We start from the raw sequence: 281,905 nt of genomic DNA, 5'->3' as shown, positions 1-281,905 counted from the left end.
GAGACACATCAAGTTTCATGAGTCAAGAGGAAAAGAACGCTGACTGCTTCAAATGCACTCGGATGTATTTGCTGCTTAAAGGCATTTCGGTAGGTCCAGAACTCTTCTGGATTCTACTGCTGGGATTTGGCAAGTAAAAATGAGGGATGCTTAGTGACATTTGATTTGTAGATAAATGTAGCCTTTTGATGTAGGTACATCTCATATGTATAAAGTGAAAAATACATATACTTATCTGAATTCATATTCAACTGGATGTCTTGTATTTTATCTGCCAGTCTCATTCTGGCTCCCTTGGCATGACGAGAGCACCAGCAGGTGACATAGGAAGTGGACCAAGAACGATTTTTCCATTATGTTCTCTCTGGCTGATTGCATCCCTTGCCAGAAGGTCATATTTGTCCATCAGTCCTCTGCCTTCATGTGGTATCTTCTTTTTTTTTCATTTCTTTCTTATGATCCAGGGGAAATACATCTAACATGTTTGTTCTGGGTCCTCATTGCTTCAGGGCAACATTAACTTTCTATATTCTTACATTTTCTACACTATTTCTCTACCCTATTGCTGGTTAAATAGCTTGTGTAGGCATGCTATTTCCTACCTGTTTGCAGAAGTAGATGATCTTGTAGAGAGACTCGGTTTCAAGGGTGTCTTTCTTTGGGTGTTGATAACTTTAATTTCTTACAGCACTGGAAATATTGTGTCTTGGGCTCACATAAGCTACCATGCAATATGATTCCTTCTCTAGTATCTATACCACTGGTTTCTTTACTGTACTCCTAATTTTCCAATAGTTTCTAAGAACTCACCTTTTTCTTTTCCCTTTACACACGTCTTGGTTTCAGCTACTAAAAATATTTGTGCAAAATTATGATTTTATTCTTTTAGTTACCATGATATCAATGAGAGAATACTTACCACTAATGACACAAAAGCTTAGGAAATTCCAGAAATGAGATATCAAAAAATTGGTTATGAAATCATACAGTGGTTATGATGACAATCATATATGTCAAATTTGCTAAGCGACAATGTTTATATAGTCAAACATTATTCTAGATGTTTCTGTGAAGGTGTTTAAGACTTTAAGCTTGTGGAGTTTGTATGAAGAAGTTTGATCTCCAAAACATGAACAAGGCTCAGCTATTGTGCTGGCTAGCTTCTGTTAACTTGACACAGCTGGAGTCAACTGGAAAGAGAAAGCCTCAGTCTTTCATCATGCCTTTTGATGTAGGTACATCTGTAGGCATGTCTGTAGTAACATTTTCTTGATTAAAAGAGGGCTCAACCCCTGTGGGTACTGTCATCTTCGGGCAGGTGTTCCTGAATTGTATAGGAAAACAGCTGATCAAGTCATTGGGAACCTTCATAGTCTCTCCTTCAGCTCCTTCCTTGAGTTTCCTGCCCTGAATTCCTGCCTTGGCTTCCCTTGATATGCACTATAAGCTGAAACGGACTCTTGTCTCCACAAGTTTATTTTGTTCAGTGTTTTCTCACACACCAGAAAGCAAACCAGGACAACCAGCTGGCTAGCAGCCCAACTAGAACAAGTAACAGATCTGGAAGCAAAAAGTAATTCTTTCATAAATGGTCTTTGAACTTCAACTCCAATATTGACTCTTCCAGATATCCAGCCCTCTAGACCACATGCTGATTTTGGATTTGCCAGTCTCAATTACAAAGATGTGCTAGTTTGCATATTTTCTTTTTCCTGCAAGGGAGAAAAATCTCCTGAGTTATATAACGTGTACACTGATGATCTCATGCTACAAGGAGTCCAAGAGTAAGGTGAACATCCACCTAGTGCATGGTCCAGGCTCTGTAGCTTTCTTGCCTCTGCCCTCAAATTGGCAATATAATTGTTATGGATATTCCAGGCTTTGCATCCAGACCCCAGATGTTCAGAGAAAAAAGTGTTTTCATCTCTTCATGAGTTTGTTTCTTACATCTGGGAATTCTCTCCCAGAAGCCTCCCTAGTATAATCTCTGCTTCATGGTTTCTACATTGATTGGCCTAAGAAGACTGGAGTCTTTGAACCTGTGACTAAATCCAGCTTCCTCTGGATTTTATTGGGTGATCAACTGGGGAGAAGCAGGAAAGAAAGGAGCAAGCAGACTTTGCACAGGCAGCCAGAAAATGTCCCCGGAAGACTCATCTAGATAGTGACTTTTGCTTGGTCAACATCTAGGGTTGAGAGAAAGAGAGGCACCCAGAGGAAAAGAAAGTCTGGGTGTGGGCTTCTGAAAGAGTTTCAGAAAGCAAGATATACCCAAGTATAGACATGGACACCTCAAAATTACTCAGATACTGTTTTAATGTAGGTGAAATTGAGTATTTATGGGTTACAATTATTTCATTCTATATGCTTACAGTAGTATAAGGATTTAATAAGATATTTTACATTAATATTTAATGGGCTGAATTCACATAGGTGCCTACTGTCTCTTTATTAGAAATATGAAAAATATAAATATATTCCAATCAGAATCTCAGGTCCTATAAAAATACATCTAACTAAATTTAATGCTGTACCTTGAGCCACCAGTATAATTCAAGTTGTAATTTCAAAATAAGGAGAGATACATAATGATTGTCAATAAAGGTTTGTTTTTTCAGTATTCTTTTTAGATGGACTTGATTCATATATTTATTAAAAATTTATATAAATGCATAAACGGTCCAATTCAAATAGTATTTCAGATGGCACTTGATAAGATAGCAACAATTAAAGAAAGGCTGTTTATATAAGCTAAAAGTTGCCTACATTAAAAAAACACTTAGGAAACAATCTGCATATTTTGATAGTAGATTTTGCAAAATTGAAGTTCATCATACAAAGAAATCTTTCTAAAGTAGCACCAAAAGATATACAGAATCTGAAAGTGTTTTTCTGTTTAAGCCAGATGAATTAAAAAACATTGGGAAACCATAGAGTGTTTCTGGAAGGTACTTCAATGAGTATGTAAAGGGCTCTTTTGTAGCGCAGGTGAAAGATGCTCTTTGGAAAGTGTTGTCGGTTTGGAGAATGTCAGAAAAAGGTGGAGGCTGGGGAATTAAATGTAGGAAGGAATCAGATTGCGAAAGACCATGTGTATAATGCAGAAGAGAAAGAGGTGATGATCTTTAACTGTTTTAAGATAACTCAAAGGTAATGAGGAGAGTGGTTTAAAAGAAAGGCTGCTACTGAAGTGCTCAGGGGAGAGACGACAGTGTGCAGAGAAAGCAGCAAGCAGAGACGTCTAAGATGTAACGATCAATGGTTTTAATGATTAGTTGGATGGAAAAGGGACCAGCTAGGAATCCATAATGTCATCAATGGAAGCATTCATGGAGAGAAACACCACAAAGGGAAAGGGGGAATATACATGCAAAAGCATCCTGGTCCAGGTATAGCCAACAGACATTGGGACATCCAACAGACATTGGGACATCCAGAAAGTGGCAATCCACAAGCCAACCCAGGTTCCATTTACATGTTCTTTACCATACCTTAAAGTCAGCTTTTCTCAAAGAGTGTTGGTGCCACAAACACTTTTAATGTCTATATCATGTCAAGCTGAAGTCCATTTTCTGCTATTCAATGTGAAAAGCCTAAAAAGGTTGGTTAATTTCATCATTGCTATTTTCCCATGAAGAATCTCCCTTCTACCCTTTCAGCAACAACACTTTAGAGCAGAGATAACCCTATATACACTGTACCCTAAAACCTCCTCAGACCTTAGGCCTTCAGCTGAGGTGAGCCAACTGTCAGAGACATCCAAGATTGTTCACTATGTCAGTGGCTTGACAATGTCTTGTGTTCATTTTCTATGCCTGCTTTCTCTGAAGTAAAAGGCTTCAAGATTATGTCTTTGTCCACTTCATCTGCTTTCTTTATTGTCTCATTCTGCCTCCTCACTACCCATTTTCTTGAGTTCTTTCTTTCACAGATACTGTCTCTTACGTAGTGAAACCCAGAATTGCCAACACCCTTTAAAAATGTTTCTGTACTACAAAAGAGCTTTTTACCCACTCCGTGTGGTACCCAAACCACATACAGAGGCATCTACAAGCAATGTTCTTTTCTTCACCTGGCTTAGACAGAAGAATGGTTGTCAGATGTCTCTATTTGGGTATAATGGGGATGGAGCCTGGACCAACGAATATGATCTATGGGAGTTTTCTATGGTAGACATGCAGTTTTCAATCCAAAGAAAGTGAGAGCTGAGTTTATGAAAGGCCAATGAGAGAGTCATTAGAGATGGTGCTGTGTAGACAAACGAAGGGAGGGGTTGGACCTTCTGGGATTGCTCAAGCATTTGGCTAAAGAATGAGTCCAACTTCTCCCAAAAGAAAGTGTGGTTGATTAAGTGATGTATAGTTTCCAAGAAAGTGGAGTTCCTACAAGGTGGCCTTCTGAGAGTCAGACAAGCAAAGGGATGGGAAAACATGACAGAATGAACTGAAGAGGCCATTACTGAGGCTTTACATAAGTTTGCATGAAGATTTGTATACTGCATCCATTCTGAGTTAGAAGGAGAAGTTCCAAGCAGGTGGAATTATTTTCCATCAGTATTCCCCAGAACACTCAGGCAAGTGTATTTCATAACTACGTGGTGAATGCATAAGAGACAGTTTGCTGGTATAGACTAGGAAGTTAATGAGATGGATGAGGGGAAGGAAGCCTCGAGACCCCATATGTACAACAATGCCAAGCAACCAGAGCTTCCAGGGACTAAGCCACTACCTAAAGACTATACATGGACTGACCCTGGACTCTGACCTCATAGGTAGCAATGAATATCCTAGTAAGAGCACCAGTGGAAGGGGAAGCCCTGGGTCCTGCTAAGACTGAACCCCCAGTGAACTAGACTGTGGGGGGGGAGGGCGGCAATGGGGGGAGGGTTGGGAGGGGAACACCCATAAGGAAGGGGGGGAGGGGGATGTTTGCCCGGAAACTGGGAAAGGGAATAACACTCGAAATGTATATAAGAAATACTCAAGTTAATTAAAAAAAAAAAGGAAGAAGTCAGAAATATATCTCAACAAACACCAAAAAAAAAAAAGATTTCAGAAAACAACTGAACCGTTTTGATGTATATTTAGGAGGTTCATTTCTGCATGGAAAGTCAGTTGATAGTTACATTCAGAAAGTGTCTACTTCCTGAACAATGGACAAGCTTAGAAGGCATCTTTTACTACTCCCTGCATTAGAGGGGAGTTTGCTGCAATACAAAATGTTGATGGGACCCAAGCGTCAAAAGTTTTCTCTTTGGGGGTCTTCACCAGACTACGTTTAAAACTGCTTGCTGTGAAACATGGATCATCACCTGTGATGTGTTCTAGCTAAATATTTAGCTTGAACACATAAGCTGTTACGACTATTTTGGTTTACTGGAGATACACAAGATAGAAAAAGCAAACATGAATGATACCACATAAAAATAACCAGATAAATATAGCAGGTGGGACATTCTGTAAAACAGTTGGCCCAGTTTGTTTGACAAGTTGGTGAGATTTAAAAGATAAAATGGAAGGTGGTTCTGCTGCATTGGAGGGGAGGAGGGTCAGGTTGGATGATCGTTTTAATCAAACAATTTCCATAAGTGTTTTGTAACATTCAGAGGCACTGGGCTATTGACTGAGCATGAGAAAAATAAAAAAAAAATATATATTTTTGTGGAAGTTGTGGATCATTTAACAAATAAATCAGTATTTATAAGATAAACATTTTTGTTAAAAATTTCACATATGTTCATAACTGTATAAAGATATCTAGAGCAATAAACTCTTCACAGACATTAGGCCTAGTTTTCGTGAACAGTTTTATTTTCCTATTTTTGTCTATCCGTGCTTCCTAATATTAGCACTGCATTTATATTTGTTTGGAATTCTAAAACACATTTCTTTACTTCAGTGCTTAAAATGAATAGAAACTTAACGCTTAAGAAGATACTTCTGTTTTTTAATGCCGCCAAACAATGAAATAACACCCTGTTTTTTTAGGGCAGCTGTGAGATACTATACAGTGAGGTATTTTAAACAACAGGCCCACTACTCTGGAGGCTGAGGTTGCGGGGTGGGGTGTGAGGGTTCTGTGGGAGCTATGAGGAAATCTAAGCTATACCTCTGTCTGGCTGCTAGTTGCCCTGTGGCCTCACCCATGGTTCTGTCTCCATCTTTTCACAGGTATTAATTACATCTGTGTTTCAGTTCTGCTGTTCATTAAGATCTCAGTAATACTGAATTAGAGGGTCTCCTATGTCAACATAGCCCATCTTTCCTAATTAGCCCACTATATACTCACTGCCATAGATCTGTAGGCTTTCTTCGAATCCAGTCTGAGATACCCATAGGCTAAAAACATACGTCTTTCCTACAGACGTCCCTCCACTTCTGATGAACTCAGTACCAAGGGATTCGTGCTTTGCTTTGTTTTCTGTAGCGAATCTGTCACTAGAGGAAAAAAACCTTTGGATAATTAGTATTGATACTATAAACAGTCTATGCTTATAATATAGGACCCAGATTGTATTAAGCATCAAAATAGGTACTTTTTTCTATCTAAATCAAGCAACCAATTTGATAAAATACTAACTTTAACTCTATGTCCTGGTTAACATTTAAGTCTGGCTCCCTCTACTGGACAATATGATACCTTCCCTCCCAACTCTAAACTGGAGCCCAAAGAGCATTGAGAACCCAGATAGGAATCCACAGATGGGGTTTTTCATTCTTCATTCATGTGCCGATTTCACTTCATAGACCATCTTGTGGCGGATAATGATGGGAACTTACTTCATAAACTACCTATCTCTTACACAGCACAATCTACTTGAAGTGATGCTAACATTTAGCTTAGACCTTAAGGTAAATAAATACCTGTGTGCATGACCTTGACATCGAACCTTCCCTTCAGTGGGACAGAGGCTGCTGATCTGAGCAGAGGCTTTCTGAATAGGAAGAAATCCCAAGAGATTTGTCTAGGCTAACTCCATTTTCCTATCAAGGAAGCACAGATGGAGAGAGAGAGAGAGAGAGAGAGAGAGAGAGAGAGAGAGAGAGAGAGAGACAGAGACAGAGAGACAGAGAGAGACAGAGAGAGAGAGAGAGACAGAGAGAGAGAGAGAGACAGAGAGAGAGTGTTTTTTTTTTTTTTTGGTTCTTTTTTTTCCGGAGCTGGGGACCGAACCCAGGGCCTTGCGCTTCCTAGGTAAGCGCTCTACCACTGAGCTAAATCCCCAGCCCCGAGAGAGTTTCTTCCACTTGTGCAACTTCAAGATTTTCACCCTGCGTGTACCACAGATGTAAGACACACTTCTCAAACCTTTTACAGAAACTAATTAGTGAATCCATTCAAGTTATCATAATGTTTTGACTGCCTATCCTATGTCAGACTCTCAGAGATATGCGAAGGCTTGGGAGAGAATATCTTTGCACCTCAAAGAGCTTATTGTTAGTAAATTGTGTAAATGATGACTTTAGGTTAAACATACTGCCAGGTCTACAACTTCCAATGGCCAATTACATGATTTTTTTTGTGTTAATAAGTAGTCTTGTCATATGATTAATAATTTATTTGCATAATCTACTCCATTAGGTCTTAACTCTAGTACAACAGGCTTTGGATTTTGACCACTTTTTTCCCCCCTAGAAATTGATGGCTTTGAATGGAGATAGTAAAATCATGAACATACTGGAGTGGGGGGACAAGCCAATATTTTTATCTTGTTAACATGAAAAAAATGCCTTTGGATTGTTCTGGTGAATGATCTAAAAGTTGCTTTTCAATGGAGTCATCAGAATCTTCCTAAATTCACTTGTTCCCCAGAAAAAACATATCTCTGAATATCTAGTTATATTTATTGGTCTACTTTTCCCAGCCTTAATCCATCTTACGATGCTAAGACTCATCAGGCATTTTGCAGTCAGAGTATGAATTTCAGCTGCCTACCACAATGACAAGATTCTTATATACTTGCATGCATTTATGGACCTTCATGAAGAATTATCTAGTAAGTAGAGAGATGAAGCTCAGAAGCAATTCTGACTTTAATATTTGGACCACTCTGCTGATGACCTACCGTGTTGCTCAAAGAAACAATATGAGTCGTTACTCATATGCAGGTAGAGCATTGTAGTGACTGTCAAGTCTCGGACTCCATCCAGCACTTCCGCTCATCAGCCTGGTTACCTTAGACTTGACTTCATTGTGCTGCTGATGGACTTGATTTCACAGTCCTGCTGAGGTTCTTGTGATGAATAATGGATGAGCATGGTGAGACCATGAGAGTGGGCAAGTATGTGTGTTCATGAATATTACCACTTAATTTGTGTGTGCAGCATAAACAAATGCATGCATGGATTCCAAGGAAGGATTTAAAAGTCGATTTACACAACGGGAACCAGCTAGATAAATGTCACTGCCTACTGGCTTTGGATCCAGATGAGAGAGGAGGTACTCACTAGGGAGAATGTACTGTGGCAACCATAGGCACCAGGACGAGAAATCTTACTTCTAAACTAAAGAGCTAAATGTCAAGCTCTTGCCGTTCCCATTCCTTCTGCTTAGGAGATACAAAAGTATTATGGAAATAAATTCAAGTCCATCATGGGAGGAAAAAAAATAAACCACCCTAATGTCAAAGGTCAAAGAAGATGTATTTGGGTACCCCAAGGCATTCATAACACATTCCTCCAGTGACACCGTTAGAAATCGCAGGTGTCTCTATTTCAAACTCATTTGTAATTCTTGGATTTTAGCACTAAAGGCAGGAGTGACTTCAACAAAAGGACTCTGTTCTTACCATTCACCATGTAAGCACAGCTGTGTCTGTCTGCTCAGCACCTAGCTACAGACTATGAGATGCTAAACGCCTTCGGGAGCCGCCAAGCATCCTGTCGTTCAGAAGTACTTCATTTTCATCAGGGTGGATGTAAATGTAATTATTGCAAAGGACGAGGGCTTTTATAAGCATTATGCTTTTAAAACCCAGATGAGACTTAATCAAGTTTCTCATTTTACATCATTGATGCCTTTTATTTTTTTTCCCCCACTCAACCCAGAAGTCAAGCTGAGTTTGAATTAGAATCTATTTGCTAGGCTGCTTCTGAAAGATGAAAACACTAATTGGTTTGCAGCTTCTTCAAAGGCGGCCCAACAGGTTGAGTCTTAGATGCCTAATTAGGTGTGGTCTGGAATAGTATCTATCCAATCACTGACAAACCCAGGCCTTTGATCAGCTGTTTTCTGTTCGTGCCTTTGATCTCACCAGAGCAGATCACCAGTGCTTGCCATAAGCACCTTGTCACTATTAATTGGAGATCTTACCCCATGTCACCATTGCTGCCACCCCAGTTAGCATTAATGAAGCTGGTGACATAGGTGCCACAGCTCTTTTGCTGTGCACCAGCAATGAATAAACCCATCAGATGAAGAGGTGCTGGCTTCCTGGACTTCTATGAGCGCTCACCATCTACAGAGAATGTTAAAGATAAATGAAATGTATAGTCAAGAATATCAATAAAAACGCAGCAAGAAATGTGAGAATCTATGGTATGCAAAGGAAGGCCATGCTCCCCTTCCCATAGTCAGCTCAGTGAGGCAGAGACCTCTGCAAATGGGAATAGAAAGGAATTCCTCAGCCTGTGAAAAGGAGCACTGTGCAGAGGCTAGCTAGCTAATCACACTGCTAGCTTGCTAACCTCATCAGCCCTTGCTGATGAAGGGGCAGTCAAGTATGGTCAAGAATTCCAACCTTTGCTTCCCTACCTAACACTGTGCTAGACATTCTGTCTTGGGACATTAAGCAAGAAAAAGAATTGGAAAAGAAGGAATTAAATATCTCTATTCACAGATAACATGTGCTTATATAGAAAATTTTTAGAGAATCTATTAAAAGCTATTAGGACTAAAGCAAAGTCAATTTTCAGAATACAAACCGTATTTAATTTTTTCATTATGTATGTTTTTGTGTGAGGTACTACCTGTGTATGTGAGTGCCACTGCAGACTGTTGGAGATCAGAGGACAATTTTCTCGATTGGGTCCTTTTCTTCCACCCTGGGTCTCAGGGGCTCAAACCCAGGTCACTGATTTGCATAGCAAGTACCTTATCCCCTGCGCCATCTCACTGGCCCTCAGCTTTACTTTAATATGAGTGCAATGAGCAACCTGAAAATTAAGAAAACAACTCCATTCATGATTATGTCGAAAGATTAAATATTTAAGGGACAAAAGGAACAAAACCTTTGCAGAGTTTCTGTTCTAAGAACTCCAGGTGGAAACCCATCCCATGCTTGTTGAGCAGATGACTTGTACCATTGTAAAAAGGCAGTGTCCTTGGAACTAATCTACAGATTCAACACCATTAGCATCAGAGTCACCAAGTCATCAGAAAACCAAGTGGAGTTTCAAGGTACCAAAAATAGCCCAGGAAATTCTGGCAAAGGATTAAGCAAGAAGATGCATACTTACTGCTTTAAAATTTACTACACAGTGATGAATATGGAAACTCTTATGACCTTGATACATACACATCACATACACCACATACACACACACCACATGCACACATACATATACTCATACCACACATACACACACAATACACATACACACACCACACTTGCACACACACATACACACCACACACGAATATACAAACATATACATGCACACTAGGCACAATATACACATACACTAACACACACACACACACACACACACACACACACACACACACACTCTCTCACAGTAGAAAATTCAGAGTCCAAAAATGGATGCGTATGTCTGATCAACTAATGTATGACAGGTGTGCTCTGTGTTCTGACAATTCATTAAGGATGGAATGGTCTTCTTAGCAAATGGTGCTTGCATCCAACTGTGTAGCCACATGTCAAAATGTAAATTTGGACCCTTATTTTAACTTATGTATAAAAATCAGCTTGAAACAAATAAAACACATAGGTATAAGATCTAAAGACATTGAAGGAACCTTTAGAAGATAACAGGGGCTAATTTTATAATCTTCCTATTCATATCAAAACCATGAATGACAAAAAAATCAGAACAGATAAATTGGGCTTTGTGTTGCTCTCTTTCAAATTCATGTTCACTTTTTCTTGAACTGCTGTTATATACATAAATGTGTACGTTTTATTATATAAATATAACTTGCTTAGTCTGTTTAATGTTACTTTTTTCATATGTATTTTCAGACTGACCATTGGCTGTTAGAAACCAATTGGTGTGCTCTTCCTTGAAGAGACTATTTTTCCCACTCTCAGCATTCCTTAGTCTTTGTTGCTCTTCATATAGGGTTGAGGCCTTGTGAACCTTTTCCCATCCACAGACTTTCTTCTTAATATTATGTAAATGTTCTAAGGTTTACTTTAGAGCTTAAGTTCAAGTGGATCAAGACCTCCACATCAAACCAGATACACTCAAACTAATAGAAGAAAACGTGGGGTGGGGGGAGTCTTGAACACATGGGCACTGGGGGAAAGTTCCTGAACAAAACACCAATGGCTCATGCTCTAAAATCAAGAACCGACAAATGGGACCTCATAAAACTGCAAAGCTTCTTTAAGGCAAAGGACACTGTCATTAGGACAAAATGGCAACCAACAGATTAAGAAAAGATCTTTACCAATCCTATATCCCATACACAGCTAATATCCAAAATATACAAAGAACTCAAGAAGTTAGACGCCAGAGAGCCAAATCACCCTATTAAAAATGGGGTACAGAGCTAAACAAGGAATTCTCAGCTGAGGAATGCCGAATGGCTGAGAAGTACCTAAAGAAATGTCAACATCCTTAGTCATCAGGGAAATGCAAATCAAAACAACCCCGAGATTCCACCTCACACCAGTCAGAATGGCTAAGACCAAAAATTCAGGTGAAAACAAATGCTGGTGAGGATGTGGAGAAAGAGGAACACTCCTCCATTGTTGATGGGATTGAAAACTGGTACAACCACTCTGGAAATCAGTCTGGAGGTTCCTCAGGAAATTGGACATTCCACTACCTGAGGACGCAGCTATACCTCTCCTGGGCATATACCCAAAAGATGCTCCAACATATAACAAAGACACATGCTCCACTATGTTCATAGCAGTCTTATTTATAATAGTATCTGGAAAGAATGCAGATGCCCTTCAACAGAGGAATGGATACAGAAAATGTGGTATATCTACACAATGGAGTACTACTCAGCTATCAAAAACAATGACATCATGAAATTCATAGGTAAATGGTTGGAACTGGAAAATATCATCCTGAGAAGGTAACCCAATCACAAAAAAATACACATGGTATGCACTCACTGATAAGTGGATATTAGCCCAAAAGCTTGGAATACCCAAGATGCAATCCACAAACCACAAGAAGGATGAAGAAAAGTCGGATGCTTCACTCCTTCTTAAAAGGGGGAACAAAAATATTCATAGGAGGGGATACAAAGGCAAAATTTAGAGCAGATCCTGAAGGAACAGCCATCCAGAGCCTGCTATATATATATATATATATATATATATATATATATATATATATATATATATACATATCTCCACCAAAACTAGATAAGATTGATGAAACTAAGAAGTCCATGCTGACAGGAGCCTGATATAGCTGTCTCCTAAGAGGCATAGCCAGAGCATGACAAATACAGAGGTGAATGCTAGCAGCAAACCACTGAACTGAGAATGGGATCCCCATTGGAGGAATTAGAGAAAGGACTGAAAGAGTTGAAGGGGCTCGAGACCCTATAAGAACAACAATGCCAACCAGCCAGAGCTTCCAGGGACTAAACCACTACCCAAAGACTCTACATGGACTGACCCATGGCTCCAACTGCATAGGTAGCAGAGGATGGCCTTGTTGAGCATCAATGGAAGGAGAAGCCCTTGGTTCTGCCAAGGCTGGACCCTCCCTGCCCAGTGTATTGGAATATCAGATGGGGGAGGATGGGGGAATGGATGGGGAGGGGAACACCCTTATAGAAGAAGGGGAGGGGATAGGAAGCTTATGTCTGGGAAACCAGGAAAGGGAATAACATTTGAAATGTAAATAAAAAATATCAAAGAAAAAGAAAAAGGTTTACTTTGGAGAGTTGCACACATTTGTGCATATACTGAAGACTGAGGTGAAGCATGAATTTACCTGAGAGAATTGTCCTGACTCATTCATGTGACATCTTTGTCTCATATAGGATGCTTGCCTCTCTCTGAACAGGGAGCACATTGTAGATCAAAGATACTCACTTCCTGGCAGCAAAGGACAGAGTGATGGGATGTTTACAAGATATACTCTCCCAGGCCACACCCCAGTGACCTATTTCTTCCAACTAGATCCCACCTCTGGGAGCTTCTGCCACTAAAGGCAACCCTTTAGTTCAGGACCTTGGAGGGTGAGTTTATGACACTCCAGTAATGCAGTTTTCAAACAAAAGAAAGACCACTGAAAGAGAAACGGGAACTACAGAAGTAAAACGTATTTGGTAAAGCAGCACCCGGGAAGATGCTGGCCCCTGCATTGCTGAGGAACAGCGAGGGAAGGGTACAGTGGGTTGCTTGTGACAGTGTTGATGTACTGGAGTCACACAGAAAATGATAAATATACTTCTGGATTTTCTCTTTAATATTTTGAAATAGAAGAAATTCAAAGCCAGAGGCCATAAAGCATTGCATTTTTCTGGAAAAAAAATCCATACAATATACTCTGATCATGCCTTTCCTTCTCCCGTGCTCTCCCAAACTCTCCCACCTCCCCACCCCCACCCACTGTGATATTCCTTCCTTCCTTCCATGCAGCATTCTTTATTTTTTATTAGATATATTTCTTTACTTACATTTCAAATGTTATTCCCCTTCCCAGTTTCCTGTCCATAAGCCCCCGTTCCCTCCCATCCCCCTCCCCCATACGGGTATTACCTCCATAGATACCCCTTACTGCCCCCCCATATTCCCCTGCACTGGGGGTCCAACCTTGGCAGGACCAAGGGCTTCCCCTTCCACTGGTGCCCCAACAAGGCTATTCTCTGCTACATATGCAGTTGGAGCCCAGGGTCAGTCCATGTATAGTCTTTCGGTAGTGGTTTAGTCCCTGGAAGCTCTGGTTGGTTGGCATTGTTGTTCTTATGGGGTTACAAGCTCCTTCAACTCTTTCAATCCAACCTCTAATTCCCCCCAAGGGGGTCCTGTTCTCAGTTCAGTGGTTTGCTGCTAGCATTGACCTCTGTATTGGACATGCTTTGGATGTGTCTCTCAGGAGAGATCTATATCCGGTCCCTTTCCGCATGCATATTTTAGCTTCATCATTCTTATCTATCTTTGGTGGCTTTTTTTTTCTTTTTTCTTTTTCTTTTTTTATTAACTTGAGTATTTCTTATATACATTTCGAGTGTTATTCCCTTTCCCGGTTTCCGGGCAAACATCCCCCTCCCCCCTCCCCTTCCTTATGGGTGTTCCCCTCCCAACCCTCCCCCCCATTGCCGCCCTCCCCCCAACAGTCTAGTTCATTGGGGGTTCAGTCTTAGCAGGACCCAGGGCTTCCCCTTCCACTGGTGCTCTTACTAGGATATTCATTGCTACCTATGAGGTCAGAGTCCAGGGTCAGTCCATGTATAGTCTTTAGGTAGTGGCTTAGTCCCTGGAAGCTCTGGTTGCTTGACATTGTTGTACATATGGGGTCTCGAGCCCCTTCAAGCTCTTCCAGTTCTTTCTCTGATTCCTTCAACGGGGGACCTATTCTCAGTTCAGTGGTTTGCTGCTGGCATTCGCCTCTGTGTTTGCTGTATTCTGGCTGTGTCTCTCAGGAGAGATCTACATCCGGCTCCCGTCGGCCTGCACTTCTTTGCTTCATCCATCTTGTCTAGTTGGATGGCTGTATATGTCCATACAGCATTCTTAAGAGAGTGCACTCTACTTAAAATCCATTGTGTTCTTGTAGGATTGGTAGCATAAAGGTACGGATCACTTTACATTTAGAGAAAAGAAACACAAGAAACATGTGACTGTACCTTACCTATGTTCCTAATTTCATCTTAAAATCCTACTTTGCATCCCATGAGAAAGCAGGCTCCACAATCCATTTCTTCAACAAATGTCTGTTGACTATGATATTCCATGCACTGCACTGGGAGCAAACTGCATGTCTTCACGGGATTTATATTCTGTTAAGAGGAAACAGATCAGCACATGTAAGTAAATCATGGGTGTGTTTGAAGGGGGCTCGTTCCACGGAGAAGGCAAGCCAGGAGGCAATGACTCAGTGTGTTCCCACCTGCTCTAGCCCTGGTGCCCAGAAGAGCTTCTGGCTCGGGGAATTAGTAAGTGTGTGCATAAGCAGGGCTCAAATTGAGTCTTCTAAGGTTTTGTGTTTTGAGCTTTGGGCTGATTTTCTTCTCTTTTCTTCCCAGATATTGGGAGAATTTGGTATCTGTCTCCATGACTGCTTGGACTTGCTCTCTCAGAGGATAAATGAGGTTTCATCCAAGCACAAATGTCTCTACAGTGTTTGTGTATTCTGTCTTGACATGTCAGCTTTGCTTGTTATTTCTGAAAACTTTTGAATCATATTTATCTTTGTTTACAATGATTTTTAATTATGCCAACTTCTTTAATGGTAGCTTGAGGCCTTGTGCTGTGAGGAGTTCCCTTCTACAACTGATTCTGGTGCTGTTTGTTGATGTCATTCTGATGGTCCCGAGTGCTTTTATACTCAGTCAAGATTTATTACTTGTCAGGAAACTGTGTCGGATCCTAAGGGGATTAAATAACGATATGCCCATCACAGGTGATGTTAGCGATCTTTCTCTACTGTCAATAGGAAATTTGATATCTAGGTCCTATGTAAGATTCATACAACTGGCAGCTAAGACTGTCTCATTCACATATAACATCCTCAGAACCTTTCCAGTGGCTGGCACATGAATACATGCAGCATACTCATTGAATAAATAAAAAAGTCATCTAGTAGCATGAATCAATTATATACGCAAAGAGAATATCATTGTAACTGATTGAATTGCAGTTTAGAATATCTTTGGACTGTTAAAAGTTGGCTCACGTTATCCAGCTTCTCTCAGAACAGCTGTGTCATTATGAAGGTTGACAGGAATACCCATGGGCTTGACAAACGCTTCAGAGAACGTTTCTCTACCTTGGACATCAGCTAACAAGACGAGTTAAGGCTGGGGAGCAAGTCATTTCTTCCTCAGAAGTGTTGCAACCACTCTCTCGCATGCCGCCACTCAGCTCTGTAAGCTGGTTCTTCACCTTTGTTCTTGCCTTGGTTAAATACTTTTCTATCTTCCCTTTGTTGTTCTCTTTTTCCTCAGGCTTTCTCAAGACATCCCATGCAGACGGCAATTTATTAGACATGATATCAGGATATCAGGTAATAGTAAGCTCTTTGGCTGTTTACTTCCCTTATTGTGGATGGAAAGAGAAAGTGTGGAGCTATCTCTTGTTGCTATGGATACCAAGCCATTCAGCTAGTAAAATCCACTTTGGTTAGACGACGTTTTTCCTTAATGTTCTGTCTACCCAGCAGACTTTTTTAATATAATAAATTATAAGCCACATTAGAAAACATTATTTACAAAAATTCTCCAACTTTTCCCTGAAGCTTCACTTTGCCGAAATCTCCTCCATTTTATACAAGAAAAGATGAAATGGAGGAACGTATTGCTGCTCCATTTTTCCTCCTACCAAAGTAGGAAACCGACACAGTTAATTCCAAGCAGTTTTATGTAAGGGTCACAAAAGGTTTGGCCCAGTTGTGATAATTGGCTTTTTTTTCTAAATCTTCAAAACCCTACTTAATTATAAAAAGCCTTATAACCACCTCTTCAGCACTCCACTGGCTCATTAAGTCAGGTTTCCTTCAAAGAGTCTCTTTAAGGTGTATAACATGGGACAAAGCACTAAGTTAATTGGTTGTGGTAAGGGAAAAGAATCACAAAGGCTTCAAAAGAAAATGCAAAAGATGTTCCAGGGTAGAAGAAAAAATCTATCCCTGTCTCTTAAAGCAATTGGGCTCTCTCTAAGAACACACATTTCCAAGGTTTAAAATGCTAATTAATCATTATCATTCATAACTGTGGAGGATTGATTTTAGTGGATCTATAGCAATAAAGCCAGACATTGGGTCAGTAAGATGGCTCGGCAGGTAAGAGTGCTTGTTGCCAGATCAAAACCCTGAGTTCAATCTGGAACAACTTGGAAGCTACACACTGAAAGGAAAGGACTGCTTCTGGCAACGTGTCTTTTGACCTCCACACATATACAAAGGCATGCTGGTGCACACGCATGCGAATGCGTGCACACATGCAAGCACCCACTCACTTCCACCACACATGCACGTGAACGTGTGTGCCACGTTTGAACTCTTGCTTTGATCCCTCATTTCTATTCTAACTCACTAGTCTTTGGAGAGGGGTCAAGTCCATTGCACAAATTAAAGATTCTGCACAATAAACATTCTCTGGACTGTTTTGCTGGAGGCTGCCATGTTGGAGGTGAAAGGGCCAGCTTACATGTCACCAGAACTGGAGTTCAACTCTAACTGTGCCTCCAGCTGTGTGGCTTCCACTGAATCATTTAACCTGCGTGGTCTTCATTTCGTCATCTGAAAATTAGAGGTCAGACTATATTATTTTCCAAAGCCCCCTGACATCTTCAAATAGCCACATGGCTTTAAAATGGATGCACATCTCCATTTTTATCCAGCTGACACCCAGCACCAAGGCCCTAGAAACTGATTCTACATAAGGCTTACTAAGTTCAAAAGCAAATTTAAAAAAAATAAAATAAAAACAGTTTTAGAAGTACATGGCTGCCAGCAACTTTATTTCCATCTTGCATGGCATTTAAAAGACTTTTAAATTTACAGTGGAAAATAGGAATTATCCCACATTGTGGAGAATGGCTTCAAAACCTTTGGTATTCATGATGCTTTCCCCAGCTGTGAGGTATGTCATCATAATCCTGGAACTGGGCCATGCATGCAGCAAATTTTTCCTGAAAGCACCAAGAACCAACCTGACATTAATCTCGGCCTCTAGTACCTTAAGACACTGTAACTCTGATGTTTGAGTCACTAGGAATGCTCTTACAGTAGCCCCAGAAAACACACAGTCTCCTTCAGTCTGAAGGCACTGGAGAGAATACAGGATGGCAGGAGATAAGCAAAACCTGTGGCTATGAGAGAGGGGCCACTTTCCAGGAAACATGGACCAAGACATATGTTTCTGATCTTTTTCATAGACTTTGATTACTTTGCATAATAGAATTTATATAGGAATGCTACAATACATGCTTGATTCATGTTCTCTGCTTACTGGTTTCCAGAATAATAGGTTATTTTACTAATAGCTTGTACACATGATTTGCTTTTTGAGACATGATAAATGGTGTTTTAATGTTTTAATATGCTTGGTGTATTATGTCTACTGCAAACTATTTTAGTCTGTTTTCTGTAACTCTAATAATGACTGGAGATAAGATCAGCTTAAAAGAGGAAAAGTTTATTTGAGGTAAATTTTGAGTGTTTCCATCTATGTCAGTTGGCCTGTTGTTTTGGAAACTATGGTAGAAACATGTGTTAGCGGATTCTTCTCATCTCACAGTGGCCAGGAAGCAAAGATGCTGGGGGCCTAATATCCCCTTGAAGGGCACGCGGTGACCTAATGCCTTCCTGCCAAGCTCCTCCTCTTAAAGGTGTCATCACTTTCTAATAACTTTATAGTCTAGAACCAACCCTCTAACACATGAGGACACTTAACCAAACCATAACAAGGTAATTGTCATGTTCTTACTTAAATTATCTCTAGTTTGGCCCCAAAGTGTCTCTTCTGGTTCATTTTTTTTTTAGTGATCTTCACATGCCCTACCATTGGATATTGTAACATAGATATTTACATTACAATTCATAACAGTGGCAAAATTACAGTACTGAAATAGCAATGAAAATAACTTTATGGTTGGGGGGTCACCACAAAATGAGGAAATATATTAAAGGGTCACAGCATTAGGAAGGTTGAGAACTACTTCCCTAGAGGTCTCTGACAACATTCTCTCACCAGAAGGACAGAGTGCCTAAGATCATTTTGGATATTTCTCATCCCAGAACTGAGATGTGCCAGTTTTCCATGGAGTTCTGACTTGTTCTTTTCTCCAGGAAACAACAGTGAGTACAGAATGGACATTAGCTTCATCCCTTGGAAGAGGACATTATCTTTTTGGATGACACTTGGTGGGAGCGGGGATGGAGATGGGTCCCATGTGACTTTCCTCTGTGGATGTGAAAGACATCCAGCCTTGCTTCTGCTCATAAGCATCTGGCTTGCTGTCATGACCTGTCTTTTGCTTGCTTGGACCGCTAGGCTAAGCCAGACAAACAGAAGTCACTTCCATTAGTTTAGGTGTGAACCTTTTAATAAAGAGCCACGGCTGGAATTCCTTAACCCCCCTTCAGAGGGCAAAGCTCTCATTTTCCAGTGTGGAAGCATTTGGGAGTCAAGGCTTTTGTAAGGTAGTTAGGTTTTCATGAAGTCATAACGGTGGGGCGTCTCATGGTGGAATTAGCACTTTAAGAAGAGGCAAGAGCAGTGGATGTCCTCCCTTGTCCCCCACCAGCATACATTGAGGAAAAAGCCATTAAAGAATACTTTGAAGATAGCTGTCTGCAAGACAAGGATTCCCTGTCATAGCAGAATTACCTAGTGCTTTAATCTTCATTGTGGTTTAGTTGGAGACATGTCTTAGAGGTGAGGTGGGTAAAAGCAGGGAGCAACAGGAGAGTTCATATGTTCAAGGGCTTATATTCTTTCACAGCCAACTGAAATAATGCAGAATTTGACCATGTGAATATAGCATGTGTTCTACAGAGAAAATGAAAAAGGAAATATCATGAAGTCTGGACTCATTGTAATCTGCAGGGAGCATGGGGCTAGGTGCAGGGCTTCAGAGAAGAAACTTCCCTTCTCTTCTACCCAAATGTCATTCCAGAGATTCAGGGGTAGGGTAAAAGCTGGAATAATCTTCTATTTAGAGATTTTTTTCATAAAATGACCCTCTTTGTTTCAGATCATTTCTGTAATAACAGCAGTAGCCACAAACCAAAAAAATCTTTACATGTGGCTATCAAAAAGCTATGTATAAATTTACTGAGTAAAATACAGAATTTACCCTGTAAATATTCAGACTTGGATTCCACTCTGCCAGTAGTGGAATCCATGCTGCTGCAGCCAGGTAATGAAAAGAACCTTGAGATAGGAGTGAGCCTGGTGTGTTCATATGAGACAAGGAAGGCTGCAGCATGATGGGGATGTAGGAAGATGAGAGAGGGTGTCTGAGGCTTTGGTGGACGAATGTCTTAGTTGGAGTTTCATTGTTGTAAAGAGATAGCATTACCAAGGCAATTCTTATAAGGACATCATTTAACTGGGGCTGGCTTACAGGTTCAGAGTTTTGGTTCATTATCATCAACATCCAGTTTGGGGGGTGGGGAGGGTGAAGCATTTTCTTGCCTTGTATGATATCCAACTGAAAATATTTGTTATGGTTCTGCCTGGAATCACTAGCTCCAGTCCTGCTTCTAACTGCCCCACCCCCATCCTCTTCCACAAGGCTGGGGTCATCCAAACCATCTGATTAAAAATATTCAGCACGTCCTTACTGTCCTCAGACCCATGCACAGATCTCAACTTGGTTTTCAACTTGGTTATCAACTGTGATCAGACATTCCCTTTTCATCATTGCCTCCTGTAACTGCCATGTGTCTACTATACAGCTTGACGAACTGGGTGATCTTCTAGTCACTAAACATATCTTGGACCTTTACTCAGGTTTCATTCAATTGGTAATTTCTTTCCCATCAATTTGGATTGTGGATTACCTTTCAAATTATAATTTGATTGGTGGCAGCTGTTACCAGACTTTTATAACCCCAGTAGTCAAATGCTGTCACTTTTTCTAGCCTTTTACAATGCATTGTTGAGATTATATGCATGCACTAGAATTCCACTGGACTCTAAAGTTACTGACATATTTATTGTTCACCAAGTATAACAGAAAACTCCATGATAATATCAAATGTAATTTCCCTCTCTGTTTTTGAGCTTTTCATGTCTTTGAGCTTTATAAAATTCAAAATTAATATGTAGTGACCAAGTACAGTACACAGATCAGTAGTTTCAATACTTGGTAAGCTGAGGCAGACGGATCACTTGAGTGAAGAGTTCGAGACCAGCCTGAGCAACATAGTGAGTCTAACTTGAATGATAATAACATTTAACAAATTGAAAAAAATCAATCAAACTATTTTAAGTCAATAATAGATTTGCATAACAAAACACAGAGCAAATAAATAAATGGCTCTACCCAGGAGGTCTACCAGATGTACATTTTTAGGCTTATAAGATCAGAAAGGCATTTATGGCTAGTAAGGATATAGTTTTACATGCCTCCCCTTCAATAGAAGATTAGTATCATTAAAATTAGTCACATAAATAAAGACTTGGAATCAGAGTACAGCTCTCACCAGGACCTAAATGTTTACCATAACTATACCCAACAATTTCAGAGTGCTCACTTTATAGATTCTGCTGGACCTAAGAATAAATAATTCAATTTGCTAGGAAATGCTTTTTCCTTATCAACCTAAACCTTGATTACTTTTGACTGTAGATCTATTTCTCCTACTACTTAGGAACCAATCCCCATATTCAACAATAAAAGGAACCCTCTTACTATTTCTTTTTTTTTTCTTTTTTTTTTTTTTTCCGGAGCTGGGGACCGAACCCAGGGCCTTGTGCTTGCTAGGCAAGCACTCTACCGCTGAGCTAAATCCCCAACCCCTTACTATTTCTTACATTCTGTGAAGTGACTGGGCTAGCTTCCTCTGCTCTACAGTGTCAGCTGTGACTACCCTCATCTGGAGGATTGTCTGAACTCAGACACCCATATACTTGGTGGTTAGCACTGACTTAATGGAAGCTCTGGAGGGGTTTTGGATATCATATCTCCATAAGGATCTTCCCCATGTAGCCACTCCAGCTCCACTTGAGTGACTATTTCATATTGTATTTCCACTACCTTCAGAGCTGTTTGGACAGTATTTGATGCTAGTACTAATGGTCAAAGCTGCCTGAAACCTTGATGTATTTATTAACCAAGGGAGCATTTGTCCATCTCTATACAGAATGAATGCCTTCTGATTAGAAAAGAGAAAACAAGTAGAAAAGATCCAACTCATTTGAGTTCAAAAGACTGTGATTTGACTGGAACATCAGATCATCATGGTTATTGGTTTGGAAAGATTAAGTGAGATGAAGAGTGTGGATTGCATAACACAAAGTGCCTATTGCATAACAGAATGTCTGACAATTTTTAATATTAATATTTTGCTCCTTTACTATGGTTGCCATTAGTAGTATAAAATAACTCTTTTTTTTAAAAAAAAAAAGCTAATTTCAGCAACATTTTTGATTCGGAGTGTCTTGCATTAATTTTATTAACTATTTTACTTCATATTATTTACCTATGGATGGAATAAATATAATATGCCAGACTGGAGAGATGGCTCAGTGGTTAAGAGTACTGATTGCTCTTCCAGAAGTCCTGAGTTCAAGTCCCAGCAACCACATGGTGGCTCACAACCATCTGTAATGAGATCCTCTGGTGTGTCTGAAGATAGCTACAGTGTACTTATATATAATAAATAAATCTTTAAAAAAACCATAATGTGCCTCATACATTATTTGAAAACTAGGAATAATACAAGCTGGGTATGGTATCTTATGCCTATAATCAGCCTTTGGGAGACTGAAGCAGGAGAATTCTATGAGTTTAAGGAGGCAGCCTGAGCTACAAAGTGAGTTCCAGGCCAGCCTGGGCTACAGAGTGGGATACTAATGCATACAAAGTGGCTGGCAGGTACCAGCATTCAACAGTTAGCAATGTGGCTGTGGCAGGGTATAGAGCAAGAATTCCATCCAAGGGCTTCAGAAGCATGTTCTGCTGTTTTATTCAATAAATGCAATCAACAGGAAAAAAATTCCATCACAGTGTTGCCCCAATCTCCTCCTATTTGCTATAACTATCTTCTCAACAAATGTGCAAATTGGAAAACAAATTCTCAAATCTCTGAAACAATAATTTCTTAAAGGATCATGATGCTAAAAAAAATGTAAAAATGCTATTTTCCAAACGATGTTAAGGTTCTGGTTTAGAGCTGAGAAAGAATTTTAAGACAATAAACAAAGATCAAATGCAACATTTGTAATCAATTAGGACTCAGTGCAGTCGGAAATCCTGAGAGATTAATCCTGGGTCCCTAGGGATGCTGGAATAAGAGACACCAACTACTGAGTTAGTCATTCTCCCCAAGTGCCCACTGTCTCTCTAAGATGTATTTGTGTTCCAAATGCATATTCTTAAGTACGCCATGCCAAGTTAGTCAAGAGAACTGATGCTTCATAAGTGCACAGAACAAGGAGTCTGTCTCACTAACCTTTAGGATCTGTGAAAACCAAACCTACCATTCATGGTTTAAATATTTTTACTATTATGTTTTAAAATTACATCATTTATCCATTCACTTATTTACAGTATTTGTACATATGTGTATGTATGTACATGCCTTGGGACAGTTTGGTGGTCAGAGGACAATTTGTAAGACTTGGTTTTTCCTTTCCAGCATGTGGTCCCTGGAGATGGAACTCAGGCTGTTAGGCTTGGTGACAGATGGCTTTACCAACTGACCTCACCACCCTGACCACTAAGAAATATTAAAGAATGATTTGTAGAGTTGAGTCCAGGGTCCGAGGGTGGACTTGGCTCAGCACAATATCACTTGCCCTATAAACACCAGATCCTGGATTTGGTCCCCAGCACAGGGTGTGTGACAGTTCTTTGAATGAGAGCAGTTGTGGGTATGTGGTGGTCTAAGAGTTGATTTAGGGGAAATTCCAGTGAAAACCACCCTGTAGTGAGAGGGGAATGAAGGAGTGAAGGAAGACAAAGGAGAATAGGATTTTAATAATAACATCATTGAATAATAAATAGATATATTATTATATGTTGGAGAAAAGAACATGTCAGGTATAAAAGTCGCCCATTTGACTAACTCTTCTTCCCACTGGTACTATTTTAGAGGCTTTATAGGCTCATCGCCCCTGATTTAACACTTATCTGAACAGATGTATGTGCCATCTGGTTATGAATGCTCCCTGCAGGGTACTTGGTAGAGAACTGGTCTCCATCTATGAAGCAGACCAGTGGTCATGGTGAGCATACTATAAACTGTTATCCCTGGACCTAAGAACCTAGGTTTTTCTCCCAGTCCCTAAATGATCTATGTTTTGTGTGCTTGGCAACTCAAGCAGTAGTCTTTTCCTCCCTTTACACATTCTTTTTTTTCTGGCTAGGGTTAGGCTCAGAGCTTGTTTGGTTCTGGGTCTGGGAGTCTGCCTGACAGCCCCAGCCCCAAAGCCACTGCTCGCTCACAAAGCTGGCTTTGTAACATGGCTCCTTGACAGCAGAGAAACCCATGGGAGCCAGAAATTTCTTTCATCGGCTCTTGGGAGCTGTGACAAGGGTTCTGGGAACTCACATCAGGCATTCTGAGTGTCCCATAAGGCTTCTATGACTACATGGTCAACATTTTCCAATACTTGACTTTGGAGTGCTTAGGGAAAGCTCCAAGAAGTAATAACTGTTCTCAGGAAAGAAATGTCATTACAGAAATGATTATAAGTCACTTGTAGCTGAGAACTCATGGAAATGCCTCATGCCATGGGAGACTTCCTGGCTTAAAGGGAGGAGGTGTCACATGGTCAAAGTTTTCAGTCATTGATGAAATGATCTAGGGATAGGTGACGCCCACTACACCAGAGTTTCCAATTGAAATCACCCGGACATTGTCAGAGGACAGAAGGCAGGGGCCAAGCCTACATGATGTACAAGACCTAGTCCTTAACCTGGTTTGAAAGGAGCTGCAGAGATGGCTCAGTGGTTAACAATTTATTGCTCTTCTAGAGGACTCCTGTTTGGTTTCAGGCATCTACAATTAGCAGCCACAGACTCCTGTAACTTCAGGTCCAGGGGATCCAATACCCCTTTCAAGCATCTGTGAGCATCTTCACATATATGACATGGCATGTACACACACACACACACACACACACACACACACACACACACAAACACAAACACAAACACATACACACAGAGAGAAACAGAGACTGAGAGGCAGAAGTAGAGAGAGGAGAGAGGAGAGAGGAGAGAGAGAGAGAGAGAGAGAGAGAGAGAGACAGACAGACAGACAGACAGACAGACAGACAGACAGAGAAAGAACAAAACAGTTGGAAAGAACTGTTAAAGCACAGAAACTCAAGAGTTGTATGCTGGGTGCTGGCACCTTAATCTCAGGGCACCCAGGGCCATAAGCTGGCTTTAGAAGCTGGAGCTATTCCCGAAGACTGGGAAGTATAATGCTGTGGGCTTGTAAATCCAGTTTATGAGCCTCTGCAACTTGGGGTTGTCAACACAAAAGAAGTTGCTTTGTGCCCCAGGAACTTCTACCTAGATAGATCAAAGGAGTCCTCAGCCAGCAGTGTGTTCTGCACCTAAGAATTCTCTCCTCTGTTACACAATCCCCGGGTGCAGCTACCATCCCCAGACGCAAGGTTGCAAGGCTGTTTTCCATGCCTAGGAACAGCTTCAGAACAACCACTAGCTTCGGCTCACCTGCATTCATATTTCACTCGCTCTTGAAGTTAGATGAAGGTAACTCAAACTCATGGCCTGTGGAGGACCTTACCCCCAGGATTTAGTGACTCATTTCCTAAAAGAGGTCCAGGCCCTAGGAAGATTTGGGAAAAGAGATAAAGAGATAAAGTGTCCCGATGTGACTGCTAGTTAAGTGACTGGAACAACACTTCATGCACTGCCTGAGCAGTAGATGGAGTGAGTCTCTGTGGATTCCCAGCCTTCACAGAGCTGCAATTCCTTACACTGGAATCATCTCCTCAGAGTGCCTCCTCCCTGCTTCTGCTTCAGACAACTCTCGTCTTCCAGAAAAACAGCGATGCCAAACATTACCACCGCTAACCAGATAAGATATTGACTGATTGGACTAGCAGATTGGAGTCAATATTCCCATTTACCAACACCTCTCTTTTTTTCATATTGTCTAAGTGTCTCACGGGTTTATGCATTAATAAGTTAATGTTCCACACATATTAATTTTATACTATTTGAATGTGTGTTGTAGTATTTTAAACTTTTTGAATGACTACATTTAAGTTTGAGACTTTAGATTTCGGGATCTTGCTTTTGATGTTTCAATGAAAGGATTACCAAGCTCCCAAGGAACTAATCAAAATTCCAGGGCTACACAGACAGCTTTCAAAAGTTCCTGCTTTGACTGGAGTGGGTTTTTTCCACTTCAAAACACACGAGAATGCCGCATGTTGCTGCTTTATAGGTGAAATGAAATAGTAGATAGCTTTGAATGCCAAGGAAGGGCTTGGGGGTTGTGCCAGTAAATCAAATAATACATTGCAAATTCAATGGAATCTGTGTCCCCAGTGCCAGACCTGGAAGAACACCCCTCGCAAAGGCCACAGATGTTGGACCTTATTCCTCTGGTCCTTGTCTTTCTGGTCCTCTCTTTTTAAAAAATATTTTATTATTTTCTACCAGGAACACCATCCTGTTTGGGTCTTCCCAACCCACTCGGATTTTAATATTTCTTCTTGAGAATGCATAATAGCCTAGACATTTCACATCTCTGCCTAGGGGTTAGAGCTTCTGAGATGGTGTTAACTGTCAAGAGAACAATGGAGCTTACAAAATATGGCCTCCCTAGAGAGCCCTTGAGAAACCTGGCTTTCCATTCATCTTTGCCTCGTATTTCTGACCTTGCGTTCACACTGCTGGAGATCATGATGGTCATGTGCAAGGAATGTGTGAACTAGCTACAAGTGCTAGCATTAGGCAATGTGGAGAGAGCTTATTACAGAAATGGCAGTGTTAGGATCCACTCTTTCCCACATGGTTTCTGCCATCCAGTGTGCTATTTCTTCTATTTCCCCTTGAACAGCTCATTCTTGTCATTGTACTTATTGGCTGCTGTAACAAACATTTGTAGACTTTGGCTTAAATCAATGTAGGTTTATTATCTTTGTTCTGGAGGTCAGAATCCAGCACAGGTCTTCCCAGCAGAAGCTTCCACTTTGAGGATTTCAGTCTCGAGACTCCAGCTCTCTGGAGTTTTCTCAACACATTTCCCCCTTTTCTGAATTTCCAGGACTGTCCACATTTCTTGTTCCTCTCTCTTGAATCCTCAAGGCTAGTGATGCCATTCATTGCTCTATTAGCTGTTGTCACATCTCTCTGACCATAGCTGGAAAAGGTGTTTAGATTTTAGTAACATCAGTGAGTGGGATTCATCTGGGGAAACGGGTGAACACCTCATCTTGGAATCCTGAATCACATCTGAAAAGTCCCATTTGTCATACAATGTAACATCTGAAGATTTTAGAGTAAGGTGCAGACATCTTTGGGAAGTTCTTCTGCTAATTATGGTCATGCAAACTGTGTTCGAAGGGAAGAAAAACTATCTGAAATATAAAATGACTCTTTCCTTCTAGGAAGACAGTATATCTCTTTTTCAAAGTAGGGCTTCCTGTTTTGTTTTAGTTTTCTTAGGAAAACACTCCGGCGTGTTTACTCACCTATATGTTCTTGCTATAAGAGCTTAAATATGATTGGAAGGTTTCAGAAAAGACTAAAAGTGTTATAGATAACTGTACCCAAGAACATACACGAAATGCCTCTTACAATCCTTGACAGCTCATTTACACATTGAAATTTTCTTTTCTTTCTTTATTAACAGGGTCTCACTAGGTATCCATGGCTGGCCTGGAACTCACTGTATAGTACAAACTGGCTTCAAACACAGAGATTTGCCTCCTCTGCCTCTGCCTCTGCCTCTGCCTCTGCCTCTGCCTCTGCCTCTGCCTCTGCCTCTGCCTCTGCCTCTGCCTCTGCCTCTGCCTCTGCCTCTGCCTCTGCCTCTGCCTCTGCCTCTGCCTCTGCCTCTGCCTCTGCCTCTGCCTCTGCCTCTGCCTCTCTGCCTCCTCAAGTACTGGGATTGAAGACTTGCACTCAGCTTTGCACACTGAAATTTTAAGCCCTCTAATTTAGATTTTCCAATATGAATAAAATTCCACAAATGTTCTTTCTTTGTGGCTGTTTACAAAAGCATTCTCTGGACCTTCTCCCTTTCATAGCCTGCATATATCAGGGAGGTCCTGGAGAGCTTCTTTTGCCTTACTGTGAGATTTCCGAAGATCCCTCTTGAGCCTTTGTTTCCAGTAGAAACTCCCTTTTCATGTGGCTTTGTAGGTTTGGGCTACTCAACCTGAAGTTAGCCTTATTCCCAAAGTCTTATTTGTTGGTTTTGTGTGTGTGTGTGTGTGTGTGTGTGTGTGTGTGTACATAAGAGTGCACACATCATGGTAGTGGTTGTGTGTGTATCTCTACTGTGTTTCCCTGATTTCTTTCTCAGTATGTTTGTAATTGGTATACAGGAAGGCTTCTGCTTTTTGTTAATTTTGTAGCTGCCAGATTGCTGAAACATTGATCGTCTCTAAATATTTTATGGTAGGGGTCATTTGGGTGGCCTACACATAGAATCAGATCACCTTCGGTCAAGGATTCTTTGACTTCTTTTCCTGTTTTTATCCTTTCGTTTCCTTCCTTTGTCTTATCGCTAAGACTCCAAGCTTGCTATTGACTAGAAGTAGAGAGAGTGGATTCACTTTATCTGCTTTTGTACTCGTAAGTGTAATACTTACTCCCTAAGAATAGTTTAGAAGATTTCCTCGTTTATCTATTTTATAGAATAAATTGAGTATTGTAGGTGCTAATTCCTTGAAGTTCTGGTAAAATTTTCCAGTGAATCCATTTGGTCTCAGACCCCTTGAGGCGGGAGGTTGTTTGTTGATGCTTCATTGTTGTTGCTGGTTATAGAGCTGTTTAAATTATTCACGTACTCCTTCCACTTTGGTATTTCATATGTATTTAGAAATTTACCCACTTTTAATTTTCCAAAATTAGTAGAAAATGCATTTTTAGGATATGTCCTTATTATTTTCTGAATTTTATTGCTACGTTTTGTAATGTCTTTCATTTCTCTCATTTCTCCTATAATTTTATTAGTTTGAGTCTTCTCTTCCTTTGTTTAGGTTAATTTGTCCAAGTGTTTAACAATCTTCCTTATTATCATTGATATCTGACTTTTTTCATTGTAATCAATTAGAACACAAAATATGATTTTAATTTTCTTATATATGATGAGACTTCCTTTGTGTCCTACTATGTGATCAGTTTTGGAAAAAGTTCTATGGGCTGCAGATAAGAGGGTATATCTGAAATGTTTGAGTGGAATGATATATAAATGTCTGTGAGAAACATTTAACTTATCATAACATTTAACTTCAATGTTTCTATGTTTAATTTTTGACCAGTTGACCTACCTATTGGTAAGAGTTGGGTATTACAACCATCCACTATCACTGTATTGGGATTAATCTATGATTTCACATATTGTAATATTTCTTATGTAATATTTTTATGAAGTTGGATATGCCCATTTGGTGGGAAGGTTTTTTAAATTATAATCTTCTCTTGGTAGATTATTCTTTTAATCAGTATGGAATGACCTTCTCTTCTGACTAATTTGGGTTTAAAGTCTAGATTGTTAAGCATTAGACTAGCTATGCTTGCTTGTTTCTTAGTTTTAGAATAACTATTTGATCCCTTTATACTAAGGTCTTTATCTTTGATATTGATATGATTTCTTGGTAGTAGCAAGAAAAGATGGCCCCCTTTTTCTAATCCAATCTTCTAGTCAGGCTTTGACTGGGGAATTGAGATCATTAACATTTAAAGTTCTTGTTATTCTACCATTATGTTTCTCTTTGATGTTTTCTTGTACCCCTTTTGATTAACTATCTTCTATTCCTTATTATTCCTCTGTATTCTCTTTGGTGTATTTATCTTTCTCTTCAGTCCTATTCAATTATTATCTTTAGAGTAGCTTAGGTATTAAGAACTCCTTTAGTCTGCTTTTAATCATGTAAAATTTAAATTAATAATAATAGGTAGTTTTGCTGGGTATAATAGTCTGTGTTAGCAGTGGTGACCTTTCAGAATTTAGAATAATCTTGCCAAGTCCTTTTGACTATAAATGCAGTTAAAAGTTCTCTGGTAGACCTGCCTTTGTAAGTGACTTGACACTTCTCTCAGGCAGTTTTTTATATCTTTTATTATTCTGTGTTTTAGTGTTTCAACTATAAGGTACTACGGGAACTATGGGGAGTGTCTTATGTAGTCCTATACATTTGGTGATCTATAGGCTTGTAGTCTCTGGATGAGCATTTCCTTATTCAGGTTTGGTGAATGTTCACCTATGAGTTTATTGAAAATATTTTTGCCTTTGGTGTAATTTTCATCTTCCCCTTCTGTGCCCCAAAATAGAAGATTTGGCCTTTTTCCACACATATGCACACATGCACACACACACACACACACACACACAGAGAGAGAGAGAGAGAGAGAGAGAGAGAGAGAGAGAGACAGAGAGAGAGAGAGAGAGAGACAGAGACAGAGACAGAGACAGAGACAGAGAGAGGCAGACAGAGGGTCAGAAAGACAGAGACAGAGAGACAGAGAAACAAAGACACAAAAGAGAGTTTTATATTTTATCATTGACCTATTTTTTATCTTGTTTCAACCCCTGATAGTGTTTTAAATGTGCCCCATTCTATTAGTTAGGGTTCCCACTGAGGTTCGTTGAGCTTTTCACTTCCAGAACCATTTCAGTTTGGCTTCTCTTCAATAACTCTATATCTATATCGAACTTTCTTTTCCTGTCTTAAATTGTGATTCTTACTTCATTCAGTTCTTTGTTTTCACTCTCGAGTACATTTATATCTTTTTTTTTTGAGTTGTCAAACACAGAATCATTCTTCTGAAGTGTTTGTTTGGAAGTTCTCCTGGGTCATTCTTACTGGTGGGGGGAGAGGTAGTGTTATGGGAATAGTAATTCTTGAAGATATGTTGTTTGCTATTTCATGTTATTTTGGTTTCTGCACTGGAACTTGTGCATTGGGAAGCAGTTTTCTAGTTGAGTCTTTTTTCTTTCTTCCTTTTGCTCATGTTGGCTTCCTTCTGTCAGTGACGGCATTTACAGTGTTCAGAGAGGATAAGTAATAGTAGGGTAGAGAGGTCGTTTTCCTCTCTGCAACTGGTATTTGGAGTGCCAGGCTCTTTCTGTAGTTATCTTCTGAAAGTTACCTCTGCACTAACAGTTGCTATTCAAAAGTCAAAACGCCCCTCCATGGTCTCTGCTTCTGCTGCTGTCTGGTATGGCGCTCCACACCTGAACGCCCTTTGGTTGAATTCTGACCCAGTCTTTACTTCCGCTGCCTTCTACATGTGGTGTGGAATTCTGTGTACAAGGTGCTTTATCTGGCTCATCTCCTTGCTCCTCCCTGAGTCCACATCTTCCAGCATGGGCTGTGAAACTCCACTGAAACTGTATCTCCTTGCCCCGGGTCTCCCCTTATATTTATTACTTCATTCACAAGGGCTCCACCCTCATGACCTAATCACTTCTCAAAGGCCCACCTCTCCATTCCATCACATTGGGGACTAGAGTTCACTGCATGAGTCAGGGAGCATCAACTTTCAGTCTACAATGAAATGGGTTACTTACTTTCATCTCTGGGTTTTTCATGTGATTTAATTAATGCCAAGCAGATGCCCCTTAGAGCTTTGGAACACAAAAGTTCACATCATGGGACTGTTTTGGAGCAAACATGGTAGGCAGATGTTTGGGCTCTCTGTAGCATTGCAACTGAGGGCTCGGTGACTTTGTGGGTGTCAAGAATCAGAATGTGGAGCACCCGCTTTCACAGAGATCAGCAGAAGTCATGAGTGACCTTCTGATGGTAGCAGAAGTTATGAAGTGTACTGGAAGCTGAGCCTGGAAGCCCAGCCTAGTCTTTAATTCTAAGAATGAAGAAAAGATCAGCGGTCACAGAGTAAAACATGACAACAGATGTGTACTTTCTGCTTGGATTTGCAGGGGAGGTTTCTATGTGGTGCTAATGTGCTTTGATGTGCATATACCTTCTCTTGCAGTAGTCATAACTAAAAGTGTGAGAATGTTAAGTGGTTTTGCTTCTCACTGTCTGGCAATGTTTATTTGCATAGACACCCTCATGTCAACACTGAGAGCTACATGGATACAAATGAGGCAGACACTAACCCCACTATCCATGAGGTCCCACAACACACATTATTTTTTTCCTAATTTTAATACATGCCATGCTTTTGATCTTGAGATTTCTCAGAATCTTGACTACCTGCCCCCCATTTTTACTTTAGACTCATTTAAAGTAAACATTTGCCAAAGGAGATCAAAGGCTCATTCGACTCAGATTGGAACGTGACCCTAGAGAAACAAATACTTGGGCATAAACTTTAAATGATTAGTCCATTTAGTGTAGTTTCTCCTCTCCCTTAATCAGTTTATGGTTATTTATTTTTGCCATATAGATCTTAGAGTAATGTCAGACAGAAGGCTGAGTGGTAAATCTGCTCCGACCCACAGGCATGATTTCATTCTATGAACTCTTTCACTACTGTGAAATCACCTCAGGCTAGTAGCCTGCAGTCGTTAGCTCAGACATACATTACAAGTAGAGTACCAGAGAAAGGAACACTTATTCATTGCTGGTGGGAGTACAAGCAGGTTCAGCCACTGTGGGAATCAGTATGGAGGTCCCTCAAAGAGTTGAAATATATCTAGCATATGATTCAGCTATGCCCCTCTTGGGCAAATATCCAAAGGACTCTCCATTTCACCACAGGATTATTTGCTCATCCACATTCACTGATGCCCTTCTTAGTCTCCTGGACTGTTAGCCATCAACCTGGAATCAGCCTAGCTACCAACTGAATTACTACCCCCATGTCATTCTGATATCCACCACAGGGTGGCACCAGCGGCCGGGTGTCAGATCGGCAGCACTGGACAATTTTCTTAGGGCTGCTTGTGGCTTCCCAGTGCATCACTTTGCAGGAGTCAGATTTCTGTCACAGCTTTGCTGAAAGCATGTATTAGGGGGCTCATGTTTGACCACGTGACCTCTTCTTTCTCAGGCATTTCTGCTCTTCAAATCCTGTCTTTGTCCTTAGAGGACTCAGTTACCGACTAGCCGGTGGCTGCCTAGATTTTTTTTCTCCAAACAGAGCAGTGACAAAGAAACCACACAGCTGGTCAAGAGGGCTGGAGTTCAGATGGCCAAAGCACAGGTCACTGGAGGAGGAAAAGAAGACAGATTTGATTCATCAAGAGTAAAAATGTGCATCAAAGAACATTACTGAGAAAGGAAAGGCAACTTTAGAGCAGAAAGTGAATTTTAAAATCACATATAAAGTGACCAGAAGAGGAAAGAACTCTTACGGTGAGATAACCATCAGGCTACAACTAATTAGAATAATCTAATTTAAATATGGGCAGAGGGTAGGACAAGGCCTAAAATATAGACATAAAGAACTAGCAAGAAAAACAGAAGATGGTCCACATCATTAGCCCTAGGGGAAGTCAAGCCCTTAAAAGGCCGAACTTCCTACCCAAATGGCCATCACTTACAAAAAAATGAATGAGTACTTCTGGAGAGGAGATGTAGAATCCTTCCTGTACTACGGGGGTATAAAATACTTGCAGCCACTGTAGAAAAGTTAGGCAGTCCCTTTAAAAGTTATGCATTTCTCAAAATCAAACAAAGTTACTCATAGAGTGGGGCTGGGTGGCTCACACCGGTAATCCTGGCACTCTTGTGAGGCGGAGGTAGGTGGGCTCTGTAAAATCAAGGCTGGGAATGGCATCATAGTAAGATCCTGTTGAATGAAAAAAGAAGGGTAGACTCAGAATTACTAACCATGGTTCAGCAATCTTACACACAACACAGCACACACATAGACACACATACATACTCAAACACATACACAAACATACAAACAACACTTAAGCACATGTGTCCTAGAGAGTTCAAAGCATATTTTCATATACTTAAGATTTTTTTTTACAATAAATAGTGAAAACACCAAATAACCAGTAACTGAAAATGGGATAAACAAAGTATGGTATATACCTATGAGAGGAACTTCTAGGTCACATGGTATCCCATGCTTGACTGTTTGAGAAACGTCGTTTCATTGATGGGAATCCTCCTTTAAATCTGCTCCTTCTACTGCCCAGTGCACATGATGATAGGGAGCGAGATATCAACAGCGAGAAAGAACTGTAGCCAAACATTACACAGAGACACCCCTTCCAAATGAGCTTTTGTTGAAGGCTTACTGTGAGCTGTGGCTCATGGCTGGAGGGGCACATACTCTAATGGGGAAAGACTGCAAAATAAATGAACACAAGCAGAACCTTGTATGTAAGCAGAAACCGAGTCGAAACAAGGGTGGGTTTTATACAAATGATGAATAATACTAAGCCAAATTTGCTTGAGGGAAGTGTGGGCTGAGAATTGCAGAGGTGAAGAAGCCCCCTGCTTGTGGAGAGGCAGATTCTGGGTGAGGGCTCAGGGCGCTGCAACAGTTTGGATCCTCTCTAGAGCCATTTAAGGCTTTTGCAAGTTGCTTTTATTACTGTTGCAGAAGATAAAATTTATTTAAATAAGGTAGGAGAGTCGTGGGGGAAAGATTATAAATTAAACTTCTGTCTGATTTGAAGCCATTATTGGCATCTGAAAGGGGGTGTTTCAGAGGCTGATCTTCGAAGGGTTGTATGACAGGATTTTTGTGAGCAGTTGGGACAGGAGGAAGATGGGACTCTGCCTTCTACAGAGTCTGACTAAATGCTCCCGAACTGTCTCGCTCCTCGGCATGGCATACTTGTGACTCAGACTGAGGTTACAGCAGCAGCAGTTGTTCTGGGAGATACAGCATTTTCATTGTTTGTCTTAAGATAGGATCTTACTATGTAGCTCAGGTAGATCTCCATCGCCATGCCGCTGGCCTTACTTTGACTGCTGAGAGGACAGACATGCACCACCATGCCTGCCTGACATACAGTGAAAAATATTTGTTCATTTCCCTTTCTATAGTATGTACAGAAGCAAGATGGAGGGCAAGATGAAAATGCCTTCTGATGACCAAAGCTCAGAGCTCATCCTCTGACCACATGTTGTCCTCTCTCTCTTTGATCCCTTTTCTTGCAGACTCACCTTCTCACCTATAGCAGAAGATCATGTCATATATATATATATGTATACATATATATATGTATATATGTGTGTGTCTGCATGTGAGTGTACAATATATATTTTTACATAAACACATAATAAATATTGTATATATGTATAATATATATCATTTCAAATAGAAATTAGAAAAATAAGTTTTAAGACAAGAGACTAAAAATCTGAAGGCTTGACTCTCCAGCTGTCAACAATGCCCTAAAATCCTGAGTTCTTCTCAGTCCCCTTCTATGATGTTACCTTCTCAAATGAGCTCTTCTTGGAGACTCAAAATGGCTGCAAGCCCTGAACTGTGTGTTCCCTGTCTACCTCTACAGTGTAGGGAAAATTCATCCCAACATCCCCCATGGAAGTCTTTGATTGCTCTGCTAATCTCACTGAGGTCACATGCTCACCTCTAATCTAGTTGAGATGGCTGTGAGGTAAAAATTCCGTGGCCCTGGTAGCATGCTTCATGCCTATGGTACTGGTGTATTTCCAATTAGCAATAATCGCACCTCGGATAAACCTCATTGGCTACGATACTGCCACTGCGCAAAGCTAGTACTGGTGTATTTCCAAGGACAGCAAATTGTTTCGGACCCACTCCCAGACACATTGAAGGCTTATCTCTAGCTGGTAGCCTAATTTTTCTCAGTCTAAGCATTCCTACTTAAATCATAGTCTTATCTATAAACAAGAACCATGTGGAAGAGTCCAGAACTGTGGGGAAGCATGTGGCCAGAGATGCATGATCACAGAGAAGTGGTCAGCGGTAAACACTGCTTTCCCCTGTAATAGTGATGAAGTGATGTCATGACTTCAACTCTCCAAACATCTGTTGGGAGGCTCCTGTTGCTAAAAGTGGAATGACTGATTAGAGGACAAAGAGCACAGAGCCTCCGCTCATTTCTATCCAAAAGGGAAAGCCAGTTGGTGCCACAGAAGGTATGGTGACGGTAGGAGGAAGTAACTGAGTCATCTCGGAATTCATAATGGCAGGGAAGAGGAACAAATGGTCATGCCTAGACACGCCCATTGGCTTCTCTTTTTTAAATCTGAAAATGGTAAAATTAGTTTGTAGTGTGTTTCTAAAAGGGACCATCACTTAAGAATACGTAGCTTAAAATAAAAGAATGCTTACTTTGTAATTTTGGCTTATTCTAATGACAGGGATGCAGGGAGTGTCCCTTAAAACCATTCAAAGGGAGACGTAGAAAGAACAGAAACAGAATTTTGAAGGAAAAGTGCATAGTCATGGCTGACCATGAGGCCATGAACACAGATTTGTACCAATAAAACATATGGAAAGGCCAGCTGGGAAAAAGGTGAGACTTGAAAAATATTAAGACCTAAGAGGTTCTTTCCCTCCTACCTTTGTGTGTGTGTGTGTGTGTGTGTGTGTGTGTGTGCGTGTGTGTGTGTGTGTGTGTGTGTGTGTGTATGGGGAAAGTTGGAAAAGGTCTTTGGAACAGACAGTGTCAAGTCATACAGAGAAAGTGGAATTATTCAACTGCTGATTTGGCTCCCCAATGCCCCTCACCCCCGCACTCCCTTTAGAAAAAGACTTCAATGTGGAAAGGCTAGCATTGCAGAAAAAACTATTCCAAAAGAACAAATACCCCGGGAAGAACGTTAGCCTAATCAAATTCATCTCTGTAACAAAGACAAATAAATGATATCCCAAGATAATTAAGCAACTACCTCGAGTCATGGGATGTGAATGGCCTCTTTCAATGAAAGCCACATCATAATCCCAAAAACCTGTTACTATGTGACCTTGCATGGTGAGTAGGACTTTGCAGATGTGGTTAACTAAGGCTCTTATGATGGAAAGATCCAACTATTTCAATGGGCCCATTGTAATATCCAATGTTCTTATGAGAGGAAGGTTGGAGGGTCAAAGAAGCAGCAGAGGTTGTAGGAATGGAAACAAAGGTTGGCGTGATGCCCCTGATGGCTGGGGGCACCAGTCAGGGAATGTGAAGCTGGAAAAGGCAAGGGCAGGGGTTGTCCCATCAGAGGCTCCAGGAGGAACCAGTCCTGCCAACACCTTCATTTTAACTCAGTGAAACTGTTTTTGTTTTTGTTTTTTTATTATTGCAATGATGTAATGTAACAAATCTATGTCGAAGCCAGAAAGTCCATGGGAATGTTTCAGAAGCAACAGGAAACTATTCCAAGCCCAGTGCTTCAGAGCTAACAAACTCCTGTGAGAGGAGTGGTTCAGAAGAGTGTCTGTAGGCACACCCAGTATTATGAGATGGTACAGTAAGCACAAATGTGACACTCATTGTGGATGAAAGTTTGAAGTTCCTTATTAAAGAGGTTGTCTGAAAATACATAGAAAAGGAGGTTAACACCAGAAACAAGCATATAAAGGAATCTATTCTCTTCAAATAGGGTGATTCTGGTTTTAAAGTTACTAGGTTTATTTTCAAGGACATGTCTGTATCAAACAAACAAACACTCAAAAAAAAAAAAAGCTTTGGATAAAATCCCCAGTGATAGTAATTTGCATATAAGACAGACAAATGTAGACCAAGTCATGAAAGACTTAGGGAGATTCATAGTTGACTGAACAGATGTACCAGAGTGTGTTGTCTACTGGAACAGAGCCATTTTGGAAAAACAAAAGCAAAAGGCAGATCAATTTTCTTAGCTGTCCTTCGTTAGTAATGTGCATGACTCTGTAAGGAACACCTTACTACATGGCCAGCTCTGTAAAGAACATCCTTACTGCATGGGTGCCTCTGTAAAGAACATCCTTACTACATTTTGTGGATAAAACAGTTGTTAAAACCATGACTTTTTGAAAAGAATTCATACTAAAAGTGTCTTCCTAGACTAGAAAAATCGAACAGTTGCTAGAAGCATGACAGAAGTGACTGTCTGTTCTGGCTTAAAATTTGTGCACTACAGTGCAGACAATGTAAGGACACCTGGAATGGTGGGGATTTTTGTTTCAGAAAAAAAATACGTGGTGATTTTGTTTGATGATGAATGGAACTCAGGAAGAATGTGGTCAAATTACTTCATTGGAGTGGCAATATTAGAAACTGCATCCTAGATCCACATCTACTGGAGGAAGTATCAAGTTTTGTCACCAGACAAGCTGAATGCAATGTGACAGGTTCTGAAGAAATATAGAGTGTGTGCCTAGGTTAGAGAGAACAGCTTGGCCATTATGGAGGTCGGTCACAAGTCGGTAATGTGAGAAGAACCCCAACTGCACTGACTGGGTTCTTAAGTCTAAGCCTGACACGTGAGCCTTGTTTTCTTGACAGCAGAGATTTGCTCTGTTTGAACTTTTTCTTTCAATTTATTATTAATTCTTTGTAAGTTTCATATCATGCACCCCAGTCCCACTTATTTCCCTGTCCCTTAGTATCTGCCCTCTGCCCTTGCAACTCCCCCACAAAAGGTTAAAATAAGAATTTTAAAATCGATTTTGTCCTAAAATCTGTAGCATGTCCCACAGTATACCCTTTTGTCCACACTTGATTTGCAAATCTTCACTGCAATGAGTCTGGTCTGTTTTGAGGCCTCTGGCACTGATCAATTCTGGATCTTCACAGGGACTCTCAGATATTCTGTTGCTGCCATGGGCCATGGAGATCCTGCAGCTTTGGATATGCAGGACTGACCCTTTCACATGATCCAGCATATCATAGATAGGGTAGATGTTGGGGTGGGCCAACTCAAAATCCTGGATCTGAGCCTGGGAGGTAGCTGAGTTGGTCAGTCCACCAGCTCTCCTTGGCCCTCACTGACAGAGCCAACTTTTCCACACTAGCCCTAGCTCGCATACCCAAATGCTTCAGCTGACAAGGGGCAGCTCTCCTGCTCTCATATTCTCAGGCTATCAAGGAGAAGGATCTGTCCTCCCCACTTTCCTGAGTGCAGCCACTGGGGAGGGGCAAGGCCAGCTCTCTTGCTTTCCTTACCTGGGGCCAGCTCTCCGGCATTCACCACTAGCCAACTCTGCCGTGCTAACCAAATGAGTTATAGGGCCTGCTCTCCCTGGGTTCTGTAGATGGTGAGGAGCAGAACCGACTCTTTTGCTTTCATGACTGTGGGGCCTGTTCTTCCCACCTGTCATGGGAGGACATTTCTCCCTCAACTAGGCCACCTCATGGCAGATAAGAATCGGGGGACCCTCTGCTGAGCTTATGCCAACAGGGCTGGCTTTCCTGCACCCCTGCCACCAGGACCAGCTCTGCTGTGCTGCCTAGGCAAGGGGTGGGGCCAACTCAGCACAGTGTCTCAAGAGGCATCAGACCTGGGACATCAACACAGACCTGAACTGCCATAGAACCATGAATGCAGGCATAGCTCTCTGGCAGTAACCTGGACCCAGATGTCCCCATGACCTCTGGTGGCAGTACAGGTCACTCACAACAACATATCCTTCTGTGGCAACAGGGCTCTCTGACATCCACATGGTCTCTGGTGCTGGCCACAGACACAGATACTAGCTGCAGCAGGACCAAGAACCCAGACATAACCCTTAATGGCAGCCTGGGCTAGGACCTCACCATGACCTCTTCATATCTATCTGTCAAGTCTGCAGTTCCACTTTTCTCCACAGTTACAAACCCTTAGGCTTCACGTTCTTTTCCAACTTGCCACCGTATACTTTATCTTTCCTATCACCCTAAGTAGCACCCATGGCAGGGTCATGGGTGCCTCTTCTGACTGCCATAGGCTCTGTTTGAATATATAATGTTTCCTGTAGGCCTAAGGTCATCCTCAATGTTTATTCCCCAGAAGGTGGCACTATGAGGAAGTTGTAGAAAGTCAGAAAGTAGGGCTGAGCTAGAGGAAGTAGATCTTTGGCCATTTCCTGTTAACATCCCCTCTGCTCACTATCCACGATGATATAAACAACTGTCTTCTGTCACACCACCAGGCTTCTATGATGTTCCTCCACAGCTCATGGGACCAAGCAGTGAAGGCATGAACCCTGTGAAACAATGAGCCCAAATACATCTTTCTCTGTCTAAGCAGTTCTTGAGTCAGAGTCATGAAAGGCAATAAAAAGGAGTTTCAGTGTTTAAAAAGTAGAAGAGGGTAGGTAAGAACTGTGGTTTTGAGGTTAGACATGACCTACTAACACACTCGATAGACAAGTGTTCAGGCTCTAAAATTGAGACTAGCTTGAATGTTGGCCTTCAATTTCCTTGTGTCTAACTATTGGCAGAATTAAATACATCTCTGTGTTTGTTTCCTCGTCTTTTAGATGTATGTAAGGACAGGGTCTACATACACAATTATTATAAGAATTAAGTTAAAATGTATAAAGTGTATATAAATTATAAGAATTAAGTTAAAATGTATAAAGTGTATATATTGTTCCTGTCACTCAAAGGACCTAGAAAAAAAACAAGCAATAGCTATTGTTATCATTCAAACTTGTCATTCATGGGCAATAAAAATATAGAAATGAAGGAACAGTCACACAGAACATAATGAAGGCAAGAATTTGGGGGCTTTGCTGTGTATCCGAACTCTAATGATCTGCTCTGGGTCTTTTTGAAGCATCCCAACCACTGCACTGCAGGATGGAGTCTACAAGGTCCTCATTATCTGAAGCCTTCCCCTTCACACATGCCCAGAGTGATACTCATAACCTTTAGCTTTGACATGGCATTTCCTTAACTATTTTCTCATGTGTGGACATGTCTCACTGTACCAAGTGTTGGTGCTGTTTTATATGTCTTTCCATCTCTTAAACATCTGGCAGAGTTTCACATAGGTAGTGCTATTCCAAGCTGAATGCACGTCAATCAAGTCTTTTCTATAGACTTGCAATTAACTCATACATGACCTCCTCTAAACTTGACATCATTTTAAGATTTAAGATTACTTACAAAACCCATTACAATGTAAATGCTATATAAATAACCACTACTATGTATTGTAGAAGGACAATTAAAAGAAAGCTGTTCAGTTTCAGTTTAGACACTAGTTTTCCCCCCACATATTTTTTGTTTGAAGTTGACTGAATTCTTAGAAATGAAGGCTACACAATTGAAAATATGAATTAAGCTAAGCTAATGATCTAAAGTTTTGCAGCTTGTCTTGGGGGAAATGATATCATATATAAGGGTAGAGATATATACAAAGGAGTTGTTATTTAGATTCAAAAGTTCATGGGTTCAAAATTGGGATAGAGTGAGGTTAAAATTGACTTTGGCTTAAGTTACAGAAACACTAAAACAGAACTCAATTCTTTGGTTCTTTTGGTCAGTCTCTTTTAATCCAAGCACAGATGAAATTATTCAATACATTACAAGAATATTCCTCCATGGAAAAAATGTGTGTGTGGCCGTGTGAGGCGGTGCTGCTTAACATCTGTATTTTTCCAAAGTAAGTGTTGTGAAAATGGTAAAACCCTCAATAGTGATGTTTGGGTTTGCTGTGTGATTCTGTGGCATCTAGTCAGACATTCACTGAGTTTAGGTGTGGCATTTAATGCTTGTGGCTCTCTGTAGTTCTTCTTTTCATGGTGATAACCTTTTGATGCAACCTTTGGGAGACATGACCATCAACTCTGAACACAGGAACCTGCTTTTTATTACAGTTGGGCTTTGAAGATATCTCAGAAGGAGAAGGCAGGGGAGTTATCATCCTCTTCTTAATCCTCCCTTTGCCCATAATGATGTCTGTGCCTTCTGTACTATTCCAAGTACCCACACAAGGAGAGGAAAACAACATTATGGGGATGATCTTCATTATTTCAGTCAACATGGACTACTGAATCAACGGTTGGATTTTCAGAGAGAGGTACAAAGAGGACCATCCGTCTAACACAGTGTGCAATTATCGTGATTATAAATCAGAAGAGACCTTCTAAAAATATCAGTTTCCTCTGGAGGGAAAAGTGGAAACCAAAATGCAATGTTTCATTTTTTCTAGACTGTGGAGATGTTTTTCATGACTCTAATGAATGTAGAAGCCAACAATGGGAAAAAAATCCAATTAGGCAGAAAATATACTCTTGTCACAGAAACAATCCGGCCATGTGGTAACAGTCAACAGACAATAGACGGCTGATAGGAAGGAACCATGAGTGAAGCTCAGAGTCCTTCACCTCAAGTGCCTGAGTCAGGCTGCCTTGTTTTGTTGACACTGGTGTTAAGGAAAAAGAAGATCATGAATCTGGACACCATTCCTCCTAATATCAACCATCTGCCCAAACGTAACCTATTAGTTCCTGGCTGACAGTCAGCTCTTGTGCCTCTTTACTTCATAGTGATTATGAAGCATCCCTACTGGTAACCAGTACTCACTAATGTCCCAGAACAGTAGTTTGGAGGCCAGTTTCCTAGTTCTTTAATGACAGGTCCCTTTTCGTTCAATGAGGATTTAGGAATTCCAAGCGGGTGGCCAGGCGAACCCAGGTTCCTTGAGGAAGTCTCTCCAATGAGACCTGTTTTGAAAACAGTTTTTAGAAGGTTAGAATGAAGAGTTGAATGAAAGGGTACAAGGCCAAGGTTAAATACCTCTGGCTGAAAAGGAAAGGGACTGAAGGCTATTTTTTCAAGGTTCCTCCACTTTCAGAAGCTGGGAAGAATCATTGTTCCCCTAATGTACCACAGCTGTTCAAACAGAGGTGCTAACCTCAACTGGCTTAGCCAAAAGTGGCTGGAAAATAATGTTTGAAAGAAGTGACAAGATGCTATCTCTAAAGTTGAAGATTATGCAACAAACACAGATTGAATGATCAGGAGACTCTCAAAGACACTCCTCAAACCATAGCATTTTGCTTAAAATTTGACTTTCCTTTGATTTGTTGCTCATAGTGGGTTATTATCATCTGAGTCTATGAGATCACATGTAGATTCCATAGCTAATTCTGGGGAGATTCTAAAAGATTTGTGGGCAAATCAACAATTAGCCAGACTCTAATTTTATTGTATGTCCAAAATTGGACTGAACCTTAAACCATTAAACAGAAAGGAAGCATTCATTTTGGTCAGCTATTACCACATGTAAAGAGAACTGTAAACAAATGCAATGTAGGATGTAATTAGGGTTCTCTCTTGACTTGTTGACTTGTGTGTGTGCACAATTATGTTTGTCGGTACATGTTATATGCAATCACATAGATAACCTTGGATATGAGCCCCAGGACTAATGCCTATGTCTTTGATGCAAGGTCTTTGTGGCTTAGAGCTCACAAATTACATTAGACTGATTGGCCAGTGAGCCCTAAGGATCCCTCTTCAGCATTGGGATTACAAGTGCATGCCATGCCACCATGCCCAGATTTTTCCATGGCTGCCAGGGATCCAGGTCTTAATGCTTATAACACTAGCCGTTCATTGACTGAACTATCTTTGCAGTTCTTGGTGGAATCTCTTGCTGTACAGTCCTCAGGACAGTTTGCCTCTATTTATCAGACAGGATTTTTCCAGTTACCCATAACTTTCTAAGGATCAACTCAAGGTGTTCTACTCGTGGTGTCTTGGGGCTGAGTCTTTGACATCTGTCTGGGTGTTTTCCCCCATCTCTACCTTTTCTGCGTGTTATTCAGTTCACGAGAGAATGCCTCAAACATAGGCCCATGGCAGAAGAACTGTTGAAGTTGGAGGATGTGGCCTAGTGGGCTTCATCTCACAGTTACAAGGTTCCTGGAGATGGAGGTGGAAGTTTAGTCAGGAGAGAGGAGGGACAATGCAGCTCACTCTAGAGTTCCAGTCTCCTTCCTTGTAACCACTGTGTGATGTATGTGTGGCTGGTGAAGGCAGCACTCTGCTCTCTCACAGATATCTGGCTTTTGTCCTCAGATCTCAGTTGTGATTTCAAGCCCATTGAGATGAATGCTCTGCTACCCCAGTTTACACTGTATCATTTTAAATTTCTTTTCTTTTCCTCAGGGGGCCTTGAGCAATGTGGTTTTCCTTTTCACCTCTTCCTCTTTCAGATGCAAGACATGTTACAAGAAGTTAACAGCTTAGCAGTCATGCAGAAGGCCGCATTAGATCATAGCGAACTACTTCTGTACACAGAAGTCTAGTCAGTCCCTTTGTCTGAGGTAGAAACTTGCACTCTGGAGGTGAAGGAAGGGTACCTGTTATGGGGTTGTTTGTTTCATTCTAGATATTCTAGATGACCCAAATCCGGGTCATCAGTACAGCTAGACCCGATGAAGTTTGTCAATCTCTCTGGCTTCTCAGTGGCCAGCAGAACACACTTAGGATCCAGGAAACAAAAACAAAAGAAAATCCAGGCTGGTTTCTCAGGCTACTTGAGAGCTTGAATTATGTTCAACCAGCAACAACTGTCTTCAGCCAATGATGGTGATTCTGGCAACTTATTATCAATGGAGGAGATGTTTTGGCAGGAACTTGAAGAGGAGCTGTCACTGAAAATTTGCAGAACAATTGTAGAAAGCAATGGGCAAAGAATGCACACAGAATGCACAGAAGATCAGTAGCTATACACCATCTCTCAGGGGCTTTTCATTGGCTTGGGACATGTAGGAGAATTTATAGTACTAAAACAGAGACAATTTGTTACTTGTTTAAGAAAAAAAGAAAAGTAGGTCGTCATTGAAAACAAATGAATAGAAGCAAATGGTTTGCAGTTCATAGAATCCATGCTGTCACTCAATATCCTCCTCCTCTTATTCACTCCGCCCCAACAATCTTGTGGTGATGTATAGTTTAGACTTTCTTCTTAAAATAAAACAGAAATGAGCCCAAGAAGATCAGAGGCTGTATGAGTTTGTGCAATAGAATCAATGCTATGACCAAAAGCTTGGCAAAGTAGCAAATTAATGGAATGCACATACTCAAGTCAAACAGGTCTGGGTTTGAATTCTTGTTCTTTAGCACAACAACTTTGTTATGATGGGAAGGTAAAGTCCACTTACACACTTACCTGCCACTCACACAAACTTTTGTGTTCTCACTTTTAAAATAGCAAAACAATGCTTCCTTGCTGACTTGATGAGAGGTTTAACAATATATGTAAACATGTCTTCCACACAATAATCTGTAAGGTAGATGAAACAGGGCAGAATGTAATATTGTGAACCGATGCCAGCCTTGGATTATAGAAGAACTAATTAGAATTTAGCTGTGCCTAATAGGTTGCTTGGTCACAAGGGACAGAGATGGGCTTTGATTAACAATGATATGGCATGACCAAATTCACTCCAGGTTCTACAGAGACCCATGGGAAATGGACTATTCTGAAGAAGCTCTTCTTCTATGTTAACTCTTAGGCCTTTGGACATCAGTGTGGTCCTCATCATGGCCTAAAGGCTTAAAAGGGAGGAGTGTCACTTTGCATGGGATGCTGAGACCTGGGATCTCAGCCCCTGCACTGGGAAGACCTAGTACTTACTTGTTCATGCTTGCCTTTTCTAACATTATCCTTTGTTTGCCATTTGGGCTGATCTCAGAGTAAACCGAATTATAAGCTTGTAAACATCATCCAAACCATTATTCTTGTTGATCCCAAAATTTGGACCATTACTTTGTGGTCTGGCCTAGTTGACTAACTTAAGCCTGTCACTGAATTACAAAGATGAGGAGTAGCTTGTGGAATGAGAAGAAAGGCCAAACAGCCAGTTATATAGACTGTGTTCTGATTCTAACTGATTTATTCCTGCTGGAGGCATTAATATATGAGCAATTTTGTTGAGCCCTACAAATGGAACTGACACTCTTTCTAATTTGGACTATTTATTCCCTTCAAGATCTAAGCCACCAGGGGAAGAAATACGATTGGTCCACCATAGTCATATGTCTGAGTTCCCTCCTGCTCCTCCAAATGAAGGAAAGGTGTTTTTCTTTCTTTCTTTTTTCTTCAGGAGCATTTATTTGCTACAGGTTGGCTCACACCTTGGGGGTGGCAAACAGTTCCCAGCCCTCCAGCTTATAGACACAGCCAATGGCGGCGGTCCCATAGCTGTGAGTGCGTGCTCCCAATATCAGGCCTCCTGCGCAACCTCCAGTGAAGTAGTTCAAGGGTTCATCTGGCTTCTCTCGGACCTGGGCACTGACACAGGTGGTAAGGCCAAACATAGCTCCGATAGCAGCTGCAGTGAATGTGGACCGGCCGACCTGGCCACGGCTTCCAGGGGAGAATCTGCGGGGTTGTGTGTGATGCTGTAAGCAGAGCTTATTAGGCCGCAAAGGCTGCCTAAGGCAGTAGTGATGTAGGCCTTGCGATGACACTGGGTGCCGTCGCGGTGGGGGGGGTCTCATTGTAGGCTTCAAAAAACCTCTTGGCCTTGGCTGTATCTAGCCAGGGAGAGGTGTTTTCTTAAAGAATGGGGAAAAGTGAAACTGTGTCTATCTGTCATTTAGTTGAGACTCTTGGTAGAAGATTTTGATCTCCTGGTTTTGGAGGCTCACAGTCTCTGGAGTAAGATGCCTTGGCAGAACACAGGGAGACAACAATCAGCTGAAAATTGTGTGCTGCCACACCTGACTCTTAAGCTAACTATGTCTGTACAGCTTCTATGGGCACACCACACAATTCAGGCACAGCAGGCCTATTTTTTGGACAAGGGTCTGCATTTAGACAGCCAGAAGGAATCTAGCCTCCTGGATGTGTGCTTAAGAAGCTACTTCAATTCTAGACCTTGCTGTGGAGTGGCATCTACCTAGAAAGCTAGAAGACAGGGGGCTCTAGAGTTGCAGAAGAATAGTAAGTCACTCTAGGATCGTGAACAGCAACCAGAAACTGCTTTGGGGGCTGCGTTTTTTGTGGCACAGAGTTCTAATTTATCCTAGTCAATTCATTCTGAAGCAGTTCTCCAACCCTAACCTACCTCTCTAGGCAAAGTAACTATATTCCAAATCATGGGTCTCCATTACATGTCCTTTTCTATTGTCACGGAGGGCAAGGACTCCATCTTTGTGCAACCCAGTCACAACCTGTTTCTAGAAACAGGAATGAGGAATTCACACGGAATAAATAATGGTTAATGTCTGCAAAAAAAGAAGTATTCTCAGAGCTGGGATGTTCCTCGGCCCCTTCATCTCTGTCTATCTCACTGTCTTTCTCTCTGCTCCAGGAGACTAACTTCTGTGAACTATATCGATGGGGTCCTTTGCCTTTGGTTTCTGCTTGGTTTTCACTGAAGGAAGGCCATGGCATCTGTGTAGGACATTTTCACCCTCATTGTGTCGCTCGCCTTCCCTCCATGATAGCTGCAGTTCTCTTTTTACATGTAGTAAGCCCTCTCCTTTTTCTTCAGATGGATTTGTCGAGCAGTCTCCCTTGACAGCTTGGTATTGTTGTCCTACTTTAGAAATGAGAAAGTGTGGCCCATCAGCTTGATGAAATTCAATGCTAACCCCGACATCCATTTACATAGCTCAGACATTATGAACCGAGTCTACCCACTGTCTTGGTGTTGAAGACTTTTCTGCTTTACTCTCCAGTCTCTCAGGAATTAAATCATATGTGAGAATATAGTTTTGAAAAAGTGGCCTTTTCTTGTCCCAAAAAGAAAAGATGTAGCTTTTTCCTACCTCCCGAACAGGATCTGCGTCCTCATTGTCACATTTTGAAGGATATTTTCTGCTGTAGTTAAAAAGAATTGCCCCAAATCCCTTCTTCAGTCAGAAAGAACTTCTGAGATTTCAATATCTGAAAACCTATTAAGCAGAGCTCTTAAATGTAATTATTGGAAAACAACTTTAATAAAATCTAACTCAAGGCAAGTCGTGAAATACCAGATAGAAGAGGAACCTAATTAGCTCCTTCACTCTCTCCCCCATACCACAAAGCACATCGCAGTTGTGAATAGCCTCGTAGATTAGCCAGGCTCCTAACCTCATTTTGGATAACACAGGCCCTCTTAAAATGTGAAAAGTCTCTAGATCTTCTCCCTGGACAATTTTACAATTGTATACTATGTGTCACTCTTGCTTTCTTAGGTGCATACCGACATGTGCGCGCGCGCACACACACACACACACACACACACACACACACACACACACACACACTCTTACTTATAAACCATTTTGTTTTCTATCACTGTCTTCCTCAAAGCTATTCCTAGGCCCCTGGATTAATGTTTCTCATTTCCAATAAAAGCTAGTATCTTAGTTTAACATGCAAAATAAATGGCTTGCCTAGGGTCACACAGCTTATTAATTGGCATATTAATCTGATTTGGCTAAAATTCTTTATGTCGTAATGAGGTTTCTTTTCCTACGCATGTGGCCTCCTCTGTGGGTTAGCTTAGGGTCCAGTCTGTACCACTTTTACTCAGTAATGGAGGCTATCTGACACCACCTGTCATCATGACGAGAGAGTTGGAAAATCTAGTGCTGGTTTTTTTTAAAATTGAGGAATTGTGCTCATACTCCACCGACTGTAGCAAATCACATGGCCATGCCTAACTCCCAGACTGGAGGAGAGTCCATTGTATAGTGCAAATGATATCCTATCAAACTGTAATTCATCTGGGTACAACACACACACACACACACACACACACACACACACACACACACACGTGCTAGATTTCCTCTATAAAGTCGAGACTAATAATTTCCATAGAGCTAGAAAATCATGTGAAGTCTTCTGGGAGAGAAAAGTCACCAAGAGTTTTATCAGCTGTGGACCCTGCAAACTATAATCCCAACAGGCCAGGCCACTGGTACCATAGTGGCATGACAGCTATGGGTGCACCAATCATTTTCTGATTGGAATTGAAGTTCACTTTGCAGGAAGAATTGATGCCTGGCACTGTAAACCTACTTAAAAGTCCATGGCTAGGGAGTTCATACACCTTAGGGGAGCCCAGCACTACTGCTTCCCTGGAGCATCAGACCACCTTCTAAGCATTTATGCTAACCCACAGATTAACACCGCTCTGAGCCTTTCTCAGACAAGTTTCTGTTTGCAGTGGGCAATGGTTAGTGCGGTGACTCATAACTGGTCATCGTGCTGAGAGTAAGTGACAGTCAGGTGCTTAGCTCTACACAGACATCTATGTCATTCCCTCATGCTCAGAGAGCATCACAGAAGAGGAAGCAGAAATGGTGGAGCATGTGATCAAAGTATGTCATATATGGGCATGGAGCTGTGAATATAAAGCAGCAGTGAAAATCGAGCCTAGCTCAAGGCTCTTTGTTTATCTTCCTTGTAAGGTTGCTCTTCTGGCACAGTTCATTCCACATGCTGTCACACCAAAGAAGACATGCCCCGTGGCATGCATGGGTCAGCATGGACTTTGGGAAACACTGATTTTCAAACTAAAACATCTTCTATAGTCTGAATTGCCCCTGTGCTTCTAGTACTCATGTAGCTCTCCCGTTCCTCGGTAGTTTGGCGCCCAAGGTGGTACCAATGCAGACACAAGGGTGTCTCTGAGCTTTCCTTATGACAACTCTAGTTGTTCATTCTTTCCACAATTTACTAAATATCTATTTTGCTCTGGGGGTTCTAAGAAAGGCTAAATTAGGGCGAACTCAGACTCTGGTATAGAGTAGATACTCAAAATAGGCAAATTGGGGTGGTGTGTGTGTGTGTGTGTGTGTGTGTGTGTGTTTATATCTTGAAATTAACATGTGATGATAATTAAAAGCACATATATGCTGTGACAGATTGGGTCAGAATAGGTGTAGGGCTATTTAAATGTCCATGTACCTTAGTTTGCTCATCTGTTAGGTAGGGAATGTGTAAAACTCCTTTTTCCATGATAAGAACGAAGTGAAACAATGTATGCAAAGGGTCTATCATAATACACGGGTTAGAGAAAGTGTTAAATGTAGTTACAATTCTTACTGTTATCCGAATGCTTGCAGGAGAACAGCAGTGTTTGCGGATTAGTCAGTGTGGTGAGGAGGAGCACATCTAGGCTTAGGATTCCAGTAGACATGTGCTGGATCTCAGCTCGATCCTGGTGTAAATTTGGACCAATCACTGCTCTGGAGTGCCTTAGTTTCTCAGTCCTCTGTGCTCATCACCCTTGTCTTACAGGATACTGGGGAGACATCTGTACGGATACAATAAATACAGCAATGCCTCATACATGGAGGCATGCTGGAGACGGAATGAACATCAGCTCCCCTTGATGCTGTAGGGCATGACGGTAAACAAAGGAGGTAGGCCTCTCCCTTGCCTTTCTACAGTTTATAATCTCGCCGTGGAGGCAACATGCTCACATATGACTGGTAACCTGTTTAGTAACTGCCAAGAAAGAGTTGTAGCTAATAGGTTCGAGAATTTGTATAAGTAGTTTCTGCTGAAGAAAAGGGTTTTTGTTTTTTGTTTTTTGTTTTTGTTTTTGTTTTTGTTTTGTTTTGTTACTAAAAAGAGATTTTAATTTGCAAGCCATTTCTTTCATCTCTCTTTCTCCCATCCACTCCTTCTTCTCTCCCAAACCTGAGAATACACTAGTGTGACCATGAAAAGCTTGTGTGGAGAGCAGGGATCCATAGTCCTCCCTCCAGCAGTTTGCTGAGGTGTTCTGCTTCCGCGGGTGATATTCACGGCAGTTGGGTTAGGATTCAATTTCTGTGGGCCTCGTTTTTCATTTGCTGTCTGAGATTCAGTGCCCTGGCACCTGAAACCACTGCCGAAAGACTTACTTAACATTCAGAATCGATGAACGCGCAGGGAAAACTTTTTTTTTCCTGGAAGCAGACAGCAAGTGCTGTAGGGCTGAGCTTTGGTTCTCAGCAGGAGTTTAATTCCGCTTCTCTGTGCTTCCTGTGGCCAACTACGTCCCCCACACCTCATTACCAAATAAGATGCCTCGGAAGTGTCCCTGGGCTTCCTCTCCTGGAAGTGTTACAGCCCAGGATCTTTGGGTGTCATTATCTCTTCCTTTTAATTGTGGCCTCTGGACTTACTCAGTGTTTGTGGGAGCACTCTTTTTTTTTTCCGTTCCTTTCCACCTAACTCTTCCGGGACTTTCCCTGTGAAACAAAAGACTTTGTGCAAAAGATCTCAGAGCCAGCAGGCCTTTTTTTTTTGCCTCATTATCTGTGGGTTCGAGCTGCTGATTAATGCTGCTTGTACTCTAGAGTTTCCCACAACCTCCGCCTCTTACTCCAGGAGATTGGCTGGCACAGGTGGAGTGGTTGGGGGTGACCCCTCCCCCGTTTGTTTTCGACTGTAGATAATGAGTATGGTGTTTACTGAGGGTCTAGGCAGAGGCTTTCTGATCCCACTGCCTTTCATTTTGGGAGGTCATGGTGGTTCTGGGTGCTTCGCCCTCCCACCCCCATATCAACATCATTGTGCCGCGAGCAACCATTTTCTGTTATCTTCACACGCATTTCCAGCTGCTGTTCATGGGTGGACTACAATGTAACAGGACTGGCTCCTTCGATCTTTGCCCTGAGATTTGAGGTTTGGGATTGACAGATTTAGGCTAGACTCCTCATGGGAACTGGAACTAGATATGATGCTGAGGAGAATTGGATGCTATTTTTTCCTTCTGTGTGGTAACAGTGAGGGGAAAAAATGGAGCCACACACAGAAATGAGAGGGAGAGAGAAGTAGGGAAAGGAATCACTGAAGGCACCCGAAGCCTTTCTACCTGTGAGGTAGATTCTTTACTGGGTACCAAAGGTGCCCTCTGCCATTTCCAATAAAGCCTTTTGGCTCAGAATAGTGCCAGTTGACTTCTGTCTCAAATAATCAAAAGCTGCTAATTAGTACAATATCTTTTTAAAACTGAGTTGCCAGATATATGGTTTTGAATAGGTTACGAGGAGAAAAATTAGGTTATTAATAAATCCTTCTAATATGTAGGAAAATGCCTAAATTTTAATGTACTAATAAAAAGTCACCAATTAAACTCAAAAGAATTGAAAGCAGGGTCTTGATTAGATATCTGTTCACCCATGTTCACACATTGTTTACAACCAAAGGAGATGTGCATTTCTAATGCTATCTGACAGCTGGATGTATGAACAAAATGTAAACTGTATATTTGATGAAATTACACAGCCTTAAAAAGGAACATCCCCATTTTTGGATATTAGCAGAGGAGAGCAAGTAAGAAGCCAGAGAACAAGACATTCTCCTGGTGTAAAACTCTCTTTTAAAAGATTAATCAAAGACTAAGTAGACCCTGTGTTCTAGAGTTCTATCCCTACCTTAAACTTTCCCTAAACTTATTTTCTGAGATATAGTTCTTCCTCTAAAAGATATTTCTAAAATTCCGTGTAAGTTTTTTTAAAAAATGATACTCAAGAAGCAAACTCTGTGAGTTCCAGGCCAACCTGGTCTACATAATGAGTTCCAGGCACGTCTGGAGAGGAAAACAAACAAACACAAACCAAAAAGAAACGATGGGTTTAAAAAAAATCAATGAGGACTTTGTCAGGAGGACTTCATCTAAACTTTTATTTGCTGGTGGCTACTCTGGTATGGACCATATCCTAGACTGCTGTTCATGACACCCTGGAAGGGTGTGGTGGTCAACCGAACACAGAGATAGGGAAAAGTCTTACCTCCAGAATAATCCACAGACAACTCAACTATCTATGAACATTGGGGACATTAGGCTCAATAAAACAAGCCAGTCACAAAGATACGAACACTATCTGAGTGTCTTTAGGAGAGGTATCTGGAGCACACAAATCCATGAAGAGAGGGAACACAATGGTGGTTAGTGGGCCAGGAACACTGGGAAAGTGGGATGTTGTCCAATGAGCATAGAGCTTTAGTGTTGACGCACATAGGAAAGGGTTCTCAAGATTAGCTGAACAACAGCATGAATGTAGTCCACACTACTGAACTGCATGCTTACCAATGAGTGTGGGGGCAAAGCTCACAACGCATATTTTACCATAACTTTTAAACCATCAGCAAATTCCATAAATAACATTGCAATTTATAGGATGTAGGCAAAAATGCCAGAATGATCCTTCATTGTGGGTGAAGGTCTAAATTCTCTTTGTGCCTTTGAGCTCTTTTGTTTTTGTTTCATTTTTGAGATGAGTCTCCACTATGCTGCCCAGCCTGGTCTCAAACTCACAACCTTCTCACCTGAGCTTCCCAAGTAGATAGGGGTTTGGTTTTCATTCTTGGTTGGGTAGTTGTTTGGTTGGTTGTCATACAGAGGCTCAAACTAAGAGCACTTAGGCAAGTACTCTACCACTAAATTATATCCCCTAACCTGGCTTTGAATTTAAGGCAGTATGAGTTGTTCCAGATCCTTTAATTTCTTTAAACCTCACTTCACTCCTCGGTTACTTACATTAACCCATACAAGTGTATATACTGTGGGCTCCATGTCCTATGCAAACTTCTGGGAACACCAAGGGGATCCACCTTTGAGGTCTCGAAAAAAGAACAACTAAGAAAGGCTCTCTGGGCAGAAAGTACAGAATGAGGCTCCAGGCAATGAATCAGTGTGCGCAAAGTCAAGAGGAGGAGTGTGTGTGAAGTGTTTGGAGAATTATGATGAAGCTTGGACTGCAGACAGGGATAAGAACTTTCTCTTGGTGGAAGATGAGGCTGACTAGGGGGACCTAGGCTAGTTGATGGGTGGACCATCAGTGGATATTCTAGAGTTAGTGATATTTCATGTGACTTTCATAGATCACCATAGTGGAAACAGGATCAAGGATTGGGGAGAGGGGTGAGAGGTGGCAGAATCATGTGACCAATCCCAGGAATCAGACTCTGGAGAGGAGCATCAGGATGCAAATTTGAGTTCATTGTACAATGTTATATACAGTGTTTGAGCCAATCCCAAGCCCCTAAATCATCAGTTAATTATATCTTGCCACACTGTTGCTATGCCCCAATGAAAGCTTGCCTGATTAGTTAACTCAAAAGGAGGGCGATGGGAGGACTTATGTAAAGATGGGGGTTGGGGAAGCAGCCACCACCCTGGCTTCCGTTTCTCTCTGCTTTTTTCCCCCTGGTGTTCCGGGAGCCATCTTAGATATAATGCCATGTGCAGCAGACCAGGACTCTTCAAGGAGTCACAGGAGCCTGTGGTAACTTGCTCCCCATCCAACTTTTTTCTTCACAAGGTTGCCTTCTACACACACACACCCATCTCACCACCATATGCATCAAAAGTCTCATTAACAACATCGTGAGGTAAGGTCTACACTACCCCACCACAACCTCAACAAAATGACAGTGCTGTGGTGGGTGAAAACACAAACCTCACTTACAAGAGAGGCTTGCTGGGATTAGGGGAAGCATACCTTCTCAGGCTTTTTATTGGAGCTGTTCGGCTCACCTGGTGAGTTTGGGTCACTTGGGAGACCTATTAAACCCAATAAAAGACTCCTTTGAGAGGTGTTTTCTTGTCTGCCTCTAAGTAAGACAGTAACCTGAAGACAGTAGCTGCAAAGGCTGATGGGTAGCACTAATGGAAGAGGGGTAGTAGCAACAGCTGAACAGGTGGCAGGCCATGTTACATGTATAGCAGAGTGAAGAGTGATTAGAGCTCTGAGAGCTGCCAAAAAGGCAAAGCCACAAGGCTGGCAACCAACAACAGCAGCAGAGTGACAGTAGGTGCACACCACCAATGAGGTCAACTATTATACCAGCCTTAGCAAGAGTCTATGGAGCAGTTCAAGAGACAGCAGGGCACAGAGAAGGGGATGGTGAGGTAGAGGGACAGTAGAGAGCAGAGGCTGAAGAAGGATTGGAAGCCATATCGAGCCGAAGAAGAGAAACTGAACTTCCTGGTCACTGGAAGAGAGTTCCAGAGAACTGTCAAATATTTAGGGGGCCAAGAGGCTCAGCTATCTCAGGCCTAGGAGTTCTAGCACTAGTCACTATCATAGGCCTTGGTATAGACTGTATCACTTGTAAAGCTAAGATCTGCTCCATGAGACCTGCAAGAGAATATTACATTAGAGAGCCTCGATGGGGCTGTCCCCACCTGCCTGGCTCTACCAGATGCTGCTGCCAAAGGCCAAGGCATATGAAAGCTGCTGTCTTTACCTCTACCTCTATCTGTCCGTCATTTCATCTATCTATCTATCTATCTATCTATCTATCTATCTATCTATCTATCTATCTATCTATCAATCTATCTATCCATCTAATCTAATCTATCATCTATATCTATAACTACATCTATCTAGATCTACATATACAGAATGGGAAGAGGATTGATTAGACTGGTGTAAAGGCTGTAGTCAAGGTAGCCCAACAATGGCTTTCTGCTGCAGAACGAACAGAAAACACTTGATCCAAGAAGATAGGTTTAGACAAAGCAGACTAAACAGCTGGTTGCACTAGTTACCTTACTCATGTAATTACGAACCATGAGTACATAGCTCTTGACTAACTGGCAGCAATATCCACTCTCGGTGCTTTCAAACAATAGTTATTGACCCACTACAGGCAGGTGTATGTTCTATGTGTTAAGAAGACAGCAGAGAGATAACCAAGTCTCCACATTTGTCAAACTCAAACTCTAGAGGCTGTTCTTCACAACTGCCAAGAACACAAGGTCTCTGAAATAGTGCCTGTAGGATGATCCCATCTTTAACATGTGTGACTATATAGCTGTAACACATTATTAACATGAAACTGTGTGCACAGTTATATGCAGAGGGAAAGTGAGAGAGAGCACCAGGCAAGAAGTTTTGGAAAAGTAGATATAATGGTGTCGGCAGTGATTGGATGGCGGTGGAGTAAGTATTACTTTGTCTGTATTTTCTGTACAGGGAGGCAATACTCTGGTGCTTTAGTGTAGCCATTTAAAAGTTGTATATAATTTATACAGTCAAGCTACTGAGCATTAAAAATACTAACTTTGTAGAATTGCAAAGTACCCTAACCATGTTCTCTATTCTCGTCTCCCAAATGTTTGTCACATGTCTGACTCCAGGCATCGGTGTTCCACATCCCTCTACATCTGCTATCGCTCCCTCATTTGTGGTCCATAAATCCTTTATTTGTCCAAACAATACCTTTAGCTTGAGGGGAGTGCTTTTCCCAATGAACACTATACTGGAAATCTGAGGCTCGAAGCTTTTAGAAAGACGCAACGTGTTATAACCGCAAATGCTGGCTGTGTCAGTTTGCTTTGTAGGCCGTTAAAGAGTATAGAAACTGTTCAAATAAAGCCATCTAGAGAGTAGCTCATTGGTTTTATAGTGGAGGCAAAAGAGCCCCAGAGTTCGGGATCCCTTCCTGTGACTATCTTCATTACAAGGATGGTTGAGGCATATGTGTTGTGTCTTTCGCTGACTGTTAAGTGCATATTCTATCTGCCATGATTTACCAGAACACAGCAGGGAGGTTTAGCCACTGGGTGCAGGAGCAGAGCTGCTCCATTCTAGGTGGCAAGCAGTTCAAGGAAAAGTCTGTTTGCTATGGCATCCCTTTTGGCCACACAGATGTATCTTTTCCACTGAGGTTCCAGTGCTGGCAGGACCTGCCTTAGCTGGCATAGCTGGTCACTACTGGCTTTCCAGGGCCAAGCTTGCTGTCAAAAGCCAGGGTGTGGCAATTTTAACAGAACCTGACTTTTGGATTTTTTTTCTCAATGGCTTGCTTGCCCTTCTGTTTTCCAGTCTAACCTTCCTCCCTTTCCTCACAATTTCAACTCTGAACAGTTTAATGGAAAATTCTCAGTGCATGCATTTAATTGAGAATTTTTTTTGCTCCAACTGACAACTTGTAATTATGAATCCTGCTGCCATTTTCAGTTAAAATTTAAACAATTTGCCTGTGACAGATCTTTTTTTAAAGAGGAAGATTCAGTGGAAGTAGATATAACTTGAGAAGTGATTTATATAAATTGTGGAAGAGTGAATTATTTAAATATTGAAATAAAAACATATAAATAAAATTATGCAAATGGGGAGAACCTTCAAGGTTTAAGTAAACATGGATTCCTCATCAAATACTCACTTACGTGATTGCTTTGTTTGTTACTTAAAATTCTTTGTTTTCTGTTGTTCTTAGGATCAAGTTCAAGTGCATAGGGTTAGCCTACACACCATCTGTCTTGTCCTTTCCCACAGTCCCAGCCCTCCCATTCCAACTGTGGTACAACCAATTCCCTGTTTTCTCTCATCCCTGTGCTGTCACATTTGGGATTCTGCCCGTGTCCCTCCATCTATGTGACTTCATTTGTCAGGCCTCAACTCCCAAGAGGTTTTCTCTAAGGAACATTCCCAAATCTCAGTCTAGGACAAGATGCTCTGTGTTGTGTCAGCATGGGAGAACATCACCTGTTGTGCTATTTCTCTTATTAGCCCATCATATTGCAAAAGGGGAGAGATGGCGTTGGTTACCATTTTAGCCTAGTACAATAACTTGGTGATACTTAGTGGATACACAATAAATATTTCTCATTGTTAGTGCTTTTAAAAATCGTGCACATGCAAGCGTGCATGCGTGAGTGTGTGTGTGTGTGTGTGTGTGTGTGTGTATACACACGTGCAAGCACGTGGGTGTGTGGTTGTGTGACTGTGTGTGCACATCTGATTACAGGTGCCTCCAGAGGTCAGAAGAGGGTGTAAGATTTCTTAGAGCTGGAGTTAGAAGGGGTTGTGAGCCACTCATGTGGGTGCCTCAAACCACTTGGGTCCACTGCCAAGAGTAACTTGTACTCTTAAACATAAGTCATCTCTTTAACACTCAATGAATATGTCTTAACTGAATGGGTACATGGGAACATTTGTTGAGAAAAGGAATCACAATTAAAGTGAATTTCAAGGTTCTATGTTGTCAATAAGCTGGGTCCCTAGGTTATCCAATCAGTGCAGGTAGGCAAATGTTGAACAACAGAATGTGCCCATGACTGTCCTCCATCTTCTCTTAGACTCTTTATAACTGGTGGCACTTGGGTTCAGTGAACATGAGGAACACACACAGAGCTCTGAGCTACAGAAGCCTCACTCAGGGCTCTCCATTCTACAGCAGGGTGCTACTGCTCCAGAAACATGACGCCATTTTCACAACCATCTGCTAACCACTCCTGTTAGAACATCCCTGGGGTTGCAAGTCTAAGAGGGAGATCAGAGGCAGCCATTGAAGTTCATTCCTGCAAAGGAGAGGAGAGCAAGGAGAAAACTCTGGTCTAAGAATCCAGGCATCTATGGTTTGGTCTCCCTCTTGTTCCTAACTGGCTATTTTCACATATACTAGTCACCTAGATTCCCATGACCTTGGCTTTCTCAGCTACACACAGAATGAAAATCACTGGATAATTTCTTAGAGCCACTTCAGCATTAAATTCTCCAGTGCTAATCATATCTGTCTGTATACGACTTCAGGTCAGCAAAGTGGCTATTGCTTTGGGGTTCATTAGGTCCTTGTGAGAGAGCTCATCTGTTAGGAGCTCATCTGAAGTTGATATTGAATGAAGACAACAAACAAAATTTTATACCAACCACTCATTAACTTTGTGTGTGTGTGTGTGTGTGTGTGTGTGTGTGTGTGTGTGTGCATGTGGCGTGCATGTGCGTGCTCTTGTGTGTGCACAGATAACTAAAGAACTATGCCTTGGGGAGGATTAAATAAAGATAGCTCAGAGGGAACAGGGCATCCCTCCACAACCTGCCTGCTCTTGTCCTTTCAATGATCCCAGGGGACTGTCTCCTCTTCTGAACACCCCTCAATTGTCACAGAGCACGCTCCTTCTAATGGACACTTAATTTCAGATAACCGTTTGCAGTTCTGCATCTCTTGAAATTACTTTGTGTATTTAAGCAATTAGCAATCAGACCTCACATCTTATGGTTGCGCATGCATATCTGAAACATAAAAATGCAAATTGTGGGGAAGGAAAACAGATTTGAGACTGTTTGCACATAAGCTGATCTTTATGAACAATTACAACTTATCGGATTTGTAATGATCTTTGAAGGTAATAAAGTAAATAAAATAATTATATCACCTATGTGTGGATTTAGTAAAAGAGAAGGAAAATTACCATTCTGAATTTTCAAAAGATACCCAAGTTTAGCTTTGATGTGGCTAAAAACAAACACTATAGAATAAAAAATTTAAATATGCGTACTTTTTAAGACCTGGCCTTCTGACAGGTCTTATACTGGTGACTTCTTCAAGATGCCCTTAAAAGCTCCAAGTTGTGAAGGAAGAAACAGAAAATAATTTAAAATAAACAATCAGTTTGAACTTGAGAATTTGTCTGGGGTTGAAACAGTAGCCCTTGCCAAATGATAGAAAGTGACGTAGAAAACAAGAAATTTATTTTTATCCTGTTTACTTTCTGTGTGTGAACTTGAAACTGCATTACTAGTCAGGAAACTCATTTTTTTCCTGTCACCATCTGCCTAGGTTAATTTAGGTAAATCACTTTAAGCTTTCCAGAGAGAATCATTGCTATGCACGGAATTATTATTTTATAAAAGGGTGAGTAGACACTTTGAAAAACCGATGAAAATATGCTGACAGGGATGGCACTATAATTTGTGGCCTTGTTGCAAATTAGAGAAATTCTGGAACTAGATGTCCACATTTTATAGGAAAACAAATGATCCTGTTTCTTTTCTGGATCAACTTCCTATATTGAGATGGGATGTCTGTCCCTGAAAGGGCTTGGTCGCTGGCTCTGAGTTGTGGATCTCAGTTCCAGACTATAGGTAGGAGGAGAACGTAGGTTGCTGATCGGTACAATATAATGTGGAACAGACATTTCTAAGTTCCCAGTCGATGCTGCCAACATGTGGACATCTCCTGGAAATGGACCTCTTCTCCATCTCGGAATGATGTACACTGGTTACACGTCAGAGGTCTGAGCACCTTTCCCCAGAGAACACATACAATGAACAGTTGTATTTTCTTCATCGTAAAACTGTGTGTTTGATCTGTCTCAGTCAAAATATAAAAGTATATGCCACCGTGGACTAGAGCATTTATGCTGTCTTGTGACTGTTGCAAGGAACGAAGGAAACCTGGGGTTAAATTATAGAGAGGCATACCACTTGGGTTTCAAAGCATCACTACACAAAGGTTAGAGAACAGGCCTCCTGTTGAGGCTGAGTTCTGCTGTGACCTGAGTGACCTTGCTCTCCCCCAATGTATGTGCTGAACTCCTAATTCTCAAAGCTATGGTCCTAGAAGTGATAGGACACTTGGAAAGTGATTACGTCATGAAGGTATCTACCTTAGGCATGACTTAAGCATACTAACAAAGGAAGCCGCAGCGCAAACTTGTCCCTCTTGCCATGTGATGGTACAGCAGGAAGACCCTCTCTTCCCTCTGAGTCCACAGGTTCCCTCGCTGCTCTGGACTTCCCATCCTCCAGAACCAAGAGAGAAACCAGTTTTGTATCTTAGAAGTCCACCCAGCTTCTGCTGTTCCTTTGTTATAGTAGCCAGAGCCGAATGAGACAAGCTAAGAGCAGATGGTGAGAAGTGAATTCTCTGAAACACGGGGATGAGCTGGAGGAACCAGCAGAAGCCTGCCAGAGGAGGAAGAAGTAAAGACTCCATAAGGAGAGAGTTTGTTAAGTGCAGGATTGCAGGATGGGGTGGCGCTGACGGCTGACTGACCTGACCAGGCAGCACAAGAAGAAATGCATATAGGGAGTTGGGAGTAATGTGAAGGTCTCTGGAAAGGTTACCGTGGTTACAAAGGCGTGGGCAGGGTTTAAGGGTCCAATGAAAGTCAAGAATGTTGACCATTGATGAGTACACTTGACTGGCTACCAAAAGTTTGTTCCTAAGGTGCTGTGTGAAATGGGATTCTCTTAAACTACAAGCATGCCTAGTGGTTATTTCAAAGGAAGTGATGTCTGCTGGGAAAGGGCACTTAGGTAACTTGAATTCCAGTTTTCCAAATTAGTTCTTTTCAATTTAAGAATTATGTTTGTGTAAATTTTTGTAGGACAGTGGACAACTGAATGAAACAGTTGGAAGAAAAATACTCAATTGTTTTAGTTTTGGGCGTGGCAGCAGTGAAGTACAGACTGTTCCCAATTGAAGGAGGCCTTTCCCTAACCCAACTGAATCCTCCAGATGGGACAAAGATGAAGTGCTCTAGGGTAAGCAGTGTCCTGAGCGTTAACTGAAGGTTAATGGTTCTGCAGATCCCAGAGCTGGCTAGGAAATCAGAGGTGAGACCCCGCCCTCCTCCCTCCCACTCATTGGCTCTTCCTCTGCACTGACCAGGGTGTTGTGTAGGGAGAGGCAAGCACACCTCCACATGGCTCTCCTTCTCTGGCACCTTACTTCCTGCTCCAAAAGGTACCAAAAGCTTTTTAACTCCGGCTTCCTAAGACTTGCCAAAAAGGATTCATTAGAAGACGCTGAAAGTCAAACAAACAAACAAAAAAAGTAAGTAAGTAACTGTTACTGGCTCTCCCACACGGCCAGGGACTGTAGTAATATATCTTACAGAAGGAGACAAATAATGCTCAGGGAAAAAGATGTATCTCCCAGAAAGCAATAAAGCTTTAAAACTGAGCGTAGGAAGAAACATTGCAGCCCAGTTTCTCCGTAGTTCTTCCAGAATTTGTCAAGGATGACACCTGGAATTGGTCCAAGTTCCATAGCCCCCAGGAAACCACAAAGGAGGATGCCGTGTGCCTCTAAAAACATGTCACTTTGCTCTGGCTTTCTCTCTAGTGTTCTAGGAAGGAGCCCTTTATTTTGTGACTGCAGGGGGTGTACCATGTGTGGATTCCAAGGGAGGGACAGGGAGGGAGGAGAGAATGTGTCTTAAGCGCAGCGTCTTTTTTCTCTGTAAGCACCATCGTGCCCATCCACGAGTTATGGATTTTCATATCAGAGTTTGAAAACTATTTTATTTTTAAGGAGCAGCCTTGAACCACCTATTTCTTCTTTTAAAATAAAGCATGTGTATTTATCCTTTGGAAATTTCACTCTTGCATACCATGTACTTTGATAGTTTCCACCCTGACTCCCCATCAACTCTGCCCATTCCCTTCCACCACATCCATATCCCAACTTCATGCCCTCTCTCTTTGAAAAAAAAATAATATATCCAATCCAATCAGTGCTGCCCATGTGTGCACAGGTATAAAATGCCTATCAGAACATGAACAACCCACCAGGGCCACAGCCACAAAGAAAAGCGAGGGAGCCACAGAAGACACCAACTGCTAACAGCTCCTCAGCTAGGGGTGGGGCCTCATAAGCCCCTCCCACCTCCTTACTGGGCTGTTGATTGGCTTGACCCTGTTTAACCCTTACTTAGCCACAGCTGCTGTGCATTCATGAGTGCAACGAGTGAGTGCATCATGTCCAGGAGACACTGTTTCCAGGCAGTCATCCTTGTCCTTTGGTTCTAAATGGTTTTTCTGCTCTGTCTTCCATGATGCTCCCTGAGTCTTGGGAGGAGGTTACATGACATGGATGCCCCCAGTTCGGCCTGAGCACTCCAGAGACACCCATATCTGCACTTTGACCAATTGAGAGTCTATGTATTAAGCACCATCTATTAGGCGGGATGGGGGGTGGGGAGTCGCTGGTGAGAACTGAGAACTACATTAGTCAGTGAATAGATGGATAGTTTAGAAAGCAGGCTGATGCTATGCCCATTTAGCAAACTGTGAGTAGAAGGTTCTCCCCTAGGGCCTAGGACCTCTTTAAACATGGGTTCTTGACTAGATTTACAGTGCCAGGCTGTATGTATGAATCCCTCCTTTGGAGCAGGCTATAAATCCAATCATATGTTAACCAATGTACCTGGCTCTTAGGTGGCCACTGAATTCAGGTCTTTATGCTTATACAGCAAGTTCTTTACCAGTAGGCTATCTTCCGGGCCCAGCACTGAACTGTGTTGCTTTAATTCTTGTCATTTAAGTTTTTAAAACACTATTTTATTTTTCAACAAGATAAAGCAGTTTTTCTTTTTGAAAAAATATTGAAAATAGGTTTTTTTAATCCAATATATTCTGATTGCAGTTTCCTCTCCCCACACTTCTCCCAATTCCTCCCCAACCCCCCTTCCAACCAGATCCACACCCTTTCTGACTCTCTTTAGAAAACAAAGGGGCATCTAAAGAATAAGAATAAGAATAACATTGAATAATATAAAGAGACCAAACAAATTGGAATAGGTCAGTACAAGGAAAAGAGCCAAAGAAAAGCACAAGAAACACAGATGCGGAGACACACACATTTGCACACATAGGAATCCCATAAAAACATGCTCTCACAGGAAGGATACGCACGCAAAGGACCTGTCATTCAAAAAGAAAGACAAACAGGGACTGGAGTGATGGCTCAGCAGTTAAGAGCACTGGCTGCTCTTCCAGAGGTCTTGAGTTCAATTCCCAGTCAACCGCATGATGGCTCACAACCATCTGTAATGGGAGCCAATACCCTCTTCTGGTGTGTCTGAAGAAAGTGACAATGAACTCGCATATAAATAATAAAGCAAATCTCTAAAAAAATAAAGACAGACAAAAAGAATGCCGTGACTCAACGTTATGGACAAGACCCTCAAAGATGCTGTTGCGTATGTTTTGTGTTGACCATCTCCTGGTGGGCACGCACTTACCCTTAAGAGTAGTTTGCTGGTTGGGGATTTGGCTCAGCGGTAGAGCGCTTGCCTAGCGAGCGCAAGGCCCTGGGTTCGGTCCCCAGCTCCGAAAAAAAAAAAAAAGAAAGAAAAGAAAAGAAAAAAAGAAAAAAAAAGAGTAGTTTGCTTTGCCAGTGAGGCTCCCTTGGAGAAAACCAATTTTTCATTTGCAAGTGGTTATTAATTGGAGATAACTTCCGGGTTAGGGATGGGCACATGGGTCCACTTCTCCTTTGAGCTTCAGGATCCCATCTGGTACAGACCTGCCCTGTGCACTCTGCCTCAGTCTCTGAGTTCATAGGTGCACTGCTCCTGTGGCTTTAAAGGTCTTTGTTTCTTTGGTGTCCTCTACCCACTCTGGCTCTTATAACTCTTTCTGCCTCCTCTTCCACAGGGTTCCCTAAACCCTAAGGGAATTTGATGGAGGCATCCCATGTAGGACTGGATGTCCCAAGGTCTCTCTGTCCTCTGCATACTTTCTGGCTGTGGGTCTCAGTATCTATTCTGTCTGCTGCAAAACAAAGCTTCTTTGATGATGGCTGTGCAAGGCATTGATCTATGGCTATAGCCGTACGTTGTTGGGAATCATTGATGTTCCTTTAACAGAAGAGTTGTATTGGGTCCTCCCCTAGGTCACTGGCCTATCTAATCTCAGGGGCTTAGCCACCAAATCAGTGTCAGGTATGGGTTCCATCTTGTGGAGTGGGTTTCAAATCTATCATGGAGTCAAGATAACCGTGAAAAAGAGAACCAGACTCAATTCAAATTGTAATTAGTCAAGTTTATTAAAACTTCTAGCAGGGTTGCAGTCTCCAGTTCAGATCAAAGACTGCCACACAGAAGCAGGTACAGGAAGGACTTTTAAGGAAGAAACCACAAGAGCTATTCTGTCTGCCTAAGTTAGATGGTCGGGGGCCTTTAAAATAGTCCTTGAATGTCTGCATAAGCAAGCCACGGAAACAAAGAAAAACAGCAGTTAGTCACACCATAACAATGCACGCATAGCAAGTGGATCCACGCTTCTGGTTGAGGTAAAGCAGTCAGCATTGTAGAGAACTTATCATTCAGGAACTTAAGTCAGCTATTATGTACTTAACTATTAGCTATTATGAACTTAAACAGCTATTATGTACCAAAATGGATGCCTAGCACAGAATGGAATTTCTTTTAGCCATTACAAATCTAATCAGACATTGGTTGATTATTCCCACAAGCAGGTCACCAGTGTAGATCAAAGGGTTTGTAGCTGGGGTGATGTTTACCTCTATCCTTTACTAGTGAGCAAAGTCACATTTTGCTGCTGTTTTACCTGCCTACTTCTTTCTTTCTTATTTGTGTGTGTGTGTGTGTGTGTGTGTGTGTGTGTGTGTGTGTGTGTGTGTAAATACTGGTGTGCCACAATACAAGTATGGAGATCCGAATACAATGTGCAGCTTCTCTCTTTCCAGTGTGTGGTGGGTTCCAGGAATCAAACTCAGGTTGCCAGACTTGGCCAGGCATCCTCACCTTGCTTGCCAGCCCGCTCTTTCTTCCTTTTTCTTTTTTCTTTTCCCCTTTTCCTTTCTGTCTTTTTCTTTTCTTGAAATATGATCTCACAATGTATCTCAAACTGGACTCAAATGGAACAATCCTCCTGCCTCAGCCTGCAGAGTGCTAGGGTTACAAAAGTACACTATAACACCTAGGAATTTTTTTTAAATGTTAGACTCTGGACTCTAGTTCATCTTGAGTCCTTCTTCCTTCTAAGACTGAAAGATCCATTTGGAGAGATTTGAAATAAGCTTTCTTATAACTGGTTTGTCTTTCCATTAAGCTGTGGCATTTCTGAGGTTCTAACAGATTACCTAAGTACTCTGTTCTGTCTGATTGGTACATCAATGTCTCCAGACTGTATGAGCTGTAGATTTTGTCCAGTTTTCCCCACAGCCAATCTTTGCTTGGCCTAATTCAAGCAAATGTGTAAATCAAGAAAATGCACTGGATGGCATTCATCTTGTTGTCCAGTACAAGACCTTAGTCTGCTTGCCATGCAATGGAAAGCAATCAGTTAAAAGGCAAGGTGCTGGGGTGCTTGGAAGGTGGTAGAGCATGAGGCTGTTTTGTGGCAAGTTGATTTAGGGCTGGATAACATAGGACAAAGCTGGTCATATGCTGATAAGTAGAGAGTTACACATCTAATCTCGATCACTTGGTCACAAGATGTGGTTTTCAGATCTTAAGGAGGAGGAGGACCTTTACTTCCCCGGTTGATTCTTGTCATTGTTTACTTTGACCTCGTGAGGTTCCTGATTCATTTCACAGGGAACGAGCTAGAGTGGGCAGCTGTCCAGAGGCCCTGCTGATCTGAACAAACTCCCAAAAAGGAAAGAAAACAGATCACACGTATTTATTGTGAAAGACGAGGGTCTGCAGAATTTCAGTAGGGAGATGTGGAGAAGATGAACTCAACATCTATTTTCCCCATGAACCCCAGGCTTACAATTGGCTGTGGCTCAAGATGAACGTTTCTGGAGTTGTGGCTCTGCCCTATAGGTTCTGGCTATCTTTGCCACCATGGCTTTTCAATTCTGTCTCTTTAGCTAAATAATTCTACTGTATTCATACCATGAGTCCCTTCCTGTTAGGTTTTTATTTGCTATGAAGAGACACTACTTCTCTTATAAAGGAAAACATTTAGTTGAGGCTGGCTACAGCTCAGGTTTAGTCTCTTGTTGTCATGTCAGAAAGCATGGTGGAGTACAAGCAGCCATGGTGCTGGAGGGGCAGTTGAGCATCCTATATCTGGATCAACAAACAGAAGGAAGAGACTGCCACACTGGACCCATGAGTCCCACACTTGAGCATCTGAGGCCCCAAAGCCTGCCCCCCACCCCTGTGACATACTTCCTCCAAGAATGCCACAGCAACATCAACAAGGCCACAGCTATCAATGCCACTGTCTATAAGCCTATGGGGGCCATTTTCCCTCAACCACCATACCACCAAACAGTACTTTCACTAATGAACTTCACAGCTAGAGCCGAGGCAGCCCTAAGACCCACCTCTATTGTCTCCTTTTCATCTAACAGCAGTCATGCTGCCCTGTGTTTAGAAAAAGTTGGTAAGCATATCCTCCCTAGAAGCCCATGGACCCTTCTCTAAGACGGATCATAGTCTAGGTTCCAAAGGAAGTGTTAAAAAATATGAAACAATTGAAATTACTTACTTCTTATCAGATTTCAGTTGAATAAAACTAGAAATCAATAATGAGAGAAATCACAAAAGCTACACAAAGGCTTGGAGTCTGAACAGTACGATGGTGGATGGCTCGTGGCTCATCTGTGAAGAAACTGGGGAGGGAATTAAAAATGAACCAAAAGAAATGTAGGCACGACTTACCAGGACCTGGGCGGTACATCTAAGGCAAGACTGAGAACGTTCATGACTCTGAGTGGTTGTGTTAAAAATGTTAACTCTGCATCAAATAAACTACTGTGTACCTCATTTTAGAGAAGAGAAAAGAACAGACACAGAAGAAAACAAACCCCAGAGCAGTAGATAGCAAGAAATAACAAAGATCAGACAAAACTCACCACAGAAACCAATGAAATAGAAGCTGAAAGAGCAATGCACAGGTCAAAGTACTAGTTCTTTGAAAAAATAAACAAGATTTACAAGCTCCTACCCAATATAACCAAAGGAAAGAGAAATAGGTCAATTTGGGAAAACTGATATGAAAAGAGTGTCACAATAGATTCCCACAAAATTCAGAGGATCACAAAGGGACACTTTGAAAACCCGTACTTAAAAAAACCTGGAAAATAAAATCAAAATAAAGGCATTTCTAGACGCCTAAAACTTTTGAGATTCTTACCCCAGGTAGAATGGCTGTCATTAAGAAAAATAAGGGGGTTGGGGATTTAGCTCAGTAGTAGAGGCCCTGGATTCGGTCCCCAGCTCCGGGGAGAAAAAAAGAAAAGAAGAAATATAAGGATTGGCGAAAAGGTGAGGAAAGCAACTGATATCCTGCCGGCAGGGAGGCAGGGAGGCAAAGACCGGTCACTCTAGGGGTTGACATGGAGGGTCCTCCAAAGACTAGAAATAATAGCGAGAGCACAACATCATAATTCGCATATGAATGTATCAATGAAACACGTGTCATTGCACGCTAGCCAAAAATTTAATAAAATGAAATAAAACTAACAGGGTTTCAGAATATTTCGTTGAGTTGCACATTACGGCGAGGAGTATATGTTTATTATTATAACAGCTCAAATTGCTTGTTGTGGCAGGCAGCAGACTCTCCAACATTAGATGTTTTACAGTTGTGCAATCTTTCCCTAGTTGTGGTTGAGAGCTTATTTTAGTCACCGATAGCTGCGGAGAAATCTGGGCAAGTGAGGCCCGGTCTGGGTCCCACACAGAGCATCCAAACACGTGAGTTGATTGGGAGCACATGGCGGTGGGGGCCTCCCGGAGGATGCTCAGCGCTGACTCAGCAAGACCCATAACCAAACACGCTCTGGGACCGACACCATCCAGGGCGCAGCAGATGCCTCTCTGTGTCTCTGTGCCTTGGGTTCCTGAGTCGGAGAGCTGCAAATTGTCCTCCTCTGAATGCTGTCAAGGTTTTGAGGCAATGGTTGCAGACACAGAGACTATGGAGTAATGGCAGGAGTTGAACACTAGAAGTCAGGACAAGTTAATTAGCAGGCCAAATTCTTCCTGTCAAATATCCGAAATATAATAAACCTTTATTTATCATTTATCAGTAGCACCACATAATTATTTATTTTTAGATTTATTTAATTTAGCTATTTATGTGCATGTTTTGTCTGCATTTGTGTGTGTGTGTGTGTGTGTGTGTGTGTGTGTTAAGAAGAAGTTGTTGAATCCCCTGGATGTGTAGTTTCCAATGATTTTGAGCATCTGTATGGGTGCTGGGGCCTGAACTCAGGTCCTCTGCCAGAACAAACACTCTTAACTGCCAACCCACCTCATCAGCCCTCGAATATTGAGTTCTTGTTTCTATTGTTTCAACGTGGTTTACCCAGAGTGCATATAAAATTACTGTAGTGTCTGTAATAGTTCAACATGTCAGCTGAAGAGTGCATGGGGATATTTTAATAACTCCTGTTACGTTTGTGTGCATGCAGACGTGGTCATAAAATGACTATAACGTCATGCATTCTGTACCTCACCAATGAGATAGGTGCTGAGTCCTAGAATTCTGAATAGGTTAAAGTTAAAGATACTTTTATATTTATTAAGACAGTGAATTTATATAAAGACAAATTGGTTTAATTTCAGAATCATTTCAATACTTTTAATATTTTAGATAAATAGCTTACGTGCATACTGACTTAATTTTAATACCTGATTTGAATATCTCTGAAAAATAAAATTTCAGAAACATGAAAAATATTTTACATTTAATTTTAATAATTGATAAGATATATCCATATACTTTGAATGTTTTTTTAGTGTTTTTAGTGTCTCTGTGTGTATGTATGTGTATGTGTATTTATATACATATCTGTGTGTGTGTGTGTGTGTGTGTGTGTGTGTGTGTGTGTGTTGCTGGGGGCTGAGTCCAGGCTCTTCCACATGCTAAACAAGTGCTCTATTGTTGTGGTAAATATTAATTGGGAGTTTCTACCCCACCTTTGATCATTCAGCTCCCAAATAAAAGACACAAAGCCTTTATATTTATAATAAGGCTTAATGCACTGGAGCTGGGCCAAAATCAACCTTCTAAGATACTTTGTCTACTTCCCTGTCAGTAACTCTGTGATATAACTGCCATGTTCCACCTGGGCCTCAGGCTGGTCCTCATGGCCATGCTCTCACGATTCACCTACTCCTCGGTGTCTTCTGTTCTCTTCATTTCTCTTCTTTTGGTTTCTGCCTCAGACTCCAAGCCTGGGAACTGAAGCTCCGCCCATCTCTCTTCTGCCCAGCTACAGGCAATAGGAATCTTCCTTCAACCAACACAGTGTTAAATTAAGGAACAAGGTTACGGAGCAAGGTTATACTTGGTATAAGTGAGGATCTATTCATCCCTGGGGGCAACCAGACCTTGGGGGCCAGTATTTAGCATCACAATACAGAGCAACAGACCAAACATTAACACTCTGCCATTGAGCTGCATCTCTGGCTATCATTTTACTGTTTATTTAGAGACAGTAGGTTACCCAGCCTACCCTTAAACTCACTGTGTAGTAGGTTGGTCTTGAACTTTTGACCCAACTGTCTTGGCTTCCCAAGTAGCTGAAATTACAGCCCAATATCGCCAGGGCTGGCAGAATCTCAATTTCAGGAGCTGTAGAGGGAAATATGAGTGTCATTATAAAGATGCAAATCTGTCAAGGCGGGAGTATCTGTCAAGAGTTGCCCTGATTTGTGAGTGCACCCCACAGAGACAATTTAAAAGGAAGGACTTGGTTTTGATTCACAGCTTCGGAGGCATCCATCTAGAGTCATCTCAGCCATTTCTAGTGCCATGGTGAGGCAGAGCATCCTAACAGGGCAGAGCTGCTCACCTCACGGCAGCTGGGAAGGAGAGGAGACAAGAGAAAGGCTGAAAGGAGACGGGTAGAGAAAGAGAGAAGACACGGGATACCTTTCCTAGACACATCCCAATGCCTGCTTATTCGTCTCCCAACAATACTGTGGATATTATATCATGCTATGAAACCACCAAGGGATGGCTCTGTTTTTCAGGTCAGAATCCTCTGGAGCAAATCAATTCTCAATGGATGGGTTTACCAGATAGAGAACAGTCACTAACATGCTTTGGGGGATGTACTTTATATCCAAATTATAACTCTTTCACTGTAACTGTGTGTGCTGTTCTCAGATTAAATAGAGAAACGGGAGTGTAGGAAGACAGACTTGAAAATGCTTGTTTCCCAGACAGCTAATTATTCCTCTGCAAGGGGCTTCCTTTTAGTAACCAACCATTCTGTGGCAGGGGCTGAAGGCGAATAGGCTTGGCTTTGGGACAGGACTCTACATAACTAAAGACTTAACCCCAAGCAGGGTCACTAAGGCAGACTTCTATCTGGTATCAGTTTGTGATGGGGAAAGTTGGGTCAGAGTAGGAAGAGAAACAGATATGAATCACCTGTCCTACTTCCTGCCCAAAGGCCTCAGGGATACACCCACAACCAACTCTTATGCCCACTCCCCAGAGGCCCCTTTAGCCACTCCTGCAACATTTCCTGCACAGATCAGGATTGACCCAGGCTCAGAGCTCGTGGAAAACATCATTGACTCCTGCTCACTAGGGTGGGAGACAAAAATAATTGAGATATTTTTGTCTGTCCCATGTGATTAAGAATAGTCTTTGCAGTAATGTTTTATAAACAGTTTAGTCAGAAGCACCTCGCTAGGCATGTCTCCCAAGGACAAAATTTATGGTCTGCCTGTGATCTGCTCTGCTGGGTTATTTTGGCTGAACCAAGATTGATGCCGCGTTGTCTTCAAGCCAATCACCGAACTAGGCACGGGGCGAGCTTCAGGAAGGAGTCGCTGGCTATGAGCTTTGAATGGACTGCCCCAGCTGTATGAGGAAATTGTGTCTGTGAGGAAGAGCTGCAGAAACAAATCAGAGGAGCGGGTGGGCAGGTGGGGAAGAGCCGGGGTCATTCATTTAGCTATCGGAGAGCGCATCTCTCTTATCGGAGCAATCATCTGAGTGAACCTTGAGTTGATTACTGCCTGTTCACAGTGAAATGTTGATGCTGGCTACAAATGAGCCAAGGACCATGGACTAGAGGAGGGAGGAACCGTGCTGCATTTGTGCCTCTCCCAACCTCTAGGTGAGTTGTTGCAACCTTAGCTATGCAGTCCCAGCATAGGACAGCTCTTAACAAATACGCTCCAGTAAGCGACACTGTTTTGGATACGGAATGCTGGTACAGAATCGTTGTTAAAGCATCACAGATGACTGCAACGTGTAGCCAGGGCTGGCATTTGCTAGGTTGGCTAGCAGGCTATTGGTTGCATGGTAATTGCTTGGCAAACATTCAATAAACTGAACTTGGAGCAAGTGATCTTTGCAGGTGCCACTTTGAGAGAAAAACAGGAAGGAGTAGGCTGCCCCCTTACAATTGCTGAACTGCAGATAGGACAGTTTGTCTAGCAATGCACTCTACTTCAATATAACGGTGTGTGCTTGGAGCAGGGGAGCGTGTGTGGTTTTCCTCTCTGTTGGGAAACACCAGTGTGGCTAAGGCTTTCTTTTCCAGCTCCAAGTCCAGGGCTGTGATGAAATCACTCATGTTTTAAACTCGTACCGCATGATTGCCTTTTGCAGAACAAACAGCCTCTGTTCGGATTCATTCATTGCTCATTGGTCTAAGAGAGATGCAACTTCCTTTGGTACCTGGAGGGAAAGCAAGTTGGGCTGATAGACCCTGGCAATGGAATGAGAAAGACTGACTGATCTAGGTAGACTAAAAACACCCTAGATCACTCAGTTTTGTACTTTATATTTTTACCAAGATATGGGTCTGGAGTCAGGTTAAAATAGAAATGTTAGATATCTTGCCTTATTAAAAGATTTACAATGCGGGGTTGGGGATTTAGCTCAGTGGTAGAGTGCTTGCCTAGGAAGCGCAAGGTCCTGGGTTCGGTCCCCAGCTCCGAAAAAAAGAAAAAAGAAAAAAAAAAGATTTACAATGCATAAATAAAAAACAGCGAATAGATCATCAATGACCAAACAATAACATAAGCCTCTGTGGCTGCCCCATTGCTCTGTGAAGTCAAGCTGCTACAAGATGCAGCCTAGTACAAGGGTGACAGGGTCACAGAAGCTAACTTCACAGTTCCAGGAAAAAGGGGGAGATGGCCAGGCCATGAGGAGCAGAGCTGGAGTCCCTGAGAAAAGACCCTGAGGGGCTGAGATATAAAGTGGCAAGGGTGAGGCCTAAGTTTCAGTAGAGACTCCAGGATGTCTGACGTGCCAGCAGGATGGACTGAGGAGAGTTGCAGATCCCGAGCGCAGCTGGCCCAAGAGAGAGGCCACATGTCGCACAGATGGCAGATCTGCAGAGGCAAGGCCGCACCAGTCCTTTAGGGACAGATGGCGTCTGGTTTTCAGATGCTGGACAAGGAGCTACAAGGGTTGGTGTTCACGCTGCTGAGTTTCAACCTTGCTTTGGTACAGCATCCTGTCCTTCTCTTCCTTCCTTACTGTCCGTGCAGGTATTGGATTTGGGCCTGGGCGTTTTGTGACTGTTTAGCTCAAAGTGGCTATGTGACTCTTGGCCACACATACTCCTCTAAGAGCCTCTCCCATGTATTTAAGGCACAGGAAGAAAAGACCAAGTAGTAAACACCCGGTGTCTCCACTGCATGACCCCTGCTGAGCCCGGCTGATGCATGTGAGATTTCCCATACCTGTTATTAATAACATTCCCCCCCAGTTCTGTTTATCATCAGGATTTTCATAGACTCAGACTTCAGGCCATTTGGGATTAATTGAGATCTGTGTTTACAGTGAGTAAACCCACCTTATCGATCACAGAACCAGCTCAGGATGCTTAAAATCCTTAAATCTTTGACATAAAATAATCATGATGCTAATGCATATTGCAAGAATGTCTCCTAGACTATGAAGCCACCGTGGTTCAGGGGTCAGAAAGCCAGTAGAAATAGTCCTCCATCCCCTACACCAGTTCTGAAATGTTCAAATCTCTAGGCTCACAGCAGGGCAGTCCCTGAACTGCTCGTTTGCTCCCCTAATAGAAGGTCTGCTAGTATGACATGAGCAAGGACTCCTTCCTGATCGCCACCTAATTCAGTACTGGCCAACCTGAGCAGCCAAAGAAGAGTAATTGTAGTGGATCTGAGACCAAATGTTATTAGTGGGTTTGTGATAGATATAAGAACGGAGTGTTAGCAGTTGGTTTGAGAAAGCAGCTGACACACAATTACCTTTCTAGAATTTACTGTATTGGAAGGGTATCAAGAGCACGATCTGACATAGAGATAAAGGAATATTAGAGGACATAGCACACTGTGTTAAAAACAACAAAACAAGGCTGTAAAGGAAAAGAGAGGCTTCCCTTTAAAGCCGGAAAAGGAGCTTCATTGAAAGGGACAGCTTAACGAGTGAAAAAAACAAAAAACAAAAAACAAAAAACTTCAGGATGGATTGGAGAGAACAGGGGAGCCACTGGAATAGACCACAGTTAAAGGCTGTAACCTTCAGCAAGACATAGCTTCTTAACTGTCTGTGCCAGGGAGAAGGCTGAAGAGGGCTGTGGCTTGATTTCCCCAGGCTGTGAAATGTGGGCTCCTACAGTGACCAGGATTATAAAGTGAAAAATCCATAATTTCTCAGTTTGAGTTTAGTGTTGTGGTCTGCTTTTGTAAAGATCAATTTCATTTTGAGAATTTCCCTAGAATTTACCATTGGACCGTGTGCCAATTCTTGAACTGCGCGTACCTTGGGAAGACCATCAGCCAGTTAGCTTCGTAAGAACTAATCCCATTCGCTTTCTTTTCTGTCTCCCTCTGAGCTGAGCTGAGTGAACGTTGGAGAGGGGCGAGAAGCCAGAGGGTGAAAGATGGTGACCATCTGTGATTAAAGCATGGCCGACCTTAAGGCTCTCGCCACGAGATTTTACTGAGGAGAGGAGGTTCACTGTTTGATATAGATGGCTCATGAGCAAATTTATTAGAAATGTTTGAAACAGACTGAAACCTGTATTCTCTTTCTTAGTGAAAATCTGTCCATCCTCCAATCTCCTCTCCCTCTGTGGCCCAGACAGGAACACACTTCCTGGTCACCATTGCAGCCGGGTGTCATTGGTTACAACCCTTCATTTCCACAGCATTTCAGGGTGATCAGGGTTTCGGTCAACATCCCCCAGCACATACCTTTCTTATGGGAAGTTGGAAGTGGAAGAACCATACTTCTTAAGTTCTGTTTCTGTCCACAAAATAGGGGGAATTGCTTTCCAGAATCACCCTCCATCTTCAGGCAAATGCCGTGTGTTTCATATTAGCAGTCAGGCCCCTGGGGAAGTCAGGACTTCTAGGTCATGGAGCAATGCCATGGACCACCTTGGGACTGACAAGACACAGGGAAAAGGATTCTTAGCCCCAGATGACTCTAAATCCTAGCTCTCCTCATTCCTAATTGGTGTTCTTCGGAAAACCTCTCCCTTCTCCAGCTTCACTCTCTTGGTCGGTAAACAGTCCACCCACTGCTCTGAATGTTGAAGGTATTATCCTCCGTATTCTGGGCATACTTTTGCATTTATTGGTATACTTTTCTAAAACTACAGCCCTGTGAGTAGTTAGACACCATTACTACGTGTGCCTCAGGGAAGATAAAACCACAGCCTAAGCCAGAGGCTAACTCTGGTCTGAAACCAACTTTGGTTTCTGAGTCGTTGGAAAGTCCAAATGTCAGGTTGTACGTGGAAGGACTCGGAAAACGGTGATTGAAAGATGACAACCTGGGAAGTTGACAACCTCAGAGTTGGACAGGACTCTGGCTGTGTGGCTGTTGGTGGAGAGCATGGTGAGCCACCTCCCTGAGCCTCAGTGACCTCCGGTAGAAGCAGACAGGATCATGGCTTCCCCGTGGTGATAGTGGGAAGGAAGATAAATTATTTCTGTGAAGCCCTCAGCATGGTTGCCGGGATATCAGCTGCACATACATGGCCACTACTGCTGTTGGGACCATGACTTTGAGATAGAGGACATTACAGTAACAGGAACGGCAGCAGGTGGTATTCATGGGAAAGAAGAATGACCCAACATCTCTCAGTTTCACTTGCCTCCCAGCTGATGGTGTCAGGAAACTGATAAAGCCAATATTGTCTACTGACGACCCATGTTTGTCTTCAGACATCTCCAGGAACGATGCTAAAAGCTGTAAGTAGACTGCTGCCTGAGGCTTCCCCGTCTTTGCTAAACCTAAGGAATGTCCTTCATAATGTCCAATGCTTATTTATTAAAGAAAAAAAGTTTAACTTTATTATAAACTACACCTTGGGAACAGTGTTAAAGTGAATCCTCACAGTGTACAAGGGGAGAAGGAAACAGAAGGATCTTAGTGAGCAGTCTTTGCTAAGACCCTGACAAGTTACTGCCGAATGAGCGTTTCCCCCCTTTTTAGGCACACTTCTATCCACCTGCCCTCTTCATCGGATTTGCTCAGCGAGAAGACACACAGCTGTCCCTGTTCCTTTGGGTCTTCATTTTCAGAAGGCTCTCATATTACATAAAGCTTAAGTCAATAAGCACTCATTCTTTTTTCTTGTTTTATTGTAGGATCCTCAACTGCTTGCCCAGTGGTGAATGAGGACATCTTTCCTTCTGTGCAGCATGCTTGTGTCTCTGAAGGTTGATAGGCCACTCAGTAGTGATCACCAAGATTATCTGATACTTAACTTCAACTCCAGGGATAAAAAAATGAGGTCCCCAAAATGTTTTGAATGCTTTCATCGCAAGGAAATTATTAATGTTTTAGAAGATATGTGTGTTTAATTGATTTAAAGATGATACAACATATGAACATACTGGGAACATCACAGGGAATTCTACAGATATGTACAACCTGTACATCTTATGTATAAGTTAAATCTGCACAAAGAAGTAATCGAGTAGTGTCCAGAAAGCGATATTGTAATACAAATGTGGATGAAGACAAGCCATTCAATTGATAGGGACATTAAATGCTTGGGAAAATTGCTTTAACCCCAACCAACAAACAATGATTAAAAAGTAAGTGTGCAAATTATGAAAATAAAAAGGATATTAATAAATTAGAATACTTTCTATCCAAAAAATAGAGTTGTCACTTTAAATTGTTTTCCTAAAGATTGCCTTGTTCAGACACTGTTGGATATCTGGGCTTGTTCTGACTTGTGTGTGTGTGTGTGTGTGTGTGTGTGTGTGTGTGTGTGTGTGTGTGTGTGTGTGTGTTTAAATCTTCAAGTTCTTTCCATGGCTGCGGTTGGGCCGGTGGCGAGCTGCCTCCAGCTGTGTTTCAGAGTTTCCGTTGGCCACTAACGGGCCAGGCCACGTTCCGTCAGTGTGTCCTCAGCTGCTTCAGCCCTGACAGGCTGCGGACCGAGCAAATGCCTCTCAGTGATTTCTTTTTTACAAAAAGTTTTAACAGTGTGATTATTTTTTCCCCTTTCAAAAACCAATTCCGTGGAGCTTGGCAGTTGAGGGCACCAACCTGGCTCTATGGTGAAAAAAAATTTCCTAAAAATACAGCCCTTGGGGTGAGGAGACTATTAACAGTGAATTAATTTGTTTTTCTTTAAATACAAAGTCAATAAATTGTCAGACATAGGTATGAGCACAAAACAGGGGAGGGAAGGCAGCACATGCGCCATAGGAATACATTCTCAAAAGCTGTTGAGTTTTAAACAATCTATTGCTTTCAGGGTGTGTGTGTGTGTGTGTGTGTGTGTGTGTGTGTGTGTGTGTGTGTGTGTTCCCGTGTGCACAGAGGCCACAGGTCAATGTCAGTGTCTTCTACTACTGCTTTTTACATTGATTTTGGAGACAGGGTCTCTCCCTGAATCGGGTGCTCAGTAATTTGACTGCAAGCTCAGAGCAACCACTGTCTCTACCCTCCACCCCGCTGCTCCGCTGGGCTACAGCCACACGTGCTATCCCCCTGCCCTGTTTTATTTCTTATGTGGATGCTACAGATCTGAACTCAGAGCCTCATGTTTGTGCCACAGGCATTTTACCCACTCCCTAGTACTGCCAATGATTTGAAAACTTCAATTAGCATATTTTATTTCCACGACGTCATTGTGACATTTCCACACAAGGACTTCAATCAGATCAACTCCTCTTTTAACCATTTTTGTCTCCCTCCCTGCAGCCACTAGACCCTATGCCTATGAATATACAGCCTTCTAATCCTATAAATTAAAAGAAAATCGGCATCGCGTAGGCTAGAAAACATGTGACATTTGTTTCTCTGAGTCTGATTTGTTTCGTTTACTATGAGGCTCTTTTGTTCCAACTCTATTCCTACAAATGACAAAATTCCATTCTTGTGTGTGGCTATGTAATAGTCTGCTGTGTATACATGCCACATTATTTTTAAAAGTGTTTATTATTGTTATTAGTGACTGTGTTGATGGTATTAATAGTGTTAACTGTAGGATAATGTCATTATGCCGGTGAAGGCAGGTACAAGATAAAATGAGGCCTGTCATTGGACGAGAAGGAAGGATGGACGGGAGAAACGTTTTGGAGAGAAGCAGCAAAGAGAACATGGAGGCAGATGTTAAGATTCTTCTCTGCACATTTACAGGTTGCTATGAATATTCTTAAGGGGTGGATGTGTACAGTATTTTGTGTATCTAGATGAGCAAACTGTATGTTACCTAGGTGGGCAATTATATCTTATCAATTGGATCAGAGGTTATTGTGTTGTGTGTTCTTTCACGTGGCAATTTAATTGAATTTAAGAGAGTGTTTGCTGGAGACACTAGATGTGTATGTCTGGCATGGTGGCAACCTGCCTTGGGAACTAGATGGGTAGAGAGATTGTCGCCAGGCTCAGAGAGTAGCCATCCTCAGTGTGATATGGGATTGAGCCAAGTGGGTGAGACACTTTGCTGACTGAGGTGAAGACATCCCACAGATGTCATGGGGCACTACAGTGCCAGATCTAGTGCAGGATAAAAGAAGCTCCTATTGTAACTTTACAGCAGCAGTTAACAGTATCTGTAGTGTTGTATATGCATGCGCGTGTGCATGTTTGTGCAACCACACATGCACGTGCACCTGTGTCTGCATGTCAGGGTCAGAGGACAGCTTTAGGGAGTTCATTCTCAGCTTCTACCATGAGCTTCAAGTCACTGGACTCACGCAGCAAGTACTCTTAGCTGCTGAGCCACCTTACAGGCTCTAAACCAGGGTCCATATGCATTCACCCACAATGACTACGGGATGACTCTGTAACCTGGTTCTGTAGTTAGTGCATCAGTAAACACCAGTGTAGGGTACAAGGAATCAGTTCAACTCCATGTTTTCCAGGCCCCTTCCCACTCATTTTCGGATCTAAAGCATCGCAATGGATACCCAGACTAACATTGTTTTCCCCCTCGTGCCAAGGAGGAACTCTGTTCCTTCTGTAAGGAGCGCCATTATTGTAAGTCTCAAGAAACTAGATTGACCTAAACTGATGGATGCCTACGGACCTTAAGGACATCCTGCCCATTCCTTTAGACCTGATGAAAATAGTGTTGTGGTGTTAATTTACATACAAACAGAATAAACTATAATCTCCCTTCCCTGTACAGAGGCACAATGTGAACAGACCCCGGTGTTCCTGGACAGCAGCTGTAGAGAATGCAGCGTAACCGAAGCCATGCTGACCTGACCGCTGAATGGTGTGACAGTAGATCATTTTGCTGAAGGGAAGATTTTTTCTCTCTGCAAAGGGCTGCTGATATACCTGTATCCTGTGATCCACTGAGGAATTAACTAACCCACAGTATAAGTCCTCATAGATCTTTTAATGAATTATATCAGTTTGCCTTTCTGTTACCAACTAGGACATGCAATCCCTCAAAAAGGCTGCCTCACCCTTCCACAAACATATCTGTGGCAGATGTTGAGCCCTGAGGGGAAGGTAGCATGGCGACCAATTTCTGAGAGCCATCATGATTTTTCTCACATAGTCTTTCAATGGTTCTGAGAGTTAATGCTATTTTATCTCCATGTTACAAATAAAGAAACAAAGGCCCAAAGAGTAACCAGCCTCTTTAGTGGAGCTCAGAGGTAGAAGGACTTCAAGTTCATTCTCTAGTGCACTGGTTCTCAACCTTGCTAATGCTGTGACCCTTTAATACAGTTCCTTGCATTGTGGTGACCCCCAATCATAAAATCATCTTCATTGCTACTTTGTAACCATAATTTTGCTACTGTTATGAATTGTACTATAAATGTCTGATACACAGGAGATCTGATATGCAATCGCTGTGAAAGGGTCATTCAACCCTTCAAAGGGTCATGAAGCACAGGTTGAGGACCGCTGCTCCAATGGTTACACTAGGATGACTATTTTAAGAACTAGACAGGTCTTGGTATTGGGAAACAAACATTATACCAAGAGTTATATTACAGGGAAGTGAAAAACGCTGTGTTTGCTGGAATGCTTTGGTTGGAATTCATTATCACAGTGCAGGGCTGCGGCCCCTCTGTGAGTTAAGCTGGACAACCAGCTGTGATGCCTCCTGGGAGCAAGCACGACTGGGCAGATCTTTATTTCTGAAGATCAGATGTCATTTAAAGAGAATAATACCTTAAGCCAGAGTATGTGTGGCACTGTATTAATTTATTGGGACCCATCAGACAGGAAAACAGAAGCAATCATCTTTGCCTCTAATTTCTTCTAAATGTTTATTCTTTCTCAAGGCAAAGGACAGTGTGCAACTTTGTGCTAATTTCCTCTAAACTCAGCAGATTCTAAAGCTGCTTGGCATCTTTTAGTGGTCTTCTGTGGGGATAATGAAACCATTAGACTCCTCTAATGTTGGTATTTGATAAACATGGCCCTTCTCTGAAAAGGAGCTATGCTCTTTTGATATTCGCCACTTATGTCTTTGCCGAGGGTGTCCCAAATAGGTTGACTACAAATGTTTCTGCTAATGAAATGGCCTGGAAATAGTACCACTGGGGTTCTGGGCAATGTAGTCAATTTGATTGCACTTTTTTTTTTTTTTTTTTTTTGAGTCTCACTTTTGTCGAGTAAACCTTCTAACAGCCTTAGGTGGTTTTTATTATAATTAGCTTATTTGAGCATACAACTAGCTATCCTAACATTGTCATTCTAACTTAGTCTTGGGCTACCTTAAGTACGCAAATGAATTTTGAACCTTTACAGGGGGTTTCATGGCTCAGATGACTAATAAGCTAAAGGAAACCACAGCCTCTCTAGTTTGAAGACAACATGGCCATGATGGTATGACTGAATCCTCCCTCTGCTTCTCTGCAATTTGGTTACAATTGGGCCTGAATGCAGACCTAGGATGAACACTTATCATATACTAGCAAATGATTTAATGGAACCAACTTGTTACTCTTTTGTCCTAGATGACAAAATGATTGGTGTTTTGTTGTTTCTTGAACAGTTCATGTTGGATTGTTCAACTCCTGATGAGTTCATAAGTTTTACTTAAGCTGGCCCTGGGAGTGGAGTAGACAAGTTGGTTTCTAAGCCAGGGATGTGCATGTTTAGAGTAGCAGATACAATTAGACCAATTATGTGAGTATTGGTTACATTCCTCACCGAAGTGGTTTAGAAATGACTGGGCCAATTGTCTTGCAGAATGTTCTCTATTCTCAGTTTACCCAGCTGTGCTTTTATGGTAGACACTGACTTGTTTCCCTACCATCTGCATTTCCTGAAGCCAACTAACTCCAGGACCAAAATCTTAAGATCTCGCTAAAATTGAGTAAGTACATTACCCATTGGCAACAGTTCTGTGAGACTGCCAATAGAGGCATATACCTTCAGAGAGAGGACTGGCCATCATACAACCAGGCATTATGGACAGGGGAAGCGTGTGAGATGAGTGACCGGACATGCTTCTGTGCAATGTGGCATGAAGGTCAGTGTCCTCTAGGGACTAGTGGCAGCACTGTTCTGGGTTTGAGCACATGGAGCAAGACATTCTAGCACTTCTTGGTTTAGGACAGTCAGATTTTCATTTCTTTAAATCCTGCAGGATATTCAGACCAAGGGCACCCTGGGAAATCCTGTGACTTCAGTCATTGTATCCACCTAATGTTGTCACCATAGCTAAGGCTTCAAATGTTGTGTTGGGTGTTCCTGAACTTAGTGGAGCTGCTTTGAGATTTTCTCTATTTTATCATGATGTTGGCTATAGGTTTGATGTTTTTATTGTTTGTTCTCCATGAGCTTGTGTAGTTACTTTTGTTATTATTCTATTATGGTCAGATAGGATATGAGAAGTTATTTCCACTTTCCCATATTTGTTAAGACTTGCTGTATGACCTGATACATGATCTATTTTAAAGAAAATTCCATGGGATGATGAGAACGTGTACTCTGCACCGTGTAGATAGAATATTCTGTAGTTATCTGTTAGGTTCATTGATCTATGGTGTCATTAAGTCCCAATGTTTCTCTGTGTTTTTGTCATGCAAGTATCTATTGTGGTGGTGGGATTTTGAAGTCACCCATGATTATTATAGCGGCATTAGTCTGTGACTTTGCATCTAGTAGAACTCATTTTATGTAATTGCGTGAGACTATGTTCAGTGCACATATGCTTAGAATTACGTCTTCTCAATGGAGTGTTCCCTTAATCGACATGAAGTGTTCTTTGCTTCCTACAACTAGTTCACCAGTGCTTTCTGCTGATGCTCCCCTGGACGTTTCTATCATCTTTCCAATTTTAAAGGTTCCTGCCAGTATCCTCTGTAGACCTGGTATAATGCTCTCCTTAAGTCCGCTTTTGTCATAGAAAGCCTTGATTTCACCTTTGCTCTTGCAACTCGTGTTGCTGTGCGTGGTCCGGATTGGTACCTGTGGTCTTTCTGATCATGGGTTACTTCTTTTCAAATCCTTCTGTTTCTCAAAGTTTCTCCTGAGAAATCATCTGTTGTTCTCATAAGCCGGCCTCTATATTGGATATTTTGTTCCAGATTTTCAATGCACTTAATTTCTTTGCTCTATTTATTTAGTGTTTTAATTATAACATGAATAGGAATTTTCTCTTGACCTTGTCTATTTAGCATTGTACACAGATAAGCACCTCTTTTTCTATATTTGGAGAAATCTCTTCTATAGTTGTATTGACATTGTTGTCTATGATTTTGGTATTGGGTTCTTCTTTGTCTCTGCCCATCATTTGCAGCTGTTTTCCATGGCGTCCCCAGGATCTCTCATGTTCCTTTCGTATGTATTAAATAACTTCCCTTTGTTGTTTACTGAGTGTTCTCATTCTTCCACCTTCTCTTCAAGTCTAATGCCCCATGCCCCTGGGCTCCATCCTGTCAGCCAGGGAGTCCATGGAACTTTGCATCTGACTTATTTAAGCTTCATTGATATTAGTTCAATCTGGTTCTTCGGTAGTTCTACCTCTTTATTGGATTTCATATTTTCATATGGAATCCCAGACTTTTCATATTCTCTACTGACATTTTCATTTAATTAAAGTGTTAGCTTGTGCTTTTGTGGCATCCATGCAGGAGTTTATTTGTACCTTCTTCAGTCCTTTGAACATATTTATAGTAATCTTTAGGTCTTTGCCTGGTATTTTATCTAAGTCACTTTCTTTAGGAAACATTATTGTTCTCTTGCTTTTCATGCTATTTGCATACTTTCAATGAATTTTGGATATCTGGACCTAAATCCTTATTTTATTTTTCAGTTACCTTTCTTCTTTTAATAGAAGGAATGATGTCATGATAAGGTTGGAATGAAATTTACCTCTATTATTCTGGTGGTTCAGACACCAGGCTTCATTCCCAGTTCTCAGTGCAACAACAATCACTATCTATGAATAGATCGACCATGAGAACAGAGTGACAGTCAACAGCAAAACATCACTCCTGTCTTAGCTTCTCGTCCTGTTGCTTTGATAAAAATACTCTGACAAGAGCAACTGAAGATATGAAATACTTATTGTAGCTTTAAGTTCCAGGTTCCAGTCCATCACAGTGGATACTACAAGGCAGTAGGAGCTTCAAAGAACTGCCACATTATATGCATACTCAGGAATAGCAAGCAATGAATGCCTAGGGAATGGTGCCACCCAGAATGGACATGTATTCCCACGTTACTCAATGCAATCAAAATAATCCTCCACAGACATTCCCAAATGCTTTTATTCTAGGTGATTCTAAGATTTTCAAAGTTGACGATTAGCACCAGCCACCATAACTGTACCTCTTGTCAATTTGGTGCTCAAACCCATCCATTCTAGATACCTTCCACCATTGTCCCCAAGGTCTCATGTTTATTTCATAATGTAAAATGCAATCCGACTTTAAAAGTCCTGATAGTCTTTTCAATTTTTATACTTTAAAGTCCAAAGTTTTAAATTTGTTTTATTCATTGTGTTACATGATTATGAGAATTTGTCCTGTTTATATGTATGTATGCGATGTATATGTCTGGTGATTGCAGAAATCAGAAGAAGGTACCAGATTCCCTGAAACTGGAGTTATAGGTGGTTGTGAGCTTCTCGGTGTTGATATTGGGAACAGAAATCAGATCCTTTGAAAGTACAGTTCATTACTTTGTTCTCTATAAATGTGATAAGACATAATGATCAAAACCAATTTGGAGTGGAAAGGGTTTATATGGCTTACTCATCCTGATCATAGTCCATCACTGAGGGAAGCCAGGACAGGAACTGAAGGCAGGAACCTAGAGGCAGGAACTGAAGCTGAGGCTATGGAGAAACACTGCTTTCCTACTTGCTTGCTCTCCATGTCCTGCCTAGCCTGCTTTTTTATACAACCAAGGACCCTCTGCCCAGGGATGCCACCACCTACATGGGTTGGACCCTTTCATATTAATCATTAATCAAGAAAATGATGCCCACACACATTTGTCTACAGGCCAATTGGAAAGAGGCATTTTCTTAATTAATATTTCCTTTCCTAGATGACTCTAGCTAATGTCATTGAACCACCAGTAAGTACTCTTAACACTAAGCCTTTTTCCCAGCGCTATACTCAAGCTTTTAACATTTCCAACATTGATAAACATGTATCATTTTAAACATGTTTAAGCATACTTGTGTTATAAGTTTCTTGTATATAAGTTTACAGTATTAAATTGTAAGAATATTCAAGTTGATCACACACACACACACACACACACACACACACGTGACTGTTGCTGTGTACAGAAAAGCCCCATATCCTCACAAAATGGTGTTCTCGGATGCTCTGGGTTTTTTTACTACAACTGCACTTTCAGTTCTCTCTGGTTTTCTGGCCTGTTGTTGTCTGTGTAACTGTGAGGTTCTGGCCTGTTGTTGTCTGTGTAAATGTGAGGTTCTGGCCTGTTGTTGTCTGTTTAACTGTGAGGTTGGACTCTGCTTCCTTGTGCTTACGGGCAGTTGTCTAAATCCCTAGAAAGCGTTTAAGCACCATATTAATATTCCACTTTTTAGTGCTTAGACAAATGTTTGAGGTGAGTAAAAAGATGAGGTACTCTGTGCTGTTAGAAACCTAGAGACTTTCAACAATTCCAAATGCCTCTTCTTGAGTCCTGACTGAGTAAGTGGTGGGCTTTCTGACCTGTTGTGGTTGTTGGAGCTCTGATGTCTCTCCAACTCACCAGAAATTCTCAGGTCGGGAAAACACCCTGATATATGTTATGATTATATAAAGTCCCATGATGATATCTACCCTTTATCAAGGAACCTCTCCACCCAAGAAAAAAATGCCTCTCATCTAAGGTTGTCATTGTCTCTGCAACTCATTCTGACACCAGGTTTGAGGTGAATAATGAACCTTTTGGTTTAGGGCTCTTTATGTGGCCCCCCCCTTTTTCCATCCATTCTACTTTTACAGTCTCCTCTATCCCACCCCTGGTGCCAATATTCTATTTTATAGATTCCTGGGATACATGGCAGTCCAGCTTTTTATAGTGGCACAATATAATAAACAAGAGAGAATGGCACCAAAATTCTGAGAGCAAGGTAGAACAGATTGGCATGGTTAAAGAGGCCTCTGTGCTGGACCCTGCAAACCTGCCAGGTACTTAATACGGCCATGGCCTTGTTTGTTAGTTAGTGTTCAGACGCAAACGTCTTCATCTGAAGCCAACTGTTCTAAAGGTGGAAAGAGAGCGTCATACCCATTTTACAAGTAAAGCCAGATCCATAGGTATTGGGAGGTTAAGGATTATACCTCGGTTGGGGAAGAGCTATTTAACCCACTGCAGTGAGCAAGCTAAGAATCAGATCCAAGCTCTTTTCCATTTCCAGCATTTGTTGGACTCCTCTTTGCTCTTTTTGTGTGCTGCTTTTCCTGTGTTAAGGACCACATCATGGTTTCTGTTTACTAGAGGTTCATATTGTTCTCTGTGTTCGTACTTTACGCCAGGGGACAGCCTGGGCACTTGGGAGAAATCACTGAATTCTACTTAGTTCTCTCTTGGCTTCTAAGGACATACCCTATCTTATTTCTAAGTAGTCAATCAGTTATATAGATGGAATTTGTTGAATCATCGAAGCTTATGGCTACTATTTAATGCTTATTAGTGTGTGTTAGGCTGATACTAATCAATCAGTTCCCATGCATTGCCTTGTTTAACTCTAGGACAGAGTGGCTGGTGTCAGTTCGTGTTTATAGAGGACAGCGAGGCTCTGAGAGGGCAGTGAATTTGTTTCAAGCTGGTGATTGATGTAGCCGAGCTTTGAATCCATGCAATTTGACTCCAAATATCATGCTGTCGAAGCTGTAGTAGGTAATTCTATTACTACTACTACTACTACTACTACTACTACTACTACTGCTACTACTACTACTGTATTGGCTCAGACTGAGCCCCAGATGCAGAATAAATACTCTGCCACCAAGCCAGGCTGGTCTGGGATCAGTAAGGCTTAACAAAGAAAAACTTGTTAATCATGGAATTAACCATGGGTCTCTAATAGGAACAGACTGGGCATTCAGACAGCTTTTTTTTTGTTTTCCTTCAATTCATTTTTGGACTGACTGTTAAAAGATTTTTAGAACTGCTGAAGGAAAGAACTTGGAACTTGAGATCAGATTTTAGGGAAACATAAAACCAGGACACTTCCTTTCTGCCGTTATTCCCCTGGTCTGGAGTTTCCTTGTGCATTAACTGCTTGGAATAGTTACTTTGACTTTCTCAGCGCAGTATAATGGATGATGGCTTTTCCCTCGCACCACAATGGCAAGTTTTGTTTTGACTATTCGTCAATGTAAAACAAATTCCCTTCAACAGGGTAACATAATAAAAGTTCATGTAACTCCAAGGAAGGATTCAATGAATCCCAGTCAACACCATATTTCTTCCCCTCTGATTAACATTTTTAGCTGAAGGAAGAACAATAAATCATTAATATAACCCCTAAAGTCTAAACAAAAACTTATTGCTTTAGAATATATTAATTTATTTTTAATGCTCATGACCATTTTAGAAGAATGGCTTGGTAACAATATTTTAACTACTTAAAATGATAACTACCAATCTACCAATCCGTCATCTGAAGTCAAATGCTGAACTAAGCTGCAGTTGCTCGTTGTATCTTCTGCTGTAATGTAATTCATTAACAATGGCATATTTATAGCTTATATGGAAAAGGTCACCTTCTTTTGTATTTTTGCCTCCTTTAATTAACTCCGGGGTCTTTGAAAGCAATTTAAGCCTGAAAGTCTTGATGGATTTATCATTTTTTCCTCTTAAAGTAAAGCAAATGCCACTTGTATGTAAAGGATCGGGCTAGCTTCTTCAATCTCAGAGCAGTCTTCGAATGTCCTGCATTTGAGAGATTCTTGGAAAAGCAAGCCTCAATTCAGTCTGGCAGCTTAACTGCATGAGAATGAACAAGATTAGGAAACAAAAACAACAGTTCTGGCAAAAAAAAAAAAAAAAAAAAAAAAACTGGCCTTCTTGCCCATTTGCAGTTACTTCCCCTCCTCTGTATTCAATACCATCAGGTCACCAAGACAACAGGAGTCAGGATGCGCTGGGTGGAGTAGCACAGCTGGGAAGTAGTGTGTTTAGGTCTTTGAAAGCCATAACAGGGACTATGCGAACTGTTCATTTGCATTAATGCTTGTGACAAGAGTGAGTATTTGATGACTCTCGCTGGATACATTATTTTACAGACTCTTGATAAATTTGAAAGGAAACTTGTCTGCTTTTGACTTCCACATTCCGTGGATTTAGTCAGCAGTCAGTAAATTTAGTGAACTTAATGAACTTAATGAATTTAATGCATCCTGACCCTTGGTGGTAAGGCTGCTGTGGTGTTTTTTCCATTGGAGAGCTAGGGAAACCAAATGATCACACACTGAAGAGATTTGTTCAAAGTTAATGGGAAATCAGGGAGGGGACATCTCAAAATATCCTGTGCTAATTACCATTTGGTTACTCTCTCCTTCATTCGTGTTTCCATCACCAATGTCTTTTTCTCCAAAGTAAAAAGAAAATGATCTAGAAACGCTTTCTCCAAAATAAAGCATGCTTTGGATAGTTTTGCTGTAAAAAAAAATCTATTCTACTATTCTTGATTCCAGGGAAGATCAGTTCCTAGGGGTTCAAATCCAAGCATTTCTAAGACTACTGAGTCTTACATAGAATACCAGGGACAGCCAGGTCACGGGATTCTCCTTAAGCTCTTATGTAAATTAGGGGTGGAAGGGAAAGTGAGGCAGTGATGAGGAGATGGGGAAGTGTTACTGAATCCTTCCTGCTACTTCTCAATAGATCCTGGAAAAATCGCAAGGCCCCAGTGGGTTTCAGTTCTCCTTCAGATCTATAGCATTTTGTATCATCATAGCCACTGAGTGTACTCTTTCTGGGGAAAGACTCATTACTCACGATGACTTTGAATGTTATCCAAAGGCTCTTCTACTATTTCTATCAATTTAACCTGTGCGCATACGTTTTCATCCAGGGCTGTTGATTAGCTCAATATGCAATGACTCAGCATATGTAGATTTGAGAGAGAGAGAGAGAGAGAGAGAGAGAGAGAGAGAGAGAGAGAGAGAGAGAGAGAACAGCATGCACCTCTGATTCCAGTACAAGGTTGGACAGAGACAGGATGAACTCTGAGTTCAGTGAGAAACCTGTTCTCAAAATATAAGGTGGCCTCATCCATGTGTGCATATACACACATGAATATTTTCTCTCTCTCTCTCTCTCTCTCTCTCTCTCTCTCTCTCTCTCTCTCTCTCTCTCTCATGCTTGCCTGCGTGCGTGCGTGCTTGTGTTTGTGTGTGTGTGTGTCTGTGTGTCTGTGTGTGTGTCTGTGTGTGTGTCTGTGTGTGTGTCTGTGTGTGTGTCTGTGTGTGTGTGTCTGTGTGTGTGTGTGTCTGTGTGTGTGTCTGTGTGTGTGTCTGTGTGTGTGTGTCTGTGTGTGTGTGTGTCTGTGTGTGTGTGTGTCTGTGTGTGTGTGTCTGTGTGTGTGTGTCTGTGTGTGTGTGTGTCTGTGTGTGTGTGTCTGTGTGTGTGTGTCTGTGTGTGTGTGTGTCTGTGTGTGTGTGTCTGTGTGTGTGTGTCTGTGTGTGTGTCTGTGTGTGTGTGTGTCTGTGTGTGTGTGTCTGTGTGTGTGTGTCTGTGTGTGTGTGTCTGTGTGTGTGTCTGTGTGTGTGTGTCTGTGTGTGTGTGTCTGTGTGTGTGTGTGTCTGTGTGTGTGTGTGTGTGTGTGTGTGTGTGTGTGTGATGGTTTACTGGGGACTGAATTCAGGGCCTTGCTTACATGGCAAGCACTGTACAGACTGTTCCATTTCCCTAGTCCCACTATAGGAATTCTTAAAAGACCATAAACCATGGGCTAGAGAGATGGTTCAGTGGTTAAGATCGCTGACTGCTCTTCCAGAGGTTCTGAGTTCAAATACCACATGGTGGCTCACAACCATCTTTAATGAGATCTGATGCCCTCTTCTGGTGTGTCTGAAGACAGTTACAGTATACTTACATATAATAAATAAATAAATCTCAAAAATAATTTTTAAAGACCCTAAACTTTCATTAAGACCCATTAGATCTTCATTATGACTACTGGAAACAGAGAAATTACAGAAAGCCAAGTCATAATGCAAGCCTTTAAAAAGGTCAGAAAATATAAATTCCATACCAAGGACCAACAGATAGCTTGGTCAATTTTAATAGAGGCCAGAATATAATAAAGGAAGTATGTCCATATTAGAAGATCTGGAAACACATCTCTGGAGGAATCCGTAAGGACATCTCCAGAGACATTTGACTGAAGTTGGAGAACCCACCCTGAATGTTCACGGTATATGATTCCATAGGCTAAGGTCCCATGATGAATTAAAGAACATCAATGTTCATCTCTATTTCCTGACAACAGGTGCAATATAACCAAGCTATACCTTGTCTCCATGACAGATCAATTCCCTTCTTAAACCCTGAGTTCAAATAAACCTTTTCTTCCTTAAGTTGCTGCCACTGGGTATCTTGACAGGGGGGCGGGAGTGGGAGTAACTGATGCAGAGTTCTCTCCTTTTGCCCAACTGTGAACATGTGTATGTTCTAGTCTGTCATATTTTAACTGTCATAATGTAGTTTTATTTAGCTCAATCATCATCAACATTTACATCATTATAGGTCTGGTTCGGTTCCTTGAGTGTGTGTGACTTTAATTTGCCTCGAAGGTTTTAAGATCTTCTTGTCTCTTTTCTCTGGTACTTCATAAAGCTACACCTTGGTAGGCATCTATCTCATGCATTGTTCTGGGAATTTTATGAGCTATTCAGTCTAGAAAGTCACAGAATTTTTCATAAATTAATTTTTCATTCATTTGCTTTGTTCTCTTTTTCTCCAACTCTTTGCAGATATTGACCTTCCTCAATTACTTAATACAGGGTTGTTTTGTTTTGTTTTTAAGACAGGTTCTGACTATGTAATCTATCTGGCTTGCAACTCACTATGTAAACTGGGATGGCCTTGAACACAGAGATCTGCCTGCCTTTTCTTCTTGAATAACAAGATGGTCTAAAATGTATAACATATTTCTATATAAACACAGACATAAAGGCATATTTATATCCTGTGTAATCATTTGTTCTGTTTCCTATTGCTTTTTCTCTTTTTCTTAGGAGGTAGGTCAACATGCTTTCTGTTGAGAGTTTCAACTCTGCCATGTTTTTAATTTCTAAGAGTTCTTTTATGTTCTCTGAATGTGGCTTTTGAAGTAACATTCCAATCTTGTTTCTGTGATTTCATATCACTGTTCATCTCTTTAAGGACATTTAATAATAACTTTATTTTGAAGTTTTCTCTGCAACAAAGCTTATTTTCTCTCCAAATTGTTTTGTTTCCTTATTTTCTCTGTTTGTAGTTGCCTGGTCGATCTCTATCTTACTTCTTAGTGTCCTTCCTCTCTGTCCTGGGTGTCTAATCACCTCTAGTTGTGGGAGAATTAAAATGTTGATGGGAGGTTCTGAGTGAGTGCCAAGGAGAGTGGTATTGCCAGGTCATGTGCTTTAGAGACCTTAATATCAGAATAGTTATGTTTTTCTTTTTGGAGCATCGGAGCTCTCAGATAGCTTTTTTGCTCCTTCCAATTCTTTCTTTTTAACCAAGAGACTGACATGTTTCTGACTGAAACATGGAATTCTGGAAGCTGAATGAGTAGACAGACTCAGAAGTGAGTCTCAGCCTCCAGGGTCCTTATTCCCTTCCCATGGATCCTATGGATCCTATGGACACATCCGCGTAACTCAGCCTGCACTGTCCAGCCCACTGAACATTGTCTATCTTTCTGTGGAAAGTATATCACATTCTTTTGCTAGGGTGGGGAGACATCAGACATCACCAGTAGCAAGAGGTAAAGCAGGAGTCTAGGGCAGCAGTGCTTCTCTGTGGCTTTGATTCTCCCTGGTTCAAGCCGATTTCTTCACTCCCATCATGATGGCTCCATTCTTTGGATTCTTGATGATCTTTCAACAAAAAGTGAGGATGCTTTAGGCTTGACTTTTTTTCAATTTGCCTGATCAGTTTTTATTGGTCAAGCACATTGGGGCTTCATAGTGTTTGTTTATTTGTTGTCTTTGTTGCCCTCCTTATTATCTACATACTTACACATTTCAAATCATTATTCATTGTAGATTTTAAATGGTTTCTGGAAAAGCAAAGTTTGGATGAATATACTCAAGGCACCACATACATCCAGAACTCACATGGCTGGTCACCTTTTGTCCGTCCTAAGCAGGGCGAATCTCTCTTCCTCCCCTTAGCCTGCCTGTGGGAACCGGAAGTCCAGCCTCTTTCCTTCCGTCCACCAATTGGCCCCTGGCATCTTTATTGATCGACCAAAAACCAATTAGAAAACAAGATTTTATCATCAGTACCACCCCCTACATAGCTCTTTGTTGAAAGAATTTCTAAAATGTGTGTTTCTAGATATAAGAAAAAAGTGATCCTTGGAGGGAGTATAACAGCAAAAGTATCAGTAGGTACAGGAGCCTGGTGAAGACGGTATGAGTGGCACCTCCAGTGGAGGACTCCCTTTGTGAAAGATGCTGGTGGTACTCAGTATGGAAACAATAGAGATGCAGAAGGCAGTGGTGATAGAAGGTCTCAGTACTGCTAGAAGCCATTTCAGACCTATTGCTTTGCTCTTCAGTAACATTACAGGTGAGGAGCCAATGTTCCTGAGGAGTTTATGAATCATTCTAAATAATTAAGATAAATACTTAGCTATCTAATTTAACTTGTTGCAACTAACCAAACAAATACAATTTCCATATAACAACATTAAAGTCTTAAGTATTTATAAAATTGTTAAGTGGGTAATTTAAAACTCAACTTTTTGGTCTAGGGAGGAGTTTATAGGGGCTTCTAGTTGTTTAAAAACCAAGATAGATCACTTAATGATTCCCCTCTGTTCTTCTTCATTTGCTTTCTCTCAGATTTCATTTTTATTGGACATCCATTGAGCTGTGCTGCAAGATCAAGGTCATTTCCTTTGGCTCCTAGAAATAAAACTTTGTAAAAATATAGATTCATAAATGCAGTTCCATTTCGCTTGTAATACCCCATGTCATCAAGAAAAGATCTTCATTTTAATCCTAGAGCCATTTTCCACTTGGCTGTTTATAACGTCCTAGTTGTTGGTTTTAAAATAGCATCCATCCGATAGTTGAGACCATTTATCTTTTCTGACACAACATCAAGACTGCAGATTATCAATTGTCCAATTTGCACACATACATTTTTAATTTCTATGCCTCTCATCTCAAAGGCAGGATCCCGTAAAGAAGCCTATTTTGATGGGTAGACTGTCTCATAAATTTCAAGTATTAGCCTGGACCCATGAAAACCTTGTGGTGTTAGAAAGCAATAGCAAATGTTTGCACAGTACTAGAACAGCGTGCCAAGAGCAGTCTGAAGCACGTGGACAATATAATTCAAACAAGTAATCATAACTACCCTGCAAAGTGGCACTGTTACTATTTCCATTTTTAAATATGAGGAAAACAAGACACACAGGGACCAAGTAATGTGTTCTAGATTCACAGACAATAGGTGACAAGCTACAAGTTGAACCCAATCCACTTGGCTCCTTCTGCTCGCACTTCTAAATAAATGGCCCTGCTTGTTAAATAGCCTTTTTATCTCTCTCTCCTGTGAATAGTACTACTACCTAATTTTGTTGATGATGAAAAGATTAAGCTGTATGATCTTGTCTTAGTCACTCTTCTATTGCTGTGAAGAGACACTGTGACTAAGGCAACTTAAAAAATAATGCATTTAATTGGGGGATTTCTTACAGTTTCAGAGGAGTCCATGATATTCAAGCTGGGGATCATGGCAGACAGCAGACAGTCATAGCACTGGAGCAGCAACTGAGAGCTTACATCTGATATACAAGCTTGAATGATGTTGGCTTTTTGAAACCTCAAAGTTTACCCCCAGTGACACACCTCCTCCAGCAAGGCCACACCTCCCAATCTTTCCTGAATAGTTCCACCACATAGAAGCCATGGGATACATTTTTGTTCAAACTACCATAATTCTTAACTCAAGTCAACATAATTATGTAATACTTGGTCCCATGAATTCTAATTTAATTGATCTGATAATAGCAATCATTTTTTAAAAAGAATTTTATTGATTGATTGATTGATTGATTGATTGATTTGCAGTGCTGAGATTCAAAATACAGAGCCTTTCAAGTGCTAGGCAGGCAATCTGCTACTGAATTAGACCTCCAACCTCTGTATTAAACCCTTATATTAAAAATAGAAAGTGTCCCAGATGATTCTACTGTTCAGCCCAAGTAGTAATTCATTGGCTTTGAACACTGAGGTATTCTGCAATTCTGGAAGTTAAGTTTCTTCCAACTGGTGATCTTGGGTTCTTGAAAAATCTGGAAAACCAATATCATTCAACATTGTTGACCTGGTGTTGGGTCCTTTACATTGAAAGAGTTGGTGTTAGTAATTATGCTGTGTCTTAGCTGTTCAGTGGTGCTATGTGTGCAACACACGCATACACATACACACACACACACACACACCCCGCCACCACCACCACCACCATCAATATCATCAAAATGTCAAATTTTGAGTTTCTCCACTTTTTCCTTGATTCTAAGAGGTGACATATACCCTTAGCACCCAGGGCTTAAGAGGCCATTTAAGAACGGAAGTGCTCATGAAGCAGCTCATGAAGGCGGGACAGCAGCCATGCTGCACCTTCCCACAGTGTAAAACTTGAAGTGCTAACAGGGTAATGGTCTGCAAGGGAAGAGGACACCATCTAACTGCTCTCTTCTTACCTCTGTCACAGTCGACATTAACACCGGCAATAGAGCTGCTGAGGGCCCAGATTCTATGGCACTTTCAGGGAAGAGATTAGCCCGGCTTTTCTAATTGCTCAACCTTTCTCCTCAACCCAGAGAGGGGTCCAATCAGGAACAGTCTCAGACAGCAGGCTCCAAGCTGCTTCGGAATCTGTTTCCCTCTAGCACACAAGCCTAGACTTCTAATGATCAAGTTCTCCGCCCCGTTCTCCTGCCTCTCGTAACTGCGGACTTGTTAAAGCTAGCCTTTCGCTCCTGGTTTACAACATGTTCTGCTCTCATCCCAGAGAGTCCCCTTTGCTACCAGTTGAGATTGTTGCTTCTCTTTGGATTGGTTCTGTGAACCCAGGATACACCTGGGCAGCTGACTCATCTTCACAGCGGTGTCTCTAAGGACCAGAATCTCAGTCCTCTTCCTACCAATCAGGGTATTGCAGCTTTGGCACAGGCCCAGGTGTACCAACAAGGATATGCCGTTCCTCAGTCCGTACCTTGGCATGCATTTACTGAGCACAGGGAGAAAGTGAGCTATGTTGCTCTGAAAATTGAAGCTTCTATTGTAAACACCAGAGACATAGACTGTGTGACTGCACTACAGTGGGCTGTGGTATCGCTATTTGTGTCACCACAACCTACCCCCAGCTGCCCACATATACGTAGGAGGGCACTCTTCCAAGTCCAAATGTTAAATTCTCACCCTAAGGTAATGGTATTAGGAGGTAAAAAACCTTTGGGAAATGGGTGGGATGTGTGAACAGAGCCCTTATGGATGGGATTAGCATTCTTATGAAAGGCCTCCAGAGAGACCCTTTATCTCTCATGACATGTGAAGGTCAAATGAGAGGATGACCAACTGAAGACACAAGCCGTCACTGGACAGCAGCCTCCAGAGCCATTTGAGGTAAACTTAATCTGCTGTTTACTTAAAACCTGTCTGAGACACTTGGCTATAGCAGCCTGAGCAGTCCAAGACACAGCTTAGGAGGACAAGAACATTTGGACTGGGTCTTGAGAAATGAACAAGAATGTTTGCTAAGCTGTTAAAAGTATTGCAAACTGGGGGCTGGAGAGATGGCTCAGCGGTTAAGAGCATCGACTGCTCTTCCAGAGGTCCTGACTTCAATTCCCAGCAACCACATGGTGGCTCACAACCATCTGTAAAGGGATCTGATGCCCTCTTCTGGTGTATCTGAAGACAACTACAGTGTACTTATATATAATAAATGAATAAATCTTTAAAAAAAAAAAGTATTGCAAACTGGGTGGCTTAACCACACATTGCTTCTCAGTGCTAGAAGCCGGGAGGTGGAGAGGAAGGGTCAGTGGTGTTGATTCCCTGAGGGACATTAAGAAGGATCTCTTGCTCCCAAATCTGGGGCTACCGGCAGTCTTCAGCATTCCTTGGCTTGTGGAACCATCACTATGGTGTCTGCCTTCATCTTCACACTCATCCTCTGTGTGTATTTATGGCCAAATCTCTCTCTGTAAAGACAGCATGAATATTGGTCTGAGGTGTCTACCTTACTTTATTGCAATTACACTGACTTCATTTCCAAATAAGGTCATATTGAGATGCTGGGAGTCAGGTCTCTACTAGGCAACTGTGGAGAAAGGACTGGAGAGTCTGAGAAGGTGACATGACAAAGTTCATGTTCAAGTCTGCTTGGAGTTAGAGGATGGCTTGGAGGGGGGTGAGCTTTGTGGTAGCTGATGAGAAGTTCAAGCCCCAGCCTTATACATTTAGACAAGTCATTCAACTCATGAGAATGAGTTTGTACCTCTATTAATTGATCCTATTGCCTGGCCTGTTACATGCTCTAGAAAATGGTAGCATTTTCACCTTGCGCTTTCAGCCAGGAGTTTAGACTAAACAAACAAAAACCAGTCATAGTGACAGATACTGTCTGGTGACAAGCTGGAATTTGGAGTAAGCTGATAAAGAAAAGGTGAGTGTCAAGAGCAGAGCATCTGTTAAGGACCAGTTTCCTTTAAATGTTCCCTTAGTAGAAACGCCTACGTCGTGGGTCCAGGCCATGTGAATGGGGCAGCTTAGACAGTGGACTATATATGTTCTGTAATAAGAAGAGATTTGTAAGAACTGACTGGTCTGGGTCTCCTTCCCTGCAATGACTCATGACTCAAACCTGCAGCAGGCACATGTTTGCCCTTTGGGGGTGAGAGGCAGCTGGTGCTGGGTAGTAACCAAGAGACACCGCTGGCCCCAGGGTAGAGCCCACAGACGGCACCTCCTGCTGGAATGCAACAGAGGTCGCTGGCAGGACAAACCAGGAGCCTGGAATTGTTTTCAGCACATTTTCAACCTGACAGTGTGTAATGAGTGGGGACTTGGGTGCATATGTGGAGAGACAGACAGACAGACAGACAGACAGACAGACAGACAGACACACACACACACACACACACACACACACAAGACAGGGCTAAACACTACAAATGTAATCTTTTTTTTACCTCCAAGAAAAATTACAGACAATTGTAAAAGTCAGATAAAGATGGATTTTTAAAGTTACTAGTGGGGCCGCGTGTGTGACTGGAGAGATGGCCCAGCAATTAAGAGCATGTACTGGTCTTACACAAGACTCAAGTTCAATTTCCAGCACCCGTATCAGGCAGCTCACACCCTCCTGTAACTCCAGCACCAGAGGATCTCACTTCCTTGACACATACATATACACAGGTATACACAGACATATAGATGAATAATAAAGTATTTTTAAAAGCTTCTGGAAAACATGAAAAAAATGTACACTGGACCAAAATGAATGCATCAGTCCTGGTTGGTCAAGGTACACATTCCCTGTGATTCTAATGTGTCAATATTTTTTCCTGATGCCATTTATTTTATTTTTATTGAAACTAATTTTGTATATTCTGCTCATGCCTTACCCTTCACCATCTCCTCCCAGTTCCTCACCACCTCTCTACCCATCCAACTCTGTTCCTTCTTTCTCTCTTTTTATAAAACAAACAGGCAAATAAAATCAAACCAGAATTTAAAAGGAAAAAAACATGAGAAACACATACACACAGGCATACATATGAACACAAAAACAAAGCCCATAAAAACACAAAATTTGGAAACCATAATATTCCACCAAAATATCATGAAGGAAAAAAATCTCCAAAAATATCGTTGAATTCATTTTGCGTTTTCCTTCTACTGCTGATTATGGGTCCTACTCAAAAGTACGGTTTTATGCCCAGTGAGATTCTATTGGAGAGAATGATTTTTTTTGCAAGCATTATTGGAGATAGATTCTTTGTTTGGGATGGGAGCTTATGTTCACTCTCCCCTGTCAGTGCTGAGATCCCATCTGACTTGAACTTGTGCAGGCCTTCTCCATGTTGCCACAGTGTCTGTGGTTCATATGCATGTCAGTCCTATTGAGTTGTCTGGAAGATACTGCCTCCTTGGTGTCATTCATCCCCTCTGGCTCTTACAATCTTCCTGCTTCCTCTTCTAAAGAGTTCCCTGAAGGAGGGATTTGATGGAGACATCACAATTTGGACCGAGTACCCCAAAGTCTCTCACTTTTTGCACATTGTCCAGCTGTGGGTCTCGTGTTAGTTCCCAACTACTGTAGAAGGAAGCTTCACTGATGATGGTTAGGTGAGACCCGGTCTATGAGCATAGCAGGATGCCATTAGGAGTCATGTCATTGCCACACCATTAGCAGAACAATAGCATGTGCTCTTCCCATAGCCCATTTGCCTATCTAACCTCAGGTTCTTGGCCACCCAAGCTGCATGATCATAGGTTCCATCTCATGGAGTAGGTCTTAAATCCAACTGGATAATGCTTAGATAGTTACTACCACAATTTTTGTGCTACTATTGCACTGCACATCATACATTCGGGTCACCATTGTAGACCATAGGGTTTGTATCTGGTTGGTGATTACCTTTCTCCTCTGGTAGCATATTGTGTACCTTCCAGTACCATGAACACTAGTTAGTAGGAGTGCTCTAGTTAGGCACTATCTTGACTTCTTTGTGTTTAATAGACTTGCAAGTTCTATCTTCAGAAATAGGACCATCAATTTCTGGAAAGCAATTGATAACCTTGGCAATAGATAAAGTTGTTCGGGGATTTTCCATTGGGCCCCTTTGGCCAACAACTTAATTATATTTAACTCTTTCATTCACTCATTCATTCATTCATTCATTCATTCTCTCTTCTTTCTTTCTTCCTTTCTTCCTTTCTTTCTTTCTTTCTTTCTTTCTTTCTTTCTTTCTTTCTTTCTTTCTTGTTTTGTTTAGGGATTTGGGGGTTTTTTGAGATAAGATTTCTCTGTGTAGCCCTAGCTGTCCTGGAACTCTCTCTGTAGATCAGGGTGGGCTGGAACTCATTCTGTAGACCAGGCTGGCCTCAAACTGAGAGATCTTCCTGCCTCTGCCTCCCAATTGCTGGGATTAAAGGCATGTGTCACCATGCCTGGCTTATGAAACCTATTTCTGACAGTGGAGGTTTCCTTTGGTACAAAAGATGTTAACCATTAAATGTATATAGTATGTAAACTGACAACATGACTACTCTGTGGTATGGTTCAGAGAAAAGTTTTTACTGAAGATAAGAGGAAAAGAATAGCTAGAGGTATCTGGAAGAGTCCAGAACATAAAGTAGTAACTGAACCTAGCCATTCAACTGGATCTGGCTATGAGAGAAACAGAAACAGAAGAGGGAGAGAGAGGTGGAGGAGGTGGAGAGACAAAGGAACAAGAATAGTCAAAATAGCAGTATTATAAGGAAAAATGAGAAGTTGGGAGAAGGGAACCTCATGAACTGTAGGAGTTTAGGGTAGAGGAGGACATGAGAAGAGCTAGGATAGTAGCATAGACTCTGGAATGTGTAAAAGGTATCTGTAATACAGAGGGAGCCTGGGGCTAGCATGAACTTGGTATGCTAATAGGCTAATAGATAGCCATTTGTCCCCATTTCCAGTGATAAGGGTAATGGCTCCTTTCATAGAGAGGAATTAGCTTCACAAGTTCATTAGGAATGCTGGCTTTTGTCTAACCACCAGAATTTGTGGAAATAGAGTTTCCTTTGGACCTGACACATAGCAGGGGTGGACCAGGAGAGAAGGAAGAAAAAGAAAGATAGATTGAACCAGGAACAATAAGAGATGAAAATCCAAAACAATGTCTTGACATATATCAGAGGAGGCCTAGGTGCTAAGAGAAGAGAAAATATATATCAACGTTTTTCAAAATTGCCTAGCACAAAAGAATGTAATTAATGTGTGATGACTGCTGTTTGTCTGACTGTTGTAGCTGTTACAGAGTCCTGTACAGTTACTTAGAGGAATGTGGTTTTGGGAAAATTTGTTAAGACTCTCTCTGCTTCAACTGGCTGTTGGGACTGGCTATGTGTGCTGGCTACATACTGTAGTAGGATGGGCAGTGTAGTTTCCCAATGAGAAAGCCGTTCTTTTTCTATTGTAAGTTACCAAACAACATTTGAAAACCAAGAGCTGTTCATGAAGACCTGAATGTTAATCTTCTCTTGAATAATGGCTAGAGCAGGTAGCCATCAATAGGCCTTGATCTTGTCAGCTCACCAGAATGTTTGAAACTCCCATTGCCTTCCTGATACTGGCTCTCTTCATTTATTTATATTACTTCCCTGACCTCTTGTGTGGTAGTTTGAAAAAGAATGGTCCTCATGGGTTCATCTATTTGGATACTTAGTCACTAGGGAATCACAATGCTTGAGAAGGATTAGGAGACATGACTTCATTGGAATAGGTGTGGCCTTGTTGGAGGAAGTGTATCACTGGGGGTGGGCTTTGAGGTTCCAAAAGCCGATATCAGGTGCGTGCATTCTCTCTCTCTCTCTCTCTCTCTCTCTCTCTCTCTCTCTCTCTCTCTCTCTCTCTCTCTCTCTCCTGCCTGTAGATCCAGATGTAGAACTCTTGAGCTCCATCTCCAGTACCATGTCTGCCTGTAATTTTCACTATGATGATGATAATGGACTAAACTCTGAAACTGTAAGCAAGCCCCCATTAAATAATTTCTCCAATAAGAGTTCACATGGTCATGGACACTTACTTCACAGCAATAGAACACTGACCTACACTTCTTGGTTATTCTGTATGACTTTTGTTCTATCTAACCTCATCAACACATTCTCTTCAAATTACTTTCTCCTTGGCCACCTCCATGTCTCCAAGGCAGACACTATGCCTCGTTCACCTGGATTTCTAGCCCCAAGTATGATACCTGGTTCATAGTGGGCACTCAGGAAACATTTGTCGAACTTGTCTTCCCGTGATACTGCACAGGAATTAGAAGAATGAAGAGTGAGGTAGGAATGTCTGGTTTCTTTGGAAACTCAGTTATGTCAGTTGATGTTTTGCTGAGGCAGGCAGGTAGAAGGATATGCGCGTGATGTTCAGAAAGAATATAAATATGACCTCATAGATGACGAGAGGAGATTCATGACTCATGGGTGGTGATTGCTGGTTGGACAGAACTACAGCTGCTGATTCGTGCTGGCGTTATGCGAGAGGAGTGGACTGCTGACAATGAAGACTGTATTAGCCCCAAAGAACAGGTCCCCAACTCCATTTCCTATTAACCTTTCTTTTTCCACTACCTCTGGTGGGTGGTGGAGATTAAAGCATTTAAGAACTTTTACTAAAGTAGGTTGTGAAGTTTTTAATCCTACAGGAGAGCCAACCACAGAAAGAAATGTGGGTGCTCCAGACAGCTTCTGTGTTGGGGCAACACAGTGCATGTGGTACAAGTGCAAACCCTGGCTTACTTTCTTCTTCCTCCAGGTAAACTCCTTTCTGAGCTTTCTCCAGCTATGAGAGAGCAAACAGCTATAGGAACTCCTATGAGGAACATCAGTGTTTCACTTGGCTCTTACGAAACCTGAATTTGGAAACCTCCAGGCTGGGAGCGGTGCTAGGAAAAGCACAGAATCTGATTAACAATACTGGGGTTGGCCCAATCCCAGTGAGAGGCCAATATTATGGGTTGACAGACAGTAGACACAGAGAACTGGTCATTTCCCCAGTATATGCTTCAGGAAGCTTCTGTTTAAAAAGAAGCATGCCTTTTAGAGTGCAAAACCATCAGAGTCTGACTTCAGGGATCAAATCCTGGTGGCTTATTGGCCGGAAGTCTAAACTGAGCAATCAACTGACCACTCTTGTGTTTTTCTTTAACTTGAAAAATGAGTAAACAATAACAATGTCCACTTCACAGAGATACTGCAGGAATTAAATGGGGGAAGCATGTAAAGTGTCTGGCATATCTCTCTCTCTCTCTCTCTCTCTCTCTCTCTCTCTCTCTCTCTCTCTCCTCTCTCTCCCTCTCCTCTCTCCCTCTCTCTTCCTCTCTCTCTCTCCTCTCTCTCCTCCTCCCTCTCTTCCTCTCTCTCTCCCTCCCTCTCTCTCTCTCTCTCTCTCTCTTCTCTCTCTCCCTCTCCTCTCTCCCTCTCTTCCTCTCTCTCTCTCCTCTCTCTCCTCCTCTCTCTCTCCCTCTCTCTCTCTCCCTCTCCCTCTCTTCCTCTCTCTCTCCCTCTCTCCCTCTCTCTCTCTCTCTCTCTCTCTCTCTCTCTCACACACACACACACACACACACACACACACACACACACACACACCAGAACAAATGACTAAAGCGCTTACAATGTTAGAGCCAGAAGTTCAAAGTCAAGAGATCTGCAAAGCCGCAAAGCTTGCTCCTCCAGGACTCTTGGGAGGTGGATATTCTTCACCTCTTCCAGTTTCAAAGTTCCATACACTCCTGGAGCTGCCCCAGCCCAGTTCCTCTTCCGTCCTTTGTGATCCGCTGTACATGTCTGACTTACATTCTGTCTCCTACAACATTTGTTTACCACTGTCTCAAGGCCCGTCTGTTAATCCAGGGTGACCTCATCTCAGCATCCCTAATTATATGACTTAAGCATATAGCCTCTCTTTCCAAATAAGGTCACATTCGTGGGCTTAAGGATATATACAGATCTCTTTAGGGAGAACACTGTTGACCTACCATAGTTCCTAAATCTGCGTGCTTTGTTTTTCAATTGGACTTTTATGTACATTATTAATCCTTTGACTAAACTTAGTCTTGGGGGATAGAGCTCTGGGTCCCTGAACTCTGGTTCTTCGTTTCTAAATGATAAGCTAGTACTGCAGCTGTTCAGGCTCCGTGCACAGTGGCCAAAGGACAAGGACTGACGCACAGAACTCCAAGACTCTCTGGTTCTTTTCTGACCCTCTCCTGCCTTCTGCAATATCTCTTCAGAGGAAGGTCTGTGGTAGACACTTACTGGCAATAAAATTATATAATGAATTTGCACTATTGTCTAATGATCCTGTTTTCCATAGGTAGTGTGGCCTTAAGGTTTTAAATCATGTTTAATTATTGGCTATCTTTCCATGGCTTTTCCTTTCAGCTTGTGATATACAAGATGATTCTAAGGCAATTCTAAATATTTCAAATATTTTATAAGTACTTGAGCAAAGCAGCACTCACTTAACAGTGGCTTGTGATTGACAGTAGCTTATGAAGCTGAAAACAGTCCAGAAGTTCAAATGGATTCATATCTGTCTCTGAATGTTTGTATCCATCAGAGGGTATCAGTATCATCTCTGAGCAAGGAGCCAAAGTGGAGCAGGTGAAGGAGGTTCCTGAGCTGACTGGGTTAGTCTTGTCTCTACCACCTGTTTTCATTGGACTGTGCACCTCAGTTTACCCATCCATTAAATGGGGGCTCATTGCTCAACTTGCTACTAGTGCAGCAAATACCTGAAATGATCAACTTATTAAAAGGAAAGGTTTCTTCAGGCTTACAGTCTAGGAGGTTTCCGCTCAAGCCATGGTAGGGAACACATGCCAGAACAAAACTGTTGAAGTTATGGCCAAGATTTTGAAGAGAGAAAGAGGAACAAGCTGAGGACTCACCATCCCTCTAAGAGCACATACCAACAACTTGAGGACCTCCCAGAAGGCCCCCACTTCTTAATTATCTTCCATATAGCCTCACGGCACCAGGTTGGGGAATGACCTTTTAACACAAGGGTCTTTCAGAAGCATTGTGGATCTAAACTATAATAACAACATACCAATCTCTTATGAAGAGCAAGTGAGATTATCTCTATAAAATCTCTGTAATAGTGTATATATAATAAATGTTCGTTTTTCTTTCCTACCTGAGGGGATGTATATAAACACAGTAAGTAACATACACTAAACAAGTTTCTGATCCTTTGAGCCATGACTTACGGAAAACTAATGAAAATATGTCAACTTCAAAGACGAATCCCAAACACTTTTTTTCAAATTAAGGAGGTGGTTATTGGATTTTCCACTACTAAAGTGACACCAGGAGACGACCTAATGGGGCAGCAAGCCATCTGCGGGGAAGAGCATTTTGAACAGTGAAGATGGCTAGTGTAACATTCTGTGAGGACACAGCCGGACTGTTTGGCAGGACAGCAGCAAACCAAGCGTTGAGGGCTGACAACAAGGAGATAAGAAGAAGTTTGGTGAGATATAACAGGTCTTTGTGAGGAATTTGGGTTTTGATAAATGATGTGGGAAATTGTTGGTTCTTGAGCAAAGAGTGGCCTGGCCCTATTTCTATATTGAAGGGAAGCCCTAATAACTCCAGTTAGAAGGAAGTGTGGTGGGCAAGGCATAGAGATGAAAAGATCAGGATGAGGCCACTGTGGTATCCCAGGGCAATAAAAATGCCAGCAGGGACCAAGCAGGGCCTGGGTGAGAACATGGAGCAGGTGGGTACCTGGTGTGATGTCTGTCAGCTGGAGCAGGCAAGATTTGGCATTGTCTTGGGAAGAGATGACAAGACTCCAAACCCTCAAGTTCGCCTGTCGCCAGCAACTGGGAAATAACTTAACCAAGACGGAGAAGAGGAAGCTTGACAGCGAGAACCATTCTCCTAGAGACCTGTTAAGTACATGACAACCTGCAAGCATCCATGTGGAAATAGTCAGGTGACAGTGACACAGAAGCCTGCAGCTGCTGAGGCTCCCCAGCTAGGATGGCATTGGAAAGTCATCAGCCTGTGCTTTATACCTAAATTTGAGGGACCCCATAAAGTACCAGGGGGAGTGGTCAGAAAGGAAAGCAGAAGGTTAAGGGACAGCTTTAGTCACTCCAGTGTCATGGGTCAGGGAAAAGGGGCATCTAGACCCAACAAGACAGCTGCTGTGGAAGGTAGGGAAAACAAGTTTGAGAGGTCAAGCTGAAGGCAGTGAGCAGAGCTTCAGAAAATGGGTCCAGGCCAACCTCAGCTGGAAATTGATTAGAAATGTACAGAATCAGGAGTCCCACCCCAGGAGTACTGGATCAGGGACTCAAGCATGAACCTCTTCAGGAGATTAAAGGCAAACCTACTCTAGTCACAGAAATGCCCGCACAGGCTTACAAAGAGGATTACGAAGCAGAAAAAGTGAATTTACTTTTAACTATTTCATCTCAGGGAAGTGACCGCTTCCATTATAATAGCCGTTTGCAGAAGAGGAATGCCCCCCCCCCTCAATTTCACTGGACCAGGGAATGCTGAACACCAAGCATGCCAGACATTCTTCTGGCTAAAGGGGTGAGGGGGAGGTACTATTCCAGGGTTAGCAACACTAGGTCATTAGTTCTGAACGCTCTGAGAATTAAAACTTATCCCACGCCCACCATATCCAAAATTTTCTCTAGAAAGCCCTAAGAGAATTCCATTCCTTTCCATTCTGAGGAAAGGTGGTTAAAATTAGGGTCACCCCCCTCCCCGAGAGATTTACAAGCTACAGGCAGGGAAGGCTGTCCCCTGAAATAAGCTGTTTCCCACCACGGATGGGCGGGGCAGGAGCCTCTGGTCGCAACCCAGCAGAGGGACTGCCCCTTCCAAGTGTATGCAAGAGGTCTGGTCCCCAGCTTTAAAAATTTGGACGAAGGCACGGCTTGCTGACCTCTCCTCTTCCCCAAGTGGTGGCTGGCCCTTCTCAAGTGTGCAGTTGTCTCCTCCCTGTTCAGTCCGGCGGTCGTCCCTGGCCCAACTGGGCTACGAGTGGCCGGGCGCTGCAGCCCTGTGCAGCGCGCTCTGCACACAGGCGCCTTGGCTTGCAGCTCCTCGGACGAATTTGAGCAGCCTGTGGCATCTCTAGCAGGTCCCCAGCTCCTTGCCTAGCACCCTCCCTTCCCTGGAGCAGCGGGCCTCAGCGAGCCAGCAGCCAGCAGCCCTCGCGGGTCCTCCTGCCTGAAGTTCTACTATGCTGCTAGTGGGAGTCCTGCTAGTAGTGCAAGGTAAGAACCAACCGGGAGACCCCAGGGAGGGCGAGCATCCTGGAAACTCGCTCCCACTTGAGCTGTCAGGGTGAGACTCTCGGTGTCTGCTTGGCCATCCAACGGCTCTTCTGGATCATTCTCAGCCACTAAACTCCCTGCTCTGTCCCTGGTCAAGCCTGGTCAAGATGGGGGTGGGGGTGGAGTTGCGCAGAGGGGTGTCCCAGAAGTGTTGAGGGAGGTCATGCATCCTTCTCTCTCTTCTTCCCACATGACTCCCCAAACTTCACCAGGTAGTCCCCAGGGGTGGTGCAATACTGCCAGGCAGAAACCCAAACTGAAAGTCCCTTTGTGCCCTCAGCCTTGCTGCTTGCCAATGCCCTGGACCTGCCCGCTGGCTCCTGTGCCTTTGAAGAAGGCACATGTGGCTTTGACTCGGTGTTTGCGTTTCTGCCTTGGATTCTAAACGAGGAAGGTAAGAGGACTCCGTAGAACGGTGCTCCTGGTGAACTTTCTTCACGTCTTGTTTTCCCCAACCCCCGGAAGTAAAGTTATCTTGGAGTTACTTCCCTTTGGGAGGAAAAGTGTGAGTCATGAAGCCTCCTTCCAACTCCTGGGGCAGAAAGTGGCCAGGGAAACCACCGGGAGAGACAGTTGTGTACCTGGCTCTGAGCATGCGCTCCTCCCCCTAGCACACCGTATTGTAAAGGACAAAGGGGGATTCTGCTAACCCCTAGCCTTGTGCCCCCTGCAGGCTGACAGCCTTGCTAGTCCTTAGGGGCCACTTGCCTGAGCTGAGAATGTCAATGGGACTAGCTCATAGGAAGCTTTGCAAAAATGTTTCCACACTGTTGTGAGCATCCTCCGTGCTAAGACCTCCCACTTAGGTCCACCCCACAGCATTTTACCTGTGATTCATCTTTTCCTGTCCAGTATCTAATTCGGCACTGGACAAAAGAGTTAACTCCATCACGGAGTGCCTGAAGCTACTGGACTAAGGCCAACTGATCACCATCACATTATTCTGCACCGCTGGAGTTCCGGTGACAAAGTTTAAATGAAAAGGAGTCTGTAATGTGTCTTCTTACCCTTTACTGTTACAGTAAAAAAACATTCCAGTAACAAGGTGTTTCTCTCCTTTCTCAGCCCTTGTCACCATCATTTTGAAACTTGTTACTCTGGACCATTTTATTTGGGCTTAGGGTAAACTCCTTTAAAAGACAGACTGCTATATAAAGGAAGCAGGCTAACCTTTCTCCCAACTCAGGCATCCTCGAATTCATGTCATCCAGCCTGGCTCCCTGGAACTGGACCCTTGCTTAGGATGTAGGGTCTGTTACCACAGTTCTTCCTGCCCGTTTCTTTGTGAAACTTGCCTATGGGAGCTTCCCTGACTTGCACAGGTGGCTGCTAATAGCATTCAGTATAAGAATCAGAGCCTTCAACTAGTCACGTGGTTAACCGAGTGACCAATACTGAACCACAGCTAAGGAAAGAATCAGGAAGGCACTAAGTCAATAATGGTCTTTGTCTCCAACACTTACCAGGTCTTGGTAAGCTATTTGAAAAGCTTTATTGCAGAAACCCTTTGAAACAGGTGCAGTTTATTTAGGTTTTATGTGAGAAAGATGAGCCTATTATTTAAGGGCTCCCTGACTTGCGGTGGCTTTAAGTTTGTCCACCCCTCCCCCCATTCTACTCTCTGTTCTGATTGGGTTTGAAACATTTTGAAGGATGGCTCTGCCTATGCTATGGCCGTGGCTTTGGGAGCCTTATTCTCTAGTTTGCAAGGTTTCTCAGAATTTCTTTGAGAAAGCATCAGGATAACCCGGCGAGCATGTTCCAACAGTTTCCTATCCCTTCTTGAGAGTCATTCAGTGGTCTGGATTGGGGCCTGAGAAGTTCTCACAAGTTCCAAGATACTGGGACTATTGCTGTTTCTACTGGTCTGGAAACTGCACTGTGAGAATCCCAGACTACCACAGTATGCACACACACACACACACACACACACACACCAAACCCCCCTACAGACACCCCTCTATCCATATGTACATCACTAGCCCCAAGAGAGAGACCAGGATCAAAATAAGTGACTCACCTAAGAGCAAACAGCCCTCTAAATCTTGTGCCCTAAATTAATTTGTCTCAAGATGCTGTGGCCCTAGAAAAAAAGGAATGGCTATATCTCTTGCAACCAGGATTCTGAGTCCTTAAGGGCTCTCTATGGCCTCCTGTCAGATCAAAATCGCCTCCTATCCAAAATCCTGGGTGAGCATGCTGTTGCCTGCTGAGCACTAGGGCCTCCCAGGCGGTTAGGAAGCACGGCACAGAGCTGGCACCTCTACACCAATGTGACCGTTAAACAGCCCCCTCCAGGGAAAACAGGGAGATGCTTATAGGAAAAGGTGATTATAGTTTAATCACATAATAAATGCACTGTGGCTCTCCTACTCTCTTTCATGTAGCCAGTACTTTCTGGCTGGACCACTGACTTGGCTGGAGGACAGTAATTTATCCTGTCTCGAGGACTTCAGGGAAGTTGGGCTTGATTCTACAGACCCAAGTCTCAAAGGCTGAAATTCAGACACAACTGCCTATTTCAGACTCTGGGACAACAAGGCAGATGTGTACCAGCTGCTGTACTTGCCTTCTACAAGGTGATCACTGAGAATTCCCCTTCCTCTAGATTGGGAAATTAAAACAATAAAATTGTGCCCGGTTAAAATTTGGGAAGCTATTTGAAAGCTTTATTGCAGAAACCCTTTGAAACAGATTCCAGACACTTCCAACACTTCCGACACTTCTGTGGGCTGCATTCACCAAGAGATCTGTGAACGTCACAGACTTTTACCCACAAGTCTCTGCAACACAAATAGAGCTTCCTATGTGTCCTTGGTCACTAGGTTAACTACAGTGGAACAAGCAATGCCAATGCCCAGTGGAGAGTGAATTCCAGAAATCAATTTGTAAATTAGAATTTCCTACAGGAAGGTCTAGGAACAGTTGACAAGTACCCTAAGCCACAGAATCACTCCCCTGCTATGCGAAACTGTGTGAGGCCCATTTCTTGGTTTATCTGAGTGCTAGGTTTCTACACATTTTTTGAGTACCTGGTTTATAGTCAGTGTGTGAAAACACACACACACACACACACACACACACACACACACACAATATACATATAAATTTTCCTACTTAGCAAAATAGGTGACATTATGTCAAACTCAAACTAGAACTTGGTCTGAAATCTAAGGTTTGAATTCAATATTAGAAAATAAGAGACACATTTTAAACTACAAAAACTTCTGCATTCATTTATCTTTAACAAAATCACCTTTACTCATTCATCATTCCGAGACTATTGGATCCCTTTAGAGCAACAATCCTCAGCCAAAATTGAGACTGCCCCTTTCAACTTCCCCCTGACAGCTGTAAACGCAGAAGCTGTTGGGTTGAGGATCCTTAGAGACCAGACAGTTGGCCTCATCGCAATTCAAATTAGTAACTGAGTGGGCTTTGCTCTCAGTTTTGACTTAGTATCTTAACCTTCCCTGTCTAAAAAGCTATTAGCTGAACGCTGGTGAAAAAAACAAACTAACTAAATGTATGTACTATTTTCTTACTTGGGAGAAGGTAGATGTGGGGACGATTCTGGTTAAAGGTAAACACACACAAACACACACACACACACACACACACACACACATACACACACACACACACACATTTACGAGACGCATCGTAGATGCATCTTTGATAGTGTCCAAGGAGAGAGAAATTTCCCAATACAAGAAACAGATGTGTGTCTTTTATTCCTCAGTGTGAATGACAATATAGAAGCTAAAAAAGAATAACCAGGGGCAAGATGGGGACATGGTAGGGTGTACTGTTATCTCATTGTAACCACGTGCATGCATCTCTTACTGATACCCCTTTTCTATACCCAAACTCTGTCCATATCGTTTAAGGACACTCCCTATTGGCCATCTGAATTTTCAGTTCTGCACACAATCATATGCCAGCTATTAGTAATAAAAATAAGTCCTGCCTGATTCTTCCTGAGACACAACTGGACCTGAAGTCTGGCAAGGATCCCAAAGAGACTTTACAGAAGAGGAAGTCATTCTTTCTTTTACTGCGCCAACCTTGGAAGGCCTCAGTAGCATCTGACTGAGGCATTCATTACCAAGTTGTTAAGGAAGCTCTTGTCCCCACTGGTCCTGTGTTACCTCTGCTGACTGTTTTGTGGATCTTTCCCCTCAGAAACTCCACTCACCCACACCCCTGCTGGATAGAGGCTGAAACCCAGAACGAGTCTAGAATGTTCCGTAGGTGCTTCTCAAAAAGATAATGACTGCAGAAATTTGGCTAAGCTGTTCCTGCTTCCTCAGATGCAGCTCTTTGAAGTTACCCCGATGCTCCTGCTGCCCATTTGAGCATGACTGTGTGCTCTGGGCCTGAGCAGCTTGGGCACTGCTCAGTCTCTGCATAAGAGCTGGACCTCAGAAGTTGTCCAATTCAGGCTATCTGCTTTTCACCCTATAGGCTAGATAGGCTGACACTCAGTTGGGTACAAGTTCCGTGGCAACCCTGGGGCAGGAAACTGTCTCACCTGCTCAATACCATTTTTCTTTCCCTATCTGGTAAACAGCCTCTTGCCACTGAGCTCTGGCTTCCAAGTCTCACACTATTGGTAACACTTCATCAGAGATCCAGTTGTATGTTTAACATGTGGAAAGGCAAAGATTCCCAAATGTAGTGTTTGAGGCCCATCAAACCCACAGAGAACTAGATTTGATGCCATATAAGCACATATATATTTTTTCCTCCAGTTTGCAAGACCCGCATGCCATCTGCCGTCTTCAGTATAGAGGAAAGAGCTTGGCCCATAGTTGGAACTCAATACATAGTTGAATGGATGAATTGAGCATCTGACCATGAAAATTCCATTGTGCTTTTTTTTCATGTTCTACTGTTTTTCCTTCACCTTCAAAGTCAGTTCCTTATCATAAGATAACAGCTCGAACAAGTTGTTAGAAGCCTAGATGGCCAGCTTGTGTTAGAACCTGGTACTGTTCCTTCAAATGTAGTTGTCTTACTTAGGGCTTCTATGGCCGCCATGACCGAACACCATAACCAAGAGCAACTTGGGAAGGAAAGGGTTCATTTGGTTTATACCTCCTGATCGTAGTTCATTACTAGAGGAAGTCAGGACAGGAACTCAAGCAAAGCAGGAGTCTGGAGGCAGGAGCTGAGACAGAGGCCATGGAGGGATACTTCTTAGTGGCTTGCTCAGCCTGCTATAGAACCCAGCACCACCAGCCCAGGGATGGAACCACCCACAGTGGGCTGGGCTCTCCCACATCAATCACTAATTAAGAAAATGCCCCACAGGCTTGTCTGTACCCTGTCACTATAAAGGCATTTTCTTAATTGAGGTTCTCCTCCTCTCAGATGACTTTAGCTTGGGTCAAGTAGACACAAAACTACTCTGCACAGAAGTCATGGTTAGTGTGTGTGTGTGTGTGTGTGTGTGTGTGTGTGTGTGTGTGTGTGTGTGTGTAGGCCTCATAAGAGCTATGAAGGAGCTGGAGAGATGGTTCAGTGGCTAAGAGCACTGAATACGTTTTTAGTCTCTGGGTTCAATTCCCAGCTCCCACATGGCAATTCACAACTATCTATAACTGTAATTCCAGGAGATCGGATGCCCCCTTCTGGCCTCTATAAGCTCTGCACACACATGTGGTGCACAGACAGACATGCTAGCAAAATACCAACACATAAAATAAAATAAAAACAAACTAGGAGTAATAAAAACACCTGCCTTATACGATTTTTGTGAAGATTATTCACACTGACACGCTAAGACATAGGGACAACTGTATGATTCACATAACTTGATCCTCACACAAAATACCAGATTTTATCTCAGCAAGATTATACACAGTGTAGATCAACATCCCTTCTTCTGATTGAGCCTTCCAATACAGCTGCTGGGTATGGGGGATGTGAAGGACGCTGTAACCACTGTAACTGTGTTTTGTTTTTAGCTTTGCCATTTGCTCTTCCTTACAGCCAGGGGGTTAACTTTCTTACCATTTCTTGTGTGTTAAGCCTTCCTGAGCTTTGTCTAACATCTGTGTGCCTGGAAGATATATGCATGTGTGTGATGAAATGAGGTGGTGTCTCCCACTTAGTCTGTCGTCTCATTCAGCAGCTCACAATTTTTTTTCATTACATCATTAGCTCTCTGTCCTTATGCTTCCTCCCACCCGGTCCTGTTCTCTGTTGTTTATCTCACAGAGCTACGGCCTCGCTCAGTTGCTTGGTGGTGAAGGTACTGAGACTCACCTCGTAGCTCCCATCAGGCCTCTAACCTTGGCCTTCCCGTCTTTCAGTCTGTTTAGGAGATGTCCTTCCTGATCTTGGGATTTAGCCTTGACAGCTTCTGCCTGGCTGGCTTATATGGGATAGAGGCTGTCAGTATGGCCAGCCACTCTCCACACCAATGTCCTGGCTGAGTTCTTCCCCTCAGATTAGAATGTTGACTAGGGAGGTGTTCTCTGGATCCAGAGCCTCTTCTCCAGAAATGTCTTGGGATTTTTAGAATTATTTTCTCTCTCTTATTATGAAGGTCAGCCCAGGTCACAGGATGCTGTGGTGGGACTTTATGCTTGGTTTCCTGTCCTCATCCTCGAGTTTTTTATACAGTGACTGTGTTTTGTAACGTGTGTGTTACAGAATTTAAAAATATGATATTTACAAAAGCTCTGGGTGTAATGGTTTATCTTATCACAAGGAGCTTAGAGATCAAGAATTTAAAACTTGCCTGGGCAGTAGCACAAGTTCCAGGAGTGAAGTTTTATCTCAACAAAAGCAGAAGGAGGCGGGGTTGGGGGCAGTTGAAGAAAGAGGGGGAGGGAGTCTTGGTAAGGATTTATTTAGTTTTATTTTAATTTTATATGCATGAATGTTTGTCTGCATGTATGTCTGTGCACCGTGTAGATGCAGATCCCATGGCCAAAAGAGGGCTTCAGGTCCTCTGGCACTGGAGTTACAGATGGTTGTGAGCTGCCATGTGGGTGCTTGGAATCAAAGCCAGGTGATCTGAAGAGCAGCCAGTGTCCTTAACCACTGAGCTACCTCTCAAGTTCCAAAGTCCTAATTCTTGGGTCTTAAAATGCCAGTGTTTCTTTTATTAGGTTACCCAAAGCCTGGCCCTATTTCCATAACAAGTTTGTTTTGTAGCAAACTTGAGAGTCAAGAGTTTGAGTGAGAGTCAGCTATGCTCATAAAGGTTGGAGCATTTCAGTAAGTAGAGACAGCTGGTAATGAGATATTCCAGATGAATGACCCTGATTTTCACACCTGTCAAATTTTTCTAATACTCTTCCTCATTTTTTTCATACGCTAACCCAATCAAGTATATCACCAAAATGCATTCACTCCAGTCTGCAGACTTGATGTGTTTGAGTGTCTGTCTATCAACTCCTGATGCATACTGATGCATACTGAAGACTATGTTGCTAGTAAGGTACGAAGAAGTTATTTAAGGGCAAGAAACTTAAGTGTGTCTGAAATGTCTGTCCCGAATGTCTCATTCCCTGCTGAGTTCACCTAGACGTTCACTCTCAACGCTGGCTGGACAGCACCTAAGCATTTCTTTTCAAGTAGTCATGTCTAGTTCCTACTCCAGTGGATTCTCATTTATTGGGCCAGAAACTGGACCCAGGTTTCACATTGTTAAATAAGCTGACTGGCTGGCTCACTGACAGACTGACAGACTAATGTGCATCTGTGGCTCATAATGGATCATGAGAATGACTGCCACTCCACAGCCCCTTCAGGTACAGTAGAGACACCATCTCTGTTAGGAAACTGTTAGTGGCTACCATGTGTCCCTAAACTCCCTAGCTTGGTAGTCATAGCCTCACGTTCTGCTTCCAGTTACTTACCTGTCAATCCTTTTCTTCCTACTGATCCCTAGTGCACTTTTAACACATCCTTATCCTCTTTGTCTATGTCTGTTTGTCCTATTCTCTGCACCTGCCTTTCTCTCCCCTAGTCCTACTCCCGCATACCTTAAATGCTGCCATAACTTGATTATGGCTTAATTACTTAATTATGCCAACTGAAGGGTCTACGTGTTAAAGGGCTTGGCCCCTAATGTATAGAACTGGGGAGTGCTTCAGAATATGAGAAGTTCTTAAGTGCTGGATACTCATCCTAGGACAAGACTATAGGCCCTAGTCTGTCCTTTCTCTTGTGGTGTCAGTTCCAGATATGTCTGTTTTGCTCTTCTATGTCCTCCCACCATGGTATATCAAAAAGTCACGTGAATAAGGCTACCTGATCTTGGTCTTGAACCTTCAGAAACGTCAAAACTCTCTTCTTTTTAGTATATAAATCTAGTTGCCTCTGGCATTTTATTATAATACCGAAAAGGTGACTGATACAGATGCTACAGATGCTTTAGATCCCAGTTACTCATAAAACACTCCACAAGCCACCCAGAAGAATGGGACATTTCCTTTCCCTCCCTTTACACAGAGCTCTCCTCTTTACATCCTGTCAATTCTTATTAGTAGCTCCTATTGGAGCCTCTACCCATTCACCCCATCAGAGGCCTGATGAGGAGTATACAGCATTAACAAACACCCTGAACCTAATAATCTCTAATGTCCTTCTGAGAGTAGAAAGAAAAATAAAAGCCCTCAAAAGTTTTCCGTGTAGTGAAAGAGGTTTTGGTTGTGTTTAGTAACCTTTCCTACTGAATGACTTCAAAGACTTTAGAGGCTCACACTGTAATTTACAGATGTAACGTTGAAGTAGCATCCAGCTTAACTCACCCATGCCTTGGCTGTGGTATGTCAGTGGACAAATAGCTCTTGGGTTAGTCTCCACCAAGGCTTCCTAATTGCCTTGACCCTCCGCCATCATGAACAACCACAGTGAGGGCTTGAGAGCACTCCTGCTGGCTCTGAGAAGCAGTTTCTGACCAAAGAGTATTGGAAATGGCATTTCTAAGGAGTTCAAGTTTGAAATGTCAGTAGCGCTTGTTTTGATGGATGGCCATCAAAACAGGGACAATGACAAAGGTGGCCATTTAAGGAAGACAAAGGGGAACTAGTTCGACAGGAATCAGTTAGCTCCTGACACCAATAAGCTTTCTAGAGAAATTTGAATGGAAATAAAGAGATACAAGCTATTTCTAGAAGAACTATTTCTATGATTTTCCCACTAGACATTGGTTACTCCACACCTGGACCTCTGTGTTCAGTAGCTATGTAGTGGGACCTTAAAACAGGGACACTACCTGAGGACTGCTCAGTGGTGTGGGAGGTGATACAAGGATGACTGGAGCTGGGGAGTTCTGTCTGAGAGGAGAAATGAGTACTATACTACAAAGGGGATTCACATGGCATGCTAGATGTCCTTGGATCCAGGAATGTGTCAAGGAAAGCAGCCCTCAGATTTCTAGTCTGGGAAGGTGGCACTAAGATTTGGAACAAATTCAAGAAGAACATCATATTTAAGATAGGAAAGGACATTATATCTTCTAGGCTTCTTGGGAACGATCCAAGTGGGGGTCTCTAGTAATTGAAACTTCTAAAGTCTGCTCTGGTTTTGCCTACGGAGAGATTCTCTCACCTCCTACATACCAAGCGCCTGGGTCTGGCAGAGCTGGTGTAAGAAGAGACAACCCTTTTCTTACCTCCAGGATAATCAGGAGTTTTGGCCTAACCTTTGAGTATATATCAGGATACTGAGGAACAAGGCAAAAATCACAGACTACAGTGCTGACACAGATTAATAAGGAACTTGTGATTAGTCCTGAGACCCTCCTGCAGTGTTATTTATGTTCGGTTGGAGATCATATGTTTCATTGGCAAACCACAGTTATAAGACCCAGTGATGGCCTACGTCAAGGTGGGGTGGCTTTGTTTGTTTGTTTGTTTGTTTTTACTTTAATTCGATTTTCTACAGACTACCCCTCTAAACGACCTAAGGTTTTATGTACAAGAATTGATTATCCAAATAGTAACAGTAATGGCAGCATTTATCTATTATTATTCTCAGATCACAGTGTCTCTGCTTTAACATGTCTAAAGTTCTCTTATCCATTTGTTCACTGCTATGTGATCCAACCCCAACTGATCTTTAGCACCAGAGATTGCTCAGATCTAAAACGTGACAAAGATAAATACAACAGAATATGTCTGGACTGGGCTTAGCAATATGCCATGGGCTGCTCCTTTAAGGTCTGTAGAACTTCATTGTAGCTGGAATAAACCTTACTATTCTTTTTCTTTTAAAAAAGCAAAATCAGGCCACACCCCTATCAGACCTCATCTATTTTAATTTAATCTTTTGTTTACCTCCCTCCATTCATTCACATGTCATCTGAGAAAACTTAAGCTCTTTCAATAACGACTGCTTATTTTTTTCTTTGTTGATTGATTTATTTATTTTATGTACACAAGTACACCGCTGCTCTCTTCAGTCACTCCAGAAGAGGGCATCGGATCCCTTAACAGATGGTAGTGAGCCACCATGTGGCTGCTGGGAATTGAACTCAGGACTTCAGGAAGAGCAGTCAGTGCTCTTAACCTCTGAGCCATCTCTTCAACCCCCTAATAACTGTTTTTAGGAACTGTAAAGTAGTTACCAGAGAATAGGCTCAAGATTTCGATTTTTGTTTTTAAAGCTAGAGCATGTGTATTATGTGGCCAATGTCATCATTCTAGCAGCATCCATTCCTGTTCAAGCCTGCCACTGTTAGAGTCTTGAGATTACACGATGTACTTTATGCTCATAAAACAAATCGTGGCTGGAGAACTGGTATTGAATTATAGCATCAGTGGACACAAAACATGATGTATTTGATGCATATCAATAAAGGAATGGCCTACCCTGGTCTCCAGAGAATGGAAATGGGAAATTAAACACCCTTTGTATTCCAAAGTAGGGTTCCAAAACACTTTGTCTTGAAACTACTGGGAGACTTGGAGATAATAGTTAATCTGTCTTCTAATACTGTTTAATGTTGTACTGAAAAATGATGCAAGTTATCAATGGATGCAAGATCAATCAATAACTGTCCTAGCAATTGATTTATGGTTTTTTTTGGTAAAAGTTTCAAGAACCAATTTGGGGGAGGTCTGAAAATTATTTGCATCTTGGACAGACAGTGACTGCAGAGTCTCCAAATCTTGATCTTACAAATAGCCAAAATCTTGATCCCAGATGATGGAGACACCTAAGGAGAATGAATGCTTTAGGTGATAACAGCAGGAGGCCAAGAATGGAGCTTTACACTCACATTTAAGGACTCGGTATAGGAAGGAGGTACAGGCAGGAAAGAAGCCAAAGGAATGAGGAATGTCCTCAGGGAACTGGGAAAGAGAAAAGTACAGCAACCAAAGGGGTTGGGCCTGCCAATGAGAGGACTCAATCAACCTCAGCCTGGGCAGCACAGAGAGTGTGTCAGCTTGGCCACTGGGCTTGACCATTCATAGAGCATGCATGCTCAGAAGGTGGGATTTTTAGTGGGACGCTGACAGCAGAAGGAGAACATTTTGAATGGGACCCATTGTTTGGTGAAAATTTCTCAGCAAAAAGATTTGAATATGAGAGAGATTCAGTTGTTTTCTTTTGTTTTGTTTAGGAAGTGGAGACCAGACCTTGCTTGCAGATTAGGGGGAAGGGCCTGGCAGAGAAAGAGGATTCAGCAGAAAGAGTTCAAATCAAGAGATGCCAGAGGACAACTTGGACCTAAGGGGAAAATATTCTAGTTCCCGAAGAAAGAGGAAAGGGAACCCTATGACATAGTCACACAATAGTTAGGGTCTGTAACATAGAGCTGGATGCACTGGATGGTGCCCAGCAAGCACAACTATTGCCATTATCTCTGACCTTACAAGGGAGTAATTAAAATAAAGCCAACACAGAGAGTGTTGCCAGCAACGAGCCTTCCTGGTCTCAAAGGCTGGAGCTTCTGTGGATTCTGGACCATCCCCCTAGTACACAAGATAGCACCTGGACACGTGCAGAGGTCGGCACCAGGGAAGGCAGGCTGTTAGATGTTGTGCCAGTCTAGAGAACATGGAGAGCCTGTAAAAAATGTGGGTGAGGCTTGCCTGCAGTTTCTCTGTTACAACTAATGTGTGTCCCATGCAGTCACAAGTCCTTGGGAAGGAAGGCATCAGCAGAGACAGGGAAATGTATTTAGTGGGTTTTTTTTTTCCATAACAGATTAGAGTTTGCTCTCAGAGACATGTGGAGGATTCACTTCTGAGGCCTCAGAGTCATCTTGGAAGAAAACTCCAGGGAGCTTCACTGCCCAACCTACCATACTTTGGCACTTTTAAGGGATACCCGCAAAGGTCAATTTCATTGCATCTTACTGCAGAAGAATTGAAAGTACGCTCATCTCAAGGTGTGTGCAAGCTGGCTGTCCTACCAGACACATGGGGCCAGAGCCTGTTCCACTCCTTGTAGATCGGCCATGCTGCTGTACAGCAGGGTGATCTATAACTTAGCGAGATGCTTAGAGAAGTTTCCATGCCTTATTTGAAACCATTCTGCCTTGCTGCCAAGGAGAGCTGAAGTGTTGTTTGGGGCTGTGCTTATGATGAGTTGGCTTTAATACGCTGCACTCCCCAACAAGCTGTCCCGGGTGCTTGTTGGTGTCTTAGGATTGAGTCTAATTTACTATTACGATCCAGAAGCTTTCCTCTTTAAGCCTCTGGTGCCGCCATTCTCAACCTTCCTAATACTGAGGCCCTTTAATACAGTTCCTCATGTTGTGGTGACCCCTAACCATAAAATTAGTTTTTTAGGTACTTCAAAGCTGTAATTTTGTGACTGTTATGAACTGTGGTATAAATATCTGTGTTTTCTCATGGTCTTATGGTCTTAGGTGACCCTTGTGAAAGGGTCATTCAGTCACAACAGGGGGCTATACTCCACAGGTTGAGAATCTCTGATTTAGAGAATTCTATTTCTGTAAAACTATAAAACGCTGGTGAACTCTCTCTCTTTCTCTCTCTCTCTCTCTCTCTCTCTCTCTCTCTCTCTCTCTCTCTCTCTCTCTCTCTCACACACACACACACACACACACACACACACACACACACACACACTTTAAGGTCAAATTCCAGAGGATTTTTCTTTTGCAAATGTCTTTTGATCCTACAAAGAGAAAATTTAAAGCATAAACTTTACTGACAGAAAGAAAAGCTTTGTGCTTTATTACAAAGTGTTACAAATCACATTCTTGTTCCTGAAAATGTTTTCCCTTTTTTACAAATATTAATGAAAAATATTTGAGGTGAATGTGTGTGTGTGTGAGTGTGTGTATGTGTGTGTGAGTGTGTGTGTCCTCCTAAACTCTTATTTGCTACACAGAAAACATGAGAAACATGGATAAATCCTGAGTCTTGTAGGGCAAGACAGAATCTCATCTTCGTTGTCGACATAAACTATAGTACCTACCCATAGTCTACCCTGAATATTGAATAGCACAAGAGAAATGAGGCTGGAGATGCAGTCGAAGAGGCACTGTACAGCCGTGCAATGTGGTTCACTCCAAGCTTGGGCTCATAAACTAGGACTTATCTACGTCATTAACATCTGCTCTACAGAGTGTTAAATTTAAAAGGAAATTATGATAACTTTAAAGCGTCAAGTATCTGACCATTGCAATTAAAGACCGTGCCAATAATTACCAGCGATGTCCTTAATGTCTGTCATGCTCAAATGCCCTTTCCCCTGTCGATGCCATTAAGCTGCTTTTGTCAGAGGATGAGGACTGTGTATTCCCGTAAGCGTGGAGGTGGGTGGCTCTGAATGTTTCGCATTACTCCTAACATCCCCCAGCTCCTTATCTTTCCACAGAGGTAGCAGTAAAATGTCACCAAAAGAGGAAAAGGGGATGAAACTAGTTTACATTTTTAATTAACCCCTCGCATTTGTCATTTTGGTTGTCAGGAAGCTATCTGTACTTTTGTGAATGTGTTCCTGTCGTAAAATAAGTTCGGACACATTTACAAGCCACCAAGTGCTGAGCATAACATTGGCCTGGTAACTGAACAAAATTAAAAAACAAAAAAACAAAAAAACAAACAAACAAACAAACAAACAACAACAAACAGACAGTATCCATCGCTTCATCACTTCATCGAAAGTGCAGTTAACTGCAGTTCTGCCCAAGACACTCTGAGTTCCAGACTCAGGACGATCTCAGGTCCTCTTGGAGACATTTGATCACTGAGAAAGGACAGAGGGTGAGCAGTAGGGTTCAGAGGGTCTGTGCTACCAGGCACTCATGTGCTGCAACATGTTTGTCATCAAGAAGCCCTGGGACACAAGCAGAGCATGATGCCTTTTAAGTTTGCCCTTACATCTCATTTCAGAGTTTCTAAACAAACTCTAAAGCCAAAGAGGGCATTTCCTGAGTCTCTTGATATTGATGAAGACCCCGTAGGAAGGCAAATGATGACCATCATCTTCTAAAGCACTTATGGACGGCTTACTATATGCTAGGCACTGCACTGAGGTTTCAGCCCATTGGCTTCTTGCAGTCACCCAATAAGGCAGATGCTCATTGGAGATGAGAGGTTTTTTGTTTTTTTTTAAACCCCTCCAGAGAACTAATAGGGCCTGAAATTTATCCTAGATCTGTCCTCAAAGATGAAGAATCACCGGGCTTGTCTCTCTGCTCTCTCAGTTGCTTGGCGTGGGTTCCCAACAAGCTTAGTGATAGAAACAATAGCAGTTAGGAAGACAGCTACAGTTTATGGGGGTGATTTCTCCTATCTGAGTTTTAGTCTGCATGTTTTATAGTGAGTAATTTGAACTTCTGAGCAGCCTGGAGATCTGGGTCTCACTTTAGCGCTGTAGAAAACAAGGTACGCTAAAAGAGACCACAGAGACCCAAAAAAGTATATCCATTTTTTTATTATAGATTTCTATTCTAATCTGAATTCTGTGAAGAAAATAACATTTTATTTTATTCACCTAATTTTCTTTTCAGTTCTGGGGATTGACTCCAGAATCCTGGATATACTCAGCAAGTATTCTAACACTAAACTATACTCCCAGACAAGGAGATAGAAATTTTATTATTTACATATTCTCTGCACTGTGTGATGGCGGTCTTGTCCACAATTTCTGGTGTAGCTAAGAAAACCATATAAGAACTTTATTTCTTCTAGATGTTTCTGTGGCGTAGAACTCCCACCACCACCAAACAAAGTCTAATTTGAGAAAAAACTTAAGCCAATCTCTTCTTTTAGAAATAGCAAGGTGCCTGGACTGGAAGAGGAATTTTCTGCTTGGTTCCAAGTTAAATGAGATTAAGTTGAAAACTTGTGTGAGAGTCTCCCACACAAAGAGTCCCCATGACTGCCTTGTGTTGCCTGGACAAAGTCCAGTGTCATGTTTTTGATAATCTTGATGGTCTTGAAAATGAGTCAGAGATATTTTATGCAAAAAAGGTAGAAAGGTAATATCTGCTTGCCTTAGGGATGTGAGTAAGACGTTCCATATAAACCTAAGGACTACAAATTTTTTTTAACCTCAGAATAAAGGCAAGGGGTTAGGTTAGTCTCTCTTGCTGTCTTTGTACTCTCTGTGTACTAAGCATGTCTTCTGAGTCATAGATAGACCCTGAATTCCTCTTTAATCCTAACAGCTTACTGTGAAAGATAGTCTTTATTAAAAACTGAGAATCATACAGAATTAAACATTTATGATTTTTTTCATAAGACATGAATATAGACTGGAGAGACGGCTCAGAAGGTAGGAGCACTGGTTGTTCTTCCAAAGGTCCTGGGTTCAATTCCCAGCAACCACATGGTGGCTCACAACCATCTGTAATGAGATCTGATGCCCTCTTCTGGTGTGTCTGAAGATAGCGACCATGTACTCATATAAGTAAAATAAATAAATCTTTTTTTTTTGAAAAAGGATATGGATGTATACTTTAGGAAGCAGAAAGATAACAAGAATGATAGTGTATGAAAATGAATGCCTTTTAATTGATTATTTTAGCTTCATTTCATTTCACAGCCTACCTGTAACGAGAATGGCAACATTGGGTAATAAGGGTCCCTGTCCTTAAAAGGAAAAGCAAAAAACATGTCACAGAGCTATGTGTGCATCCATGTTTATTTCTATCTTATTAATGACAACCAATAACGAAACCAGCCTAGACACCCAACAACAGATGAATCAATAAAGAAAACGCTATACATGCACACAGTGGAATTTTTTTAGACATAAAGAAGAATAAAATCATGACACATGACCATGCATGGCATGACATGACACATGACCTGGAGGTCATTACGTTAAATGAAATAAACCATATTCAGAAGGGCATTGGTAGAAATAGCTACAGTGATACCTTTGGCATTGTTGTTTTTGCTAGGGTCGCTGTGGTGATGCAGAATCTTTTGTGCTTCTATATGACTCTTTTCTATGGATAGGATGTTTTGCCTATATGTGCAACATTTGTATGGCTGGTGGATTTAGATCCCCTAGTACAAAATTTGCAGAGGCTCGTGGGCCAACGTGTGGGTTCTGATCATCGAACACCAGTCCTCTAGAAGAGCAGCCAGTGCTCTTAACCACTGAGACATCTCCTCAGCGCTCTGTGAGTTTTAACTCTGTTTTCCTCCCTCTGCTTCTGGGAAGAAAGGCATTAGAATTTTGTTGGGGATTGCAATGGAGCTGCAGATTTGTTTTGGTAGAATAACTGTTTATTTCCATAATATTGGTTCTTTAGTTAATGAGCATGGGAAGTCCTTGCAACAGCATCCTAATGTCACATAGCCAGAAGTGGCAGAGCCAGGGCACAGAGCACTGTGGTACCTCTCCTGCCTCATCAGTTCCAAAGCATTATCATTATTTTTTACCTCTCTTAAAACCTTTGTCAATCTGTTGAAGGACAAAATGATAGTTCAGTTTAAAGATTTCTTGGTTTTATTTTGCAATCCTAGAATCCTGAAACACTTCCTTCCATAAAATAGAATAAGCATTCCATGGGATGAGCAGAAAAAAGGTTTTAAAGACAGAATAAAAGACAAACAACAACAAAGCAACCAGAAACTTAGGCTTCAAAAAAAGTGATCTGTTATTTCAAAGTTACTTCCTTGGTAACTGGAAATAAAGAAAACATTATAAAACTGATGAGTAAGCTTCAGGTTCAGTTTTCATAGGACTAAGTCAAGGGGTGTGGGTCTGGAGAGATGGCTCAATGCTTAAGAGCATTGGCTGCTCTTCCAGAGAATGACAGCTTTATCACCAGGATCCACATGTGGCTTATAACCATTTGTGACTCTAGTTCCAGGGGATCCAACTCCCTCTTCTGGCCTTGCCATTCACATGATCTGTGAAGGAGAGAGAGAGAGAGAAAGAGAGAGAGAGAGACAGAGAGACAGAGAGACAGAGAAAGACAAGGAGAGAGAGAAACAGAGACAGACAGAGGAACACACACACACACACACACACACACACACACTAAATTTTCTAAACAGAATATTATATTATTGTGCTGATAGAAACTGATCTTTGGACATGGGCTGTTATTCCTCTATCCTGATAGAAAAGAAGGTAAAATGGCATCCTAATTTGGGTTTAGTGACAGGGAGCATGAGTGACTCCATTTTTAATTTTAACCTGAATTGTTGGATTCTAGTTCAAAAATCTAGTCCAAAGCTCCCTGTACTTTCTGCTCAACAAGTCTTACTTAAGGACAGACTTTTCTTCCTATGAGGCTGAGATTCTAGAAGCCAAAATCCATATCATTTCTTTCTCATCCTCTTGGGTATGATGGTGAAAGCACTATCAAAAAAAAAAAAAAAGAAAAAGAAAGAAAGAGAGAAAGAGAGAAAGAAAGAAAGAAAGAAAGAAAAAAGAAAGAAAAAAATCCCAGTGCTCAAAAATAATGTTTTAATGCACTAATTTAAAAACTCAAATTTAATGCAAAATTAGGTCAAAAGGAATCAAAATTTTAAATGAACACAATTTCTAACCCAAAACATGCTGCACACCCCTGCCTGCCCCGTTCCCTCACTCTAGCCCTAACTCTGTTAAGAGGATTTACACCTAATTGACTGAATGGGCATAAAATCGGCGTTTGGTTCATGTGAGCTCAATTCAGAATTAATGATCTAGTGAAATGTACTTAGTCAGAACTGAACTCACTGATGAATCCTGTGGATGGATTCTTTCCTGCTGTCAGTCTGTCCATGGCTGTTGACTCAGCTGTAGCAGTCGTGTGGAAGCCCAGAGGAGCGGCCAGCAGCTAGCGTTCCTATGACCTGTGCTGCACACAGGGCTTTTCTTAACAGCTGGCTAATAAGGAAAAAAAATGGCGTTTAATATTTCTACTCTGAAGATTCTGTGGTTGTTTTTTTTTTATTTTGTTTCTTCCTTTTTATGGTTTTGGATTTTCCCCACTAAGAAATTGTAATACAACTATCCATTGGTTTTTCAAGGAGTTTGGTTCTAGGTACCAGAAAGGATACCAAAATTCATTGATAAGGTATTTGCATGTAACCTCTTCGTGTACTGCTGGGAGCATTAAGTCACATGTAGATGGCTCACAGCACTTAGCATGGTGTGAGACCTGCAGGTCGGCTGTATTGTTTAGGGAAAGATAATGAGGAACAGATTTGAACAGGTTTAGTCCAGCCACAATTTGTTTCCTGTGTATATTTACAACAACCCATAGTTGGTTGAATCTGCAGATTTGGATCCAACAGATGGAAAGACTATCCACAGTTGTTTAGAAGCACAGGATGATGACACATAGAAATAAATATATACATCTTCATCGAATATGACTCCCTACCATATGCACTCCTCCACCAGAGACAGTAAATATAAGATTAGTGAAATTTGGTTGTTAATTGACTGTTGGAGATAGAAGGTAGGAAAAAAAACATGGTTTAATTTAATTAGAATTAAATCAAATACAAAGTCACCATTATGTTTTATAGTCAACATTTCATGGTCCCTTTGCCTTGTAGACAAAGAGAAAGACAGCATGTCTAATTTGCTTTCATTTAAGTTAAGCTCACTTTTGCCTGCTGTTCTCATTGTTAGTGTTTGGTATGCAAAAGGCTTAGACAAATGTGGGAATGCAGTTTTAGTGATGTTCACAGTTACATGTCATGAAACAAAATTCCAGGGACCTAGTATATGCTGGGCAGCCTCTCATCTCATCAAATAAGCCCAGCTCTGGAACAGATTGCTATTTTCTCTGGGAAACTTCAATTTTCCTTAAAGACATGTCACTTCTAGTCCATCCAGATGAAAGCTATAGAAACCAAGCTTCAGATGAGACAGACTTAAGCACCCTACACATATATAACAGATATACAACTTGGTCTTCATGTGGGACCCCTAATAGTAGGAGCTGACTATGTTGCCTACCTTTGGATCTCTTGCCTATAACCGGACTGCCTTGTATAGCCTCAATGGGAGAGGATGGACCTAGTCATATTTCAACTTGATATGCCAAGGCAGGTTGATATCCTTGGGAGGCCTCCAAGAGAGGGGTAAGGGAGGGGAGGAGAGAAGAAGGGAAGGAAAATTGCAATCTGGATGTGGAGTTAATTAACTAATTAGTTGATTAATTGGTGAATGAAAAGGGAAGACAAACTTCAGGCCTCTAAGCTGTTGAACTGAGACGATCCCACAAAGTGAGGGACAATGTATCTCCTGTGCCAAAGCATCTGGGTAGGAACACAAGCATCTGTCTGTTTCTCCATGTGTGTGTCAGCTCACCGAGGATGCAAATGCTGACCCTGTAGGCATAGACTGTTAACAAGAAGAAACGGTATCCTTCCCAGGGCTCTAAGTCAGTAGTGGAGCAATTTCTTGGAGTGCACAAGACTCTGAGGTCAATTCCTAGCTCAGCCAAGAGAAAACTTGTTTTGAGTCAGAGTCTCACTATGTAGTCCCATTCACTCTGTAGGCAAGTGTGGGTTCATACTCATAGAGATCCACCTGGTTCTGCCTCCCTCAACCTGTGAGTAAAGGTGTGAGCCACCACACTCAGCTTAAAGGGGTGGTTTTCATCAGAAAGCCTATTTACCCAGACTGGAAATTTTTCAAAAACAAAATTAGCTGTTTTCAGCATGACCAGATCACTCATTCATTCACCAAATATCTTCAGAGTATCTATCTCTCTGTGCCCAGTTCTGGGATTTGATAGTGAGGACAGTAGCCTAATAGCCATCTGGCTCATGTAGACCAGACACCATGGTGGGAGGTAGTTAAGGTGAACAATTAAACAGGTGTCCTGGTGAGGGGTGTGCAGGTTGTGTGTGCTCTATTTTAACACCATTCCCAGGATCCTTTATAACCAAAAAAGAAAAAGAAAAAAGGGTGAAGTGAAAAAATAAAAGTGAGCAATCTAATCAGCTAGGGGAAGATAGGTAAGCAAAGCTTAGAGACCCTATGGAATTAAAGGGGCATTTAAAATGCAGTCAGTGTTTAAGAGAGCCAACAGCATCATTTACACAGCACATATGGGAAGCAAGGAGAACTGAGAATGATTTCTAACCTTGATGTGCTGACACATGCCTAAAATCCCAACACTTGGAAGGCAGAGATGGGGAGATCACTACAAATTCCAGGCCACTATGAAAAAAAAAAGCAGACCAAAAAAGATGATTATAGGTGATAATTTTAGGTGATAGATAATGGTGCTACTAATGGAGATAGCTAGCAATGGGGAAGGTAGTTGGGGAAAAGCCAAAATAGGGACCAGAAAAAGTCACTATTTCTAGTGTGGATGTGTGCCATTTGAGTCCCTAGTTGGAAATTTAAATGCAAATATTCAGACATTCTTCATATGGGTTTCTGAAGCTCAGGAAACAGTCTAGCAAAAAGACATAAATTTGGGGACTACCAGCAAGCAAACAGTGTTAGCTACCCCAGGTTAGATGTGGTGATCTAGAAAACTGGTGCTGACAGAAAAGAGAGAGGACAGACGATCAAGCCAATGCACAGAAGAGGGATAAGAGGAGATGACAACCAGGATGGCTGAGAAGTGGTGGCCTGATAGGGAGAAGGCTACTCGGGAGCAACAGACTGACTTTACAGACAGAGAAAGGAGTATTCCCAGGTCAGAGTGCTGAAGGAACTTCCAGAGAATTCACACTGTTGGACAGCACTGAGAATTTGTAATGAGGTCACAGGAAAAGTGTGGAATTGGGAAGAATGGAGATTTGGTGATCTTGAGTGGGATAGAGGAGAACAGCTTTGAACAGTTGACCTTTGGCCAACAGAGTCATGTTTCATAACCCATCCATTAGGTCACTTGTGAATTTTTCTCTGTTAGACACAGAAAGATCCATTTTTCTAAACCTTTGAACAGTTAAAAATGCTGTCATTCCCTGAGACGAAATTAACCAAAGTGCTTGGTGTCTTTTTGCGTTGTCTTAAGCCAAGAAAAGTGTCCAGATTCATTTGTGCCTACTACTTTCTATATATTGAGAATCATGAGGTCAGACCACCTTGAGGATCATGTACACAGTTTCTTTATACTGTTTATAAGGACACAAAATCATGGAAAAGTAGAGACTTTTTAATGTGTTTTCTTTGCTTAGGGTCAAAGCCAGGGATTTGTATACACCTGGTATATGTTTTACCACTGAGCTATACACCCAGTTTCTAGACAAGTAAAATTATAAGAGCACATTAGAACCCAGGAACCTTTAGGCTATACCACGTATTCAAGTTTCATGATCCATTGAACTTTATACCAAATTGGATGACCTTAATGAGTTGTCTTTTAGTAAACGCAGTCTATCTCTCAAGTATCATAAGACAGAATTGTATCTATCTATCAACTAATTATCTAGGCTATGAAAAGTGCTGTTGATGAAGGACAAAGACAAATGACTAAATAGACAAAATACTTTTCCTTCCCATTAGAAAGCATTTCTGTTTGTCCCCTTTTCTGGTTTTAGTAACATGGATAGAGTTTATCCCAATGTTAGATTTCATCATCCTAGGTGAAATGGTAGAAGGCTTTGGTTGTAACTAGCCCATATAAGGACCAAAGACATAAATCTTGGCCAAAGTGACTCAAGGCTGGATATGCTTATTTCAGCACTCTTATTCAAATTTCACACAGTGTCTGTTTACCTGACTCACAGCACATGTGTCTTGTGACTCACAGAAAAATCTAAGCTTAAATTCTGCTGTAATCCTGAAATGGGACACAGTTGAGAACAAATAAGTATGTGAGGACCACATGGTTAAAGTCACTGTAGTAGGGAACTAGAGAACCAAAAAGGATTGCAGATGTTGTGGGCCACTTTTCTTTGAACACAGTAACCATTCCCATCTTAATCAGAACAACTGAGATCACAAGAAACCCTCAGGTTTGGACCTTTTAAACTTACCTTATAAGGGGAAGGTGAGTGACACTGGACACTCACATGAGAAGCTATCTTCCTCCCCTTGTGTCCCCATTCCAGATGTATGTAATATGTCCCAGCTGCACATGGTCTCTGGGGGTATCAGCTTAGAGAGGGTAGAGATTGGAGGGCTTACCTATGCAGCTATGGAAAAGTCATCAGCATATTGAGGTGGGACATTTTAGTGATGCAGATGCTTTGGGTGTCACACACACTCCTGAAAGTGACCCAGTGAGCCCACGGTTCACCAAGCTAGTCAGGAGTGGACTCAGTCCTTTGATTATCATCAGGACCTCAATCTGAGAGAGATGCATGTTTCTATCTCCCAGACAATGGTCACATTTAATGCCAGAGTACAATCAGGGCATATGCAAAAGCTAAGAATTTCTCTAAGAAGTGTCTGGATGATGAGAGGGCTTTGGTGGACCAAACTCCTTGTTTTCTTGTTTAAAAAGTGGTGGTGGGTAGGTGGTCCCTGGTCCTTGTAGCTGTTTTTATTTCTCTGACTTGGGGTATGAACTAGAAACAGCAGCACTTTTGATGCCTACTGAATAGATTTCCTCTATGAACTGATGAAACAGGTCAAAGCTTAGAGAACTTGATTATAGATCCACTGGGAGATCTATTGCTCTAGTTTCTAGTGAAATGATTTTTTTTCTTCTCTAACTCCTCTCGCATAGATCAGGAACACCTTACAAATTAGATTCATGTTCTTCTCTTCTTTTAGTGTCTTACCCAATACTGAGCATAAAACCCACACTTGAGAAACAGTTTTTATCAGTTCTTATAGAAAATGACTTTTAAAATATTGGAATGTTCTAGAATCCTGTGTTTCATGACTAAGTGTTTTGACCACTATTTTTAAAAGTCGTGTTACTTCATCACCACTGTCTTTGAAAAGTGAAAATGAGAAAATTACAATCATACGAATAGCTGCCTCTGAAGCCTACTGTTTGTTAAGCACATTCTTTTAAATGATTTCTAGTCTGTCCAACAGATCTATAGTTAGATATTGTTGTTTTAAAGATTTATCTCACTTGTACACTTGTACATGTGTGTGTGTCTGTCTGTATATATAACATTGGGTCTCCTAGAGTTGGAGTTGGAGCTAAAGCCACCTGGTGTGGGTGCTCAGAGCTGAACTCTTGTCCTTTGCAAGAGCAGCCAAAGCTCTTGACTGTTGAGTTGTTTTTAAGATAAGAAAAATGAAAGCTTAGGTAGGCTGCCTAAAATACAGGCTTTCAAATATTACATCTGGGATTTGTACCCCAGTAACTCTCATTCCAAAGCCAGTGCTCCTTGCAACATGCCAGTGACTAAATGGAAACCTACAAGCATAATAGGATTTCACTCTAAAGGTCTTTATTGGTTTTTACGGAGCTATATAGGAATAAGTATTTTTAATCTTAAAAATAAAGTGTATTAAGTACAAATAAAATTTCATTCTCACATCATTGTTGGCATTAAAAACTAGTGTTAGTAAAAATGACTTTGCATAAGACATTTTAAAATAAGTTGTTATTCATTCATTATGTTCATTAAATTAAAAGTCTCCTTTCTCCCCTACCCTCTCCTGTAAGTAAGCACTACAACCACTTTCTTATGTATGTTCTGAAATTGTATTTGCAAAAGTGTGTGTGTGTGTGTGTGTGTGTGTGTGTGTGTGTGTGTGTGTTGGGGTATCTGATGTGTTGTATCTGTGTCTGTCTATCCATCATCTCAGGTGTCTTCAACTTTCTAAGCAACAAACATTTCACTACATAACTCCCCTAAGTTTAAGAAACTTAGAGACCCCAGTTTATTCTGGGGGATGGGCTGTCTCCAAAGGACCTCTTGGGGCACCCTGGACCTCTGGATGACAAATGATTGTGTAAGGCAGTAGAAGAAGGCCAGCCTCTATCCAGGAAGAAACTCAACCTGGTACTTTGTTGTTACCCACGTTGTAACAACAAAACAAAAGTCAAACACTGAGCTGCCATAACAGAATGGACAACAACTCCTTAAGAGCTTAACTGTAGGGGAGTTGATACTGAGGCAAACGATCAACTATGTTTCCTTCTGTCTGCGTGAAGTATAATCAGGATAAATTAAGAAAGCATCCCTCCTTCAAATCACAGAAGAGACATGCCTGAGAAATGAGTAATAGTGAATACAGGGTGCTCAGGCAAAGCCTCTGGGTATCAGTTTCCCAAATCTGGACAGCTGGTCTGACATAAGATACTATAGTTCCTCGTGCATCTGTAGCCCTGAAAAGGTGTGTCATTGTTAGCATTCTAATGCATCAGCTTTCAGTGATGGCTTTTCTATTTTCTGCTCTGCCAGATAGCCAGGGTTGAAAGCAAATGTGTTTCAGCCTAAGAATCCTGACATTTGTGTGAAAGATAAATACTTTTGCTGACCACTAATCTATCCATATGTAAATATGATTGTCACTAATCTAGCCATAGGTAATACCTGAGGCTTAGCGCTCCATTGGTGAGCACTAATCTATCCACAGGTAGATTTGAAGACCGTTAATCTATCCATAGGTAGAGTCTGAGGCTTAGAGCTCTATAAGAATCGGCTTTAAACCACTTAACTCTCAGAAGCTGTTAGTTCCAAAAGCACATTTCTCTTCAGGTCTTTCAGCACCCTAACTGGAAAGCAATTCAATACTTATCAAAGAGAATGGACTGAGCTGCATTCCAAGCAGGAGCCCAAGCCTTTCCTGGTTCATGCTTAGAGGCCCCTCCATTTAGAATAGGTCAAAAAAGTTGCATAGAGTTAGGATGTCCCATTTTGCAATGAAGCGTGAGTTCTTCACTCAGCCCCTTGCCTAGCCAGTGCTCTCCAACACAAAGAGGTGCCTGCTGCATCTTTACCAGAGTCACTTCCCAGCCTTGTGGGCTGTTTTCGCAGGACTTTCCAGGGCCCAGGATTCCCACAGAATCTAGGAAGCTCCTCCCAGCATCTCCTCACCATTCCTGTTCCTATTTGCTTTCAAGGATTTTTTAAAAAAAATTTCTTTTATTTTATGTGTATCACAGTTAGTTATGAACTGCCATGTGGTTGCTGGGAATTGAGCTGCATGCATCCTCTGGAAGAGCAGTCAGTGCTCTTAACCACTGAGCCATCTCTCCAGCCCCCACTGTCGGGGATTTTAGTGGGAATCAAAGTTTTTTGTTCTTACAATCGAATCCATGAGTTATTCGATGTGGTAACATAGAAACTGGGTATATGACAGTAAACAGGACAAAAATCCTACACTCAAGGCGCTTACAAATTAATACAGGGATGGTGAAAATGAGTAAACATGAGAGTACTGATTGAGCATTCTTTCTCCAAAGTTTATAGTGTGGTAGTTAATACTTGTTGTCAACTTGACTGAGTCTAGAATCACCTGGGAGGTGGACTGTTAGGCATGTGTGTGAGAGAGACTGTCTTGATTACATTAATATGGAAAGACTCGTTTTATTGTAGATGGAACTAGTCTGTGGGCAAGGCCTTCTGGGCTACATAAGAGGGGGGGAGCTGAGCTAGCTCACATCTTTGTTCCAGGTTTTCTGGTGTCATGAGATCAGTTTCTTCAAGTCCCTGCTGCCTGAATTTTCCCACCATGGTGGCCTGTACTTTCACCTGCCAGCTAGAAAAAATTCCTCCTTTAAATTGCTTTTGTCAGAGTGTTTTGTTATGACAGGAAAAAAAACTAAGACATTTTGGAAGAGACGCATTTCTTCTTTGTGATTTTTAGGTATTTGCATATTCATAATAACACTGGGAGGTAGGACCAAAGACTGAACACAAAACTCATTTATGTTGTGTGATGCATCTGACACATATAGCTTGAAGATAATGCTATACAATGCTTTTAGCATAGTGGAGACTCATTTTAAGATGTATTTCTTACTGTAATTATCCAGCCAGGCCTTGAAATCATGGATGCATGGGATCCTCTGGCCTCTACCCCATGAGTAGCTGGCACTATAGGCATGTACCATCATTCCTAACTCACACCTCTGCTTTGACCATGATTTCTCATGAAGCCATATGGAATTTCCCACTTGTGGCAGCATGCAAGTACTAAGAAATTTGGTGTTTGTGACCACATTGGGTTTCAGATTAGAGCTTCTCAGCCTTTGTAGAGATATCCTGTGTTATGAAAATTTTAAGTCACAATAGGAGACTAGGTATGAAGGAACCATCTTGGAAAACTTCTCTCACAGTTGTGCAGAGAGATCTCATGAAATAAGGGAGGCTGTGTGTCTCTTTCTGGGGTTCAAGTGCTACAGGCAAAGAGTGTGAAAGAAGCTCAAAGTCCCTGAGGATAAAGCATTCTTGGAGTGTATGAAGACATATTTAGAAGATTGTGCATAAAACTGAGAGGGGAAGCAGCCAGTTTACAGCACTTACACACTGACAAGGTGGTTTTGAGCAGAGGAAGGACATGGCCTGTTTCCTTGCAAGAGTATGGTTCCTGTTACTGGGGAGTACAGTGTAAGTAAGCCAGGGAACAACTAATTATGTAAGAACATAATTGCACAAGAGGTCATGGAGGCTTAGGAAGAACTGGCCATGTAGCCTTTGTGTTTGATTGTTAAGATATTACTCAGCTATCAAAAACAGTGCCTTTATGAAATTCATAGGCAAATGGTTGGAACTGGAAAATATCATCCTGAGTGAGCTAACCCAATCACAGAAAAACACACATGGGATGCACTCATGGATAAGTGGCTATTAGCCCAAATGCTTGAATTACCCTAGATGCCTAGAACAAATGAAACTCAAGACGGATGATCAAAATGTGAATGCTTCACTCCTTCTTTAAAAGGGGAACAAGAATACCCTTGTCAGGGAATAGAGAGGCAAAGATTAAAACAGACACAGAAGGAACACCCATTCAGAGCCTGCCCCACATGTGGCCCATACATATACAGCCATCCAATTAGACAAGATGGATGAAGCAAAGAAGTGCAGGCAGACAGGAGCTGGATGTAGATCGTTCCTGAGAGACAAAGCCAGAATAGAGCAAATACAGAGGTGAATGCCAGCAGCAAACCACTGAACTGAGAACGGAATCCCCGTTGAAGGAACCAGAGAAAGAACTCGAAGAGCTTGAAGGAGCTCGAGACCCCTTATGAACAACAATGCCAAGCAACCAGAGCTTCCAGGGACTAAGCCACTACCTAAGGACTATACATGGACTGACCCTGGACTCTGACCTCATAGGTAGCAATGAATATTCTAGTAAGATCACCAGTGGAAGGGGAAGCCCTTGGTCCTGCTAAGACTGAACCCCCAGTGAACATGATTATTGGGGGGAGGGTGGCAATGGGGGGAGGATGGGGAGGGGAACACCCATAAAGAAGGGGAGGGGGAGGGATTAGGGGGATGTTTGCCCGGAAACCGGGAAAGGGAATAACACTCGAAATGTAAATAAGAAACACTCAAGTTAATAAAAAAAAAAAAACTGCCCCTACATAAAACCAGGAGAATTTGCTAATTAGGTACTGAAAGTCAATAACTCAAAAAACTCTCTGCTTATGGTCCCTAGATGTAGACCCTAGGAAGTTTACTTAGATGAGAATGCTTGAGGTACCATACCCAGAGAATGGATGAAGAATGAAACAGGACTGAGTAAGGGAGACACTGGGCTGAGATGCCAACTCAATGAAGGCTAAAACCTACTCCATGGACATTGAGGCACTGGGAGGGTCCTTTACCTTGTTCCAAGTTGGGACGAGACAATCAAGCCTTTAAATCCCTTTCTCTTACTCCCAGGAAAAGAATGGCATCTCAGGTATGCCAGCCCCCTTCACCAAAGACACCCTCCATCAAACTCTCCAGCTGGTACTGTCCTCTGTCAACTATCCAAGTATCTGACAGGGTGGAGGAGAGTCTCCCATTCTAAAGGACCCATGGCAAAGTTTTACAGCATTCTGTGTTCCAGACTATACTCCATGTCCCTGTCTACCACACATATGCAGTCATTGCTTTTTCCTGAGTATCCAGATACAGTCATCAGCGACTTTCTGGTCAGTTGTCGGTGAAATAAAATATGTTTTCTTTACAGGATTTACATAATAATAAAAGTATCCATGCTCACACCTTCAGTAAGTTTTCAGTGTTCAAGTGGAAAACTGCACATACAGCAAAAAAGTGCTAGACTCAGACTGATCTGGCTTGCACTTTCCAGTCTGTCATTGGCTAATACAGCCTTTACATGAGCTTTGCACCTGAGGCTGACATGGGTGGAAGAGTAAAGTGGGAGATGCAGTTCTTCAGGATAACTTAAGAAAATCACTTCAGACTCTCACTGTTTGACTATAGCCCCACAGTATGGTGTTGCCATGGTTACAGTTCCTCATTGGGAGGCTAGGTCAGAGAATGAGATTGGAGCCAACAATTACCTATGTTCCCTCCAGGCCTACATGTGCTGAGTGAGGTGATGTTGGATATGGCACTTATCCTCTCTGAGTTTGCATTGTGTGCAATTGTGCACAGGGTAGGACTCTGAGTTTTGGGTAAGCAAGCCAGCATAAGGCAGAGGCACAAAGATGGGTATGAAATTCACTTCTGGAGTGTTTCATTGTGACTGGAACAAAGGCTAACAATGGAAGAGTTGTCACAGCTAACATTAAACCCTGACCTAAGAACAGTAAGAGTATTTTCTTCAGAGAATTATCACAACAACCAGGTGCTTTACAGATTGTTGCCTCAGTTGTATGGATACATAATGTGGGACACGGAGAATTTGAGTAAGTTACCCATCCAGTTAGCAAGTGGCTGAGATAAAAGCTAAAGCAACTGTCACTCAAGAATCCAATCTTTAAACCACCATGCTGTATTGTGCCTCCATGACTAATGAGCAGAAAAGGTAAGGTGAGCCTTCTCCTTTGAACTTACTGTGGAAGTGATAGGAAAAGATGTGTGTCCTTAAGTCATTAGACACCAAAGATCCTGAAAATTGGTGCGTGGGCTATGGTTATTTCAGAAAGTGCATTTTAGAGTTATCTGTTTAGTTTAACATGTATTAGTAAAAGTGTATTTAGTAAATGAAAACCTGGATCTGCAGGAAATGGTTGCTTAGAATGGTACTTTATTTTTAAAAGCTGTGTCAATGAAAGGCTATTAAAGTTGCTTAAGAAAGTAAAAGTAAATAGTAATACAATTGGTTCTTGCATGGTAAGCCATGGATTCAGAGTTATGGAATTGCATAGGAGGCATTGATTCCCAATAGAGCTGTGAAACAGTGGGGCCAAGAACCATGACAGAATTGATCCTAATCAAGCCATGCAACCCTGATAGCATGGTAGAACCATGATGGCATCAGAATCTTGGAACCCTGAGGTAACTAGTGTATCATGTTGAAACCATGAAACTCTAATGGGGCCATGTAACACCAATGGAGCCACGACCAGGGTGACCCCTTACGAGATACACCACAGTGTAAATGACATCACTTAAAGCAGAAAGGAACAGGTGGGAACCACCCCAAAGTTCTCTTTCCATTCAACTCTCTCAACTTCCCCCTGTATAGTACATCTCATTGATTGAGTCCTGCCTCCAGAATGCAGTCCTGCAGCACAGAACAGGAAGTGGGGTGAAGGGGGACCGAAGGGGATAATGTTGAACTTCAGTGCTGATCTATTTGGGAAGTAATTACAGAATAGCTGATTGAGTAAGGACATACAAAGTACGTTTTAGAAGCATTTGCAAAGAGAGGGGATTGGATTTCCTATTGTCTAAGGGGCAGGACCTGCAGGAAAAGTTGTAAATGAAATAGGAGGAAGCTGAACTGAACCCATGAGTAATAGTTCCAGATTATCTCCCAGATATTCCAGCTCATAGGTGGCATTCCATTTCCCTGGGCTCTTTCCCATGCCATTTCATTCTCAATCATACCAGATTCTATTCATCTGGTTCCTGTTTTGTTGGGAGCTATTGTTTTATGGGTTCATAAAAAAAGTTAAAGAGACAAATATTGATGGTGGTTACATTTATGACAACTCCAGGTGTTTACTGTTTTTATAATTTTAGCACAACCTATGTGGGGGCCCCCATGCTTACTCTGATATTCTTGTAGCTGGGGTTCATCATTATTTCATAGACAATCATAGGATCATCAGTGAAATGGGGAAGTGTATTTGACAAGTCTTTAAAACGAAAAACTACTTTAAGCCATGTGTGATGGCTAATATCTGTAAACTCTCAAGAGGCTTAGGCAAGACTTCTATGAGTTTGAGACCTTCCTGGACTAGATACAGAGTTCTCTTTCAAGACAACAGCAATAGCAGCAACAGAAACAACAACAACCCTCTTTATTCCTTACTGGATAGCACAAGTTAAAAACTCTCCAAAGTACTGTTTTAAGAAAGAAAACTGCAAAAATTTTCATCTTCTAAAATGTCAAAAAACAAAACAAAACAAAACCCCAAAAACCTAAGATGATCCTGAATTGACCTTGAACGACCCTAGTGTACCTGGAGAGACAGTGGGTGCTCTGATTTCTGGAACCTCATGACCTTGAGGAGTTCCAGGAAATTTTGGAAACAATCTTCAACTAGAAACATTTGTTCTTTTAGTTGTGCTTCCTCTGGTTCCTAGGACACCACTTTCATGTCAGCCTGATCTTGGCTAAGTAGAATATATGCTTCTTGACATTTTCCTCCACTCAGAGAACTGCCTTAATTGCCTTTTTACAACCCCGCCCAGTTGCTCTGACCTCTTCGTCTCAGGAAGAAGTGATTGCAAAAGTCACGGGCAGGACAGTGGAAATTGTGTGGAGTGGGTGTGTGAGGACTGAGTGGCAGAGCATATTTTCATTATGCGTTATTAAAACCTAGCATATCACATGGGAGATTGCCAATAGCTAAATCCTTCCCTGGCCAGTGACACCTGGATTTATTGCACTTCCTGAGAAATATTCACACCCAAAATGAGAATTGGCCTGGCTGCTCTGTGGAAGGAGAAATAGCAAGGTTGAACCTCATACTCTGGAGGAATGGAGCTGGACTTTAACCACATAGAGCTGATAAAAAATAATAAGTAAGTAAGTAAGTAAGTAAGTAAATAAATAAATACATAAATAAATAAATACAACAACAACAAAACCATGAATCCCTTACAGGATTATAGACTTTGATATATTTAACACTGAATAATTGCAACCCAGGCATTACTTATTTAAGAAATGACATTAATTTTGGTAAAGAATTTTTGTTTTATTTTTGAGATTATAATATAATTACATCATTTCCCCCTTCCCTTTCCTTCCTCCAAACTCTCACATATACCCTTCCTTGTTATCTAACAAATTCATGGACTTGTTCTTCATTAATTATCATTACTGCATATATGTATAACCTACTCAAGTCTATACAATGTCACTTGTATGTATATTTTCAGGGCTGACCATTTGGTATTAAATAGCCATTTGGTGTGCTCTTCCCTGGGAAAGACTGTTTCTCCTGCTCTCAGTTTCCCTTAGTTATCTGTAGTTCTTTGTGTAGAGTAGAGGCCTCCTGGTATCCCCAATACTCCTACCATCAATCAAGATTTTTAGCAACAATCTTATCTATTGTTACTGTCTTTGTTCAGCTCATGTTTAGGGAGTCATGTTAGTGAGACTTTTTGGTTGTAGCTTCTGACATTACCAGGAGACACCTATTTGTAGCAAATGCCCTGATCATCTGGTTCTTAAGATCTTTCCAACTCCTCTCCTACAGTATTCCCCGAGTCTTCATGCCAGAGTTGTTTTCAGATGTATCCATAAAACTGAGCTCCAGACCTCTGGATTTTGATTGTTTATGGTTTTCTGTGATATTCTTCATTTGTAGCAAACAGAAGTTTGCTTGTTGAGGAGCAAGGACCATACTTACCTGTATGTACAAAAACAAAGATTTAGAATGTCATTGGGGAATTACGTTGTTTTGGTATAAAGAGGCTGTTGTAGGTTCTCCTCCAAGATCCATGACTTCTCTAACTTTGAGTAGGTATTTAAATTTCCAGTTCTGGGTGTTTCTTCCCTCTCTCTGAGAAGTTCTCTTTGGAAAATGAAATGTAAGAGGCAGGTAGTTGAGTCTTCGGTTCTTTAAAAATTAAAACACTGACATTTAGTATAACTTGTAAGTGCTAAGAGACATCCAAAAACTTGAATGAAGATGAAACCTAAGCAAATAAACTGTTTAGTAACTTTCTATAGATTAATTAAATGATTTGAAAGACTAGGTTTTAGTATGACCTAATTCATCTATAATGTGACCTGTGATTTTGACTAGTAAACTATATTCATGCTATAGAACATTTTTTGACCTTACTTATATATTTTTGCTATGGATCCTTGACTAATGTATCTATCCCATTTGTTATTCTCCTATTTTTAAAATACTGCATTTTAGTTTTTGTTCTTGGATATTTTTGTTTGATTTTTTTCATTTTTGCTTGATATTTCTATACCTACTTGTTCCCCTACAACTTTCTTAAGTAAATATTCTGAGGCTTAAATATATAAGGTTTATTAAAATCATTTCAATAAGCAGGTTGTTATGTGGTTGGCTTTCAAAAGTGTGACCAGCCAAATAATTTAAAATTAATAGCCTCTTAATTGCAGTGGCCTCCTAATGATACTAAAAAAGTCCAAAATCTAAAGCTCTATAGATGAAATTTTAAAATACCAAAACTAATTCCTCAACTAGTAGTGCTTTCCAGAATGTCTGGAGGAGAGTACTGGTCTACCGGGAGGCACTTATTAGAATTGGTTTGTTATAACTTAGGTTGGAAACGCTGGGTTATACTCTTTAGTACCAGAGACAAGCTATAAGATATAGGAGGCAACACTGAACTGAACTAAGCTGTCATGATTTCCATTCTTGAACCTAAAAATTCCATGATTGGCACCATCTTACATCCAAGGGCTCTCAGAACAAAGTAACTACTGTTTTTTTCCACTCAGTAAAAATGGAAATTAAGTGCTGAGGTGTCTCCTAGCATTTAAAAGTTATACTAAACTGCCAATGTTTTATTTTTTAAAGAACCAATGACTCAACTACCTGCCTATTACCTTTCATCTTCCAGAGAGAACATAAGACTTGCTCAGCAAGAGGGAAATTAATCAAGCACTGAAGCATGAGTTATATTTAAGTCTGCAACCTCTTTTTCATATTATTGTCATGACATCAGAGTGCCTTCTGAGTAACTTACCTGAGCTAAGCTGCTGTTTACCCCACTATATGCATCATGGCCCAGGATTTCTGTGCCATTAACAGGGACTGTGAAGCTGGAACATGTTTTGTAATCCTAATGGTTCCTATACAAGTGGACTATAGTTTTATTGTGACTTATTAATAAAATAAAACCATGGAAAGAATTTGCATTGTATAGCCACTAGGTAACATTTTTTGTCAGCTCTGGTGGAAAGCATTTCCATTTATGAATTTGTGGATAGCAGGAAGTATCAAAGACCATAGACTCAGCAGTTCTAGAGAGAAACCAAAGTGATAATTTAAAGTAAAAAGAAGAGGGAGCTGGGCTCAGACAGGATCTGTTATCAATAGACAGAGAAGCTGAGGGCAGGAATCAACATGAAATTCACATTTTTCTGTAGTTTATCAAAAAGTTCCTTCAAGTATATTTTAGAGTGAATGTGTGCACTGTAAAGGAGGGATGCTGGGCCACTGAATTTAGAAATGCAAACAGTATGTGTTCTGAAGAATCCTCATTCCCACTACTTAAAGAGTAAACCTAATGAGATCTAGTGAAGGTTAGCTGCCCATTTAGTAGATGCCACCAATATTGTCATTAATAAAAAGACAAACAGTGCACATTTCTCTTATATGGTGAAACCTGAGGGTCTGGTAGAAGGAATTGGAGCCTCGCCTGGGTTACTCAATGAGACCCTGTCTCAAAACAAAACCAGACACAGAAAATAAAGTGTCTTTTCTTTTAGTCAGGAACTAATAGGAGAGGAGAGGACTGAGAAAGATAAGGAGAGCATTGTGTGCAGAGAATCTGCTCAAAGATCACTATGTGCTTTCATGGCCTCAGTTAACCCAACATAATAAAATTAATTTAAAAGAGAGAATTTGGTTCTCAGTAATCACAGATTCTATCATTACATGAAGTGTCTGACAGAACCTAACTTTACAAGAATCGAATTTCCCATTCTAGCCAGGGCCTTTCTCTTCAGGATTCATGGTCACCTCAAATTCTAGTCCCTGGCTCAATTGTCTTAATCTATGATTCTGCTTAGAGTAGATTAATAATACCAGATTGGTGCTTTTCAAACACATTCTACAATAGCAACTGGGGCTCTTCTGACCCTAACTGCAAATCTCTAGGCTGCAGCACTGTTATCTGTTCTCTAATTGAAACCATTGAAAGACAAGGGCATATGCCCTGCCAATCATGCTCTGGTAAAACTTCCCTGGGTTTTCATCTAGCCAATGAGGGTTTCTCCCCACCAGGCCATGTTGTATTACTAATCTCAATAGCTATATTTCCAAAGTCTTGAATCAACAGCAGATTACCACACATTTGTTCCCATCTCAGCTACACCAACCCTAAGCCTAAAAAAGGCATAGACCAAAATGAAAACATATTTTTATTAGCTCCTATTTAAGATGCAACAGAGCCTGTGTGAGGAAATGAGAAATGGGCTGTCAGTGACTTAAACTCTCATTTCCTAGGTTAAGCGTTTACAAATATGTGGTTTTAAAGAAGGCAGCTTTGACTTCTGACAAGCCAAGTGTGTTTGAATTTGTGGTACTTGTACATCTTGTACCTGAGAAGCCCTGGATATTTGCAATAAAGTGTCATACTAAATAAAACAATAACAAGAAACCCACAAAATAAAACAAAACCCTATGGGAAGACTCCCCCTATCTGGGCAAGATGAAATTCTCTCCAGAGTGGACTGGACTTGCCCAGGTGCCGACAGGGGTGCTTCACCATCAGTGTGATCTTTGCAGCTGGAAAACATCTTCTTGGATGGCTGACGGGGTTATTGAACTTCGGCCTTTCTCCAAAGACATTGGAGAGACCAATTGGAGAAAACCCACTATTCTGCAGTGATTTATAAACAGTGTGTTAGCAGCTTTCAAATAATGTGAATTATGGGCAAGATGCTAGCAGCTTTCAGAGACCAACTACATCATTTTATAGTACTATGCTCAACTGCATTTTACTTTGACATTATGTTTTTCTAAAGTTCCTGGAAGCTTCGTGGCCAGCAAATCTGTTGATGCTTTGTTTCCAGAAGCTCAGATGAGCACTAGCCTTTTTTTTTAAGCAAGTAAGTTTTTTTTTCCCTTTGCTGTGCTGGGGATGGAACTCAGGGTCTTGGTTGGAGCACAAGAGAAGCAAGTATGTCAATGAGGTTCATTCCCAGGGCAGTAAAGTGTGTTTTAATAAATTTGCATGCATTGTTTTTTTAGCTAATGCTGTTGTATACTTGAACAACTCCAGTTCTACAAACATGACTTCTATGTGCAGTAGAAAAGAATTATGTGGCTTGTATTGTAGTGCTGCCACTTTATTGTAGTAGTCTTAAAGGGCACTGCAATTGCTCTGAGATGTGCTTGAATGGACCAGGAAGGGTTCACTTACGATTCAGGGATAGTTGTGACTCTCATCTCATCAAGATGGCACTGGAAATAGAGGGGCGTGGTTTTTCTGGTCTGCCCAACAATCTCCATCTGCCCATCCAGTCCTGCAGCATCTCGTCTGTGTTGTTCTCTTCTATGTCTTACATTCATTGACTAGGGACCATTACTACTTCAATGTGAGCAAAGAGAACACTGAGCGGACATTGAAAGCTCTGCCCTTATATCTGTGTTTATTAATCTCTTGTGAACATGGGTCCTTTGGAGAATCAGATGGAAAAACAAGCAAGCTGTGCTTCCCTGAAAAGCGTTCAGATGTCTGCAAGCTTATGGCGAATCGCTTAAAACCAATACCTGGACACCGGAGTAAGAAGCCTGGACTTATTACCTTTCTGTCAGTGATGTCATCTGGAATGGAGGCTCCTTCTTGTATAAACTGAAGACATGACTACTCCAAAGTAGGGTTCAATGGAAGGTTTTTATTGCAAATATGAGGGAGAGTATAGCCAAAGGCCTCTGGAAGAATCCAAAACAAAGAGAGAAAGTAGAAGACTGAACATGGCCAGAAGACTAGACTTGGCCATGAGAAGAGAGGAAAGGAGAGAAAAAGCTGAAGGAAACGAGGCAAGGAGACCAAGAGTGATGGACAAAAAGAGAGAACATGGAGAGAGGACTAAGAAAGGAAGACAAAAGAGAGGAGTAAGGTCAACATAGCAGGATTATAAGAAGAATGAGAAGCTGGGGCAGTGGGAAGCCCATGAGCTGGAGAAGCTTGGTGTAAAGGGTAAGGGGAGAAGGACCAAGATGCTAGTATACTCTCTGAAATGTGTAGCTTTCATACTTGTGATACGAGGGAGCCCGGAGGCCAGCATTGTTTAAAATGCTACTAGGCACCACAGAGAGACATTTGTGCCTTCTCTCAGTGGTAAGCGAAATGGCTCCTTTGTTAGAACTGGCTCCTTTGGAATGGGTACAGAATTTGGGGAGTGGCATTTCCTTTGACCTTGATATTTCTAACTCATTTGCCATTTGTATTAGAACATAATAATTTTTGCTGTAATAAAATACCCCAGGGTGGATATTTCATTCAGCTCACAGTTTTAAAGTTTGAAAAATTCAATAGTATCTTCTGTACAACCTCAGTGGGGTAGCTTGCATGATGGATAGCATGATAGTAAGAGCTCGTGAATGGAAGAGAGAGCAGTCACATGGTATGAAGGGGAGTTCAGTATCTTGGAGGCCAGGTTAACTTTTCATAAGAACCCTCACATGGAAACCAACCCAGATCCCAAGAGAACTATCTCAATCCTTTCCAGGGGGTAGCACCTCAGTACCTAATTTCTTGATGCCTCCATATCCTCACGTTGCCACATAGCAGACTATGCTCACAATACTTTGCCCTATTGTATGCAAGCCATTATGGTTCCCCAGGTTGAGCCTTTATTCTTGTGGGCTCAAATAGTGGCAAATATACCAATAGCAATTGCATTTCAGGCAGGAATAGAAAAAGTAGAGATAATTTTTAAGGATGTTTCTCCAGAGTTGTGCTTAAATTTATGGTGATATGCAAGAATTGCCCCTTTGCACGAGACACTGTGGTTAAACAGATGATCACCATCTCAGTTAGAATTTTATTGCTGTAAACAGACACCATTACCAAGGCAACTCTTACAAAGCCAACCAATTCATTGGAGCTGGCTTACAGTTTCAGAGGTTTAGTCCATTATCATCATGTCCGGAAGCATGACAGCATGCATGCAGACATGGTGCTGGAGAAGCCAAGAATTGATTCAAAGGCAGCCTGGATCACACTGACCAGATTTGAGCATATATATGAGACCTCAAAGCCCTGCCTCCACAGTGGCACAGTTTCTCTTACAAGGTTACACCTCCTCTAGTAAGGACACACCTCTTAATAGTTCTACTTCCCATGGGTCAAACATATTCAAACCACCACTGTGTGCTTATAAAAAGATAATGAGAGGCGGGGATACGTTCTATGGAGGTATGGTGAGGTATGGGGAAGTGGGTGCCTCAGTGGGCCCCTGCTGAGGCATCCCTTGCCCCTCCCCCCACCCAAGGGACCAGCCATACAACTAGTATACTATAGAATAGAGTTTATTCAGGACATGGGGAAGAGAATCAAGAGGGTAGTAGAGGCAGAGAGAGAGAGAAAGAGAGAGAGAGAGAGAGAGAGAGAGAGAGAGAGAGGAGAAGTAGAGGCCAGCCATGAACATGTGGAGAGAGTGGGGGAAGGGAATTGGGAGGGGGGAGAGAGAAGGCAAGAGCAAGAGAGCAAGAGAGAGGTGGGGCAAGCAGCCCCTTGTATAGTATCAGGCACACCTGGCTGTTGCCAGGTAACTGTGGGGCAGAATGTAGGCAGAATGCTAACAGCCACAATCACCATTTGGGAATTATTGATACATCCATCTGAATCTGTTTTATAAATAAAGTTCAATGGGTCATCAAACATGAGGCAGGAGATTACAGCCTCAGCTCATGCAGGAGTCTGTCTCCTTTCTCTTTTTAACTCCCTAGAACCTGTTTTCCAGTATTGGCCCCTGGCTCTTCACCTCATGCACCCTCTCATTTTTCCCCTCCATCTGTACCGTTGCCCAGGAAGGGTCAGTACCAGGCAAGCATATCCCATGGCTTCTTGGAGCAGAGCACGGTGATGGTGGTAACCATACTGAGCTGCCAGCGCCACCAGCAAGGAAAGCAGACAACTTACCGAGATTAGCAGATGGCAGCTCCGCCTTGGCTGACTAACATGCTCCTGCTCACAGATGGCTTCAGTAGCCTCAAACATCACGGAGCTGCAGGGTTTGGGGGAAGCCTGATTATGGGGTGAGTTGGTGTCTAGCCTGACTTCCTCTCGCCACTGAGTCACCAAGCAAAGGCTTGGTATTTGTCAGCAGGATGACCCAGCACTCCTGTAGACAGTTGCCTTGATCTCTACCAACATAAAAGAACTTCATGTGCCTGATGCGCATGTATGCATGAGAGATGGGAAGGGAGGTATATAGCACAAACAGAGAGGGACCATCATGACAAGAGAGAGATCTCATAAATGCAAATGCTTTACAATTAGTAACTTGAGCAACAATTTTCCCTACTCTTTCAAAGAGGGAGCTCTGCATTTTCTTTTGAACTGCATCCCCAAATTATACAGCCCCTCCTTCTGTGAGGCCAGCCACCCAGAGTTACAAAGGAAGCTGAGAAACATAGTCTTTATTTTAGGTGCTGGGAGCCACACAGAAGTCAGGACTTCTGTTGCCGTGGAAGATGGAGAAAGTGGCTACGACTGGGGTAGATAACTAGTAGTTTATTCTGTATAAGAAAATATATGTAAAATAATTACAACAGACCAGGCATAATTGACAGTGTTTATAACCAGTAGTTGATTTAATTCTACAATCAACCATCTTACTGTCTCCAGTTACTCAGGAGGCTGAGGCAAGACAATTGCAATTTCAAGGTGTAACTAGGCTGTTGAGTGAATTCAAAGCCAACTTACTGAGACCCTGTCTCAAAAATAAAGAGGCTTAGGGATATAGTTCACAGACAGAGTGCTTATCCAGCATAGGTGAGACTCTGGGTTCAATTCCTAGCACCACCACAACACACACACACACACACACACACACGCACACACACACACACACAAAGGCAACACACCAAAATGACAAAGAAGAATTCAGTTTGGCAGGAATGCATTCATCAAGGGATAAAGTCAAGTTTAAATCTAGGCATACTGGACTTCAATTCCCAAGCCCCAAGCCAAACACCAAGTTGAAATGTCTATGGACAGATCACCAGTCACCAGAATTTTCATTTAAAACAAATCCCCCAGGGTGATTTTTATAAAACAGTGCTCTAGAGCGTGAGGATACAACAAACTCTTGGAGATGAGTGTTGTATGTGAGGTTGTAAAGAATGCATTGGAGTTGGAGAAACAGTAACACATGCTCATGGCCAACAGGGCAAAAAGAAAAGTAATAAAATAAAAAAGAACATGTGACTAATTAGTGACAGGAAACCCAAAGGTTACAACACAGTGGTAGAAAATTTAACAGTTTCCACTATAGTTTGAGATGAGTCGGCCATGTGACCACCTAGGGACAGCATGCTGCCCTAGATATCCAATGACTTGGGAGTATTGACAGCTGGAGCAGCAAAGGCAGCCCTATCCCTCTTTGGAAACCCTGTGCAGGGGAAGGCTCTGATCCTGTCTACCAATTCCAATTGCCCTGACCTGCAAGGCTTAGAGATTGACCTGACTGGGAAGAGAAGGAATGAAAAACAGTAGACCTGGGTACAGAAAGGTTAGGAGCCGGGAGGCAGTGCTGCCTGGACACTCAGCCCATTTAATATATGCAACTGAAGGAGAAGGCAGGTTAGTGAATCTTGAGAGATGCTGTGGTTGGTGCTTTTTGCACACACTGTGAACATCTGTACTCAGAGCAGAGGATGACTTTGCTACACCCATGAATCTGAGGCACTGGTATTCTTGACATTGTCATGCTCATGTTGGCAATACACTTCCACTCAGAACTTCTTCCTCTCCCCACACCATGACAAAGGGAAACACCCCATGTGTCTCTTTGGGGGTTGCTATGTTTTCCACCTCCCTGACTAGAAAAGCTTTCATCTGAGTTCTGGACTGAAGAGAGGCATTCCATCCTTTAGTGCGCTTGGATATGGGTGTCCTCTTCCTGATGTGTATGATAATCCTCTCCTCTTGAGTTCAGACGGCTCACAGCTGGCATGCTCATCCTGACAGGGTGTTTTCTGTGCTTGGAAGAATGCTGAATTATGCCCTTGAGTGGGCACATGCCAGAGTCTCCATAACAGATTGTTCTCTTAAAATAGTCCTCTCAGCCTTTCCTGTTAAATCAGGTCTCAAGGCACAGAGTCCGTTGCTAAAACAGAATGGGTACTTTCCATTGCAGATTGTCCTTTATGGCTGTGAAGGCTCGGAGTGGGGGGGTGGTGGCAGGGGGTGGGCAGATGTCAGCCATCACCAGCTAGGGAGAGAAGCTGAGAATTTTGGTCAATTTTCTTTACTTAAAAAGCAATAACTAAGACTAAATAAGCTGTTTGAATAATGAAAGATTGTCGTCCTGTCTCGGGGACCTGAGTTAATTTAGTGTACATTTCCTCTGTCTATAGTGGCTCCAGAATGAGAGCTAGGAAGCTGTGTTTTTATAGCAGAAGTAAAGAGATATAAATTGGCCCTGTGAACAAAGCGAAGGGGTAGGCAGGGGAAGTAGCTCCTTTGCTGGTGTGCGTCTGTAGCAAATACAAAGCCTGTGTTTGAGCCTCAGCATAAAGCTCAGCAGGATGAGGTAATCCTAGCTGTAGGAGGTGGGAGCAGGAGGGCTGCCACAGTCTTGAGGCTAGCTAGGTTTACACAGTGAATTCTACACTAGCTGGGGCTACACAATGAGAACTTGTCTCAGTAAACAAAACAAATTAGAAACGAACAAACAAACAAAAACCACCCCACAGATGTGATATTAATGTGTGACATATTAACAGTAAATAGGCTGGTAGGTTGGTGGCTGCCTGTGATCCCAGTCCTCGGGGCAGGGGTGGGGGGAGGGATTGAGGCTTGAGGATCAGAAACTCAAGATCATCACTAGCAATATAGGAAAGGAGAAACACTGTGGGTTTATGAAACTCTGGCTTAAAAAAAAACAAAGAAACGAACGGACAGTAGAGTTTAAAGGCCCCTTCTCCACCCCCTCCCCCAGGTCTTACACTGGTACTTTAACTGTTCTGAATTCATGAAGACCCAAAGTTATGTCTTAGGTCTATTTTGGAGAAATCGTCTATGATGGTGACAGGTATATACCTGGCTGGCTCTATAGTAACCATGACAACTGCACAACTGAAATGTGGCTGGCATGCCTGGGGAAGTAAATACTGAACCATATTTATTTCAAATAGCTAAGTAGCCGCATTTAGATGGCCAATGGCTACCATTCAGTCAGCATAGCTCCTCAGTGCTTAGAATGGGCGTCAGGGATTATGATTTCTGAGTTCTGTCTTCATGTCCAATTAAGATGTGAGTGTGTTCATTCTCCGTATGATTGGACAGTCTGAGAGTTATGGGCCGCTGAAGACATCCTTGCTCCTTACAGGACATCATGGAACAGAGGTGAGATTGTCAAGAGTTCCTTGTCTGTGCTGATTTTTTTTTTTTTGCCAAAAAGCAAGTGTTGATGGAAAAACAAGACAAAAAACCAAAACCCAAAACTTTCATCTTAAAGGGAATAAAGACATAGTTTACTCTGAAGGCATTTTGAGTAACCGTGGCCTGATAATACATTTTTGAGACATCCAGAGTCTGTGTTCCAGCATTGGAGGCAAGCATTTCCATAGTTTTACAGAACAAGAAGAAAATAATCAGCGAATCAGTCATCTCTGTAGACACAGCTTCTCTACCAGTTCTCACGGAAGCCAGAGACTCAATCCTGGACGGGGAAGGGGAGGGTAGCATGTAACTAGACCCAGCAAAGAGAGGGATAAAATCACAACCTACCTCAAAGCCCACCCTACAGGTGAGAAACTTCATTTTCCTGGGTGTCTTTTGCTTGAAACTGAGGCTCAGTAGTTCTTTCATTTGATTTGACCTTAATTCTACTCGCTCTTGCTTAGAATTTTTATCTGGACAGAGAAAGCATTTATACTGCAGTGTGGTTTGTGGGACTGTGGTACCATTGTAAAAAAAAAAAAAAACAGTATCATTACAAAACATCACAATACTGATAGCCATGATAGCATCTTAAGATCAAATGCCATTTAACATGGAGTCTTTTTTAGCTCTACATTAGACTGATAACTCCCCTATATCCGGTTTCTTCTCTCTTGGGAATACTCTCTTCTGCATTAGTTTCAAAGGTATTTTCTTACACTGCTGATTAATAGACACTGGAGTCCTCTCATGTCAACAAAAGTCTTCATTCAAGACTCTGGACCCAGTCCAGAATTCTCCTTTTATTAGGAAGTCTACCTTGGGAAAAGACTGGAGGTAAGTTGAATGGCCCATAGCAAACCTCCCCTACCTCAAGTCCAATTACCTTTGCTCCTAAAATTGCACGTGCCACATGCTCAGTTGACACATAGGTCACCATCTTCCAGAGTTGGCCTTACTACATCTACAGACTTAGCTGATTTGTTCCGTGATCACGGCACAGGGTGGATCAACACCTACTGCTTTCTGACATCCACCCACGGGGAATTATTTCTCTGCCCTCAAAATGGAAGTCTTGAGATGCCACAAGTAGGTGACCACTGGCCCACTCACCCTTCCCAATAAGTAGAGGCACGGAAAACACAAATCCAGCTGGCATAGACTGTTACTCTGGACACATGGATGTGGTGTGGAGACACAGAAGCTCTCAAAGGCCTCATTCAAAGAACAAACTCATAACACATTCCAAGCAGCTATAAGAATGACATTAAGTATTCCTCTCTCCCGCTGAGAGAGCACCCAGCAGAATGCCATGAATATAAACAGCCGGGGAATTGCAGATCTTATTGTGTTGTTGATGAGCACACATGGTTCTTGAGCGCTCAGTGTGGGTGGTCTGCCGGGGGTTATGGATCAAAGCCACTGGGTTTTCCTCTTTGCTCAGGCTCAGCTGCTTGTTTCTGAGCACTTGACTAATTGCTCCTGAGCTGCCCACTTTACGGCCCCTTCTGAGTTTCTGACAAGAAAATGGCTACTTGTTTACTCTTAGTTGTCATAATAAATCTGTCCTTTACAAACCAGAAAGCCAGTATGGCCACATGGGTGGGTGAATTTCGGAGGACTTCCTGAGAGCTTCACAGTCCACTGGACAATCTTGTGGGAGTCATGAGGCTGTGTGTCGCCAGCCTCTACCAGATGACACAGGCTAAGTGCACCTGCCCTTGGTCTGCCAGAGTGGGAATCCGTGCAGCTGCAGAGGATTAAAACTGAGGCAGAGTCTGTCTACAAACAGAGTTCCTCTAGGCCCCGGGTTATGTAATTTTGAGCCTTGTTGCCCAATATCACTCCTATTTACTACGTCTTCGCAGAAGCATTTTTAAACTCAACATTCACTCAGCAAAGCAGAGAGTATTTCCTCCAGTTCCTGCTTGGGGCTTGGATATCCTGTAGTGATTGGAGTTCTGTTTGTTTGGATTTTCAGTGTCTTGGTTTTTTCCTGTAGGGATGAGAGTTAAACTGTGGGCCTCACACATGCTAGGCCTTATGTAAATAAGCGAGGCTTTTAGCGGCCTCAGTATTTATTATTGTATGTGATTTCAAGAGAGAGGGGATGTGTGTGTGTGTGTGTGTGTGTGTGTGTGTGTGTGTGTGTGTGTGTGTGTGTAAGGCTGACTATTTTAAATGGCCAGTAAAAACCTATAAAAACCCAAGCAAAGTGTGGGTAGGCACAGATGATAAGTTGACAGGCTTCCTTGTCCTTTTTCCATTCCTTCGAGGTGAATGGTGTTTCCCTCAACTGCTCGGTATGCACAGAAGCGTAGACTCTTATTCATATAATTTGCAAATGCACGTATAGCCTTTATATGCCATAGTAATAAATCCGTATCCACACTCATGCACATGGCATATCTCTAAGTTCTATATATGGCCACCTCATTCTTTTTAGTAGTTGCCTCAAAGTCTACAATCTATTCATTATCTATTTAGCCATTTCTCTATTGCTGGGGTTCCCCCTCTCTGCTTCTCCCTACGACCTCTATCCCTTCCTCCCCTTCCTGCTCCTTTCCTTTTATCAAGCACAAAGCGCCTTCTCTCAGCAGAGGAGCTTGAGGACTCGATGGAGTCACAGGAGTGTTTGGGAAGATTGTTTGTTTACAGAGTCCGTTCCCTGGGTTTCCTTGTGTCTTTGCCAATCTGTGACTTGGAGGCCAAAAGCTAAACTGGAGCTTGTGGCCAGAGTCAAATTTAACATCGAGGAATGGAAAATCTTGCAAAGTTTCTAAACGGTTGGGAAGGCTTTTTTAACTCCAAATCAGGTCTAGTTTCTATTTTTAAAAAAAATAGTGGGGAATCATCTAATTTTTAACAATCCTTTAAGTATATACACTCCTCTCCCACCCCAAACTAGGATTACATGGGTGCTGGGATATGAATTCAGATCCTCATGGTTAAACCTCTTTCTCTCCAGCTCCCTTGATCTTATTTCCATTTTTCCATACACCAAAGCATATTTATGACATTTGGAAAGCCCTAGTGTTCCACCTTGTGGATTTGTCTATAGTAAAGACGTGAGGGATACACCTACCCATCCTGGAGACCAACAAAGTCCAAGCACCTTTGAAAACAATGAATCTTCTGTTTTGGTCCTCTCAAGTCTGATGGTTACCTTCAGATGTCATTGTTCAAAGTGATACAGAAGTGCACAGATTGGCTGAACAAATTGAAAGGAAGCCCCATTCTGATCCAAGGAGCTAGCCTTGGATCCAATCCAGAAGAAAATATTTCCTATATTATATCTTCTTTGAAGACTCATTATGGCTGAAAGGTCCTCCAGGGAAAGTCTAAGGACTCACCTCATGCTTACCCATTACTCAGTCTTCCTGTGTCAAGGGATTTTTCTCTTCCCAATCTCACATCCAGTCATGCTTCCTAGGTCTGACGAAGTCCAGGAGACAGGCATGGCCGAGACACTAAGGAAAGGCTAAAAGCAAAGGGCAAAAGGCTTACAGAGCTCTTCATCTTCCCCCTTGATTTGGCCGATGAAGTGCCGTGATGTAAAGATTTGGACAGGGTCATGGCTACTTTAAATAACCATTGCTACGTTCACAAAAGGATAGTGTTGGCAGTAACCCTCAGGAAACTGCAGAAATGTGTAGAAATCACAATTCTTTTTAATGAAAAAAAAAGAGGAAGAGAAGGAAGGATGAAAAAATCCAAATTTGAGTCTACTGTGAGTTTCCTGGGAAAATGTCACATTTAATTGTAAGTGCTCTCCCATCAAATGCCCCAGGCTTTCACCGTGTGACCTCAGTCATTTCTGACTTGGAGTGTCCCTGACTTCATATCTCTCCAGAGTTATTGGGGCATATTTTCCTCCTTCCATAAACCCTGTCTTTTAATCTAAGAATTCAGAGAAGTGGCTAGGCTTCTCCGTATTTGAGAAGAAAATTAAGAGCTCTGGCAGCCTTAAGTCTAGAGAGATACATGAGCCACTCCGTGCAGGTTTGGGACTGCTCCTGGAATGATTGCTGCTGAAGGGCTGGTTAGGAAACAGTGCCAACGGTGGAAGTTATTTTTCAGTGAAGAGCCCATTCCCTGCTCATCCAGACCTACAAGCTTAAAAAGCAATTTCCTCTACCTGGTCCACTTTCGGCTCTCCCAATACAATGCCACCTGCAAATCAGAACGTTTTAGTAAATGCTCCCTCCTTTCTCCCCCCCCCAAAAAAAGAAAATGTTAGCAACAAAAAGAAAGAAAGAAAGAGAGAGAGAGAGAGAGAGAGAGAGAGAGAGAAAGAAAGAAAGAAAAGAAAAGAAAATGAAAAAGCGAAGAAGCGGCAATACTCTAGGAGGAACTCTCTTCACGAAAACTTCAATTTCAATGTTCCTTTAAGCTCCAAACGTCTTCAAAAGCTTGTTAGCTCGAGCTGGGCTGTCTCTCAGTGGCAGAGCACTTATCTGATATAGGTGAGGCCCTAGGCTTTACACACACACACACACACACACACACACACACACACACACACACACACACTTTAGAATTAACAATGGAATCAAAGGACATTTACTCCTGTGAGTAAAATCAGAAGGTCAGAAGTCAGATTGGCCATTATGAGCACCTTTGGGAAATAGAAAGAGAAAGAGAAGTGTTCTTTTCAGGTATGAGCACAGGTTTTCTATCCCAGCAGTCCTCTCCCTGTATTGTCTCCTCAACCGCTTAACAGTAACCCAGCATCCTTATTTCAAAGTGTTTACCTGTGGGGCCTTCCAACTTTTGTTTTATTAGATGATATCTGCTTTGAACTGATTTTCCAGAAAGCAGTTCCCATCTCAGATTTTCCTTCTTAAATGTTTCTTATCCTACAATCATACCAACAGATGAAAGAGCTGCATAGTCTGTGAAACTCTTCTTCATAAATAGAAATATATTCTGTCCCCTAAGCCAAGAACAAGTCTTTTCTGTTAGGTCACTCACAGCTGACTGTTCTGTCAGTCACATACGAAGCAACTGGAGATGAGGTTGACAGTTATCCCTGCAGCTGGCTGCCTTTCTCCATCCTTGCAGTGGTAATCTGTAACCGCTCTGAGCTCCAGCAGGTGATCGAGCTTCTTGCCACCCACCAGAGTTCTCTGGATTTGAGAATGAAAAGATACATGCACTCATGCACGCACGAACACGTATGGAACCTTTATATTTTGTATATTTTGATATGCCTCAACTAGCTCAATGGTTGGGCTACTCCTGAACTTTCATGTGGCTAACACACTCTCCTCCAATATTCCTGAGTTAATACTTGCCAAATCTATATTTCATCTCTGCTACCCCAGACCCAAGTGGGCTACTTCCCTGACTCTTACATGGCTATATGCTTTCTCTCCTCCTGCTCTTGAGTCTGATCTCTCTGCTTCCCCATCTTGGTAATTCTACTCCTTCTCCCACCCTTCATCCTCAGTCTGGGAAATCTAAAAGTCCCGCCTCCATCTCCCTGCCAAGCCATTGGCTGTTAGCAACTTTGTTGACCAATCAAAAACCTACTGGAGACAGGGCCCTCAGCATCTGACACATGGACTCCTGTGTGATTTGGGGAGCTGAATAAAGACAAAGCATTAGAACCAATCCCCAACAAATCCTCTAACTTTTCCCTTTTCCTTTATCTTTGCCCTAAGACAAAGCCCTATCTACCAAACCCATGGGAGAAAACAAAAACAGTTACTCAAGGCACCGCAGGTTTTCATTCATTGCTGGGGACCAATTTGGTAAGATTGCTGAGGACTGTGTCAGCCAGACACAATTAAAATGTGATCGTCAGGCAGAGAAGCATCCTGTGTCCATTCCAGGCTCTATCTAGCACTACCACACCACAGCTAACGGGCTTCAGAGCAATCTAGAGAAGCACTTGGACTAAATGGCTTCTCAGCTCTTGTCTAAGGTTAATGTTCCACGATCTTAAAGACACTGAACTGGGTGCCGCTGTGGTCCTGTTTGGCCCCCAAATCCTACAGGCAAGCATCTGTTGGCAATTCTGTTTTCTGTGCTGGCACCTGGTTTTTGTAAAGTGGGACACTCATGCTGGTATCTTACCCAGGCTTTTCACATTCTATTCCTGTCCTGCCCTGCCAGGCCAGAGAGCTTCATGTATGATTTTTGCCTCCGCCTAATATTGTATCCTGTCCGTTACCCAGCAAGCTCTATGAAAAGTGCCAGAAATGCATGTATAACACTTCAAACAAACGGTTTTGTTTGCAGCTTTGTGTCTAAAGTCGGAAACAGTCTCTGGCACAGAGTAGCTTCTCTGTCAATGCTGTTGAATGAGCAGCTATCAGAGCTCTGGCTCCACAGAGCCACATCTCACACTGGAAAGTTGTTATGTTACCGCTGATTCTGCTCTCCGGTGCCATATTGTCCCTTGCTCAGCCTTTACTTAAAGTGCAGGGTTTTCTCCTCATTTGCCTAATTCCTTTCAAACACTGACACTATTCAAAGGTCTTCTGCTTTCAATAATGACCCAAGTGTCATGCCCTCAATTCAGTGAATAAACCATTTGGAGTGAGTCTGATTTTCAAAATTTTTGCTGTGATCCCCTGACACCATCAGCAAACACAGCCAAAGGACTTCAGGAGTAGAATATTACTTTGATCTCAGGAGTCTGCGGGCACCTCCAGGGACAAGCATAGGAAGGAAGCTATCTCCACTCTGAAAGTGTCCGGCCAGTTCTAGGGAAAGCCTGATGCCTGCCCAAAAACATCTGCAGGGCCTTTTGTAAAACAAATGTTACTATATGGGAAGTTATAATGATGGAAATTGGAACCTGTTCCTCTCATATGGTACAGCACATCTTTAATCTCAGCACTTGGAAGGAAGATGAGCCTTGAAATTTGAGCCTCAAACCAAAACGGTGTATTAAAGTTGTCTCATGATGGAACTTAGTGACATCTGCAAGGATGTTCTATATCATACTCCTCCCATCACCACCAGCACCAAAGATCCAGCATGCACAGAGGATGAACTGCTCTTCAGGACTGTGCCAGGCCTGGCCATGGGTCCCTGTGAAGGTCCCAGGGATCATGTCGTTCCCGTTGTTCCATTAAAGGGTGGTGCTAGCTGCAAAAGCCAGGACTTAGAGGATAAAATCCTTTCTTATTGTTGGCTTTGTCTAAGAACCCAGTGCTGAGGGAGCTATCCAAGGTGCTGTCTGAAGCTGGTCTTCTCTGTATCTCTTGCCCTAGCATTGATGTGTCTATCTTAAGCTTCTCTCTACTGTTAGATTTCATCCTAAAGCTATCTGTATTCCCCAATCTGGATCTTCTCAGACCTTCAGACTTCCATTGGCTTCTGAAACATGAGATGTTTTCTGGGGCTTTCCTTAAATTTCCTTCAGCTTGCTATTCGACTGCCTCTACCCACCCCCACCCCACCCCCAAAAGTCCCTTTTTTTCGGAGCTGGGGACCGAACCCAGGGCCTTGCACCACTGAGCTAAATCCCCAACCCCAAAAGTCCCTTTTTAAAGTCCGGGTCTTCCTATGTTGCTCTGGCTAGCCTGGAACTCACAATGTAGACGGTGCTGGCCTGAAATTACTAACAGAGATCTACCTGCTTCTGTTTCTCAAGTGCTGGAATAAGGTTCATATGTCACCACTTTTGGCCTGCCTCTGCCTCGTCTTGACTCCGCCTTATCTGACAATGACCGTCTTCTCCTAAGACTGATCACATCTCTCTGATCCAAGATTTTTGTACCTATGCCCCATGTCAGCAAGATGGTGGAAATCGGAAGCCAATCTCCAAGAGGAGTTAAACCTCAAGAGTATGGTGTTTTTAATTTGTATTAATATAAACTGCTTGAATTATATATTGTCCCTAAGATAGCATGTTCATTAGCGTGAGTTAAGTATTCAGCTAGTGTGTTGGCAAGGTAAATATACATTTGATATACAGGCATCAGACTTTTTGCAATTTTCACCTAAAAATTTTACTATGAAATTATTTTCACTATAGCAGTTGGTAACACAGTCTGGCAATTGGTACTATGCTTTTTTTATTCAAGATACTCCTTTTTCTTTTAAGACTTGGAACATATTCAGTACAAAATTTGCCCCAGTGTTTAGGGTTTATGTAGTTATAATACTTTATATTATAAGAAAATGCTTTTATATGCGTTCATAAAAATTACCACAACTGTATGTTCATTGTCCATAAGAAAAAGCAAATGTATGTGATCTTAGAACACAGTGGCTACATACCAAGTTCTCTAGAGCTGAGTGTGTGGGTGCTTGTTTCCTGGGCTTTGTTTACAATGACCATTCTATTGTTAGAAAGAAAAGGGGAACTTGCCTGGGAGTGGCACCTCCCTGATCTCAGCACCAGGAAGACAGAGACAAGAGGACCAGTTCTTGCCAATCTGAGATACATATTAGCAAGATCTTCTACTCTGTGTTGATAGAAGACCCTTTCTTAAACAAGGGGAAGGGGGGAAGAAGAAGGGAAGAGGAAGAAAACCTTTAGTAGAGTGCAGTTTCCAGTCTCCTGAGCACAGCCAGAGGTCAGGTTGGAGCTTCAAATGGAGGTAATGGCTCTGCAGAATCATTTTTACTGTCGCCAGTCCTTGTGTGACCAATGACCTGCATGTCTAAGACAGTTCTCAAGATTAGTGACACATCATAGCTATTAACAATTTTCTTTCTGTCTGTGGAAAGGCAATAAACCCTCTAGGGACCATATTCATGACCTCTGCTTCTGATGAACTCCCAACATAGAGTGCAAAATATTAAGAAGACACAGCATTCTTTCCTGGGCTCCAGCTATGCTTTGATTCAACTTAGACCTGGTATCCATTTTAATAGCAAGGTGCATCATTCCAAAGATGGGCTGAATAGGAACCTAGATACCCATTACTATCCTATCCTTCCACTTGAGATCCACTCTCTGGCCAAGAACCACTGATTCCACAGTTTGTTTACTTTCCAGAAGGGATACTGAGGCTTGTTTGTACCCACCGCTCAAACTCACATAGCTAGGTGTAATAGTTTGTATATGCTTGGCTCAGGGAATGGCACTATTAGGAGGTGTGGCCTGTTGGAGTAGGTGTGTCACTGTGGATGTGGGCTATAAGACTCTCACCCTAGCTGCCTGGAATTCAGTTTTCCACTAGCAGTCTTTATGAAGATGTAGAACTCTCAGCTCCTCCTGCACCATGCCTGCCTGGTTGCTGCCATATTCCCATCTTTATGATAATGGCCTGAACATCTGAACCTGTAAGCCAGCCCCAATTAAATGTTGTCTTTTGTAAGACTTGCCTTGGTCATGGTGTCTGCTCATAGCAGTAAAACCCTAAGACACTAAGTGTGGGCAAAAGCAAGATGGGAAACTAGGCCAGTCCACAACTCTCTCTCCTTTTCTATTTCCTTGTGGTTGAAGCCTGCATCATGTAGATATCTGTGTTAACAAAGCTCTTTTTTTGTTTCTCTAAATAGAAATTTTTCTGGTGTAAACAGAACAAAGGATTTATCATTTAACGTAAATCAAAAGCTTCGTGAGACCTGACTTCAAGTTCATGTAGGGGATTAAAGATGATATCAAACTATCAACCATAGTTGATATCTAACTATCAAACTAAATGCTATCTAGTCTGATTGCCTTCTCTTCATGTCTCTCAACCCTGTCTTTTGTGATGCTGTCTTCATCCCCAGGGGACCTCCCACATGGACTCTAGCAGCGGAAGTGACCAACCTCCATATGGCTGAGAGTGGGTCATAGAAAGAAACTGCTCTGTCCTAGAAACTTAAGAAATTCTTTCCACGAGCCACATTTACCTAAACTGGTCATGTGATTTTATCTCGGGGCCAGTCACTTTAGCAAAAGGACTTGAATCTGATTAACCAAGCCTTAGTCACATAGCTATCCTTGGATGAATACAATTAGAAAAAGATTAATAGTACCATGGTACCCAGAGATCCAAGACTTTGAAGGTAGTGCAGAATTGTAGGAAACTCAGTAAAATAGATTAGTAGAATAGTATTTTAATGATGTGACAGACATGAAATATAAGCTCCTGTTTTGTTGAGAACTTACCTTCCATCAAGTAGAGTACTAGGAACATGCATCATATTAAATATTCACCTACATCGCTGTGAGGTCATGTTGTGATCCAAGTCAGGACACCCAGAAACAGGAAGAACATGAGACTTTCTCCTTGATTCAGTTCTGCAAGCATCCCCACCTTCATATTGATTCATTATAAGAGCCCAGATTTTATATGTGTTTGAATCTTCAAATCCTAGAAAAATATATTTGCATTCCAAAACTCTAGATGACCATTTGGTTTACATCCTAGTAGGGATTGGCCAGAGAAGCCAGGAAATCACAAATAGTCACTTCTCTGGAGTGTGCATGGAAATGTGGGAAAGAGGGGGAAGAGATGAGGGGAGGGGAGGACAGTGAAGAAGTGCGAGCACAGAATGAATGCCTGAAAGGCTGAGAACGTGACAAAGACAAGCTTCATGGGGTCTAGTAATTTATTTCAGGAGGCCACTGGGCCCTGAATCTCAGGAATTGCTATTACAGTGAGGCAATTGTACCTTCCTTATAGTCCTGCTGGGTTTGAACAAGATGGAAATGATTGTCATAAACTTGATAATATCATAAACTTAAAAGGTCCCTCCTCAAACAGTAGATATTTCAGCCACCACGACAATCACGTGTGTCTTTTCCTAATCTTGATGTGTCATACATTTATTTAAATATTGTTTATTTATTTAAATATTTGTTTAAATATATTCAAAACTCAAGTTCTGTATTATAACATTGATCTATGGACAAATGATACACTTGAGACTGTTATAATACCAATAAAAATATTGAACTAATTTCCTTAATAAGGATGTTTGTAAATAATACTGAAGGTCTTAACACCCACTGGTAAAATAAGTCAAGAATACCACACAATGGGAATACCAATCATCAGCGGCTTTTCTACCTGTAAAAATACTCTGCTTCACTTACAGCAAGAAAAAGTCATGTGATAGCTTCGATAAAATGGCATTTTTCTCTATTAGACAAACCCCCATCATTCTGCTGAGTGCCAAAATTGATTTGAATAGCAGAAATGTCCCCACGGGTTGCCACTGGAAAAAGAACCAACACAGCTTCAAGGAGGAACATTTGGTAATGGCAAAGTGTAAATTTCTCTAATTCTGCAATGCCATTTCTAGAGCTTTCTTTCATGGCTGTACCTACCCTGAAGTCTCTGTACTTCGTCATAGATATGATATTACCATATTGCTTTCAGACACAAATGACATGAGGATATGCTCTTCACCGGGGCAACAATTAGTTAAATATGATGCTTGTAAGAAGAGGGGAAGCCATGCAGGAGTTGGAAATACAGGTTACGGCGAGCTGCATGGTAGAGCTCCATCATCCCTCAATTCTTTTGTGAAGTTTTACATTTGAGAGTCACTGTGTGTGCTAACCGTTCAAGTGGACTGAACCTGTGGACCCTCTCTCCTCCCCTTTCTTGCTCTCTATAGCGAGGCCTTAGAATGTGCGTCTTATTCTGGCATAGCCCTGGACCAAGCTGAGGCAGAGCCAGGAGATAGAATGTGTCTGCATTTGATCTGCAGCCTGGAGAAAACAAAACAAAACAGAAAGATAGATAAATAGTTAGATAGATCTATAAATAATAGGTGAATGACAGATAATAAAATCTCTAAAGTATATTCAGAGGAAAATGGCATAGAAGGGCGTTTTAATCATTTGCATGAAGCGTAAAATCGATTGTTTACATACATGGTTGTATGTTACTGTTTTATTGCTATGCTAAAACACCATGGCCAAGACAACTTATAGAAGAGAGTTTATTTGGACTTATGGTCCTCAGTGATTATGTTCATGACGGCAGAGTGAAGGCATGTAGGTCGGAGTGGAGAAGTGAGGGCTCACGTGTGAACTGGAAGCACAAAGCATAGAGAGCAACTAGAAATGGCGGGAATCCTTTAAACACCCGAAGCCTTCCTCCAGCGACATCTAAGTGTTCAACATCTAAGCCTATGGGGAGATCCTTTCATTCAAACCACTACAAAGGGTCTGTGTATTTGTATACAAACAAGCACCTGTGGAATAATGTCCCAGAATTCCAGGATAAGAAGCTTCATCGGTTGACTTATATTTCTAACTGTGTACTATTTTGTATTAGTTATTTAAAAAATAACCAGCTACTGAGTGTGAAAGACATCACTCCTGCAATTCTTTACACACAGGTGTGATGCACACACACACACACACACACACACACACACACACACACACACTGCCTTGGCTTATTAAAAAAATCAGCCTAGGACCAAGGGTTGCAGGAGGCCCTGTTAAATCAGAATTGCAAATAAGTAACGAAGTCTCTTAAGGTCAGTATGTGCCGTGCAATATTTAGAACATGCATCAATAGTTCCAACTGCTCTGTCTGGCCATCTGAGTGACTCTGGAGCCCACTGCTCATTAGGCAGAATACAGTATCCAAGCCAGGCTTCTGCAATCCATCAAATGAGAAACAAAAGGGTCCAGCTTTTTCATGGGGTTGATGAGAGAGGCTCGAGCTGGCTCCAAACTATTTACAAATCAGGTCTCTAAAACTGAGCAAGAAGATGTAGAATTCTTCTACAATTCTGTGTAGAAGGGTCCGCTGCTTAGTTAACTTATCAAACACCTACTCTGTGCCACACTTTGAAGCTAGAGGTGAATAGAACAAGTACAGTTAACCATACATGAATGTGTGGTATGCTTAAGATCTAATTGGGAAAGCAGTTAAAAAGAACACTTCTCCAGATGCCACTTCAGAATCACTTAGAAGGCGTCTGTGTGTCCTGCAGAGATGCTGACACGCATGAGGTTGAAGGCTGGTGGATACAGACTGTTTCACAAAGGAGGGCTTACATGGACACAGGGAACAGGGCTGCCTGTCCTTTACCAAATACCCAGCAAACTGTGACAATTAGAAACAAACAGGACCTAGGCACAAGGTGCTGAGCCTCTAGTTTTGAGAAGATCGGAATTACTTGTGATAGAGGTTTCCAAAACACCATGAGGTTCAGATACCCTACTCCAGGGGTTCGAGAGGAAACAGAATTGATAGGTAAACCTGTGCTAAACAACAATGTTCTGGATAAAACTGTGTGCTCCACCTGCTCATCCTAGCTGCTCTCCCTTGCTCTGTCAATCAATGGACCACGGCATTTTACTTGCACTTTTAAAAAGTTTTAAAAACTGCGATTGCAGAGCAAAATGCTCATTCTGCAGATACTATGGGGGTTCTTTCTCTTCTTTCTAATATCATGCTTCTACTACTGAACATCATATCTTCTTGTGTGTGTGTCTGATGTGTGTGCACTTGTATGTGGATATGTGTGCATTCGTGTGTGTTATGTGCAGACTTGCACAGGTTCCACTGAACATGTGTGAAGATCAGAGGACAACCTTCGGTGTTGGTTTCATACGAGGTTTCATTGTTGTTGTTGTTGCTGCTGCTGCTGCTGCTGCTGTTGTTGTTGACATGCAAAGTTCCAGGCATTCTCCTGTCTCCCATGTTACTGCAGAAGCACTAGATTACAGACATGTACTTCTGCCCCCCACTTTTATATGGAATTTGAACCCTGGTCCTCATGTTTGCCTGCAAACATCTCACCCAGTGACCCTCGTCAAGCCCCATATATCTTATCTTGCATCTTCTATACAGTACATCAAGATGAAATGTGTTGACATCTGTTTGTTTCTTTTTTAAATAAAATATTTATCTTGTCCCTTTTTACTATTCTTCTTCATCATGTACATGATGCAGAATTTGAGACAAGAAAATGTAAATATTTTAATAGTGAGATACGTGCCAATATACACATACATACACATCTGTATATTCAGATATATTTGTTTGTACACACCATAGTGAAACCTTCATAGGCATGCACATTTTCTTCTGGTCTGAAAGAAGCTGAAATGTGCATCACTTCGTTTGACAAACTGTCTTACATAATTCATGAGCAAAAACACTCAGCTCTGCTCTGAGCAGTGTCATTAAGCAGTGCAGTTACACAGAGAGCTTGAGCCTCCTGTCTTAATAAAGAACACGTTTCTCATGGAGGCAGGACGCCTTTTCCCTTCCCAATATACTTAAGAGACTGGTGGTGAGGTCGGTTCCCATTGTTCTTGACGTCATCACTGTCCGAATTTACTTTGTTTTTCTTTATTTTACTGTTTTCGTTTCCATCAAGGGACCCTCTAGAGAGATCAGGCTGACCTTGAACTCACAATCTCCCCTGACTCAGTCTCCCCACTGCTGGCATTAGAGGGCTGTGACATCAGACCAAGCTCTTCTATGTTAAATAGAGAAGCATGTCAGTATATCCTAGGGGTATCTTTTAGAAAATGTTCCGAGAGCTGCTGTCTAACAGTGCAACACTCTCACAATGGAGGCCCCCCCCCCTTATTTGATTTGCTCAAGCTCTGTAATCTGTGTTCCCTTTCCAACAGCCTCATGACCTTACCCTGCGGGTTCATCACTGGCTTTCCTGTTGGTAGTTGCTAAGGTAAACTTCTCTTCCAGAACTGCTATTGAGGTCAGCAGGGTTTAAACCACACCCTGCATAGCCCTAAAGAAAAAGTGCAGACAGACATCTGAGTGGCAGTTTCCAGTGTTGGCCACTGTTTACATTGGAGATCTCTGCTGGCAGCCTCCTTAAGCCCTCATAACATTCTGTAATCTTTTGACACAACTTTTGCAGTGTTAGCCACAATGAGACATTTTCCTGATGTCAGGGGGATTGACAACGTTCTTGGAGACAGCTGTGCAGTCACTGCTCCAGAAAGTGCTGATCTCTGTCCTTTGTAATGCCTCCAATTTGGGAGTTTAATTAAAAAACAAAATAAAAAGCATTGCTCTCTTTAATGTGGAAATGTCATACGTTGGAATGCCTTCTGAATGCTTCTCACAAACTCCACATTCCGGCAAGGCAAAGAATTGTGGTTTTAACGCTTCTTTGCATATCTTAATGTATTAAGGGGTTGATGTTTCAAAAGACATAAACTGTAGGGGCATATGTTAAAGTAGTTAAGTGTGGCATGAGTCACTAGTGAAGATACTAGCTGCCATTAAATGTCGTATTTCCTGGAGTGAACTTTAGGAATAACAGTGAGTAATTATTATAAGATTAGAAACTAATGAGAAATCTCCATAGTGAAAGTGATTACATATATATATACATATGTATATATATATATATATGAAAACCTACTGTCAGGAAGGAGTTTACTCATTCATTTAAAAATAGAGAATATAAACCTACTAAGAGCCAAGTAGATATGCTGGGTGCCCTTAAATATGCAAAGCCCTTAAATATGCAAAGACAAGGAACTAGGCAAATATAAATTAATATAACGGGTGCCAAAAAGAGCTTAGAGGACATATCCAATAATGTAGCTGGAGGTTAGCAAAGACTGCCTGGGAAGGGAAGCATACAAACAAGATCATCATGCACACTTAGAGTTGTACACTGCGTAGCCATCCATGATGGCTCTATTAAGATTAGAGTTTAATGAAGGGGCAATGAACACTGCAAAGTCCATTTCTGTACAGAAAGAGGACACGCCCTGCCATGGCCTTGTGTGTTGAGCTCAAAGGGAAATGTGTACACTGTAATTTTGTTTTGCTCTTTAAATGCAGGTTCCCCTTTTTTTCTGCTTTAAAACAGTATTTGAAGTTACCCACATGCGAGCTCTTTGCCATGCTAGATTTTATTCTGGAAGGAGTTTCTTAGCAGTGAGGGCCCACATAGAGCTGCAAAGTTTGTTCACTCTTTCTCAATTATAGAACACTTTCTCCATTACACTTTAGGAGTGGGTTGCCTATAAAGGAGGCAGTTCAAAGCAACATCCTCAGAACACAGCTTTCTCTGGACAGTTGGGTCTAAGTTAATACTTCTCAAATCTCATTCCCTGAACAAAAATAAATCTAGAGCCAAGGGTTTCATGTACTTTCACTGATTCAGAAAGAGAAGTCTCTGGGACACATATCATTATTAGGGATCTCAGATGGCAGCAAGAGAACAGAGAAACCATTGCCATTGAAAACATACTGGGAAAGGTTGTGAAGCCATGAACACCCAGTTGAGTGGCCCTTGCTATCCAATAGGGGTCTGGAAGCCTAGTGGGCAGATTTTTATCAACTAGTATATAGCACTGTGTTGTCCAGCCACTAACAATCCATAAATCCTTTGTGAAAATGAGTTACATCAAAGATTTACCCTGTGGCCTTCTTCTTGGTGATACCCTTTGTAGAGTGGCTCTGTAAACCTCCGTGCCGTTACTGTCATACATCCAGGACTATTTATTTACATTGGAGTTGGGAGGTCTTCAGAACGGAAGTGTCTCTGATAATTGGAATGCGGCTGGAAATATTTTTGGTTGTATCCAGTGAGTTCATGTGAGGAAGGAAGACACATTACCATAGGTCAACTATCAGACATGGCAAACTACTGCACAGACCATAAAACAGTACACTGCTATAGATCAGCTTTAAGACATGTAAATGTTAGAAAACATGATGTATTGAGAACTTTCAGTATTAGAGGCAATGTGCTAAGATCTAGTGGTTGTGTCCCCAGTACGGATAATACTAATAGAAAGGTCTCAAAAGTTCCCACATAGAAGCATCTGCTCTCATTGGATACTAACATCAAGAAAAAAGAACAAAATTTTGTTCACAACAGAAATAACCCACTTCTTATCAAGGATATAAGTCACTGTGATGGAATATAAGCTTTTCTTCTTATAGGAATATGAATATAATTGTGAAAATATAAGTTAACAAATGTGGTAAAGAAGAAAGTACTTGGAGACAGCACCGTACGAGGAAAGGGCCATTGTGAGCCATGTCTTGTGTTTCTGGCTGTGATCTTGAAGTGATAGACTAAGTTGTGTGACTCTCTGGTTCTGCTTCCTAGGATGATCTGATAGGAATAAGATACAAGAATAAAGATGAATCTATTCAATCACAAATATGAGTGTTCTCTCTTTCCTCTCCTCCTTCTCCCTCTCTCTCTCTCTCTGCCCCCCTTCCCCCTCCCTCTCTCCTCTTTTATATTGGGGATTGAGCACAGGACCTTGTTTGTGCATATTTTTCGATCACTTTAACCACTGAACTTCCTACAGCTGGCCTTGAACTCGTGCTCCCTTACTTCTGCCTCAGAGCAGCTGAGGTCTGCCACTATGCTCAGCTGAATCTGTTTCTTAACAGATAATTTAAGAGTTCCTAAAAGTTTTGCTCCTTTTTGTATTACTAAAATTGTGATTGTTTTTTTTTAAAAAATAATAGCAGGGTAACATTCCAGAAAATTTGGAACCTCAAACAAGAAAGAATATGAAAATGACAGGTTTTTGTGCTATAGATTTTCAAAAAGTATTTTTGCTAGAAGTAATCAGTAGATTTTTTTGATGATTATGAATTGGATTGAGAAAACTGGATACTAATACTCAACTGTTTACTAGAGCTCCTTTAACATTTGAAGAATATTATTCCAATTATTTTCAAATAATCAAATGTTTATTTTTAGGTATGTGTATAGGGGAATGTACAAATGATTGCAGGTACCCAAGGAGGCCAGAGGTATCAGACTTTTAGTCTGGAGTTACAGGCAGCTGTGAGCTGCCCAGCATGAAGACTGAACAGAACTCAGGTCCACTGCAAGAGCTCTTAACGCTCTTAACCATTCTACATGGCCACCTTTTTTTGAGAACCCTTATGCACTGCATTTTCCATAGATATTCAGAGAATTTTCTTTTTGATAAGCCTTTGATATACCAAAAAAAATCACAATTCTTTCAAATGTAAGTTTGTGGCTTATACAGAATTAGGATACACGTTTTTGGAAGAGCCTGTCTCCACAATAGGAATCTGGTCCTTTGTAGAGAGGAATGAGTGCCACTCGGTTTGGATGCATTGCTCTGCAGAATGCTTTGATCAGCTGCTGACTCCAGAGATGATGGTTCAATGCAGAGCATAGCTGGGCAATGGGATGGCCAGCTAAGGAGAAGTTAGGCATGAGAAAGGCTGTGTACCCAGTAGCAGAGAAGCCAAATGGATATAGCTGTGAGGGGCAGAAGGGGTCACCTGTGCAGTGGAGCAGATGATTACCAGATCAGAAGGGTAGGCCACTGCAGCAGCAGAATAGAGAGTCGCTGGTATCCAAGAGTTCCACCCAGCATAAGGTGACAGCGAGGTTGCCAGGCATCCAAAAGATCTTACTGATTGGGTAACTGGGACCATAAGCACTAACATTTATTAGGAGCTTGACAATATGCTGATTACTGTACTATATATGTATGCTCTTATTGAATCTTAAAAATGCTACAAAATCAGTGGTTTTTTTAGCATTCCCATCTTACCAGTGGAGAAAGTGAATCTCAAATCCTATAATTAACTTGCCCAAAATGACAGGGTTTCTAAACGGTGTGGCTAGAGTCCGAGCCAATGTCTGGCTGACGTGCCAGCTCCATATGACCACTCTATACGGTCCCTTAGTCAGAGTGAGATCCAGAGGGGGAAAGGCATCAGGAAAGCGGGCAAGAATATCGTAGTCTGGATTCAGGGGCTAGACTACAGCCTTGTGGAAGAAGCCAACAACATCAACAACCATTTTATACACTCAAATAACAAAAATGGACTCTGTAAGTTGCATTTGAATGATCATGCATATGAATATGCAACAGTCATAATCAGAGAAAAGAAGGCTATCAGTCCTAGAGTGGAGGAGCACAGGAAGGGCGGAGGGAGAGGACATGGCAGGGACTGAATGAAGAAAGGAAAGAGGAGAGAAGTGCTGTCATTATATTTTAATTTAAAATCTACTTTTAAAATGAATATATGGAAGTGCCACTGTCATACATACGAGGAACCCTAAGAGCTCAGCAGGAGAGGAGTGTGAGCTTTGCTGTTGGGCCCGCCTTACAAGATTTGAGGCAGAGTCTCCCTCCCAGGAGGAAGCTAGACTTGTCTTTGCATGAACACTAGGTGGGAACCAGTTGTGAGTTGAGGAACTGCTGAGGATGGAGGAAAAAGAAGAGCCTCTCACCTTAGAGGGCACAGCTATCAGATTTAAGATCAAAAGAAGGAAGTGAGAGGAGACTGTTCTCACAGCAGCGTTGAACGTGTATGCACAGCTCATCTGCTGGCTGAGCAAACACCTGGCCTTGCTCCAAACCTAAAGGAAGTGAGAATGTAGTACCAACTTCCCACTCTCTGGAACAACTAACGGACTTAAAACTCAATAGTAAATGACAAATTTATTTATTTATTTGGTATTTTTTAATGTATGAGTTGTCTTCTGCAGGTACATGCCATAAAAAGACATCAGGTCCCTTTGTAGATGGTTGTAAGCCCCCATGTGGTTGCTGGGAATTGAACTCAGGAGCTCTGAAAGAGCACCCAGTGCTCTTAACTGCTGAGCCATCTCACCGACCCCATATAACCCATTTTTATAAATGGGCAAAGAATTCGAATATGTTCGTTTGCAAAGAAGGCATACAAGTAGCCAATAGACACAGGAAAGGTGTTCTGTATCATAAATCATTAGATAAACACAAGGCAGTGGGCATACTCAGATACCACTCTATGTTTACCAGGATGACGCTAATAAGAACCAATGGACAATCCCAGGTTTAGGTAGTTCTCTCTACAAGTAAAGAATAGGAGGAATACATTGTGGGCAGGATGCAAACACTGCATCCATAGAAGACTTTCTGGCAGTTTCCCCCAAAAAAGCTAAACATAGAGTTACCATATGAGCTAACAATCAATGGATAAGGGTCTCATCAGTGAGAGACTTGAACATTCATCTACTGAAAACTCAAATGTGTGCCCATAATAGCCTCCCTGCTCATCAAAGCCAGAAGATAGAATAACCCAAACATCTGTCAGCTGGTGACTGCAGGATGCAAAATACGACTTCATCTTAAGAAGGAATGACATTCTAACACAGACGAACCTTGAAGACATCTGAAGGACGATGCCATCCATTTATGTACTATAAGACTTTACTTACAAGCCACTCCCAGAGCAGGCAAATTATATAGCTCCTTAGACTGTGGTCTCCAGAAGCTGGTGAGAGGAGAGTGAAGGATGAGTATGAATGAGTTTAGAAATTTGGTTTGGATGGCACCAATGTCCTCAAACCCAACGATAATGAGATGGTTGTACAACTTTGTGACTGCACTGAAAACCACTGAATTGTATTAAAAGGGTAGATTCTAGGACGAGCGAGTTCTATGTAGAAGTTAGAGTTCTGATGTCAGTCTAACCAGTGTGAAATAAATCGTGAATATTGTTTCCTTCTGTGGTCTGTTTCTCTTTAATAAAGTAGGTTCTACAGACATTTTGCTAGTTATGGCACGGAGAAGTCACTTTAAAGCCATCTCCTGCTCACTCTATGTCACAAATCGCCTCTAAATATATCGTGTTCCTTCTAGTTTAATTTAGCTGTAGCATGACCACAAAATACAGTATTGCTTTGAAACCCCAAGTAACTGCTGCAACCAGCTTCAGCCCAGGGCTGACTCAACCTAATTAGTAACAGCCCCGTGGGGCTCTGTGTTTAGAAGATCCTAAGGCTGGATCCATGCTGGATATGAAAAAATGGACTCAGAGATTCAGAGCAGCGATCTTGGACTTGCAGTGGTGGATAAGATAGGAACGTTTGAGTTAGTTAATTAAGCTAGGAGGATGCATTGTTCTGCTGGGTAGATAAACCTGAGAACACACTCTGCTACAACTGTAGACATATTCATACAGCCTGACCCAGAACTGAACTGGAGGTGTAGAATCTCAATATTTTGAAACTATCAATGTTTATGGATGACATGTCAAAAAAATCACTCAATAAATTGTGCCCATTTTTATCAGACAGTTTGATATCAAGGTGTTTTGAATAATGCAGTATGCTTCAAAGGCTCTTAACAAGCAATCATTAGCATATGCTTCCAAGAAACTACAAAGTGAGAAAGAATGTCTAGACAGATTTGGGGGCGGGTGGTCTTCCATGGGAGAATGGAGAAAACTCCCTCAACCCTGTCCTTGCACCTAACATAATTGCTGGCCACTCCATGACTCCTAGTAGGATTGTGTACCCAACTCCTCGCTCCATACTGGGATTTGGTCTGACTTAGGCTTAGGTCTTGGGCATGCTATTGCAACCACTGGGAGTATATGTGCACAACTGTCCTGCTGTGTCCAGGAGACAATGCTCCCTTGTAGTCATCCGCCTCCTCTGTCTGACTCTTACACTCTTTCTACTCCTTCTTCTACAATGATCTCTGAGCCTGGGAAGGGAAGAGAATTTGGTATATATGTTCTTTTTAGGGCCAAGAATTCAGTGTTCTCGTATTCTCAGAACCTCAGCCAGTTGTGGACCACTATGCTAACCACCACCCATTACAACAGATTTTCTTTTTTGAGATGAAGTCACCCTCCTGCCTGATCCTTCACGTATCAGGAATTAGAGGGGTGCATTGCCGTGTCCCGTTCAACACAGGCTTTCTAACCGCCCTCACCGAAAAGTCCAGATATCACTGATTGTTGGGCGCTGTGAACCTACTATTGCACACATTTGGTAACATTTGAGCTCTACTTAGACCCATCTCGTCCCCCACAAACATGCCAAAGGAACCTATGATGCACTTTCTGTGGTGAGCAAGGGGAGCCTAGAGAGTGAGCCCTATTTCTTTGGAGTGGAAGTGGTCCCTCCTAATAACTCCAGATGCCAACTTGAATGCCTCAGCTTAAGTCTTGAGCTTTTTCTGCTGGAATATGAGAAGGAAGGAGGGAGGGAACTAAGGCAGGAGAGACTGGGAAATGCCCAGGAAAGCTGGGCTCCAGAACAGCAGCTTTGGGATTTGTTACAAATGCTGGCAGCCACAGTGTGGACTTTTTTCTTTCCTCTCTTATGTCTCGCTTCCCACCTCTTTACAGCTGCAGGAAAAGTAGCATTCTCCACACCTCCCCATTTGTCTTAGTTAGCCTCTTTATTGGTATCAAGAAGACCATGACTGACAGCAACTTGGGCCTGAAAGGGTTTCTTTCTACTTTCAATTTGCTGAGGAGAACCATCTCTGAGGGGAATCAGAGCAGGAACACAAGACAAGTACCTGGAAGAAGAAGCTGGTGCAGAAACCATGCTGCTTACTGGCTTGCTCAGTTTGTTTTCCTAGGCACCTCAAGACAACCTTCCTAGGGTTGGTTGCCCAAAGTGGGCTGGGCCCGCCCACATCAACCATCAATCAAGAAAATGCACCATGGGCTTTCCTACAGGCCAACTGATGGAGGCATTTTCTCGGCTGAGGTTCCCTCTCCTCAGATGACTAGCTTGACTCAAATAGACAAAAATCTAACCAGCACACAGTCTCTCTTCTCCACTCCACTCCACTTCCGGCCTACTGAGACGTCCTGAACAAAGAAACATGAAAACAGGGTAGCAGGTACACATCCCCTGAGATCACAGTGATCCAAACCTTGACTAACAAACCTCTCAGTTTCTAGAGCTCAGTTTCATGATTGAGAGCCAGCAGGCACCACAGCTTGTGAATGGCGAATGGGCACCATGCCTCTAGGGCAGTGCCTGGTACCTGAGGAAGAGCTGTACACAGAACACCTGGTGGTGGTAATAGCTTTAAGGATCAGACTTACCTCATGGGTGGCCTGAGGTGACTCTCAAAGTCATTGTTACTCGTGAGCAGTTGCCACGTGAAGATTGCCTGCTGGGGATAAGCTTGATCTTGGAATCTTCCAACTTAGGAAGATGGCATCCTGTGTCCTACATGAAGGCTGATCATTTGCTGAGCTGCCGCTGACCTGCCAGAACTGGCCACAGATGCCAAGATCCTAGCTGTGATGGCCATTTGGGACAATAAGTGTGGGAAGATGGGCTGAAGGAAATCAAGCAAAACCTATGTATCTCAGAGCGTTTTGGTAAGAGTTCAGTGTTAGGGACCCAATCTACCAGGGGCGGAGTGGGCAGCCACACAATAGAAGGCAATGGGTTAATTCAGGCACAGATGTGGAAGCGTCATATGTAGACAGATGCTGTCTACAACTTTCACTTCCAAAGACCAATAAACAAATGAATCACTTGACTAGGAGTCCAAGTGGCCAGAGTCGTGTGGAAGGCTTACACTGGTGTTAGCTTCATCACGCCACACCCGCTCCCTCCTCCGTAGAAATATGATTCCATATCCTGGCCAGTTGGCTACTCATCCATATTAGCAGAATAGAGGTAGAGATAGAATATGATGGCAGAGAAATAGAGAAAATGGGAGGACAAGAATGGGGTGAAAGGTAGCAGGAGGAAGAGGAGTGAAAACAAGGAATTAGAAAAGGAAGGCAGAATGGGGGTAGCCCTGTATCTACTACTTTCCAAGTCCTTTGCAATGTACTCTATACACTTTCTATTTAGATATCCAAGCCGTGAGGTTTATGTTTGGTTAGAAAAGAGTCTAGGGAAAGGGAATCTAATTCTTATTTAAAAAAAAAAAAAGGAAAGCTTACACTTTGTCTGGCTAAGTCCCAAGAGCCAGGCTGAGTACCTAAATCAATTTAGTCTATTCTAATGATACAAGCTAAATGAAAATTAAATCATTTGTTCAGGGGAGGGGGAACTGTGGAAGGAGAGTACATCAAGTCATCCTATTTTGAGTCTTTTGGGTCCAGGCTGCTGACACTGCTCCCTAGATTCAATGCCCTGAGCTTGAACCTTACCCATGTGGGAGCCAGGGGGCCTAGTTCAGTGTGCTAAATGAACCCAGTGTGGATGAGATATAAAAAAGCACCAAACATTGGCCTGTATCAGAGTTCAGAGGACTTGAAGTGATGCAAAACTGGACAGGGCACTCCACTCTCTTGAGAGGCCCACATCTCAGCCTCAGGCTGTTGTCATGTTGTCATATGGGGAAGAGGCTACCATATGGTCAAACCATGTAGAGATGTCCAGGCTTTGATGCTGTCATATGATATCCTTTACAAATGTGTTGGGATGCATTAATACACCATGGGGTGTGTGAGGCCCACAGGGTACAGCTAGACATGGCCATTTCACAGGAGACCAAAGACCCATCGTTCAGGGAATGCCATTGGGCTGAGACAATGCAAGCTCTGTCTTCCTACAGATTTAACGGACCAAACAGTTGTCTTCTTTCCAAGTCTCATCAAAAGACTTAATTCCTTGTCTTTGATCCTCTCCCTTTCAGGTCATTATGTTTATGTGGACACCTCTTTTGCCAAGCAAGGGGAGAAGGCAGTGCTGCTGAGTTCTGATTTGCAGGCTGAGGAGTGGAACTGTTTGCGCCTGGTCTATCAGATAACCACACCTCTGGGGTCTGTGTCAGAGCCCAGCCAGCTGAACCTGTATGTGAGATTTGAGGATGAAAGTTTTGATCGTTTGCTCTGGTCCACTAAGGAGCCTTCAGACAGCTGGCTCATAGCCAGTCTGGATCTTCAAAACAGCTCCAAGAAATTCAAGGTAAATGGGGTTTAAAAGGAAGATGTAAGGCATGCGACATGCTTTGTGCTATATGAGATCTTAGAGAAGTGGTTCCAACCCTCTGAATGCTAAACCCTTTAATACGGTTCCTCATGTTGTGGTGATTCCCCAACCATAAGACTATTTTTTTTCTTTTTTTCGGAGCTGGGGACCGAACCCAGGGCCTTGCGCTTGCTAGGCAAGTGCTCTACCGCTGAGCTAAATCCCCAACCCCCATAAGACTATTTTTGTTGCTACTTTATAACTGTAATTTTGCTACTGTTATGAATTGTAATAAATATCTGTGTTTTCTGATGGTCTCAGGCAACCCCAGTGAAAGGGCCATTGTACCCCCCCAAAGAGGTCACAACCCACAGGTTGAAAACCACTGTCTTATAACAAATAATGGAAAGTTAATGTAAGTTAATATTTGTTCATTCCTTAAAAGAATCTCTTCACAGACTTTCTCCATCTATTAAAAAAGTAAGGGGTTGGGGATTTAGCTCAGTGGTAGAGCGCTTACCTAGGAAGCGCAAGGCCCTGGGTTCGGTCCCCAGCTCCGAAAAAAAGAACCAAAAAAAAAAAAAAAAAGTAAGACTCTAAATGGTGCCTAAGTTGATCTCTTCAGTGAGAATGAATCTTCAGGGGTATTTTTGTTGCCAATAAATTTGCTTCACCCTTCTGCATTGTTTGTGGAATATGTTTATGTTATCTTCCTAATGTGTTAGTTGCTCCAAGGTTTGAACAAGGCATTATCATAAAAGGAAACACTAAAACTCCTGGAGAGAGGAAAGTTATTTACTAGTCATGTTTCTTTTCCTCTTCAAAGAGGCTAATTGTCCTGTCTGTGATGCTTTGGGAGGAAGGCAGAGGATGTAAGAGGTGGGGTGTGGAACTGAGCTACAACAGAGCTAGAGTATGGCACGCATGGGAATGTCATTGGGGACACCACAGAGGCACCGGGAGAACACTGTTCCTAGTGCCTTCCATTCCTAGGCTCAACTCTCCTCTTTGGAAGGCTTTAAAACAGAGCATCTCCCTCTAGCCCAGTCTACTGGGAGTCTCCCCAACAGGTGGCTAAACTGAGGAAAGGAACATTGGGAGTCTGAGTTTCTATTTCTCACCATCCTCCCATGGTTATCAGTCCCCAAATCTACCTGAATACTTGCAAAATATCCTGTTAAATCCACAGAAGTAAAAGCTATTTGAGAACCATGGCCAGATATGAACTCTATCCACCACCTGCATGAACACAGGAGAATGTGGAGGTTGGGATAGCATTGAAGAGCATAGGACTCCAGGCTTCTGATAGAGACTTATCACGCCAAAGTCCTCCAGTTATATGTATGTGTTCATGCATGCACAGATATGAGTGCACACAGGCACAGTCCATAGTAAAATTCGTTCAGCAGCTATAAACCACACTGAATAACAACTCCTGACTAGAAACTGAAATATTGGACAAGAAACACAGTGTTTTGATGCCTGGTTCCTTTTCCCCCGTATGTTATACAGATTTTGATAGAAGGTGTCCTGGGACAAGGAAACACAGCTAGCATTGCCCTCTTTGAAATCAAGATGACAACCGGCTACTGTATTGGTGAGTTGAGTTTTTGACTGTGGCAGTGGAATTCAAATCTCCTCCTACAGTCCACAGCCAGAAAGCAGGAAATCGATCCTTAAGGCCAACCGAATCATGGAGCATGCTGCAAAATACCAGCATTTGTTCTTTGCTAGGGTCACCTGACGATGGGACATTGATCCTCCGTCTTCACTGTGGAAAGGTTCATTAGCATTTGCTCTAACTGGCTGGGTTAACGAGTAGAAGCAACGCTCTCTAACCTCACCCAGCTCTAATAAAAATAATTGCTGGTAGGCTGTGAACTGGTGTGTGTGTGTGTGTGTGTGTGTGTGTGTGTGTGTGGCCTTTGCCAGAAGAGCAGTTAATCCATCCTGTCACCTACTTTCCTGATACACTGCTGCTGCTACCTTAATGATCTCCATTGTCACTTAGATCCCAGCTGGTATGGGCAGGATCAATTAAGTGTCTGCGTGACAGTTTTGAGAAGGCAGGAAGAGAGGAGAGGCCCTGCTCCATGGGTGCCTGACTATTCCTCATCAGACACCGGACATAACACTTTCCATAGTGAGGGACTGGCATGTGCTGAGGGCACATGGGAGGAATGTGTTCTTTGAGGGCAGAGGCTGTGAGATCCGAGTATACAGGTGCTGAACAGCCAGTAACCCTCAGGGAGCTTCTTACAGAGACGGGACTCAGGGCAGGGAGCCTGGTTTCTGGAATTATGAGGTAGGGAGGTGCTAGAGTTAGCCTGCAAGGGACAGGCATGCAGCTGTGGCTTTCAGATGATGACACTGGTGTCCATGAACTAGGAGAAAATGCAGATACATAGGACTTAGGGAAAATCCAAGAAGAGACACAGATTTGCAGGAATTATAGCATGAGGACCTTAAACTGGGAGTGGGGGTCAGAGAGTAGACAAGAAAAAAAAGACAGTAAGTCTGAGAGACGTCTCAGCATTGACAGTATTAAGACTGAGGAGTCGGAACTGAGGGAGTGAAGGGTCAAAGATGGTTTTGAACAAGGAGCCTACGCGAATGCCCTGTCCTCTGGCTCCTATGTTTGGTCTTTCACCGATACCTCTAATGCAAAGAAGAAAACAAGACAAAAATAATGTACTTTCTGCAGATCAGAGAACTTCTGTCCAGCCTCCTCCCTTGAGTAGTCTATGTGCTGCCCCTCCACACACAGAAGCAGTCAGACACACTTGAGAAACTCCACCTGCTGGATCAGTCCCTCACTGTGTGTGTTGTGGTGTGTGTGTGTGTGTGTGTGTGTGTGTGTGTGTGGTGTGTGTGTGTGTGGTGTGGTGTGTATTGTGTATGTGTGTGATACATGTGTGTTGTGGTGTGTGTGTGTGTGTATGTGGTGTGTGTGTTGTGGTGTGTGTATTGTGTATGTGTGTGGTATGTGTATGTTGTGGTGTATGTGTGTGTGTGTATGTGTTGTGTGCGTGTGTGGTGTGGTGTGTGTATTGTGTATGTGTGTGTGTGTGTGTATATTGTGGTATGTGTGTGTGTGTGGTATGTGTGTGGTGTGGTGTGTGTATTATGTGTGTGGTATGTGTGTGTTGTGGTGTGTGTGTCTGTTATGTGTGTTGTGTGTGTATTGTGTATGTGTGTGGTATGTGTGTTGTGGTGTGTGTGTGTTGTGTGTGTGTATTATGTGTGTGGTACGTGTGTGTTGTGGTGTGTGTATTATGTGTGTGGTACGTGTGTGTTGTGGTGTGTGTATTATGTGTGTGGTACGTGTGCGTTGTGGTGTGTGTGTCTGTTATGTGTGTTGTGTGTGTGTATTGTGTATGTGTGTGGTATGTGTCTGTTGTGGTGTGTGTGTGTGTTGTGTGTGTGTATTATGTGTGTGGTACGTGTGTGTTGTGGTGTGTGTATTATGTGTGTGGTACGTGTGTGTTGTGGTATGTGTGTGTGTGTATGTGTGTGCGTTGTTTGTGTGTGGTGTGTGTGTGTATTGTGTATGTGTGTGGTATGTGTGTGTTGTATATGTGTGTGGTATGTGTGTGTTGTGGTGTGTGTGTGTGTGTGGTATGGTGTGTGTGTTGTGGTGTGTGTGTGTGTGTGTGGTATGGTGTGTGTGTTGTGGTGTGTGTGTGTGTGTGTGTGTGTGTGTGTGTGTGTGTGTGTGTGTTTGCCCTACTAGGTGCTCAAGAAGCATTCAGTTCTTGCCCCAAAACAAAAAGAGGATGCCAGGTTGTCACCCTCCTTGCTGTGTTCACCTCTTCTCTCCATTCCCCATCAGTGCAATCGGATTAATAATAAATAGTATCTATCTCAAGGAGCTATGTTGAGGATTAAGTGAATTCGTAGAAAAAACTTAAACTAGTGCCTGGCGCACTGAGAAGGATTTTGCTTTTTATTCCACTCTGCGACAGCCTTTGGCACTAAATGTTGAGCATCAGTTGGCAGATACTGCAGTGGAAATTTTAAAAGAAATCATAAAATTTGTCAGTGCTCACTGACAACTGTACCAGCTAGGATTCTGATGGAAACGGGGTGGCTGTGTGGGGCGTGGGGGTGGGGACCAGCCCCTGTAATTTGAAAACCCACTGGCATCAGTGAGACCACAAACTTTTGCAAAGTAAAGACTCCAGCAGGTGCTGGCACAGTGACCAGAATTAGTGCCAGCTATGACTCGTAACCTGCCATCTGGCTAGCCAAAGATGGTCAAGACTGTCTTTGACCCTTCACTCCCTAGCCAGGACAGGAAGAGGAATTACTAGCAACTGGAAATGGTGGCTGTATGGTTAAGACTTCTGTCTAGGCTGTTCCTTCTGTAAAGGGACATAGTTCACCATGGTAGCCTGGTAGTGATGGAGATGGGCACTAACTCTGATGCCAGCCTTCTTTCCCTCCCTTTAGTGGAACCCAACCAGGAGAATGGAGTCGTAGAGAAGAACAGGACAGGAATTGTCCTTCATTTGATAATTGCAGGATTACGGTGGTCAGTGGCCAGGGTTAGGCTTATATATCCCCTGCTAGAAGAAATTTGTTGATGAGAAACAATTTCCAGGAAACATGATGACGTCCCCAAGCACAGAGATTTTACTTCAATCCTTCTCATCTCTAGGCAGGAGTTGCAGAAAGGCCCTAGACCCCAGTGTGTGTGTGTCCCATATACTCTGAGTAGATTCTTATTCATCAGACAAACGGGAGATTTTTAGCATCTTGGAAACATGCCTCTGAGTTCTGGGAATCTAGAGAGGGAGGTCTGGGCCATCGGGGAGCAATACAAGTGGTGGGGGAAATATCTAAAACTGAGTAATAGCCCTAAAATAGTACGTTAAAATAGACATATTGGAGCTGGGAACACAGGTCAATGGTAAAGTGCATGATGAACACATGCAAGACCTTGCGTGTAGCCCCAGCACCAAAACATTGACTAATTAATTTAGTAGGCTGACAAAAATCATCAATTTATACCAAGCATGGGCCATGTGTCCTGGTTCTACACTGAGAGCTGTCGGTGCTTACGGTACAGTAATATGGGAATGTTGTCCCCAATTCACAGATCAATAAACAGATTTAGAGGGGCGGTAAGTCCCACAACAAGCCACGTGGCCAATAGGAGAAAGGGCTCTGGTTCTGAGGAGCAACGATGAAGCAGAGCATTGAGTCATTCCTGGACCTCTCTTCTTGACCGATGTTGTTCTAAAATTCTGGTCCGTGGTTGAAAAAAAGAGCTCTTAGAATGACTGCGGCCAGAGTATTCCCTGGTGTAACTGCAGGTCCGTGAAATGTCTCTCTATGTGTCTTCCTCCAGACTGTGACTTTGAAGAAAACCATCTCTGCGGCTTTGTGAACCGCTGGAATCCCAATGTGAACTGGTTCGTTGGAGGAGGAACTGCGAAGAACACCCACTCCATCCTCCCATGGGATCACACCTTCAGGAGTGAGCAGGGTAAGCCAGCCACAAATGCAGTCTTCTTTCCGGGGTGAACGTTGCCTTCAACTCCCACCTCCTGGCTTTTGTCGACAGAACGAAAGGGTGGGGACACACTGGGAGAGCAGGTGGAAGAGGAAGGAGAGAGGAACAATCTATGTGACAGAAACAACTGCAGACATAAGCTTGTAGCTGAGGAAGCCACAAAGAGAAAGGCTTTAGCTCGTCTGTATTCTTGGCTATTTTTACATTTCCATGAAATGTTTTACTTCTTATCTATTGGCTGTTCTCATTTCTAAAGACAAGGCTGGAAAAAAACCCCAATCTTCATTAAAAATAGATCTCAGGGTGACCAACTCTTAAGAATTTCCCATGAGACCACCAACGCTAATTATTCCTTGTGAAGGGTGCAATAGAGCCCCCTGGTGGCCAAGTACGCAGGCGCCCTACAAGGAAAATGAGGCAAGGCTCACAGTATGTGCTGGAGAAAGCCTCCTGGAGGAAAACCAGGGCAAGGGTGTCACTCCTCGTGTGTCTCACTGGTCACATCTGGTCCTGGTAGTTTTGTAAATCACTGTCTTCTCATCTGCAAGACAGCGCAGTCCTCTACTCTGTGGCCTTTTCTATTCCGTCTCGATTAGTTACTCACAACAGCATGGACTGTTGGCTGGACACAAGGCAACTTGTTTGTGTTTCATTACTCCCTGTCCTTCACTGACTGCACTTTCTCGTCTTCTAAATGTTTAAAAGCCTGTCTCCAACTTTGCGTCCAGAGAATCCATTCTGCAGGTCACCTGGGCTCTGGAGTCATCATCTTGACATCACTGCTCTCTTTGTTCATACTCCCCCTCCTCCTTGTACCTAGAATCTCAGACTCAATTTCCCACAAGGGCCAAGGAGATAGATTAAGCAGGTGGCATGTGGGCTGGGTGAGGAATAGGGCAAAATAGACAGTTGACACCTGTGCAGAGTAGCCATCTTTGATTATCTTGTATAAGAGTGCGAGCTCACTTCACAAGATATTTGGGTTTTTTCCCTTAACTTCAGAAAGAAGGGGATATTTTTTAAATATTTCAAATACGTAAAACAATTAATGAATATGTTCTAAAATTATATAAAGAAAATTACTCTATGGGATGGCCAAAGGTTAACTAGCTCCTACTTTTCAGCCTCATTTTACAGGTTTCTTTTCCTTTTAAATATGCCCCAGCTACTTAGAAAAAAATCTTTCTAAGTAGCCAGATATGTACGTGGGGCTGCTTGTTTGAGACAAAAGCAACTTTGTCACTAGCACTTTCATCCATCTAACCCTGGCTTGGGTTTAATGACGACCATTGCAACTAAAATAACAAGCCACCAGGCTTCTTTCAAACGTCGAACTGTATGCCCCAAGAAAGAGAACTGCTCTCTCCCGTAAATGGGCATCAAACGAGGTCACACATGTCAAATACTGTCAGACTTGTCCCCATCCCAACAAAAAGAAAGGTGATAGACACTGAGAAGTATTCAGAATTAAAAGCAAAGGGGTAGGTATTCAGATAAAGGAGCCCTTACAAGTCATAATAAATGAAGCAAACTTACGTGGAGGGAAGGTGTGGTTTTACAGAAAGAGAGAAAAGAATACAGAAACAAAAACACTGTGAGATCTGTGCCAAGTACAAGAAGGGAAGAGAGGGTGGAAAAGAAATGTACGGACAAATCCTAAAAAGCTTGAATACAGCAGGTTTCAACCTCGCTGACAATGGGAAGACAGCAGAGGTCTTTGAACAGGGGCGAGGCACCATAACTCCGTGTATGTACTATCTCCTCTAGTGCATATTATACTACCAAAACACAGGATAGGAGTATAAATTAATACCCCCAGTAGCTCTTAAGATAGAATAAGGGTTGGTCATGTAAGAAACTATGACAAGAAAAACATTTCTACTTCCAACTTTTCAAAAAAAAAAAGGTTTAGCACTTTTAAAAGTACTGAAAGTTTAGAATCCTTATATTTCAACCTTAAAGATTCACTTTGGCCACAGAATTCACACTAAAAATGAGGGTTCTACGCAGAATGAATGATAGCCAGCAATAACAAAGCCACCCATGAATCTGCGTGAGTATTGTAAAAAGACACATTAAGCCCAACCCCCATCAATAATGGAAAAGTACAAAACCATCAGACTCTAAGGCTGAAGGGGAGAAGAAAGCTTACACCTCCCTTCGAGCAATTTGCCAGCTGACCTCTGGAAAGAGGCTTCTTCATTGATCACTCACGTATATAGTCACCCAACTGCTCACTATGTATACATGGTAAACAACACTCATGTACACACACACACACACACACACACACACACACACACACACACACACACGACTTTACAGAGATCAGGAAACCATCTTGTCCAAAATGTTCTTCCTCAGAACAGCAGTTTGGGGCCATGTTTCCTTACTTACTTTCCTGTTACTATGTTAAAAATACTTTGACAAAAGGCAACTTAAAATTTTTTAGAGGTAGCACCTTATTGTCTTAGTTAGGGTTTTGCTTCTGTAAACAGACACCATGACCAATGCAAGTCTTGTAAAGGACAACATTTAATTGGGGCTGGCTTACAAGCTCAGAGGTTCAGTCCATTATCATCAAGGTGGGAGCATGGTAGCATCCAGGCAGACATGGTGCAGGAGGAGCTGAGAGTTCTACATCTTCATCTGAAGGCTGCTAGCAGAACACTGGCTTCCAGGCAGCTAGGGTAAGGGTCTTAAACCCCTCACCCACAGTGACACACCTACTCCAATAGGGCCAAACCTTCTAATACTGCTACTCCCTGGGGCCTGAGCATATACAAACCATCACACTTGTAATAACCAAAGCTGGTCCAGAATTCATGATCCTCATGACTCAGCCTCCAGAGTGCTGGAAGTATAGTAACCTTAAAACAAAACAAAACAAAACAAAACAAACAACAACAAAAAAGCTCAACAGCAGTAACAACAACAAAACCAAACAAAAAAAAAACCAGGCATGATCTATCATCAGTAAAACCCTGAGTTAAAGAGAGCTAAGCAGACTTATCTTAGGACTCTTGCTGCTTTTAATGTAGTTGTTTCTTAGTACCAGAGTGCCAAGCCTAATTGCCCACATTCCATGTGCTCCCTCCAGCTCTCCCCTGTGCTGCCACTCACAATCCTCTCAAATTTTTAGAGCTCACCTGCAGGGACTCAGCTCAGTGGTAAGAGAACTTGCCTAGCATATGCAAGGAGCTGGATTCCGCCCCCAGCACAATGAACCATCCCTGCCACCACAGCTTAGAACTGACATGCTCCCTGATTGTTAACCAACAGCCCTTCCCTGCCAGGTGTCTTAGTTGCTTTTCTATTTCTATGAAGAGACACCAGGGTGGTGGAAACTTACAAGGGAAAGCATTAATTGGGGGCTTTCTTACAAGTTCAGGGGGTGAATTCATAACCATGATGGCAGATAGCATAGCAGCAGGCAGGCAGACATGGTGATAGAGTACAGCTAAGAGCTTGCATTTGATGCACAATCCAGAGGAGGGAGGGAGAGACTGAGCCAAGCACGGAAAGCCCTACCCCACTCCCAGTGACCCACCTCCTCCAACAAGGTCATACCTCCCAATCCCTACCAAATAACTCTACCAACTGGGCCCAAGCATTCAAATATATGAGCCTATGGGAGCCATTTTCATCCAAACCACAACAACCAATCAACACACACACACACACACACACACACACACACACACACACACACACTCCATGCATGAACTCCCATAAAGCCATTCTATTACTTAAGCTGAGGCATAAAAAGATGACTTCTGAAGATTCCAAAATATTTATCTAAGGAGTTCTGCCCGTGCACTACCAAAGGTTTGCCCAGTGTGACTCTTGCAGAAAAATAAAACTACCAATACTCTAAAGAAGATAGAAATTGCCTCTGTTATTTCATTTGCCTTCTATTGGATATATTGATTTTTCTCTGCATTCTATCAATTTGGGTGGCAAAGGAAAGATTAAATGATCCAAATGTCTGCCTGCAGCAGCAGATTTTGCTCTCTGGGGACTCACCTCATGTTCATTCATGGACTGGAGGCAACTTAGGCCTTTGCTTTTCGGAAGATGTAGAGAATCATACAGTAGAGATCAAGGGTGCAGAAGAACACATTCTTTGTGCTGAAGAAAAGGGAACGGTGAATACAGCATCTGCAAAATTCAGTGTAGTTGCCCGTTTCCTTTCATTAGCTTGTATGTTTCTAACAGTTTTCCCCAGATCTCTGATTTTTCAAATAATGATGTCCCCAATTTCTTATTAGATGATAGAACAGATTCTGCACTATGAATTATGGGATTTCCTTGAGATACGGAAGGGGACGTGATTTTTAACTTGTTTTCTTATCCAATTCTGATTTACCACGTAGGCTTTCTTTCTTTGTTAATATTTTACGATGCGAAACAAAATCATTCCAGGAGGTAAGCTGCTGACAGCACAGACCAGTGCTGTTTTCTATGCACCTTGGCAAAAAGGGAGATAATTGACAGAAAAATAATGAGGAGAATTCATTATTTTCCTGAGGCTTGAGGTTTTTAAAACCAAGCCACCCGGAATCCCACTCTGCAGGGTGCTGAACAAAGATACAAATCCAAAATCAGATCAGAATGATTTTATTCTCCCAAAGCCCATGAGATGGATGAATCAGCTGTCCGTGGGCTGTGCCATTTTTCTCACTCTGGTTTGGATGGAGTTCAAGTGTCATTGGCACCTCCTCTCTCTCTGCATCAGTCTCCTCAGGTCACGGCATCAGCACCCAGAGTGAGTGTGGCCTTGTTCATTTCCTCAGTATTGCTTGCACACACGGTCTGCTAGATACCCCCCAAACACACACACACACACACACACACACACACACACACACACACACACACACGTAGTCCTAGCCATCTTCACAGATCGACAGCCTTATTTCCAAGAAATAAGTGCAGCCAGAGCACCACTCCCACACGTCTCAGGGGATACAGATCTTTTCTCAGGCTCTTCCACAGAGCAGCGGCAGCAGGGAGATTGCTTCGTCTCTTCCTTGGCTTTTCCCCACTCCTTATAGCACTGTAGCTTCATTGGGGTTCTGGAGGCATAGTGGGGTTCAGAGCATAAAAGAAGGGCAATGGACAAGAAGCTTTACCTGCCTGGTGCTGTTTACTCTTAGGTTGATGCCCTTAAACTGGAAATGGCAAAGGCCACTTCTCCCATGGCTGATGAGATTTGCACTCTACAGTTCCAAGAAAGAAATGGGGCTCTTTCTGGTTGATCATCTCTAAACCTCTTCCAGTTTTTAGAGGGAATCAGAATTTCTCTACCACTGTTACCATGGAAATAGTCCTAAGAGGATTTTTCTGAAGTGCGGTAGCCCACTGGGGCCAAGGGAAAAGTCGATGTCTTTACCCCATCAAACTCTGGAAAGTCATTGACAACAAGCTTTGTCCTCTCAGCTCTGTCCCAACAGCTCTACCATCAGATTCTTGCCTCTTCCTGTGTGCAAAGAAGACGGGCGCTTCTCTCTGTACGCTACACACTTGCTTTTCACTGATCACATTCTCTCTACAACTCAGATCTGATCTGGTCCGATGAGTAGGCTCATTGGGTAAAGTGTTTGTCATACAAACATGAGGACCACAGTTCAGATCCCTAGAACCCGTGTAAGTGGGGTGGCCATTTCCAGCTCTGAAGGCAGAGTCATGGCATTAGCCAGAGCATGATGGCTAACCAAGGCGGCTGTGTCAGCCTGCTCTGGGTTCAACTGAGGGACCCTGCTTTAATGAATAAGGAGAAGGATATTGAGGAAGACTCCTTGTAAGAGAAAAGGAAGAAGAGGAAGAAGAAGAGGAGGAGGAGGAGGGAGAAGGAGAAGAAGAAGAAGAAGAAGAAGAAGAAGAAGAAGAAGAAGAAGAAGAAGAAGAAGAAGAACAACAACAACAACAACAACAACAACAACAACAACAACATCAACAACACAACAACAACAAAAACAACAACAACAAAAACAACAACAACAACAACAACACAACAACAACAACTCTCATCTCCTCCATGCAAAGGCCCAAGGCCATTGCAGAACTGAGACCTGTCTGTCTGTATGATGATGAGATTGAGTCAACTTCCCTTTTCCATTTCCACTCTTAGCTGCTCCCCTTGGATCGAGGTAAGAAAGAGAAAGAAAACATGCCACCAGCATATATAGAGATGGCAGTTCCTTTTTACAGAAATCCCATCTCTAACCTTCTCATATATCCACATTAAGGGAATATATGGGATAAAGTTTGGAGACACTTTAAGTGGCAGGACTTGCCAATATTAACAGTCCATCTCTATACTCTTTCAACTATGGAGATTCTTAGGTATGTATGGCAACAATGCCTGTACTCCCACACTTGGAAGGCAGAGACAGAAGGATTAAGAAGTCAAGGCAGGTCTGAGCTACATAGCAAGACCTTGATTGAAGAAAAGGGACTCCTTCCTTCTTTTTCTTCAAACAAGGTCTTGCTATGTAGCTTAGGGAAGGAAAGAAGGAAGGAAGGAAGGAAGGAAGGAAGGGAGGAAGGGAGGGAGGGAGGGAGGAAGGGAGGGAGGGAGGGAAAGTAAATACAGACAGATTCTTATTACCCATGTTCTTGGGCCTTCAGATACTAACTGAGAGTAGAAGTCTGTCTGACAAACGGATTAGACGTTTGTTAATGTGAGAAAAGACCTGAGGGAAAATAGCCTAAAAGTAGGAGACATTTATTCAAGCTCATGATTTCAGAGCTTTTAAGTCTTCATGGTCCACTGGCCCCATTGCTTTGGGCCTAAGATGAAGCAAAACACACATGAAGAAACTGTTCTTTTTGTGGTTAGAAGTGTAGAGAGTAGAAGGAACCAAAGACAGACATATATCTACTGACCTAGTCCAACTTGTACCCACCACCTAGTTTCTACAACCTCCCAATGATGCTATCAAATTACAAATTCATTAATCAATGAATCCACTGATTAGATCAAAGCCCTCAGGATCCACCTATTTACCCAAGCTCTACTTCTGAACACTGCATTGGGGACTACGGCCTCATATACAGATTCTGAAGGGATAGTTCACATCCAAGTTATAACAACATCTTACTTGATGTTCATACACATTTCTTTCACCTTTTCTGTATAAAAAGACTAGAATGTGGCTCAATTAGTATTAGATGAAATATCTAATCTGACCCCTAAACTAAGTGTTCGTGAGTATAGCTTTGCAACATGGAAAAGTAGATGGGTTGACTTGCCCTGTTTGCGTGCTGTCTGCTCAACATGGCAGCAACTGAGTGGGTTATTTCCATCTGGAACATGTTCCAGCCCAAGTGGTTCCAGGAGACAGCTAGTCTGGGCAGCTAGCAAGACTGAAGTAGACAAAGCAACTAGAGCCAAAAATATGGCCAAGGAGGGATGAATCCTAACTGAATCCAAGACTGCCTTAGGTACCATGGTCAAGCTGTGGGCAGTCTTTAGGGAAATTCTGGGCAGCCAGGCTGTTCGAAGATACATGCTCAGGAACTGTCCTCTGAATTCTTTTCCTGACCCATGGGAAAATGGATGCTGATGGAGAACCAACCACTAAGGTTCCCTGAAAGGTTTCCTAGTACAAAGGGCTGGTATGAGGAGGAAGGAAGGCTTTCTTCAGAAGTAAGTGCACAGACTACCCTCAGGCATCACTCAGGGGTCCAAACCTTCAGCTGGTATTGCCAGGGATTACTATCTTTCTATGGAACTTGACAGCTGTCTTATCTGCAGAAACTTGGGATTTTTAAGTGTATAACTAAATGTTGGGTACAAGTAGATTGACTTCCTTATCTGAGCATGGCAAAGCAGATGATTCTTAATCTTGTGGGGAACCCATTGTCTCTATTTATATGATTTCAGTTTTAGTTAAATTGATTTTTCTGATTGGTTGTTTTGATTTGAGAAAGCAGCTCTCATTGTATGTGTATAACCTAGGCTGACCTCAAATTTGTGATCTTCCTGCTTAGGCCTCCATGGTGTTGGGATGTACTACCATAAAGTTTTAATTCTGGCCATGATTTAGTTGATTACAAAATTCTGTTTACCTAGAATACATCTGTATCTAGGTAGGTTCATATCTAACTGAGTTTCCTTGTACCCAAATCCTAATGATCCAAAATCATTAAAATCACCTTTCCCTAAGTTAGTAGAAATTCAGCATCCCCGAGCCATAGGGGAACATAGGAAAGTTGACCTGAGCTGGATAAGAAAACTCCTGTCATGCTGGATGATAGACATGGTTTCCCAGGAGCGCCAAGTTACCTTTGTCCTTCCTGTGGTCAGAGGCACAATGACCATCCTTCGCCCCCAGCTGCAATTCCTCAGAGTCGATTTCACCAGAGAGGCACTGAGTCAGGGCATTGTCACTTCCCAGCCTGGCCTCCTGTAGCAGACACCTGAATGGTGGTTTCTGAGTCATCTTAGCCCTGTTAAATCGGATGATGAACTCGTGATGAGCCGTCCTGGTAAGAAACCTCATGTTACTCATGTTGTCAGTAAATAGTACCCAACTGTGTCAACAAAGAAATACTAGAGAGGAAAAGAAGGGCAAGTGCTTGTGGTCTAGGCTTCCATGGGAGACTTGGTGTCAGCAATCTTGGTAGCATTCACAGCAACCTCCCTGACTTGCTTTGGGCCAGTCACATTTTGTTTTCTGAATGCTCCTTGGACCAGAAATGTGATTGTGGTTTGCCGGGCTCAGCATTGTGAGCATGAAGGGCTGAGGAAGCATTTCAAGTACTAATGCAGGGATGAACACAGTATCCAGACAGCAGACGAGTAACTGTCCTTGACCACCTCATGTCTGTCAACTGCAAAGAAGATGTGTTTGTCATGCCGCTGTGGGTAAGAGATTTCTCCTACTCTGCACAGTAATAACACACTCCAGGGATGGAACAGGTTATTTCAAGTGGGTCTGTCAAGAGCTTTCTATACTCGTTGGAAAGAGATCGTCTCGTCTTGGGCAGAATGATTTCCCTCCTTGTGGCTGTGTCGGTTTGAGTTCCACTAGAAACAGAAACTAAGCTAGAACTGGGGGAGGAGGGGGATGCTTGTGAAGAACTAAGGCAGAAACTGTCAGTGGAGCTCACTGGAAGAGTGGGTACATGGATATAGGAGCCATGGTGTTTTTAGAGTTCCATGACACTGCTGTAACTTCGGCTATTGTCAAAGCGAAATGAATAAAGGAACAAAAATAACAAGTCCGTCCCAGATGTCTTCATCTTTATCCCGATGCTGTCATAGACGAGAAATTTGCATACGCTATGGAAAATCGAGAATGCCCAGTGGCCACAGAAGCCATAATGTGTCCCTGAGTGAAGAGTGCCTTCAGTATAAGATGCAGAGCCTGAGAAACAGGAGAGGCCAGGCCTTCGGCAGCATAGCCTAGCTGTAGTGTCCCTGGCTGCTGGCTCACTGGCTAGCGGCAGTGTGGAGTGACGTGTTCTTGGTAGGAGCACTGTCACGGATCTACAGGTGGCTCAGCTGAGACTGACAAGCCAATTTCAGTGCCTGTAGCAAGCTCCCTTACAGAGCTCTGACCCACCTCTGTGCCTGCAAAGAGAGGTATAAGGACACAAAATCGTACAGTTCTCCCTTCCTGGCAGGACCACCTTGTGAAGGAGTGCTGTTTCGTTCTTACGACATATAACGAGAGGCGACAAGGACGTTTGCTGTTTTTCGTGCTCCTGTGAATTCTTAGTAAATGGACTTGTGTTAGAGTGGAACTGTTTATGGTCACACGCATGCTCCATTATTAGGGTAATGCCCTAGACTGGCTGGACCCTAGGGTTGTATTAGAGGGAGGGGCACTTGGGTGACCTTCTCTAGGACTGATGTCATATTTTGGATACCATCCACACAGGTGGCAGAAACAAAGCGAATGCCCTGCGTGTGAATTGCATATGTTGTGTTGTCCCTATTCTTATTGCTTTCTCAGAAAAATAAGAGAAATTCTTATAAAGCAGGCACTAGATACTGAAAACGAAAATAAAAATTATGGTATATCTGTTCGGAGCTTATAAATAGAAAAAAAAACATTCTATCCAAGCCACACAGAATAGCTGTTTTCATCATAACCTAAATAATTGGATACAGTCGCTAATAATGATAATAGCTTCCCCTTATAAACCCCAGACCATGGGACAAGTATAGTTCTAGATCCATAAATTCTATTGCTGTTTCCTTATAATTGTGTTGAGCAATTATAAAATGCCAGGCACACAATAAGCACTCTACATGCAGAATCTCATTTCATACTCATATCAACTCTACGAGGAATGTACAGCTGCCTGTCTCTGTGAGTTCAACTCCCAGTGGACCAAAAGTATCAGGAAAATGACTGTGTGTGTTACACATTTGCTCACTTCTTTCTTGCTATCACTCACTAAATAGTAAGAATAAAGAATTACATTGTATTAGTATTTTTAAGTTATTTACAAGTGGTTTAAAGTATGTAAAAGGAGCTGAGGATGTAGCTCAGTGGCAGAATACCTGTTTAGCATGCACAAGGCAAAAACAAGCAAGCAAGCAAGCGAGCAAACCAAGTGTAGTGGTGTGTGCCTATAAAAGTGGTGTGTACCTATAATTGTAGCCTTCCGGAGTCAGGGGCAAGAGGATTGGAGATTAGAACCCATCTTGGGCTACATAGCAAGGCTCTTAAATAAATAGATAAGAAATAACTTTTAAAAGCATATAAGATGTGTATAGATTACATACAAATGACAGTCCACTTTGTATGAAGAACTTAAGCATTCACAGAGTTTAATATCCGAAGGGGCTCCTGGATCTGTCTCATCCAAGTAGCAAAAGATATTCTCATTCAAGAGACTCGACGAATTCATAAGCCTGCTCAAGTCCTATTACCTCATCGAGGAAATGGGACTCAAAGTCAGTTCTCTTCGATGGTAAACCAAAGCTCTTTCCTAGTCTCCGTGCTGTTTCTTTTTGAGTCTGTAGTGGGGGGTTAGTAGCCCCAGGTCTGTCAGGTGCTGTGATCACCAGGGTCTATCAACAATGCCATCACAAGTTCAGACTCCCAGACCTTACCCCTGCCTTCGAGCACTCTTAGGACCACTCAAACACACAGTCTGCATTTGACGTGTGTTGTGAAAATATGCTCAGGTGTGTCTCTCCATGCCCTTTAAGAGGCTCAGGAAGGATCACATCTGACATAGGGATGTATTAGCCTGTGAAAATGCAAACACTGAACATGACACATCTTTCCTGTGGGGATAACTTACTTCAATGGAAAGTAAAGGGATATTTAAACTGTGTCTCATCTGGCATTTGCAGGGTGCAATAAATGCCTGTGTCCCTCTCTAGCTACGACACTTACACACTCCTAACCAGACTTCCTCCTCACGTCTTCCAACGAATTGTGTTGAAGTGAGTCCTAGAATGTCACGGGTCCATCTGCAACTTGCCAGCCTGTCTTACCCTCTATTCTGTCTGTGTGATTTCCAGGCCACTACATGTACGTGGACTCTGTTTATGTCAAGCACTTCCAGGAAGTGGCCCAGCTCATCTCCCCAATGACCACAGCCCCCATGTCTGGCTGCCTCTCATTCTATTACCAGCTTCAGCAGGGCAATGACAATGTCTTCTCTCTTTACACTCGGGACATGGCTGGCCTATACGAGGAGATCTGGAAAGTGGACAGCCCAGGCAATGCGGTCTGGAACCTTGCAGAGGTGGAGTTCAGTGCTCCTTATCCCATGGAGGTAGGTGAGCCTCAATCTGGTCTCACAAAGAGATGCTACACACACACACACACACACACACACACACACACACACGCGCGCGCGCGCGCGCACACACACAGAGGTCACTCCACTGTACATTCTTACCACCCTCAGTCCTGACTTTGAAGATAGGTATACATTGACTTTATTTTTTATTTTCAATTTAGAAAAAAACATTGTACCTAGGAACTGAACAAATCTTTTATCCCAGTACTTAGGAAACAGAGGCAGGCAGAGCTCAGTGAGATCAAGGAAACCCAGTCCACAGAGAAAGTCCCAGAACAGTAAGGGCTTCATAGAGAAACACCATTTCAAAAAATAAAAACAAAACAAAAAACGTTGCGCCAAGGAATGTAATAAAATGTGATGTTTTGATTCATGTAGACAATGGATGACAAATCATAATAGCTACCACGTGTATCACCTCAAATTTATTATTTGTTGGTATTGGCAGCATTTAAAATCCTTCTAAGTATTATGAAATGTACAATATAACATTATCAATTATAGTTGGCCTACTGTGCATTAAGAACCAAACTGTACTATTTTAGCATAATTGTAGTTTTGTATCTACATCCCCCTTTCCCTCCTGCTCCTGAAGCACTGGCTGCTATTACAGTCTTTTAGAGGGAGGGAGCTGGAGTGATCACATGACTCTAGGCCAGACTAGGGCAATTGATCTCTTGGAGCTGTAACTACAAGCATATTCTTCTGGAGCACCTGGCCTGTTATGTGGGTGCTGGGATCCAAACCGTAGTCCTCCTGATTGTGGAGCAAGCACTCTTAGCTAGCGAGGCATCTCTCCAACCCTTTAATGCTTTCCTTCCCTCTCTTTCCGCTTCTCAGTTGCCTCATTTCCTTCCCTTCTGCATCCCTTTCTTTCCACTCTTATTATCGTCATTTCTATCAAAATTATTGTTCTGAGGATAAGTGTGGAAGTCAGTTCTACCAGCTGAAATTCCCGGTGCATGTCCCCTCTGATCTTGTGCTATAGCCACGGAGGGTTCAAAAGGGGAGCTCGGAGTCAAGATGACTCCTTCCAGGATCTCCACCCAGAATCCCTAATCATCCGGGATCCTTTGGCTTCTCCTAGATGGAAATCTGGGTAGGCAAAGATCAGCTTTAGTTTCCCTCTGGTTTGTGCAGCAGTGATGGGTAGCAGAGGTAGGTGGGGCACCAGCAACAACAGCAGAAGGAAGCAGCCTACAATTCTTGTGCCTACCTCTAGTGTCCTGACCCTGAGCCCTATAAATGTTACCCTTGCCTGTAGATCAAGGAAGTCACTGTCCTCAGCCATTCGTACCAGACAGTGTTGTAGCTGAGACCCAGTGTCCCAGACCTTTGGTCTCAAAGACTTGCCAGGTCTCTGCATGTTCTCTTCTGTGGACTGTGACATTTTATCCCTCTTCACTCTTGGCTTTCTGCCTTCTTGCCCCAACCCCAGACTCCCCCATATCTCTATTTTTGCAGCCCTTTTCTTGCTGCTGGCCACTCTCCAGCTGCTTAAATGCTGATTCTCCAGCTGCCAGGAGCCAGCTGCCTTCCCCCTTTACAGCTCAACCTCCTTACTGGTCACCAGTTATGGTTTAAAAACCATCACCACCACTCCGCTGTCTGCCGCGTCTTTCTTCATGTTACTCACTCAATAAAAGAAGTGACTGGAAAACAGCTTTTTTATTGGGTCTACAGCAGGAAGGGAGGTCTCACAGCAGAAAGTCTCCAAACCGATTCCCTAAGTGAGCCTGGGCGACCTGTTTATGGCTGGGGAAGCCCTGTCTCTTGGCACCAACCACAGCCTTGCCTCTTTACCACCAGTCACAGAAGCCACCAAGGGAGATGCACCTCAGTAGAAATGGCTGTAAGGTCATCTAGAATTCCCTGAGACACGAGAAAGCAAAAAGTCTGGTACAAACTGTCCAACAGCCCCGGATGAAGCTGTGCCTTCAAAGGACAGGACAATCTTCTGTGATCACGATGTAGTTTTCTCCTCCGGGCGTTCAAGCCAGCCAGCGCTGGCACAAGGGTAGTCTGGCTGGTTATTCAACTGATAGCCCTTTGGCTCTAAGAATCCAGACAGCAAGAGAAGAATCCCAGAGCTGCTAATTGGAAGATTAGATTACGGTACTCAGCACCTTTGCTTAGTTACAGGAAAACACACACCAGGTCAATTTTGAAGAATTTTCTAAGCAAATAAACAAAAAAATCAAAAACAAAAAGTCCATAACTTTCTTCATTGCAACAAAAACAATGTTATAGAATCGGACGTAAACTTAACATTATTTAAAACGAATCTTTGTGTTCTTATCTTACAACATTTTACCGTTATATACAGGATAAATATCCCAAGCAAAAGAATTAGAAAAGTCAAAGAAACGAAACTAAGTTTAACAACAGTGGCAAATACAACTGACTTTATGGTGTGTGTTACTATAGACCTTTCTTTAAGCCCATATCCAAATCCATAGCTCTGGCCGTGTGTGTCTTTCAGAACTTGTAAGTATGGTCCATGCTTACTGCCCACTGAAGTACATACATAAAATCATGCTCATATCCACAGAGGACAAAGGAGAAATGTTCAAGAAGTCTGACATCTTTTTTCTAGGTCACACAGCTGAGCGACACCAGAGAGCTTGGGGGACTTCCTAGACTAAAATCTAGTACTCAGCTGTAGGAAGAGCTTCAGTCTGTCTGAGGTCCCCCCCCCCCCGGGCTGCAAGCTGGGGGTGCAGCATCATAGTTGCTCTGCATGTAAGACTGGTGTGAACATTTGCATCTAGCTATAAGGAGAGCTTAGTTGCCATGGTATTAATACCCACCACCCCGTTTCACTTCGTACTTTCTGATGTATCTTCGCCAGTTCCCTTTAAAGAACAGAAATGGCTTATTCCTCTGGCTGCTTTTCAGTGGCGCCATCTGCTAGCCTGCTGCAGAACTGGAGAAGGCTGGCTCGGTCTCCATTTCCAATGTGCTCTGTCTGCTGCTGGTGTGCCTGACACTCCTCCACCTCCTTCACATCCCTCTCAGCTCCCTAACCCCAAACAGCCCCAGAGAGAGCACGGTGCCTTTGTAGAATGTGTGCTATTTCCTGTCACAAAGTCTGGCCAGGCTTTGATTTGCTCTTACAGCCCAGTGGAAATTTTTCTCTGACTTTGGTCACAAGAAGGCAAAGAAATGCTGCCCCAGAACATATTCCTTCTATTAAAATCAAATGAGTCACATGTTAGTGCACATTCAGGCAAGCATGTGTATACACATGTGCACGCACATGCATGTACACACCCGTGTGTGTACTCATACATACACAGATGGTGTCTTCTTTATCAATTTCTTTTGTACAGCATAAACTCTTTAGGTAACATTTGCATGAATAGAGCGTTGCTGAATTTTTTTTATAAATCGGCACTGGAAACTCATCTTGCTGAGTACTATTAACCGTACCATTCATCTTTGGACCCACATGTGTGGGATTTTGCTCCACTAGTCTGAGTCTGTCATTTGGGTTGTTTGCTCTTACTAATTGCCAAGAAAAGGAATTGGCCCTGGAGCAATCAGTCAATCCAATGTCCCCACTTTCAAAAGGAAAATAAACATGGATTTTTCTGAACAGAGAACCCTGGCATATGGGCTGTGATTGCAGACCCATGTTGGAAGGGGCTTCTTAATCTCTCTGTTCAATATGAACAAAGTCTTTCCCCTTCCTCTAACAGTCCCAGTGTCTTTGTGCTGGAGGTGGGAGGAGTGTACACATCAAATTTCCCCTTTTATAAAGACTACGAGAATATCAGGCATTTGAAATAGAGCCCCATCCTTCTACGGTATGATGGCATCTTACCATACTCTCCAATGGGGTAACAAACTGATTTCCTAGGGATTAGGACCCTGGGTAGCAGCAGCCTCCTTTAGATAGATTTGCCTTCTGCACTCTCAAGAGTCTGCATCACAGACTTCGTGCAACTTCATGCGTTTATACCTTCCTGGCCCTGGCCTGCATTTAAGTTTGAAGCCGTGGCCCGCAATGTGCCTCAGCGGCCACCTCACAGAGCATAGACTGTGCACCTGGATTCTTTTCCTTACACAGCTTGGGCATGTGCTGATCACAACTGGTGCTTTATTGTCTCAGAGAGAAAGTTCAAAGTCAGTGGGTGGGAGACGATAAAGTAAAGCTGTCGCTGCTCCATGGTCTTCATAAATTCATTGGAACATGGCTAGAAAGGCCTAGTCACAGCGCTCGTCTCTGACTACTGTGTCCTTGCCCAGGCTCTCGTCTGGAGTGCCGTGGGGCAAGGGGCACAGACAGATTAGAGCTTAGCTTCCTGTAGATAATGGAAGAACCTAATTTATTTTCTTCACCGACTTTTTCCTGTAGGTGATGATCATGTTGTCAATCAATTCTGGAATCTGTCTGAAATGTCTTGGGCATGCTAGTTGGTACTCAAGGAATAGGGGATAGGATGCCCAGTAAATACAAATTTCAAGTGTCCTGGTCCATTATGGCTGGGTTGTTACAACAAAATACCATAACCTCAGTGTTGTATCAACATCAGAAATTCGTCTCCCAGAGTTGGGAAACTGAGAAACCCAAGATCAACATGCTAGCAGGGCCATCTTCCATGGTGTCTCCACATAGAAGAAAGCTCCTTGGGACTCCTATCATTAAACTTATGAATGAGGGCTTCACCCTCGTGGAGCTAATCACTTCCTCAAAGGGCTCACCTTCAATATCACTGAATTGAGGATTAGACGTCAGAAGATAATGTTTCAGCAGGCAAACAGAATGATTTCATTTTCATTGAAAGAGGCTGTGGGTTGAGAGGAGTACTGACCAAACACTTACATGTTGGAAAAGACTTGCATGAGTCCTTGTCACTTGGCCTCAGTTGGTTTGATCTATGTGTCACTTTTAATCATGTAAGAGCAAGGCAGTATGTAAATATATGCTGAGCTGTCATTTTCCTTCCCAGGTTATTTTTGAAGTTGCCTTCAATGGTCCCAAAGGAGGCTATGTTGCCCTGGATGATATTTCTTTCTCTCCTGTTCACTGCCAAAATCAGACAGGTGAGTCCTGCTTACTCTTCCTCTTTTGGAATGTGCCTGCCTCACCAGATGCCCAGAGTTGGCACTTGTTTTATACTGCCTTTAATTGTCTCACCTTTTGTCTTACCTTGTCTTTAAAAGGTCATCAACTGAATATATCATTTTTGCTAAACTGTTACCTTCTTTCAGCCCACATATAATGGATTTAATTTCATTGATACTGTGCACAAGCTTTCATGAGGCTCTTTTCCCCTCCCAATTAGCAAGGAAAATTTAAATATTAATTTACCTAAATTCATTTACTTCTCTAAATAATACCTTGGTTCCATAAATGAGTAACTCAATAGAATGAGGGAGGGAACCCTTACAACCTACTGGATAGAATTATAAAAACTCTAATTTATAAATCTCCAAGATTCATAATGTCCTTACTCATATATACTATATATACTATATATATATTAGTATTCAGTAGATATTTCTGGAATGGCTTTGGCTAAACAATAGGTACTGTTAACTTAATTAACTTCTTTTTCAAAGTGAACACTCACAAAACTTTTATCAGGGCCAAAATTAAAATTCCATAACTTGGATGTTTAAAAAGAGAGGGAAATCTCTACTTTCTGAGAAAATTGGTGAACACAAGTGTTTTACAATAAGGATGGCAGTTAAATACACAGTTAAATGCAATTGACCTTACTGTTCAGTCAATTCATCTCCTCACAACACCCAGGGCGACACTGTGCCTATCCCATCTTACTAACAAGCATTCTTTCTGTATCTGGAGCATGGGAAATCATTATGGGAGCTGACCTTTGTGGCCTGACTTTCTCTCAAGATAGAACTGGTCTGTAATATGCTTTTGGCTATATCCTATCAAGTAGACTAAGATAACATTTCCCACTTGAGCTAAATTCTTATTCCCAAATTAAAGAGAAGCCTAATTTGCTGAAACTAAGGACTTTTTGTGGTGGTTTGAATGAAAATGACCCCGATAAGCTCATAGGGAGTGACACTACTAGAAGATGTGACCTTGTTGGAGGAAGTGTATCCCTGGAATGGGCTTTCAGGTCGAAATGCTCAACCCTGGCCCAGTATCACAATCTCTTCCTTCTGCCTAAGGATGTAGATCTCTAAGCTATTTCTCCAGTACTATCTGACTATGTACCACTGTGCTTCTTCCCATGGCAATAATGGACCAAACCTCTGAACTGTAAGCCAGCCCCAGTGGAATGTTCTCCTTTACAAGAGTTGCTATGGTCATGGTGTCTCTTTGAAACAATGAAACCCTAACTAAAACATTTGTTGCTGCTGCTGCTGCTGCTGTTGTTGTTGTTGTTGTTGTTTCACTAATTCTAGTTTTTTAAGGGGAGTTAAATGAGACCATCTCAATCCACACAGGGAGGCAAGTACACCACCTCCTAATCAACCCAGCTAACTCTGTGTAAGGCGAGATGTAGAAGTAGCCAGGAGGTAACAAAGGCAACCTTGCTGGTGCTTCAAAAGAGATACAGAATGTGTGTTAGCACTTCCCCACATCATTGGTCTGACTGGTGAACAGGAGGGAATAAAAGATTCCAGCAAAATGAGGCTACTTGAGAGGAGCAGTGTCTCCTCAGTGTGTAATTCACTCACTTAAGCTGATTTCCCTGCAGAACCCACGTGGTTTTTTTTTCATACAGTAGACTATATTGGCCTTTAGAATTCCTTATTATGCCAACCTTACTTTTAAAAATTCTTAATCGCATCATGTTAGTATTATGAGCCGAGGACCAGGAACCCAGATTCTCATCCCTTTCTTCACACTCATAAGCTGTGTGATCTTGTCAGCTAATGAGGTTGTCTAAAAGGCCTCCATTCCTAAGAAGTTCAAAGGTCAGAAAGCAAGTGATTACATGAGGACACTTTCTGACAAGCTGTTTCAAAGGGTTTCCTTTTCCTACCAACTGATACTCAGTGACTTGCATCTGCATCCGCCTCCGGTTCCTCCCTATGCATCCAGCACACCCTTCATATGCCCCAGCCACTCAGTGTCTTTTATCTTCCTTTGACCCAAACTGCTCAAAGTAGCTGTGAGCAAGGACTTTGCCTCCACCTCAGATGCTGGGTAGCTCCATGAAGGTCCCCATCGTCAGCTCTCAGATGCTGCCTGAATATTCTACATAAAGCAGATTTAGTCAATGATCTCCACTTTTGAAACTTTCTATCAGATCACAGACAAATCATTTTTAAGACGGAGTATTTATCAAGTGAAGAAAATAACAAGAAAACCATGGATAGAAGGGATTTATGCTTAAAGTGTGCTTTATTAGGGCAGTTTGAGGTTCAGCCAAGTGGTCAGAAGTCACAGCAGTAACAGATACATTCTTTCCCCTCTATGTATCACTGTCACTCAGACTTCAGAGTTTACATTAAAAGTCATTGTTGGTATTACATGTTCCATGGGAGTGGACATGTTCATAATGACGTGTGCCCACCCTTACAGTGTAATACAGGCTCACACACACACACACACACACACACACACACACACACACACACCCCTGAAACCACTGGCTTTTTCCTCGTCTCCCTAATTTTGCCTTTTCCACCATGCCTGTGGTTGTGAAGTCATACAGTATGCAGCATTTTCACACTGGCTTCCTTCATTTAATATTGCACATTTATGTCTCCTCCAGGCCTCTTCGTGACTCTATAGATCATTTCTTTTTAGCACTGAGTAATGTTTCATTGTCTAAATAAACGTGACACAGCTCACGTGCCTGTTCGCCAACCGAAAACCATGGCTGATTCTCCACGTCAGCTGCTCTGAACAAAGCTGCTATAAACTTTTGAATTTCAGCACTACCTCTGCCCCTCTTACAGACCTAATAAAGGAGTTCAGATTCTCTTGCAGCTACCTAAGGCTGCTGCTCTGAGCTTCATAACTGATGAGTGATTTCACCAACCTGATCATCTCTTTGTGCCAGGGTTTTAGAAGTACCTCGCCATCTCCTGAGGTGCACAGCTGGCTATACATTTTGAATTCTTCATCTGTTTTTCATTACCAGGTAGAGAGAGGTTGGCTAAGAATTGAGATGGTGGGGTTTCTTCTGCTCTCTATTACCAATGGGAGAATGCTGAAGGGTCCTGGTGTATGTGACATCATATTAATTTCTCTCAGGCTTTGTCTCCTGGCCTTAAAGATATACACACCCTCGTTCTGGCAGAGGTGGACAGAGCAGCATGTGGGTGACTCACCAGGCTTAGAGCACTGCAGTCCTCATTTCCTTCTCTACTCTCAAGTTTAGACATGTGACCTGAAATGCCACCATGTTCCAGTTACATGGGAACAGTTTCTTCTCATTCTTTTTCTATAATGTGCCATTAGTCACTACCAAAATAAAAAAAGGAGAGAGAGAGAGAGAGAGAGAGAGAGAGAGAGAGTGTTGTGGAATGTGGGAATTCAGTGAGGAACTCCCTAGACTCTTTTCTCAGATCTCCAAAGTGATAGCATTAGGCAGGGCCAGCATTGGCCTCATCGGGCCTTGAAGAACACTATACTTCTTTATGTATTGAATTTTTTCAATATGTATCGGCAGTGCAACTGTGGAATAATTAGTAAGTTCATGAAATTTAATATTGATACAATGTTACCAGTTCTCAAAGCATGCAACAGGGTTTTTTTTTTTTTTGTCTGTTTGTTTGTTTTTTATAGCTATGTGTTTTTCTGGGTCAAAACTAAATCTTGGGTTCCTCGTAGCATTTGGTTGAATGATTCTTTTGACCATTTAATCTGGCTCTGTTCTTCTGCCCACGTGAGTACTTTCTCGGTTTGAAAATTAACTGAGAACATAGTCTTGTCCTGAACAGCCCCGAGTTGCCAGCTGGCTGATCCCAGAACGGAGGTTTCTGTAGAGACAACTTTCCAGCTATACAAAACAACACACTTTATCTCTCTGGCCCTACAATGTCCCAACTGTCACCGATCAGTCTAGGCTCATACTCCACATCGCAAACTGCTGTGGTTACAGCCCCTCTAACTCCAGAGGGCAGCCTAAGTCCTGTGTTAATAGGACCAACCATTATTCCCAAAGGAACAGGACTCTTTCTTACTCCAGCTCATCTGGGCAGTCTGGGTCAAAGGGACACTTGTGGATAGCAGGACTCAGCAAAGCCCAAACAGCAGCATCCTCTGAAAAGCCCAGTGTGACTTCGGAACTGTGTGGTTTCTGGTAAGGGCTGCTTTTCCTCAAGAGCAGCAGCCCCCACAGCTAATGGCAATCATAACTGCTCTGATGCACAGACTAGTCACCAAAGGAGAATTATCTCTGGAAAATACCATTGCTAAAACACACCTTAGAACTTAAGAGCCTCTTTTAAAATTCCTCTCCTTTTTCTTTCTTTTAAATGTTGTAGGAGTCAATTTGAAAGTTTCGAGTAAATGTTCACAGCCTTTACGTTCTCAAAGGAAATCCCTTCTGAAGCTAGCGCTTGTATATTTCTGTAGATAATCTGATCAGAGCTCCTTGCTGCCCTCCTTTTAGAGAAGAAAAGAACAATTTTCCTGTCATGTCAAAACACTGTTTTGATGATAAACCTGTCAGCCTAGTTTGCTGTGAGTCTCTCCCTTGGTCTCCCTGGCACGAATGTAGCAGTATCTGTCGAGTGTTTGATAGCGTCCTCTGAGAATCCCGGGCTGACCGCAACTTTGGTTCTCATTTGCCCAGGGCTTCCTTTCAGTGCTGTGGGAACAAGCTGCGATTTTGAGAAAGACCTCTGCAACTTTTATCAAGACAAAGAGGGTCCGGGTTGGACCAGAGTAAGAGTCAAAGCAAACATGTATCGGACAGGAGACCACACGACAGGAACAGGTGGGTCAGAGGCCTGTCAGGCCACACATCCTGGGTTCTCTCCCATTCTGCTAGCCTCCTGCCAGAGAAAGATAAGAAAAGAGGGAGAACAAAGAAGTAACAATTGGTGATGTTTGGCCATTTTTAAAAGTTGTAACTCAAGACACTATGCTACCCAAAGAATTTGCCAAGAATTATTTCCAAAGAGAAATCTTTGGAAACTGTTTTGCTCTTCATTTCAGATAAAAGGCTTTTTTTTTTTAAAAAAAAAAATCCATTTGCATTTCAATGAACAAAGGAAGTAATAGATAAATATATAGACAAATTAACATAATTCCAAGCGTAGCAGGGGTGTCTGAGACAAGGGGAACTTGTCCCCTTCTCTCTTAGTTTCTGTAGTTGGGGCTGAAAATTAAACAGATGAGAAGCAGGCTACCAAGAGAAAAAATGTGACATTCTAATACTGTATTTTTAAACACATGTGAAGACCTTCTCGGGGGAAATAAAGACTGGAAAAATACATAGGCCTGGAAGCTTATGTGTCATTTTTAACAGAGAATGGTAAAGTTGTGGAAAGTAGCAGGACAAAGGAAAGGGGGAGAGAGTAAACTGTGAGATGGTGACTGGGAAACCTGTGGAGGAAAGTAACGAAAAAACAAGGGCTTCATACTGGGTTTGCTTGTACAGATCCATTTCCGTATAGTCTCAGTCTCTACTACACTGACTTCCTGAACAGGATGTGAGCCTGGCTCATAGGAAGTGCAATGGCCCGCTTTAGATAGACAGTGAGTGGGCAGAGAGTCCTTTCCACCTCTACCGTCCTCCGGTGCCTTCAGCTCAAAATCATCAATCTGCCAGAGTGGCGTATTTGGGGTGGTCTGTTCTGATGGCCTTCGGTGCTCTGAGAGGGAATAGAGGAAGAAAATTTTGGCTGGGGACTTAAGAGTAGGCTCTATCGAGGACAAGATTCTGTGAGGTCTCTCAGTGAGGAGACAGTGACCACACCCACTGGTAGGCCGCTCAAAGGGAGAGGAGCAGCGAGGAGGATGGAGAGGATAACGGATGGACTGCGGGTTTGGAAGAGCAGAGTAAGCACTGGGGGTTATTAGAAAGGCAATAAGAAGCCACTGAAAGGCTTTGAACACGAAACGGAAAGATGATATTCCGATTTCGAAAAATGTCTGGCTGTTGTGTGGCCACCCATATTTGTCCATCGCCCTCACAAAGTACCCCAGACTGGGGCTTACACACCAACTGCTTTCTGTCACATCATGAGGCCGGAAGTCTGGAATCCAGGGGCTGGTGAGACTTTTCTGAGTGTCTGGCTTGCAGACAGCAGTCCCATCTCTGTCCACACAAGCCCTGTCTGTGTGGGGAGAGAGAATAAGCCCCCTGACTCTCCTTACACCGATGAGCTTTTTGTTTTTTTTAAGTACTTAGAGCAAACCCTGACCGGCCATGAAGAGAACTCATTGAGAAGAGATCAGAAAAGGGAGAAACTGTGGTGTTGGGCCTGACTTCGCATACATAGATCCACTTTAACTTGACCGCGTGGGTAGCATTGGTAGTAAGGGGACCATTGCTGCTAGGAATTCCCTCCTGTTATTTAGACCTAAGAAACGAGGAAATTGAACACAGCCGCAGCATCTGGGAGCATCAGCGCCCGACTGGTCAGAAACATGATTTTTCAGGGACGGGTTTAATATGTAGGTATATCAAGAGAAAGAACAGTGTGTTCTGCCCAGAACTCTGAGGATGCCAGGCCAGCCTGCCTTCCCTCCTCCTGATAGGCCACCACAGACGGAGCAGGGGAAATGAGCTCTTTGAGGACTATGACCCAGTTCAAGACATCCAGTAGTCCCAAGCTCATTCATTCTTTTTTATTAAAAAAAATTCTTTGTTATAAAAAAAAGTATAATTCCTACTTAATGCCATGAGTCTGAGTCTGTATACTATAAGATCTACACTGTTTCATAACATCCACTTGAATTTCTAAGAGGTTTCATTTGTTATCCAGGTCTAAGAACATTGTATAGATGTTTTTTGTTTTTTGTTTGTTTGTTTGTTTGTTTCTAAAAGCACAGACGTTAGAAAGCCTCTTATATGGTTTAAAACCTATGGAAGTAGTCTCTGAAGGAAAACTCCATTGCCTTAACTGGTTTCCACCTGACTGTGTGAGCTCACTCTGCATTACTGTTGCGTTAAATTGGTGGTTCTCAACCTTCCTGTGACTCTTTTAATACATCTCCTTATGTTGTAGGGACCCCCCAACCATAAAATAATTTCATTATCTCATTGCTACTTGATAACTGCCATTTTGCTACATGTAAATGTCTGATATGCGGGATGTCTGCTATGTGACCCCCAAAGGGATCGTGAACCCCCAGGTGGAGAACCACAGCAGTAAGTGGTTTGTTTTCCCTCACAGGGCATTACCTGCTGGCCAACACGAAGTTTACATCCCAGCCTGGCTACATCGGAAGGCTTTACGGTCCCTCTCTACCAGGAAACATGCAGTACTGTGTACGCTTCCATTATGCCATCATTGGGTTTTTGAAAATGAGTGACACCCTAGCCGTTTATATCTTTGAAGAAAACCACGTGGTTCAAGAGAAGATCTGGTCTGTGCTCGAGTCCCCAAGGGGTGTTTGGATGCAAGCAGAAGTCAGCTTTAAGAAGCCCATGCCCACGAAGGTACAGTAGAACCTGCACTACCTGTGTCTGTGTTAGTCGCTAGATGTGGTTAACGATTTCTGTTTAGCTGACGGTGTATTGTTCTTCTGTACAGATTAACGCCTGCATTTGACACATATCACCCACCCAGAGACAGGCCCATGTTAATCCTTCAATTCCTTTGCATTTTTTGAATTATATCTACCTAAGAAATTTCCCTCCTCCTTCCCTCCCCCTCCATCTATTCTGCCTCTCTCTGTCTCTGTCTCTCTCTTACACACACACACACACACACACACACACACACACACACACACACACACACACCAATGATGAAATTTAAAAAAGATGAGATCCTTGTCCCTGGGCCTTCACTGTGGCTGTAAGGTCAATACTCAAGGCCTTAGCAGAGCACAGGATAAAGACAGACTGCTCACTAGACCTACGGAGCCAGCTGACCCCACTCAGAGACTGACACAGTGAACCCTCAGCTGCTGATTTTGTTAGCAACGTGAAGAGAAAAACAGACTCCATAAATCAAGGAGAATACAGAGAAATGGCAGTAACCTCCCAGGCTTAACAACTCATAAACTCAGGGAAGTTTCACAGATGCAATAAATTCTGTGACCCACAAAACATGAAACCAGTGTAGAAAAAATCATTTTGTTAACAAATTTTTCTTGAATCTCCTCTCTGTATTAGAAAAAGGCCCAAAGAAAGTAAACAAAGGGCCTGTCCTCCAAATGTATGTCACATGATGGGAGTTCAGTGTCTATCATTGAGTGAATGGGTAAGAAAGCTCATCATCCAGGAGTTACCCCAATTCCAAGTTGCCCAAGAAGGGTTAAAACCATGGGAGAGCTTGCTGCTTAGACAGTTCCAGTGGATCTTTCTTTGTACAATATCTCTTCACACGTGCAGTGTAGTGGTACTAGAATCCTGGCTTCTCTATTCTTCTTAAACATCTCAAAGAATTATGTTGCTTTCCCATTATCAATCACACACACATGCATACACGCACACACACTCGAGCACACACACATACACTTTCCAGTCTTACATAATTAAGGTGCATCAAAAAGGAGAATTTTTTGTTATGCTTTAAATTCAATTTTGTTGCTTTTTAAAAGAAAATATAATAAGTATCTCATTCACTTATTTGGATTACATGTCTTTATTCATTCATCTATGTGTCTGTTCCTTTATTCAACCATCATTTATTCTGTATGTGTTTGATGCAAGGGACATAAAAGATAAATGAATCTCAGGTCATGAGTCTGAGGTCACAAGTGACAGCAGGTTGAGATACCTGAGGCTGTGGCGATACATCCAGTAAATGTCACTGTCTCACAAGGGTTGCTCAAAAGTTACAAAAGTGGTTCTACTCATTGGTATTGAAAATAATATCACCCAGACTTGGCAGTGCTAATGTTTGGAAGGTCAAGGGTCAAGCCACAGCAGCTTCTAACCCCTGATCCTCCTCTCCTCCACAACCTCTACTGCCAAGTACCGATCTGTTCAGGAGTCTGCTCAATCCTGTACAGTGAGTCCCTGTGGTTACCTGACTCCCATGAAGCTGGAAGGAGCCTCCTAGCAGATAGGCCTGCCCCAGAGGTTCTGCCTTTTCCTCCTTTGGAAGCTGAGCACCAAGCAGCCCAGCTACTGTGCAAATTCCTCAACCGCTGAAGGGAAAATTGGAGCCAGACCCAGTCAGGGGAGAGGAATCAGGATAGAGGACCTAGAAGGAACTGGGCATGGATTTAAATAGAAGTTGAACAGGGAAATCCCCTTCTAAAAGATTCTGGAAGCTCCAGTTCTAGAAGATCCTAGAAGCTCTAGTTCTAGAAGATTCTAGAACCTCTAGTTCTAGAAGATTCTAGAGTCTCTACTTCTAGAAGATTCTAGAGCCTCTACTTCTAGAAGATTCCTGCTGGGAAGAACTAGTTCCTCAGAGTGGGAGAAGAGTTCGTAACTCATGAGAGAGGGTGCTATAAGTAGGGAGGAAATGAAGCTTGCTTCTTATGGTATATACACATGTGGATTTGCATGTTTAGATGATATGTTTTCATGGATTTATATGCACATGAAAGCTAGTTAAGACAAGCGATACAGTGAAGAGCCAGTGCGCTCTACTCCTGAACACAAACTACAATTCTGTTTTCCTCTGAGGGGTTTCCTTCCAGATTTGCCATGTTTTCCTCCATTAACTTTAACTGTGTTTTCTGATTCTCCGCTATGAAAAAAATAAGAACTCCTTTTTATAACTTTTAGTGGTATTTATTTGTGTTCTCATAACTTATAACTTTACCTCAATCATGTCAAAAGTTAGATACTGTCTATTTGCACCTACTTTATAATATGAATAAATCCTCACTCATAATTTTCCTTTACTTTCTTTGCCCATTTCAGATATATAGTTATGTTGACATTGTTATGACCTAAACATACACTTAGATTCCTACTAAGCCCTCTGTGCTTGACCTTGAACAAATATCCCAGCAGGGACCCTGTTGACATCATAAGGCAGACAATTCTGCCTTTGAATAGCTTATTAGATTTTAGACTTCTATAGTTATTGCAACAACCAAAGTTATTTGCACATTTCTAAAAGCCCTGAGAGGTGCCATGGCATTCTTGGATGAGAACCATTGCTCTATGAGCTGATTCTAAGACTTAGAGTAGTCTGTCTCTAAGGGCAAACCCTGTTTGCTTCTTTACTCTCTGCCCACTGTTTTGTAGCAGAGTTAGAGTGAACCCTTCTCCTGCCATAGCCCCCTGGCCTTTTCTTATTAGTGTCTGTGTGCTTTGCTTTCTTTTCTATATATAGGAAATTGAACTATACCAAATCCAGAATTGGGAGACTAACACATTTTCAGTGGCTAAAGATTTGAGCAAGTGCATGTTTTCCTGAAATCCTTGCTCAGCTCTCCTACTCTGAGATGCTGGGAGATATTCCTGCATGCTCACAGATTTGGATGGATGCTCTTTGGATGTCCAAGAAGCTAGAGTTAGATGTGTAGTCCTTGTGTAAGTGCCCTTCAATGCCTCCAAGAGAAGTATTTCAGAAGTGCAGCACCAAACCTGTGCTATTGTTCCCCACATGCGGTTTCTGTGCACAGAGGTATGTTTCTCCAAATACTCATTGCATTTAGAAAAGAGCATTAAGTCACAAGGCACTGAAAAGAGGCACAGGGTAAGGGCTTGTCAGCTGTTACATGTCTAGAAGTTTCTTTTGACTGCTTTCTACAGTTTGATCACTCAATGTTTATTTTCACTTATTCTATACTGGAGGAAGCATAAGAGATTTTCTGAGCATACTGAGCTTCACATACATCTTTATAATAGTTGGAATGTATAATGACTAATGAAAAATGTTATGTATAATGCAATAAAATTCCTGGGACTTCTAGAACATTCCAGGATCAACCTAGGTCAAAACCAGGGCCTACATGGCTGTTCATCGACTATCTAGTTTTGTGCCCAGCAGTGTACTCTCTCAATATCGATCCTTAACATCCTCCAACAATCCATTTCCGGGGGTTGGGGAGCTAAAATCTCAGCGTGCTAGAACATTGGATTCTTCTTAGTTTCTCCGTACTCTCCTTCAGATCACAGGCAAGATGATTATGTTGGCTCTCTAAGACTTGCTTTCTCTGTCTCACTTGCCACCACCTCACACAAAAAATCACCATCATACTCATCCCAGTTCCTTGAGACCTCTCTAGTGTCGGTGACCCCAGCCTGCAGTCTCTCTGCTCTGAACCAGCAGTCTGATGGCTTTCCTGAAGCAGAGGTCAGAAGATGCCATTTCCCCTACAAAGCTCTCCCACAGCCTGCAGGACAGAGCTGCCTCTTTGACTATAGCTAGAGGTCCAAGTGATCTGGCGCTCACCTACACTGCTGACTTTACCCACTCTGCTTGGCTCATAGGGGCACAGTCTTGTGGGACTCCTCTCTGGCCGTAAGTGTGAAGGCCAAGCCTTCACGGCCTTTTCACATGTAATCCCTTCTGCATTGAGTGTCCTTCCACTGCAGTTCCCATGTCCCCTGGTTCCCAGGCCACTGTCCCACATGAAGGGCTTCCTCTCAGACAGGAACTTTTCAGACCACTCAGTTCATCCCCTCTTTCCACATCCACAGATTGTTCCGAACATTGATTCTCTCATTTTGTACACCACAACTATGCCAACCCAAAATTATCTAATTTTTGTTTACTTTTTTATTACCTATCTCCTCTTTCATGAAAGCAAAGCCTTTGTATAGATGAGGACTTTATCAGCTTTTTATCATCTCTGTACACCTTGTGTGAATTTCCTTAAGCAGAAAAAATATTATGATCACATTTAACAGAAAAGTTTGGAAAAAAAATATGGACACTGAGCCAGGCAGTGGTCTTGGCACTTAGGAGGCAGAAGCAGGTAGATCTCTGAGTTCAAGGCCAACCTGGTCTACATAGCAAGATCCAGGACAAGCCAGGGCTACACAAAAAAAAAAAAAAAAACCCTGCCTAGCAAAACAAAATAAAAGCAAAGGACACTGTTCAGTCCCATGGCTTTGAAGTGGCAGGGCTGAGAGAGACAGGGTCTGGACTCACTGACTCCAGAACATATGTTGTTTATATGCAATGCTCATATGCTGCCCAGTCCTCTCTTGACTGATGTCAAATGACAGTATTGGGTGGGAAGGAAAATCCAGCCCTGAAACTTAGATTAGGTTAGCAAATAAATCTAAGGATTTATTAAACTAATTCTCCAATGATATATTGTAGACATGAGTTTGGCTCCTAGAGGGGATCAGACTTCAAAGTGGTTCACGACAGATACAGCAGAGTGAGTTAGTGGGGAAATGCAGCACACTTCCTCCGGTGCTGGGCTGTGGGTCCTCTGTCACTCATGGCTTCATACTCTAGGTAGTTATGTGACAGTTCCCTGTGTAACCTTCCATTTTCTCCCATGTAAAAGGGGCGCCTGGTAGTACTTACTGCATAAAATCGTCCTGTGCATCACACGAAATTGGATGAAGTATGTAGTCTGTCTGCTAGCACATAATTAACACTATTAAACTCAGCTCAACACAGACACGGAGGAAGAACAAAGAACAAAGGCTGCTTTTCTAGGTCACAACATTCATTTAGTGCACAGATAATTCTATATCTTGATTTTTTTTTTTTTTTTGCTGTGAGGTGTTGAAAATGAGGTCAGAGTTAAATCTTTTCTTAGCAATATTAAATCTTCTTCAATAAATGGAAGGCGTGAACGACCAGGAGCCTATAATAAGATTTTGCATGGGTAAGTGTGTATATGTGTGTGTTCGCATGTGAGGTGCAGAGATGTGTGTGTGTATGTGTGTGTACGTGCGAGACAAGCCAGAGGTCAATGGTCAGGAGTCTTTCTCATTTATTTGCACCTTAGTTTTTGAGACAAAGTCTCTTACTGAACTTGGAGCTCACTGATTTGGTTAGAATATCTGGCAATCAAGCCTTCGGGATCCTCCTAGCTCTACTCCCCCCGCCCCCACACCTGGCTTTTTATGTTGGTGTCGAGCAGAGTTCAGATTCTCAGGTTTGGGTAGCAAGTGCTTTATTGGTTGAGTCATTTCTCCTGCCCCTTCTCTTCTTTTTTTTTTTTTTTTTTTTTGGTTCTTTTTTTTTTTCAGAGCTGGGGACCGAACCCAGGTCCTTGCGCTTCCTAGGCAAGCGCTCTACCACTGAGCTAAATCCCCAACTCCCCTCCCTTCTCTTCTTAAAAAAGAAAGTTTCAGAAACATTTTCAAAGGTTTACAAACCATGAAACTCTATCTTCCATGGCCCTATCAATACAATCACAGAGCTCTGCAGAATATAGAGCAGGTGGGAAAAATTATTTTGGGACCATGTGTGGTAACACATACTCATAATTCCAACATTTTGGGGGATGGCTAAGGCTGAAGGAGTCCTGGGAGTTTGTAGTTACAATAAGATCTTATATCTCAAAGGAAACAGAAGCAATTGTGTGGGTATGGTTATAGGTTAATGGGAGGGTCCAGGAAGAGGAAGAAAGAGAAGGAGAGAAAGGGGTAGGAGGGAGAGAGAACACTTGAAGGAGAGAGACAGAGAAACACACATACAAGAAGAGAGGCACAGGGTGAGGGAGGGAGGGATAGAGGGAAGGAGAGAGAAAGGGAAGGAGGGAGGAAGGGAGACTGAGACACAGAGAGACACACAGGGAAAAAAGACACACAACACAGACACATGGGGAGGAAGGAAGAAAGAAGGGAAGGAAGGAAAAAGAAAGAGAAGGAGGAGGGAAGGAGCAAGGGAAGAAACAGTTTTCTCTCAGATGCTTTTATTCAAAGCCAAACTGTGGGAAGAGACACCAGAATGAGATCAGAAATTCCATAATGGTGGCACTCGAGCTATAGCCTTTCACCCTTCAATGCTCCACTTTACATATGTTTGGTCACTGTATCATGGAGGGTAGGTCCTGAGTAACTTCTTACCTGCAACTACCTTTAGCAAAGATGCTTCAGTAGCCACTTAATTAAAAGCACTGAGGTTGGGGATAGGCTCTGTACTTTGTTAACTAAGTATTTATTTAAGCAGGAAGCGTTAAGAGGCCAGTAACTGGAGGAAGACTCTGTCTCTTCCAGGACTGGGATACTGATCAGCTCAGCAATCGTTAACTAGCAAACCATTCTAACTCCGCATCCTTACTCAGCTGTAAGACTAAGCTGCATGCATTTAAGAGAAAGCCCCCATCCATCCAAATATACATAATTTTCCCTACTAAGTTAAAAAGACCAAAACAAAAGCTTGACCATGTGTCAGCCCTTCTTAGCTATGCACCAGGAAGTACAAAACATTAGTTATGTTCCAATGAACAAGAGTTTGTTTGGAGGATTCAGTAGCATGTTAGAAACCCTTGTTAATGTTCCACTAAAGAGTCCTCTTTAGCTGTATTTAAAGGGATGACCCCCTTAGAGCACATGACTTGGAGCCTTCGAAAATGAAGCTTCCATTACTGCTATACCATAGTAACAACATGTAACCCACTGAAACTGAAACTGTGGACTTAGTTGCCTGTCTGCTTACACAAAGCCATGAGCTTCTGGAAACTAAGGAGCTGTATCTCATTTGATTTTTATTTCCGACACAATCTCTGGAAGAGAATAGGGATGCAGTAGTCAGAAGGAGGAACTGTCAATGATTGTTTGTTAGCTGCAAGGTGGAGACATACTCCGTGACAAGAGGAGCGAGGACCAATTGCACAGCCCCTGGCCGGAATGATTTGGCTCAGTTTCAGAGAATGGGACTGGGCAGCTGGCTCCATTGTTTCTGTGTCTCTGGTGAGACAGAGCGTCATGTCAAAGAGCACGTTAGCATGGGTCTGTTCGACTACCTGGTGATAGCCAGAAAGCAGTAACAAGGAATTGAAGCCAAGGCCTGGGCTTCAAAGACATAGCCTTTGTGATCCACTTCTACCTCCTCATCCCCCACAGTTATGTCACCTCCTGTACTGGCTAGTGTTGTATGTCAATTTGACACAAGTTAGATTGAGCATCAGTTGAGGGAATACCTCCATGAGATCCAGCTGTAAGGAATTTCCTCAATTACTGATCAATGGGGAAAGGCCCAGCTCTTGGTGGGTGGTGCTATTCCTTGACTGATGTCCTGAGTTTTATAAGAAAGCAGGCAATAACAAGCAAGCCAGGAGGCAGTACCCCTCCATGGACTCTGCACCAGCTCCTGCCTCCAGTTCCTGCCCTGAATTCCTTCCTTGATGAACTGTAGAGGGCCGCAATAACATTCGCCGCCGCTAGATGGCGCTGGCTTCCACTGCGCCCCACGTGGAAGGCCAGGATAGCCTCCGCAATTACAAGATGGCGCCAGCCTTCGCCACGCCAGCTGACTCCCTTTCAGGAAGTTAACTGTGCGCATGTGCAAGAGTGCCTTCGTGCCAGGTCTTTGCCCACTCCGGGGTGTGCCTTATGAGATCATGGGTAAACAACCAATCAGGTGTGGATGAGCCGCGCTAGGGTGTTTATAAGCGCACCATGCCGGCGCACGGGGCTTCCTCTTTAAGATTATAATAAAGTTTTGTCACAGTAAGGATTTCTATGTACCCGCGTGTTTCTTGCCGGCGGGAAGTCGCGCGTGGGACAATGAACTATGATCTGGAATAAACCATTCCTTCCCAACTTGCTTTTTGGTCTTGGTGCAATAGAAACCCTAAGACACCTCCCAACAGGCTACCTGAATTTGCATGAACAGACTAATCCATTCATGGAATCACAGCTACAACAATCCAGTCACTTCCTCAAAGCCCCGCCTGCATGCTGCTGAGATCACAGACCAAGGTTTCATTGCATGATAACTTCAGTGTAAACTGTTTAAGAGAACAAAGACCCTGCCAGGGTGAATATGAGGACACACACACCTATGTTGGTGCAGTATTTCCCTTTTTTAAAAGGTAATTTTTCATTACTGAAACCAAGAGCCGAGTCCTCCCTTGGAAATAAGTTCTCTCCTTAGTGTTCTGTTTTGCTCTTCCCAAGACCAGTGACCTGCACTCTCCTGACCCCTCCCTTACCCCAATACATCCTCCATTCTGCATTATGATCAGCGATCTGCTTGCCTCTGCATCATACTCTTCCCAGTCCAACCCTCTCCTGGTTTTATCACCTGCATCTTTCTAAGCTATGAGGACCCTCAGCTGCTGCTTCCTTTACCGCAGGCCTCTCAGTCCAGCTGGAGAAAGCAGGCTGACCTCCATTTTCCCTTCCGAGTTGTTGGACGAACCTTGTGGGCATTAATCTCACTGACTTACTTTCTCTCATCCCCACTGTAGCTGTTTCCATCCATTTCCCATATTCGCTAACAGACTTTCAACTTGAGCCTCCCTGTCTCCTTTGTAGGATGTGTCCTCATGGATTCATGTCTCAAAACCATGAAGGTATCTGTGTTAGCATTCCTTCTAGGCTCCGCCCCAGTTACCTGGCATCAGTCAGGTTAGTTGTTTGCCCCCTCCTCACTCTCCTCTTGCTCTCTTATCCTCTTGCACCTCTGTCCTCATCCCCTCCCCCATCTCTCTCCACGTGCTTATGGCTGGCCTCTCCTCACCCACTCCCTTCACCTCTCTCTGCCTTTGTCTTTACTCTCTCAAACCCCCTCCCCACGCCCTAAATACACTCTATACTATACCTGTCCTGTGCATCCTGTGACTGGTACCTCAGGGGGAAGGGATGCCTCAGCATGGGCCCAAAGAGGCACCCCCTGTTGTGTTTTATTAAAAAAAAAGCCAGGGGTATGTTTGGTGGAGTTGTGGTATGGAATGGGGGAAGGGGTATCTCTGGGGGCCCATGTTGGACACCCCTTCCCTCTGAGGTGCCAGTCACACAACCTTATAGTTTAGAATAGAGTTGAGGGCTGGGGAGATGGCTCAGCGGTTAAGAGCACTGACTGCTTTTTCCAGAGGTCCTGAGTTCAATTCCCAGTAACCACATGGTGGCTTACAACCATCTGTAATGGGATCCAGTGCCCTCTTCTGGTGTGTCTGAAGACAGCTATAGTGGTGTACTCATATAAATAAAATAAATATATCTTTGAAAAAATAGAATAGAGTTGATATAGGGCATGGGGATGGGGAGTTGAGAGGTTAGTAGAGACAGAGAAAAGGAGAGAAAAAGAGAGAGGGAGAGGGAGTGGAGAGAGAGAGAGAGAGAGAGAGAGAGAGAGAGAGAGAGAGAGAGAGTAGAGACCAGCCACAAATGTATGGAAAGAGAGGGAGGAGGGGAATGAGGAGAGAGGGGACAGAGGGGGAAGAGGGTAAGAGAGCAAGAGAATAGAGAAGGGGGCAAGCAGTCTCTTTTATGAGTCAGCACACCTGACTGTAGCCAGGTAACTGTGGGACAGAGCCTAGAAGGAATGCCAACACCCCCTTCCATTTGCACTTACCTCACCCAACCAAAACATATCCCTGGCTTCCTTTCTTTTTTATAAAACACAACAATCTGACCATTTGGTTCCATTCCTCCCTGAATCCTTACCTGGCATCTTTCTCTCCTGATCACTTGGCAAAGGAAGTACAGTCCTTGCTTTTAGTATACAGGAGCCTGCAAGTCTCCTGCCTCCTCTGAGGTTTGATTTCATCAACTCCCCTATCTCTATTCCTACAAACACAGCCAAAGTGTGTTGACCTCCTGCATTCTCCACACAGGAGCAAGGCTTCCCCTCATCTCCGTACATTTAAGCTGCCCCTTGCCCTCTACCTCAGAATTCAACTCCTGGCCCTGTCTTCCTTCTCCAGCATTTCTTCAAAGGGTTTCCAGCAGCCGAATGGGAATCGTTATGCTTGGGGGTGGGGACCCCACCCTTCTCCGGGGCTCTCTCAAGTGCCCCTTCCTTTGAAGCTTTAGTCTATCTGTTGGAGTGAAATCTTTATAATGAAAGAGCACTGAGTCAGGAATGTAAAGACCTGGCTTTGCATGTTGTCTCTGGCATCAACTGTGTGAATCAGAATGTAGCCTGGTCCCCTCTCTCTGAACCCCGCACAGGCTCTTAGATGAGCTCAGCCCCTGCTTGTTATATTTTTAGGCATCTCGGTAGCAGGAATTATGTTTTATTCTTCGGCAAAGTGTATTCTTTTGTAGATGCTTTCTTCTACTTATTTCCTCTTACAAAAATCTCTTTGCTTTAGGGGGAAACAAGTTGAAATTCAAGCTTGTGATTCTGATTTCCACCTTTAAATTCTTCATCTTAATTGTGCCCTTAAATAATGCCAAAGTATGTGATTGTAGACTACCTGGGGCTCTGATTGATTGATTGATTGATTGATTGATTGAATTACATCCCCATCAGCTCACACTCCCATCTCCTCCCAGGCCCACCCTTACAAATCCTTCCTCCTATTAGCACGCCCCCTCCCTTGCCACCCCAGAGAAGGGAGAGCCACCCCAGAGTACTGACACACCCTGGGATATTCAGTCCTAGTAAGACTAGGCCTCTGGACTTTTTTAAAATGTTTATTTTTGTGTATGTGAGCATTTTGCTCGCATGTGTATGTACCATGTGTATTACTAATACATTTAATATAAATTTATTCTAATAATAAATAGGTAAATAGAAGTAAGCTGAGCAATATAAAAATGGATAAGATCTACAACAAGTTAAAGAAGGAAGAAATAGGGACTGGAGAGATGGCTCAATGGTTAAGAGCACTGACTGCTCTTCCAGAGGTCCTGAGTTCAATTCCCAGCAACCACATGGTGGCTCACAACCATCTGTAATGGGATCTGATGCCCTCTTCTGGTGCATCTAAAGATAGCTACAGTGTACTCATAAATAAAGTAAATAAATCTTTAAAAAAAAAAAAGGAAGAAGTACAATTGAAAATATACAACACATCTAACTTTTTGTGTCATTGAAGACATTTTTTTACTAGTTATTTCTTTATTTACATTTCAAATGTTATTCCCTTTCCTGGTTTCCTGTCCAAAAGCCCCCTATTCCCTCACTCTCTCCTTCCTCTATAAGGGTGTTTCCCTCCTTATGCACTCCCCCCTTACTGCCCCCCGACATCCCTTACACTGGGGGTCCAACCTTGCCAGGACCAAGGGCTTCTCCTTCCACTGGTGCCCAACAAGGCCATTCTCTGCTACCTATGCAGTTGGAACCCTGGGTCAGTCAATGTATAGTCTTTGAGTAGTGGTTTAGTCCCCTGAAGCTCTGGGTGGTCGGCATTGTTGTTCTTATGGAGTTGTAAACCCCTTCAGCTCTTTCAATCATTTCTCTATTTCCTCCAACGGGGGTCCCGTTCTCAGTTTAAAGGTTTGCTGCTAGCATTTGCCTCTGTATTTGACATGTTCTGGCTGTGTCTCTCAGGAGAGATCTATATCCTGTTCCTATCAGCATGTATTTCTTTGCTTCATCAATCTTACCTAGTTTTTGTAGTTGTATATATATATATAGGCTGTGTACCCATGTGGGGCAGGCTCCAAATGGCTGTTCCTTCAGTCTCTGCTCCAAATTTTGTCTCCATCTCCCCTCCTATGGATATTTTTGTTCCCCCTTTTTAAGAAGGAGTGAAGTATCCACATTTTGGTCATCCTTCTTCTTGAGTTTCATGTGGTCCATGGATTGCATCTTGAGTAATTCGAGCTTTTGGGCTAATTTCCACTTATCAATGAGTGCATACCGTGTATCACTCAGGATGATATTTTCTACTTTAATCCATTTGCCCATGAATTTCATGATGTCATTATTTTTGATAGCTGAGAAGTACTCCATTGTGTAGATGTACCACATTTTCTGTATCCATTCCTCTGTTGAAGGGCATCTGGGCTCATTCCAGCTTCTGGCTATTATAAATATGGCTGCGATGAACATAGTGGAGCACGTGTCTTTGTTGTATGTTGGAGCATCTTTTGGGTATATCGCTTTCCTGGGTTTTTTTGTTACTTCAAATGAATTTGCAAATTGCTCTTTCCATCTCTATGAAGAATTGAGTTGATTAAAGACATTTTAAAATAATATTTATAATCAACTGAATATATATTTTAAGAATATAGAGAACATCAGAACACAACACACAGAATCAACTAAACAGGGCTCATAGGGGCTTAGAGAGACTGAAGTGGCAGTCACAGAGCCTGCATGGGTGTAAGCTAGGTCTACGTATATGTTATGACTATTAACTTGGCATTCCTGTGGGACTCCTAACAGTGGGAATGGGGGTGTCTCTGACTCTTTTGCCTACTTGTGGGGTCTTTTTCTTCCTACTGGTCTGAGTGCTGCTCTTTTCAAAGGGAAACAAAGGAGAATGGATCTGTGGGTTGGGGGGAACAGGAGGAGTAGAACGAGAGAGTATGCACACACACAATTGTATTAGGAATATACGTTATGCACATGCATGGAAGTAAAACGTCACGTGTACACACCCTAGAGTGTGAAGTTTGCCTTAATAGCTCTGTTTATACTTTATTCTGTTTGTAGTGTTGGATTTATGAATTATAAAAAACAAACCTTTGATTTAGGAAGAAAATATTGAGGCCAAGATATAACTCGGTGGTAGGATGCTTTCCTGACAGGCATAAAACCTTGAGGTTTGATCTTCAGCACCTCAAAAAGGAGTGTATGTACTCATGTAATTATATATTAAAAGAAGATCTTTTAGTTTAAATTCCCAAATATATTAGCATGTATACATAGAAACGTTATTTATTTTAATTAATAAATATATTCATAATAGGATATACATTTATAAATTTTTGTGTGCACACATGTGATATGTGTATATATTTACATATGTAAATAAACATGATCCTGGAAAGGTGTCTTCATTAGGGTTACTATTGCTGTTATAAAACACTATGACCAAAAGCAAGTTGGGAAGGAAAGTTGGGAAGGATTTTTATTCAGCTTACACTTCTATATCACTGTTCATCATCAAAGGAAGTTGGGACAGGAACTCAAACCGGGCAGGAACCTGGAGGCAGGAGCTGATGCAGAGGCCATGGAGGGATGCTATTTACTGACTTGCTCCTCAGAGCTTGTTCAGCCTGCTTTCTTATAGAACCCAGGACCAGCAACCAAGGAGTGGCCCCACCCACAAAGGGCTGAGCTTTCCCCCATCAATCACTAGTTAAGAAAATGTCCCACACAAGAATACCCTTGGCAGGGAAGAGAGAGGCAAAGACTAAAACAGAGACTGAAGGAACACCCATTCAGAGCCTGCCCCACATGTGGCCCATACATATACAGCCACCCAATTAGACAAGATGGATGAAGCAAAGAAGTGCAGACCGACAGGAGCCGGATGTAGATCGCTCCTGAGAGACACAGCCAGAATACAGCAAATACAGAGGTGAATGCCAGCAGCAAACCACTGAACTGAGAATAGGACCCCCGTTGAAGGAACCAGAGAAAGAACTGGAAGAGCTTGAAGGGGCTCGAGACCCCATATGTACAACAATGCCAAGCAACCAGAGCTTCCAGGGACTAAGCCACTACCTAAAGACTATACATGGACTGACCCTGGACTCTGACCTCATAGGTAGCAATGAATATCCTAGTAAGAGCACCAGTGGAAGGGGAAGCCCTGGGTCCTGCTAAGACTGAACCCCCAGTGAACTAGATTGTTGGGGGGAGGGCGGCAATGGGGGGAGGGTTGGGAGGGGAACACCCATAAGGAAGGGGAGGGGGGAGGGGGATGTTTGCCCGGATACCGGGAAAGGGAATAACACTCGAAATGTATATAAGAAATACTCAAGTTAATAAAAAAAAAAAAATGTCCCACAAGCTTGCCTGCAGCCTGATCTTACAAATCTCTATCAAGGTTCTCTTTTGTCAGATGACTGTAGCTTGTATCACATTGACATAAAACTAGCCAGTACAGGGCAGATGCAAGGAAATTATTCCCATATGCTCTTTTTAAAACTTTTATTTACTTTATTATGATTATTGAGGGGGTGTATGATGCATGCTTCCCCACATGTACCATGGAGGATATGTGGAGACAGCCTTGTGAAGTCCGTTCTCTCCTTCTACATTATGTGGGTTCTGGGGATAGAACTCAGGTCATCAAGCCTGCATTGTCGGACTGTAAGCACATCCACCATGGAGCCAAGCTGCTAGCTGCTCATGCTCGCTTTACGAGGGCAAATTAGTACAATCTTTTAATTGCCATTTAATTATATTTATAAGAAGTAAAAACATCCGAACACATATAGCTTCGGCATACTGATTATATTTCTAAGGATTTATCACAAAGAGATAATTGTGAAGCCAGGCATGGTGGTACATGCCTGAAATATCAGATGTTTGATATTGGATTGAGCAATTTGGTAAGATCCTGTCTTAAGAAATAAAATTAAAAAGGGATAAAAGCTTGTGCCTAGCATTAGTGAGGCAGGCCTTGGGTTAGATCTCAGGATCCTCAAGAAAGGAAGGAAGAGATGGGGTGGAAGGAAAGAGAGTGAGAGGAAGGGGTAGAGAGGTGGAGAGCAAGTGAAAAGTGGAGAGAGGAAAAGGGAGAGGGGAGGAAGGGAGGGAGAAAGAGAATGAATGTAAATTATGGTCATGTACAGAGATTTATCTGCAGACGTTTGTCCCCGTAGCCTTGGTAAAAGTGAGAAGTGGAAATACCTGATGGCCTGTCCTGACCGGTGACTAAGCTGTGGCTTGGATGCGGAGCGGTTACTGTGGGCTCGAACTGTGGCTCTGTGCCGTGCCAAGGGAAGTATTTGCCTGTGATTCACTACTGCTCACCAGGCTAACGCTTGCCTCTGTGTCTCAGATGTGAGTTCAGCAAAGTGAGCCTTACTGTTTGAGTACTTGCAGGAGATTGCTTAAGTCTTCTCCTGGCCATGAGCTCATCGTTTGAAACAGTAAAGCCTTGAGAGTCAAGGCAAGACTGTAGTCTTCCTTTTCTGTTCTTTGCCGATTGCATTCTAAATGTCTTCTAGGAGGCATGACATTTTACGTCTTCTTTCAAGGGAGCTGAACCAATATCTCCATGTTGTGGTTGTCGTCTTGAATGTGACATATCACCTAATGAATTACATTGCATCAGTCAGGAGAATGTTTGGACAAGGAACGTTAGAGAAAAGTGGTCCAGAAACAAACTAGATTGTCCACAGAAGCAATGTATTTTCATGTTTATTGTAAATGCTTAGTGTATATTAATAACAGTGTGCTGTTTCCACAAACCAGCATTGCTTTTCACAAAATCATAGACAACCTGGAAGTCTATAAAAAGTCACCAAATGACCACCTGGGCGCCTGAGAAGTAGACACAAGAAGCAGGAGGGCCAGGGCTGAGACATGGCTCACTTAGTAAAGTGTTTGTCATGAAAATGTGAGGACCTAAGCAGAGATCCCCAGCATCCACATAAGCTGGCCTGGCTGAGGCAGCAGCACATCTCCACAATCCCAGCACTGGAGAGGGTAGAATCAGAACTCACTGACCAGTCAGTTTCGCCATCTGCTGAGTTCCAGGTTCAGTGAGAGACCATGTAAGAGACCACATCTCAAAGAACAGCATGAAGAGCAGTAGAGAAAGATACCATCTTGACCTCTGGGGTGTGTGTGTGTGTGTGTGTGTGTGTGTGTGTGTGTGTGTGTGTACACATGTGTGTGTGTGTAAACGTGTGTGTGTGCATAAACACACAAAGCAGGAAAGCATTCACATCTATCTTCCTTCGGTGACAAAATGGCTATGACATCGTTGTATATCATATGTTATATCATATGTTATCATCCTCATTATTAGGGACTAAAATTAGATTCTGAAATGCCAACAGTGATGCCATCTCTTCTCTGTCTAGTACTTACTTCTCTGTCTAGTACTTAGATCTCATGTTCATTTTCCATTAGGCTGTCCCACGTTGTATAAAATTAGCCATTTTGTGTCCCTGGTAAGGATACAACGTTGGTTCAGGCTTTGCTCTCTGCGTAAAGGAAGCGTAAAGGGGAAATGAAGATGAGGTTATAGGATGGATCAGGGATTTGGAAATTCCTTCCTCAGGTCATAAAGGAGAAGACAGGGTGGGAAAGTAATGGCACCAAGTAAGGGAGAGGAGGGCATCACAGGTGAGTAGGAGCTGCTGAGAGGCCAGAGGGGGTTACTGCTGGGTGTCTGCTAGCCAGTTCTGCATCAGCCATCATTGCAGTCCAGTGCTCAGTGACTGGGCAAGCACGGAAGCATGTTCCTGTCCTTCCCCTCCCCACTCTAAAGATCATGGCCGCCTCCTACTACAAACATCAGGTCAGCAAGAGAATGGCAAGACAAATGTAGACTCCAATCCCAGTTGACATGGAGACCTTAAGAACTAAAGATCAGGGATCCAGGAGTGTGCTTTCTGTGCTGCATGGCCTGCTGCATGGATGTGCTATGGGGTAAAAGGGATGCACTGCAATGACAATAGATAGGGTGCAGACAGAGAACGAAGCTTGACCAGACACTTGCAGGCCCCACACTGCAGTACATTTTCCTCCGAAGTATAGTCAGGACCCTTTCTACACTATGGGTACATACACTGCTATCAGACAAGGTTGGCCAACAAAATTCTTTGTGGCCAACTAAATTGGAATAGGAGTAAAGACCAGGGCAATATATCTATGTTTTATGATGGGATTTGGGAGGAAATGGAATTCTAGATTTTATCATTTCCCTTAAAGAAGATAAATTCTAGTCTCTGTGGATGGTTTTTAAAAGGACCAGGAGACAAATGTGTAATGTAGGGTCCCAACTCTGAAAACTGTTAGATTCAATGCAAAAAACATCTGATATAAAGTCAGACCCAGAGCTCTTGTTTTGTGTTGACATTCCATCAGTAAATTAAATGCTTAAAGTACTCGGATCCATCTTTATCTGTGATGTTCTAAGATCGAATCTTACAGAACCATGATTTTATTTTATTTCCTCTTATTAAAAACAGATTGTTTTTCTTACACAATATATCCTGATTATAGTTTCCCCTCCTTCTACTCCTCCCAGTTCTTCCCCACCTCTTCTCTGGTCTGGATCCACTCCCTATCTGTCTCTCATTAGAGAACAAACAGATTTCTAGGAGATAATAATTATAATATAATATAATATAATATAATATAATATAAACTAACACATTGGAATTGAACCAAATAAACAAACAGAAGGAAAAGAGTTCAAGAGAAGGAAGACAAATCAGAGACCCATTCACTCTCAAGAATCCCATAAAAGAAAAAAAGTTAAACCAGATGCCACAATACATATGCAAGGAACCTGGTCCAGACCCATGCCAGCCCTGTGCCTGCTGCCTCAGTCTGAGTTCATGGGAGCTTTGCTCATGCTGATCTAGAGAGCCTTGGTTTTCTTGGTATTCTTCATCCCCTTTGGCTCTTACACTCTTTCTGCCTCCTCTTCTGTGGGGTGCAAGGTGAAGTGAAGTGGGATAGGATGTTCCCTGAGCCCTGAGGTGAGGGATTTCCAACACTCAAAGGAAGGAAGGAAAGAGTGAACAGGGTAGTATACCTTTTCTCTATCACAAACCTGGCAAGGGTCTGGTGTGGAGATGCAGGTTTCTGTTGTGAGAATGTGTATCAGAGACTGCCTTGTCTCCCTCTAAAAATAATAGGTCCTGAGGGTCATATGCCCACCCTCTAGCCCCCACTTTCCAGTGGCAGGAAGATCTAAAGATGATGCAGATTTTTTAAACCAATGAATTGTGAGGTATGATTGCCACCCAAAGAGCAATGGAAAAAGTTGGCTGTGCTTGTGTTCTATCCCAGGATGCCCCTACCTCAGAACTGAACCTGTGTGAGCAGAGAGCGCTGGGAAAATCCGGCAGATCAATCTTTGTTACTTGTCAAAGCTAAAAGTTGACTCAGTGCGAGTTATTATGAGTATTTTCAAAGAGAAAACAAAAGGCAAACAGATGGGTCTTTTAGGGTCTTTTAAAAAGAAAACATTGGTCAGCAAAAGACATGTTTAAAAACACATGGTCCATCTGTGGTTTGTGGGACATGAAAACCAAATATAGACTCTACAAACAGCATGCTGCTGGGATTTAGCACAGTTTCCTAAGATATAGCCGGGTCTAAGAATGCTTAACTCTCACACTTTTTTTCAGATACACCTCTATGTAGTTTGTCCTTAGACATCAGTGAAAATTGCATTATTTATGCCAAGTTTCTTAATTTTGAAATTAGTGTTCTGTGCTTTGTACTTTTCTTGTTTTAAGATTCAAACACTCACTTACGGCCAATCACTACAATGAGAACAATGACGTTAGACAGTCCATCCAACTTTCTTATCCACAGCCTCTTGTTGAAGGACTATAGAGGTCCTCCAAGTAGATCATAGTGGTTTTGTGAATGATTCCACCAGTTCTGTAGTGGCCACACCCAACTACAGCTGTGCAAATGATTTCAAAGGATTTTAACATCACCAATAGAAACGTTCAGTTTAACCTGGGTTCTGAGGTAAGATCCATTAGTGACAAGAAATAACTGAGTTCACTTGATGGAAATGACTTACATGGCTTTGCTGGAACGTTTTGATCTGAAGTTCATTTATGGAGGTTGTCTTTCACATCCTAATTATGGGGCTAAATGGAGTTTGGGGTTGGTAAAGTCACTATTGGTTTGCCCCACCACTCAACAACTCGGCCTGCAGTGTCTATCAAGCATGTCATGGAAACTTCTTTAGACATAACTGAGAAACCATGCAGTTGGGCCAGTCTAGCTTTTTCATACAGACAATACCTACTGATGGTTCAGCAAAGGCCTTGTTTTATTATAGTCCACAGCTCTTACAAAACCTGACCTCCTTCCCTTTATGAAGGATATTCATTTGTGCAGGCTTCCGTTCATGCTTAACACCTCTAAAGTGAAAGCTGGTACTTTCTGTTTTAAAACAGCCTGATGCAGTTTGATAAAATGAATTCAGGATAAAACTGTTTCTCTATTCACCCCAACCCTCAACTCCTAACCCCACCCCAGTGCTCTAACCAAGAAATTATCAAGACTATCCTGGCCCTTTGCCTAACACAACCGTGATTATCTTTCCACACAAACCTGTTCTTCACCCTTCTCTTCAAAATCAGTCATTTGCCCTGCTTGCCCGGTTTCCTTCTAAGTTCCTCTGCTTGCTGCTAGTGTCCTGTTCCTAGAAAGTATAACATTAGTTTTGGGGTGTGTGTGTGTGTGTGTGTGTGTGTGTGTGTGTGTGTGTGTGTGTGTGTTTTGAAAGCAAGAAAAAGATGAAAACATAGAGGCAATTCTATTGCCCTCTGACTGTTAAAGTTTTGGGACACAAGTACTTGGAACAGCAAAGCCCTGAAAATTGGAGAGCAGGCTCGTGGTGGATAAATAGTTTGCCTTCAGGAGCCATAAAAATGCCAGGAAGGTGTGTTTGCCACCCATAATCCCAGCACTGCAGAAGCAGAGACTGAGGAATCCCTGGAGCAAACTATAGAATGAGGACAACAAGGATCATCGAGCTCTAGGTTCAGCAAGAGACCCAGTCACCCAACAATAGTTCCAGGCTTCATGTACACACATGTACATACATATACAGACGTGCATGCATACCATATATACACATACATGTAACAAAAAGGAATCTAAAAGTAAGCAGACCTAAAAAATCTAGGCTATGATTATTGGTTTGAATATTCATCACTTGTCTTGCCTTGTTTCTTTATCTTTCATTTTCAGGGCTTCTCAGTGTAGCCTTGGCTGTCCTGGAACTCACTCTTGTAGACCAGGCTGGCCTCAAACTAACAGATCCACCTGGATCCCAAGTGCTGGAATTAAAGGTGTGCTAGTACCAGTGTCTGGACACATTTTGATTGTCTGGATTTGGGACGATGCCAGCATCTAGTGGGCACACAATTGTAAGAATGCAGAGGCATCTGGCTTTAAAATATCAATAGCACTAAGAAACACCCTTTTGTGCATAAAAGAACCTGTGTGATTTTTTTTCTTAGCACAATGTAGACTAAGGTGAATAGCATTATGTATTGTTACTCAACTATACTATTTGCAAGACTACATGGTTCTCCATTTACTATGTATTCATTTTCAAAGCTAGTCTTCAATGGTGAATATTTCCCATCAAAACAAAAATTCTCAAGCATTATTGGTACCCAAGAGCCGAAACCTTCAGGCACTTCAACACACTCATTTAATGACTATAACTAGTCCTAACTTCTGAGCTATCCTGTACAACCCAGAACATCTATGTAAGAGATACCATCCAACTTCATGTCTAAGGATCTCTGTTCTGCCTCATCTTTCTCCTTCTTCAATACAGTTTAATGGACAATGGACAAGGTTTATTTCCACTTTCTAGATGATGTGCTGTCTTTGAAATAGTACTGAAACTGATATAAACATGGAACTTTAAGTCTATATGTAAGTGATTAGCACCGTCGTGCACTCAGATTATGACTGATCCTTTGTCACAGTCTCATTTCAACCCATATGGAAAGGGTTTTTAGTGGATATTCATTGTACAAAATAATGGGTTGATATATTTTATTCGTATATAAAATGTGCTTTGCTTCTAACCCCCATTATCCTCTCTCCTCATTCCTCCTGGCTCCCTTTCCTCTTTCCAAGCAAGTCTCCTTTTATTTTCATGGCTCACAGATGTGTCTTTTTATCTAAAATTTGTTTACAAGAGGAAATGTGTGGTGTTTACCTTTCTGAGTCTGACCTATTTCACTTAACAAGATGGTCTCCCATTCCATGGATTTTCCAGAAAATGTCACAATTATATTCTTCTGTATAGCTAAATAAAACTCCATTGTGTATATATTCTTTATCCATTGTGATTTGGGCACCTAGGCTGAATTTGGTTATTGTAAATAACACTGTAAGAAACATGGGTGCACTGATACCCATGGAGAGAATTCTTTGAGCAGGCAGAAGGTTATCTTTTCTTTTATTCTGGACAAGGTCAACACTGGGACTCCTCCTGTCACCAACTACCTGAAAACCCCTTCTCCATGCCAAATAGCCTTCAGGAACCATAGAGCCCACTGTTACCAAGGCTTAGGTCGAGAATGCCAGCTGCTAGACTGAACCAGATGATTTTGTTATGTTTCTTTTATTTTCTGGAATGCTGACAGAGAAGTGTCAAACAAATCTGGGGTTTGAAGACTTAGCTTGACTCTAGTGAGTAGATGATGGCTTGGAGGAAATCTTTGGTCAGACAGAAGGACATGTGGGCCAACTAGAATTTGTGAAAAACGTTGAAGTAAAGACAGCTTGGTGCTGTGCAAAATTCCTTTAACATTGTTCTCAACATACTTGGCATGGCAAAAAAGGAGCCATGTATGTTATTTGATATGGCAAGAAAAAAAAAAAAGAGCCAAGTCCATCAAGTCTATTCATGTTACTTTTTGCAATGAGGAGATGTATAGTTGTTGGTTCAACTTGGTTAGGCACTTGGTGCTGTGTGTGTGTGTGTGTGTGTGTGTGTATGTGTGTGTGTGTGTAGCATTAACTACTCTGACATGTCACTGATGAGACTGAATTTGAATAGACCTTGTGCCTATGGGCTGCCATTGCCATCACACTAGTCTAGAGTAAATATTAACTCATTATTCTACTTTTGTCTATATCTCCTGCTGGGAATTTAACCCAGACACCTGCACATGCTAGGCAAGCCCTCTGCCATTGAGCTACATCTTAAACACATCATTCAACATTTTAGATATAGACACCCTGATTCCTTTTTTTTTCAACTATAACTAATGAAAAATTATGACACATAGTAGGAAACTATGAACTAGCCATAATTTTGTGATTCTAACATAATTATATAGTTGGTAAATTTTCTAGGCTTTGTGTATTATTTTAGGTGAATTGGGGTTTGCTTTTTCTCTTTTAATTGGCTTTTTAAACTTAGCATTGCATATCTGTATCTGGAGTGGTGAGTGATTTTCACAACACTCAGATTTAATGGTTGCCTATTTCCAGGCTGTTATATTCTAGTTTATTTCTTTCTCTTTGAAAATTTAGGCTATCTCTTCTGTTGCATGCCCGCGTGCTTCTTTGGTTTAATGTCATTGTAAAATAGTGCCATAGTAAACATATAAAAGCACACTAATATTTCTCAACTTTAGAATGCATCGCCATGCAAAATGCTTGAGTTTTCTACAGGGAAAGATTTAGAAGGTGGATCCTTTTACTACTTCATATTCATTGTGCAAAAGTACCCCTCCAGTGTACTTGTGAAAAACAGACATTAAAGCTGACAAAGGGAAAGAAAGCCAGTTTTTTCTCTGTGTAGCACAATTAATTTGATAAATCATTGGATATATCAAAGCATTCCTTCTCATATAACAATAAAAATGCTAATAGAATGTGATACTGGTCAGAACTGATGACAGAAATCTTTGCTTTCCAGATGCAGAATAAGTTGCAAAGCATGAACCTAGAAAGCAAAATATCTTACATATTATTTATATAACCTCTACAATCTCTAAAGATAAAAGATTAGCAAAAGCTTTAAAGAAAGAACTCCCCTGTAGTTCCTCAGAGATAAACATTTATATCTCCCAGCTATTCCATTTATAAGAGGATATGAACACAAAGCCAGAAAACATTCACTCATCAGGCAATTAAGGCTTCCTCTGGGGAGACTGGCTTAGGGCATCTTATAGTTTGCATAGTGATCAACGGCCTCATGATCCAAGATTTCTCTCTTACAATAAATTCTGTACTCTAATAAATCTGATCATCATGAGCCAGAGGACCGTACTAGCAGCACACATAAATAAAATGCAGCCACAACATTTAGAATAGTAGAACCTAGAGAGTCAGGCATTCTCATTAATCATAAGTAAAGTTTTAGCTTCCGTTATGTCCTCCTTTGTCTTTGTCACATGAATGACGATTTATAGCTGTGAGGTGGGCCATGTGCCATACTAGCCCACACTAATTAAACATTAAGAAACATACAGATCTGTCCATTACAGTGAAAATCCAACACAAATATTTCAAGAGTCACTTTTTGGGCATCATGAAACATAGTCTTTATACTGGCCTGATTATAAGAAATCAAAAGCCCCCCCCATTAAATGTAATAACATATGATATGGATTGGTTTTTCCTTCAGACACAACGATAAAAATACTGGGCCTGATAAAATAGCCATGTCAATGTTTTTATTTATGACAACAACCAGGGACATGCATGGGTCTTTGCCTCAGAAATAGGAGTCTCCGGTTGGGTGGTCAATGGAACTTTGTTCATAATGCAAATGAAGTGCATCACTAGACAGTTCTTTAAAAACAACCAATGACATTTGTACTAGAGACATTTGAAAGGTGCTTGGAAAACAACAGCCACTTTGGAATGATCAAGGGAAGGTACTTGGAGTCTAACGGGCTTTTTCTCTGTCACCAAGCTAATCGCTTGTTTTCTTCAGACTACCTGCCCGTCTTTTGAGGATCACTCCCAGTTTTTATATTCATACACACGGTATATTATTTAAAAGTGCACTCTGCTCAAAAGAATGCAGTTCCAGCGTTGTATCCCAACACTAACTAATCTTTGCACCACCGTATCCTGTCCTTCACATGGGCAAGGAGAGGGCCTTTTCGCCTGTGCAGCTCTGTTTTGGTGACTAAATCCCAGGTTAAAAAGGTTTCCATTTTTAACTAACAAAATTCATAGCTTAATTTTTATGAATTACAGGTGGTCTTTATGAGCCTATGCAAAAGCTTTTGGGACTGTGGACTGGTAGCCCTGGATGACATTACCATTCAACTAGGAAACTGCCGGTCTCCAGGTAAGACTATTGTTCACTTCGGTCATGAGTCTCTCTAACCTGTGATAGAAACTTCCAGCTCCTCTAAGAACCTCATATATTTGACCTATGATATTCTATCCTTTACTTTTCTTGACAGTCATGCCTCTCCACGAACTTTTGTAGTAGAGTCTACAATTTGGAAATAAAGACTCCAGTGTTCCGTATGGTTTCGCAGGTGTGACTTCCCCTCAGTGTAAGGAACATTAGCGACACCTCCCTGAATGGTGGGGAGGGTGGGGAGGATGCTCCTAAACTGCCCCCAAATAGTACTTTAAAAACAAGTGCCCTTTAGCCTAACTAACATTATAATTAGCACTGTGCTCTTAGAGAATGCACATTTTCAAATAATACTGATGCATTCTTATTTCACAAATGCTTGTGCGATATATTGAGACATATACTATTAAATGTTTAATAAAGATGATATATTCTAAATTAATTGAGGGACAGTAAAACAAACCCTACAGCAGCAGCAGGGGACACAGCCTTATGCTGCTGCTATGTCAACCTAGCAATTATTTGTTGTTTTATTATTTTAGATCCTTGAGAGTCTAGACAGCATTGTTTTGATCATGTTTATCTCCCCAACTCTTCCCAGAACTACTCCCTTTCCCTATTCACTCAGCCCTGAGAGGTTTTTCCCTAAACCATTCAAGACCAATTTGTGCCACCCAAAATACTCTTGAATGTGTGTCCTTCCACTGAAACATGGTCAACTTTGAGAAACTCTTAGACAATCTGATCCTTCCTTTTCAATTAGCTATATTAGCTGTCAGTTGTGAGGGATAGGATTGGGTGCCCACTGCCCCCACACCATGCTAAGATTCAGTCTGGCTTAGCCTCACACAGATTTTGTGCCACAGCTACTGTTAGTTTATATGTGCAGCTGCCCTGCTGTGTCCAGATGTTCCCTTGCTGTCATCTACAGTCTCTGGCTATTATACTCCTCCACAGTGATCCTTGGTGGAGCAGTTCTTTCAAAGACCTCAACTCAGGCCTCCATACCTCAGATAAGATTTTCTGAATGAATCAGAATCAGAGTCGGAACTTATCAAGGAAAGGTATTAACATAGATTTAAGTTCTGGTGTCAACACAAGGTAGCTAGAAAATGAACAGTAAATACCCAAGACATGACTGCAGAGCCTCAAGAGAGAGTCTCAATGGTCATAGCCAGAATTTTTGGTGGCTTTTGAAGTTTCATTGTTCAACAGTTTTCTAAGACGTTTTCATTTTTGGTAAAAGAGATCATAGAGTGGTTTCTGATGTGCACTGATAAACTTAAAGGCTGTTAAAAAGACAAAACCATAGGTCACAGGGCTGAGGGATTTCTAACTATTTTAGTCACAAGTGAGTTGAGACATATTCTATCTGCAGAATAAGTTCATAATCTCGTTTGTGAGTTTTTCAGAACAAAACATATTTGCATCTGATAATGGAGTAAGATTAAACACTAAAATTATATTTGTTTTTATGTATATGAGTACATTTCAGACACACCAGAAGAGGGCATCAGATCCCATTACAGATGGTTGTAAGCTGCCATGTGGTTGCTGGGAATTGAACTCAGGACTCAACCAGTGCTCTTAACCACTGAGCCATCTCTCCAGCCCAACAGGAAAATCATATACAAGTAGTAAGCAAGGCTCACTGCTACTTAAAATAGTTCTAAACTTGTCAAAATCTTCCACTCTTGGCTGGCTTGAGATTTTAACCAGACTCCAGAATGAGCTCCTCCAAGCCATTTCTTCATAATTTCCCTTTTATCTTTATCTTACTTCAGATCAACTCCTGACGGTGGGACAGGAGCATGCTAGGCATGGTGGGTAATGGGTGAGCGAGTGGTACACCTCAGAGATCTTCCTAAGCATCTCCTTTACAGCAGCCAAAGTGTAGCACCTGATGCTGGAGAATAGCTGAAAAAATTATTCGGATTGGTGGCCTGGCTCAGTGGCTTACATAGCTTACCCGGGCTCTGTATTTTCTCTCCCACAAAAAACAAAGGAAGGAAGACATCTTGTTTTCTGAGCCTTTTGGAGGACAGTTACAAAATATCTGCACCCAAGGCACAGAACAGGAAATGGGGCCTCAGTAATTAACACTGTATACAAAATTAAATACAAGAAAAACAAAAAATAGATCATCAAAATTTTACAAAGAATGTGGATGTAGGGAGGCATAGCAAAGTTGAGACAAAGAAGAAAATCATCACTGAGTTGAGAGACAGCATTACTCTGGTGGTAACGACTTCTGCTGTTCGTAAAGATACCATTCAAAGACAAGTATTGGCTAGAGGTGTACTGCTCGCTAGGGTGTGCAGGTCCCTGGCTTAACCCTCAGTGTAAAAAAACACAGTTGCATCTGGTAATGGAAAATGAGACTTTTATTAACAAAATAACAGTTCTTTGTACTTTTTTACTACTAATGATTGTATCATTATGTGTCCTAAATTCTTCACACACATCATTTTATTTAATCCTCGCAATCCTATGAAGTGGATGCCATTAATATCCACAAATACAAACACGAACACTGAGGAACAGAACAATGACATCATCTGAGCTGCATGGTTCTGCCAACAGCAGTCAGTTGATTTCACCCATCTCTGCTCCTCCTCCAGAGGAGTCATGGAGCTGATCTGAGCAGACCCTTCATTCACCCTGGGTTTTTGAAGAAAGCTCTTACATTATACAACTTTTTCATTTTTGTTTTTATTTTTATTTTCAAAGAGGCAGTGTATCTACAGTTTTCAGGGCTCTGCAATTCCACTCAAACAAACTCCCGAGTTGGGGGAGTGTCATGCTCAAAGTAACCCAATATTTCAGATCTAGAGTTTGGATTCTGTGCCACCATGATAGGCCCCATGATGGAGCATAGACAAAGCTGGATAGGCCACCTGTGGGGGTCTGCCTCTCCATAGGCTTGACAGATGGCCAGACACCTCTCAGACATGCAAAGTGGGCTGCTAGGAGCCTGGGAAAATACATATTCATTGACTGTCTCAGTAATTGCAGCACCTGCTGTTTCCTTACAGAGAGACTTCCACCTCCACCTGGAGAGTGCACTTTTGATCAAGATGAATGTGCGTTTACACAGGAGAAAAGGAACCGGAGCAGCTGGCACAGGGGGAGGGGAGAAACACCCACCTCCTACACAGGACCCAAGGGAGATCACACTACTGGGGTAGGTGAGTTATGCCACATGGTGCTGTTTCCTAAGAACATAACTTAGCATACTAGTGGGCATTTACTGCATTTTGAACGTTCAGATTTATGTCTTGTGTCTAGAATGACGTGCATGGTATTCTACATACACAAGAATTTTAATAGGTTCATAGGGAAATTGTCTTTTGTAACACTGCTTAATGTGTATTACGAAGGCAAGCTAGAACTAGCTTTAGAGGAACAATAGTAGAAAGCAGTGAAGAAAATCAAAATGGACGCTAACAGGCTTAGTGTGTAACTGGGGAGATGGAGAACAGGCAGACATGTTCAACTCTGTACTTACTATAGATGAAACAAAGACAGAAAATTCATCTGTGCATCTCGAGTCACTGTTCTTGTGATGAAGCAAGGAGAGCAGATAGCTAGAGGTGGCATACTCTCTCTCTCTCTCTCTCTCTCTCTCTCTCTCTCACACACACACACACACACACACACACACACACACACACACACACACACACAAGGTCTTGTTCAGGCTGGCCCAGAAGTCAGGATCTTCTTGTCTTGGCCTCCTGAGATCTCAAGAATTTTGATATACGCCACCTTGCCTGGCTAAGGCATATGTGTTCAACACAGAATGTGTATGTTACAATAAGACAGACTCAATGTTGGTTTTCCTCCTGCTACTACTGTATATCAGCAAGTGAAAACAGTGGGAAAGTCTGCCTCTGTTTGGTCTAACAGTTAGATTGAAGCACAGCCTCAATTCACAGTTCAAGAAAGGAAATTTGTCCCTGAACTAAACTCACAGAAATCATTTATACTAAGATTTAGGGTCCATATAGAGAAGCCAGTAGGATATGTTGGGTTAAATTGTGTTGTACCTTATGACTAACCTCAAGACAAACATATGTCCAAGTAACATAGAGCAACATTCAGTGTACATAACCTTTCTACTGAATTATCCAAGCATGGTAAACACAACCACAAATAATTTTATTTTTCTTATATCCTTGACCATATACCCTGAATACTTTTATCCTCATTCCTGGGTCAATCCCTTAACTTCCAGTTTTGCTGAGTTATTAGAACAGTCATAATTCAGGCATGTTAAAGAGTCTAGTTCATGATATCTTCTGCTCCTGAGATTCTCTCTTCTATCTTTTGTATTCTGTTGGTAATGCTTGTATCTATGACTCCTGATCTCTTTCCTAGGTTTTATATCTCCAGGATTGTCTCCCTTTGTGGTTTCTTTATTATTTCTATTTCCATTTGTAGATCCTGGATGGTTTTGTTCAATTCTTTCACCTGTTTGGTTGATTTTTGTGTTCTCTTTTAAGGGCTTCTACCTGTTTACCTGTATTGTCCTGTATCTTTATATGGGTGTTATTTGTGACCTTCTTAAAATCCTGTAACACCATCATGAGTTGTGTTTTAAATCAAATTCTTGCTCTTCTGATGTGTTGGGGTATCCAGGGCTCACTGTGGTGGGGGAACTGGTTCTGATGATGCCAAGTGGCCTTGGTTTCTGTTGCTTAGGTTCTTGCCCTTGTCTCTTACCATCTGCTTATCTCTGGTGTTAGCTTGTCCTACTGTCTCTGACAGTGGCTTGACCCTCCTGTAAGCCTGTGTGTCAGCACTATTGGGAGACCAGCTCTCTCCCAGGGGGATCTGCGTACAGATTGCTGTGGCACGGGGTCAGCTCAGGGCACAGACAAGAACCGGAAGGATCCTGTCCCAGACTGCTCCTCAGTTCCTGTGTCCTAAGGGCTCCAGATGGGTTCCTCTTGGGCCAGGAATGTGAGCAGAAATGGTGGCCTCACCTGTGCTCTCAGGTGTGTCAGCACTTCTGGATGACCAGCTCTCTCCCAGCGGGATCTGGGTACAAAGAGCTATGGCCAAGAGTCTAGTCCAAATCAAAACCTCCATTTGTCATTCCTTCAAAAAGCTTCTGATGTCCTCAGCTGAGACTTGACTCCTTGTTTCAGGAGGATAAAGGGGAGGCCTGCCTAGTCTTACATCTTTATTTCAACACTTTGCCAGCCTTCCCTGTTTGGCATCTTCTAGTTCAGGATAGGTAGAGGAAGACTTAAAAGAACTTTTAAATATTTGGTGCTATTTTAAATTCTCTCTTGGCTATTGACTATTCCCTCATTGTGTCAGATGTCAAATGCCGGCCAGTTGGAACTTCCGCAGCACAGCCTTTCTAGCAGTGCCCACTCTACCTAAGCCCTTCAGAACCAGCCCTTTGTACTTGCTGCCTCCCTATTAAGGTACACACCTTTGTACAGCCACCCAGGTTTTTCTGAAAGTTTCTACTTTCTTTGAAGAGCATTTTATCTCATGTACTTTCCCAGATTGTCACTGGCCTCAGAAACTAATGTGCTGTCACATAAAATGTGCCACCTGGCCCTGCAGCTGCCCTTTCCCATGCTGTATTGGCAGATGCAGGAAAAGTAGTTCCTCACGGCACAGTGCTATTGAAAAGATTCAACATTGGCCAAAGGTAAACCAGATGTCCACTTTCAGTATTGGCTAATGATTCTAACAATACTACACCCTGAGGCTCCCGCTGAAGACAGATGAGGAAGTTACACTGATAACTATCTGTCATATCTGGAAACACTTGGGTAGCATACAACAGAAACAGAACTCAAACCAGCTTCAGTGGGTAGAGGGCTCCTTCTGAATTTGGATACTGGAAAAGATCCGTTCAGGCATATCCTGATGCAAGGGATTAAAGGATATAGTCATGAGACTCTTCGCTCTTTTTCCACTGCTTTTTCTGGATTGGTTTCGGTCTCAGAATGAATAGCCCACCGTGGCAAGCAGAGGTAGCCTCATGGACTTTCAACACTGATTTCTGTGGAAAGAGATAATATGATGAAAATCTCCAATCTGAGCCCTTTTTTTGAGAAAGGGTTTTTACAATGGAGTCCTGGCTGACCTGAAATGTGGTATGTAGACAAGGCTTAAATTTACAGAGATGCATCTGTCTGTGTCTGCCTCCCGGGTGCTGGAATTAAAGACCTGTGATGCAATGCCCAGCAACAATGAGCCTTATTGCCTCTGAATAGCAATGTCATGAGGGCCGAGCTGAATTCCCACAGTTCCAAATATTGTGATTTATACATGATAGACATGCAAAAATCATTGTGGGATAAGTGAACAAATGCATGAATGAATGAGTGAGTAAGTAAAGGAATAAACAAAAACATTTACTAGAACATGTAAGAATAGTCATTATTTAGCAAGACCTCCAATAATTGTCTTGGCAGTACACACTTATAATCAAGAGGCTGAGGCAGGAGCCTGGGTCATATAATGAAATCTGGGCCACTCTGGGCTGTATAACAAGTCCTGTACCAAAACAAAAACAAGCAAACGACCACTAAAACCCTCCCTAGAAAAAATGGGATTGTGGAGAGATAGAATTTTTGCTATCAGGGATGCAATAGAGAAGAGCAGATCAGTTTAACTCATCTGTTATAAAAATGGTTTCCTGGGAGAAGGTTGATAGTTTTTATTCCTTTTATGCGAACATAAAGATTTCATTTAGAGGTATAAAAAGATGCCATCAAGCATTAGCATAAGATGACTATGGCAGAGGAATGGGGGAGAATATACTGGATAATAAAGATGGTGGAATGGCTTAGTCATGAAAGACAGGGCAGGACCAGTAATAGTGGAGGCGCCTCTCCTGAGAAAGAGCAAAGAAAAACAATGAAGCCAGGGGTCGAAGAGACTCCGGCATGGGCTTTGGAGTTGGGATAACCCAACAAATTCACTCACTGAGGATGGCCCTAGGGAACCTTCCTACATTCTCAGTTTCCGGTTTAACTTCTAGAAAACGAGAGTAACTACAACTACCTACTCAGTTACCTGGTTACAGGGAGTGGTCCCAGATCAAGGTATCAGCATGACTTCTTTCCTCTGGCTTCTCTGGCTTGCAAATGGCTACCTTCTGCCATGTCCACATATGGCCCTCCCTCTGTGCCAACACATCCCTGAGGTCTCTTTTTTTATCCACCCTAACAGTCCTCTTTTAATTTGATTTCATCTTGAAAAGCCCAGTCTCTAAATATAGCCACACTGTTGAGGTTAGAGCTCCATCACGTGTGTTTTGGAGAGCTGCAGCTTAACCCATAGCAGACTCCCTCCCAGGAGTCAGTGTCATGGAATGGATATCAAAAGAGAAGGAAAATTTCTTTCATGTTAAATGGGTGACAGCCCCGGCCTGCTCCTGCTCCTGGTGGCTTTGTGCTACACTCTAGGCTTGCCTGACTTATAGAGCATGCTCTACACACCACATAGAACATGCTCCTCCACACACATTTGAATCTATGAAAATCTATCAAAAACATGTGCAGTATGTATTAAATAGCTCATAACTCTAGTCCTTTACTGACATCATTACTGGCTATGGGAACATATGTTAATTAACGTGGGTGGCTTTGAAGATACTGTGGTTATGTTTCCTTTGGCTCTTTTAAAACTTAAAAGACCGTTTCAGCTGGCTAGGGTGAAACTTCATAGAAAGACAATGAATACAAATGTTTCTTACTGAGCTTCGCATTTATTCTGAATGAGTACTAGACACATGAAATGGAGTTCTCTGGTGCACAGTGTAGAGAATGTTGATTTTTAAAAAATAAATTGTCTCACCTGCTTCGATATTAAATTCCAAAAGATTCGCAAGACGCCTTTCAGACTTTTGACTGGTAAAATATTTTGGGATCTATATTTTTATTCCTGTGCATAGCGATGCAAAGCAAGAAGACAAATTCTACTATACTATGCCCAAGGTACCTATAGATATCTAGCATTGGGTTAGGGCTATCAAGTACTTTAATGACCCTCTCACTGTAAAGCTCGGGTTTGTTTGATGAATATTTACTCCTGCCAGGACTCCGTGCCTGGAATCATTATACCCTTCCTACAACCTGTAATATAAGTTAAAAGTCCCGATTTCCAGATGGGGAAATAAAAGCTTGGAGGAGTTAAATGTCCTTCAGAGTTACATAGTAGTAACCAGTAAAGCGGGGACTGTATTTCGGTTATACTTGGTTCCAGTGATCATATTCTTTGCACACTGCCTCACTGGCTTCACTGACACACCACACATGACTCATGATGCATGTGGTCAACAGAAATAATCCTTAATCAACAGAAATGAACTATTTCTACTGTTTATTTTCTGATACTATGAGTGTAACTCCAGGAGTACACCCCATTCCCCTAGCCACATGGAAAAGTAGCTTTCTTGTCTTTTAGTTTTTAATAGTATGGGCTAAATAAGGCTGACATATCAGCTCTGAGATCGAAGAGAAATGAGTGTGACTCTTTCAAAAATGAAAGCATAAACAGACTCCTCTAAAACAACTGACTGGGTTTCTCTATGCATTTATTCAATTGAGGAGAGAGTATGGGTGTGTGCCTGCATGTGCCACAGGGTGAGTGTGCAGGTCAGAGTCTCCTCTCTGTCTACCATGTGGATTCCTGAGATTGAACTTAAGTCATCAAGCTTGGGGCAAGCACCTTTACCCTCTCAGCCATCTCACCAACCCCACAAACAACTAATTATTCACGCTACCAGCATCAGAAGTGATGTCTGTAAGAATCAAATACCTTAGAATTTGAAGTTACCATTAATATCACCCAGTCCCATTCCACATTTTCCCAGTGCTCAATACCCATTTAAAAAAAAATCCAAAAAGCTTGGAGCTACAAACAAAGCAATAAAGGTCAAGTCGTAAAGGTGGTGGAACAGCACAGAGCAGCAGCTCTCCCTGGCAGTGCCTTGAAGGGTAAGCCAGAGTAGATCAGGAACGGTAAAGAATACGGACATGGCAGGATGAAGTGACACTGGTAGGAAACATGTAGCCCTTTAAACAGTGATACAGCTTTCGGGGATGCTAAGTTACAATACTAGCCATCGGATACTCTCAGCTTAGAGTCCCATGAAAGTGGACACTCAAGTGCGTCCTTATATAGAGGTTGCATGCTTAAAGCTGAGTCCCCACAACAGGAATGGGGGACAGAATCATACAACAAGTAAAGTAACCCCATACAGCCAAGAAGCATCCTTCACTTGGCCACTGCTATGTCTAACTGATTGCTTGAGGTAGTGGAGACATCTAATAAATGCGTTGGTCCCAGCCATCCAATGGAGAGTACGAGGGGAAATCCTTTTCCATACACTCCTACCCTCACTGGCTTAGATATGTGACTCCTCACGAATTCCCATGGGTGCAGAGAAATTCTGCAGGGGCTTAAGCTAGGAGTGACTGAAGACACCTCTATTTTGAAAACCAAAGGCCATCAGTTTCTGCCTTGGATCCAAGATAAGGCATCTACCAAGGTGCTTCTGAGTCAGTTTTATCTTTTCAATTTCCTTGCTTAAAGCCTTCAGTGTAGAGTTGGCAAAACTCAAACAAGGGAAGCCAAAAGGAAGGCAGGGGGAAGGGTCAGAGAAACCTGTGTTATAGACAGCTGCATTAGATGGTCAGTCAATACATGTCCGATAAATGAAAAGAAAAGCTCAGGAAAGCCACACTATAAATACGTCAAGCTGCTGGGTGTCTGTCAGAATCAATACATCATCTCAGGTTAAATAAAGACAAGCCCTGTGAATGGAGCTCTTCGATTTAGCTGCCAAATGGGTCAGATGATGCTGATTTCCCAGGAATGGAGTGTTTGGGAGGTAGCCCACCTCTTCTGACTCAGTGTCTGTGCCCAACCTGTTCCCCATGAGTGCCTTAGTAGGAAAGGTGCAGATGAAAAGGGGCTGAGTAAAAGTGTCACTGCTCTTAGCATGACCCAAGCACTTCCCCAAACAAGCACTCTTGAGCGGCTAGAGAGGCTGGTTAATTGCCAGAATGCTGATAAAGTTAGCTTTGATCATCGCTTCTGCCAGTGTTCTTGTTGCTCTTGTGGAGGTCTTCATTCTGCTTCTTTGAAATCCTTCCCACCACCTGCTTGCTTTTTAATAGTTCCAAGTTCATTGGTGAAATTCTCCATCTTATCCATTTTCTTCAATATACTCACATATTTTATATACTCATATAAACATAGGCATGTGTTTTATAGTGCTGGGGATTGAACCCAGAGCCCTGCACGTAACCGGCAAGAGTGGCGTTATTAAACTATACCCTAACCCTTCAAACTTGTTATTATATACTCAAACCTTTAAACTATAATCTCTTATGTGAGAACTCCACATATGGGCTACCTATTTCCCACAAGCTTGTCTACACACACACACACACACACACACACACACACACACACACACACACACACACACACCTTAAAATCTATGATAAATTTGACTGAATTTTTGAACTCTCATCAATGAAAACTCACAGAACACTTCTGTAATGGTGTTTTCCTGCTAGAGGACAACTGAGGCAGTATGAGGTAGGGCTGTGGCTCTGCTTCCTGGACACACATCTGGTTCTGTCTACACCCTCCCTGGGAATGGTTTCCAACAGCGGCATCCTGAGTTTATTGAGGAATTGTCCTCTCTACTATGTACTAAGTTTAAACACTGCCTCTAGCTGGAGAGAGGGCAGGAAACAGCACCTTGTTTTGTGTTTAAATTTCTTTCTCTTGGTATCTTCGAGCAAAGAACTTGACATATACCCCAAAAAAAGACTGCCAAGTGATAAATTCTGTTTTCTGCCCCCTTTTTCTTATAAAATGTGGCCCTCCCTACCCCTGGCTGCCTGAGAGACTTTGAACACTACTTTGTGCTCACATCAGTGAGTCTGTTGGTGTCTTTGCCATGATACCTAAAGAGGGAGGCAGCTGGAGACATCTCCGGCTCATTTTGTGGACTTTCCATTTTCTCTGGAACAGCTCGGTTGGTTCCTCGATGCCTTGCAACTTAGGACATTCTCTGGATGCTCTGTTGTTACAGAGCCTCCCTGTTGGATCAGGATTGATGGAGACGATGTGAAAATCAAAGAAGAGAGCGAGCTCTAGCAAACCAACAGAGGGTAGTAAAAGTGAGGACTGTGCATAAAGAAGCAAGAGGCCTGAGATTTTACAGAGCAGGAGAAGGAACTTTTCGGGTGGAAGATCCCATCTGTAGATCTGGTTGTAAATGCAAACAGCAGTTGGTAGGCCGACCTGACTTTCTGATCAGGAGCTTTTTGGCTCCTAACTACCTACTACCTAAAGACTTTAGGAGCCTGCAACTTTCCTGTCTGCAGAGGCTTGTAAGTCATTAACCCTTCAAAAGCCTTGATTTTTTTTTCTATTAGTCTGTCCTAAATTTCCTCCAGGTATATTAGCAGTATCAATCACACACTAGAGGCCAAAGAGGTGGCTCTGATATCTCCTTCTGTAACAGCATTTTCTTATAACAGAAGTTAAGAGCATTGCTTTATTTTGTACTTCAATGCAACCAATCACATTTTTTAGAATATTTTTGTTTATATTTGACAATTTCAAATATGTATACATATGTATACACATCTTAGTCATATGGAACCTTCATCCCCTTTCCTACTCTCTAGACTCTTCCCTAAACCTTCCCCTTCCCACCTTCATGTCCTCTTCTTTTGTCTTTTGTTTTTTTAAAGAAATGACCCACTGAGCCTGCATGGGTGTGGGGTCATCTAGCAAAGCATGGGCCTACTAGTGGCCACACCCCAAAGAAAAATGGCTCCTATCCCCCAACAACCATCAATTGCCAATAACTCCTCATTTATGAATGGAATCTCATGAATCTCTCCCACATCCACTCCAGAATGTTGACTGGCTTGACCTTATGCCGGTCCTTGCAGATTACCACAGAGGATGTGAATTCACGAGTACAGTGGCCATGTTGCGTCTCAGCACCCTCCACTCCCTCCAGTTCTTCTATTGCATTCTGCCTTTCCCCAATGTTTCCTGAGTCCTAAGAGGTTGATTTAGACGTCTCATTTGGAGCTGAGCATTCAACAGTAACTTAAACTCGGCATTTGGATCCAGTATATGTTTCCCACTGTCAATACAAAAAGAAGCTTTTTTTAACTAAGTTTTAGAGAAGCACTAATCTATGCGTATAAACAAATATTTAGAAAGCAGTTTGACATCATGTTCATTGCAAAACAACAGTAGTAAGTTCTCTCCTAGGGCCTATGACCTCCCAGTCATGGGATTTTCACCAAGTTTAGAATACCAGGTATGACATCCTTCCTATGAAGCAGATCTGAAATCCGATTGGTTGTTCTCACAACAGCCATGCCACTAGTGCACAGGTAGGGACTGAGCCTAGCTCAGTCTGCTGACACGGAGGGTCCACCTCTAGGTAAGTCTACTGATGAATTTTCTTGCCCCCAGCCTGCTTTCAGCACTGTGAAGGCCAGTCAGCCCATGTGCTACTATTCCCTACTTCCATTAAGGACGTCATCCTCTCCCTCTCTCACATGCCCTTTCTAGCTTTCTGACCACCAAAGATACCCCACATTCAATACAGAAACATAAAAATTTGAAGCTAGCATCCATGTGTAAGGGTCCATGAAGCACCGGATTTTCTGAGCCCGAGTTATCTTGCCAGTCCCACACATTTCCCTACAAATTTAATAATTGCATTTTCTTTATAACTGAATAAAATTCTATTGTGTAAATACATCACATTTCATTACTTAATTATCGATTGATGGACAGCTAGGATAATTCCGTTTCCTAGCGTTATGAATAGAGTGGAGGTGAGCACACTTGAACAAATAATTCAGTAGTAGGATATAGAGTCCGTGGAGCATCCGCCCCAGAAACAGTGTAGCTGGGCTCGGTCACATGGTAATTATAGTTTTGGCTTTTTTAATTTATTTGCAGTGTGTGTATATGTGTTCTGTGTTTTATAGTTTGTACTTTCTTCTCTTAATTTATTTGGGGATCAAATCATAGGCATAATATCATGAAGAAAAAATAAACCATTTAAAATGTTTAATTTAATGTATTATTATTATCGATTGTTGTGTGTGCACATAAACACAGGCATGCGTGTATGCCGTGGAGACATGTGGAATATTCATTTTGTCCAGGGATGTTTTAGATATCCAGGTTGTTTTCTGCATCCATGTGAATTTTGAGATTTTTTTTCTCCATTTCTGTGAATAACGTCCTTAGAATTTTAATGTGGATTGCAATGAATTATACCTGCTTTTTTAAAAAATAAATTGATTTATTTTTACATGCATGTCTGTTTTTCCCGCATGTATGTCTGAGCACCATTTGCATGCACTGGCGCTGGATCCTCTGGGATGAGTTTTTAAATCTGCCACCTTATCCATAAGTCTTACCTCCTGATCACAGCATTTAGAATCTTTATATCTCTGACACCTTATAGCTATAAGTATTCGTTGGTGTTTTCTGCCTCGTCTGCCAAAGGTCTTGTTATATCTGAGACGATATTGCAGTGTCCTATTCTTTGGCAAAGGAGGATATTAAAAATTTATACAGACTCTGTTGTAAACTTGCCAACAGTTGATGTTACAGTCTGTGTCCTTCTTTGTGTACCTCCCCATTCTGAGTAATAAATACCAGGGATGTTATGTTAAGAAAACTATCTTCTGGAAAATATCATCCTGAGTGAGCTAACCCAATCACAGAAAGACATACATGGTATGCACTCACTGATAAGTGGCTATTAGCCCAAATGCTTGAATTACCCTAGATGCCTAGAACAAATGAAACTCAAGACGGATGATCAAAATGTGAATGCTTCACTCCTTCTTTAAAAGGGGAACAAGAATACCCTTGGCAGGGAAGAGAGAGGCAAAGATTAAAACAGAGACTGAAGGAACACCCATTCAGAGCCTGCCCCACATGTGGCCCATACATATACAGCCATCCAATTAGACAAGATGGATGAAGCAAAGAAGTGCAGACCAACAGGAGCTGGATGTAGATCGCTCCTGAGAGACACAGCCAGAATACAGCAAATACAGAGGCGAATGCCAGCAGCAAACCACTGAACTGAGAATAGGACCCCTGTTGAAGGAATCAGAGAAAGAACTGGAAGAGCTTGAAGGGGCTCGAGACCCCATATGTACAACAATGCCAAGCAACCAGAGCTTCCAGGGACCAAGCCACTACCTAAAGACTATACATGGACTGACCCTGGACTCTGACCTCATAGGTAGCAATGAATATCCTTGTAAGAGCACCAGTGGAAGGGGAAGCCCTGGGTCCTGCTAAGACTGAACCCCCAGTAAACTAGACTGTTGGGGGGAGGGCGGCAATGGGGGGAGGATGGGGAGGGGAACACCCATAAGGAAGGGGAGGGGGGAGGGGGGAGGGGGATGTTTGCCCAGAAACCAAAGAATTATTATTAAGTATTAAATAAATTAAAAAAAAAGAAAACTATCTTCACTGTACATGTTAAAGCACAGTAAGGCGGACTTTACTTATGATCATCATGGCAGGCATAGGAAACAGTACGGAGTAAATTTTCACTGGAGGAGGAAGACTGAACACAGCATGGCTAAGGAGGGAGAAAGAAGGAGCTGGATGAGATCAGGGCACGGAAAAGGAAGAGAAAGTAAAGTCAGGGGTAGGAAGGACTCTGGACGAACGGACTCACCAGAATTCTTGATGAGAACAGCCCACGGGTGTCAGGAATTGCCTATGGGATGGTGGAAGATGAAGGAAATAATTTACATATCTCCTTTGATTAGATAGATATCCAGGATAGAAGCTGCCTGACTTAGAAAGTTTCTAACAAAATGGCAAAATAGGATTTTGTGAGGAAAAGGTAGGCCTAGGGAAAGCTTGAGGATGTTAGCGTTAAGTAAAGTGAGAATCATTGTAAACTCTGAGTATCAAAATGCTGCAAATGTCTTCTTTTTATTCCGTTGTTACAGAAGATACTTAGACAACCATATTTAAAGCAACTGTTCTCAACCTGTGACATCTTCAGGGACTGAATGACCCCTTCACAGGGGTTGCATGTCAGATATCCTACCTATCAGATATTTGCATTATGATTCATAAGAACAGCAAAAATACAGTTATGAAACGGCGAGGAAAATAATTTTGTGGTTGAGGGTTACCACAACATGAGGAATTGTATTAAAGGAAGGTTGAGAACCACTGATTTAAAGCGACTTAATAGTTAACATAATGTTGCTTAGGTGGATGGCACTGAAATTTTTCTATGATAGCGGACATATCCTGAAATAATGCATTTTGAAATGTTCCATTTACTCAACAAATTAACAGCAGTTCATAGGTTTCTTTTTAGGATGCTGGAGTTAGACAGCCTATTATAGAACAACTGAAGCAACGTATTAAGAATTGTGGAAATCCATTTAGTGAAGTTTTAATAAATACCTGCTGCTTTCCTTAGGTAGCAAAAATAAGCTTTTTGTTATTAGGTACACACTGCAAGCAATAATGAGTTGCATTGGGGAAAGAGAGAGCTCTTGCTATTGCCTGCACGGAGATGTATGGCATTTAGTCCTAACAAACTTTCCTCTGGCTCAAATGGAGAAAATAAGATAACAAAAGAGGCATTAAAAGGTGAGACTTCCCGTTTTATACATTGGAAAGGGCTCCACTGAGACTTGGGAACAGAAGCACAGTGCGTGTCTCGATTCCTACCATGTATTTGTTTAGTGTTGATGGTCATAGACTGCTTTTTTAATTAACATAATTCATTCTGGGACTTTTGAAGGACATGTCTGTATCTGTTCTCTGCATTCTACCTTTTCACAACCCATCCTTAAAGCCTGCCAGTCTACATTGGGAAGAGCACAGACAGTGAAAAGGGAGAAAGGAGAGGGGCATCAAAGCCATTTTGTAGATAACTGTATTAAATGGTAAGTCAATTAAGTCTATTAAACAAAATGAGAAGCTCAAAAAGAACCTTCTATAACTATGCCAGGTAGTTCTGTGCCATTCAGAATCAATACGTCATCATATATAGCAGATCCAAGGGAGATACAGTTTCTGGCTTACTAAAGGATAATGCAGAAAAAAGACCTTTCCATAGTCTGAGGTTAGCATGGCATAGTCTCACAGAAATACAAAGCATCCAGCAGTGAACTGTCTCTGCTCTTTGCTACCTGCAGAGCCCAGGGCATGATTATATGGCCTCTCTAAGTCTGAGTTTCCTCAAATATAAACCAGCAATAATGTTTAATGCCCTATTAGTCCCTAGGGTTGCTCTGATGATTAACTGGTAATATATAAAGCCACTGAAATGTGTGGTGTTGTTATTTTTACAATTTGTGAATCTTTTATTGAATCTGATGTCAGGCTCTGTAATACTTTTCTGGGCTCCCTGTTTAATGCCACATGTCCCTCTATAAAATAGAAAGCCATTGCCTGTGACCATTAATAACTTTCCTTAGTGGAAAGCAAAAGATTTGGTAGCGTCATTAAGCTCCCTAATCATGTTCTATCCACCCACGGAGCATCAAGTGAAAAGAGTAGAGCTATTTTTAGGTTTGCCAGTAATACCCTTGCATATGAAAACCCATAACCAGCAGGCCAGAAGTGTTCTTTTATAGACTTATAGCTTGTATTCTGTTTTCATGCTAACATGAAGTTTATTGCTTGAATAATACATATGAGTAACAAAACTAAGAAGTATTACCAGTAAACTATTAAAAGAGAAATAGTAAATGCAAGTAGCGTATGATGGACAAAAAGTATCATGAAGCTAGAACCTGTATGTGGAAGTTTGGGGAATATATCAATAAATCACTGTACTAAAATAACAACAAAGGAGCCCTTCTAAAGACTGTAGCCCCGCCACTTCACTGCTGTTAAAAGAAAGAAAGTGTTCTGTGACAGATGGAGAGTGGCTGGCACTGAGGTAGGTAGCATGGACTTTCGCAGGATTTATTTCTCTGGCCCCTGTTCCGTGTGTGTGAGTAGCTCTATCCTACAGAAGCAGCAAGTTTCCTACCACCACCGCACCTCTTATTTATAAGACAGTGGTAGTGGGTCATAACAAACTTCCTGGGGTTTTATTGCCATGTATGTGATGCCAGGCTGTCAGAATTCTTTATAAGTATTTGTTTTAGAAGGGTTTTTTTTTTTTAGAAAAAAATAGGAATTTTTTGTGGCCAAATGATAATGAATAAATAAATCAACAGATAACTATCCAGTATATGAGAAATTCCTTCCCCACAGTCCCCGTAGTCTCAGCTCCTGGTCCATTTAGACTCCTAACAAGTCTTTCTATCCCATCCTTTCTCCTCCCAAAAAAAAGCATCTCCATTCACTGTCTTTATGATTCCAAAGGAAGACACCATCACTTTCCAGATGCTCTTGAATGTTTGTTCTGGAAATTAAATTACCTTCCAGTGTACTAAGAAGTCAAAATAGAAGTCTGCTTTATTTCTAAGAACACACATCAAAGAATAATTTGTTTATTGAAATGTGCTGTTAAGAGAAAAGGAAAACTATGTATTTGAAGTGTTGTTTGGGATTTTTTTGTTTGCTTGTTTGCTCGTTTCTTTTGTTTTGTTTCTTGAGGCAAGGTCTTGGTAGCCAGGTGGCCTCAAACTTCTGATCAGGCAGGAGCATGTATATGTTGTGTGTGCATACGTGTGTATGTGCCTGAGCATGTGCATGTATGTGCATATTTGATTGAAGAACAGCTTAGTTCAAGTCTTTGTCTTTTAAGATTTGCTTGCCCAATACCCCAGTATGCAACCTAGCAGCTCCAGTGTTCTGCAGTCTTTCCATATCTAAGCGACCCATGACAGTGTCTGATACTGTCAGATCCCACGTTCCTAAAGAAGACTTCTATGAAAAGCTTTTTAAAGAAGTGGTAAAATGTTTGAAAATTCAAAATGAAGCCTATTACTCCATATTCTAACCTAAAGAATTAATTGATTAAAAATTGTTAAAATGCTGGACTTCTGGTGGGGCTGACTGGACAAGCCCTGTCCCCCTTACCTCACCCTCATTTCTGCCAAAAATCCTTTAAGGAGCCCCTAGTCCAGCAGCCTTATGGTGCCTGTTGCCTAGGCCCCTCCTGTTGTTCAAGAGGTCCCTGTGCTTCCTCCCCTTCCCCTTCTTAGGTTATGACCTGTGGCGTTTTAATTAACCTTTCTTTAAAACTCAAACCAGTGGGAAAATGTACATGGTAAGTGTTTGGTTTGGTGGCGATAAGCACATCACCTTGCGGTGCAGTCACCACCCCCATCCTCCTCCACAGATTTGTACCCACGGAAAACTAACTCCTCATTTCTGACAGGCTTTTTATTGCAGCTAAACTAAGTGGGGAACACAGCAAACTCAAAAGTCTGAATCTGGGCAAGGGACAGACAGGGAGTCAAGGGTGGAGGGAGGTACTGATGGGTAGAAGAGCGTAAGAGAGGGTTGGGAGAGACTAACCAGATTGCATTGTGTATAGATAAAATGGTCAAAGACCTGGCCTAATAGAGTATTGCGAGAGGGACACTTTTTAACAGTTGTTCTTTCCCAAAGCTTTGATGACTCCCCTTATTATCAGGAGTGCTCCTCCAGCCTGGTGAAAACAGCTTGCTGCTCCTTCCACAGAGCCCCATCCCACAGGCTCTCAGAGCCCCTTTCCAACTCTGTAAAGGACATCCAAGAGCCTAGCAGAGCATCTGTCTCTCAGTTACAGACTGTGAATACAAGTGTGAGTTTCTGCTTCTCAGGACATCACAGGGGCCGGGCAAACAGGAGGGCCCCCAGCACCAGGAGAGTCATGGGACCCCTGTATCCTAGATGTCAAACAGTAGCCCACAGAAAGAAAAGACTTTATTCCCCACCCTCACCCTGCTAACAATCCTTTCCACAGTCTGGAATCTTTCACACGCAGGGAGCCATGAGCTAGCCTCAACCATCAGTTCTGTGATGTTCTGCTCCACCCCAAGCCTTTGGTGATGAGACAGAGCTCTCAAAGCTGTAACGTTGGAAACACTGTCAACACATCCAGCTTCTCTCTGTTTTTCCAGACATGTGTGAGGCAGACTGACCTCTGTAAAGTTCTCTGGTGGTTTTCGGAAAAGGAAGTATCATGTACAAATCAAGAAGTAGCTGGGTGGTGGTGGCACACATTGTTATTACTAGCACTTGGGAGGCAGAGGCAGGCAGATCTCTGAGTGTGAGGACAGCCAAGGCAACACAGAGGAAACTCTGTCTTGAAAAACAAAAACAAAAACAAGGGGGGAGAAGTATTTGTAGTCAAAAGGAATAACTAGTTCATACATGGTTCATCATACTCTGATGAGCTGACAAAGTCATCAAAATCATTTTTTAGGAATAGAAGTTGCTCTATATTGCTTCAAATCAGTATTTCCATGTACATGTGCCCTTAGTACAAATCATACCCTGAAGTGATTTGCAAAGGCTAAAACTACCGGAGTGGTAGACTGAAGTTAGCATCCTAGAAAAACACCTCCCTTCCAGACATGATTCCTCCTCCAAACGAAGCACAATGACTTGGGTCAAGCAGGGTGGATATCCTTTCGTATCCCACAGCACTAGGCTGAACGCCCTCCGGAACTATTAGTCTTAGCTGGTAGCTTTCACCTGATGCCCAGACTCAGAAATCCAGGAACAGAAAGCAAGCAAGCTGCAGAAGTTGTATCTATAGGAGTGTGTAGTCCAAAGCAAGGGAGGTGAGGCAGCCCTGATTTAGAGTACACCGCCAAGAAGAGCCTGGCCCAGCATAAGACTGTCCTTTTCAAGGATGAAGGAACTCTTGTATTCATGAAGGAAAGAATTTGAAACCAATACTCAGGGAGTGACAGAGTTTGTTCATCTTCTAGGACCTCAGAATGACCATGGCCAAAAATTATCATCACTAAGTGATCCCAGGCCATCTGTCACTCATGGTGAATCCGTTGCTTCCTACTTTATCTCTCAGCCCTCATAGTCTGTCCTTTGCACTTGCACAGTGAAGGTGTATTTAAAGGGTAACGTCTTCCCTACTAGAGTCTTGTCTGTAGCAAAGGCCTTTTTACAAGGGATTTCAAGAGACCCTTGGAGAACTCCAAAGCAAGATACAAAATTTTTTCATCTTTTTTCTTGTTACCTTAAAAAATATTTCTTAAAATATTTTTATACAGCTTGGGCTGGCATCAAACTCACAATCCTCCTGCCTCTGTCTCACAAATACTGGGATTACAGATGTGTACTACTACGCACATCTCAGAATGCCTTTTAATTGAGCACACCTTAAGGTATCCTCAAAGTCTACTGTGCCACTGAGTTGCACATAGGAGGCACAGAACTCCTAAACAGATTGATTGTTCAGTGACAGACCATGACCATTCTTATGCCTTAACCTGGTTTTTCATGGACTAAATTAAACATACTCTTCCATTTGGATTGTGTGTGTGTGCGTGCGTGTGTGTGTGTATGTGTATTTGGATGTACACCCACAAGTATGTGCATTTGTTTACTTTGACACTAGCTTAAGTGGTACAGAGTTTTAGAAAATAAAATACAATGAAGGTTTCCTGCATTGTGGAATGTGGAAAACTTTCAATGTAACAATTTTTGTGCCAATGAACAAATGAAAGTTACACAGTTAAGGATTATCATAGATATGGAATATTTTTTGAAACAGTGTTTCAGGGTTTTTTTTCCAATATGTCTTCAAGAAAATTTTGAGGAAAAGTCTCAAGTAGCCCAGGCTGGCCTCAAACTCACTATGCAGCCAAGCGTAACCTAGAGCTTCTGCCTCTGCCTCCAAAGAGCTGGAACCACAGATGTGCACCACTACTCCCAGCTTCATGCTTGTTCATTTTTTAAAATACCTCAGATGATTTAGAACTTGTCTGAGAGCGTTTTCTTTAATAAGACTTTGACTTCGTCACGTCTTGGATTTGTAGTAGCAATGCCTATCTCATTGCCAAGAATCTCATACTTCCAGTGTGAGCTTGATGGAGCCTTGGGCTCTAGAAATGATCAGACTTGTTTGTAGCTTTGTGCTATACAAGAAAAGATGTTCATCCATTCACTCACAGATATTTTTTGAGCATCTAGCACGCCTGAAACCTTGCTCTAAGACTGGGAAGAAGGTACTGAACTAAACCAAGAAAATCTCTGTGCAATACTGAAGAGGGAAACAAAGAATACAGAGGAGAAAATTAGGTGACCCATTAAAAGGCAATTAAATGCTACAAAAGCCAAATAAATTAAGGAATCAGGGATGAGAGTGCTGAGGGAGCAGCTGAGTGGGAGAGATGGTGACATGAAGCAGTGAAGTCAGAATAGGTCCAATAGAACAGGTAGCATCTAAGCAGGCGCTTAAAGGGGAGCACAGAGAGAACCGAGAATATCTCCAGAAGAGTCAGACGGGCTGTTCAGGATGCTGACACGATCCTGAGGCCACCAGCCTAGACTCTGGGCTGAACTAATGGAAGCTTTAAACAAAGACACGGCATAATTTTGCTTTTCAGGTTTGAGAAGATGTCCAATAGGCAAAAGCACTTGTGAAATCGTGAGGACCTAAGTTTGGATCCTGAGAGCTCAGGGATAAGTAGCATCAACTTCTGTAACCCCAGTGTTCCTATGGGGAGATGAGAGGCAGAGACTAAAGGATGCCTGAAGCTTACAGAACTGATAAGCTGGCACACACTGTGGAAAAATAGCAAATAAACCCTGTCTCAAACCAAATGGAAGGCAGGGACTGACATCTAAGATTCTGCTCTGACCTTTACCCACGCACGGTGGCAAACATGTGCTCACATTGATACACACAGCTGGGTGTAAACACACACCTAACACACAACATACACACACATATTGAGCATTTAGATAGATTGCTATAGAAACTGTTGAGGTTAGATTCTAGGGGCCAAGAGAGGAATAGACACACAAGCCAGGAATTTGTCACGTTAGTCCAAGTGAAATGACTGGACCAGGACTCTAGCAGTCAAGGGAGTAGGGTGGGGTTCTGAATTTATCTTGGAGGCAGATAAATTCCTTATCCCCAAGGAGTTCTGACAGCTTGGATGAGGAGAGAGAGCAGAGGGGAGAATGCTGTATGACTCATATGTCTGGGGTCTGAGCAACTGGAGCTGGGATAGAATTGGGAGGAAGCTATGCTGGGTGCTGCTGTGACCAATTGAAGCTGGCCAGTTTACAAATGACATAGACTTGCTTTGCAAAATTAAGGGAGCTGAGAAGTCCAAGACCAAGGTCCCAGCAGATCTGATGTCCGGGGAGGGCCTTCTTCTTCAGATGTGACCTTCTGTTCAAGCCCTTCTCTCATCGTGTAAGAGATGAGTTAGTTTCAGAAGTCCTTGAAAAAGATGCTGATCTCATTTGGGGGTGGTCACTGCCCTTATGACATAATCGTCTCCCAACCTCTCCTCTTCCTATGGACAACCTAGGCATTAGGATTTCAATGTGTGAGATTGGAGCGGGAGGGAGAACCAGAACACTTAGAATATTTTCTGTGAAGTAGCGAGATAAATTCTGATGTGATAATGATACCACTGGTATAATACTGGGGCATTAATCCCCTTCCATCTATTTAACTGAATCGTAAACCATTAAATGGAAAAAAATCATTCTGTGGTCTAATCCTAGCAGTATGTCTATTTTTCTTGGATCGTACATACTCTTCAGAATTATAAAAGCTCTTTAGCTCTTTCTCAATATTGCAGCCAAAGTGGCTATGTTTCCAGGAATTCTACAGATGAAGAAAATGTGATGGAGTCTATTTTAACCATGTCTTCTTTACATTCCTCTCAAGGTTACTACATGTATATCGAGGCCTCGCACATGGTATATGGACAAAAAGCGCACCTTTTGTCCCAGCCTCTGAGAGGCGTCCCTGGGAAACACTGCTTGATTTTTTTCTACCACATGTACGGAGCAGGAACTGGCCTGCTGAGTGTTTACTTGAAAAGGGAAGAAGACAGTAAGGAGTCCTTGTTGTGGAGAAGAAGAGGGGAACAGAGCATCTCCTGGCTGCGGGCACTGGTTGAATACAGCTCTAGGAGACAACACCAGGTAAGCCACGAGGGGTTAGAACCCATCAGGGACGCACGTACTGAGGCGCCCAGTGCTCTCCTGTTTTGTTTTGTTTGGTTGCTAAAAAAGAGAATAATTTGCCCTTTTCTCAGAGGCAGAGATAAAGGCAGGATTAGTTGAACAGCAAACCTAATTAGCCTGTTATTGATTAGCTCTAAGGAGTGAATGGATAATTAGACAGGAAGCTAAAGCTTTGGACATTTATGCATAAAGTGTTGGGTTTTGTTTTGTTTTGTTTACAATTCAAGGATGAAAGGATACCTATTTTGTCTTAGTGTGTTGTGAATGTCAAATACCTTTCTTCCAAAAGGAAGTCTCCTTCCTTTTAAATACATTACTGCTGCTCCTAGGACCCATGATCCATTTGCATGTAGGGGGTCTTTGTTCTAAGCCTCCACTTATGAGTGTGTATAGCCCATGGTAAGCTTTATAAGCCTATATGCATGACTATATTGTTGTAAAAGAAACTGAGGGTCCTGATCCCAAGTCCATGGTCATTACCCCAAACCCCCAACTTTCCACATGCTATAGAAACCCCCTGTCCTAGAAGTATGCAGTCATTCGAATAGGTGGATCTAAGAAACTACTCTAGCCTAGAAAAGCCCAGGATAGCCAGAGACTTCACACACAGCCACCAAAGCTGTGGCGTGAGCACGCCCTCCAACTAACACTCCACTTTCTTCTGCAGCTTTGCTTCTGGGTGGTAAACCTCCTGGGCCCACTCAGCTTTAACCACTGGCTGGCTGGCTGGTCTAAGCTCAGCTCTTCCTCGGAAGAGGTATCCAAAATACAAACTTTTTTTCTTCACCATTCTACAATACAAACAGATTTTCTAAAGATCTAAACTGAAGATATCGCAACTCAAGTGGCTGGATACATTGTCACTCAAGCTGCTACACTGATGGGCAATAGGAGGAAGATGCTCTTCTGTCTAAGAAGGGTCTGTCAGCTAAGCACAAATGACTGTTTGGAGATGTATTGGAGAATGGTAGATTGCTCCATGAAGATGTTTTGTGACTGTTACAGAAGGTCCATGGGCCAGATGAAAACTTGCTAATGTAGTTAGTCATCATCCAGAGATGGCAGCTCAAGCTTGCTAGGCTCCAGGGACATCAGACTCTTCATCAAATGGATCTCAAGGCATGGTCCGGGTACCAGCAGCAGCAAAAACATCTGAAATACAAATTCACCCAAAATGTTAATTCTCAGGATCCACCTCAGAATGCTAAATCTGGGCTTTGGAGTCCCAGAAATTTATAATTTATTTTTAATAAGCCCTACAAATGATTCTGATGCAAGCTAAAAAAATCTCCAGACTTAAATGAATCTAATTCAATATAATTCTTTGGAGATGGCATCCAAGCACTGACACACACATTGACATACATGGGCTCATACACACACACACAAAATTTACAGTGTAGACAATTGTGCCCATTGCCTCTCACGCATGCCAGGAAAAGTGTTCCACCACTGAGCTATACTCCCAGACCAGTGTTTGTGTTTGTGGTGTTTGTGTGTGTGTGTGTGTGTGTGTGTGTGTGTGTGTGTTCTCAAATGACAGTGATATAAAATTCTCTGAAATTTGAATTCTAGGAATCAATATACAGGTTCTTACAAAAAATTTGCTGTTTACTGGGTAGATGATCTTAGAAATTGGTTTTGGTTTTGATTTGAGAGGTGTTTTAGTAAGGGTTTGTTTTCCTGCACAAAAAACATCATGACCAAGAAGCAAATTGAGGAGGAAAGGGTTTATTCAGCTTAGAGTTCCACATTGCTATTCACAGTAACTCATGAAGAGAACTCACACAGGGCAGGAACTTGGAGGCAGGAGCTGATGCAGAGACCATGGAAGAGTGCTGCTTACTGGCTTGCTTCCCCTGGCTTGCTCAGCCTGTTTTCTTATAGAACCCAGGACTACTATCCCAGGGATGGCACCACCCACAATGGGCTGGGTCCTCCCCTCTTGATCACTAATTGAGAAAATGCCTTACAGCTGGATCTCATGGAGCCTCAAGGGAGGCTCCTTTCTCTGTGATAACTCCAGCTTGTGTCAAGTTGACATACAAAACCAGTCAGTACAAGAGGTCTAGTTATGGAGCCCTAACTAGTCTCCAGCTCAAGATTCTCCTTCTTAAATTCCCATTGCTGGGCTTCTAAGGGCAAACCACCACACAGCTTGAAGGATTTTTAAACATAGATTAGCAAAACCTCTGGGCTGCCATTTTGGAATGTCATAGTTCAAGGAGTGCAAAATGTGTGTGTGAAAGGGTTTTTGTAAATTTGAATGTACCAAACTATTTAAAAAATGTTTCGGGTTGGGGATTTAGCTCAGTGGTAGAGTGCTTGCCTAGGAAGCGCAAGGCCCTGGGTTCGGTCCCCAGCTCCGAAAAAAAAAAAAAAAAAAAGAACCAAAAAAAAAAAAAGTTTCACCGTTTTTAAAAACTTCATCTTCTTTCTGGGTTTCCCTGGAATCTAATTCTCACCACCATGGCAGAACTGGTATTCTCAATAGCTGTTATCAGGCATCCGGATTCAGTTCTTACATATTTAACATAAAATATCTCATTTTAATAAATATTTATTGATGACAGGCATGTCATATATGCTAAATTTCTGCAATATAATGTGGAACTCTTCATTTTGGGAGCTTATATTCTTGTGGGAGAGTGATTAAAAAAAAAACCACTAATAGCAGAGGAAAGGAGAGATGGCTCGGCAGTTAAGAGCATTTTATGTCCTCCAGAGAACCTAAGCTTGCTTCTGGCACCCTTGTTGGGTGGTTCTACAACCTCCCACAACTCCAGTCAGGATCTGACACCCTCTCCTAGCTTCCATACTCTCTCTCTCTCAAACACACACACACACACACACACACACACACACACACGCACACGCACACGCACACATGCACACACACACAGACACGCGTGCACACACACACGCATGCGCCCATGCACACCGCACACCGCTCATGGCATAGACACACACAGGCATACACACCAATGAAAACACTTTAAGCCATAAGCTAAAACTAGACAATATAATACCAATGCCAATACAAATAAATCCGCTTGAACAGACAGAAACGGAGTTGAATAAAGGATAGCTGACCTGGATGTGGCAGGGAAAGTGATGGAATGATAAGTTGTTGGCCAGAGCCCATGATGTTGGAGCTGGACAAAAGATCTGTGGCGCAACAGAGTGACTCCAGTCAACAACAATGTAGTATAGATTTCAAAATGACCAGGCAAGTACATTTAAACGTCTCATCACCAGAAAATGATAAGCCAAAAATGACCTGCCTGATTTAATCCTTGTGTGTTACTAACATATATTGAAATGTCATGCTGAACCTTTAAAGATATGGAAGGATTGTTTGCCTAATGAAAATAGTATTAATTGGAGAGGGAGAGCAGAGTTGGAGATGAGTGGGTGATAAAGCCAAAGGAGTGTGGGATAACTTTTGCAACGGTTCACAGGGCATGGTAAACATTTTGAAATTATTCTAAGAGCAGTAGGAACCAGGCAGGTGGATTTAGGGTAATGATGGGCTTTTAAGCCGTAGCTCTGGCAGCTTCTGGAAAGCACAGCACTGCGGGAGGCAGGATACTTGGGCCTCTAACACAGGTCATGTCAAGAGCACCAGGTTGGTTAGGAAGCCCCAGTAAGAAGTCATCAGAAGCCTACAGGACCTTGCTTTGCATCCCTTCTGAGATACAGCCAAGACTAAGCTTGAGCTCATGATCCTTTCTTAGCTTTTCCAACGCTGTGATTTCAGGGCATTAAACCACCATGCCTACCTCTACTTCGTTGTCTTATGAAGTGCCTTAGTCTTGGTAACTTTGACCTGGTTTTTCTTGACCAAAAGAAGTAGCTATCAGTCCCATTTTCCTAAGTCTTTAGGACCAAATAACTTAAGAAAAGTTATATCCTGAGCTGGAGAGATGGCTCAACAGTTAAGAGCACTAACTGCTCTTCCAGAGGTCCTGAGTTCAATGCCTAACAACCACATGGCTCACAACCATCTCTAATCAGAACTGATGCCCTCTTCTGGTGTGTCTGAAGATAATAACAGTGTACTCCTATAAATAAAATAAATGAATCTTAAAGAAAAAAATTATATCCTAATGCTTAGTAGACTTTTCACATATAGACACAGGTGCACACACACACACACACACACACACACATACACACACACACACACACACACACCTATTGGGTAATACGCAAACCAGTCAGCCACAGCTTCAGATCTTGTGAAAGTTATACCAGTCTACATATGCTACCTTCACTAAAGTTCTGCACAGAATTTTATATGATATTTGATTTTTATTATAGCCGCTACCAAAACCTCAACTGTCTAATGACGTTATCAAAAGGAATGTAGGCCCATCTAATGTTGACTCTTTGAATGACTTTCAACTAGTAGTTTCCACAGGATTGCTGAACGTTGAATATTTTTATCTGAAATTTCAAACTATCCTCCAGCACCCTTGCAAATACACTTGGATTCCAGTTTCGGGACTAATAACATTTCTAATTTAACCCCGTATTTACTGTAGTTGTTCTACAACTAAATATCTGTTTATTGGTTGCTACAGGATAGGGTTAGTTAGACTTAAAACTGAAAAACAAGCCAGAATAATCTTGTACATAAATAAAAAAAAAAAGATTTGCTACCATATATCTACAATCACAATAGAGAAACCACAGGTATATCACTTTATTGTCACTCAAATATTAAAGAAATTCATAATATATTTATAAAGTCCAGAGTTGGGCCAAAACACAGATTATTCAGGATATCACTGCATCAGAATTTGTCTATTATAGTAATTTAAATCCAAAAACCAGATTGTTGTTGGTGTTCAGAAAACTGAAATGTTTATTAATTGCACACATATATTGTCCTATGCAGATACATTAAAACATTTTACCCCCTTTTCTTGCCCTTTATTTTGATTCTTATTTAGGGTTGTATCTAAATTAGAGTTATCTAGAGGAATAGAACTCTGGAAGGATGGACAGACAGATGGACAGATCTGAGGGGAAGAGAAGGATTTAGAAATGGGTTAAGAATCTCCATGACGGGGCTGGGGATTTAGCTCAGTGGTAGAGCGCTTACCTAGGAAGCGCAAGGCCCTGGGTTCGGTCCCCAGCTCCGAAAAAAAGAACCAAAAAAAAAAAAAAAGAATTTCCATGACATGTAATCCTCAATCTGGGGAACCAGGAAAGCTGTAACACAGCTCTGTCTATATCTGAAAACAGGAAATAATGGTCCAACCTTCAGGAAACCCTGAAGCCTCAGCTTATATGAATCTTGGAGATCAAAAGTCCCAGAGCCTAGCATTTAGTGCCCAGCAGCTGGGGGTGATAGATACCCAGTTCCAAAAGAGAGAGAACCCACTCTTTCTCTGCCTCTACCTGTAATGAATAAAGGCCGCAAAGCCTAACCTGGGCCACTGCTTCAAATGCCAATCTCCTACAGAAAGTCCTCCACAGACATGCCCAGAAATAATCCCTTGAAACCACCTTGATGCCCCTGAGCCGAGAAAAGTTCATGTTTAAAATTAACCATTACATGTTATATCCTTAGAAAGTTTTCTTGACCATATTTTGTTACGTGTCTATTATGAAAGTTTCATTAATTTCAAGATAATTATATAAACTTATTAATTTTTCTATTTATATACTTAATTTGGTGTAGCTTTAATAAAATTAGCTTAGTTTTTTTTATTTTAATCTAAAGCTTAAACTAATCTAATGACACAGGTGGAGTAATTGTCTTCTGGACAGTTGCCATTACCCACAAGCCTCTCTGGAGGATTCAGTCACTTATTAGCCATTATTGCAACAGCAGCATCCTTGGAGCCAATGATCGATTGTTCTAGATCAAGAATATTTGATTCATTGTTTTCTACAAAGACTCATGAAACAGAGCCCCTCATCAATTTCATTAGAGTATGGTATTGAATATCTTTGGTGTTATGATATTGAACATAAGTGACTCTCTATCTTTTGGTCAATTTAATTATTAAACTTTTCCACCTCATGCCAGCCCCAAAGGTAAATTCAGCGGAAGCCTAAAGAAACTGAAGAGTCCAGCCTAAAGACACTGGGCGATGCTAGTCATAGAGTGTTCTAAGTAGCTCGGAAATGTCAGGTCACTAGGAAGTGCTCCTGGTTAAGCACCTCTGGTGAACTGCATAAAGAGGCCACAAGAGTCACCTAGGCATCACCCTTCACTGCGGAAGATTTAAATTCCAAATAGTCTAATTTGAATTTGTAATTTTCTTTTAGTTATTGTTGTCTATTTCATTTGATTTGATTTGATTTTAGAGACTGGGCCTCACTATGTTTCCCTGGTTGGCCTCAAATGTGCCACGTAGCCCAGGCTGCCCTAGAACTCACTAAGTAGTCTACACTGCCTGGAATTTACAGCAATCCTCTCACTGTAGCCTCGAGGTGGCTGGGACTATAAGAACCAGGCTTGAATTTGTAATTTTGTGTCCTTTTCTTTCAAGTTAGCCCCAGCAGTTATCAAAACTTCCAAACCCACAAAGATCTTCCTGGCCAACACAGTTGTATCATCTCCTTTCTAAATTCAAACTTCATTGTTTTTCAGATAATTTTTGAAGCTATTCGGGGAGTGTCAATAAGAAGTGATATTGCCATTGATGATGTTAAATTTCAGGCAGGACCATGTGAAGGTAATATTTTCCCCAATTACATAGCTTGGTTGGAAAGGGGATTTTATCATATAGTTTCACGCTATAACAATTCAAAATTATCTTTTCTGAGAGGTAATAACTCTTGTCCGTCTTTTCTGACAGAAATGGAAGATACAAGTCAACAATCCTCAGGATATTCTGAAGACTTAAATGAAATTGACTATTAAGAAATTACCTAACTTGGAGTAAGAAGACAAAAGCTGTACCTCTCTTCAGTCACAGCGAAAGCAGAAGAAAGGATAGTGGATAGTCTTAACGATTGCATAAGTTGAACTGACTTCAGAAGGCCCTCTTTCATTTCTTTTGAAAACTATGTCTCTGTATATTGACTCAGGGCTTCCCTCTGTTCCCCCCTGCACATCTGACAACTGTTACTAGAAGTACAAGCTATTGGGTTTACAGAAACCATTTCATCTTAATGTTGGTGCCAGTTGAAATACAAATGTACTGTGTTACCGTCACTTTACAGGATAAAGGGCACAGTCAGAATGAGTGTGCTTATTAGTCTGCATTCAGTGAATGTACTGGGAGGCGAGGTCTTGGTGGTTTTCCTTTTGAGTTTCAAGAATGAAAAGTTTTCTTAATAATGCAAGGTCAGTAATGCCTGCAAAATGAATGCAGTGTTGTATGGTAACAAGTTCTTCTGGAAATGAGGTCACATTTGTATACTTGTTTCGCAGAGAGAGCGACAAGTCTTTACTATTTCACCAGAGGTAAGAGAAAGGTGTTTTTGTAGAGCCCCAGGGTAGGTCTGTACTAACTCATGCTGCCTTACAAGGCCGTGCCGCCGTCTTCCTTCTTCTCCCTTTGAATTGCCTTGGACAGTGGCCAGGAGCACCTGGGCAGAAATGCACCTTTTCAACAAGGCAAGCTTGACTTTTTTTTTCTTAAAAATGTACATACACCCAACAATTTTTATAAATGTGTTAAGCAATTTGACTGACTTTTATCATAAATAGTTTTAGTGAAATTTTTAGTAGTATGAGTTCCACCACATTTGCTAAAGTATGGTTTTCTATTGATTTATTTAGAGAGTTTATATGTGTGCAATTGTGTGGCTAATCAGCTGTCTAAAACTTCAAAATTACCCAATAAAAGATCATTTGAAAATCCTTTCCTTAGCAATAAACTCATCACTACATTATTTATCTTTATCAGAACATAACCATTACATAATCGCAAACTCTACTTTGAAGCTCTATTCTGCCATAATTAAATGTTTTAAGCCACCAATGACATTACTACGTACTTTCACATAATAATTAATATTTAAAGATTATTTCATTTCCCGTAATAATCTCAGTTTCCCTAAAATTTATCTCTAGAACTAAACTGTAAAGACCTGACTTTTCCTTTAGCTTTTAAAATTAAATGTATTTGTTGGGGAGCAGCACACGCGTGTCATAGTGTGAGTGGTTCAGGCTTTCACTTCAGAGTCAGTTCTCTGAGTGGATTCATCCAGCAGCAAGTGGAAATGGATGCAGAGACCCACAGCCAAACAACAGGCAGAGCTTGACAAGTCTTGTGGAAGAGTCGGGGTGGGGGGAGGATGAGGTGGCCAGAGGGGTCAGGGAGACCACAGAAGACCTACAGAGTAAACTAATCTGGCCCATAGGGGCTCACAGAGACTAAACCACCAAACACAGACTATGCATGGGCTGGACCTAGGCCCTTTACATATGTGTAGCAGTTTGGCTCTTCATATGGGTCCCCTTCACAGTTAGAGCAGGGGCCTGTCTCTGGCTCTGTTGTGAGTCTTGGATGCCTTTCCCGTAGCCCGGCTGCTTTGTCTGTGGAAGAGGAGCACTTAGTCCTGCTGTGACATGATATGCCAGGATATCCATGGGGGTTGGGATTGCGCTTCCCTGAAGAGAAGAGGAAGGGGGAATAAGAGAGGAGGATGTTATGGTGGGACTGGGAGGAGAAGAGAGAAGGGGGCTGCGATCAGGCTGTAAAGTGAATAAGTAAACAAATTAATGAGGGAGGCGGAGAGGATCATTTCTCTCCTACCTACCACGTGACTGAACTTGATTTGTCAGGTTTATCTGCAAGTACCTGTATGTACTGAGCCATGTCACCAACCCAGGACACAGGATCTGTTGTTACTTTTATGTTCTTGGTGCTCAGAAACAAACCCGAACAAGTAAATGCGTTTACTCTCTCCCTCATCTGGGAAATGGAAATGTTAGTAGCATTTTTCACAGGTGTGAAAGCTGACTGTCAATACTGGGGATGTAGTTCAGTGATACAGCACTTGATGAACAGAGCAGGGCCTGGGCTTTGAACCCAGGCACCATGAAGACAGAACACAGTGAAACAGCCCAATGTGAGAAGGTGGAAAGTTACTTATGATTGCGAAGCTCTGGAGTGGTGGCAGGTAAAGGACAACTTCTTAGCTCTGCAAGGCTGTAAGTCCACCGGCCACATCTGTGAAGGACATCAGGTCTCTCAGCATGCCACACTACTTAGAAAATAAAAATACTCACCCATACGAAATCAACATCCCTAGGTTTATAGAGGAAAAATTAAAATTATTATGTAATAAGACAGAATTTTATTAGTGAAATTTTTCCTATGGAGATTAATTAGACACAGAGGTGCGATTGGAGTTTGATATACATTAGGCATCATAAATCCCTCACAGCATCACTCCCACCTGTAACTATGTTACATTTGCCGAGTGAAGGAAGGAGCACTCTTCACCCACACATACCTGAGTGATAGTGAGGTGTTCGTGCCGGGTGATAAATGAATAAAGTATTTCTCTGGCGTCCTTGGCAGTGATATAAAGTCTTATGGAATCATTCCAGCTAACATTGTTTGAAGACCTACTGTTTCCAGAGACAGGGTAAAGATGTCTTTACAGGTATTTACTTATTTAATCCTGATGGAAACCCACGTGGCAGACCCTGGCAGAAGTTTCATCTTCTACCTGAGGCCATTAAAGTTGCTCAAGATCAGTGGTCAGTGCAAGACCCGGGTTTGAAACCCAGCTGACTGTGTTGCCCATCTTGTGTTCTAATCTTTTCTTAAACAGCCTCCTCAGTCTGCCAGCTCCTCCCTCAATCCATCAACAATATGGATTATAGACTTGCCAAAGGTTCTTAGTTTCCCTCTTCTGGATTTATTGGCTATACAAATAGTTCCAAGATGGGGCTAAGGAGATTAAGCAGATAGCTCAGTCAGCAAAATGCCGCCATGCCACCACTAAGGCCTCAGTTAGGATCCCCAGGCACCTTGTCGAAAAGTTCGATGTGGTGGCATCTTGATGAGCTCCAGGTTCAGGGAGAGACCCTGTCTGGGGAAAAACAAAAAGAGGTTAGTGGGTTGGAGAGAGGGCTCAGTGGCTTAGAGTAGAATTTTCCAGCAGCAAGGAAAGAGGTAATTATTACTGGCAGTTGCTAAGAAACGACCTGCCATTTTTAGTGTCCTTTTTAGAGTGGAGGAGGTAGAAAGTGAGCCGAGTGAGTCACCTCCCATCGTTTCCGGTGTTTCATGCTTCACTTTCCTTTCCAGGTGGCCCTTAGCGTCCCTTTTGACTAATTCCATGTGGATGAAAATAGAGGCAGATGGTAAGCACAGCGTAGTTTCCCCAGCTTTAGCAATGCCCATCGGGAAGGCACACTAGTCTCGCTAGGTGCTACTCAAATTTTAATCCCGGTCTCTGCATTTACTCCAATTCTCGGCAGCACCTAAACACCCAAGCTCTTGGAATAGAGACAGCTTTCTCCGCAGACCGCCTTCCCTGATATGATTCACCATCTGCAGCGGAGGCTATTTATGTAGAGAAAGGAGGAATAGCGCAGAGATGGAGAAAACAGTGCTTCTGATGTGAGGGCTGGCTTAACAAGGAAGACCAGAGTTCAGAGATGCTTTCTTAAGATACCTATGCTCTGGGCATCTCAGCAAGCATGGAGGTTGCCGAGACATGCACCGATTAGTGAAGAGCCTGGGAAACAAGACAGCCAGCACAAGAAATACGATGTGGCCATGTGCTCAGAGTCCATGGGAAAACCTAGGAGCCGCATCTGACAGTCAAGATCCATGGTGTAGCATCCCACAGGTCTGGATGCCTTACTCTTGAAGGGATAAGACTTGGGTTCCTTAAGGTCTCATCCCCTTGTTTCCTCATACAACCAGAACTGGTGGAAAGTGAGTTTTCATAACTAATAAGTTTTCTAGTACTACTGGATTCCTGGCATGTGGATCTCTATAAAGATGTAGCACATCCCAGAAATTAGGCCCCCTGCTCATGGATTCTGGCTGCCTCTATTCAAATTCTGATTTGGCTGATTACAAACTAGAACTGACAGGGAGTCTTTTTTTTACCCTCTGGTTCCTTTTCCTCCTTTGCAAAATGAGATAAAGTAGTTACTCTGAAGAATAACAAAACATAATAGATAAGACGAAGTAACACATCCCTGCTATCACAGCACTGGTAGGGCTGGAGGGAAGAGAATCAGAAATTCAAAGTCACTCTTGGCTCTGTGAAGAATTCAAGGCTGGCCCATGCTATGTAAAACTTGGTCTCTAAACAAAGGCTCCCAAAATTCTCAACAACAATGTCAGACATACAAGAATACAGATATATTTGGTTTCAGACATAAGAATCTTCCCAGTTTATGTGATAAGGAATTAGTAAAATTCAGTTATTTTTGTGTCTCTTTCTGTATAAGGGAAGTGTGAGCTTAGAGTGCCATCTTAAGGATAAAGCAGCCATAGAATCCTGCCAGGTCACCATTCTTTTCTTTAACCAGCAGTTAGGCAGGGTCTTCTCTTCCTTCCCACAGAAGTCATTGACTGTGGTTCTCCTGAATTGTACGCAAATTCCTCAAAAGGTTTATGGTAAGTTAGACTTCTTTACAGATCCATCTTTTTAAAAATTTATCACCTAATTTAGTTTTTGTGAGCTATTTCTGGCTTATCTAAGTGTTCAAGAAAAGCACTTAGTTTAGCACAAATGTGCATGTGGGTTCCAAATACCAGAAGGAGTATAAAAGGTTGTCTTGGAAGTCTATAATAATTTCATCAGTCCTTTTGATTGGATATTACTTTTTATCTGGATATTACTGTCCCCCATTAGCCCCTCTTCTAACACCTCATAAATCACCAGGCTGTGCAGTGAATGGTTACACATTGTAAACTATGCAATGGATTCGAACTCAACCAAAAGTCTCCTAAAGACAGTTTTTAAGAAAGGCAAGAGGGACAGTTAGATGACTAATCAGATAAAGATGCTCACCGTTAAGCCTGAAGGACAGAGCTTGATTCCTAAAACCCACATGGTGGAAGAAGAGAAGAGCGCTGACCTCCACATGAGTGTGCCCAAGGGAAGTGGAAATTGATGATGGTTTCTTTGGAGACTTGGTTTTGCCGTGTGATGTTTCTCTGGAAACTGTCTTATGACAGGATGTTTCTGCTGAAGCAGACACATGGGAGGATGGTTTGTAAGAACAGACATGTGGTGGATTTTTTTGAAGTCTGGAAAAAGATCATATGATGTTTTTCTAGAGTGCATGCTCGAGAGAACACATGATGTTCGGAAAGGATACAAATATAGCCCAATGGATAGTGGGCGATGCTGGATGGTATTGGTATGCTTGCCATAATTTACCGGTCATTGTTGGGCTTTGCTGTTGCTGGTCTTTGATGAAGATGCTGGGTGGTATTGGTACGCCTTACCATTCTTTGTTGGTCATTGTTTGTGGTGATTTTATAGAGAGAAACACACCAAAAAAAAAAAAAGTCTTGTGGTGTTCTGGCAGCTTCTCACCTTCCGCTGATTGGCAGAGCCTTGTGGTTTCTTCTGGATCCACCTGCCATTCCTGACTTGTGAATGATGTTTTCTAGTGGGTGGAGCCACTGCTGCTGACGTGTGTGACCTGAGCTACTGATATCCTGATGATGCAGATTGTGTTTGCTCCAAAGAACTAATTCTAAACAGATCCACATCCTCTTTTGCTCTCATCCACTTTCCCTCTCACTGATAGTGGGCTAGAAGGGCAGTTAAAGCATTTAAGAACCATTATTAAAAGAAGGTTTTGAAAAGTCCAAGCCTACACTTACGTGTGTATGCACAGAGGCACATACACAATTAATTAATTAATCTAGTTGAAATATTTTTAATAAAATATGTCAAGAACAGACGAGGGGTAGAAATGAGGTGGAACCGGGAAAGGGATCCCAGAACATATTTTACAATGTATACCTATTGACATATTAATATGTCACTTATTTAAAATGTTAAAAAAAACATGGTAAGAATTAAATGCCAGGGGCACACTGGGATGGTTCAGTAGTTAAAACCATTTGCTATCTTCCCAGAGGACTTGGGTTCTGATCCAGCACCTATGTCAGATGACTCACCACCACCTGTAGCACCACCTCCTTGAAGCATCACCTCCACACACACCTGTACGTATGTGGCATACATACACACAGACGGACACCTGAAAGTCCCTTTACTGTGATCTAGTATTCATGGTACAAGAAAATGCCATGCAAGCTGCCAAGGGAGGAGGCAATTAAGCATTCCTACCCAACTGAAATACCTATGAACTATGACAACTACCTGCACAGTGAAATACTCACAAAGGATCTTGGATTCCAAACAGCAGTGGCCGCCGGCCTCTGCAGGACTAAGCAGCCCCCTGAGAAGCCCAAGAGACTCAGGGAGGCTTTGAGGGGAGATAAGTCTACAGAGTGCTCAATATTTCCAGAACAACTAAAAAAAGGGGGGCAGGTCATATAAGAAAATGCTTTCAAAAGTGATCCCATTGGGTGGGGGGAAGATAGCAGAGGGGAACTGCCAAGAAAGGGAGCTAGAAACTTGGCCACAAGTATAGCACTTTGCAGTGTTCACCCTGCCAGGGGGACAACAGCTCGGGGCTGACTTGATGCCTGCATGCTAGATGAGCGGGCAGGGGCAGTTACCAACAGCAAGAAGGTTCACAGTCACCTGGAACTCATGTGAATTCTGCCTCCTAACCCTCCTGCTCAGCCACAAGATGACCCTGACCCTGTACAACAGCAGGACATTCAAGCCGAGTCTCAGCAATCACCCAGTGTTTGTGGCGCTTTAGAAACCAGGAACCTGATTGAACCAGACCGATGGCTCATTGCAGTATTTGTATGTAAAGCTGTTTGGGCAAAAAAAAAAAAAAAAAAAAAAAAAACACTGGGTGACACAGCAATTTGAACGCCACTTTGATGGATGAATGTTTGATGGGGAGGTAGGAAGGAGGGCCGAACCAATGGCCTGCTGATGGAGAGAGGTAGAAGACTCACCAAAGTAGAGACTTGGTGGCATCAGCAACAGGTATGGGGGTGCAAGTGAGGGGGACAAATGAGCTTGTCTGAAAGGACAACATAAACCCTATTTGTCTCCACTTAAGGATCCCACTTGTCTCCATTTAAGGACCAGGCCTGATTTTGGGGGCGTGGGGGTGGGACTGTAAGGCACCAGCTCCAGGAACAGACTATGTGTCCCAGAAACTAGACCATAAGACACTACCTCCAGGAACACAGCATAAAACCCAGGAACAAGGTCATAAACCCCCCCCCCCTCTAGAAAAATCAATAGCCTGAGAATAAACACCAAAATGGGGAAATGTCTTCTCTCAGGATGGGCCATCTGCACCGGGCAGCCCTATCCCATCCTATGGGTAAACGTCATTGGCGTAGGAACGCAGACCACTGACCTCCTGTGACTCCCTAGAACCCATCAGTGAAGTTTTAGATTATCCAAACTTCTAGAGAGTTCCTCTTTGTCTGAGATCGTTGTCTTGGAGAATGGTTGACACCCCCTCCCTCCGTCCCAAAGACGGATGTTCCTGCAGAGTAAACGCTCTTTGTCTTTGCATACTCTGAGTCTGGGGTCTTCCTTCAGTGATTTTTCAGACCCTTACATGCCAAAGTAGGGCCGGCAGAGGGGTGTTCAGTAGCCTGGACCTCACGTGGGCTCTCCACCCCAATCCCCACAACAGGCTCCTCGATCACGTGATTATCCTGGCTCTGAGCAAAATCAAGACACATGTACGAGTTGAAAAAAGGTTCATTTTCTGGATTAAGGGTTCTCAAAAGACCTCCATGGTCTCTGCTGCCTCCAGAGGACATGTTGGTGTCTGTGGTCTGTGCTGCTGCCGGAAGCCAAGTTGACGCCTGTGATCCTTGCTGGTGGTGGTTGTTGTAGTCGGGGATGATACTTTTGCAGTGATATGAATTATTAAAGACTCAAAATTGAGAATGAGACTCATTGAAGGCTTCTGTGGAAACCTCTCCCCCTCCCCCCCACGGGAGTGGGGGAGGTTGAGTCTAGACAGGAACCCATTAAAGAGAGTCCTTAAAATTCGTGATAAGCACGCTGAAGTGTAGGTCTTCCCAGTTGATGGCTTCTGGCCAAGATGGGGTGGGAGACGTGGGGATGGACTCAGCTATCTTTAAGGAGCTGGCCACCGGGAGCTTGACCATACTCTAATGAATATATAACTAAGTATAACACAAATTAGACCTGGTGTGTTTGAGTGTGGTCACAAGAATAGGAGGTGGACCTGGGAGGAATGGGGAGCGAGCATGATAAGGGGCATTATATGAAATTCCCAAATAATCAATAAAAATATTGTTGGAAAAAATATGGACCACTTCATGAATTAATTTGCATATTATTCTTGTGTGGGGGCCATGCTAGTGTTCTCTGTATGGTTCCAATGTTTGTACATGTGATGCCAAAGCAAGCATGAGTTAGAGCCAGCTCTTCTAGGATTCACAACCCTCTGGGCTTAATTCCCAGCATGAAAATAAAAATGTCTTTATTTAATTAGAAAGGATAAGGTACAATAAGTGGCACCCAAATGTTGACGGCAACCAATAGCTGTGTGATTGACCTTAACACCTAAAAACAGGAAGAAAATTATGCCTGGAAATGGAAACCTAGCCACCTTCCTGGGGCTAGTGAGATCACCGGCCTTGGAAAAGACTGTACTGCCACTACTTGGCTAGACCAACACATTTCCTTACTGTATTCTAAATCTTATCCTTACACCCATAGATAATACAGCTACCACTGCTCTCCAAATAAGACTCTCTTTACAGCAAGCAGAGACCACAACAGAAAACCACAGCCTGATACAGAGGTCAAGGGATCATGGAGAGCCCAGCCCCAGCAGATACACCTACATCACAGCTCCTGTCAGGGAAGGTTGTGGAAGAGAGGGTAGAAAGATTCTAAGAGCCAGGATATTAGCACAAATTTTATGAGGAAACTCTCCCCTAGAAATGGCTGAATAAATAAGACAGGGGTAGCAGCAATATCCATAAATGTGCAGATGTGGAATGGAGCAAAGCTATTGCAGGTTCCACACCTAGACAAAGACTACAAGCAGCTAATGACCGCTGAGAAAGGGAGAAACAACCTCTCCCAAAGATGAGCCCTCTTGGTTATTGATCAGCCCTGAATATATATATATATATATATATATATATATATACAAACAACAACAAAAAAACAAATCTAGCAGGTTGTATTTATATGGTGTTATATTGTGTTATATTGTACATGAATACATATGTAAGTAACAATGAAAGAAAAGGTTATCGACTTGAAAACTGGGGAGTCTGGAGGGGCAAAAAGGAGGAGAAAATGGTAATAACTGATAAAATTAAAACTTCGAGGCTGATGATGTGGCTCAGGAGGTTAAGGGGCTTGCAGCCAATTCCGATGACCTGAATTCAGCCCTGAGAACCCACACAGTGGAAGGAGAAAATGAACTTCTGCATAATAAATGACAAGTGCTGGCAAGAAAGTAAGGAAAGGGGATTTAAACTGATAGAGCCTCTTTGGAAATGACTCTAGAGGTTTCTCAAAAACATAAAACAGGCCTGCCATAGATAGCCATCCCCCTCTAAGGCAGACAGCTCAAGAAAACAAAATAAGAACCACCTTACCGTAGAGATGCTCCCAGGTCACGCCAACTGCTGCACTATTCACAAGAGCCAAGGTATGGGATGAGCGTTTGCTCCCATCTATTTTCTTTATGACAGTTGTTCAGACTAGAGTGAGGTAGTATCTGCAGGCAGCTCTCATTTTCATTTTCCTAATGGGTAAGGGTGTCGAACACTTTCTTAAAATATTTATTGGCCATTTGTATTTCTTCTTTGAGAATCACGTGTTCAATGTATGCCCTTCCTTTGTTGGGATGATTTGGGGTTTTAATTTAAAGTGTTCTTTGTTTTGTCTGGGGTGCTTAGCTTTTTGAGTTCTTTATAGATGCTAGATTTTAACTCCCAGTCAGCAGTATAGTTGGGAAAGTCTTCTCCTGCTCTGTAGGCAATCTCTTGACTCGGCTGATTGGTTCTTTTGCAGTACAGAAACTTCTTAGCTTAGCGTAATTCCATTTATCAATTTTTGGAATTATTTCCTTACCTAGTAGAATCCTTTTCAAAAACCCGTGCTGATGCCTATATCTTAAAATGTTTTCCTTAACAGTTTCAGGATTTTAGGTGTTGCATTTGGAATTGATCTCTGTACAGAGGGTGTAGTTTATTCTTGTACATGTAGATAACTAGCTTCCCCTGCACTGTCTGTTGAAAAAAACTACCTCTTCTCCAACATCATATTTTTATATATCTTTGTCTAAATGTAACTGGCTATAGCTGTGTAGATTTTAGTCTTCTATATATTCCATTGATCACGCGTCTGTTTTAGGGCCAGTGCTCTGCTGGGTGTTGCTTTGGCACCATACCTTAATTTGTATCTTCATTCTGAAAGATTCCTTCAACTATTTTCCATAAGCAAACTCAGTGATCATTAATTGATTACCATGGAAACATTTTTCCTTCAATCATCATAGAGGGCTTTGCTAATCTTCATTAGCAGCTGTCTTTCACAACTTGAGTCCCTTCTGTCTAGGCCCTCCTGTCTTTTAAAATTTCAGTTTAATAATCTGCTCTTATAATGGCTTTCTCTGTATGTGACTTAATGTTTCTCTCTTGCCACTTTTAATACATTTCCTTTGCACCATATATTTTGTGCTTAATTATAGCATGATGAAGGAAGGATCTTTTCTGATCTTGGCATGCTAAATTTCTGTGTCTTTATTAGCAACTCTCCCCATAAACCTTGGAAACTGGATGCTCTGTTATTTTTGTTCTTCTTTAATTTTTCAAGTTCTTCCACCTTCAAGCTCAGATATTTTGTCCTCTCCTCACCCATTCTATTGCTGAGATTTTCCTACAAGCTTTTTATTTCACTTATTGGGTTTCTTTGGTATTTCTCTTTGTTGAATTTTTCTTCCACATCTTGCATTATTTTCCTTATTTCATTCAGCTGTAGGTATCTTTGAGCATATTTATACTCTTCTCAATTATCTGTCTGAGATTTTCATCTATGTAGTTCAAAGGAATAGTCTCTTACACTAGGAGTTCAAGTGCCTGGAATAAGTGTGAGATGATTCCAAGGAGGATATTAACTGAGAGAGCAAGCTCAGGAGTTCGGCATTACTGCTGTGCAACGGTCTACAACTAGTGGTGGCTGAAAGGATGGCTTAGCAGTTAAGAGACTTGCTGCTCTTAACTGGACCTGAGTTAGTTTCCTATCAGACATATCAGACAGATCAGTACTGCGAGTAGTCCCATCTCCAAGAGGATTCAATATCAGTGACTTCTGTCAGCACCTGCACTCACATATGCATACCCACACAGAGATACATGATTGAAAATAACAAAATAAATATTTTGTGTTTAATGAGTTTAATAAAAATTTAAAATTTATAAAATAAAAAATAACAGTGGCCCTTTAGACTTCAAAAACTGTTAGAGAGTAAACAACCAAAAATAATATAGAGCACTGGCTCTTATATTTATATAGTATTAACCCATATTTCAGTTAATAAGATTATGCATATGAGGGAAAATATAGTGGGTAAAAATAAATATTCAATTGACTATGAAAGGGTAAGGTGTGTATAATTAGGAATTATTTGACTGATACTGAAAAGATAGGGTTGGTGAGGATAAGGACTAAGGATGAGATCAAATTTGAAGAAAGAAAATCATGAAGGGTAAAGTAGCCAGGGGGGAAAGCTAGAATAGTGTTGGGGCTATGAATTTTAGGACATTTCCATAGACATAGGCCATAGGCTTTTTAATTGACATCCATACATTGCACAAGATATTCTCTGTACATGGATAAGGAAGAGAGGAAGAAGAGCAGAGGTCACCAAGGGAGTGGAAGACATGTGAGATGTGAACGAAGAATAAAAAAAGCCTTCTAGTAAACTGGATGGAGAAAAACAGACAACGATCCTAAAGCAGAGCAGTACCAAAACAAAGGCAAAGTCATCACGAGATGTAGGTAAGTGTAGAGGGTAAATAATAGGAAATAAGAGACAAGAAGAATTTGTCTAGCTGTGCTAGGTTGACAGAAGAAACCCTAAGGCAACTGTGATTATCGTAAATTCCCTGTAGTGGTGTATGACTGAGGGAAGAACGGCAGCCATTGGTCTCTAAAACTGATCTACATGTTTTCCCCCTTATGCCCTTATCTGGATTTGCTACCAATATAATACTGGTTTCTTACACTGAGTTTCAAAGTGTTCCTGTCATTTCTCCTTTATAGGAAATATCGATGATGGTCATTTCTTCAAAGGTTTGGTAGAGTGTGCTAGTGTCTAATCACGAGATTCTGTTCATTACAGGACTCATTACTACTTCAATATCACCAATTGCTATTTATAAATGTGTTCAAGTTGCTTATATTTCTTGCTTTGATTTTGGTAGGTCATATGTGTCTAGGAACTTATCCACTTTTTTTTTCTAGATCTTCCAAGTCTTTTTTTTTTTAAGATTTATTTATTTTTTTGTATATGAGTGCACTGTAGCTGTCTTCAGACACACCAGAAGAGGGCATCGAATCCCATTACACATGGTTGTGAGCCAGCATGTGGTTGCTGGGAATTGAACTCAGGACCTCTGGAAGAGCAGCCAGTGCTCTTAACTGCTGAGCCACCGCTCCAGTCCCCAAGTATTTTTAAAATATAACTTTACAAAGTATTGCTTGATGACTGTCGGATTTCATTAGTATCTGTTCCGATGCCCACTTTTCATCTCTAAATTATTAGTTTGGGCCTTCTCCCTCTGTGTTCACTATTTATCTGTTGCTGTGAAAAAAAACACCATGACCAAGGAAACTTAGAGAACAAAGAGTTGGGCCTTTGTCTCCGAAAGGCTAAGAGCCCATGATGGCAGAGCAGAAGCAGCAGGTAGGCTTGTAGCTGGCATGGTGGCTGGGGCAGATGCTCAGGGCTCACATACTGAACAGTGAGCATGAAGCGCAGAAAGCCAACTAAAGACTGTTGATCTCTAAACTCTCAAAGATTGCCCCAGTGACAGAGCCTACCCAAATAGACCCACCAACTGGGAATTCAAATGCCTGAGAGTGCTGGGGACATTTATCATTCAAATTGTCACACCTCTTTTCTTCTATTAGAGGGTCTGTTAATATTCTTAATCTTTTCCTAGAACCAGCTGTGTGTTGACTGTCATATTGTTTGTTTATCCTCAATTCTGCAATCATTTCTGCTCTCTTCTGAATTATTTACCATTGCCTATTACATTTTAGAGTTTGTTTTAGCTTTTTTTTCTAAGATCTCAAGGTTAATTTTTTTAAATACGTTTTTTTTTTAATGTAACCCTTCATGATGATGAACTTTCCTTTTGATCTGCTTTTGCTATATTCTGATGGTTTGTCATTTGAGTTTAGGCATTTTTTTTTTGGTTCTTTTTTTTCGGAGCTGGGGACCGAACCCAGGGCCTTGCGCTTCCTAGGCAAGCACTCTACCACTGAGCTAAATCCCCAACCCCGAGTTTAGGCATTTTTAAATTTCCTCTATGACTTTTTTCAATAGCCTGCTCATCCAATAGCTTGGATTGATTCAAAAGTAAATTGTTCAGTATTTAAATATTTGTTTGGTTTCTCTTGCTAATGATTTCAACCGTGATATGATAAGAGACGAGAAATTTTATTCATTTTTATTTTTAGTATATATTTTGCATTGTAAAATATTACTTATATTAGAGTAACCTCAATGGCTGCTGAAAAGAATTTACATTCTATAGTGCTTGGGTTTAATGTCACGTAGACTTTAAGTTCATTTCATCTAGGGTACAACTAACCCTACAGTTTCTTTATTGATTTTCAGTCTGCATGATATATTTTTTTACCAGAGTGTCATATAAAAGTCAATCAGTATTACTAAATCAGGACTTGTATTCCAGGTGCAATAATGCTTGCTTTATGAAATTGGAAGCCCCAATGTCAAGAATTGTAATATTTTATTTTATTCTATTATTTTAATATTTAATTCTAAACAGAACATATTTAGAATTGTTGTATTTTCTTGATGAATTGTTCTCTTTATTACTATAGTTGTTTCTTCATCTTTCTGACTAGTTTTGGTCTGAGGTCTACTTTATATTGGAATAGCTATTCCAGCCTCATTTCAGCTTTCAATAGCTTAGTAAATTGATTTCCATCCTCTCAAACTGCTTGTGCATTTGCCTGGAAAATCTGATTCTTAGAAATAATAGAATGCAGCATCTCAGACTTACCAATTTCTGTGTTTTTTTGTTAGTTGCTTTTCTGGTCAAATGGATTAGGTATCAGCTGGTTTACTATGCTGAGTATGAGGTTTCTTTTTCCTATGATGATTTGTTCCTCCCATGAAATATGTACTTTTTTGTGCTTTCCTAAATAAGACTATCTTTTTTCTTTCTGTTTGCTTACGATTCTTCAAGTGTCTTTTTTAATGCTGGGTTGTTGGTGATGAATTACTTAATTAGTGCTTTCTTGAAATGTCCTTATTTTTTCATTAACTTTAATAGATAATTTTGCTGGGTATAAAAGTATTGGTTTAAATTTATTTACTTTCAGGGTTTGGAATGTATCATTTCTTTATTTCTTTGCTTTTAGTGTTTCTGTTGAGAGGTTTGATGTGTTTGTGCTGGCCTGTTTCTATTACAACTTTTAATATTTTCTTTTGCTTTTTTTCTTTTGACATTTTGACATGTGTCATGGAGAGCTCCCTTTTCTTCTTTTCTTTTTTTTTTTTTTTCAGGTTTGAGAGGTTGGGTTTATTAAACCAAGTCTTTACACTATACATCTACCTACAGTTTGTAAACAAATACAGTACATATGTAAGTAGGAGGCTAGCCAATCAGAAGTGGCAGAGAAACAATTCTGTTCAGACACTGCAACCTCACCACAGCGCCCTCCTTAGGCCAGCTATGAAAACACCAGAAGGCAGGCTTAGGTCCCAGGAGTGGCTCTCTGGAAATTTGTCCAAAACTGCAGTGGAGAGGAGTAAGGCAAGAGCTTAGTTTTACATTCACAGGTGAAGTTTCTAATCTAGATGCCCCTGATCCTATTGCCACAAGAAACACCAATCAGTAGGTGGTTACAAAAATAGATAATCATAGAGTAATGCCTCTGGCCTTCAGAGCAAACGAGGAAATTTACCTGTTTCCATCATGGGTGAATTATGATAAGCTCATCAGCTGACTTCAGGGGGGGCATCAGTCAGAAAGGGTCATTCATGAGGGAAAGGAAGGACCCGGGAGTGCAAGGCCAGAGAGAAGGTGAATGTAAATGAGGATACAAAACACAAACGTTAACAATTCCACACTGCCCTACTCTGTAGACACCATGGGGTTGCTCACAGCCCTTTGGATATCTTAAAAAGTAACTCTCTGTTACATATGTACAGAGTTTAAAAAAAGACTTAACAGGAGACAAGAAAAAATTGAATGACAATATCATTATGAAAACCAAAATATTCAGCCTGCTGTGTGTTTTAGGTATGTGGCTTTACAAGGCTCCAAAAGTCTTAACTAGTTTTTAAAATTCCCACAAAAATGTATTTTATCATTCAGTTATATAAGGGATGTAGAGTAGGGTGGGGATACCAAACCCAGGATGAGGGAGAGGAAGTGGAAACTCTCGTAAGCTAAAAGCCCAGACAAGGGCATCTGTATGCTCTTCTCACCCCCATGGGGTGCCTGGTTTTTAAATAAAGATAAAATCATTTGTGCTCTAATTCCAGCATCCAAAGCGCTCACTCCATACAATGTGCGTTTCAGTGAGATCGACATTGACTTGTCTGTGCCTGACCCTGTCTCCTGAAAGCTTCCTCAGGAATTCAGAAAGGTCAAAAACTGCAAAACCCAGGCCACTAGGAGACAGAGCACACGTGATAGTCAGAGGACAACTTACAGAAATCCATTTTCCTCCTCTTCCTCCTCCTCTTCCTCCTCCCCCTCCTCCTCCTCCCCCTCCTCTTCTTCCTCCTCCTTCTTCTCCTCCTCCTCTTCTTGTCATATTGGTCCTGGAGATTCAACTCGGGCAACCAAGTTTGCTAACAAATACATTATCTACCAAGGTATTTTGAGGCTCTTTATTTACATCTTATACAGCACTTGGATTCAGTCTACAGCTAGGACTGAAGGGTTATGGGAATAAAGGTGGGTTCTACCAAACCCAGCAAGAACTTAGTGGGGGTTAGAGACCCAGTGTCCAACACCACATTCTATTCCAGCCTTCTGCTCATGCCCTCTACTAGTAGATTAAGAATGAAAGAACAAGAATCAACCATGTGGTTCATTGTCATAGGTAGAGTGTCAATTTCTGTGAGCAACTCGAGGAGTAAAAGGTTTGTTTCTACTTATACTTCTACATTCCAGTCCATTATCAAAGGAAGAAGAAACTCAAAGGAGAACCTCTAAGCAGGAGCTATAGCAGAGGCCATGATGTTTACTGGCCTGATAATTTATGGTTTTCACAGCTTTCTTATACAACTCAGGACTACCTGCCGAGGGTGGCACCCTGCTACCGTGAGATTTGTTCACCTACATTAATCAAGAAAATGTACCACAGAGTTGCCTACAGGCCAGTCTTATGGAGGTATTTTTTACAATTAAGATACTCCCTTCCAGGGACTGAAGACATGGCTCAGTGGTTAAAAGCACTGACTGGTTTTTCTAGAGGAAAACAAGTTCCAGCATCCACATGGCAGCTCACAACTGTCTGTAACTCCGAGATCTGACAACCTCACACAGACATACATGCAGGCAAAATACCAACGTGCATCAAATAAAAATACATTTGAAAAACAGATAGGCTCTTCCTAAATACACCTAGGCTTGGGTCAGGTTGACAAAAACAACCAGCACAATAAACACATTGTCAACGTAACACACAAACATTATGTATTAAGCTATAACCTTCCCTTACTTTTTCATCCCTAAGATCTTGTATTAATACCAATAGCATAATATAAAACATTTAAACTTTTCAAAGTCCCACAGTCTTTGAAATTCAAACACTTTTAAATATTCAGTCTCTTTCAAAGAGTCAAAGTCTTCCAACTAGAGGCTCCTGAAAAATGAAACATAAAAAATATATAAAAATATAAAATAAAAATAAATAAAAACATATTGATACTTTTTCACTACAAGAAATCAGGGGACAGACACAAGCAAAGCTAACATTCAACAGTGTACACAGATCAGTGTCAGACATCTGGGATTCACTCACAATCTACTGGGCTCCTAAGAGTTTATGTAGCTGTCTACTCCACATGGATCTCATAGTCAGGCCAACTCTGCTCCACACCCGCTGCTGTCCTTTGTGATTATCTCACGGTACTGGCATCTCCAAAATGAGTGAGTCTCTGCTATAACTAGGTTGCATCTTCACAATAGCCTCTTCTTGGCTCTTGATTTCAGAGACTCTGATTCTGCCACATGGTTCCAAGTCACAACTTTTCTCCATGATTCCTTTAATCTTTGAACTTTTACTGCAACTAAAGCTTTTTCCCATCCCAAAGAGTCTCATCAGCAAATGATACAGCTAGCTTTCCTAGACCTTGGCCAAAATCTAGAGGGATAGGATAGGGGGCTTATGTCCGGGAAACCAGGAAAGGGAATAACATTTGAAATGTAAATTTAAAAAAATCCAAAAGAAGAAGAGGAGGAGGAGGAGGAGGAATGTGAAGTTCTAGTCTTATGAAAGCACTATTGCAAACTGTTTAGGATAAACAAGAAACACAAGTTAGAAGTCAGTCACCTCTAAATAATATTATTTGTAGACCTGTTAGGTATTAGTTAATTGTAAAAATAAGCTCTATTCGGCCTCCTGTGTGCTGGGATAATCGTTCTGTACATTGTGTGAGGGTTGCCTTTGTACTACTCAGTTGTTGACTGTTGTACTGGCAGAGAGCTGGGTACTGACTAGATTTTGGTGCTGTTATTCTTATGGCTCATCGCCTGCCTCGGTATTCTGTAAACATCCACCTCTCTCTCTCTCTCTCTCTCTCTCTCTCTCTCTCTCTCTCTCTCTCTCTCTCTCTCTCTCTCGGGCTTAATATCGAGCTGACCACATATGTCTAGACAGGAAAAGGAAGTTGGGTTTCCATGCTGAGAGAGGGTCGCTGGAAGAAGAAGCAGACACAGGAAGATTCACTAGCAGGACACAGAGGTGGTTAGATACACCCGCACAGAGAGAGGTCAAGAACTAGCCCCATGCTGTATCATGGACTAGGATCATTGAATTAATTAAATTAGACAACTGGCTGGGAGGTAGTCTAAGCTAGGGCCTAAGCACCAATAAAAATAAGTCTCTGTGTCTTTAGTTGCACTGCTGGTGTGTCCAGAAAGTCTATGCTTTTGACGTCCAATAAACTTAGAACACTAGATCCAAGCATTAGGCCAAGAGACTTAGGTGAAAGATAGAGAAAACGTTTCCCTAGCAGCCACAGGCTGCTTGGTGGCTGCAGCATGCTACTTGGGCGGGAGGCGGGGCCACCTTAAGATGGGGCAGGATGGCAGGTGCAGGAGCCTCGCTGCATGGCCACCACAATTTACTGGTGGCTGTGGGTGAGTGGGGTTTGTGAGGTTTTGCAGTCCCGGTGCAGTCACAAGGTGATGCAACAGGCTATAGATTGGATTCATTTGAAGAGTATTTTTGATTCCAAAGATTGTCTAATTTTTGTTCTATTGCTCATAACTTAGCATGGATTTTTTTTTCAGCCCTTTCCTTATCTAAGTCTGTTTTATTCTGATCTTCCTTTGAAAGGATGTATAAAATTACAACCATTACTGAAAATATAATTATTTCTATGCTGACAGTCGAAAAAAAGTTACACAGGGTCCAAGTGTCTTCTGCCATTGTATTCTCCGTTTTTAAACACAGAAACTACTTTCTTCTCAATTTTTTTAAACACAGAAAATAGTTTCTTTTTAATCTCTCTAACTCTATTCTTCCTTTGGAAACTTCGCTTTTGGCAGGAGCCATGCAGGAAAGGCAAGCAAGAGAACTTTCTGGAGATGGACCATCATTTTGCATGGCTGTGATGGGTATACTAAATTCTGCACCCCAAGATCTGGCTGCCCCAAGATGGGCACACACAATGGCCTTTGTTATATAAATCTTGACACACACACACCCCAATTTAAAACTATTGGTTAAATAAAACTGGTGACAGCCAATTACTGGGGAGAATAGAAGGAGGCAGGGTTTGAGTTACTGGGTTGGAAGAAAGAGAGGGAGAGAGAAGGGACTCAGAGGAGGACGAAGAAAGAAGAGAAGGCCTCCATTAGACATGATGGACCAGGGACACATGCCTGAGTGAAATGCTGTCCCAAGACAGACTGCATAAATAACCTGGGAAGATTCAAACAGCACGTATTTGGGGACGTAGCCAGTCTAGCCATTAGAAAAGCAGATTCAGGGGTAATCCCCCAGTAACTGTGCTAGAGCTGATTGTAAAACCCACAGGACTCTGCCTCGATTTTTAGGGGGCTGTCTGCGTCAGAGTAATAGCTAACAGAGTCTACTAAATTCCATTCACACAGCTTTTCAGCTCTTCTCTCATGCTCTTTCTAAGATTGAGAGCCAGTTCTTCTAGAACATTTTAATACCCTTTTCTGATCTTAGGTTCTTAAAAATGTAAAGGCCCTTTTATCCACAGATTTGTAATATATCAAAGGATTACTCAAAACTTTATTTCAATTCCTACAAAAGTTTTAACCTTTCAGATAGCTTTTAATAATAAAACATAAACATTTTACAAAGAGGCTGACCTAGCATATAGGAATGAAATGTGGGAAAGTGTTTCAAATAGTAACTGGTATGGTAAGTATTACTAGTATTAACTATTATGATCGATTCTGTAGATGCTACTACAAGTGCCATCACTGATACCACTATAGTGGAAATATGCACATTTTAATAGTTTTTAACTTCTGTGTGTGAGTAAAACTCTTTTTTAAATGAAAATCACTGGCGTTTAAGCATCTCCATTTCTGTGTGGTTTAAGTTCCCTTATGGTAAGGGCCTGGGTCCCTTCAGGAATTCTCATTCCTACCTAGATCTTTCTCATCTGTTGGCTCTTTGACTTCACTGATTAGAAAATGCATGTGTGGTATTTGGTGTGGGGGAAGAGATGTGCTTCTGGATGCCAAGACCTGGGTATTCCCAGCTGACATCTTCCTTCCATCTCACGTCCTGGAAGGCTCAATTCTCTACTTTACAAATTTCCTAAAAGTAAAAGTGTTGTCCCCGTCCACTTGCATATTTAAACCAGGGAGATTAATCCTAAGTGTCCTCATTAGAAGAGGAATGGCAAACTGTCTCAAAGCTAATCTCAGCAGAGTGTGATCCAGGTATCTCCAACTTTCTTGTTATTGTGGTAACACTTGCAAGAACTTGTGGTGTAGCCAAGGAAGAAAATACAGGAGAGGATACTATGTCTAAATGCTTGTGACATAAAATTTCTGTTGACCTAACTTTCAGTACATTTCAGTTATTCTGAGACAGGAATGTTGGGAGATATTAGGTCTTTTGGGGGCATCCTCCTGAGTGGGATCAGTGCCCTTACATAGGGCCAGCAAGACCAGAGTTCTTCCTTTAGCTTTGGGAAGGAATTACTTGTGGGAGGTAGGTCCTCAGCAGACAACAAATTTGTTCACACCTTCATTTTCGGCTTTTCAGTTTAGAGAACTTTGAGAAACAGAGTTCAACTGCTTAGAAAGATTTGCCATCTAGTTATGAGGTGGGCTGAAACAAGGATACTCCGAAAATGAAACATTTCTAGTTCTTGACCGTAACCACGCCTACCAACATTTTTGGTTTTGCAGAATTGGAAAGCTGACATTCAGAATGGCCGCTGGTTACCCAATCCTTGGTAGAGAACTGCAGTCTTTCTGTCAGATTTAGATATGCTAGCAAGGAGAGAGCGGTAATGTTGGCTGGTGACTTACCTTAAACTATGGGAGTTAGTCTGGGAGTTGGTTCTCTCCTTCCACGGTTGTTGTTAGGGACGGAAATCAGATTGTCAGGCTTTTAAAGCATTTTTACCTCAGAAAAATGCAAAGGTTGGGGCTCATAGATTTAGCATAAAATTCCATGTAAGTGAGGATATTACTGAATGTATTTCCTGTCTCCCCCACATTGTTTCTTGCAAGGCCATTTTTGGATGTCTGTGTGGAGTGGGATAGTGCACTTGACTGCAGTTGCCTGGGGAAGCCAGAAGAGAGGGAGGGAATCCCTTGGAGCTGCAGTTACAGGCAGCTCTGAGGATGTTGGGAACCAAACTGCCATCATCTGCAAAAGCAGTTAACACTCTTGGCTACGGAGCCACCTCTCCAGCACTCACAATAATTCTTTTTTTGTTTGTTGTTTTGTTTGGGGATTTTGGAGGGTTGTTTGTTTGTTTGTGCTTCCTTTAAAAAATTTTATTACATCTTTGTGATTTTTCACATTGTGTACCCCAATCTCACTCATCTTCCTGTCTCTTTGTATCCACCCTCCACCCTTGAAACCTTCCGCCCAAAAGAAAATAAGATAAAATTTAAAAAAAAATCCTGCAGTAGGAGCCATACGGTGCCACGCTGTAGATCCTTTTGTCTATGCATCTTTACTTGCAAATGTTCATTGCAATGAGTCATGGGTTTGGTTTGAGGCCTCTGGCTTCTGCTACACAATCAATACTGGATCCTCAACGGGACTCCTTTCCGATATCTTGTTGCCCTGTGACATGGAGATCTTGCGTCTTTGGATCTGCAGGACCGGCCCTTTCATGCACTCCAGCAGTTCAGAGATGGGGTGGATGTTGGGCCAACTCACAGCCCTGGATCGGGGCCTTGGAAAACAGCTCAGTTGGTAAGCCTGCCAGCTCTTTCATGGCTGTACCACCAGGGCAAGCTCTATAGCACTGCCCTAGCCAGCTCACCTGCAAAGTGCAGGGCCAGCTCATCTGCCCCATGCCACCAGGGCCTGCCCCCTACAGGGCTGCCTAGGTGAGGTACAGGGCCAGCTCTCCTGAGAGCTGCAGCTTCCAGGGATAGGGTGGGTGAGACCTGGTCTCCAGTTCTCATGACCTTGAGGCCAGACCTCCAACCTGCCCGTGGGTAGGGAGAAGTGGGGTGAGGTCATCTCTCCCTTGTCCACACTGTAGACAAGGGACAGGCCAGCTGTCACTCACTGGCAGCCCAGCACAGTGCCTCAGGAAGCAGTTCAGACTGTGGATATCTGCATGGACTTTGGTGGTAACACATACCCAGACATGGCCTCCAGCAGCAACATGAGCTTAATATCCCATGGCCTCAGGTGGTAGCGCAGGCTACTCAGATCAGCATGTCCCCCAGACATCTCCATGGTCTCTGGAGGCAGCCAAGACCATGGACACTCACTTAGCATTAGGTGGTCACTCGGGCCACAGACATTGACACAGACCCCAGCCGCAGCAGAACCATGGACTCAGAACCCTTCAGCAGCTTCTTCTCCCCCATCTCTCCACCATGTATTCCACCTTCCCCATCTCTTCATCACACATCCACCCAACATAGTGGTGCCCATGGCGGGCGCTTGGGTATCTTTCTTCTGGCTGCTCCAGGCCAGCAGGACCAGGACAGGTGCTTCTCAAAGTAGTTCGTATCAATGGAATTTAAGATTCCTGATACAGCCAGACAAAGCGTTTACTTTCATGCATGAGTGGAAAATTTTAAAACATATTTAGAACATCTTAAGTCTGCCACAGCATCTTTGGTTTGTGATGATTTTCAATCACACAGAATCTAACCAAAGATAACTATGTAAATCCACAAATTCAATGAAATTCTATCTGATTACCTAAAACAATTTATGAAAATGGAATGAAAAGTAATATATCAAGTGATGGTAAAATAGAGTAAAGATAATACCATGTGTGTGTTTTATTATTTTCATCTTTGAGAAACAGAAGGAATTCACCATATATATACATATACATATACATATACATATACATATACATATACATACACATACACATACACATACACATACACATACACATACACATACACATACACATACACATACACATATACATATACATATACATATACATATACATATACATATACATACAAGAAAACAGATATTAAAACTACACTAAAATCTGAAGAATTAGTTTGAATAAAGGAATTGCAAGTTTTTCCCTTTATAATTGTTTTCTTGTGTGCTCTCCAAATTCCTGTGCTCAATGGGATTGGATTTTACGATTGGATTTTTTCTTTTTTGTATGTATATGGTATTATGTGAGTGAAAGCACACAAGTAAGGGTCGGAGGGAAACTTTTAGGAGTTGGTTCTCTCTTTCTACAGAAGGATCCCAGATTGCAACAGATACATTTATGTGCTTAAACATCTTGCTGGTCCAACCTTATCCTTTTCTCCAGGATGATATCTGTTAGGTCTCAGGGAGTTCCTATATCTAGATGAGCTCAAACTGGACTATAGAAGGATTTCTGGCTGTTAGATAAAAGCCAGCATTTCTCTGGAACTTGTGAAATGATTTTCTACCCCCCGCCCCCGAAGGAATCATTTCCCTTGCTACTGGCAGAAGAAACGTATGCCTCAACTGACATGCACCTGTGGTTGCATATCAAACTCCAGGCTGGCCTCAGGCTCCCCAGTCCCCATTCACAGATGCTCCTTTGCCATTCCCAACTCCCACACCAACATCTTGGCCCCTCTTACCTCCTACTCAGTTTCCTTAAAACCCTCATTGCTTTCCTGGAGAGACAGTCTCCAGTTTAGAGAGAAGTTTGGAATAAGCTTTTCCCTTCCAACCACTGAGAACCCATTTTGGTTTTTTCCTTTACTGTTTTCTCATACAGTGGCAACCATTGACAAGCCAGTTAAAGCCCATTGTATGACTGCCTTTCTGGAGTCACCCAAACTTGGGGATTCCATTTGTGTAAGAGAAAGAAGCAGGGGCCTGCAGAAAGGAGTGTTGGTCTAGTGGTCAAGAGAGGACTCTACCGAATGGGATTTCTAATTGGTCTCGCTGTGTCTATATTTGACACCTTTCAATCAGTTCTCCACAGAGCAAGCAGAATGACTGAGAAACTTTAATTGCATCATAGGTGTCTCCTAATTAAAACCATTTAATGGCTTCTCCATCACCTCAACTCCCCATTACCCTAGTCTCTGGCTAGTTACACATACTTATTACTGGTTAGGTGAATGTTGTCTCTGGGCCTTAGTGGCATCATCTTTGAAAAGGCTAATGAGATGAAAATGGGCACAGTGAGGCAGAGCCACTCCTAAAGAAGCTTGCTTATTCTGGTTTAAGGATTTCTAGAAACCACCAAAGAATTTAAGCAGGAGATTAAGAAACCCTGAAGGGACCCCTATGGAAGAGTTAAAGGAAAGACTGGAGAAACTGAAGGGGTTGGCAACCCCATAGGAAGACCAACAGTATCAACTAACCTGAGCCCCTAGACACTCCCAGAGACTGAGGCACCAACCAAAGAACATACATGGGCTCATCGGTCTGAGGCCACCAGCACACATGTAGCAGAGGACTGCTTTATCTGGACTCAGTGGGAGGGGAAGTGCCTAATCCTGTAAAGACTGGATGCCCCAGGGAGGGGGCATACCAAGGGGGAGGCCCAAAGAACTCTGCTAGGGGCAAGTGGAAGGGGGCAGACAACATTTGGGATGTAAATAAGATCATTGATTAATTAAAAAAATAAATAAAAAAAAGAAACCCAGAAGGAGAGGCCATTTGATGGACTGCACTGGAACCTCTGCACAAAGGAAGCAGAAGTAGTAAAAGTTCAAGACCAGCCTGGGCTCTATAGTGAGTAGTAGTCTATCCAGAGCTATAGAAAGAGTCTGCTCAAATAAACAAACAAACAAATGCATGTATGTATGTATGTATGTATGTATGTATGTATGTACCTACGTATGTGCTGGAGGCTAGCAAGATGGTCCAGTGGTTAAAAGTACTAACTACTCTTCCAGAGGAGTCGGGTTCAACTGTCTGTAACTATAACATCTGACACCCTCACACAGACATACATGCAGGCAAAACATCAATGCACATAAAATAAAGAAATTATACAATAAAAGGGCAAAAAAGTGTGAGTGGACAAGTAATTAATACACTCATCCCAATTTTGAGAGCATCAGATGGTAAGTGTCATGCTTCCAACAACAGGTACAGAGTCAACAGACATCTTTTATGTTCTTTGGAGGTCATGTGAGCACCAGCGAAGGAAATTGCAATGTAGAACGTAAGACAGATGAGGCCTGG

General features: G+C 42.1%; 1 protein-coding gene, 1 non-coding gene and 2 pseudogenes across 3 annotated transcripts; 1 reads left to right on the top strand and 3 right to left on the bottom strand.

Moving 5' to 3' along the window:
- Positions 1 to 35,752: 35,752 nt before the first annotated feature.
- LOC120100498 (U4 spliceosomal RNA) lies at positions 35,753 to 35,885 on the bottom strand (annotated as a pseudogene).
- A 10,290-nt stretch (positions 35,886 to 46,175) lies between these two features.
- LOC134484830 (NADH dehydrogenase [ubiquinone] 1 alpha subcomplex subunit 11-like) lies at positions 46,176 to 48,131 on the bottom strand (annotated as a pseudogene).
- Positions 48,132 to 105,187: 57,056 nt separating this feature from the next.
- Positions 105,188 to 257,665, top strand: Mamdc2 (MAM domain containing 2). 2 transcript variants are annotated; one of them, XR_015627734.1, is made up of 14 exons: positions 105,188 to 105,552; positions 105,893 to 106,006; positions 172,024 to 172,295; positions 173,811 to 173,895; positions 177,652 to 177,789; positions 189,311 to 189,567; positions 194,550 to 194,643; positions 199,332 to 199,475; positions 201,883 to 202,148; positions 226,291 to 226,384; positions 229,438 to 229,586; positions 249,255 to 249,514; positions 256,167 to 256,251; positions 256,375 to 257,385. XR_015627734.1 is itself a non-coding variant. In NM_001100696.1 (14 exon segments), coding segments are annotated over 14 exon segments (2,061 nt in total). In that variant the 5' UTR covers positions 105,216 to 105,518; the 3' UTR covers positions 256,440 to 257,665.
- A 7,232-nt stretch (positions 257,666 to 264,897) lies between these two features.
- On the bottom strand, positions 264,898 to 265,008 carry Rnu6-806 (RNA, U6 small nuclear 806). Its single transcript, XR_015656066.1, has one exon. It is a non-coding gene; the product is annotated as a U6 spliceosomal RNA (small nuclear RNA).
- Positions 265,009 to 281,905: the final 16,897 nt, after the last annotated feature.

The sequence above is a fragment of the Rattus norvegicus genome, chromosome 1 (assembly GCF_021556685.1).
Source record: "Rattus norvegicus strain SHRSP/BbbUtx chromosome 1, alternate assembly SHRSP_T2T, whole genome shotgun sequence".
Taxonomy (NCBI): Eukaryota; Metazoa; Chordata; class Mammalia; order Rodentia; family Muridae; genus Rattus; species Rattus norvegicus.
This window is presented reverse-complemented; position numbering and strand designations above follow the sequence as displayed.